Genomic DNA, 273,304 nt, shown 5'->3' on the forward strand with positions numbered 1-273,304 from the left:
TAAATGAGATCAAGAATATCTTTAAAGGAAAGTGACACCAATCTGTTATGGGATTTTGTTGCATTTTGTTTTGTGGCCCTTCTTTTCATGTTAACTAATTCTGAAATTGGGGCAACTAGAAAATAAAGGCTGTGATTTTCACAGAGCTGCATCATTGTTTCAAAAATTGCATTCCTATTCCTTAATATTCACTGATAAACATACACTAATGTACTTTCTTGCTAACACAGAACTGATCAAATGAATTTCTGTTTGAAGAAAAGCATTTGCGCTAGGTAATTATGTGCAAGATAAATTAAAATAGAATCTAGGTATCACATTATAATTACAAGATAATAACATATAAACCATTTAAAGGCAGGGGATAATTCTGTCTCTATTTATTGTCAGCAAAATCAGATAGTAGCATTTGATCTTTGTTTTCTGGCTTAACAGATTTCATTTTTGTCACCAAAGATTCCAATGTTAATATTTGTCCCGAGGATGTACATTATCTAATTTACCCATTGTCCAGTTGCCAACATCAGTGAGAACCATTTATGTATCCAGGCTATGGTGGTATTCACGATTATCTTCTTCCCACTTACAATCCCATATTTGAAGAAGTGAATGGGAGGGAGATTGAAAAAAGTCAAAGGAAAACAGTCATGCAAGTTATGATGTCATCTGATTCATGAATCCATAGAACAGTGTCCACACTGCCGTTTCTTCCATTCCCAGGGGGGGTGCTTTTTTCCTATTCTTTTGTTCAAATCAGCTTTTTTTTTTTTAAGATTTTATTTATTTGTTTAAGAAAGAGTGCACACACACAGCTGGGGGAGGGGCAGAGGAGGAGGAGAGGGACAAGCGGACTCCATGCTGAGCCCTTATGTGGGGCTCCTCAAGGGCTTGATCCTACCATCCTGAGATCATGACCTGAGCCAAAATCAAGAGTCAGAAGCTTAACCTACTGAACCACCCAGGAGCAATTCAAATCAGCTGTTGAAAAGTGACTTACCTTGGGTAGTTGCAGGGAAAGATAGCCTTTTAAATTCTGTTACCACTCAAAGCTACTCTGACTTTCAGAATTGTATCTAGACAATGTCTCTATGCCTCATGAAATGGTTTCTCCTTATATACATTTATTCTTCAATTATTTTCATTAATCATAAAAATTATGAGAGTGTTATTTATTAATCACTGAAAACATGAAATAAACTCAAAAGTTATGTGGTATGATGGTCAATGAGTGCTAAGGAAATAATTTTTTAATTAGTGTATATTTATAAATCATACAAAACCTAAATAGAATTAATGATTGATTAAAAGGAAATATTTTTTTGTTGTTCAAGAAACTAAAGTTTGTATAAAGAAAAACAAACTTTTAGCGTTTTTCTTCTGCTATCAATAGCTTTTATAGAGACTTGTAAAATAAGCATAACTAAAATAGTTATTAGTGTATATTATTTAATGAGATGACTTATGTAAAAACTCAATACATGCAGCCCTTTATTCAATACATGGAACCTCTATTTTCATGGTTGTTCAGATGACAATTCCAACTCCTGGAATAAGAATGGCACATCATGAGAGGAGAAGGGAGTTGAGGGAAATTGGAAGGGGAGGTGAACCATGAGAGACTATGGACTCTGAAAAACGATCTGAGAATTTTGAAGGGGTGGGGGGTGGGAGGTTGGGGGCACCAGGTGGTGGGTATGGTAGAGGGCACGGATTGCATGGAGCACTGGGTGTGGTGCAAAAATAATGAATACTGTTATGCTGAAAAAATTAAAAATTAATTTAAAAAAAATAAAAAAAAATAAAAACAGAAGAGAGAGAGAAAGCAGTCTTCTGCCAAAAAAAAAAAAAAAAAAAAGAATGGCACATCATAACAACTCAAATGGATGCTAATGGGATACAACAGTGAATGCAGTCAACCTGTCCTTTAGAGGATGAAATATCTGAAGTAATACATATACAAATGCAATTAAATTGTTTTGACTTATTTAACATCAAAATATGAAGGCAGAAGCCTCTAATATTCTGAGGATTCCCATATCGCATTAAAGAGTGAAACCACCATGGGCGTACGACTTCTGTAACCCATCCTCTATGGGAAAAGGATTACATCACCACTCAGAAAATTTAAATTTGCAACAAAGGACTGATCTTTCCTCAGTCACATTGCAATACCATCACACGTGGAAGTCTTTCGGTTTCTCAGCCACCCAAACTTGGTTGAACTCCAGTACCATTTCCTCTGACCCATCTTTGATTCTGTGAGGCTGACTTAGACGTCTCCTCCCATTGTCCATTATGCCCTCCTTGAGATACATTTCTTTCTATATGATCAGTGTTTTCATATCTGTCTTCCCCAGGGGATTCTCAGATTCGTAAGGTGAGCAAATGTATTTTTTTTTCATTTACACGTGCCCAGAATTCAGCAGTGTGTGCATCCTATACATTACTCATCACCAGTTGGATGAATGAATAACCAATCTAAAACGGAACAAAGATTTCTTGGCAAAGTTCTTCTCAGTGTCTTCCACAGAGCAGTAATGGTGTTGTTTTGACTCTTCATGCTTCTGCTGGACTAGAGTAAACAAAGATCTTGTTCATTCCAATAAAGTACTTAATTAAGAAGAGTTGTTGAAATGTCAATAAATATTCAAAAGGGAGGCTTTCTGGAGATAATTTGAAATTCAAATAATCTGGCTGTGATAAATGAGAGCTGATGGTAGAGAAATTATTAGTCACCCATCTGAATGTGCTTATTAACCCCATAGCAGTAGTTAGCACCATGTAGAGAAAAGAAAGGCTGGAAAGGCCCTGGAGAGGCTCACCCAACCAACAGGCAGGAGAGGAAGGAAATCTGGCTTCTCTGCTTTTAACCCAGTCTGCTCAGCTCCAAGGGTTCCTGGAGCCCATTAGGGGACCTACACCCAACACTAGAACAAAAAGCTACAAAATACAAATATCCTGGTTTAAGTGGGGCTGATACTTTAGGACCAATGTCAGCTGGCAGCCCTCTTCAATCACCGCACCTCCCATCAACTGTTGTCCTCAACCAAATTATAGACCAAATACCAATTTGGGAACCAATTAAGGGAAAAATAAATGTCTGTGACCTACATGACTGGGCTGATTTTTCCATTGCCTTGTGCCTTATATTCTACTGATGATCCTGATGCATTCCCATTAAAGAGCAAAGAGGGAGACTGGAGTGGGGGGAGGTAGTATCTATTATATTGCAAGTATATCAATGACCTCTCATTACAAGATGGGGATTATTACCATTCTGTACCAGAGATAAATGAAGCTCAGAAGGGCTAATTAACTTCCCCAAGGTAACATAGCCAGGAAATGATTGAGTCCAGGTCTTCAGTGTTCATCAACGATCTGACATAATTCTTGTAACATCTTTCTAGAGCTAAAGAAATGCTAGGGCAATTGGTTCTTTCTTTTAAAATCTGTGCCTTATTTATCTTCTTTCCCCATACATTTACAAGTAGGTTTTATGAAAGAGTTCCTTCTACTTTTGAGACTTTCATTACCAGAAGCCATGATTTACAATGTTTATGATTATTTTCATTATGATAGTTATTTTAAAATATAGGTGTGAAGACACCAATGTATTGTTTTGCTTTGTTTAGTATGCAACTAAAAATGATACTGCACTCAAGTATAAACACCTTTCCTGGATATTAAATTATTCTTCATGGGTTACTTACATTAGATGATAAAGTGATGCCAAAATCAACCCTGAAAAGTGAACTATGAATTCAAACTAAAGTGAACACCTATGACTGCTAAATTTTTCCAACATTGTGACTGTGCTAATATTCAAAATCAGGCAAACATAAGGAGTGTAGATTAAATCTCCTTTCTGACACACCAATACATGCTTTATTTTGTAATAAAATAAAGAAATGTCAATAAATAAAATTTATTTATTGTAATAAAATAAAGAGAATAGGGAAATCTACATATAGAGAAAATTGATTATTTGTTCCTCAGGGGTGGGGCAAGGTGGGGTGGGTGCATAGCAAGGCAATAGCTAAAGTGTATGGGATTTCTTTTTGAGGTAATGAAAATATAAATTTGACTGTGGTGATGGTTGCACATATCTGTGGTATGTGATAAAGAGATTTTATTTCCAAATGTCATCACTTATGAAACACTTTCCTCAGTATTTGTTTCTATTTCATGACAGCAGAGACAGGGTAAAAAAGGAGTAAATGTTTCATCCACTTTTAATTGATCTAAATGAGCCTTACTTTTTTTTCTTTCTTTCTTTTCTTTTTTTTTTTAATTTTGTACTCCAGCACCTTATTTATTAATTTTTTTTTAAGATTTTGTTTATTTATTTGACAGAGAGAGAGATCACAAGCAGGCAGAGAGACAGGCAGGGAGAGAGAAAGGGAAGCAGGCTCCCTGCTGAGCAGAGAGCCTGACAAGCAGGACTCCATCCCAGGGATCACAACTGGAGCAGAAGGCAGAGACTTTAATCCACTGAGCCACCAAGGGTGCCCCCATACTCCAGCACCTTAATCGCTTTGTCTTTGGGGAGAGAACAAACTTCATCTACCTTCCTATTACTTCAGAGCTGCCTTGAAATCAGCTGCTTTTTTAAGTTTATGCTTATTTCTCTGTAGTTTATAAAACCTTAATTTCAACAGTTGATTATAATGAATAATGCCACTCAGAGTTTCTGATATAAAATTTTGCTTTTTTAAAGATTTTATTTATTTATAAGCCCAACATAAGGCTCCATCCCAGAACCCTGGGATCATGACCTGAGTCAAAGGCAGACACTTAACTGACTGAGCCACCCAAGCACCCCAAAATTTCACTACTTCTATATTTTTAATTAAATATTCTCTCTTCATCTCCTTTCCCACCTCACACCTTAGTAAGACAGTAATTTTATATTTTAGTAAGAGTATTACATTTAAAAAAAAAGATTTAATTTATTTTAGAGAGAGAGCATAAGCAAGGGTGTGCATACAGAGGAAGAGGGAAAGAGAGAATCTCAAGAAGACTCCCCACTATGTATGCAGCCTGATGGGGGACTGGATCTGATGACCTTGAGATCATGACTGAGCCGAAATTGACTTGGTCACTCAACTGATTGAGTCATCCAGGTGACCCAATATCATTACGTTTTCATGGCTATCCTGATCAAAGATTTATAGTTAACATGACAAAGATGGCTGATGTTCACTTACAACTGTTGTTCTTCCATTTGATAATAATAGTAGTGTTGGAATAAAAATTACACTGCTTGTTCTCACTTTCATATAGGTACAGACACATAACTAGCTTATGGTCAGCTATGGTATGGTGCAATTGTGAGATGTGTCATTAAAAAAGGAAAGGCTTGAACTTTTGTTTCCCTTTTCTCTTCCTGTTGTCTAAAAGTCAGATGTTATAGCTGCTAGTCCAGCAGTCAGTAGGCCATGAGATAATCTTGGTAACAATAAGACAAAAGGAGCCTGGGTCTCTGAGTATGTACGGGCTGCCGTACATACTCTGGAAGGGCTACTTCCAGATCTTTTGATTGTGATAAAAGTTGAACATATCTTATTTAAATCACTGTTATTTTACTTTAATTTTTTGTCACCAACTAAACTCAATTTTTAGCAGCTTTATTGAGATATAATTATCATATAGTGTAACTCACCCATTTAAAGGGTACAATTCAATGGTTTTGAGTATATTCACAGATATGCGCAATGATCACCACAGTCAAATTTATATTTTCATTACCTCAAAAAGAAATCCCATACACTTTAGCTAATGCCCTGCTAAGCACCCATCCCACCTCACCCCACCCCTGAGGAAAAAATAATCAATTTTCTCTGTATGTAGATTTTCTTATTCTGGACTTTCAAATGAACAGAATCATAGACTATGTGGTCTTTTATGACTGGTTCCTTTGACTTACTATGTTTTCTTTTTCTTTTTCTTCTTCTTTTTTAAAAATTTGACAGAGAGAGCAAGAGGGCACAAGCAGGAGGAGCAGTAGAGAGAGAGGGAGAAACAAGCTCCCCAGCAAGCAGGGAGCCCAATGCTGGGCTCTATCCCTGGGCTCTGGGATCATGACCTGAACCGAAGGCAGACACTTAACCATGTGAGCCATGCACCAGGCGTCGCACCATAATGTTTTCAAGTTTCATCCACATTGTATCATGTTATCAGTCAAATAACATTCCATTGTATGGATAGCCTACATTTTGTTTATCCATTCATCCATTTTTGGAATTTGGGTTATTTCTGTCTTTGGATATTATGTATAATGCCACTATGTATGTAAGTAATGCTACTATAAACATCATGTTTTCATTTCTTTCAAGCATATATCTGGAGTGGAATTGCTGTATCCAACTGTAACTCTGTTTTTTTGTTGTTGTTGTTGTTGGAGGACTCAGACTGTTTTCCAAAACGGATGCACCATTTACATTCTCACCAGTAGTATATGAGACGGTTTCCAAATTCTCCACATTCCCTTTTTTTTTTTTTTTGGATTTTACTCATTTATTTGAGAGAGAGAACACAAGAGCAGAGTAAGGGGCACAGGGAGAGACAGACTCCCTGCTGAGGGGCTCAACCCCAGGACCCTGGGATTATGACCTGAGCTAAAGGCAGATGATTAACTGAGACACCCAGTCATCCCTGCAGTAAATTTTGAAATCAAGAAGGGTGAGTTTCTTCTTTTTCAGGATTATTTGGCCATTCTGGGTCTCTTGCAATCTCGCATGAGTTTTAGAGCCATCTTGCCCATATCTGTAGTCATCTAGGATTCTGAAAGAGATTGTGTTAAAATTGTAGATTAGTTTGAGGAGTGTAGCCATCTTAACAATGTTAAGTCTTTTACTCTATAAATGTGCGATATTTTTCCACTTCTTTAGAACTTCTTTAATTCCCTGCAACAATGTTTTATAGTTTCTGAGTATACTTTTACACTTTTTTGTTAAATTTCTTTTGAACTATTTTATTCTTTATGATGCTCTTGTGAATGGAATTCTTTCAATTTCATTTTTGGATTGTCCATTGCACATATATAACAGTGTAACTGATTTTGTGTTTTGATCTTGTATTCTGCAACTTTGCTAAACTTATTTATTATTTATAACAGGTTTTTAGTAAATTCCTTAAGATTCTCTCTATATATTTGTCATTTACAAATAGAGTTAGTTTTACTTCTTCCTTTTCAACCTGGATGTCTTTTATTTCTTTCTGTTGTCTAATTGACCTGGATAAAATCTTCATTACAATTATGAATAAAAGTGGCAAGAGAAAACATTCTAATTTTGTTCCTGATCTCAGTAAGAAAACATCTGTTCTTTTACCATAATGTTAGCTGTGTATTTTTGTAGATGCCTGTTATCAGGTTGAGTGAGATCCCTTCTGTTTCCAGTTTGTTTGTTTGTTTGTTTGTTTTTGGTCATGAATACGTGTTAGATTTTGTCAAATGCTTTTTCCTGTATGAATTTTTAGTTTTTTATTTTTAGTTTTTAGAATTCAACAATGAAACCATTTGGATTTGGAATTTCCTTTGTAATTTTTAAAATTACTATCAATCACTTCATTTGTTATACATATTTTTTCAGAATGTATATTTCTTCTTGAGTAGACTTGATAGTTTATGTTTTTCTACAAGTGTGTCCATTTTATATGTTATCTAATTTATTGGCATAAGATTATTCAGTTTTCCCTTATAGTCCTTTTAATATCTGTAAGATCAGTAGTAATATCTTCTATTTAACTTCTTATTCTAGTAATTTAATTAGTCTCACTCTCTTTTTCTTGGTAAATTTGCCTAAAATTTTGCCAATTTTTTCAATCTAATCAAAGAACTAGTTTTTTGTTTCATTGATCTTTCTGTATTCAAACTCAGTTCTTACTATTAGAGGTAGTCAGCTTTTTTTTTTTTTTTTAATAATTCCCAGAGCCATACTAAAAGTAAAAGTTGATGTCTTGTGATAAATCTCCACCAATAATCAGTTTTGTTTTTGATGGATGGGGAATGGAGACAGGACAGTCTATCAAAGACTCAAGGTTCTGAAATTTATGTGTTTTCCTTTAACTCAGATTTATTTACCATTTAAAGAAATAATATTATTTTTCTATGAAGATAATGTACATAAAGCTTGTAAATAACCCAATATAGTATATCTTATAGAAATAATTTTCTTCTCTTTCCATTGAGAAGCTTATTCTTTGAGAGTAGGGAATTATCAATGTGTTAAGTTCAGCAACTATTTATTCTCAGGTAGCTCAATAAGATAAATTCTGAAGGACTAAAGCTAAATAATTTTTACTTGGCTTATTCATTCAAAAATATAAAATTTGAATTTTTATTCCAAGTCCTACTGTTAAACTAAAGGACCAAAAAATGAGCTAAGGAGTCATAAGTGAAATAGGTGGCTAAAGCTATGACCAGATACAGGTTTGATGGAAGAAGAAATCCTCTGCTAACTCAATGTAGTATAGTGGAAAGTGTTACTTGTTCAGTCCATAATAGTGAAGATAAGAATAATTGTTTGAGGAAAAAAACCTTTTGGGAACTATTACCAGAATGTGATTTTAAGTAAAAAGCTAGGTTCCAAACCATTTGTTTTTCATTCATCTAAAACATCTAAAGCAAGGGTCTGCAAATCTTTTCTTCTAAAGATCATAAAGTCAATAGATATTACGGGCTATACAATAAGCATAAATAATGTTAGCAGTATGAAAAGAGATGTCCAAAAAGTTGAAGCATTCCTGGAAATCTCCATTTGGGACAACCGGTCCCATTGGATCTCCACCCTCACTGCCTCCTCCCTCCAACTTCATGTACTGTAAATTTTATCACAAATAAATAAATAAATAAATAAATAAGTAAATGAAGGAAACAAATAAACAACAAGAAGAAAATCTTCACAAACATCTTTAATAAAAACATTAAAAAATAATGAAGAACTAGCATCCTGGAGGTGGGAGTGGTAAGTAGCCCAGAAAACAGAAGCCCTTTTTGTTCTGGCACTGGTGGTCCTCAGCATTTAGGTCAGTTAGCTGTCTGTTCACTCACTCTAAAATACAACATTTCTGCTAACATTCCAGAAACATATTCAGACCTCTAATTTAGTCTTTATATTTATAGGAAAAACCTGGTTGTAAAAGAGAACCACAAGAGATCTGTAACACAAAGAAACAGAAAGAGAAAACCTACCTCACAAAATACCTCACAGAAGGCTATCAGTCTTAGAAAGAAATCCACTGCCACGAAAACAAACAAACAAAACAACACTGCAATAAACAAAACCAAAACATTCATGTTAAATAGATACTCTGGGGATCCAAGAAAACCTTTACTATCCTCAGACAGAGTTAAAAAAAGGCAGCTTGAACTAAGACAAAGACCAATATACAAAAGGTGATTGCATTTCCACTTATTAGAAACAAACAATCCTACACTGAAATAAAAAGATACCATCTACAATAACATCCAGAAATATGAAATAGGGATAAACCCAACAAAAGATGTACAAAGTCCCTATATTAAAAAAAAACAAACTATAGCTGAAAGAAATTAAAGAAGAATCAAAGCAGTGATTCTCAACCAATTTTCCACTCCTGGGGGCATTGGGCAATGTCTGGAGACGTTTGGTTGCCAAACTGAGGAAGGAGGTTGTGCTACTGAAGTCTAGTCAGTAAAGGCCAAGGATGCTGCTAAACACCTGATAATGCACAGAACAACTTTGTACAACAAAGAATTATGTGGTCCAAAATGTCAGTGTGCAAGGCAAAGGCACCCACACTATTAGGATGCCAGTTCTCCACACAGCGGTGTATAGAGTCAATGTAGTCTCAATCAAATTCTCAGAATCTGTGTATAATACACATGTGTGCGTGCGCACACACACACACACACACACACACACACACACAAGCTAATTCTAAAATTTATATGGGAAGGTCCTATCATAGCCAAAATGACTGAAAAAGAATTTGGTAAACTGACATTATTTGATTTTGAGACTTATAAAACAACAGTGGCCAAGGTAGTGTGGTATTGACCCTAACATAGCCAAGTAGAGCAATGGACCAGAATGGCTAATCCAGAAACAGAGTGAACACATATGGACAATTGATTTTCAACAAGGATGCAAAGGCGATTCAATGGGGTAAAAGATAGTGTTTTTAACAAATGGTGCTAGAACAATTGGATATATGTGGAAGGAGAAAATGAACTTCCATTTATATTTTACAACATATGCAAGTTAACTCAAAATGTATCATAAGTCTAACTGTAATATAAAACTTCTAGAAGAAAAGATAAAGAAAAAATCATTATGACCTATGATTAGGGAAAGATTTCTTAGAAATAACAAATATATAACCCATAAAAGAAAAAAGATAAATTGGACCTCATCAAAATTTGACACTCAGGCTTTCTGAAAAAAAAAAAACTGCTAAGAGAATGAAAAGGTAAACCATGGACAGGGAGAAAAAAGTTAAAAAGCATATGTTTGATAAAGAATTTGTATCTTAAATGCATAACTATGTAAAGAATTCTGAAAACATAATAAAAAAATAAACCAATTAAAAATGGACAGAAGATTGAAACAGACCTTTCTTAATGAGGAGAAACAGATGGCAACAAAACACACAGAAAGATGCTCAATATCACTAGCCAATAAGGAAATGCAAATTAAAACCAAAAGGAAATACCACCATATAGGTATTAGAATGGCTAAAATTAAAAGGACTGTACCAAATGTTGGAGAATACATGGAGGAATTAGAATTTTCAACTGGCACAATGTACAACTGGTGAAATATGTAAGTGGTAAAACAACTTTGGAAAACAGTTTGGCAGTTTCATTAAAAGTTAAACATATATCACCATCATCCAGCTATTTCATTCTTAGATATTTACCCAGGAAAAATGAAAATGTAATTCTGTGCAAAAATTTACTGGATGTTCATAGCAACTTTATATACAAAAGCCAGAAGGTGGAAACAATCCAATGTCTATCAAGAGGTGAATGGGTAGATTAATTGTGGATATCATAACAATGGAATACAACTGAACAATAAAAAGTGGCAAAGTATTGATACCTGAAACATGAATGAACCTCAAAATAATTATGTTGAGTAAAACAAGTTAGAGGAAAAGGAGTGCATACTACTTCATTTGTATAAAATTTTAGAAAATACAAACTAATCTCTAGTGCATCAGTTGTTGAAAGCTCATTACTTGCTGCTTGAGGCAGGCATAGGTGTCTAGAGTGGGGTGGAGATATTACAAAGTGTCACAAGCAAAATTTTGGTTGCGAGGATGTTGACTGGGATGGCAGTTTCGTATATGTCAAAACTGATCAAGTTACACATTTTAAATATGTGCAGTTTTTATATGTCATTTATACTTCAAAAAAGCTATTTAGAAAATGAAATTGAATTATTAAAGTCAATCTCTTAGAACACAGAGCTAACAGACACAAAACCACAATAGGAAATGTTAAACGTTAAGTATAGTTAAGTGCAAAATCTGACTATTAGGAGCACATGAAAAGAGGCACAGGACATTTTCTTAAAAAGTAATATAAGAAAAGTATTTAGAGGGCGCCTGGGTGGCTCAGTGGGTTGGGGCCTCTGCCTTCGGCTCTGGTCATGGTCCTGGGGTCCTGGGATCAGGCCCCGCATCTAGCTTTCTGCTCAGTGGGGAGCCTGCTTCCCCCTCTCTCTGCCTGCCTCTCTGCCTACTTGTGATCTCTGTCTGTCAAGTAAATAAATAAAAAATCTTAAAAAAAAAAAAGAAAAGTATTTAGAGCTAAGAGATGTAGATCTTTAGATCCAGAGTTTCACTCAGATTCTACAACACAATGAACAAAAAGACTCTCACTAAATAAATCTTTATGAAATGCTAGAAAGATGTCATAAAAGTTTCCTTAATTCTGGGTGGGTTGAGAAGTTAGGGGTGAGTCTCTATATGTAAATAAGAATCAATTGATGTCACATTTTTTATCAATATAACTAGATGATAAAATATAATTATACAATGATTTCAAAGTTCTAGGGAGATTGCTTTGCATCCACGTCACTACCAACCTAACTACCAAGTAAACAAAAAAACAATACAAAACAAAAAACAAACAAAAACAAAGAAAGAACTCAGATATGCAAAGCCTCAGAAACCTTCTGTCCTCTACTCATATTTTTGGACATTGACAGAGGATGAACTTTGGCAAAATGAGGAATAAAAAAAGAGAAGACCTGAGCTGTGAAAAAAATTGGTGGAACTAATCCAGGAGTTCAATGGAAAGAAATCATAGGATGAGAACTTTGAAGCAGGTCCAAAATGCAAGCAGTCCTAATTTGTATGGAAGTCAGTTAATACCAAGAAAAATACTTTCATGAAGGAAGATAGAAAGGACAACAAACAATAAATTTAACAACTAATGTGGTGAATAATGTTAGGTACACAGTCAAGAAAGCATACCATTCCTTCCTTCCTAAGTAAAAATAATACAAATTGGAAACTCCAGAATGGGTGTTTGTGGGTGACTGGGTGGGACTAAACCCAGGAAGGACTCGATGAAACATACCTGTTGAATGATTTGGATCAAATGAAGTATTGTAGGAAAAAGTAGTTCATTATATCTGGACCTTAGGAAGATTCTTCCTCAAACAGCCCGAGGTCAAGATACTGCACAAAGAAGTTGGAACAAACTGCTTAGCTTTGCTTTGAATATTTATAGACTTGATAACATTTTTCATTGTTTTTGAAATTTTAGAACTAATTTAAAGTAAAATCCTGAAGGCTGAAATGTAGCTACCATTCTGAATGGGGCAGTTTTCAATCTCCGTAACTCAGTAACAGCTGCTAGGACACCTCTTTTCTTACACGTCCAGAGTTTCACTCAGGAACCCACTTTGAAGTGAGAAAAACTATTAACTACAGAATTTGTGTTTTTTTTTTTCCTTCTTCTAAGATTTATCTTTATGCCTTCAAATGAAATATTAAACATTGAATATAGCTCAATAACGTAGGTTGTTTCATTAGTTTTTGTTTAGAATTAATCTATAAACACAATATTAAATAGTAAAATATAACTTTATGACTGTAGGTAGAATGCAGATGTGTTGAACCCTGCTAATATAGAACTACAGTTAACACAAGATGAGGGGTGAGGAAAGAATAAGAGAAACTCATGGAAATATAGGGGTGTTGACATATTTATCTAAAAAAAATGGGAGTCAAGAAACAAATGCTTGAAAACCTAGGGATCAGAAATGGAGATTTCAGGGCGCCTGGGTGGCTCAGTGGGTTAAGCCGCTGCCTTCGGCTCAGGTTATGATCTCAGGGTCCTGGGATCGAGGCCCACATTGGGCTCTCTGCTCAGCAGGGAGCCTGCTTCCCTCTCTCTCTCTGCCTGCCTCTCCATCTACTTGTGATCTCTCTCTGTCGAATAAATAAATAAAATCTTTAAAAAAAAAAAGAAATGGAGATTTCAGTTGTAAAGATATTTTTTCTTAGGATCATCTGGCTACCAAGGCCACTAACTTAATTGCTATTTGGTTTTAAGATGCACACACATACACCCATACCCATTCCACACCATTTCCGTGAACTACATTTTGCTCACACGTACCCTCTGCATTGCTTGCCCATGGATTCTAAATGAAACCTAGTTAGGTAAAAAATAAAAGCATAGAGTGTGAGTCACTCTAATGTAAGCAGTGCCTCAATCAATAACCATTGCTGATTTAGTCCTATTGGGGCTCAATGTCCTACCTTCCAAAGAGTCAATCTTTCCTGAAGAATTTTTCCTATTCAAAGGAGAGTTGGCAATCCATACCCTTTAAAGCTGATAAAAAGGAGGTAGGTGAGGGGTGTCTGGGTGGCTCAGTTGGTTGAGTATTGGTTGACTCATGGTTTTGGCTCAGGACTTGATCTCAGGGTCATGAGATTGAGCTTCCTGTCTCAGGTTCCCTGCTCAGCAGGGAGTCTGCCTCCCTCTCCCTCTGCCCCAACCTGTGCTCATGCTCTCTCTCTCTCGAACTTATTTATTCATAAGTAAACCTTTATGAGACTGACATGCTACTTATTGCGCTAACAGGCGCCTTCAAATAAGTAAATAAATCTTAAAACAAAACAAAACAAAACAGATGGGCAAGAATTGTAAAATGGTGCCAAATGTGTACATGGACCCTAGTAGCCCTGGGGACATGGGACTGAAAAGATTCTGGATAAAGGCCCCCAGGGCATAATTGTACTCTGCATTTAGGGAGGCTTTTTTTGGTTAATCAAAAAATCAAAAAATCAAAAAATCTTCTTTGCTTTTGAAAGAAGATTTAAGAAACTCAGTCAAAATTTGAAAACCTTTTTTTTTTTCTCCTGAAGTTATTGGTAATTTAAACTTGTCATCTGAATAAATAGCGTTACAACCTCATGGAGTAGGCGAGAAATGTCCTCATGGTGATGTTCCAGTCTTAGATGAAGCTTTAACGTGAAATATGTCCAAGTCAGGGTCCCAAAGTAGATCAGGGATGTAAAAGCATATGATGAAAAAAAGATTACAGGATCTGTAAAGAATTACTGAAGAATTTGTATTATTTTGCTTAGATAAATTTGAGGATGTACTAACTGCCTGAGGACATTTTATAAGACTAACAACCACAGCGGGGATTTTCCTTTTAACATATCTGCAGGTGAGCCAGCAGCTTTTCTGAGAGCCTACAGATAGATTTCTCAATAAAAGCCCTATCTGGCTTGAGGTGTCTGGGGATCTGAATTCATTCATTCATTCATTCATTCATTCATTCATTCATAGACATTGCTTGTTACTTTCTCACTGGAAAGGAAATAAGGGAAACTGCCTTTAGTACTAAAAAACTAAAAAGTAAGGACCAATACCACTTGTGCCAGAGATTATTGGTAGGTCTTCCCCCTGGTCTTTCATATAAAAATATTTCTCTCCTTAAACACTTATTTGAAGACACAGACAAGCTGGATCTCTGTGGCTCTAGGTGTCTTTTGAAGTTCAGAATAAATCATGATTTTTAAAGAAATGTCATGGTTCAGTTGTCCTCACATGCCGTCAGCTTTGAGCTTATTTCCTTTGACTTTCCAAGTAACCTAAATGGGCATGGGCATCTAAAAATACCTGGAATTAAAATAAGCACACCATTTCACCAAAAGATAGCCAAGGAAGAAAAAAAAAATCAGTCTTCGTATTTAAGTCAGTTAGTTCTTTTTTAATAAATTTGAATTCATTCATCAACAAGTTTCATATTGTATCTATCACTCAATTTTGCTGTTTTTTTTTTTCATGTCAAATAATACCAAAAAATTACATCAATGTGCTTAAGCAAAATTGGGTTTTAATTTATCTTTACAATGAAATGAAATCAACATGGGAATTGGTTATGACAGCAATCGCCTATTCCTACGAGAATAATCCTGTACTTACCTTGAACACATTCACTGACTTGTGAAGTAGAAATATGAGACAAGAATGATAAATGTGTTTATGGAGCTCATCCTAGGGAGAGGCATGTTGTGTGAGCCACTCTCTGGGAGGTCACTATTTACCCAGGTGTTGGGAATTGAGTATTTTGGAAAACATGGCACCTTTCAATGCAGTAGAAGAGGTAATTGATCCAAGGCACACTAGCTAGTGTCCTGGGAAAATTTAATCCACCTGGGCAGCTCTTTGCCCCACGATTCATTGTTACTCTGACCGATGGCTCACATAAGATGAGAGCCAGAGTCAATTCCATGAGTAACAAATAGTTCACCCATTGTTCAGTTTTGCTTACATAAAAATGGCCAGAAATACAGACTTGTTTTCAGGTGGAGCATTAAGTAAGAATTATGAGATGGTTCATAATTTCAAGCCAGGAGATTCAAAGTTAGACATGTTCTCTTTAATCAAACACACCATGTGGGACTAACACTAGTGGGGTTATCTACTAGATGCTGAAAATGAACACCTACAGCTGTGACGTGCCTGTCCCCTTAAAACCAGTCCCAAACGTGTGTGGCATCTTGTCTGAGATAGCTCCTAGGTGAAAATGTTAATTCCAAAGCTGCACAGGGGAAAAGTGCCTTTAATCTGAATGACTGAATATGTCAAAAATTCTGGGTGCTGGCATTAAAAACACATGATACTGCAGACGTACATGTAATCTTCAAACCTAACAGGAATATTATCATGACATACTTTCTACTTCATTTATGATTCAGGGGGGAAATGAACGTCTCATGGTATAGACAGTGAAACCCCTCTACAGTCCTGGGGTCGGTGAACAAGAAGAACACTTGTTTATAAGATTACTCAACTCTTATCAGTCTTTCTCTGTAAGGATTTATGTAGTAGGGCTCTTGAGTTGTCTCAAGTATATCTGAATATGGGTAATAACCAACTGTCAGAGCAAGATTCTTCTGTACATTTGAGCCCCTATGAAGCATTTTGGAAAGACAGGACTACATAGAAAATTAACTTTTTATTATGTTCAGTTGTTGAGAAAGAAATATCATTATATTCCAAATTCAACTTTTCTTCCCTTACTCAAGATGTCTGGACGTGGGTAAAAGCCACCTCACATTAGTGTCAGAGGCCTGGGTTCAGAATTCATCAATACGGCTCGCTCACTGGCTCCAGTAACTACTGTGGAGTAATGAGAGGTCATTATAACAGAACAGAGAACCAAATTCAACTCTCTTCTGTCAGCACAGAGTTCTGCTTCTCAATATTTCTCACAACTTTTAAAAATGGAGAAGCTATAAAATAATTTTATTAGAAGAAGAGTAATTTTCTTCTGAAATGGAGTAAAGCAAACACATACCCAAGAATCTTAAAAAGTTGGTTTTTTTTTACAGAATATACGTATGTATTTGTGTGTGTGTGTGTGTGTGTGTATGTGTATATGTGTGTAGTTACAAACACTATTTATAGTATAGCTATTATGTTAACTTCATCGCAGTGTCTACAAAGTTGTGGATCCCAGTCTTGGTGCCAAATGCATATAAAAAGCTCAAAAGCTATTATGACTATACCATGCAAATTTATATCCAGAAAACCTTGGTAAGCAGACTGCAACTCTTCTGAGCCCCATGGGGTCTCTGCCTTTGATAGTTGGGTACCTCAACTATGCATCAAAAAATGTTTTGAATCATTTTTCTCCCAGAAAGAATTAATGTCACAGTTCTGAAAAGTATAAATTGTACACTTAAATCGGTCACTGACAGTTTTGTCCATGTTCATTTGCATTTTGGGGTCCCTCTTCTGCATGTGGAGCTCACTCCTTGAATCACTGGATACAGAAAAATATATACCTGAAGTATTGAAAGGGATAAGGTCTTCACAAACGCCTTTTTTTTTTCTTTAACATGTTAACAATGATAAGGCCACTTACAAGGTTTTTCCCAATCTCTTTTAACTTTTAGGATCCCTCATTGTTACCCATGGAAAAAATTAAAAAAAAAAAATGTCAGAGGAAAGCCCAAGACCAAGAAATCACTGGCTAATCTCCAGATAAAAAATAAAACCAGAGAGGAGCAGGTGGAAGAAGATGTTGAAGAAAGCTCGGAATGAAGGAGGGGAAAGGGTATAAAACTGGGCATTGCTTTTAGCATGAGATGTTGCGGGTTATATTTTACCGGACATTGGGTCTTGAACTGTGACAGACTCCCACAAATTAAAGGTTGTCATGGCCGCCAAAGAAAAATCAAGTAGTGGTCAGCTTACGGTGATAGCCCACACCGCGTGCATACTCAGGGAAGGTGGTGCCTCTATCTACCCAGAGAAAACTGGTGCCAGCTAATAGAGTACTGGAAGAGATTTTGGTCATTGGTTTAGGACAGAACAAAGAGGGTGAGGCATATGTGGCATGTTGGGATAAAGTATTAATTTAGCAGTTCTTTCCTGAATATTTTGCTTTTTTTTCCCCTCCAAATGCTTAACTTCACTGTGACATCTGTTTGCACAACTGTAGTCATTTCAGTTTATGGAGGCCTGTGATAGAAATATTGTTTACAAAAAATATATCATCTTTTTTTTCTTTAGAAAGATCTCATCTAAATAGTAAGTTAAGGTTACGTCTATGAAACCGGTGCACCTTGTCTTGCTTCTACGAGCTTTAAAAAGTCCAAATACTTGATGAGGCTGTGGATCAGAAGGAACCAAAAGTGACTGTGTTTGTTGTCAGGTTGCTCTCCTTTGCCTCAAGAGAACGGTCATGGGTCACTGGGTGATGTGTGGTGTGTACTGGTCATATTCCTGCAGCATCCTAGCTAGACTAGGAGTAGTTCGATGTGCTTATGAAATATGTCAGATACAGAAATAAAGGTATGAAGATGTTTTGTGGTTTCTGAAATTGAACAGTAGAAGTGTTTTAAGCCTCAATCTTAATTCTAGGTAACAGAAGTAGTTACATTACGTAAAGGAAAATATGACATCGCATGCTGCCATGATAGCAAGCATTAAGAAAGGAAATTTTGGTAAATATACATATATATGCATATTATGCAAATATATTTTCTATCAACATACAATGTTATAAGAGTGATTGATAACGTAAAGACAAGGGGGAAAATCATCCTAGATGGTTTTACCTTAGAGTAACAAATAACCTGAGACGTCTATGCTTTCTGTTAGATATCAGGCCTAGAAATCCATACGAGATGTGGAGCACATTTTCAGTGATTGAAATGTCAACTAAACATTGCCAAAACATGCCACTGTGTTCCTGCATGACAGGTAAGCTGGATCCACTCCAAGTAAACAAAAGAATACACTGTACATCAGAGTACTTACAATAAGATGCCATCCATTTCCGATGGGTTTTCAAAAGATGGGCATTCAGACATCAGCTTGGGATCTGTGTTTAAGACAACAGGTGAGCACACACCCGTGGCTCACTTCATCCATTAAACCAGTACAGAAAAAGTATGCCCGATGAAAATAAACCCCATCACCAAATAAACTGAAAGCCTTCACTTAGTAAACAGAAAGGATATGAAGTGTGTGACTCATTTTAACCTAGCAATATCACTGTATGAGTTTTTGAAGTTTAACTAAGAGTTTCTTTCTGATTTTTAAACTAAAACATCTAACTTATGATAATAAAAGACACATTTTGGGATGATATTGTGTTTCACGCCCTCATTCTCAAGGCATAATATTTAGACGATGCTTGTCCCTTTCAATTAAAAAAGAAAAAACTATGACTTTCTTTAATATGCATCTTGTGTTGAATTGTCCATAGCTGCAAAATGTATATATGTATGTGTATTTGTTCGGCATACACGTGGGTACTCATACCCATGTGTATAAACATAAACACATACATCCTCATATACACGTGTATTTTATATATATGCTGAGAAAGTTCACATATATATACAATTGCGTATGTATATATGTGTGTCTGCATGTGTGTGTCTGTGTGTGTGTACAGGTATAAAAACTTGACAGGCAGAGTAATATTTCACTCAGTGTTAAATGAAGTCTTTGAAAAATCAAGTACAGTCACTCAGTTAACATAGTACAGCCAGTAAACTAAGTTGAAAAGAGAAAAAGTGAATGGAAACACGATCCTGGACCATCTGTCTATGGCATTCACATCGGTTAGATCAGGGATCTTAATTTTGAGCTGTGAAGACCTCCTCCGTAGATGGGTCTTCTTGTGCGGGATGCTTCTGTCCCCCATGTGTCGCCCATGCCCTTCCCTAGGCATGCTCTGTTTCCTGTACTGGATTCCTGAGTTGTCAAAGGGTCTTGCTGAATTCCTGGTATCACCAACACCGCCTGTGACCTCATTCATTTCATTGTGAACCTCCAGCGATGTTAACAGAATACTTCCATGAGCATCCACCTAATTGAAGAAAATACACATCGTTAGACAGCTAGCATGCCAGTAAATCTAATTTTCATATACAAACCCAGCAAGACTTATACCATGCAATCATGTCACATACATTATGAGAAATTGCACATCTGTCAAACCCAGCCCTGTTTTCATGGAAGACGTCATTTTGAAGGCTTAACTACAGTTTAGAGATTTTATTTCCTTGATTTAAAAATTCTCACATAGGAGATTAGATTAAATAAAGGGGGCTTTTCAAATTGAAATTTCCTATTATGGATACAAATTCTTACTAAAGACAAAAAGTACAAATTCTTTTTAAGATGTTAACTTAGGTGTCTTCACCATTTTTCATAACTTGACACTGGATGGAAACTATACTTTCTCAATCTTCTTTAGAAATCAGCTTGTCCCCTTTTCTGACTATACAAAAATACTCACATTACCATAGAGAAACAAGCAAATATTCCTATGATGAATGGACACTCCTGATGACTTTGATGGGGGTAGATACAGACTCCTACCCAAGTATGATCTCCTTACCCAATCCTGGTCCTGGCAGGAGGCCTCTTTTTTAAGAGTTATATTTATGATAGACTAAAGCCCGCCCGCCACCCCCCCCCCCCCCGCTGCTCACATTGGAGCCAAACTTAAACATTTTATTCTGTGGCAAATAAAGCTTCAGACTTTTCATGATGATGTCAATGGTCCATTTGTTTATTTGTTGGTCTGCCCTGAAATTTCCACAGAGCATACCTGAGGCTAGGGGTCCTCAATGGGGTCCTTTCTAAAGGGTCTGTCATCCCCTCTCTGAGCAATGCCAATCCGTCTCAGGGGCACATGGCCCATTCCATAGTCCCCTCGGTCTCACAGCTCTCCAGCATGCTTTATGTTCCCCCAGCTGTCTTCATTCCTTTGCTAGAGGGCCATCTTCCTTATCCTATCTCTGTCTGTGCAAGCCCTACCCTTTCTTCTAGAACTAGATTAAGTGTCTTTGGTTTCTTCCATGGAACTTTCACAAAATTAATTATTGTGTGGAGCAATAATGTATTAGAACATATTAATTTGCACATTCCCATCTTCTGTATACTTTTTAGTTTCATTAAAGGCATTGTGCTAGATATGGAGGAGGTGAGGTATGGAGAGACGATTCCCAACTAAGAAGAGGCAGGTGCCTATGCAGACTTCCAAGCAGTACCAAGACTACAGGTGGGGTGACTTCCAGACACCAAGTAGCCCAGACACAGGAAAGGCTGCAAACCTTTTGGGGGTCACTCAGGCTCAGGCACAAAGGCACCAACACTGACTCTGAGATGTCTAACACATGATTTGGAGTACCATTCAATCATGCTTGGGAAAGGAGAGGTGTGGTCATCAGGATGTCACCCCTTACTCCCCAGACCTGTGAGTATGTTCTTTATAGGCAAAAGGGACATTGTAAACATATTTAACCTTATAAACCTTACAATAGGGAGACTAGCCTGGATTATTCATATGAGCCTAATCTAATCACACGAGCCCTCAAAAGTATAGGGTATTCTCCAGCTGGAAGCATGAGAGAAAGAGAGATGTGGCAGAAGGAGAGAGCAGAGGGATTTGCGGTGAGAAACAATGGATTCTCTATTGATAGAGGGCACTGCAGATAAAGCATAGGAAGAAAGGGGGCAGCCTCCAGGAGCAAAGACTGGCTGGGTGCTTTTTAAAATGGCTACATTTGTGGTAATTTGCTATGATAGCAATCAAAACTACCACAGGAGGAGAGAGGGAAGATTTCAGAGGAGAAATGCATTTGAGTTGGGCCTCAAAGAATGAGTAGACATTTTCCAGCAAAAAGCAGAAAAAAACCATCACAAGCAAAGGCCTGAAAAATGACAGAAGTGTTTTGAGAAAGGCAAACCAGCTGAGTGGGACTTTGCAGAGAATGGGTCCTGGCACATGCTAAGCTCACAGTTGATGGGATGGTAGTCATTCTTATCACTGTCATTACCATCTTCCTAACATTTTATAATAAGAAAATACTCCCCCTGATGAACAGGAATGCACATTAGAGTCAAGCCAGTAGGGGTTTCTGTATATTGCATCAAAGAATTTCAACTTTATGTTCCAGGTAGTAAAAAGCAACAGTGATTTCTAGGTAGAAAAGTGACATTCTTCTGAAGTACAACAGAAACTGCAGAGTAGAGATGCATCTGAGAGGAGGGAGTAAGGAGAGGGACCCCTATTGGAGTGCACTGCACTCCTTCTGTTTCCTTTAGCGCAGTCTAAAGGAGAAATGCAAAGAGGCTGTGAGCAAGGCTCCCCTCCCGTCACTGCAGCAAATCCCAGCACTCCCAGCATGTGCTGTGTCCACACAGCAGTGGTGCTCCACAATCACCACTCTCTTCTGTCTCTTCTCAGTGAAGAGAGGGGTGGAGAGAGAGTTGCCTGCTGTCCTGCTCCCACTTGGCCTTTTGGCCTTTCCTGAGCTCTCTGCAGAAACACTCATACCACCCGGGCAGGGTGCAAGGGGACAGGGTAGCAGCAGCAGGCACACATGAGCCTGGTCTGTACTGAGTTCTCCTCCATGATGCTGCCTCTGAACTGTAGGGCCAGCAGCGCCATAGTGGGGAGGGGTCCTGAAGACCTATGGTCTCCTTAGAATGGAGGACAGCCAGCCTGGGGGTGCTGGGAAATGCAAATGGACCAAGAAAACACCCAGATAATGGGGAGAAGGCCCTTCATGGAGACCCATTCTTGGGGGTAGGGACAGACCATTGACAGTTCTGTCAGAAGCATTAGAGTTCTGCTTTTTGCTTTTTTTTTTTAATCCAGTAGAGGGAAAAATTCGAACGGGGCTTGTATCTAAAAAGTACCAGGAATGTTAGACCTTTGTAAGAATTTGGAATATGTGTTCCATGTCTGTTCTTTTTGTTATCTTGCCCTGAAATGGTTAGCATTAAAACTCTTACCAAAAAAAGAAAAAAAAAAAGTCATTGAAACCTCCAGTGGTTTGGGAGATAGTCCCTCACTGTAAGAAGAGGCTGTGGAAGGAGAAGTCTGAGACACACATTAAGGTGTGGCTGAAAGGGAGGGGCAACAAAGGAAAAGCCAGCAAAGGAGTGGGCACAAGACAAGCATGTCCTCTGTGGAAGTAGTCACTCTCCCTAAGAAAGGGGTGATTTGAACCCACTTTGAAAGCTATGGGTAGCTAGCTGCTAAGACAGCAGAGAGGAGAGCGCCATGGGGTCAGCTGAGCTGGCCTTTATACAAAGGAAAATTAAAACCAGTGTTCTAGAGGAGAGAAGCCTCTTAGTAGTCTCTTCTCTCTCTTTAGTACCTTCCACCATGCTTTATGCCACACAGGAGAGAACAGGATGGTGAATGAGCTGTACAGCTCACTCGGATATCTTTTTCTTGAGAGAGAGTCAATCAGTGTATTTTAGTACTGCAATGAGTAGGTGTGATACCCTACAAAATATGTTTTTGAATTATGACAAGAAATATATTAACTTATCACTTATGGAGATTTTACAAACTGAGATCACTTACCAAATTGGCTCAATTAGACCTTATTTAACTGACCAATAGTTTAAATAGACTTTTTAAAATAGTAAGCTGATATATTTAAAACAAAATTTATCTAAATTTGAGTCAGAAAATAATCAAAGGTGGAAGATGCTTGCTTGTTTTTTTTTGTCTGTGAAATGTATACTTTCCAATAATAATAAATGATTTACTATATATTAATTTGAACCTCAGAGGACTGAAATTATTTTACTAAAGGTAGAAAAAAAAAGAAAACACCAATTAACTCGAAAAAACGTTCTCTCCATTTTATGTAATATTTCAGATACAACAAAACCATGAGACAAAAAGCCTAGTGGTCCACTTAGGAAGGTGGATACCTCATTGGAGACATGCACACAAGAGGTCCAGACTCTTGGGATTTTTCATGTAAAAAACTACTATATATCTTCTTCGTACCATGCCCTGTGTGAGGTGAGAGACCCTACCAGGTGAATAAGAAAAGACCCTTAAGGGGTCTAACAGGTGAGAGTTTCAAGTATTCAACAAGCATATTAAAAAAAAAAAAAAACCGCATAATGAAACTTAAACACATTTTTAAATACAGGCCAGCAATACAATCTCTTTTTTTAGTTATAAACAATGCCATATGAAAAGCTCCCTCTATCAAAATCTAGGAGATTATAATGACTTTGTAGAATGAAATACTAAATGAGGAGAAGTCTCTTTTTAAAGGGAGAGGAATATTTTATGAGAGACTAAGTCTGATCAATGTCAATGGTTCTAATGATTTAGCTTCAACTGGCTTTAAAAAGTTGTGTTTGAGAACTGTCCCTTCTCCTCCCATTAGAAAAGTGAAAAAAACACACCACATCAACAGAACATTGTGTTCTGATGATGAATACCATGGACTCATTCAGCATCATGAGTCCATGATGGCTCATTCATGGACACACATTCCATGACCATTTATCATATCTGAGCCACAGTGTGCATATTCTGGTAGATGCCAAGAATCAAATGCTGTTTAGCAGAGAGAGCATGGTAGCCGTGTGAAATGTAACATGCCATTTCCTAAGTGTGGAGCCTGTGCTGTGGAAGTTAGAAGAACAGAGACAAAACCAACTACTTGAAGAAGGGAGTGACAGAGGCAGAATGGAAAAGTAGTAGAAAAAAAATATCCAGGGCATGTCATGGAGAAGAGCATCTGGCTGAGGTCTTGAAGGAGGCTAAGCTGGGGATGAAGAAGAAAGGGATTCTGGAAAGAGAGAATCCAAGGCAAAGAGATGATAATGTACACAGTGGTTTTGGGAAGCACACAGGAAGAATGGAGAAAACACAAGAAGTAAGGTCAACTGAATGCTGAGTTGGTTTTTCAAGACTTAATGACAAATTTGTTTGAATCGATATCCTGTCTTCTCAAGTCCCTTATGGCCTGTGCTGTGCATTTGGGAAAGGACTTCGTGAGGGCAGAGATCTAAGTGTGTGCCCTTGATTTTAGTGAAGGAAACCTACCTTGAGAGAAGCCAAACCCAATATCATTAATAATTGACAGAAGCGGAGGGCTCTTGGGTGCTTTGGACATTTATGGCTACCTTGCAGCTGTTTCGGGACACAGCTTGTATGAGGTAGGTCTCAAGCACCAACACTATTTTCCACGATTTCTACTTCAGAGTGGGTGAACACTTGTAATGGAAACAAAACAATAATCTTGAAAGGAACTTGAACGTATATTGGATAATAAGAGCTTAGTGTAAATTAGTTTGGATGCTTTTGACTTATAGTTTTTACATTTACATAGTTTTCATTTAAAAGTGAAGCAATGTGTAGAAAATTTCCAAAAACATTATGAGAAGATTTTCTTTTCCCCAAGGGAATTAAAGGCGTTATTAAAATGTGTTAAATCTTAGAAACTAAACATTTTAAACAAATATGTCCCCAAAAGATGCTAATCTTTTTCTATCAGCTAAAATTTAAATCTTAAAACAGATGGAAGTGGTGTTGGTGAAACACAAGACTGGAATGCCCTGTAAAGGATGACAGATGATGACTTGCATCTCTTAAATACTTTAAATATTAAATATGAATACTTCATATTTTGAAGAGTCTGTCTCATATCTACTGTAATTAGAATCAATGAGTTTAATATAGCTTTTCTTCCTGTTCTATAACCTGGGCAGGCACAAATAGAAAACATCTCATGCAGAATATATCACAAAGGGGTTTTCATTTTTTTCTAGAATCTCTCACCAGATTAGCACTTTATTGATATTCATTCTCTAGCTGATCTTATTTTTTAGTAAGAGGAATGATGTCAAGTCTGCAGCTCTGATACGTTGGAAGGAATTATGACTTTCTGACACTTCATGAAGTTCCAATACCAATTGGTCAACTTGAAAAATATCAAAGGCTAGTAACCATAATACATGCAACACAATCAAAGACTAATTCTTGAATATAGAAACAATTCAGGAAAGCAAAGAGGTCATGCACACATAAATTAACGGCATGATTTACATTGTACCACTGGTCTGAGGATAAACTAAGTGAATATGAGAACAGTTTGAGCATTCATGAATCAACCACTAAGTTAAAATTGCGTACAACCACTGAATATAAGGAAAATCTACCTAAGGTTTTATAGGAAGGTCAATAACACCATCATCCCAAAGACAGTCATTGGTGGCACAGATCCCTCTTGGTGACCTGCAGAGCCCCCAAGGGAACCACCCTGACATCCCTTGTGGGACAGAAAATATGACCTCAGAAAGAAAATGGCAGTGCAAATTCCTGTGGTCAGTCTAGTGTCCTCTTTCAGTCCAAGGACAGGTGCAGCCCTCTGAGGGCCAGGGCTCCCATCTATAACACAGATGGACTTCCCTGAGGCTGTTGATGGCCACTCTAACAAACAACCCTGAAAGATATCACTGAAAGTGAATGAATGAATAATTATAATTACAAATTCTTGAAGGTGTTGGCCAGGTGCATAGTGCCATTTATTTTTTGCATGAAGTTTGTGATTCTTTTCTCACTTTCCCTTAACTCATCCACATTACATGATATAAGCTTTTGGGGGGATTCACTTCCATCTGAAAATTATCATTAAAGTCTTAAATGTGGGTCAGCAGTAATTTTTAATCCTTATTTTTAAGAATATCAAATATGAGTTTAAAACTATTATCTGTAAATTTGCATATCAAATTCAGACCTTAGCAGCTGATCTACAGTTAAAGATTTTTCAAATATGAACATATAAAGGCTTTAACAAAGCTGCTGGGAAAACACAGAAACAAATTTTTAGGAAAACAATAAAAATGGCCTTGGGAATAAAATATAATTTTTCTCTGCATCCGATTTACCATACAATATCTGATGTAAAATATTTTTCACATTCTGCTACTTTTCTCTGTGCATGTTAGAGGTGTTTCTGTTTTTGCTTTAAACTTTAAGCTTCACACTCAAGGTACCACAATAATTTGGCTGTCTAAACCATCTCATTTAGAAGAAAGGAAACAAATTTACAATCTGTTTAAATTAGGAGGGAATTTGGAAAAACAGCATTGTATGTGTATGTGTGTCTGTATATCGGTGTGATGGAAACAATAATGATGTGATGAATTCCAGTTTCCTTGGAAACAGCATGACCAAAGCATATTGTGTATTCATAGAGGGATGCAGACTTATTTAGCAACATAACAGTGTGCTACTAAGTATATTTTCCAGTAAGAAATTCAGAATAATTTTGCCTATGGAAGCCTGATTTCTCTCACAGATCCTGGGTTTCTCTGACCAACTCTATTTATGTTTTGCTGAAAGGATGGGAGCCATTTACATTTATTTAACTGCCTGCATTCATTCATGAGTGTTTGTGAACCTATTCTGGGCCACCAGTGGTCTACGGACACAGTGAATGCTCTAAAGGAGCTTCTGCATTCCTCTAAGGAACAGACCCATGACATACACTAAGACACTAAGAGCATGGGAAAAAGCAAGGAAAGACCACAGGCTTGAGAAATGAGTAAGTTTAGCAAGAAGAATTAAGTCATAAAGACATGTAGGAGCAACTGCAGCACGTACACAGGGAGAAATACATTTTTGATAACTTGATGGGGTGCAAGAGGTAAAATGATAAAGAAAAAAAATACACAGAAACTATAACATGCTTTCATTAAAGTACTGTTTATAATTCCAATGACATATTGTTTTTATTTAAAAAATGAATGACATGAAATTGCAAAACTACTTTGTAACCAGAAGGATGTAAGGATGCTAGGCTGGAGGGGGTGAACCCAATTTATGGTCTCTTTTGGAGTGTATAGCCCAAGGGCTTCCTAAAACAATGTACCGTCCTTGGCTACTGTTATCTGTGCCAGGCTCTGACTTTTGTGAACACACCTGCCAAGAGCCCTTGAACAGAGCACTGCTCCTCCCTTGCACTAAGGACCTTGGACTAGGGGACTATTCCAGATAGTGGGTAGATGAGAGAGGGGTCTGCCCTCTCAAAAAGAACAGTGACATGTTGGACAATATCATTTGTAATTTTATCACTAAAAGAATATTGCAACATTTTGGAAACATGCTTTTGCCTGTCAAGTTCAGAACCAACATCCCACATGGTATTCACATGTTCTGTTCTTTTCAGAGGAAACTGGAAGCTTGTGGCTTCTCCAGTTTCTGCACTAATTTTGGTTTTATCTAAAACTTGGTGACTTTCAGGAGGCCACATTGCAGGTTATGACCAAAAGCCCACACAACTCCCACTTAAAGATCAGGTAAGTAACTTCGGTGACTGATGAGTGGTAGGGGGCAGAGTGGGTCTGTGAAAGACATGAAGGTGAGTGGTCAGGCTGGTGGAGGGCCTACCCGGTTGCTTTCACTCTTGGAACGGTCATTCTTTGCCTTGGCTGTCTTTTCTGCAAGCTTCTTCTGCCTTTGTGGGCCTCTTCCAAAGAAAATGTAGTTGACAAAGGCATACTCCAGAAGGGCCAAAAACACAAAGACAAAGCAGCCCATGAGGTACATGTCAATGGCTTTGACGTAGGGGATTTTGGGCAATGTCTCCCGAAGGTGTGTGTTGATGGTTGTCATCGTCAGCACGGTCGTGATCCCTACAAAAGAAACAGAAGGGTGAGAGGCTGCAGCTTTGCAGTTCCATTCCTCACGTTTCACTTTTATATTTTCTCAAACAGCTCTAAATAGTTGGAGATAGTAGACTGAATATTATTAGGTGATCAGAAGGCAACAGAGCCTGAAACATGTATGGGCAGCAGGTAACAGCTCAGGTCAGGAAGCTGACATCTCTGTTCCCTGTGGGGTACCACTCCATGGCACCTGGCTCAGAGAGAAAATGGAGAAAACTGAGGAGAATGTGCTTTTTAAGAAAGTTGGAAGAAATGAAAATGATCCCAGAAATTAATACTAAGCACAGTGTGTCTGGATAAGAAGCTTCCAAGAAGAATGAATCTATGAAGACTCAAAGAAGAGGGTCATCTATGGCCATTAGTGAGGGCTCAGTGAGTCTGCTCATCAGAAGAAAACAATTCTTACCACAGTACTCTATGAAAAAGGGGAATGAGGCAATGATTTTTAAAATTGAGAGCAGACATGATTCAGTCCTGAGCTCAAAAAGAAAGGAGAATTTCAGGGAAGTTACCAAGGACAGATGATCTCACAGAGTCCTTTCCCTCCTCAACTAAGAGTCTATACAAGCTTTTCAGAACATGCATGATGAAGGGCTAACAATTTTATTCAAACTATAGAATCCTGCCATTCTCTGGGGGAATAGACTAGATACCACCCAACTTTTTTTAAAATGTCATAATGTTGAGTTCTCTAGATAGTAGTATATGAATGCTTTCTGTTTCCATAACAGAGCTAAGTCCAGCCTCTAAAAACATGTAAGGACCATATTTTGCAATTATACCATAGCAATGGACTTTTTTTTTTTTTCAATACAAATATCCCATATTGGATAATTTGAAGCCACAGAGAGGAGGGGACATGGCAGTGACATGACTAGAGTTTGATGAACTGAGTGAAGTCACACATGCAGGAAAGATGGATTGCTCACTTCTTGGTGGATAGTAAATATTACAACAGACTTGCTCTCTCTTAAAATATTAAGAAGTTTCAAGGAAGCAAGACCACTCCAAAGGGTCATCTCTTTTCTATCTGTTCAACTGGTGCACTGAATGCAATTATCCCTGTGTCTTCTAGGACCCAGTGGAGAGAAACACTTCCTCCTCATTACTATGTCAGGTCTTCCTTCAAAAAGGAGACTTCTGAAAGTGAAAGCTTTAGCCATGGTCCCTCAGTCACAGCAACCTGAAAAATATGTCACTGAGGCCAGGGGACAGGGCAGGACAGAGAGGTCAGTGTTCCCAAGATATAGGGCAGAGCTCAGACTGCCTCTACATATGATTCCACCAAAGGCACTTCTCTAAGGCCCCAGATCCCACCCAACTCTCCAGTGAGGATTTGTATTTATAAAGCATCTTAGTTTGATGTCCTCCAGATTCCCATCCCATAGTTGGAGGTAAGCATCCTTAGACTGTGTGTCTCACAGAGACAACCTCCAGACCACAGATCTCTACTTGCTCAGACCATCTGGAGGGCAAGGAATAAAGCCCAGTCTTCTGTCACTAGCACATGCTTTCCTTCCACCCACATCTAAACTGCTATGAAAAGTAGAGGAAGGAATTGAGGCACTGAGAAACTATTTTTGTGTGTACTGCAAACCATGAGAGCTTATGGAATATATGGAAATCGAATATGTCAGAATATTTTAAGGTTCCCCTTTAAAGTCACATTCATGTGCACCTGGGGACTTTTAAAATTTGAAAAATGGCAATGGGATGATTACAGTTTACAAATAAATGTGAAACCATGCAAACTGTCCAGAATTAGATGTTTTCACCATTATTCAAAAATTTTGTAATTTTGCTGTCACAACTTTTTCCCCTTCCAAACATATTTGGAAAACATGAATGCTTTGGTTCTCTCCAGTTGGCTCTTGTGGCTTTCTAGTTTACTATTTTGAGTGGACATGCGTGACACAGGCTTCAGTGGATGTCCTAGGAAATGGGCTGAAAGAACACAGGGATAGCAAGAGCCAGCACATGTCACAGGCACTCAGCCTGGGAAAAGCAGCCCTGAGGAAAACAGGACAGCAACCTGGCTCAGGCACCTAAACTCAGGCTCGAGGAGTCTCTTAATAGTATGGTTTTGGGATGAGTGCTCTGTTTGGGCTCATATTAGCTCTTAGTTTAAAAGGCCAGTGAATTTATTAATTCTTTGTATAATTTTGCTTTCTATCTAGATATTGTGGGTGGTGGTAGACAATAATGATTCATAGAGTTGGATGGTCCAGCCACAGGGCCCAGGCCAAAAGCTTAGCTCTATCGCTTCCCAGCAGCATGGCCTGAGACTTGATGGGTCCACACCATTGTCTAGAGCTGTTGTGAAGTTTAAATGTGATGCCTGAAAACCACTGGTGATATGTTAACAAACGGTAACAACAAATAATGGTATTTATTATTATCATTAAAGAAAGAGAAATTATTCAGGAGCTTCTGGTTTTCTGGCAAGAGACCTACAGCCACAACCTTGCTTTGAACTTCTGCTCTCTAAGGGGACCTATCCAACTGCAGTACAGATGACTGAATGGTGCTTTCCATGTTCTTCTACTAATTGTTAGTCTCAAATTATTTCTCATTTAGATTATGCTAATAAAATATTATATTTGGGGGCGCCTGAGTGGCTCAGTGGGTTAAAGCCTCTGCCTTCGGCTCAGGTCATGATCCCAGAGTCCTGGGATGGAGCCCCACATCGCGCTCTCTGCTCAGCGGGGAGCCTGCTTCCTCCTCTCTCTCTGCCTGCCTCTCTGCCTACTTGTGATCTCTGAGTGTCAAATAAATAAATAAAATCTTTAAAAAATATATTATATTTGAAAAACCGCATTTATAAAGCTATGAAATAAAAATATAATTTGCATCATTTAATCAAAAGATATTTTATTTCTCTTCTTTGTGATCAAAATCATGTGGACTGAATTATTTTAGTTTAAATTTTCCCTTTTAAAAGGACCAGTACTATTCACTTCAGGGTTTTGAGGAAGACCATCCAGTTGTTCTTCTTCTTCTTCTTTTTTTTTTTTAGATTTTATTTATTTATTTGACAGAGAGAGACACAGTGAGAGAAGAGAGAGAACACAAGCAGGGGGAGTGGGAAAGGGAGAAGCAGGCTTCCCATGGAGTAGGGGACCTGATTCGGGGCTCAATCCCAGGATTTTGGGATTATGACCTGAGCCAAACGACTGAGTCACCCAGGCGCCTGAAGGAAGCCCATCCAAATACAACTCCCTACTTTGCAGCCTGATGACTTGTAACACTAGCAATTCAACAGATCTGCGAGTCAGCCCCTGATCAGTAGAAGCATAAAACTCTGAGGTGTACAGAACAGCAGTGCAACACAGCTTTGCAAAGGACGAGCATTTCCCTTCTCAATAGAGAGAGAACTCCAGACAACTGCATGTCCAACATAGCCCTGAGCCAGAGAGGGCATTCCGGGGATATCTTTGTTGAACACCCCTCTGCACGGATCTGTAACTCTAAGACTCATTTAGAAATGAGGTACATTCATCATGGTGCAGCCATTCAGGATGCTGGTAACAGCACTCAAAACAATTAAAAGGTGAGGTACAAGACAAGACAGGTGGAATGGAACTGCGGGAGGAGGATTTCTCCAATTAAAGTCCCCCAAACCAGGCGCCTGGGTGGCTCAGTGGGTTAAGCCGCTGCCTTCAGCTCAGGTCATGATCTCAGGGTCCTGGGATCGAGTCTCGCATCGGGCTCTCTGCTTAGCAGGGAGTCTGCTTCCCTCTCTCTCTCTCTCTCTCTGCCTGCCTCTCTGTCTACTTGTGATCTCTCTCTGTCAAATAAATAAATAAAATCTTAAAAAAAAGAAGTTCCCCAAACCATGGCCATATCTTCTTAAAAAGGCACAGAGCACATTAGCATTTTAAAGATTCTGAGGGATCTTGCAATAATAATAATTAATAACAGTTCTTGCTTTGCTTTTTTTTTTCTTTTTAATCATTGTTTTTTACAATGTAATAGACAAGAACACTCTGTGTGTACTGTCTATTAATACCATAGGAATCACCTGTAGTGGTTAGGGAGGAGAACCCTGGAGTCAGACTAACAGGATTAATGTCATATGACTTTGTACCAGTTATGTAGCTTCTCTGTACCTAATTTTCCTGCTCTGTAAAATGGGAACAATAACATTGCTTATTGTGCTATGGATGTTCTGCAGAGCAGATAAGGTAAACCTTATGGCCTTGCAGAGAACCTGGCACCTGAGTATTTGGCAAATTTCAACTTAATGATTATTGTGTTGTTCTTCAGTGTTCATGACTCTATGCTATACTTTCCTTAAATTATTAGAGGTGACCTTGTGGTATGTCCCAATCCCTGCAGACCCAGGCTCAGAAACCCTGTTCTCCATAGGCAGAAGGTGGGACATAGGGAGTGAGCATGCTGGTATCCTACCCTGAGAGCTGGACCTGTTGGACTGTAGTCTGCTCAGACGCTGTGGTCCTAGGGTCACACTTGCCTTCCAGACCCCCAGGCCTCAGGTTCATCCTGACACTGGCAAATGCCCATTCACTTCTGTCTCTGTACTCATATCCGCCTCCCAGACTTGTGACATCAGTCAGAACCTGGCACTCTTCCAGTGGTGAAGCCTTAGCAACTCTGGGCAGACCATTCCTTTGTCCTAGCAAAGCCGTAACAGGATGATTTAGGTTTATAATCATAATGCTGTTCTGTTAGAAAAAGTGGAATCTACTTTCACTTACTGTAATGAGGCTGGGTTGACAACAGCTCACTTCAGATAGATTATTTAATATTGTGGAAGACAGTGTCTTACCATTAAGGAGCTATAGAGCGTGTATATCTAGAAAACTTAGAAATTCACATTTTCAGTACACCTCAGTCCTATTGATGCCAGATAATTAGTTCTCTGGTACTTATATTTCCCTAATTATCTCAATAATGACAAATTCTCCAAGGCCAATTCAATGTGAAACTCAAGAAGCTTTAGCTTTAGGTTTCTACTTGCATTGTCCCCATCCAGGCTTTGGGTGGGATCCTGTAATTTTATGTTTGTCTATTTTATATTCTCTTTCCTAAAGAGAGACTCTGAAATTGTATAAGCTAACAGGTCTACAAAATTTAGATCTGTCCCTCCAAATACATTTTAGGTCTGACTTTTCCGGGGAGAGGAAAAGAAAATAATTTAACAAAGAGTAATCTAGTAGCATTAAAAAAAAAAAAAAAAAAGAGGAGGGGGAACTTACAGAAAGGACTATTGCTACAGGATAAACCTCTGCAGACCATTGAAAAATCCTGGAGATCTTCTGAAGGGATGTTTTTCTTATCATACCCATTAAAAATACATAATAATATAACGCTTTTAGTTTTCTGATAATTTCTTCTTCTCAAACTAGGTTATTATTCACCTAACACTTTTGGGAATAGTTACCTGATTTCCTATGTGCTAATCTAATCTCGACTGTAACTCTGTGAGTCTAAACCAGACATCCACATACATACATGCACACACATTTTCCTAGGGAAAACAGTGTCAATCAATTGGAAGTCCTGGAAAAAGATGAAAGAACAAAAACAAACAACAAACAAACAAACAAAAAAAACAAGGAAGAAAGAGGGATAACTGAAACCCTGAATTCTTATGGTACTCTATAAGCTGATTTACCAGCAAATACATTGATAATTATTTTCTATCAATTTTTAAAAATATTATTTGATAATTTTGCTTTCAGGAATTGAACCCAACCCTCTGAGAGAAAGAATGTAGGGAAAATTGCTCTTCAGCTTTATATTTTCTAAAATGTATTTAAATAATTATTTTGTCCATGCAGCTTCATAATAATTAGCTGAATAGAGAATAATGTTTTTGAAAATATAAGCTTTCCTTTAATACTTTAAAAATCTTAGAAATATTATTGGAACCTATAAAATATGTTGTACATCAGCTAATAATCCAGTTGCCAAATGACCAGTGGCCACTACAGATCACTAGAGCCTTGAGAATCACTCAGAATCTAATCACATATTTAAATGCCCATTAAATTGTGTAATTCCAATTACATGCTATAATATTTGACTATTTTTCTGATTTAAAAAAGATGAATGTCCAATTAATCCAGTCTTCTTTCTGGGCCATAGAACAATTTTGAACAAGAGATGTTAATCCTTGCTTTAAAATTAGTGTCAAAATAGTTTTATTATGCAAATATTCGGCAAGCATATTTTCGCTTTCATGGGCATGAAAATTCACATTGGAGCATTATAATTAAATTAACACATCAAGGGAATCATGCATGAAATTATTGTTTCAAGATAAAAAGTGACTATATGGGCAAGACTGGTGTCATGATGTCAAAAAATTGTAGTTGAACTATAGCCTCTGAATTTCCTTAATACTGTAATGATACAGTTACTTTACATTTTAGATATCATTTAAAAATAGCACATACCAAGGGCAACTCTAGCCGCAGATGCATCATAATTGATCCAGAAGGACACCCATGAAAGAATCGTAATTAGTATAGAGGGCATGTAAGTCTGGAGAATGAAGTATCCAATGTTTCTCTTCAACCGAAAGCTCAGTGAGAGCCGAGGATAGGCACCTATGGTAAACAGACAAAGATTACACTGGAGAAAAGACATGGCAAGCAAAAGAGTTTGCTTTGACCTCCATGATTCAACAACATGCATTTGAAAAGCCCATGAACCATGAGGTGGCCCATGCAATTTGCTTCTATAGAAGAATTGGGAGGGAAGTCTGTTTTAGTCTATAAGAGAATAATGAGGATATTCTTCTAAAGCCAAGCATTCAGCTGAGAACTATCCCTGGGAAAACTTTGGGGAAGTTTTTAGTTTAGAATACAGAATCATGCCATGTATCTTGTTGATTATTTAATTAATGACTATTCTCTTCTCCATTTAAATAGGTGAGATTTGGCTCAAGGTTTTATTGGGAAAAATGGCTTTTACAAGTTGTTCCCTCCATCCACCTAGAGCAACAGCATACACAGATACTTAAATTACTGATCCTCATCTAAAGACAACTCTGGGCTACCCTGAGAGCTGGAGAGTCACAGAAACAGGTCCAGTCTTATAGAAGGTAACAGTGTACACTGAGATGCTCTCCTCTGACCACAGACAAGGCATTAAGGAGGGTCTCTGAGAAGCACCTTGCCCACTTTCTTGAAAGTGAATTCTAGTGCTAATCTGATCTATGTGTCCTACTTAGTACACTTTTGGAACTCCACCATCACAGAGTAAGAAAATTGCCCACTGATTGTACTGCATTTTGTCTTAAATTTGCCTTCTCTGCTTTATTTTGCTTTTCTTAGAACAAAGCAAGGATAGGCTCCATTTCCTCCTGTCCACTTTATCAGAACCAAACCTCCTAGCTCCTGATCTAAATTCTAATGAAGCTGCTGGCAGGTCAACTAGTGAAAACTCAATGACCTTCTCTAATCACCAACTTCCTTGCCTCTTCCCCTCCCATCCTCACTGATGGATGGTCCTCCTTTCCTGAGATTGCTGTACCTTGTTTCTCATGACCTCCTTTTACTCCAAGGCTGACAAGCTCCTATTCTCCTCCTGCACCCAAGTATATGCATCTTCCAGACTTCATTCCATGTCTTCTGTTTTTGTCACCATATTCTTTTCTTTAGATGCCTGATTTACTCATATGACTATTAATTCTATGTCGAAGATGAAGACTTTTATCTCCAGGCTTCTACTTTGGCATCAACTATTTTCAGCCAGAATTATATAAAGGAGAAAAGAAGTCATCTAAGAGACTTAGCACTTAAAGGCTGATGATTTGTAAAGTTTCCTCCAGTCGTTTTTGTGTGCTTGTAGAATTTCTTTTACATAGCTCTCTGATCAAATGCATATTGCATACTGTCATCAGAGCACAAACATTTTCATACTTATTTCAAATTATTTGTAAACACAATTTAAAAATCTTCCAAATTTTGCTTCAAATATATACATATGTACTCTAGTTTATAAATACATTTTCCTGAATGCTACAAATTTAGGTTATTTCCATTTTTACAAAACTATAAATAATATTCTTAAGATTATCCCTGTGTAGAGTCCTTTTTTTGTATTTGGACTTACTTCCTTAGGATGGATATGCCAAAAGAGGAATTGCTGGGCCAATGTTTAGGCTTCTGACACTTACTGCCAAATTACTTTGCCAAAGAATCATATCAGTATACACACCACTATAAGAACTTTATAAAACTGTCTATTTCACCTTGTAAACACTACAATGTTCCATAATATTTCTTAAAAATAACTTTTGCTAATTTCTTTGGGAAAAATTGTCCTTTCCAATCACTTTCTTTAACTGCATACTTCCTAAATGTCTTTCCTCTGCTTTTAAGCTCATAAATAATCTGATTATACTATTTATTCATTTTTCTCATTTTTTTGGTTCCTCTTATTGTTTTCACTTATTCATTTAAGTTCTTTTGATACCAGCCTTTGTGTTTATTGTCTACAAGCATTTTCTCAGTTGTTTGCTTTAAAACTTATAATGGATTTGAGTGGGGGACATATAAATACTTTAATTTTTTGTATATAGAATTTATCCATTCCACTTTTTTCCTTGTTATTTTAAAAACTTGTTGTTAAGGCTTAGGTAAGTTCACAATAGAAGCTTAACCACAAACCTACTTTTAAGGTTGGAATTATTTCAGTGTTCGGTATGAAGTATACATGTACATTGATTTTTATTCCACAAACAGCTTACCAATCCTCCCAATTCCATCAATGGAATAAAGCTTCCATTGACATAGGTTTGACAGATTCTATTACTGTTATAAAACAATGTATATATGGCTCACTGGCATAATGTGCCATTGAGCTGGCTCAGAACCTCATTGTAGGCTTTCCCATCTCCAAATCCTTGGCCCTAAGCTCCATCCACACATTCCTGAAGCACAGCCTGGAACTTGCTGTCAACCCATACTCCAAATCTTCTATAGTTCACTGCTTTCTATGAAGGTCCAAACACGCATGTGGGAATTTTAGTTTCTCCAAAATATTTCCCAGATTAACTTCAGCTTCCACTGTATCTCTTCATTAAGCAGATGATTTTCTAGCCCAAAGAATGTCCTCACTGCCTCAAAATAATTGTCCATATTTCCTGCCCCTTCTGATTCACACACACTTTTCCCTCCTTCTGAAATTCCCTTCCTTCTCCATACTCCAAAGTCTTGGTCAAATGCCGTATCTTCTATGGAGTCCTTTCTTCTTTCCTCTAAATGAAAGTCATTACCTTCCTGAGTCATTTTCTTTTTCATTAAAATTATTACTATTTAGCAAGGTAAGATCTTCCTTAATCAGTTGTACAGTCCCCAAGGCAGAGTTTGTGAATTGATGTATTTTTCATATACTGTGATGCTTATGTAAATTTCTGAACTATCATAGGTTACCAACAAATACATTCGTATGCATGAATATAGAAGCCTTTGGTTTATTTGCATGACTTTCTAGCAAGTGTAATACTCAAAACATTCAATACATTTATTGAATCTTAGTTTGAAATGTCATAGCAACTTCAATATCTTTATTGAAGTAACTTCAGTGTTGGCTCTTAGTTTTCAATTTCATGACAATCTCATGCTTTACTTATCACTTGTCATTTGCTTCTCTTGTTTCAGATATGTCTCACTATAGCCACTATACTTAAACAATAGTTTCCGTATCCATTATGATAGGTTGGCTTATGTTGCAGTAACAAAAGGATCCCCAGATCTCTGTAGCAGACAATAAGGATTTTTTTCTTGTGTTACATATCTGCTTAGTTCTGTATCTGGAGCACTGCTGGATATTGTGAGAGAAGTGCTACACTCAGCAGGCCTCACATTTCCTTGCCTTACAGTAATCTTTATGTCACTGGAGAACAGTTTAGTCCCCTCCCAGGGGAGAGCAGCAAATATTTTTTGAGTAAAAATTTAATCTACCATGTTCCTCAACTTTCCATTTTCAAGTCAACTTTCTTGATATTTCCCAAAGTATACCGTCTTCAGGAAAACCATTCCCATCAGAGGCAATTATCTATACCTAAGTAATGAAGTATGACTGAGGCTGTTGGGAATTCTTGTCCCCTATAACATGGAGGCCAATGACATGAATACATAGTCAAACATTCAGAAGATCTCAAGGAAAGAAATACTAATCTGATTTCCAAAAAACCTGAATCTCTGAAAATTTGCCAAGATATAACACAGAACTTAGAAAAACACAGAATTCATAATACTAAATTAGAAAATTAAGAAACATACCATTTTCTTATGTATTTGTTCAGTAAATATATTCTACTTATTGAAATTGAAGTGTCACTTCAAATCAAAACAACTTTTAGGCATTCACCATATGCCCCATCCATTCTAGTTTCATAATTCTAGACTTGGGAATGGTGAATAGAATAGACAACACAGATGAAAAAGAAGAGTCTACATTCTCAACTAGCTCCAATTAATTCATGTCAGGCCCATACAGACTGACCTTGGTAAAACAGAGGTAGGAACCATGGTGGAGATACAAAAATATTTTAGAGCATGAGATTTGGTCATATAAGAGAGGTTTCATGGCATCTGAAGTGAGACACTATTCCTGGTTGAATAATTTTTTTTTTTTTTTCAAGCAAGGAAGCAGGAAAGCCTTCAAGACTGGGCCAAATGAAGAAAAGCCTTTCAATATGCCATGAGGAAGAGACCTCAGAGTGTTAATAAACACAAGAATTCTCAGAGGTGTTGAGACATGTTCTAGGCCAAGACCTTTGCTATTTGATATGCATCCTAAAGAACACACAGAAGTCTTGTGTAGCTCTATTAGATAAAGTCCTTACACTGCAGGGCAAATGCCATGATGTATGCTGTATCTATGGGAAAATTCCCCACATGATCATAGCTAGTGGTTAATAAAGTTGAGAAGTAGTGAGTCAGCTACATCAAGATATAGCTTTCAAAACAGCAATAGAAGTTTAAAAATTACAACAGAAAGGCACAGAAGCCCTAAAGCCTGTGTGCCAATGCAGATGTGGTCAGGTTCCCAGTAGGTACTGAGCCAACAGACAGAGGAACAGTCCCTGAACACAAGTGCATTGTTCCAATTCCTTGGCAAAATTATCTATTGAAGATGCTGATCTCAACCTTTTCTTCCTAGATGCACCTAAAGTTACGCCAAAAACAAGGCTCTGGATATTTAATCTAGCCTAAATTAATATTGCTCTCTAAAGCATTAATATTGCTGAGGAACTCATAAAAAATGTGGACAGAGTATCGTGTCACCTTTGTGGAGAGAGAGATCCACTCAAATGTGTCCATAAAGTAATAAACTATTTTAGCAACTGCAGCAGAGCTGACCTATACACATGTGCCTCTCCCTCTTTAAGGTGGCCACTGTGAGGGGCTCTCCCTCCATTGACTGAGAAGCTTTGTGAGCTCTCAGTGATGCTTTTGGGTTTTTGTCAGCACAGTTTTTCTCAACATGCTGTCTCATTCATTTATAATCTACTTTTTCATGTTATAATTCAAAATAGAGTTAGTAATTCTCTTGTTCTCATTATGAGTCCCCTTAATTATTTTATGTTCAAAAAAACCCATGAAGGGAAGGATATATATGAAATAGGAAGGAAAGAAAGAAAAAAACAGGACTGGAGCTCAAAAAAATTGTTTTCAGGTTGTTTCAATAGGCAATGATTCTTCTTCTGAGTCTCCACAATAAAACCAGAATGTTGTATCACATGACTATGGAGCAAAGAGTGGGGGTGTCTAAAAGATCTAGTTTCAGCCTCATGGTTTGTTTGGACTATTCCTATTAGAATTGTCCTATTAGACTGTCCTATTAGACCCTTAGTTTTCTTGTACTGAAATAAGGCAAGAATATCACAAGTGAAAAAAAAAAAGATGTTATACTTCATCAGATTTATAGATTATTAATCTGCAAAAGAAACCATCAAGGAAATAAAAAGGTGACACGCAGAATGGAAGAAAATATTTGCAAATCATATATCTGATATGGATCTCGTGTCTAGAATATATAAAGAAGGTTTATAAAAAAAAATACAATCCAACTTAAAAATGGACAAAGGACTTGAATAAACATTTCTCCAAAGAGGAAAGTGTCCAATAAGAATATAAAAACATATTATTACTTATTAGGGGAAAGGCAAATCAAAACCACAATGAGATACCACTTCACACTAGGATGTCTACAATCAAAAAGATAGATATAGAAATACTATACTATTTGGTGATTCCACTACTCAGCATTTACCCAAAGAATACAAAAATATTAATTCAAAAAGATATATGAACCCCTGTGCAACATTATTTACAATGACCAAATTATGAAAGTAACCTAAATGTCCTTTGATAGATGAATGGATAAAGAAGACATGGTTTATACATACACTAGAATATTACCCAGCAATAAAAAATAATAAATCTTGGGGCACCTGAGTGGCTCAGTCGTTAAGCATCTGCCTTCAACAGGTCATGATCCCAGGGTCCTGGGATCGAGCCCCACATCCAGCTCCCTGCTTGGTGGGGGGCCTGCTTCTCCCTCTCCCACTCCCCTTGCTCGTGTTCCCTTTCTTGCTGTCTCTCTCTCTCTGTCAAATAAATAAATAAAATCTTAAAAAAAAAAGATCTTCCCATTTGTGACAACATGGATGGACTTAGATGGTATTATGCCAAGTGAAATAAGTCAGACAAAGAAAGACAAATACTGTATGATTTCACTTAGATGTGGTATTTTGTTGGCTCAGTTGGTTAAGTGTCTGCTTTTGCCTCAGGCTGTGTGTGATATGGACCTGGGATTGAACCTCACATTGGGCTCTTGGATCAGCAGGGAGTGTGCTTCTCCCTCTACCTCTCTCTGTGGCTCATGCTCTCTCTCTCTCAAATGAATAAGTAAAATCTTAAAAAAAATGAATAAACAAATAAACAGTGCAGAAACAGATCCATAAATACAGAAAAAAAGCTGGTGGTTGCCAGAGGGGGAAAATGTGGTGGATGGGCAAAATGGATGAAGGAGAGTGAGAGATACAGGCTCCCAGTTATGGGATGAATAAATAGTGGGGATGAAAGGTTCAGCATAGGAAATATAGTCAATGGTATTGAAACAGTTGTACGGTGACAGATGGTAGCTACACATGTGGTGAGCATAGTATAATGTATTGAGCTGTGGAATCACTATGTTGTGCACCTGAAATTAATGTAACATTGTGTGCCAACTATATTTTAATTTTTTAAAAGACAATAACAAGTGTTGGTGAGGATGTGGAGAAATTAGGATCTTCATGTACTTCTTGTGGGAATATCAAATGGTGACATCACTTTGGAAAAGAGTATGGCAATTCCTTAAAAGAGTTAAACTTAGTTAATTGCCATATGATCCATCAATTCCAATCCTAATGAATTGGCTATGAGAAATGAAAACTTATGTACAGAAAAGCTTGTACATGAATATTCAGAGCAACCTTATTCTTAATACCCCAAAGGTGGAAACAGCTCAGTGTTCATCAACTGATGAAAGATTAAATGAAATATGATATATTCATACAATGGAATGTTATTCAGCAATAAAAAGAAATGAAATGTTGATATATGACACAACATGGATGAACCTTGAAAACATCACGTTAAATGAAAAAAGCCAATCACAAAAGGATCACGTAGTATATGATTCTATTTATATAAAGTACGTAGAATAGGCAAATACACAGAAGCAGAAATTAGATTAGTGATTGCCCAGGTTAGGGGAAGTGGGTTGGGGGAAATGGGGAGTGTCTGCTAGTGGGTACAGGGTTTCTTTTGGGGTTGATAAAAATGTTCTAAAACTGAACAGTCATGATTATACAACTATCTAAGTACACTAAAACTACTGAATTGTATAATTTAAATGGATGAACTGTATGTATCTAAATTGTACTTTGGTAAATCTGTTATAAAGAAAATAGAATACCTACTATGTATATTTTACTGGAAATTAAATGGCTTAATTTATATCAGGTAAAAAACATACCACCTGGCCCAAAATACACATTCAATAAACACATGTTGCTTCTTCGTTTCCTTTTCTTCCTCTACGATGCATTCTGTGTTCAGGATTCTATAATCTAAGAGTTTTTACCATTGAGCATTAAAAAAAAAATTGTACTAGAGGTTTAAATATAATTCCAGAAGATAAAGGTAGTCAAGAATTATTTTTACAAAGGAGATGTGGGGCAATGAATTTCTGAAGAAATCTGGCTTCTGTAGGAGGACATGTTTCATAGGTCAGGAGCCCTTAAAGGAAAATGATTTTGTAACAACAAGATGTGATAGCTAAGCTCTCATTTAGCACTGAGAGTAAGCTTGCTCTGGGCCCACGATTTTGGATGAAGGATTAGCATCTGGTTAGGAAACACAGATGAATTGTCTCTTCTAACAAAATAAATGGGGAAAAAGAATGGAAATTTGTCTGTAGAATTTAAGGTTAAATTATAAATAAGATAAAGGTGATAATTCCTTCTTTTAACATTTCATATAATACTTTCTCTAGACCTATAGTAGATGTTATTTATAGACCCAATGGAAATTACTTGATCACAGGAATTTAGTTTACTAAAGCATGGAGTTCACGAATGGACTTTAGAGAAAATTAAATGAATGTATTAAAGTGTGACATGCAGACTTTAAAAACACTTGTAATTTGTCATAATGATTAATGAAAAGCAAAATAGTATTTTGAAAATTGATTTTTGAAAGATAGAAAATTCACATATCTTAACAGAAATGTTTCATTATCATTCAATTTGGGATCCTTCTCTTTTTCTTTCTTCTAATCTTGGCAGAAATTTTTTTTTAAAGATTTTATTTATTTATTTGACAGAGAGAAATCACAAGTAGGCAGAGAGGCAGGTAGAGAGAGAGGAGGAAGCAGGCTCCCCGCTGAACAGAAAGCCCGATGTGGGGCTCGAACCCAGGACCTGAGATCATGACCTGAGCCGAAGGCAGCGGCTTAACCCACTGAGCCACCCAGGTGCCCCTTGGCAGAAATATTTTAAAATAAAGCCAGAAGATATCAGTCCAAATGTACCCCAGGAAAAAAAGGGAAGAGAAATAAAAACATCAGGTAGTTAAAGCAGCATATTAAATAATGTGTTTTTCATGTATCTAACAAAAGTTTCAGTCTTTTAGCTCATACAAAACAAAAAGTTAGAAGTAAATTTCAGATCTGACAAAAAAAAAAATTCCCAAATTTTGCTTGTCAGCAGAACATACATTCAAGACCAATACAAAAGATGAAGTCTCAAACTGGTGATTCAGTGCCGAGTGATATTTAAGGCACTCTTTGATTATTAGCTGGATATATTTATTGAAATCAATTTAATGCAATGTTTCTTTTAACCTGATTCCCTTACCAACTGCTATTTAAGTGCTTTGCTTATTATTTTTTTTTTTCTCACAGTTTTTTATTGTTACAAACAAGAGCTCAGATCTCCTTTCAGCTTTAAAGGACTTGGGTGAGTGTTTCCTCTATATAATGTTATTGGAAAAATACAGAATTATATTTTCCAAAATGTGACTGCAAAGTGTATCCTAATTTTTTTCTCTTTTACTCTCATGTATTAATAGTCCAAACTAAGTAAGAATTAAATATTGAAACAAGTGTACTTTTTTCCTGAAAAAATAAAGAGGGGTAGGAAAAAAACCAAGCAAACAATGGTATTTAATTACTGTAGAATAGGTAACACTTCCACTGGAAACAACTAGAAGAAAATGGACAAAATTTAAATACATCTCCCTGAAGACACTGAAGAAATAGCAAGCCAGTGAAAATCTTGGCCAAGATCTGGGAGAAAAAAGAAACTGAGAGAGGTGAGCCACATTTCAGGTAGCTGAAACATGTACTTTTAGAAGGGAAAATGAGAAGCTAAGCAGGACATTTGACAGAGTCATGGACTAAAAGAGAGATACTAGGGACAGAGAACATCAAATAGGGATTCCAAAGAGCTCTGTCCAAGAAACAAAGATAAACCAGAAGGATTAACACATACACAAGGACGGGATCTGAACTCAGAATTACCTGTCCTGGATTGTTAATGTCTCTAGCTGCCTGACAGAGGTAAGCATAGATCCTCTCTGAGGAAAGAGGACATCATCATACACTTGGAATTATGTCTACAATTTCCCCATCGATAGTAATAACTGATTAAACATAAACAAAGAGAAAACTGTTGGACTGAAAGATAAGTGAGAAGAAAATTCCAGAGTGAATCATGAAGAGAAAATAAAATGAAAACTTCCAAAAGGGAAAGGGAGATATACAGATGATATGGGGGGAAATCTAATGTTGGAGTTGTAAAATTAGAATTAAAATTGGAATCCTAGAAGAAAAATGGAGGAGAGAATAGGGCAAAGGCAATGGCTGAGGGTGCTCCAGAAGTGTTAGGAGACCTCAAGCCAAAGAATCAGGAAGATCTATAACCTCCAGTTACAGAGAAAACCGTATCTTGGTACATCATAAATACCAATGAAATTTTAAAAAAAAGTGGAAAAAAAACCATAAAAATTTCCTAGAAAGAAAAGAAAAACAGATTAATTTGAAAGCATCAACTAGATCAGTAAGAGTCTTCTCGATAGAAAGAGTGGAAGCCAGACACAATGAAATACTATTTTCAAGCAGAAAAAGAAATGCCAACCTGAATTTCTAGAACCATCATACAAGAATATATGACATAAGGTCATAGACAGTTAAAAAAAAAAAACTAAAAGAAATGTGTGACCAAGAAACTCAGACTAAAGAAAATATTTTTAAATTGTTTTTCAGGAAAAAAAAAAGTTATTTGGGCAGAGTGACTTGGAGATAAAAGAAAGAATGAATAACAAAGAAAAGAGGACATTTATAATTATATCTAAGTGAACATTTAACAACAATAATAGCATTATACAGGGTTGTAAATGTGTATAAAATTATAATATGTAATGATAATAACATATATATGTTAGAATGAGGAAATGGTGAGTTAAGATGCACAAAGGTCTCTGCAGTGTTTGGGAGAGGTAAAAAGACCATTTCACATAAATTATCAGAATTAACAAATATTTTTAGCAAGGTCGTTCAATAAGAAATCATTGTGTTCTTATATATTAGCAACAAACAAGAAATAATGTTAAAAATTTTTATCATCTATAATTACATCAGAAAATATCAAACATCTATCAAAGATGCACTAAACTTCTATTCAGAAAACCCTAAAATGTTATTACTACAAATTAAAGAAGACCTATATAAATGGAGATAAAATATATCGAATTGGAAAAATTACAACAATGTGCCTTTTCACCAAATCAACTAAATCAACTAAAGCATTCTCATAAAAAGCCAAACCATTTTCTAGGTGAAAATTAGTGATCTGTTTATAAAAATTATAAGGAAATATAAAGGGCCCAAAATAATCAAGCCAACAGTAAATAAAGAGTAAACAGGAAAGCTGATAGTGAAGAGTAAATAAAGTACCTGCTCTACTTAAAGCTACACTAGTTAACACTGTGCGATAAGGTGTACAAAGATGGATGAATAAACACACGGTACAGAATATACAGTCCCAAAGCAGATCTATGCACATACAAACAATTTATGACAAATGTGTTGCTGCAAAGCAACGGAGCTATGGAAAATAAAACTGACCCATACTTCATGCCATTCACAAAAGTCAGGTGGACTGTAGGTCTCAATGTAAAAAAGCACATTTTTGTAACATACTGTAATGTATAACAAACTTGCACTTGAAATGTATAAATAATTCAAATAAGTTAATGACAGATAATTAACAAAAGAGACTTGTACAAGTCGTTCACAAAAGAGGATCTCCAAATAACCAATAGGAAAGGTACGCAATCTCACTAGTACTCAGAAAAATGGAAGTTTTATTTATTTTATTTATTTTAAATATTTTATTTATTTATTTGACAGAGAGATAGAAAGTGCATAACCAGGCAGAGTGGCAGGCAGAGAGAGAGGGAGAAGCAGGCTCTCCTCTGAGCAGGGAGCCTGATGTGGGGCTCAATGTGGGTTGGGCTTGATCCCAGGACGTTGGGATCATGACCTGAGCTGAAGGCAGCCGCTTAATTGACTAAGCCACCTAGGTGCCCCAAAATGGAAGTTTTAAAAGCACAAAATATCACCCAACACCCAGCAGCTGACTTCCATGGGAAATGCTAGCAAGGTTGTTGGACTAAAGGAACACTCGTGCCTTACTGGTATGAAAGTGAATTGGAAAAAACACTTTGGAAAAGAGCTTGGCATAATCATTAATGTTCACAATTACACGTCCAGGTATACACTCAACATTTGTGTGTGCATATACTCACACACACACAAAAAAGTACAAGAATGTTCATAGTAGCATTAGTCATAAACCTACATCTGCAGTAGAGTGGATAAACAAAATGTGGTACACTTGCACAGCAGTATAGCAATGAAAACAAATGCACAACAGTGACATGGATGGATTTCATAAACATGTTCAGTTAAAGAAGAGAGTTGCACATGGACGGGACTGGAAGAGATTATGCTGAGTGAAATAAGTCAAGCAGAGAGAGTCAATTATCATATGGTTTCACTTATTTGTGGAGCATAACAAATAGCATGGAGGACAAGGGGAGATGGGAGAGGAGAAGGGAGTTGAGGGAAATTGGAAGGGGAGGTGAACCATGAGAGACTATGGACTCTGAAAAACGATCTGAGAATTTTGAAGAGGTGGGGGGTGGGAGGTTGGGGGCAACCAGGTGGTGGGTATTGTAGAGGGCACGGATTGCATGGAGCACTGGGTGTGGTGCAAAAATAATGAATACTGTTATGCTGAAAAAAAATAAAAAATTAAAAAAAAAAAGAAAGAAGAGAGTTGCAAATTAATTCAAACTGTATTATCCCATTAAATAAGGTCCAAACACACAAAATTAATTATACTGTGACAAGACATTGGTTTCCTTTGAGAAAAGGAGGGAGGTGAGGAAATGAGGAGAAGTCTTAGTGAGAATTTTAGGGTTCTACTTTTTGACCTAATTGCAGTTATAAGATTGTTCACTTTCTTTTTAAAAATAGAGCTACCTAATGACCCAGAAATTGCACTACTGGGTATTTACCCTAAAGATACAAATGTAGTGATCTGAAGGGGCACGTGCACCCAAATATTTATAGCAGCAATGTCCACAATAGTCAAACTATGGAAAAAACCCAGTGCCCATCAACAGATGAACAGATAAAGAAGATGTGGTATATTTATATATACAATGGAATACTACGCAGCCATCATTTCTTTCATTATCATTTCTTTCATCAAAAGAAATGAAATCTTGCCTTTTGCAACGACGTGGATGGAACTAGAGGGTATCATGCTGAGCAAAATAAGTCAATCAGAGAAAGACAATTATCATATGATCCCCCTGATATGAGAAAGTTGAGAGGCAGGGCAGGGAGTTGTGGGGGGTAGGGAAGGAAAAATGAAACAAGATGGGATCGGGAGGGAGAAAAACCATAAGAGACTCTTAATCTCACAAAACAAACTGAGGGTTGTTGGGGGGTGGGGAGATAGGGATAAGGTGGCTGGGTTATGGACATTGGAGAGGGTATGTGCTAAGGTGAGTGCTGTGAAATGTGTAAGCCTGATGATTAACAGACCTGTACCTCTGGGACAAATAATCTATTATATGTTAATAAAAATTAAAAAAATAAATAATTTTATACAAAGAAAAAAAAAGATTGTTCGCTTTCTGATAATTCACTTGGCTCTACATTTATATTTTAAATATTTTTCTATATGTGCTTACACAGAAAAATTATAAAATCTATATTAAAATAGAAAAGAAAAAAAATCTATGTCTTTGTATAAAAAAATAAAGCATGGGAAAAATCTAAACATTCCTAGGAATGTCTTGCTTAATTAAGTCTTTTAGAAATCTTTAAAACTGGAGTTTGACAATTTACTTAAAAGTCTCACATATTTTTAATGAATTGGAATTGGTTTTCCCTAAGGACATTCAGTCAGATATTTTTGGCACATCCCAAATACTTCAGTAGCACATGTATATTTATTATGTTTAAACAGAAATTGGGTAAAAATGAAAATCTTTTATTGAAATTCCTGCTTGAGGGGCACCTGGGTGGCTCAGTGGGTTAAGCCCCTGCCTTTGGCTCAGGTCACAATCTCAGGGCCCTGGGATCTAGCCCCACATCAGGCTCTCTGCTCAGCAGATAATATGATGATATAACATTTGCTTTGTTTAATGTTTTTGAGAAAATTTTTCTAGACCACAACTTCAAAGATTTTATTTATTTATTTATCAGAAAGAGAGAGAGAGAACAAGCAGAGGGAGTGGCAGAAAGAGGGAAAAGCAGGCTCCCAGCTGAGCAAGGAGCCAGATGTGGGACTTGATTCCAGGAACCTGGGATCATGACCTGAGCCAAAGGCAGACACTTAACTGACTGAGCCACCCAGGGGTCCTTAGACCCCAACTTTTAAATGATTAAAGATTACCAACCTAGAGAAGGTTTAAAAGTTAAGGTCAGTAAAAATTTCTTACATTATTCCTAAAGTCTTATATAGAAAGCCAATATCTTTTCAGATTTCAATCAAAAAATTTTCAAAAACTAATATGTGTCTACTTATTTTAAAAATACAACTTCAGTATTTCCTGAAATTCTACCATAGATTCCCTACTGTGTCTTACAGAAGTAGATAGCACATTAATTAGAAATACATTGACTGGGGGAGGAGTCAAGATGGCGGAGAAGTAGCAGGCTGAGACTACTTTGGGTAGCGGGAGATCAGCTAAATAGCTTATCTAAAGATTGCAAACACCTACAAATCCAACGGGAGATTGAAGAGAAGAAGAACAGCAATTCCAGAGGCAGAAAATCAACCACTTTCTGCAAGGTAGGACTGGCGGAGAAGTGAATCCAAAGCGACGGGAAGATAGACCGCGGGGGGAGGGGCCGGCTCCCGGCGAGCGGCGGAGCAACGGAGCAAGATCAGGACTTTTGGGGGTCTGTTCTGCTGAGGGACATCGCTCCAGAGGCTTAGCTGGGGTGAAGCCTAGGCGGGGTAAGCGCGGCCTCAGGTCCCGCAGGGTAGCAGAAGGATCGGGGGTGTCTCAGTGTCGCAGAGCTTACCGGTATTAGAACGGGGAGGCCGGCTACAGAGACAGAGCCAAGGAGTGACTCTCAGATCAGGGTTGCCTTGAACCGGTCGCAGGCTCGGTCAGCTCGGGGCGCGGCCGGAGGCCAGGGTGACGAGAGTCATTTGGCGCTGTTCTCTGGGGGCGCACTGAGGAGTGGAGCCCCGGGCTCTCGGCTCCTCCGGGCCGGAGACCGGGAGGCCGCGATCTTTGTTCCCGCCCTCCGGACTCTACGGAAAGCGCTCAGGGAACAAAAGCTCCCGAAAGCGAACCGGAGCGGATTACTCAGTGCTGCCCCGGGTAAGGGCGGTGCAACTCCGCCTGGGGCAAAGACGCTTGAGAATCACTACAACGGGCCCCTCCCCCAGAAGATCTACGGGAAACCCAGCCAGGACCAAGTTCACCTACCAAGGAGAACGGCGGAATTCCAGAGGAGAAGAAAGCAAAGCACGGAACTCATGGCTTTCTCCCCATGATTTTTTAGCCTTGCAGTTAATTTAATTTTTTTTTCTTTTTCAATTTTTTTTTCTTTTTCTCTTCTTCTGCTAAATTTTTTTTAATTTTTACCATTTTCTTTTTTTTAACGTTTTTTAAATAGTTTATCTAATATATATATTTTTTTTTCTCTTTTTATATTTATTTCTTTATCGGCTTTCTTTTTTTTAATAGTTTTTTTTCTTCTTTTTTCTGAACCCCTTTTTATCCCCTTTCTCCCCCCTCACAATTCGGGATCTCTTCTGATTTGGCTAAAGCATATTTTCCTGGGGTTGTTGCCACCCTTTTAGTATTTTACTTGCTCCTTCATAAACTCTTATCTGGACAAAATGACAAGGCGGAAAAATTCACAACAAAAAAAAGAACAAGAGGCAGTACCAAAGGCTAGGGACCTAATCAATACAGACATTGGTAATATGTCAGATATAGAGTTCAGAATGATGATTCTCAAGGTTCTAGCCGGGCTTGAAAAAGGCATGGAAGATATTAAAGCAACCCTCTCGGGAGATATAAAAGCCCTTTCTGGAGAAATAAAAGAACTAAAATCTAACCAAGTTGAAATCAAAAAAGCTATTAATGAGGTGCAATAAAAAATGGAGGCTCTCACTGCTAGGATAAATGAGGCAGAAGAAAGAATTAGCGATATAGAAGACCAAATGACAGAGAATAAAGAAGCTGAGCAAAAGAGGGACAAACAGCTACTGGACCACGAAGGGAGAATTCGAGAGATAAGTGACACCATAAGACGAAACAACATTAGAATAATTGGGATTCCAGAAGAAGAGGAAACAGAGAGGGGAGCAGAAGGTATATTGGAGAGAATTATTGGAGAGAATTTCCCCAATATGGCAAAGGGAACAAGCATCAAAATCCAGGAGGTTGAGAGAACCCCCCTCAAAATCAATAAGAATAGGTCCACACCCCGTCACCTAATAGTAAAATTGACAAGTCTTAGTGACAAAGAAAAGATCCTGAAAGCAGCCCGGGAAAAGAAGTCTGTAACGTACAATGGTAAAAATATTAGATTGGCAGCAGACTTATCCACAGAGACCTGGCAGGCCAGAAAGAGCTGGCATGATATATTCAGAGTACTAAATGAGAAAAACATGCAGCCAAGAATACTATATCCAGCTAGGCTATCATTGAAAATAGACGGAGAGATTAAAAGCTTCCAGGACAAACAAAAACTGAAAGAATTTGCAAATACCAAACCAGCTCTACAGGAAATATTGAAAGGGGTCCTCTAAGCAAAGAGAGACCCTCAAAGTAGTAGATCAGAAAGAAACAGAGACAATATACAATAACAGTCACCTTACAGGCAATACAATGGCACTAAATTCATATCTCTCAATACTTACCCTGAATGTTAATGGGCTAAATGCCCCAATCAAAAGACACAGGGTATCAGAATGGATTAAAAAAACAAAAACCATCTATATGTTGCCTACAAGAAACTCATCTTACACCCGAAGACACCTCCAGGTTTAAAGTGAGGGGGTGGAAAAGAATTTACCATGCTAATGGACATCAGAAGAAAGCAGGAGTGGCAATCCTTATATCAGATCAATTAGATTTTAAGCCAAAGATTATAATAAGAGATGAGGAAGGACACTATATCATACTCAAAGGAACTGTCCAACAAGAAGATCTAACAATTTTAAATATCTATGCCCCTAACGTGGGAGCAGCCAACTATATAAACCAATTAATAACAAAATCAAAGAAACACATCGACAAGAATACAATAATAGTAGGGGATTTTAACACTCCCCTCACTGAAATGGACAGATCATCCAAGCAAAAGATCAACAAGGAAATCAAGGCCTTAAATGACACACTGGACCAGATGGACATCACAGATATATTCAGAACATTTCATCCCAAAGCAACAGAATACACATTCTTCTCTAGTGCACATGGAACATTCTCCAGAATAGATCACATTCTTGGTCCTAAATCAAGTCTCAACCGGTATCAAAAGATTGGGATCATTCCCTGCATATTTTCAGACCACAATGCTCTAAAGCTAGAACTCAATCACAAGAGGAAATTTGGAAAGAGCCCAAATACATGGAGACTAAACAGCATCCTTCTAAAGAATGAATGGGTCAACCAGGAAATCAAAGAAGAATTGAAAAAAATTATGGAAACAAATGATAATGAAAACACAACAGTTCAGAATCTGTGGGACACAACAAAGGCAGTCCTGAGAGGAAAATATATAGCGGTACAAGCCTTTCTCAAGAAACAAGAAAGGTCTCAGGTACACAACCTAACCCTACACCTAAAGGAGCTGGAGAAAGAACAAGAAAGAAACCCTAAACCCAGCAGGAGAAGAGAAATCATAAAGATCAGAGCAGAAATCAATGAAATAGAAACCAAAAAAACAATAGAACAAATCAACGAAACTAGGAGCTGGTTCTTTGAAAGAATTAATAAGATTGATAAACCCCTGGCCAGACTTATCAAAAAGAAAAGAGAGAGGACCCAAATAAATAAAATCATGAATGAAAGAGGAGAGATCACAACGAACAGCAAAGAAATACAGACAATTATAAGAACATACTATGAGCAACTCTACGCCAACAAATTTGACAATCTGGAAGAAATGGATGCATTCCTAGAGACATATAAACTACCACAACTGAACCAGGAAGAAATAGAAAGCCTGAACAGACCCATAACCAGTAAGGAGATTGAAACAGTCATCAAAAATCTCCAAACAAACAAAAGCCCAGGGCCAGACGGCTTCCCGGGGGAATTCTACCAAACATTTAAAGAAGAACTAATTCCTATTCTCCTGAAACTGTTCCAAAAAATAGCAATAGAAGGAAAACTTCCAAACTCATTTTATGAGGCCAGCATCACCTTGATCCCAAAACCAGACAAGGATCCCAACAAAAAAGAGAACTACAGACCAATATCCTTGATGAACACAGATGCAAAAATTCTCGCCAAAATACTAGCCAATAGGATTCAACAGTACATTAAAAGGATTATTCACCACGACCAAGTGGGATTTATTCCAGGGCTGCAAGGCTGGTTCAACATCCGCAAATCAATCAATGTGATACAACACATTAATAAAAGAAAGAAAAGAACCATATGATACTCTCCATAGATGCTGAAAAAGCATTTGACAAAGTACAGCATCCCTTCCTGATCAAAACTCTTCAAAGTGTAGGGATAGACGGCACATACCTCAATATTATCAAAGCCATCTATGAAAAACCCACCGCAAATATCATTCTCAATGGAGAAAAACTGAAAGCTTTTCCGCTGAGGTCAGGAACACGGCAGGGATGTCCGTTATCACCACTGCTATTCAACATAGTACTAGAAGTCCTAGCCTCAGCAATCAGACAACAAAAGGAAATTAAAGGCATCCAAATCGGCAAAGAAGAAGTCAAACTATCACTCTTCGCAGATGATATGATACTCTATGTGGAAAACCCAAAAAACTCCACTCCAAAACTGCTAGAACTTGTACAGGAATTCAGTAAAGTGTCAGGATATAAAATCAATGCACAGAAATCAGTTGCATTTCTCTACACCAACAACAAGACAGAAGAAAGAGAAATTAAGGAGTCCATCCCATTTACAATTGCACCCAAAACTATAAGATACCTAGGAATAAACCTAACCAAAGAGACTAAGAATCTATACTCAGAAAACTATAAAGTACTCATGAAAGAAATTGAGGAAGACACAAAGAAATGGAAAAATGTTCCATGCTCCTGGATTGGAAGAATAAATATTGTGAAAATGTCTATGCTACCTAAAGCAATCTACACATTTAATGCAATTCCTATCAAAGTACCATCCATTTTTTTCAAAGAAATGGAACAAATAATCCTAAAATTTATATGGAACCAGAAAAGACCTCGAATAGCCAAAGGAATATTGAAAAAGAAAGCCAAAGTTGGTGGCATCACAATTCCGGACTTCAAGCTCTATTACAAAGCTGTCATCATCAAGACAGCATGGTACTGGCACAAAAACAGACACATAGATCAATGGAACAGAATAGAGAGCCCAGAAATGGACCCTCAACTCTATGGTCAACTCATCTTCGACAAAGCAGGAAAGAATGTCCAATGGAACAAAGACAGCCTCTTCAATAAATGGTGTTGGGAAAATTGGACAGCCACATGCAGAAAAATGAAATTGGATCATTTCCTTACACCACACACGAAAATAGACTCAAAATGGATGAAGGATCTCAATGTGAGAAAGGAATCCATCAAAATCCTCGAGGAGAACACAGGCAGCAACCTCTTCGACGTCAGCCGCAGCAACATCTTCCTAGGAACATCACCAAAGGCAAGGGAAGCAAGGGCAAAAATGAACTTTTGGGATTTTATCAAGATCAAAAGCTTTTGCACAGCAAAGGAAACAGTGAACAAAACCAAAAGACAACTGACAGAATGGGAGAAGATATTTGCAAATGACATATCAGATAAAGGGCTAGTGTCCAAAATCTATAAAGAACTTAGCAAACTCAACACCCAAAGAACAAATAATCCAATCAAGAAATGGGCAGAGGACATGAACAGACATTTCTGCAAAGAAGACATCCAGATGGCCAGCAGACACATGAAAAAGTGCTCCATATCACTCAGCATCAGGGAAATACAAATCAAAACCACCATGAGATATCACCTCACACCAGTCAGAATGGCTAAAATGAACAAGTCAGGAAATGACAGATGCTGGCGAGGATGCGGAGAAAGGGGAACCCTCCTACACTGTTGGTGGGAATGCAAGCTGGTGCAACCACTCTGGAAAACAGCATGGAGGTTCCTCAAAATGTTGAAAATAGAACTACCCTATGACCCAGCAATTGCACTGCTGGGTATTTACCCTAAAGATACAAACATAGTGATCCGAAGGGGCACGTGCACCCGAATGTTTATAGCAGCAATGTCTACAATAGCCAAACTATGGAAAGAACCTAGATGTCCATCCACAGACGAATGGATAAAGAAGAAGTGGTATATATACACAATGGAATACTATGCAGCCATCAAAAGAAATGAAATCTTGCCATTTGCGACGACGTGGATGGAACTAGAGGGTATCATGCTTAGCGAAATAAGTCAATTGGAGAAAGACAACTATCATATGATCTCCCTGATATGAGGGAGAGGAGATGCAACATGGGGGCTCGAGGGGGTAGGAGAAGAGTAAATGAAACAAGAGGGGATTGGGAGGGAGACAAACCATAAGTGACTCTTAATCTCACAAAACAAACTGAGGGTTGATGGTGGGAGGGGGTTGGGCGAGGGGGTGGGGTTATGGATATCGGGGAGGGTATGTGCTATGGTGAGTGTTGTGAAGTGTGTAAACCTGGCGATTCGCAGACCTGTACCCCTGGGGATAAAAATATATGTTTATAAAGCTGTAAAAAAAAAAAAAAAAAAAAAGAAAGGATGAATCCCCAAGTTTTGTAGCAACATGGACGGGACTGGAAGAGATTATGCTGAGTGAAATAAGTCAAGCAGAGAGAGTCAATTATCATATGGTTTCACTTATTTGTGGAGCATAACAAATAGCATGGAGGACAAGGGGAGATGGAGAGGAGAAGGGAGTTGAGGGAAATTGGAAGGGGAGGTGAACCATGAGAGACTATGGACTCTGAAAAACGATCTGAGAATTTTGAAGGGGTGGGGGGTGGGAGGTTGGGGGCACCAGGTGGTGGGTATTGTAGAGGGCACGGATTGCATGGAGCACTGGGTGTGGTGCAAAAATAATGAATACTGTTATGCTGAAAAAAATAAAAAAATTAAAAAAAAATAAATAAAAAAAAAAAAAAAGAAAGAAATACATTGACTATGGGGCGCCTGGGTGGCTCAGTGGGTTGAGCCGCTGCCTTTGGCTCAGGTCATGATCCCAGGTCCTGGGTTTGAGCCCCACATCAGGCTTTCTGCTCAGCAGGGAGCCTGCTTCCTCCTCTCTCTCTGCCTGCCTCTCAGCCTACTTGTGATTTCTCTCTGTTAAATAAATAAATAAAATCTTAAAAAAAAAACAACTGAAGTTATATTTAAAAAAAAAAAGAAATACATTGACTATAGTAAATACATGTTTTATTTTAATGGTTAAAGCAGAAAGAAAATGCCATTTGGTCTCATATCTAGGTAACAAGTTGCAGGAGGGAAAGGATCCTCCTTGCATTGTTTCTCTTTGTCTCTCTGTATCCCTTTTAATCAGCCTCCTTTTTCTTAGAAAACCTTACTCATGCATGTTTTCAGGTTTGCCTCCATCCTACAGATTATAGGTGCCGAAGAATAACCTGAGTACTCACTTTATAAACTATTTTGTTAAACAGTATGAGATCCTGACATTTGCGACAACATGGATGGACCTAGAGGACATAATGCTAAGTAAAGTAAGTCAGAGAGAGAAAGACAAATGCCATATAATTCACCTATATGTGGAATCTAAAAATGAAACAACTGAACAACAACAACAACAACAACAACAAAAACAATGAGGAAATAGACACTTTAAGCACAGACAACAAACTAATGGTTGCCAGAGGAGAAGGGGTTAGTGGATGCACAAAATGGCTGAAGGAGAGTGGGAGGTGCACATTTCCAGTTATGGAATGAAAAAGTCAGATGAATGAAAGGTACAGCATAGTGAATATAGTCAACAGTATTATAACAGCATCGTATGGTGACAGATGGCCGCTGCACTTTGTGGTGAGCATAGAATAATGTATAGTGAGTTGTCAAGTCATTATGTTGTACATCTGACATTAACGTGACAATGTGTGTCAACTAGACTTTAATAAAATAATTAAATAAAACTCTGGATCAAGAAGGAATATTTATTACGGTTCCAGGACTTCCCAAGAAATCCAGTAGATTGAAATAATGAATGACATAAGATAAGCCTAATAAGAATAATTTATTTTCAAGGTGAAGGAGCCTGAATCCCATGCTGCAGGCAAGAGTCAGGCATCAAAGAGTTTGGATCTGGGTAATGGCTTCATGCAAACAGTATTGCTCAGCCATGAATCTAGCAGCAAAGTGCCCATGAACAGGAAGGCAGAGGCACGTTTCTTGTCACCAAAGATTTCTGGGTGCTGGACAAAACAATTTTAGGGCCTTGGATTAGGAATTTGGAGGCCTCCAATCCCAACATCAGTTTTTATTTTTTTATTTTCATTTTTAAAAATGATTTTATTTATTTATTTGACAGAGAGAGAGAGGGAGGGAGGGAGACAGTGAGAGAGGAAATACATGCAGAGTGAGTTGGAAAGGGAAAAGCAGGCTTCCCGCTGAGCAGGAAGCCCAACATGGGCCTCTATCCCAGCATTCTAGGGATATGACTTGAGCCAAAGGCAGATGCTTAATGATTGAGCCACCCAGGTGCCCCCCAATATCAGTTTTTAGAGACCTGTATAAAACACTGTTCATCAGGAACACATGGCCCATTAGCATAGGCATGTCAAAGAGAGATGACACAGATTCTAAAGGTGGGCACTGTGGACATTATTTGTCATCCCAACTATGTACTCACTGTTTTGTAACAACACTTATAGTATTAATATGTAAAAGCGTAGAAAATGATCATTTAAAATAAAGCATAAAAAGACTAGCTTTTAAAATCTTCATAAAAAAATGTATTATAGGTTCCATTTCTTGGGAAACTTGGGAATTAATCACTATCCTTTCTAGCTTTACCATGTAAATTTGGTCAAATTATTATTATTATTGAGCTTCTGTTTTCCTAAACTTTAACTTGGGCTAATTTATTTACCCACTACTGGTCTCCAGTGGACATTAGTGAAAAATGTTTAAAACAAGGTACTATAAATTATAATATAGCATGCCGCTGTGGTTAGAAGCTAGAGTAATGCGGTCTTGCTTCATAAAGGGGTTGATTTTCCCAAAAACCATTTGTTGAATCCTGGTAGGAACTGAATAATTACTTGTCAATATGATCTCAGTCATTTCTTTGTTGTCTTTAAAACACACTTATGGAACACAGCTCCCTCTTTCTAGGCAAAGATGTACTCAATTTCCTCCCAGGTACAATTAAAAAAATATATAATTGAATATATAATATCATTAATTTTTTATAATATCTCTTAGAGAAATGACTCTTTTGATTACAATTCAGTACATACTCAGAAATGATGGTCCGATTTTCTCTCCTCAATTCAATAACCATTCAGTTTTCAAACTGCTGACTGGGCTTGGGATGAGGATACAAATATGAATCCAAGACAACACCCACTCTTAAAGCCCTCCAATAAGCCATTAGGAGCCCAATAGTCCAGGAGAACAATGCTATAAATTTTCTAATATACAAAGATTTGGTCAGCTGCTAGAGTGTATATTATCAGACCCCTCAGAATATGCCTCATTCCTGATCCCACATATCTTAGTTAATGAGACCTAATCAGGGCTTAATGTAGATACTATTCTAGGCTTCTTGTTTATACAAGCCATGTAATCCTCTCAAAACCTAACCAAATAGATATTATTATTACTATTATTATTATTAAAGATTTTATTTATTTATTTGAGAGAGAGAGAGAGAAAGCATAAAAAGGGGGAGGGTCAGAGGGAGAAGCAGACTCCCCTCCGAGTAGGGAACCCTACTCAGAACTCGATCCCAAGACTCCAGGATCATGACCTGAGCTGAAGGCAGTCGCTTAACCAACTGAGTCACTTAGGCGCCTCCAAATAGTTATTACTAATATCTCTATTTGCCCTGGGTCACACTGCTTGAAAGTTTCAGTTAGGACTTAGGTTCCAACAGTCTGGCTCCAGTGTCTGTTTCTAAACTCTGTACGTACCATCTCTTGAACATATTTCATTGAGTTCTGTTACTATGGCTCAATTCCCGCTAAAAGCTCCTCTACATAATAGACTATGTGACATCATCAGGGGGAACATCACTGAAACATGGAGGTCCAATGAGAAATCCCAGGGGACCAGACTCTCCTTGTTTCTCTCCTTGATGCTGGACCCAGCCCCACTCCTAGTTCATGCCAATTGCTGAGTGAATATTCATAACTTGGTTTTATGTGTTCTCTTCCCTGTAGCCTGCAACCCCATGTTACTCTGGGGATGGACTAGCAGGAGGCTCTCTAGAAGGTCCCCAAATGGACAGGACAAGGGCAAAGAGGTAAAGCACAAAATTTCACTTCCATGATACTGAGAATGAACATCTCCTGAAATTTTGCACTCCATATGCCTTACTGGGTTCCTGAAACCAGGCTTGCCTCCACACATTGTCCTGCAGACTTGTCTGGCTGCCCTGTGTTTACCAACAGGCTGAAGGACAGGTGGAAACAATCACATTAAATCCTCATCATGGACTCTGCCTGGTCCAAATAAACCTCCAGAGCATTTGTTCCCTTTCTTGAGAATTCTATCAGGGTACAGAATTCTTTAATCCAGTTGACTGATCAAAATCTCATTAATTCAGAACATTTATGGAAAGGGGAAAAAAAAGTTAGTGTAAAATTTAATTTTAAAATAAATTTTAAGCAATGTGGCTTGTGCCAATTTTCATGAACAGGTCAATTAGAATAACTTAAACTGCAACCTTTTTAAATAAAGTTATTATTGAAGTGTAGTTGACACACGATATAAACCTCTTTGAAGGTTAGGAGGTTTGTAGCTGACTGATATGGAACTCTTGGCTTATACCTTGCCAGAACTTGGTAGGTGCTAGGAAGAAGACATTGCACTACATTCTGATGGGCTGATGGCTCTATGCATAGTTTAAATATTATCCCCCACACCTGTAGTATCTATTTTTCCAGATATGTTTGAGATATTTTCTACCATATAAATACTTCAAAGAAGTATTTATGCAGACAAAGACTGCACTTATAAAAGAGTTGCCCCTGAGTGGTTCTGTGGTAGAGGGTTTAGGAAGGCCATTCTAACTGGTTGCAATTTCCTACGGAAAACACTGCGTCCTCCACACACACCTCATCCAGCTTTCTGATGAGGTTGCATGAAAATGCAATTAAGAGATCCTCATGGCTGCATACTAAGGGCCACAACAGCAATTTTCAAGACCAAGGCAGGCACCGGCATTTAATTCCACCAAGAGAAAACTACCCTTGTGTTTGGAGCAGACCTTTTGCTCATATCACTTGGAGCATGGGAGTTTGAATCCTGATGCTAAAAGCAGAAAAATCATTTTATCCAGTTCATCACAGGGTAAGTTTCTTGGTTGTAGAAACCAAGAAATCGTAAGCCCATGTACTTGCTGGATCTTACTTCTCATCAAGTTGAGTGCCTCTAGAGATTTACAGGGATATTTGTAGCACCTCTTGCAACAAAGGATTAAGTGGCATTGCATCAAAATGGACCTGACTGGTGTCTTAAACATTCAGGCTTTTGTCTATACTTGGCATGTCCCAGTGGTTCTTAGAGGCTGGGGTGGAGAGGAGGGAAGTCGACACTTGAATCATCGTTCATTTATGCAGGGACTTTTGCAGCATGCCTAGGATATTGAGGCATTACACAAGGTAGGGAAGGAGTTGGGGGTAAACCATTACCAGGACAGATCCCTCCTAATGGAGACGTACTTTTGAAGAGAGGCACAGCAGAGCTAGAAAAAGGTCAGTGCAGTACATGGGAATGCGGAGTAGCCACTTAACTGAACCTGGGTTAGCAGTGTAGATGTATAGGCCAGGATCAAAAAGCCTTCCCAGAGGAAATGACATCGAGATTAAGCTAAAGAATGAGTTGGAGGTGACCAGGTGAAGGGGAAGCAGGTGACTGTGGGTCACAGGCATTCCAGTCAGAGGCAACAGGTAGAGAGAACAGACCTTCCTCGAGCTTCATGAATGCCCTCACAGGACTAAAGCTAACTGCGACCTACTTGTCATGTTCAACCTATATCAACAGGAAAAAGCCAAGACGGGAGGTTCCAGCTCTGCCTCTATTTAGCATTTTCAACCCAGGGTTTGTGGTCTTTATAATACTTGACAATTTACAAAGCACTTTTATTTATTGTCTCAATCATAGTATATGGCACTCAGCAGGAATGCAAAGATAGCAAGAAAGTACTGCACAAATTAAAATGCAAATAATTGTAATTTAATAAAGCCTCAGAAGGATAGACAGGAGAGCAGAACATACCTTCTCAGTCTTTAGATGGTTGAAATGAAAATGACAATGGAACCAAGGCCAGGGCAGATAGTATTAGGAGAGGATGATCTTGTTTCAATAGGCATCACTAACTGAGGGTGTGGCAACTTCTTGGACCACCAAAGCTGACTGCTACCCCAGAAGTGAGGAGAAAGTCTCTTACTTCTGGGAGGGGAATAGCACCACTTCCTCAGACCTTCCTCCTCCTCCTTCTTCTTCCCTCCCTTCCTCTCTTCCTTTTTTCTTTCCTTTCCTCCTTCCTTCTTGTTTGCCTCCAAGGCCATCAATGGCCTTCTATCTGCCCAGAGATGAGAGTTTCTTATTTTACCAAACATGGGTTGGTTAAATTTACCCTTAGATTTTTAACTTCTCAATAGCCGGCCCTTCAGTGCCTCTTCTTGTCAGGTGATCTTTCCTTTCCATCAAAGCTTATCAATCCCTTTAGATACAGAAAAAAAGGAGTAGCTAAGATGATCAATTATCGATGGCGGTACATCTTTGGGTGACTCAAGGTTGTGATTCAGTTGTACAGTTTCATTAGGAGACCATCACTGCTTAATCAGCCAGAGAGGGGACACAAGACTCACCTGTGGCAAAGACAACATTCCTTGAGACCAGACGATGCTCCACAATAGAGAACTGTGGAAGCTCAATCCTCTCCACTCCAGTGACAGCCTTATCGCCACCACGCCAGTAAAATTCAATGTCATCTGTGGTATAGCCATCTGCCAGGAGAGAAAACAGGGACATGGCAGAAATGAAGAATCATCATTTTGTTTACGTGCAAGGCTAAAGAAACTAACTAATAATGGAAAAACAACTTGCTCATATTTGAAGTAGATTTGTTTCATGTGCTTGTCCATAAGAAAAAGTGTCATCAGAGAACTAACTTTTGAATATTTTTGGTTACTTGTGCTGTCTGATTTGCACCACCCTGGTGCTGAAAAGTAGAGGAACTGGGGAGGGTGAATGCTCTGACCAGAGTTTTGTTTGCAAATCCTAATCACAGAGAACTAGGTGGTTGCACTGAAATGAATTTAAAATATATATTAACACCACTGGAAAAGATGGTTGTAAGAAAAAAAAAAACGAAAAATAAAATATAAAGAATTCTAGAAAGGCAACTCTGAAAAGCTATAGAAAAGTTAAAACACTAAGGGTGGATTTAACCAATCAATGTCTGATAACAAAGTTTCTGATAACATCAGAAACTCTCAGGGCAAAATAGTATTCTCCTCAACATTTTTGGGTGGCTTCATCAGGTGTTCTTGGCTATGAGGTTTGCCATCATTAGAAATGTCTTTTGCTGGGATACTCTTGGCCTTAAAGAGAGGAGTGTTTACTAGCTGGATTATAGCTCCAAGCCCAGCTCTTAGCATGGGCTTGATTACTCACTTGATAATCAATCAATCAATGCTTCTTCAGAATGAGGAAATAGAACAATAAAATCTGGTATTTCTTGTAGCACCTAGAGTCTTCTAAAGGATTAGGTCAACTTTGTCGGTAAGGCTGATTAAAACTTACACCTAGAGAAAAATACCCTATTAGTATAAGGGACTTTTTGGTTATTTGAATGTGTAATACAATGCAAGGCAGACACTCCATATTTGACAAACAGACCAAAGCTCTGGACATGACTGTCTCCCATGGTAAATGTCATCTCCCTTGTCCCATCTGTTATACTCTCTCCCTGGATCATGGTGGTTCCAGCTTCTGTCTCCTCCCTTCCTTCTGACTTTCTTACATTCCATTTTCATCTGGCAGCCATGGCAATTGTTCATAACACACACATTTTATCAAGCCACTCCTCTGCTTAAACTCCTCACGTTTCCCATAAAGTTCAAACTCCTTACAAGGATGCCGAGAATCTGTAGTATTCTCTGTGTATCATGAATACGTCCACTCTCTCTCCTTCACTTACTGAGCCCAGTACCCACTGGTCTTCTGGCTGTGGCTCAAACCAGCATACTGTGCTCAGGGCTTGCCTACCCACCCCCATGGGTAGGGGCTCACACATCCCCATATTTCCATCTTCACTTAAATAAAACCTTTTGCATATGTGTGTACTCAGCTCACCAGAAAATCCCTACTTCCACTCAAAGGCTTTAACTATGGATTCTCTGAAGACAATGGCCCCATACTTTCTGAGGAAATCTCTTTGATACCAGAACTTTCTGCCCATCATCCCCCTCAGTTCAAATGTCACAGTAACAGAATCTGTATTCTCTGAGACTACACACTATGTGTTCATGCATTTGTAGTAGAAGCTGCTTCCTTACTTAGGTCCCAAGTTTGCCTTCCAGAAACTTTCTTCACCTCACTGGGAGTTTTACCTTCTGGCCACACAGAATCCACTTAACTTTCAAGATAGTCCTTCACTATGGGGAAATCATCATCTTTCCCCTGAGCTTTCTGTCCTACATGCTAAATCTCCCCAGATGATTCCACCATGCATCACTTGACATGATTCCATGTCCCTCACTTTTCTGAAAGCACAGTTCTCAGAAAATTTGACAGTGATGTAGTGTGGAAGTGAGGGGCTCTGTGGAGCCAGCTCTATATGGGATGAAAACTGGCTTACACCCACCACAACTTCCCAGTATGTTTACTCACAAAGACACTCACTTCTCACCACAAATGCATTGAATAACATATGCAGTCATTCGCCATCCCCCTTAACGAAATCCATATAAATACAGATAAGACTAAATCCAATTTAGGCCAATTATAAGCCAATCTATGATAGACTAAGGTGAGTGAGTGATGACAAAAACAGTAACATCTGGATACGCCAGGAGATGTAGTTCAGGTAGCTGGCAGGACACTTTTTTGTTAAGTAATAAAGATGCAGCTCTCGTCCCTCACAAAGAAGTACTCAACACTGAATTATCAATAAGCCATCTGAATACTCTTCAAATTGAGAAAATTGCCAAAATGCAGGAATAGTCTGCTTGTGAAGCTGAGTTCCTGATGGGAAATGAGTTTTACTCCAACTGCCCAGGTTCCCAGGAGTACAGGCACTCATGTGTGATGAAGCATATTGTGAGAAAATTGCATCTCAGTGTTTGTTCTCTTCTCACTGAATGGACCAAGATGAGGAGTGTTTGTTTTCTTATATTTCAGCACAGCAAGCATACTCTCTTAATCAGATTAGAATGGGGAACTCTTTTATGCTGGGTTTCTATCTCTGTCTCTCTCTCTCTCATGACAGTGTAATTTGCAGAGTGGAGGATTAAGCCTCCCCTCTTTAAGATGGTTAAAAACTATGTCAAGAAAATGCCATATGCCTTGAAAAAGATGCCAAATAATAGCCAGGCCTGAAAAACAGTGAGTGAAAAAGAAGTACAGATACACACAGCTTTCAATTTCCAGCGTGCAGTTCTGCTCGTCCAAGGGGTATCTTCTCAAGTCCATCATGCATGCTGCAGTTGTGGTGATTCTGAAACACACAGATGAGGGCAGACAGTAAAGATGAGATCAGAAATGTATCAGGAAAACTGCTTCCAGTCAAACAATGAGCAGCCCCCATATAGGACCCCTTTTCCCCAAGATACACCTGATTAACTATATTTCATGTTGTGTACTGAGTAAGTTTTGAGTACCTTATAGTCCAGATTTGTCAAGAAAAGCAACCAAAAACCCTCTAAATCTGATATAATTATTCATGTAGCCTTTTTGACTTTGGTTAAACAAGGGCAGATAAAAGGGTTTCTAAGGAAACTTTTGTCTTCAAGTTTTGTTTTGCCTCCTTGTTCAGTGGTTCTCCAACCTTACAGCACAGAGAAAACTTTTGAGTGGCGACACTACTGATTAAATCAAGACTGAATTCTTTGTTTTTCCACGTGAAGTGTCTAACTAGTTACAGTTGCACAGGCTGCACTTTGGAACTCTCAGCCAAGTTTCTGCTTCATCCTATTTTATCATCATTGTCTGCTGGGCTGCATCCTAAAGCCCCTGAGATTCTCACCATGATATCATCTACCTTTTCAAAGAGAATATTTGGCTTCCAGGTTATTGATTATGAATCAAAATAAAGGGGACTAGCTTCCCTTGGGGTCAGCTGCAGCCATAGAAAGAACTTATATCAGGGCCCAAGGACAGTTAAGCCTCCACCATGCAATGGTTAAATCAACTGTCCATTAAGAAACAACACTTCTAGGAATGTCAAGTTTATTTCCTACTCTGTGTACAGCCTTTTAGGGAAACCAACCTACACATGGCCTCTTTTGAAATGCAATTAAGCCGCTATGTTTTATACTCTTTTTCTCTAGAATGCCTCCCTTTTTCCACCTCAGTTACAGCTGACAGGACTGGGGTGGGGCCCTGATTCAAGGATAGTCAACCATTACTTGATCAAGAATCCATGGTAGAGCCTGACCTAAAAGGCAAAAGGGAGCTAAAGGGATTCTCTTCCAGGGAAGTGAATTAAAGACAGAGCAAGAATGGAGATGGCCTTGCAAGCTCATGAATTAGAGGCTTGAAATGTCATTTTCCAACTGGAAAGTGAGGCGTGAGAAAGCATAAGAGGTAGAGAAAAATGCAAATTGGATGGTTTAAGAGACAGCAGTCACAATGGCTGGGTCACAGAACATGGCCTTGCAGTGTATGTACCACATATCTCAGGGAACAGCATTTTTTTTTTAAGTACATGTGCTGCTGAAGCTAGCACCAGGAAACAGCATTCTCATGGCTTATGTGGAAGAACGTAACTGGCAGCCCTGGCTATACCCATTCAATGTTGGATAAGAATGAAGAAGTAAGAATGTCTCCTCCGAAGATCCCTAGACTTACCTTGAATTCCCAACCACCTTTCATGTTCCACCTTTTTTGAAGGTCAGTATTCAGTTTTCTCTAGATAGCCTTCCATATGAATATTCACCACAGACCTTCTCCTACTTTGGGCAACATGAGCAAGTTCTGTTCCTATCAACAGATCTTAACCAAAACACCAGTAAAACACCAGGCATGTGCCACTTCTGTTGGGCTTGTCTCATTTAACCTAAGTGCAGTAGTAAAGCATGTCCTTCTATTAACATCTGGTTAAGTGGCAGGTTGAGAAAAGGACTACTTTTCATTGGCTAAGAAGAGCAGTAAGGGAAAATGTTAACATATTTGCAATTATGGGTAAATATTAAATTATTCTCTACAAATGGTATGTAAGTGCCATGCAGACATATGTTGTGAGACCCATACCAATGGAGAAAGTGTGCCCTTTCCAAATGTCATAACACTTTAAATTGTCACTCCAAGGAGTGGATTACATTCTATAATCCAAAGTCAACACCTAGCTCTTTGGTGTACTTTTCTAAAACATCTGACTTTCTAGCTAACTGAAGAACCAGCCTCACACTTTAAAATTCTGGCATGTTTTATGGCATATTGACTACCCAACATTCATACAAGATCTCTATAAGGCAAAACTAGAATAAGGTTCTGTTAAAATTATGAATTTTTATGAAGAAAAGAAAAAAAGATCTCTACTAGAAATCTTCAAATTTTAAAAAAGTTCCTATATATTTTGGTACCAATTCACTTGAAATTCAATAAATGAGACTACCATTTTCTGTTTGTTTTTCTTATTCATTCTCAATGCCACCTATAAAATAAATGCACATAAACAAGAACATGAACATATCCAAATTGTTTAGGAATTCACACTGGTTGTGACATTACATAATGTGTTTCATGGGCATTACTGGAAGTGTAACATGATGTTGGAAGAATCTGTAAAAGGGTTCCCAGTATACTTGCTGTCTTGTCTTTTCATTCTGGCATAAGACCGGCTGTAAAAAAGAGTTCTTTTCCAATTTACTTGACAAATACATTAAAAAAAAAAAAAAATATATATATATATATATATATATATACTATTCTTTTTCCTAAGGAAGAAATAACATAGAAAAACACTCTCCTGGTGGAAAGTAGGACACAAGAGCCTACTCATGTTACAAAAGGTAAGTACAGGGATGACACAGTAGAAGGAAAGAGGTCTGTGTGCCACTGGGACAGAAAGGCAAGAAAAAGGAAAGGTGGGGCAGGTGCCGAAAGATCAAGAAGGGTGTGGCAAGCCAGAACAGCTCCCTGAACCATAAAACCTTCTTCCAAGTTGGCTAAACTCATGCCTGGTTTGGGGAGTGAACTTTTTTCATGAATTGACCAAATTTTGAGTCTTGGGGCTTTGCAGAAATTGTAGGAGGGAATTTGAGTCTGTGGGACTGAGAGCTCAAGCCTAGTTAATGGACACGAACCAAGGGCAGGGAAGCCTCCCCAATATCCACACACAACTTTTCATATTTTTCCCAATAAACTTTCTTTGTCCTGAGAGGAGGATTTAACCAATATCAAGCTCACTTCTACAGCCCTCTGTAATCTGAGAATTTTACTATTTCTAAGGATTAGTGACAGGGTCATGAGAAACATGACTGCCTGAAGATTTCTGCAGTATTACTCTTCAGTAGATACTTTTTTTGGGGGGGTGTCATTGTTTCTTTTTTGTTTACTGATTGAGAGAGAGCAGTGTTTAGAGTATCTATAGCTGTAATTTATGCTTATGATAGAAAAGCAGAGAAAGATGGTAGTCAAGAAAAAGTGTCTACCTCTCAGTATGTGCTTTCTTTACAAATAATCACACTTTGAGGGTGCTGAAAGTAGAATGTTTAAAAAAAAAAGATAAGAGAAGTAGAAAAGTGATAGAGGACTGGGGAACACTACAGAAAAGGATGTTGATTTATTACCTTATTGCTCAGTACAGCATGGAATCATATGTGTACTTCATGTAACATTGGTTGAGAGTTTGCTTTGTACCCAGCTCTATGCTCAGCCCTTGAACATTCATGCATTTAATTAATAACCATACTATGGAAGTGTTATTATCATTCCCCTTTGGCAGATAAAAAAAACCAAGTCCCAGAAAGAATAAGTCCGATGGCCACATATACAAGGCTACTAGATGGCAGATGCAACTTTCAGATCCAGCAAACCAGAATCCTACATGCTACTCCCTCTTTGATATCTCTTCTGCCTTAAAGTGTGACATACTGTATATTCAGCTTTTAGAAGCCTACTCAGGGAATGAAGTTCTTGTTGAAGCTCAAAGAAGGTACAGAAATTTGTAATTATGTATACGCACATGCATATGCATATATAATATATATACACATAATGTATACAATGTACACACACAGAGTTCCTACACATACATACAGTATTCTCATTATATATGTGACAATATATAAATATAATATGTAAAAGAAAAAAATAAATATTCTACATGCTATACCTGCAGTAACAGTAGTGATATTTAACTTATTGTGGAATAAGATAGAATGTAGTAGATAGTCTTGCTTTTATAAGTGATATATTCCTAAAGTTATGTTTAACAGTCAGAAGTATAAAAATTCAAGGAATAAACTCAGAGCTTATAAGGGTATCATTATCTCCAGCAAATTTAAAATCCTATGATGTGGTAACAGCCATCTTAGGACATCATCTATAAACACTCCTGTGTGTCCTTTGCCCATACAGTTGAGTGAGGAAGCCCGAGTCAAGGAGACCGTGACTTAACACGTTGAAGGGTTTTCACTTTGTCTCAATTATATTAAGATTATGAGATGTACTTTGGTGTCAGCATTTTTAAATTTCCACCAATTGTAAATAGTAATAAGGGCAGATGCGAACTCCTCATGTCATTGAACAAATGCAGAATTCCCCACAGACCACCTAGAGAGGCTGCTGCAGAAATGTTTCTGTTGACTGCTCAGCACACTTATTACCACAAAACATTTGCCTGAAACGTCCATTTGTTGGCCAAGGTGCAAAGATACCTATTGCCAATGTTGTTGGGAAAGGTGGGCTATGGGCAGGTCTGGGGTCTTTACAGCGAAATCATTAAGCTTTAAGCACAATCTTTTCACCATCTTGTACTAAACTTTTAGATTCATGGTAAATGCCAGGCAGGACAGAAATGAAAATGTCCTTGACTAAGCATTCTCAGAGCCCTTCCAGAACTAAAGTATCTCAGCCTCATCTACCTCTCCTCTCATTGAATGCTCTCATTACACTCAGAACTATCTACAGTTGGAACATCCATCTATTTATTGACTTGTAGGTCCCTTTTATTTCCTCAGATGAGTCTGAGAGCAGGGCTTTGTCTCTTCTATAAACAGTCATTTCTCCAGTGCCTGGAATATCTCCCACAGGCACACACTGGGTGTCCCATGAACAATCACTGAACAAAACAAAGACTTTGAAGATATGGGGGGTCAGGCAAAAGCAGACAGCATGGGACTCAAGAATTAGAAAGGGAAAGAGATAGGTTAGCCCCTCTTGGCTTTAATCCCCAAAATCTCAGTGCAAGAGGTGACAATTGCCCTCTCAAGCATTCTAAGCAGGAGCCCTGGCCCTGTGCAGTTACTGACTCACTGAGAACTCCATGGGCTTACTGGTCAAGATGCTTAGTGACAGACACCCCCTGAATTAGTAGCCAGATAGTCTCTCTGAATCCTTCTGCCACATGATGATTTCTTAGCAGGTCAATGTTTATGCCCATGAGTTTTATGGCTTGGCCTACAAGGAAGATGACAGCAAAATGCAGCCATCAGTAGAGTCCTGGCTCTATGATAATAATCTTGTTAAACTAACAGGGCCCAGAAGCAAGTCAGCAGCACCTCCTGTGTACAGACCTCTGGCTTGCACTTGGGATGGCTGCATGTCTGAGAACTCTGCGCAATGGTTATATCTATGCTCATGGGATAGCAGCACATCTGGACTACTGCTTTATAGGTAATCATTCAGCCCTTTGCAACAGCTCCATGGTAACTCATAGTCCTCTTTTTCCTGGTTCTCCAAATGCCAAGTTCTTCAGGCATTTTTCCAGGAATAGGAACACAGATGCAGGGTTAAGAACCTAAGTCAAATAATTCAAACTAAGTATTATTCTAAAGCAAGTGCTTACTATTCAATGTCGAGAAAACACAAGGCATAAACTAGCATTTAACTTATTCTAATTTTTGTTTTGTTTTACAAAAAAATATAAAAAAGTACATTCACAGGGATGCCTGGGTGGTTCAGTTGGTTAAACCACTGCCTTCAGCTCAGGTCATGATTCCTGGAGTCCTGGAATCAAGTCCCATATTGAGCTTCCCCAGCTTTGTGGGGAGCCTGCTTCTCCCTCTCCCTCTCCCTCTGCCTCTTCCCCTGCTTGTGCTCTCTCTCTCTTTCTCTCTGTCAAATAAATAAATAAAATATTTAAAAAAAAAAGAAATACATTCACAGAACTGTCTGAAAGCCGTTGCTATGTAGATTCTTTGGGCATGTTGCTGGGAAAGTCGTTAGGTTAAGTTGATTTTGTTGGCAGCCCCATTCTTTCCTTGTTTCCCAATATCCACTCTCTTAGCCATGTCATTTGAAATTCTTCTCACTGAAAAGAAGCTATCTACCCACCTCCTGAATAAGGGCCAGTTTTGTGACTTGCTTTGTCTGACGGAATATGTGGAAATGACAATGTGTCAGGCCCAAGCTTAGCTCCCAAGAGGCATTCTGTTTTTGGTCTCCTTTTGTGCTTCTGCCTTTACTGTGAAAAAACCATGCCCAGATGAATCTGCTGGTCCTAGGTGGACAATAGCCATGGGGAGCAGGATGGAGGTGCCTACTCATCCCTTCAGAGACCACCCACCCGAAGGTCTGTGAGTGAGCTATCCAGGACAAGCAGAGATACTCATTAATCACACCGACACACAAGTTATGAGCACTTACTATCATCTAGCATTGAGGCTTTCCAGCTATTTGTTACACAACAACATTGTGGCAATAAATAAGAGATACAACAATCAACACAGGTGACAACATACATAGAAAAGCATACATTCTCTTATTAATAAATGGAAATCACAATCTGATACTTCTCAAGAGTGTCATAAGATAGCAATGCCCTTTGTAGACAGCATTTTTCTAAAACAGGAGCATCTATCTCTCTGTTTCAGGATAAATTCACTATCATTGTAGAAATATCAATGTTGGTGAAATGAGTAGTCACATCAGGCAAATGAGACAGGTTCTGATGCATCTCTTTGTGATTTTCAAACCACATGGTCATAAAGCAACACAAAGGCCAAAACTGCTAGGAGTGCTGAAAACCAAAACCAACAGAAAGGTGTATGCCAGATCCTCAATCATCAGCCAGGAACAGAACTGTTAGAGTGGATGATTGAGGAAGTTCTTAAGGAGAACACTACAGGGTCAACGCTCTGAAAAGGAAGGGAGGAATCAGTTTGAAGGAACTGGGAAAGTACTCCCCACCTATCTGGGTCTGATTATGTCACTCGGCAGAGTTTCACCTCCAGAATGTTGTTCAAATGGGTAGACACTAGCACATGTGACTATTTTACATTACATTTTTAAAGTAATTAAAAATGAAATAAAATTTGAAATTCAGTTCCCCTGATGCACTAGCCACATTTCAAGTGCTCAATGGCCACATATGGCATGGCAACTACCGTATCAGACGGTACAGATTATAGAACATCTTCATCACCATGTGTAAGTTTCCCATGGAAAGGGCTAGAAAACAACACTGAGCCAGACAAGTGACTGGTCTGGCCTTACCTGCTAATCCAAACCCCCAATTCCTCTCTCTCTCTTTCTCTCTGTCTCTCTCCTCCCTTCTATATCTTCAGAGGACACAACTCTGGTTGGAAGTGGTTAGGGAACACAGCTGAATGCATGTAACCCACAGACTCAAAGAAAATCCATTGCTACTAAAGGCAGATATCTATAGGACTTGGAAGCCACGCATACCAGAGTAGAAGGTATCATTCAAGACTACGCAAAGTATCATACATTGCACCTGACTTCAGGGCCTAGTCAGTTAACCAGGCAGTCAGAAGTGAGGGTCCTACTCTGAATGAATGCAACTAGGCATAACAAATGGAGCACATTAACCAAATTTTCAGATTTATACCCTAAGGATTAAGCCTTCCAAGGTGAGAGTGAGGCTGAAGGAGACCGAGTTCACCATATCCATAGTCTCACTAAAAAATCACTTTGTCTCTAGGATATATCCCACCCAAGGATAATCATGAATAAAACCAAGAAGTGTTCTATGAAAAGTATGGAAGTGTGAAAAATGAAAGTTGAAATATTTGGAAGATATATGTCTTGTAGTCAAAAGGCATAAATGCATATGCTCTCTTTAGAACAAGAGCAGAGAGACACAGGGAAAGAACAGCCTGAGAAAAAGGCATAAATAGATGCTATTAAAGCTACGAAAAAGAACACTGGGATTCCCAGCCTTAGATACTGAATTGAAATTTATACTGAAAACAGATAGTAGAATTGACGCAGCTGAAAATAATTTAATAGTGGGGATGTCTTCTTAAAACTTAATGGGCATACAAGTCACTGAAGGATTTTGTTAAAATGCAGATTCTGAGCAGAAGGGCTGGGGTGTGTCTGTAATTCTGAACTTCCCAGATGATGTTGCTATTCCTGCCTGGGGACAGTAGTTTAAAGTGGAAAGGAGAGAGCAAGCAAGGAAGGAATGATTGGAGGAAGGAAGGAAAAAGGAAAGGAAGGGGAAGGGAAGGGAAGGAAAGGAGGAAGGAAGGAAGGAAGGAGAGGAAGGAGGTAGGAAGGAAGGCAGGAAGGAGGGGAGGAAGGAAGGAAGGAAGGAAGGAGGGGAGGCAGGCAGGCAGACTAAATAATATTCCATTGTATGTATATACCACATTTTGTTTATATATGTGTTGATGTACAATTGGTTTGTTTCTAACTTTTGGCTATTATGAATAATGCTGCTGTGAATATTGGTGTAAATCTATCTGAGTCACTGCTTTTGTTTTTTTTTTTTTTTTTATCTATTTGACAGAGAGAGAGAGAGAGATCACAAGTAGGCAGAGAGGCAGGCAGAGAGAGAGAGGGGAGGAAGCAGGCTCCCCGCTGAGCAAAGAGCCCGATGTGGGGCTCGATCCCAGGACCTGGGATCATGACCTGAGCTGAAGGCAGAGGCCTTAACCCACTGAGCCACCCAGGCGCCCCACTGCTTTTGTTTCTTTTGGTATATACTTAGAATTGGAATTGCTGGCCTTTACAATACTTCTATGTTTAAGTTTTTGAGAAATAGTCATACTGCTTTTCCCAGTGGCTGAACTGTTTTATATTCTCATCAGCAATACATAAGGATTCCAGTTACTCTGTAAGTTTGCCAATACTTTTTCTTCTTTTCTTTTCTTTCTTCTTCTTTCCTCCCTCCCTCCCTTCCTTCTTTCCTCCTCTCCTCTCTCCTTTCCCTTCCTTCTATCTTTCCTTTTCTTTCTTTCTCTCTCTCTCTTTTTTTTTTTTTCATAATAGCCATCCCAATGGGTATGAAATGGTATCTCACTGTGGTTTTGACTTTCATTCCCTTAGTGACTAATAACGTTAAGCATCTTTCCACATGCCTATTGGCTATTTGTATATCTTCTATGGAGAAACAGACTATTCAAGTCCTTTATCTGTTTTTAAACTGATTGTTTGTTATTGACTATTAAGAGTTCTCTATATAATCTGAATATTAACTACCTTTATCAGATATATAACTTGCAAATATTTTCTCCCCTTCCACTGTTTGCCTCCTCAGTCTGTTGATTGTGTTCTGTGATTCACATAAGTCTTTAATTTTGCTGTTGTCCAATTTATAGTTTGTTATTGTTCTTGTTGCCTGTGCTTTAATGCCATATCCAAGAAATCATTGCCAAATCCAATGTCATGAGGCTTTCCCCATCTTTTTCTAAGAGTTTTAGAGTTTTAGCACTTACATTTATATCTCTGATCCACTTTTAGTTCATTTTTGTAGATGGTATAGCATAAGTATCCAACTTCATTCTTCTACATGTGGATATTCAGTTTTTCCCAGCACTATTTGTTAAAAAGACGGTCCTTTATTCATTGAAGAGTCTTGCCACTCCTGTCAAAAATCATTTGATCATATATTTTAAGTTTATTTCTGGGTTCTCTATTTTATTTTACTGGTCAGTGTGCCTGTTACTATGCCAGTATCACACTGTTTTGATTACTGTGATTTGCAGTAAGTTTTGAAATCAGGAAATGTGAGATTTCCAAATTTTTCAAGATTATTTTGGGTAGCTGGGGTTCCATCTGATTCTGTATGAGTTTTAGAATGGGGTTTTCCATTATACAAAAAAGGGGGGACACTGAATCTGTAGATCCTTTTGGATGGTATTTTCATCTTAACAATATCAAGTCTTCCAATCAATGAATACAAGAAGTTTTTCCATTTAATTTTGCCATCTTTAAATTCCTTCAGCAATGCTGTAGTGTACAGGTCTTTTGCCTCCATCATTAAATTTATTCCTAAGCATTTCATTTTTTTGTATGCTACTCGAAATGGAATTGTTTTCTTAATGTCCTTTTTTGACTGATCACTGTTAATATATAGAAATGCAACTGATTTTTAGATGATTTTGAAATCTGTAGTTTTGTTGAATTCAATTTTTAGATCTAACAGATTGGGAGGTTGTTGCATGGAATCTTTAGGTTTTCTACATAAAATCTTGTTATCTGCATGCAATTTTGCTCCTTTTCCTATTAAAACAAATATGGCATTAGAAGGCATCCTTGCTACTGATCTTAAGGGAAAAGATTTCAGATTTTCACAAATGAATATGACTTTAATTGGGACAGTTTTTTTTTTCTTAAGATTTATTTATTTTAGAAAGGGAAAGAGAATGTGCATGAGAGAGAGAGAGTGGAGCAAGGGGGAAAGAAAGAGGATCTTCAAGCAGACTCCCCATTGGGCATGAAGTCCAACTTGGGGCTTGATCCTGTAAGCTATGTGATCATGACTTGAGCATATATTATCCAATTTTTTGGTATATAATTTTCCACAGTATTCTCTTGTAAGTCTTTTATTTCTATAAAATTGGTAGTAATGTTCTCCATTTCTGGTTTTTGTTATTTGAGTCTTCTCCATTTTTTCTTAGTTGGTCTAACTAAAGGTTAGTTTACTTAGTTGATCTTTTCAAAGGACCAAATTTTCATTCCATTGATTTTTCTACATAGTGTCAGTACTCTCTATTTTATCTATCTCTACTCTAATCTTTTAGCTCTCTTTAGATTACTATTTTTATGGAATATACATTCTTCTATTCTTTTGCTTTAAATTTATGTATGTCTTTAGATATAAAGTGAGTCTCTCATAAGTAGCATATGGGTAGATTCTGTTTTATTCTGAATCCATTCTTCCAGTCTCTAGCTATTGTGTGAAGAGTTTAATCTTTTTTTTTTTAGATTTATTTATTTATTTGACAGATTGAGATCACAAGGAGGCAGAGAGGCAGGCAGAGAGAGAGGAGGAAGCAGGCTCCCCGCTGAGCAGAGAGCTGGATGTGGGGCTCCATCCCAGGACCCTGGGATCATGACCCGAGCCGAAGGCAGAGGCTTTAACCCACTGAGCCACCCAGGCGCCCCGAGTTTAATCTATTTATATTTAAAGTAATCACTAATAAGGAAAAACTTCTACATTTTTGCTGTTCCCTGTATGTTCAGTAGATTTTTGTTCCTTCATTTCCTCCAACTTTTTCTTTTCTGTTGAGTTGATTTGTGTGTGAGTATGCAAGAGAGAGATGTTTTGATTCTCTTCTTGTTTCCTTGATGCATGTTCTTTTCTTTTTGGTTCACATGGGGGACATCTTAATATTATAATAATCTAATCTGAATTGACATAAACTTTATTTTAACCACATATAAAAACTCTACCCAATTTGTTTTGCACCACCCTGTTATTGATGTTACAAATTGTATCTTTATATGTTGTGTACCTCACAACATAGCTTTGCAATTATTTTTAAGCAGTTGTCTTTTAAATAACAGAAAAAGTGGAGGTATAAAAATAATTAAAGTAATGGGGGGAGGGGGGTTGGGAGGGGGGGTGGTATTATGGACATTGGGGAGGGTATGTGCTATGGTGAGTGCTGTGAAGTGTGTAAACCTGGCAATTCACAGACCTGTACCCCTGGGGATAAAAATATATTATATGTTTATAAAAAATAAAATTAAAATAATAATAATAATTAAAGTAACACTAGTTTCATTTACCTTTACTGGAGATCTTTTAATATTCATATACCTTCAAGTTACTGTCTAGTATCCTTTCATTTCAAACTGAAGACACCCTTTTAGCCTTTCTCGTGGAGCAGGTCTAGTAGTAATGAAGTCCTTCAGTTTTGGTTTATCTGGAAATTTATTAATTTCTCCTCGCTTTTGAAGAGCAATTTTGCAAGTTTATAATTCTCTTTTGACAGGTGTTTATCTTTCAACACTTCGAATATTTAATCATTACACTGCCTTCTGGTCTCCAAGGTTTCTGATTTAAAAAATGGCTGATAATCTTTTTTGAGGCTCCCTTATATAGGAAGAGTTATTTTACTCTTGAAGATTTCCAGATTCTCCCTGTATCTGTTGTTTTTCATAGTTTGATTATATGTGTCTTAGTGGGGGTCTCTTTGGTTTTATCCTACTTGGAGTTCATTGAAGTCCTTGGATTTGTAGATTCATGTGTTTTTTTGTTTGTTTGTTTTTGTTTTTATTTTTTTAATCAACTTCCAGAATTTTTTAGCCAGTATTTCTTAAAATAATCTCCGTGCATCTTTCTCATGTTCATCCCTTGGTGCTCCTTATGGTTTCTTACAAGTCCCTTAGGCTTCATTTGCTTTTCTTCAATCATTTTTCTTTCTGTTCTCAGACTTGATCATTTTAATTGTCCTATCTTCAAATTTGCTGATTTTTTTCTTCTGGCTGCTGAAACCTGGTGGTGAACCCCCTCTAGTGAATTCACTTCAATCACTGTGTTTTTCAGCTTCAGAATTTGTTTGTTCCCTTTTATAATTTCTACCTCTTTATTTTATTTTGTTCACTTTATTCATGTATCATTTTCTCAATTTCCTTCTGTTTCTTTGTCCATGTTTTCCCTTATCTCTTTGAGCATAGTTAAGACAGACGATTTAGTCTTCATCCCGTAAGTCTAGTGTCTGGACATATTCAAGGACAGTTTTGTCTATTTATTTTGTTCCTCTGAATGAATTATGTTTTATTCTTTCTTTGTATGTCTTGTGATATTTTTTCTTAAAAATTGGTCATTTAATAGTCATTTGACTATTAAAATGTTGTAACTCTAAAAATCAGATTTTTTTTTTCCTTCCCATGGGGACTGCTGTCTTATTTGTCATTGTTGTTCTTTTTTAGGTAGGTCGTAACAATTCATTTATTTTGAGGTATTTCTAAACTTTAAAAAAACACTTTACTTATCAGTAAAATCAGCAAAATCTCTGTTCTATTAGTTCATTTTCAGCTAATGTTTTAACAGAAATGTCTTTGAATGACAGGAGCTAAAACAAACAAAAAACCCAAACAAACAATCAATAGAGCAAACAACCACCTCTTCCTGTGTTTGCAGAATGTCTCTGTCCTGGCACATTCTTTCACCACTTGGCTAGAATGGCTCTGTGCCTGGGGATCAGCCAAGGTAAAAACTTTAGGTCTTCTCAGGACTTTTCTAAGAATATGTTTTGCCTGGGCATATGCATAACTTTCTAAATTTTGTATACTTAGCTGCTTTTGAAAAACCTGATTTCTCAGAATCTCACTCCAGTTTCTCCTTTGGGCCTTCCATGGTCTATTTCATATTTCTACCTTGAGTCTCCTGCGCTGGACACCTATGGGTTTGTAGACATGCAGCCTTTATGAGCACAACCTGCTTTTCTTTTCCTGCCCGCTTTCTGAGTTATCTGTATAAACAGAGATGAGCATCATGTTTCAGTCCTTCAGTTATCTTCCAGACACTTTAGAACATATGTACACAACAATTTACAAACAAGGTTTCCTCTGTTCCCTCCAGTGCAAGTAAGAAAACTGGTAACTAGCCTGCCACCTGCCCCTGAACCAAAGTGGGGGTGGGGAAATGGCAGGTAAAAAATGTCACAAAACTTTCCAACTCTTTTGAATATAGCGTTTTGTTTGTTTGTTTGTTTGTTTTTCTTATTTGGCATTTGCTTGGCTGCTCTGGACTCTGGAATATTTTCCAGAGCTCCTATAAAGTTGCTTCAGACAGCTTCTGCTTATTTTTTTGATATTTCTGTACAGAAACAAGAACTTGAAGGTTCTTAGTCTGCCATTTTGCTGATGTCACTCCCCAATAAAGAGACCTTTAAAATCAAGGGGAGGGGGCTATTTATAAAAATAAAGTAGAAATTAAACCAAGAATGAATAAAGAACATGTGGTGTATATACACAAAGGAATATTATTCAGCCATCAGAAAGGATGAATACCCACCATTTGAATTGACATGGATGGAACTGGAGGAGATTATGCGAAGTGAAAAAAGTCAAGCAGAGAAAGACAATTATCATACAGTTTCACCCATATGTGGAACATAAGCAATAGCACGGAGGACTATAGGGGAATGGAGGGGACAAATCAGAGAGGGAGACAAACCATGACGGACTATGGACCTGGGGAAACAAACTGAGGGTTTCAGAGGGAAGAGGGGTGGGGAGCAGGGGGTAACAAGGTAATGGGTATTAAGGAGAGCACATGTTGTGATGTGCACTGGGTGTTATATATAACTAATGAATTAGTGAACACTACATCAAAGACTAATGTTGCATCAAAGACTAATATTGTCCTATACAGTGGCTAACTGAACATAAAAAAAAAAAATAAATAAAACAGTGGTAGAAAGCAAAAAAAAAATTAATTAAAATAAAGAAGAAATTAAGAAACAGAATTATGAAATAAAGAGCTAGCTCCTTAAAATATAAAAAAAATTTCTTTATGCTACTGAACAAAATTAAAAATGAAAAAGGGCATATAACAATATATTCTAGGGGGCAATGCATATGCACATGCTAATTAATTAGAAGAGCCAGATAAAAAAGGACATTTTCCTAAAAAACATAAATCTTCAAGATTGATACAAGAAGAAAACCTAGAGAAAACTATAAGTATAGCAGAAACTGAAACTGTATGCCAGGGTAGAAAATGTCATTCAAGAACCTGGTGGTGGGTATTATGGAGGGCACTTATTGCATGGAGCACTGGGTATGGTGCATAAACAATGAATTCTGGAACACTGAAAAGAAATAAAATAAAATGAAATGAAAAAAATAAATAAAACTTCTAGAGAACTGTGAGATAATAAATTCCTGTTGTTTTAAGCAAAAAAAAAAAAGAAAGAAAGAAAGAAAGAAAAAGAAAAAAAAAGAACCTATTCAAAGTACCATGCTTCTATACAAAACATTTCATATATCATGTATATTTATGAGTAATTTTTTTAAAGTACTTACAGGAATACTAACCCTTAAATATAGATATTTACTATATAATGTAATCTATTACAGAACATACAAAAAGAAATCTTCTTGATTCATATTATGTCAAAACATACCATGAAATATAAAGACAGATATAATCTATTGCTATATTTAACAGAATCTATATGGCATATATCACAAGTGTGTGAGTGTTCCACATTACCACCTCACCAATAAATAATTTACTAGGTAATTTTGGTGAACTGGTCCATGGTTCTTAGAAATTTCAGCCAAGTCATAGATCTTAGTTGGAGTCAGAATAAAGGGAGACAAGGAATTAACCTGGGAATAGATTTCTTGGAACTATCTCCAGCCATCCCTATGGGAGATTAACTCTTCCAGTTGGGATTCCAGGAGGAATGGTGTCTACTTCAGACTTGGGACAATTAGAATGTCTTGAGGTGGTAAGAACAGAGGAGACTGAATAGGAACTGGACTGTCAGAGTAGAATGCAGGCATATTTCCTGTGGCTCACACATGAGCTACATGTAAAAAATGGAAGATCCAAAGTTATGTTGGATCCTCTATAATACGGCTGCCTAGGGGGTAGAGAGATAGAAAATGACCAGGAAAAATGGATTCTTGGAGCTGAGGAAAGTGTTCCAAGGGACTCCATGGAATAGAAACACATTTTACCCTGCTATTCTCCCAACCCCCAATGCTGGTCAAGGGACCAGCTGAAGAAAGGTCCCTCTTGGTAGGAAGCTCTGAGAAGAATCAATTTTCAATATCTTCTAAGTCCAGAGAGTATGAAGCTATGGGAAAAATGATACTAGCTCAAGTAAAACCTTTTTTCCTTATTTTCCCTCCATCCCCTTAATCTCCAAAATGGGAGGAGTCTTACGTAAACTGTCAACCTGGGTTGTGGGGTAGAAGAGGTATAGAGAAAAGTAGAATCAGGGAGGCTGAGAAATCAACTATCCCCCCTTTGCCATTACAACCTTCTAGCCTAAAATAGGGCAGGGCTATGGAAGGAGAAAATATAAATGCTAAATCTAATTTAGTATTAAACATTGACCTGATAATTCCTGAGGCAAACTATGAGAGACTGTGGACTCTGAGAAACAAACTGAGAATTTTGGAGGGAGGGAGAGGGTGGGATGAGCCTGGTGGTGGGTATTATGGAGGGCACATATTGCATGGAGCACTGGGTGTGGTGCATAAACAATGGATTTTGGAACCCTGAAAAAAATAAAATTAAATTAAATTTAAAAAAAAAGAACTATTACTAAAATATTGGCAGAAAAACATGAGATCTGCCCAAATTTTTATAAGGTTAAGTAATACTTCGCTGAACAGTGTATAAGGTGATCATGGGGGACAAACAAAACTGCACTATGACTAGGTCACAAGGTATGTTTACCACCAATAAACTTGTTGTCTAAAGATTTTTAAAGGAATAATTTATAGCAACATATTTATGGATATGTCTTCTCAGGTAGAGAAAACAAAAGCAAAAGTAAACTATTGGGACTACACCAAAATAAAAAGCTTTTGCATAGCAAAGGAAACCATCAACAAAGCAAAAAGTCAACTTATTAAATTGGAGAGGATATCTGCAAATGATATATTTGATAAAGGATTAATATCTAAAATATATGAAGAACACATCTCAACATCAAAAAAATAGTCTGATTAAAAAATGGGCAAAGAACTTAAATAGACATTTCTCCAAAGACATACAGATAGCCAACCAACATATAAAAAGATGTTTAACATCACTAATCATCAGGAAAATCATCAATCCATCATCCATCAATCATCAAAACCACAATGAGATATCACTTCACACCAGTCAATGGCAAATATCAAAAAAGATAAGAAATAATGAGTGTTTGCAGTGATGTGGAAAAAAGGAACCCGCATGCTGGTGGGAATGTAAACTGGTGCAACCACTATGGAAAACACTATGAAAATTCCTCAAAAAATTAAAAATAGAAATCCCATAGGATGCAATAATTCCACTATGGGCACTTACCCCCATCCATGAAAGTTCTAATTTGGAAAGCTATATGCACCCCTATGTTTATTACAGCATTATTTACAACACCCAAGATTATGGAAGCAACCTCCATTGGTAGATGAATGGAAAAAGAAGATGTGATACACACACACACACACACGCACACTATGATATTATTCAGCCATAAAAAGAAATGAAATCTTGTTATTTGCAACAGCATGATGAAATTACAGGGCATTATGCTAAGTAAAATAAGTCAGGCAGAAAAAGAAAAATACCATAAGCTTTCACTTATTTGTAGAATCCAAACAAAGCAAACCAGGAAACAAACAAAAAACAGACTCTTAAACACAGGAAACAAACTGGTGGCTACCAGAAGGGAGGAGAGTGGAGGGTTGGTAGAATAGATAAAGGGAATCAGAGGTACAGACTTCCATTTCTAAAATAAATAAGTCACAGAGATGAAAAATACAGCATAGGGAGTATAGTCAATAATATTATCACATTGCATCACGACAGATGGTGACTATACTTATCATGGTATGCTTGAATAATATATACAATTGTTGAATCAATATGTTGTACACCTGAAACTAACAGAATATTTTGTGTCAATCATGTTTCAGTGAAAATAAAAACAATTATAAGTTTGCCATGGACAGAACAAATGTAATAGTTTTTACAGAGTATTGCCCACCATGATAAAATAGGATTTATCTCAGGAAGTTAAGGATGAATCAAGGTAGGGAATTAATACATTTCAGTTACAGGTTAAATTAGGAAAATGAGCAGATGGGGTGAATTAATAAAAATCTATTTTTATTTTTGATATGTAAAGAAAAAATAATCTGGGGTCAGTTATCTGATTTATAATTAGTTCTTGAATATAAATTTCATAAATTGGTGATATCTGTGTTATTCACCTCATGTCACAGTTCCCAGAACATTTTTTAATAAAAGTAAAAGAATGATTCGTAACTACCTTAAACTGAAATGCAAATCATTTTTTCATAGTGGGATACAAGAAGCACTCTTATTATAACAAAGAACTAGGAAATAATGTACACTGTTACCCCTATTGTGTTGTATTTTCTGGAAGTTGAAATCAGTGCAATAATCAGGAAATAGAAATAAGAATAAAACTAAAGAAAATAAACATAAAAATCATTATAAAAATATGACTATTAGACCAAAATCCTCAAGATTATTAACTAAACTGTTAGCCTAAATGGATATGATATTGGATAAATGCCCAAACAAAGATACTTAAAGCAAATAGACTATAGCTTTCCCACATATCAGTAAAAGTCAGTTGGAAAAAGAAGACAAAAATGATCCCATTCCTAAAAGCATCGCACATAATGAATAGGAATAACCTTATCAAGATATGAGAGGGCTGTCTGAAGAAAATGACAAAATTCTGCTATAAGCCAGGAAATGAAGACATGAATGAATTCAGAAATGTCACATGTTATGTAGGAAAGATTGGATATATTATAGCACTTGTTCAAAGTAATACTTAATGAACATAATTCTAACCAAGATAAATTCTGATGGATTAAGAATCTAAATAGAAAATATAAAAATAGAAATACTACAGAAAGAATTAGAATTTAAATTTAATCCTCATAGAATATCTTTTCCACCCAGCACTGCATTAGGTTTTGGGGATGGAACAATAAATAAGACAGAAACAGTTCTTTTCTCAGAGAATTTATATTCTCATGGTGGCTTCCCCACCATTATTGATAAATAAAAAGTCAATACATAAGAGATGCAATAAAATGGCAAAATAAAGTTACATCTAAATAAGTGCTCTAATGCAAATAAAAGCAGTATGTTGTAATAGAAAGGGAATAGACAATCAAAGCAGAATTCTCCTTGTGGAGGTGACCGTTGAACTGTCCTCAATTACATAACTACTCCATGAGACTAAAAACACAAATATCTAGAAGTGTTGTATTACATCCAGCAAAGAGCATGTGCAAAGGCCTTAAGACAGGGACATCCTAATGCTTGATACTTCTGAAGAGTGGAAGGAAGGTCTGCAGACTGGAAGCAAGATAAAGAGTGAGTGGAAGAGTCAGAGTGTGAGTAACAAGCATGTTAGATGGGAAATGGGAAGATGAAGAGGCTTCTGTGTTTTTAATGAAAGTATGAGGCAATGTCAAATGAGCGTGGCGGGAGGTGACTGAAGTGAAGGTGTGAAAGAGTCCTTAAAAGCAGGGGAAGAACGGATGAGCATAGGAAGGATATAGAATTTTATGAGTATGAACTTAAAATGAAATGAGAGATTTTTCTCCAGCCCTGAGGGATGAAGTAAATAGATAGGTTATTTGCAGTAACCAAAATAAGGATAAAGTCCAAAGCAGAGTCCAACACTAAATATGTAACTGATTGCTGACAGGAGTAAATACTGGCATAATCCTTTTCTTAAAAAAAAAAATTATTTATTTATTTATTTTTTGGGACAAACACAGAGAGAGAGAGGGAGAGAGAGCCCACAAGCAGAGGGGAGGGAGAGAGACAAGCAGACTCTGTGCTAAGCACAGAGCCCAATGTAAGGATCCCACGACCCTGAAATCATGACCTGAGCCAAAATCAAGGGTCTGATGCTTAACTGACTGAGAAACCCAGGGGTCCCAGCATGATCCTTTTTAGAAAGCAATTCACCAATATGTTATTTACTTACATAGAAGTAACTGAGAAACAGTGGCAAAATAGGAGTTTGGAAAGTAAGCACGCCTGTGCTCAAATCACATGGGCCTTATTAATTCTGTTAGTTTACATATTTTCTGGGGGAAAGAGATGTCTGGTCAGAACCACTGTATAAAAAGAATAAGATGACAGCCAAACCAATTAGATGACTTAATTTGAATTTTGTGAAATACGTTGTAACTTCATCTTAATATATTGCATTCAACTTCTTCATTATCGGAATGTCAACTTTAACAATTTTGAGTATTTTTAACAGCAAGTGGAAATGTTGCAGTTTATCTTCCAACAAATTTTGCAATAAGTTTCTCAGGAAGAACATGGCTACACTGTTTTGATGAAGATGACTCAACCTTAGATTCTCAGGTGCTTTTTGAAGCAAATCAAATACTGTTTTGTGAACCCATTTCCAATTCCTAGCAACAGGAAAAAAAAAACAAAAACAAAAACAAAGATGAAGTATGTGGCCTGAAGAAAAGGTCATGCTACAAAATGGTGCTAGGTAAGATATTCAGTGACATCAGGTGATCAGCTGACTGAAAAAGAAACACGGGAAGACAGGAGAGGGATGACTCTACCTTCTCACAGGCAGCAAAAAAACTCGAGCCCAGAACCAAAGAAAACAGAAAAACTGTGACAGGAACAGCCCCAAGATCCATAAGCATCTTAGCCAAGATTTTCCTAGTTCCTAAAAAGGTCTGGCTGCCCAAAGGAAATTCAAAGAGCCCCAGTTTTATTTTAGGATGGTATGTATGCCCTATCTAGAGCATTCTCTCACATCACATGGTGACGTAAAGTGTGTAAAAGGCTCATCACTGATTTAGCTGAGCTCAATCCAATGAGCTCATGGTAGCATTAGCCCAAGTTTCAAACTCAAGAGGCTTTAAGAGTCATTGAAAAAACAGTTTCTGATTTATAATGACTTTTTATCACTACAAGAACATGATCACTCTCAACTATCTGTGTGAGCAGTCATCGACCACTTTTGCAGAGTCATCAGAGTAACGGATTAATGATTTCCCAGAATAAGACTGAGATGACGTACAAACATACATCATGGACAGCTCATCCACAGCCAGAGATCTTCATCTACGCTTGATAAAGAAAAATCCCTCATTGATCCCATACTGCAATGGCTGGACATGAACAGGAAAAGAAGCCTAGAGGAGCTTAACGGTGACTGACCTACCAGTATAGGCAACTGTGTATAGCTGGGTGAAGGAAATTCCAGTCTCAAATGGGGAGAAAATAATCAACACTGATGTCTCAGGGATACATCCAGGATAACCAGTATCTCAGAGATACAGGCAGTAAGAAAGCAATCCCTGTTGGGCTGGAATTTCATCAGCAGCACTGTAAAAGCAGGAGATAAACAATGATCCCAGTGCTCCATCAAGCTCCATGGGAGTTTAACTCACTAAAGACCTCAGCTGTATCAGACCTCCTTCAGGTTCATGCATGGTACCTAGATACCAAAAGGATATACTGTATCACTAGGGTTTCATACACTGACCCATCCTTGGTTTGCCATGTCACTAATATGATCCAGTGAACACAACAGGAGAAAGAGAACAAATGGACGACAGGGTTTGGGGCCAAGAGGATGACAGAGGGTGCCTTACCAATGTGAACACTCACACTGTTTTTTTTTTAAACCAAAAACACAATACCTATACTGAGAGTGTGTATGTGTGTGTGTGTGTGTGTGTGTGTGTGTATAAAATAGAATAAATATAAATGGTACTTCAGTTCACATAGAGTAAGTCAGAATATGTATATACATGAATTTAATTACATTATCAGTATTTTGAAATACTAAAGTGTTTCTTGTCCAAAAATTTGAATTACTTCAAATTCAAATTCAAATTGACTTCTATAGCTATGTGTGATTTTTAAATCTAAAGGCAGAAATTTCTAGATCAGCCAATTTCAAAAGGAATCAGATGGCACAGGGTAGCTGTTAAGCATGTGCAGAATGTGGCGGTCTGTTGTTTAGAGATTTTTCTTTCTGACAGCTTGTCCAGGTCCACAGAGATCTGAAGAATTGTTTCAAAAATATAAGGTTCTAAATAAAGATCTAAGGAGTATATTAAGACTACATTTGAATAAATACAGCTATTTATTTAGAAATCCATTTACTGACTTAAAAGGCTGTTTGAGATGTATAATGCATATAAATTTGACTAGAGAGTTCTTGAAGTTATTGTACCAAGCTTATTATTGAAAACTTCCCAAAGCTTATTATATGATTATTAACTCTTATATATAAATTTATAGGCAGAGTATTAGCTAAGGATGCAGTTTTATTCTCTTGGTTTCCTTATTCTTGCATGTTTTATGTTGTTAAATCCAACACTTCCAAACACAGCTTGGAAATTTATTACAGTCCCTTCATTCATATCATATCATTCTGACTACTATGGTTTAAATGTTTAAGTCCCCATTCCCTAAACTCATATGTTGAAATCTTAACCCCTAAAGGTGGTGGTATTAGGTTATGAGGGTGGATCTTTCATGAATGGGATTAGTGTTCTTATAAAAGAAATCCCACAGAACTCCCTTGCCGGGTTCACCAGCTGAGCACACAGCAAGAAGGCACCTACTGTGAATGAGGAAGCTGGCCGCCCCTTGACACTGGCACCTTGATTTTGTATTACAGGCTCCAGAAATGTGAGAAATAAATGTCTGTTGTTTGTAAGCCACCCAGATTATGGTATTTTGTTATAACAGTGTGAATAGACTAAGGCACTATCCTAAAAGTTAAAGTTTCAACAGAGGCATACTAACATATTCTACCTCTGGTAAGAAAATAAAGAATGCAAAAATAAAAATGGAGAGGACCCAAATACCAAGTTTTGTTTAGAAAGCCAGGAAGCCTAGGTGGCTGGCTCAGATGTTTAAGCATTTGACTTGATTTTGTTTCAGGTTATGATATCAGGGTCCTGAATTGATCCCTGCCTCAGGCTCCCTACTCAGCAGAGTCTGCTTCTCTCCTACTTCCTCTCCCTCTGCCCCTCCCAACCCTCCTCATCTTCTCTCTCTCCTCTCTCTCTGTCTCTAAAATAAATAAATAATTCTTTTTTAAAAAGCCAAGAAGTCTAGGCTTCATTTTTTATTGAGATTTGTTTCTTTTTGCTCTACACACACACACACACACACACACACACACACACACACTTTTTCTATTCATATTTTGGGGGGCAGATAAAGGAGGGACATGACTCCTCATTTCATGCTCACATGGTTTCTGGGTAATCTTTTGTACAACTGATGTACTTGTCAGAACTTCCAGAATTTTACATCCATGTTTTTTATTTCCAGGCAAAAATACAAAATGCCTGGAATGTCCAGAAAAACATCAATCTGAACTTTTTTCCTACAGTAATACCATGGCTTGCTTGACATGCACCACTTTTCCTCCATTACAAAGTCTGATTTTTTGCTAAAATTCTGTCTCTTATTCTGTATATTGCTGTTTTGAGAAAGTCACTCAATATTTTCTACTGAAGGCAATGTTAAATATTCCCCTTTCCTCATCTGAAGCAGTAAAAGTCACAGTGATATGGATTTAAATATATGTTTTTATGATTTCCTTTAGATGTGCTGGAGTCTTCGTTAAAGGCTTATGGACTCACAAAATTTTATGACAAATATCTTCTCCAAGATATCCACCTGTGTCCTACTCAAAACTGTGGTCATTCCTACAAGATCTCAAAGGGACTTTTAGGCCAGGATATAAGAAAGACACACATGTATGCATGTATGCACTCACACCCATACCTACCTACCCACCCACAGACACAGACACAGACAGACACACAAATCACTTCAAAACAAAACAAAACAAAACAAAACAAAAATCACTGCAAAATCAACACAAGGATGAAAGATTTTTAAGATCACCATTTAGCAAGGGTGATGATATTCAAATAATTAGCCACCAGCAGTGGTGGAGCATCATGGGAAGGTCTGGTGGTTTCCAGGGTAACCAGGGAAGCCCAGAGCCTCCTCAGGGTTCCAGGCAGCAGTCTGGTTTACTGAGTCAAGTGATTTCCTTATGAGACCTGGTGAGAGATGATTCTCATCAGGAAGCCTCTCATTTAGTCATTCCCATAAATATTGGTGACACTACCTCATGAAGCTCTGAGGAGATTATACCGTGTAACAGCAAAACTAGACATTTTTTTTTTTTTCACCTGGGCAAACAGCTTTGGGAAAACTTTACTGAAAAGCTCTGCAATGTCACAGCAATATTAATTACAGGACTCTGTGGTTATAATATGGGAAATCCATCCTCAGGGAATCTGTGTTCTTAGAGAGGGCAAACCAATTATTTAAAATCAATCCAAGGAGGAAGTTTTTCCCTTGCGTGGTGACTATTTATGGTAACAATAATGCCCCAAATCTTGTATTTCTAAGATCTGTATGTGTGTGTGTGTGTGTGTGTGTGTGTGTGTGTGTGTTGCAAAGCTCAGTGTTTTGCGGTTGTCTCCTAATAATCTGAAGACGTGGTCTCACTCCCTATAATCACCTCAAGTGAGAAATTCAACGCCAATGCACCATGCAACTGCAAAATTGGCCCTGAAAAGGCAGACAGACCTGAGCCCGTACAGCACCGTCCCATCAGGGTGAAGGCGGATCATGCGGTTTTTCACTGTCACTCCATGCACAAATGACTTTTTGTCGTTTAAGAAATATGTGTCAGGCACCCATAGCTGGTCAGCCACTCGATTGTCAAGCGTGAGGTTGAGAGGGATCCCAGAATAGGCAAGCCTTTTATCTCTCCAATATTGTTGAAAATACATGGTTAAGGTGTAATCCTGGGGGAAAAAAAAGAAAAGAAAATAATTAGTTTGTGCACAGCCACAGGCATATTTCCTTCATGACCGGTCAAATTCAGGTTGGAACCCAGGAGAAATGGACATTATTTTCAGGCAAGGTAGGAAACAGTGGTTGCTTTCTTGTAAATGCAAATATGAGGCTTAATAGGTGTAAATCATGTCTATAAATGCCCTGTTGTTGTTGTTGTTTTAATAAAAAAATTTTTTTTTAAATCCTCTGTTTTATTTAGGTAAGAACCAGATGAGACGTATTGGCATTTAAGCAATAGCCACACCAATATAAAGGTCAAAAAAAATTTTTTTAAAGTCATCATAAAATCAGGTTGCTGGCAGGACCCTGAAAACTCCCCTAGGTCCTCCATCTCCCACCAGGCAGTCGTGCATCTTTACCATCCACAGCGGAGGAGCTCTATCTACAGATTTTCTCTATAAGGTAAGCCACTTCCCTCTCCTACCCTCCATGAGGGCTGGAAATAAAAACCCTCTGCACCCTGGAGACATAATACCTGTGGGAGGTCTCTAGGTCATTACATTTTCTTTCTCTTCGAGAATGCCATGGCCATTCCCACACTAACTAGGCCGTATCATCACCTTGAGATGATGATGATGCATTTGTCTGGGGAAAATGGGAGCCTATAGCTAAAGCCAGGTGTAGGAGAGGGGGGAAATGGGCCATGGGGCAACCCCCACAGGCTTGCCAGCAAAACAAGCAAGTATTTAGACAGATGATCCTACATTTTGTTTGTTCATTTGTTTTGTTTTGTTTTGTTTGTTTGTTTGCAAAGTATGCAGTAAGAAAGTAGAAAAAAGAAATCAGGCTAAACATGAAAATTCTATTTGTAAATTTTTATTCTTTTGGCAATCACTATTCCAATCTATGACAATCAAGTCTGAAAATTTGGTAATATTCATGGGACATCCTGAACCCACTACAGAAGGATCCAAGCTGAAAATCCAAAGGGAAGAGGGTAAACTCTCACCAGGGAAGGAGAAATCACTGTTTCTTAGAGAAGCGACTGAAATCACACACCCGGATGTCTGCAAACAGCCTGGCTTTGTGGGCAATGAGAGGTGGCATTGCAAATCAATTCAAGAACCCATCCTAGACACATGTCTTATGACATCCCATCCAATACTCATTTTGCTGATTCACAGGGCAGTTTTCAGTGCTTATTAATCCAATAATGTCTACTTATTACTGATCTCATGAGTATTAGAGCACAGAAGTCTTGGAAATGACAAAGAACACACCTGGAAGTTCTTCTCCAGGTGCTCACAGGCAAGGTGACAAAACCAATACATGCTAAACAACTATCAGCAAAATAAATTTTAAGCCATAAGGGCCATTAAAAAAAAAAATCAGATGGGGGGGAAGCAAGAAAATTCAAATGGGCTGGGGAGTCTTTATAGAGGTTTTATCTGCAACTGGAAGGAGAGATAGTATTTGAGTGGGTGAGAAGAAACATAGAAGAATTTTTTCCTAAGCACTTACATGGACAGAGCTCTGTGCCTGGCATTACCTGTGTGACCTGGGCCACACACCATCACCAGCTCTCATAGAGCAGGTGACATTAAAGATAGGCCTTGGTTAGCCAGATATTAGAGAGGGGGCATGAAAAAGAATCATACAAGTATGTTGTTTTGGTTTTTTTTTTTTTGAAGATTTTATTTATTTGTCAGAGAGAAAGAGAGAGCACAAGCAGGCAGAGTGGCATGCAGAGACAGAGAGAGAAGCAGGCTCCCCACTCAGCAAGGAGCCCGGTGCAGAACCCGATCCCAGGACCCTGGGATCGTGACTTGAGCCAAAGGCAGCAGCTTAACCAACTGAGCCACCCAGGCACACCAAAAAGTATGTTGCTTTTGTTTCATTGATTTTACTGAACTGATAAGAGACAATGAGGAGTTCAGTTTACGTGCAACTTAGGGTTCAAAAGGAGAAAAGGACAGCATGGTGGGCAAGGCTGGACTCTATAGCAGGGACCAGAATGTAAAAAAAAAAAAAAAAAATCTCGAATGCCAGCTCCTCAGCCAATGAAAGCCATTGACAGTCCAGTAGGAAGTGACCTAACCAAGCGTATTAATAGTCTTTTATTTTCTGTTTCCTTAAATAAGTGCTTTAAATAAGCACTTATAGACCCTGGCTGACCCTGGAAGGACTTTCCTCCTTTCCCTCAGGTCTAGCCAATTCCTAGAGATAGCAACCGATTCTGTTAAGGTCTAGATTGTGCTTTCCAGATGCAAATCAACCAATCCAGAGCTCATACCCCCAAGTGCCTTCTCTATTGGGCTTTCACACTCCAGGCCAATATTTCAACTATGTTCAAGTACCAGGAAAATAGGGACAGTCTAGACCCCAGGGCCCACTTAAATTATTCAAACTAGCCCATCCTAAGACTGCTTATCCAGCCTCCCATATGCCCATTCATTCTCATGGAAACTACAATAAAGCTCTTTGCCCACAGTTTCCCTTCTTTCCTGTGACCGACCCTAGTGCTTCCCTGTGTGTGCACCCACCCTCTTCCCTGCGATGGATGGTGTACCCCCTTCCTTTGAGGTCTGTGGTTTGCAAACTATCTTTCCAATGGCAGCTGTCTTCTGATCTGTTGCCCTTGCCATACCCAAATAATAATAAAACCTATTTTAAACACAAAATCACTGATCGGGAAGATCGGTTGTGCGGTGGTGAGAGAGCTGATGAGCAAAGACCAAAATGAGTAGAGAGTGCTTGCTGGTGGTTGATAAGGGAGAACAAGTGAAAGGGGGATGCAGGTTAAGGAAATCCTAAAAGTTTGCAGATATTGGGTTTGATGTACAACCTCAGGCTGCAAATGGACCCCCAAAGAGTGCCATCGCATTCCCTGCGTTACCATGCATGATGGCTAATGTAGGTGATGCATTTTAACTGAAACATTCAAAGTTCTAGTGGCACAACAAGGTGGAAATAAATCAGCAGTAGCAGCTAAAGGATTTTCTATTTGAATATAATGCTCCAAATTACATTCTTATTGAAATAGAAGCATTTCACTTGCTTCTCTCTTTGGTTTCTAAGCCCACATCCTACGCCTGAGTCATGAAGTCTAGCACATCTCTTAGTTCCCTTCCAACTGGCATTCACATGGGTTGCCATGAGGATGGAGGGAATGTGTCAGTTTATCCTGGGAACCCAGTTGTCATCCAGAGTCTGCAAGCTCGGGCTCTGGGTCTTATTTTGACCTGTGCTTTCTCCACACCATTAACAACACTTCTCAGTTTTGGTCTTGGGTGTTTGCTGAGGTGACTTGAGTGGATTAGGGTTGCTGAGAGCTTAGGTAACAGACAGGGAAAAATAGCTATTTAAATCCAACTTCTGCCTTCTGAAGCAATGGCTTCACTACATCAGTGGGGACACTACTCAGTATCCCACTTCCTTCTGTACAGATTGGCAGACAAATGACAGTAACAGTGAACACGCTCTGATCCCTTGGCATATGCCAGTCATTTCTAATGTCATTTCACTTAAACATAATGCAGGGATTATTAGTATTCTCATTATCATCCCCAATTGATGAAGGAAAAAAAAATGGAAGAGATGAAATAATTTGCCTCCTCCCTCCCCTGCATGCCCCATTAAACAAGAGTAACTAGAGGACCTGGGATTTGAAGCTGGGGCTACCTCCCTACAGGGTGCAACTCTCAACCCCGAAACCGAAGCTCTAAGGGACAGGAGTTAAATTGTTCTGTGTAATATACTGAAATGAGCTTGTTGGGAGGATGGTTTGCAAAGATTTCTCAAAGGGTAGAGAAGCAAGTCACATAAGTCAATGCTGTTTTTGAGGGGAATAAACACTATGGAACCACTAAAGCCCCCCATCCTCATAAACATTTAGCACAGCTACTATGTATACAGATGCCTTGTGAAAGTTTCTTTCCTTCAGGGGATCCCAGAAAAGTTGGTGCTTCCCACATTTGGAGCTCCCCAGAGCCTTTGTGAGCCTTCCTTGCCTTTTTTTTTTTTTTTTTTTGGATTGGTCACCCCCAAATGTGGTACAGCTGAGTGGAGTTTTGGAGGGGGATGGAAGGAGACAGGGGAAAGGCCCTGAAATGGCATTTCTCAAATGCAGGGCTTTTGGGGGCTTATGCCTTGATAGGGATTAGAACCAGGCAATACAGGTGAATCTGATCCTGGTGGTGAATGCCAGCCTCTCCATTCTTTGGGGCTCTGGAGAGCTCCTGGTGTCCCTGCTTTCATCTTTCTGGTTCTGGTGATGTGATCCACCTGAGCACAGGGAAGGGTGTGCAGTCACACTGATGCAGAACTCTCAGACACCAATAGCCCTTGCCAGGGCGAGAGGAAGCTGTGATTGTTTCTTCCTTTCCCACCTGTGCCCTTTGCAGGGGAAACTAACTCTCCTGGACAGAGACAGTAGGGAGGAGTGGGTGTGGGGAGAGGTGGGGATGAGGAAAGAATAGAGTATAGGGAAAAGCTGGCATTAGGAGCTTTGGGGATCAAAGGGGGTCAGAGTGAGAGGAGGGTCTGGTGTGGGGAAAAGCAAAGGTCTAGAGGAAAAGGGCTGGAGGGAGGAGTGGGGCAGCATCGAGGATCTAGGCTCTGTGAGGAATACAGAGGAATGAAGTACAGGAAGGGTTGGGGCATGGGGAGAAGCAGGAGTCTGGGAGAAGTAGGCTCATGAGAGTAGTGGATGTCCAGGAGGGGTGGAGCCTGGGGGACCGCGAAGCCCCTTCACTGTGCCGTGTGATGGACACAAGCTCCAGAAACCTCACCCTGGGAGGGTAGGCTTAATTAGATTTGTACACAATCTACTTGTGGTAGGAAGAGGCAGTCTGCTTCCTGGCACTGACCCTTGGCTGTGGCACAACCAGCCATGTCAGCACATCTAGACAGAACATGTTGACAGATGCAGGAGGGAAGCAATGGTCTAGAGATCAGGAGTGACGGAAATAGCTGCTAATTGAGGCACAATGGCGGGGCCCTGTGTCCAGGAGACACAGAACCCCCTCTGCTGTGGGGCCTTCATGGATTGAAAGGGAAAACCTTCACTCCTAGCCCTGTCTCAGATTCTCCAGACCTGGCTGGGAATATAGGCTCACAGAGTTCCTTCTGAGTATAATTTGGAATCACTTGATTTCCGAACACTGTGCTTTGGATGGTAGTTGAAATTTGCAGTACTTTGAGCATTTATAAAATATCCCTCCTATACATTAATTAATTGACACACTGAATGTGTGTACATAGATAATGATTCTCATCCACTGTGTTCGCAGCCGCTTCAACAGCCCGGGGGGCCCTGAGAACACTGGGTTTCTGGTTTAGGTGCAGATCCAACCTGGGAATGGGGCTGGCACCAGATAGTTGGGGGGCCCTAAGTAAACATATTAATTTCCTGGCCCTCAGCCCCCTCAGCTTCCAGCACCTCCTACTGCCTCTGCTTCTCTGTTCACTCAGTTGTCCACCCCTAAATCCTTGCCAGGGAAGGCAACTGGAAGCCCATGTAGAGGAACCATCCTTGGCCTCCTAGGTTAGCTCAGCCATGTCTCCAGGGGAGCAGGATCTGAGCTGTTCCATGTCTAGTCACAGACTGCCTGAGTGTATGTATGTGTGTCTGTGTGGACCTGGACCCAGGACACCAGTTGAGACCACCTGGGCTTCTGCCTTACCAGGTTCATCTGTATCTGAAATGGTTATCCATATAAGGAAGCCTCCCCTCTCTGGTTTATACTGTGACAGATTCCAGTGGACACTATAGCCCTGGGATATGAGATTCAGTGGAGAAAGTTTAGGTAGTGAGGAGGAAAACCCAAGTGTTTCCTCATCCAGAATTCTCTAGTCCACTAGGACCTATATATAATGTATAAATGTGGATTAATTAATTATAGTTGGTTTCAACTATGGTAACTGAACAAAATCCCTAGGTAAGTTTGAATGCCTTGAATTCCTCTCTCCCCATTTTATAAAAGGCATATGACAAACTTAGGATCAGCATGAAGAAATACTGAAGTAAGAACTATATCAGAACAGTCTTTCTTTAAAAGAATCTTACAGCAAAATCATTCAATGAGAAGGCCATTATTCCTTAGGGCTTTTTTGGGGGAGATCATCATGACCTCTGATAAGCTACTGAAGTCATGGACTTTTTCCCCTCTCTAACTCTGTGCATGTCTGTGTGTGCAGATGTTTGTGTATCAAATCAATCAGCATACTAATAAGTCCATGGAGGTGCATTCCTACCTGCTTCATATTGCTTTTACAAGGTGAGAACAAATACTAGTGATGGAAGTTCTTCAAGTTTTTAGTAATTTCTTTAGAATTTGAATAATTTTTGTCATTGAAAAAATGTGACATAGTTGTCAGGTTTTATCCCAGCTTACAAAAATCCATTTCATGCAAAGGTCAGAAGCCAGAGTTCCTGGGTAAGACACCAGCCCAGCCAGGGTCCCAGGGTTTGGAGCCAGTGGGCTGAAATACAGTGGGTGGGACAGAAGGAGTAGACAGTCTGGGACTGCTAGGAAAGGATTGTTGGCAGTCTTAGCCCCAGTAGCTGGGGGCAGGGAACAGGCATTCTTGAATATGAGCCATTCATCTCCCAAGCATTTATACATAGGTGGCAGTCCTTTCAAAATCTCCTAAGAATGTAGAAACAGAGGCAGTAACAACAAAAATAACAAAATAAAACCTCAGCCTATCTTTTGGGCATTCAAGCAGCTCACATAAATTGCAATAAGAGATAAACAACAAAGTTTCTTTCTGCTGGTGTAACTCTCTCCACATTTATCACATTAAAATAACAAGAATACATATTTGAAAGTGGAGATACTGCTCATTATTCTGCAATTAAGAAATTGAAGAGATTTCCTCAGCGCAGGAAATGAAGACAAAATTTACTAACCCTGAGAAAGAAATGCAATCTCTAAACCACATTTAAATATCTAGCTGCAGCTGTGAAAGCCACGGGACACCTGCATTTGCATCTGCTTCAGCAAGTTTGTGATACAAAACCTCACAGGTAAGTTGTTCTCAGGTTAATGAAAATTGTTCTGAAAAGTATACATAAGACCTAGGTCCTAGAGACTCCCTTTGCAGGCATTTCTGCAACTACAATTAAGCTGGGGGAATCTTGACACTTCTCTTAACAAAATGTATTTAGAAATTTCGAATCCATTCTTTTTAACCATCTAAAAAGGAGTATCCAACGTGACATCCACCTCTTCTCCCACAACATACTTCATTGGTGCTTAGGTTTCCATTCATTGAATCCATATGGTGATTTTTTTCTAAGAAAGCGTGACATACCTCTTTCTGCTACCCTCTCTTCCTGCCCCATCCCCTTTCAAGCACTCCCTGAGTATCTCCATAGATGAGGGACTATGCAGAGTGCTAGGGACCCAGAGATAAGGAAGACATAATTTGTAACTTTAAGTAGTTCACTATCTAGGAGGTAAACATAAGACTGAACCAAAGAAAAAAAAAATGAAAGTGATTAAGAGAAGGAGCTTTAGTATCAAATATGCCCAAGTTTCGAGTTAGCTTCCTTCCTGTTGACTGGGCAAATGTAGGTGAACCATTTCACTGTTCTAAGCCCACTTACCCTATCTGGGAAGATAGCCTGCCACACTTTTAAGGGCTTAGCATGGTGGAGGCACCCATTAGGAATCAAGGAACACACAATAATGCAAAAGAAGTGTATATTTAAGGGATATCTACTAAGTCTGGGCTGGGAAGAAAGGAGGCTGGTGTGCAAATGAGCAGGTAGGTCGCAGAGATGTTCTGGTCTTCTTATAATTGTTATACCTGCCCAAAGTTTCATGATTTGTATTTTTTATTCATTCACCTAAATTTTATTTTATTTATTTTTTTAAAAAAGATTTTATTTATTTATTTGACAGACAGAGATCACAAGTAGGCAGAGAGGCAGGCAGAGAGAGAGGAAGGGAAGCAGGCTCCCTGCTGAGCAGAGAGCCCGATGCAGGACTTGATCCCAGGACCCTGAGATCATGACCTGAGCCGAAGGCAGCGGCTTAACCCACTGAGCCACCCAGGCGCCCCATCATTCACCTAAATTTTAAATGTATTCAAAGGATGAACAAGTCACCTCTGTATGAAGTGTAAAAGGCCTGGTGAAAATAATTACAAGTTCCCCAGTTCTCCAAAGCCACCTGAAAAACTGGCATAGGATATAAATTACTTTGAATATATGTTTTTCTTTTCACATATAAATAGATATCATAGATATTTTTCTGGAGTCCATTAAGTTTGAAAAGCAAAATGATTATACCGATCTACATTCAAAGGACCAAAAAAAAAAAAAAAGTAGTATCAGAAAAAATTGAGAATTCAACATAAGCCAATGAGAACGAGGGAAATGTAAGACAGATGCCCACAGCTAAATAAGTCTCTGGCAGGGGCTGATGTACAGGGAGTAGTAGGGCACGATGCTTCTGACACACTGAATAGGCTTCCTTGCTCTGGACCTTACCTGGGAAAGTCACCTAATCACTCTGAGTCTCAGAAATCTTTTGAGGAAAAAAGAAATTAAAAATGGTCATTTAAAAAATGCTCTAGCAATTAATTGAGCTAACAATGCTTAACACAGTGCTTGACTCATACTAGGCATTTGGAAAATTCTGCATTGTCTTCCCTCAACCTAAAGCAGAGCCAGGCAGCCCTAAAAGAAGCCTCCCAGCACTGGATAAAAAATGCTCCTCTTTCACAGTTGGACCCCCAGTGCATTGTTCTATACCAAGAACATACCAAACAGCAAAGCAAAATGGGCTTTATTATTTACATATTATTGGATATTGGATATTATTAGATATTATTGGCTATTGGATATTATTGGATATTATTATTTGGATATTATTTGGAGGTTCAGCTGAAAAAGTCTCAGCCTGATACTTTACTGTAGAATTTTCAACACCACTGAAGTAGGCTTCACACTTTGCATTTAAAATCCTAAATGCGGGGGCGCCTGGGTGGCTCAGTGGGTTAAGCCGCTGCCTTCGGCTCAGGTCATGACCCCAGGTCCTGGGTTCGAGCCCCACATCGGGCTTTCTGCTCAGCAGGGAGCCTGCTTCCTCCTCTCTATCTGCCTGCCTCTCTGCCTACTTGTGATTTCTCTCTGTCAAATAAATAAATAAAATCTTTAAAAAAATAAAAAATAAAATCCTAAATGCATCTTTTACTTAATATCCAAATGTAACAGATACAAGCTTGTTCCTTGAAATGTATCAGGTCACTAGATTTTTATCAACCATTTTTATTCTGCTGTAAAATGTTTTGAAGTTACAGATTAATATTAAACACAGATTTGTAAAAATAACTATAGCACTAATAACAAAAAACTAAAACCAGCCATCCTGCCAGCCTGACCTGCTATGAATGACTGGACCTTCAAATGCTCCTGGACTCACTTCCTACCCAGTCCTTCCCATTTTCAATGGGGAAAAACCCCACTTTATGGTCAATTGACCCCTCTATATAAAGAACATTTTTATTAAGTGTCTCGTTCATGGCCCCCTTTAATTGTAAACTGGTGGCCTTGTATAGCCTCTTTTTTTTTTTTTTTTTTTTAAAGGGGAAGATACTCTCCCAAATTGGGCACCAGGAAGCCAGGAGAGAGAAGTATCCCTGCTTTTCTTTCCTATTCCCAGATTCTTCCATCAGTATCTGTGACATTGTACTTCTCTAAGATTTGCATGGGTAAATCCAGCTGCCTTCTGAGCCTTTCCATCAGGATGCCCTACAGGCCACCCAAGCTCAATATGTCCAAAATTAACTCATTATCTTTCTGTGCCAAATCTGTTCTCCATTCTGTACCACCATTTTGTACCCACTCACTCATTTTCAACCAAACCAAAACCAGAGGCTGTACACCAACTTCTTTCTTTCTTAACTTACATTCAACATGTGTTCAGTCACTGGGCTCTGTTGATCCTATTGTCTAAATGCCTTCCGTATCTTGAACTGGCCCGTGAGTCAGCAACAGTACAGAGTATTGGGAGTGTTTCACTGACAGCTCCATGAATACAGATAAGCTTCTGGACTCTCAAATTGCATCCTAGAACACTTACCCACGTCTAGAGCAGGCAGAGTCCAACACCAGACCTCAGGTATATAATGGGTTAAATACAAGAATATACAAGATGATCAGATGTCTCATACTCTGTATAAGAACAGATGTTTCAACTCAGCACAAACACCATATGAATGAAATTTTGGAATGTGCTTGTAAACTGGAGAGTCATTGCATATTCTCCTTTATTCTAAAAAAGTATTTATCTGAATAATACTCGCTAAAGACACCAGACTGTTCAGTAACTTATGTATATATTAATATATATGATATATATATATATATATATATATATATATATATATACGATATGGATCTTCATTTTCTAGCAGCTATCTTTAATTAATAGGCTTCTAAAAGGGGATGGGATATCTCTTAAATATGTCATTCATCCAAAGATGCTCCAAGAACTGGCTGTGAGAAACAGCCATATTGCTTGTGCAAGGAACCCTCAACACCTCTATATTTGAGGGATATTCGAACAACTGGTCGAATGTCACACTTGGAGACTTGTGAGTGACTTGCCTACATTCTGACTGTGTGGCATTTAACAAGCCTCCGTGCTTTTCCCTTGCTCAGGCATGGTTCCTGCAGATGGCCATGAAGTTGAAGATTTTACCTCTTTAAATAGTGACATCTTTTGGGTTACATGGCTTCTAGAGTTCAAACCATTAGATTTGTTGAACTGAATATCACTTAAAAATCATTTCTCTTTGAATCCCTTCAAGAGAGCAAACAAGGAAAAAATATGCTTCAACAGAAAGAAAGATATTTATTATAATATAAAGGATGAATATTCCCATTTTATTTATTTTATTTTTTTAAAACTTTTTTTTTTAAAGATTTTATTTATTTATTTGAAAGAGAGACAGTGAGAGCGAGCATGAGAGGTGAGAAGGTCAGAGGGAGAAGCAGACTCCCCATGGAGCTGGGAGCCCGATGCAGGACTTGATCCTGTGACTCCGGAATCGTGACCCAAGCCGAAGACAGTTGCTTAACCAACTGAGCCACCCAGGTGCCCTGAATATTCCCATTTTAAATGAAGAACCCCATCATGTACTTAAACTGTGAGAAATCAATGCCCTTTGCTTTTATATATGTTCCTCTATGGCAGGATTTAACAATGGATTTCTTCTCCTCAGAGACAAATCATGTGGATTAGTGATGCCACACATTTTAAAGTACTTTCAGTTTCTAAGAAGATGTGCTATTTTTAGACAGCAAGCTCATTCATTTCTGAGATCATGTCTATTTCTGGATTTTACCCAAAACCGGTTAGGCTACTGTTATTAGATAAATCACAATATTAACAATATTATACTTTATATAACTGAGAAAATATTGGCTTGATCATCATTATTTTTCTGAATTTCAGCAGAAAAATTTGGGTGGGCATCGCTACGTGGAATTACATAAAACAGTTCTATCCTCTGGGACACTGTAATCAAACCTTAGGTAGCCAGAAAGAAACTGCAATGCCAATTTTCACACACTCAGTCAAGCACAAGTTTCTGAGGAAGAAGAAACACAAATGCTAACTTTTAGATAGGAGAGGAATGATTATTTACTTCTGCTTTTTATTTTTTTAAAGATTTTATTTATTTATTTGGCAGACAGAGATCACAAGTAGGCAGAGAAGCAGGCAGAGAGAGAGGGGGAAGCAGGCTCCCTGCTGAGCAGAGAGCCTGGATTCGGGGCTCGATCCCAGGATGCCTGGATCATGACCTGAGCGGAAGGCAGAGGCTTTAACCCACTGAGCCACCCAGGGGCCCCAATTTACTCCCTCTTTTTAAACAAAGGACTGGTACTCTCATTTTGTGCTGGACCCCACAATTATATTGCTGCCCCTAGATGAGAGTAGTCAACTGTCCTTTGTCTCACCCACAAGATTGATGCATTTTTTCAGCATCCATGAAACTGTTGGTGAAATCCCAGACCAATCTTTGGCCCCAACACAAAAAGACCCTCTTTGTTGTTCCTCAAACAATCCAGACATTCTCCTACCTGAGGCCCTTTGTATTCTGTAACTCTCTTTCCCCAAATAACCTTCCTCCCCTTAGTCTGACTTCCTCACCTACGTCTTTACTCAGATTCACCTTTTGAACAAGTTCCTGACAATGGAAAGTTCCTGTTCCTGACAATGGCGACCTTCCTCCCCTATCCTCTTCTATCCTATTAACCCTGTTCATATTCTATATATGTATGGTATATGTATTTTATGTTTTTAAATTATGTTTATGTCCTTTCTCCCATGCTAGAATGTAAGCTGCATGAGTTCAGGAAGTTTGTTTTGCTGACTGATAGATTCTGAGCACAGTGCTGAGACAGTGCCTTGCACATGATAGAGGTTTCATAAACATTTGCTGAACAAGTGAGCAGAACTTCTACGGGGTTTTTGTTGCCAGCGTGTCCCTTCATAAAAGTTTTGCATGTGCTTTCACCTGTTGTTCTACATTGGTTGATAACCTCGGATCACTTCCAGTGAAAATTTCTCTGCAGTTTGAATTCAATCCCCAAATCCAGATCAATATGGGCATGTGATACAAATTCTCAGGGAAGATGTCTTTCATGCCACCGAAAGCCCAGGTGAAACAGACGCACTTTTTTATCATCTTCCTATGATGGAATTCCCTTTGGGGAATGTCTTTCTACAATACCCTTCTAATGAACGTGCGGCCCTTGGGTGTGCCAGCTCTATGAAGACTCAATTTTAACCCTCTGCTTTATAGAGTTCCTTTCTTTAGTCTCCTATTTCTATCTCATCATTAACAGCAAGCCAACGGGTCACATGGGGCAAATGACCCCAGGCCTTCCAGTCTTCAAGTACAGCTTAAAACACTTTGATCCTCAGTTTTCTCTCAAAATCTGTCCTTTTTTGTGGATCCTGGAACTTTCTCTTATTTTCCTGTAAATTAGGTGATACATGTCAGCCATGTTTATTATGATTTGTTCACCATTTCTAATGATTTTATACTGAAAGTTCTTTAGAATTTCTAATCAACCAAATTGCTGAACACAGAGTTTTCATCCCCTCATCAATTCACCTGAGATTTGCTTCCAATCTCCAGCCTGTTCACAGCAAGGTTACCCAATGACCTCCATAGGGCACTTTTTGTCCTCATTTGACTCAATATATATATGGAACTTGAACATGGCTGAAAGCTCACTTTCCTGGAGACACTCCCTCTTCTGGCCTTTCTACTCCATAAGTGGTTCATCTCAGGGCTCCTGTGCTTCCACCTCCCATCTCTCTCTCTCTCTCTCTTTTCATTATTATGATCAATTAGCCAGCATAGAGTACATCGTTAGTTTCTGATGTAGTGTTCAATGATTCATTAGTGGCGTATAACTCTCAGTGCTTACCACACATGTTCCCTCCTTAATATCCATCACCTGGTTACCCCATCCCCCAACCCCCTCCCTTCTGTAACCTTCAGTTTGGTTCCCAGAATCCAGAGTCTCTCATGGTTTGTCTCCCGCTCTGATTTATTCCCATTCAGTTTTCCCTCCATTCCCCTGTAGTCCTCTGCACTATTCCTTATGTTCTACACATGAGTAAAACCATATGATCATTGTGTTTCTCTGCTTGACTTATTTCACTTAGCATAATTTTCTATATTCCATCCATGTCAATGCAAATGGTGGGTGTATCCATCCTTTCTGATGGCTGAGTAATATTCCATTGTATAGGGAAACAAAAGCAAAAATTAACTTTGGGGCTTCATCAAGATAAAAAGCTTTTGCACAGCAAAGGGAACAGTGAACAAAACTAAGAGGTAATCCACAGAATAGAAGATTTTTGCAAATGGCATTACAGATAAAGGGCTGTTATCCGGGATCTGTAAAGAACTTCTCAAACTCACATCCAAAAAAACCAAATAATCCAGTCCAAAAAAGGGCAGAAGAAATGAATAGATACTTCCCAATAGAAGACATACAAATGGCTATCAGGCACATAAAAAAAAAAAAAAAAAAGAAAAAAAGAAATTGTTCAACATCACTAGCATCAGGGAGATTCAAATCAAAACTACAATAAGATACCATCTTACACCAGTTAGAATGGCCAAAATTAACAAGACAGTAAACAACAAATGTTGGCGAGGATGTGGAGAAAGGGGAACCCTCTTACACTGTTGGTGGGAATGTAAGCTGGTAAACAGTACAGAGGTTCCCAACTGTATCTCAATGTTTGACTGCCTCAGGCTTGACCCTGCTCCTTTCCCCCTTTCTTCCCCTCTTCCATGGTGATCATCCATCCCTAAGATGTTAACAAAATGTTTAGCTAATGACATCCTGTTTTTATCTGCAAGCCAGGTATTACTTTGAGCACTGATTCCTTGTCCAATTGCTCTTTGACAGCTCTATTTGGTAGCATCTTTAATCATCTTTTCCTTTTCTCTTTCCTTATTCCTGGTCCAATTCCAGGGCCCAACCTAACTGACTTGGGTCAGAATTGTACGAGGTTAAGAACCAGCACTGGTATTTTTTAAAAGTTCTATTTGTGATTCTTATTTTTGCATGTAATTAGACTTTATCCCATGAATTCACATTCGGATCACTATTTTGACTTAAAGTTAGACAGAATCCTTTCACTTCATTAAAATTAGTAAACTCAACTTCCTAACATCAACAGTCTATATTTAGAAATCATGCACGTGTGTACTGAAACGCAGGCATATGGAGGCTCCCGCCATGCGCTGCCATGGAGAGGAGTCCGTGCTGTGTGCATTGCAAGAACACAATCTTCCCACTTGCTTCTGAGATTCTAGTGGTTGCCAATGTGTCCTGCTGGAAACCGCTTCGAGCGGTCTCAACAAAAACCATCAACTCTGTCAAGCAGCTAGCATGACAACATGAAGGCATGGTTTAGGGCTCTAGGATTACAGGTTTCTGACTGTGCTTTAGCACAGGTATCCGAGGACTGCCTCAGAGCATGGATGTCCTGCCTCGTTCCAGGTCCTGATGCTATAAATAACTACGGCCATCAACCCAACTTGCACTGCTATCGTCAAATGTCACACCGACGAGCTGTTTGGTAAAGGAAGAAGAGAAATGAATATTTCAGAATATTTATTCAGTGCATGTTAACTTTGCTTGCTGTTTATATCATTTCATAAAGGATCTTTTTATATCATACAGTGTATTAATATAGCGTGTTTACACAGAAATCTGGCATTCTCATGATACTCAGACATTCCTGCATATTCAATTTCTTTAAGCTATTGCGTGCTGATGGTGCTTATTTTAATTCTTCTAATATCTGCTTCTGGTAAATGTAAACAGATGTTTCTAATTATTCCCTTTCAATACTTATGCCTTCACATCATGCATGCACAGGGAAGATTTAGGATTCATGAAGAGAAGGTGAAATGTTGGTGGTGCCAACAGGAGTCATGAAGGGCTGATTCTGATGTTAAAATGTCCATGTTTTGCTTAGAAATTGGTAAATAAACAAGAACTGTTTAATTATTCAAAAGGAAGAGGACTGTTTCAAGAAACCAAGTGTACTCCCTCAGCTGGCAATTGTGGTCCTAGTAAACTTCAACGTAATATCCGACACTATTCCTATGCATATGAGTTCACAGGAATCATCAGGCAGAGCTGTGGACCAGCCAAGAGGGTTCGAGCCACTGACAACAAACTTTCACATAGCATCCAGATGGGGATTTAAAGTAGCAAAAGGTCTGCATGCACCAGGGTGTTGGTTAGAACATCAACTATCAAGTTAATTGTACATTTTCTTGATTTTGTGAGTAATGTTGGATATTAAAATACACGTTTTCCATATGTGACTTACCTCATGTTGGATAACAGCTAGACTATTTTTAGTATGAGAACAATAATTCTGAGTGTCCTTTATATTTCTCGTTCCCTTGCAGACTGTCTCAGGATTCACAAAGCTAGGATTTAGTCACTGTGCCACTGATTATACAGCTTGTAGACACATTTTTTCCCCTTCCCATGAGTTTGGAATTGTGCATGCCAGACTCAGTTGTAACACAACCAAAGTTGTCAATTAATTAACTGCTGTGTTAATTAGAATTAGAGTTTATAATTTATAACCAGCAATATAATTAACAGCTGGTAATTTAATCAGTCATGATTCACTTGCTTTATATTCACCTTTAAAACCGTGAAACTGTGGGCACTTAAAATGTATAGGGTGCGATGTCAAAAATGCTACAATCCTTTTTATTGTCTCCTGCTATGCTCTGACTGAAAATGTAACCCCATATCCTAAAAAAACCATTTGTGCAAGGTTAAATGAAACAGTACTATGAGTGATAGACATCTGTAAAAGACCTTAGACTTCCTTCCAGCATTTATGGCTATTAGCAAATTTACTTTTACCAATGACAACCTGCGATGATCTGATTGCCTTCCAGTGTAGGACATGAGCCAGAGAAATAATGTCTGAACCTGGTCACTGTATCAGATTATTTCCCAGAGCTGAAGCAAATGTTGGAGGTTCTGTAGAGCAGGCTTGACAGAGTTGCTCCAACAACCTTAGTTCTCATGGATGCCTCCCTCTGGGACAGGCCAGATGACAGTGAGAGAGTAAAGAAGGTGGATAGGGGATTGACCGACATAGCTGAGGTTCCAAGATTAGCTAAGGGACAGGACACCAGAACACAGGGTCAGCTGTCCTGTGGAATACAAACTCATGGGCAGAATTAAGGTTCTCAGAATTATACTTTGCCCCTCAACTGTCCATGACTAAACCCCTGGACCTGAGAAGGAGATCACATCTGCTCTGGTCAGTTTCATTAGCACATGTGAGTCACACTGGATAGGTCAAGGGGTGGATGGAGATTTCCCAGTCACACCAGTCTACCAGTTCATGGCTGGGCCAGTGACAGGTGCAACTGAGTTTCCCTGACTGACAGAGGAGAGCTGACAGCAAGATGCATACGCAGCTGCTGAGTGCCCAGCCATAATGAAGTAACGTTAAGAATAAAGAACAGGAAAAAAAAAAAAAGAATAAAGAACAGGGCTGGGGCGCCTGGGTGGCTCAGTCAGTAAAGCATCCACCTTCAGCTCAGGTCATGATCCCAGGGTCCTGGGATAGAGCCCTGTGTCAGGCTCTCTGCTCAGTGGGGAGCCTGCTTCTTCTTCCTCTGGGCTTCTCCTGCATGTGCTCCCAGTCTTGCTCTCTCTCTCTAATAAATAAATAAAAGCTTAAAAAAAAGAATAAAGAACAAGGAATACACACACATGCATGCACCCACAAACACACACAGGTAATATGTATGTGTATAAATGTAAATATAAATACACAAATATACATTCCAAACTCATGGGAAGGAAAATGTATCTCTAAGCTGTGATTACTAGCTAAACAAAACAATGTATCAGCAGCACAGTGGCTGGATCCTAGCTGTGCAGTTGAGAAAGCAGAGAAAGCTTGCAAAGCCACGAGAAACAGAAAGAACACTGTGAATTACTGTTCTCACTCTAAAAATAGTTCAGCTATCTACCTATCTGCATACACATATCTGCATGCATATGTACACACACATGCACACACACACCAAAGCAGTACTGGATAGCTGCACAAGGATGTAATTGTTAAACACTGTGGGGTTATTGTGAAAAAGATTTTCAGTTAGTTAATGGCCAGGCACTTATTAAATCAATTCATTTATTCACGAATGTAGTCATTCAGTCTTGTAATCATTCATTCGTTCATTCATTCATCACTTTTTATTCATTTATTTACTACATTTGCCTAACCAAGCTTATAAGAGGAATACTTGTTAAGAATTCAGTCCACAAGACATGTGACACTCTTATTTAGATCTGCTGTCCAAGCCCAATCTTTTCTCATATCCAAAACATTTAAAGGCCCATCTTTTCCTTACTTCCTTACCCCCACCTCCCACTCCCCAGCCTGGCCAGTGCCTTCATCATCATCCCTAGGCAGTACAGTGTCTCACTAGCCTCTGCCTAGCTTCTCTTGGCCACTCGTTGAAAGGGTCTCCCCTCCTTGTCAGTCAGCCCCACCTCACTCTGTTTGCATCTGAGGCAGCACAGAGGAACATGCCCTCTCCTGTGTGCTCTGGTCCTGGCCAGGCCTTGCAGCTCTGGGCGTTCATGCCCTACCTTCCCTCAGTCTGTGTTTCCAGGACTCCGACAGGTGGATCCTGCCAGGGGGACCTGCTCTGCACTTGTAAATAAACCTGATACTGGGCTCATCATTGCTTGAGCCAAAAACCTGGTCTTCTTAAGCAACGAAGTGTTCTCCCTGTTCAGCATATGAACTATAAACTCTGGCTGGTCCACACGAGCTTTGTGGTTGATTTCCCAAATGCTCTGGTCTAGCCTCTGTATCACTCTGCTCCTCGCCACGGCTAGCTCTCTTTATATTTTCACCATATTACAAGCTTTCCTACCCCATCCCATCTTTCTGCAAGGAACACTCAAGTGATACGTCTACTATGGAGACTTCTTGGACTCTCCTCCACTGTGGACTCAGTTCCTCACCTAAAATAAGGAGGCTGTCCCTGATGACTACCAAGATTACTAAAATTTCATAATTCTTTAAAACATCACAGGACATATATAAGAATTTACCAAGTAATTTCTATCTACTTGTTTCACAAACACCCCCATTCACCCATTTTGGGTTATAGGAGATAGTCAATAGGTAATTGCTAAAATAAGGTCACAGAGTTGTGGGTGCTGGAAAACAGAAAAGCAAACAATGCAAAGGGACAAGGAGCAATCAGAGATGGACGACCCATTTTGAGCACATCCACTAAGTAACTTCAAATCCTCAAGGACAGAGTCACTTATTAGAGCAAACTGAAAATAGCAGCTGTGGTGGGCATCTCCCAAAATGCAGTCTTCAGCTGTGGGGAGGAAAAATTTTCCTCCTGTGGTGTCTTCAGACTCCCTCATAGTACACTGAGGTCAATGCCATTAAAATCTGCATTCCCTCTGAGCATGGGGACATGACAGAACCAATATGCAATCAAAACACATTCTCTGGGTTTAAGGATGGCCCTGTGTGTGTGTGTGTGTGTGTGTGTGTGTGTGTGTGTGTGTGTGTAGAGATTCGCTCCACAGGTTTTTATTGGGATTAGCCTTATGGGGGACCTCAATCTAAACTCCAAGGTACAAATCTTTCACTCTGTTGTTACATTTTCATGTATTTATCCAATAAACATTATTGATGACCAAATGTATGTCATTTTTTTTCAAAGATTTTATTTATGTATTTGACAGACAGAGATCACAAGTAGGCAGAGAGGCAGGCAGAGAGAGGAAGGGAAGCAGGCTCCCTGCTGGGCAGAGGGCCCGATGCAGTGTTCAATCCCAGGACCCTGGGATCATGACCTGACCTAAAGGCAGAGGCTTTAACCCACTGAGCCACCCAGGTGCCCCCCATATGTATGTCATTACTGAAATACAAGAGAGGAAATTCAAAGGCAAATAAGACATTAGCAGTGTTCAATATGAGTAGTATCCTTATAATAAGGGGAAATTTGGGCACAGACACCACACAAGAACAGCTGTGAACATGAAGGCAGAAATTGGGGTGATGCCTGTATATAGCCCAGGGAACCCAGAGATGGACATTAAAATACCACAAGCTAGAAGAAGGGTCTAGAACAGATTCTCCCTCACAACCCTCAGAAGGAACCAACCCTGATGACACCTTAATCTTGAACTTCTAGACTCCAGAACTATGAGAAAATAAATTTTTGTTGTTTAATCCACCTGTTCTGTGGTACTTTGTAATGGCAGCCCTAGCAACTAACATACTACCACAGTCCATGAAGAGTGTAGTGATGGCAATAGAAGGTCATGAGTGCTGTGAGAATGGTTATTATAAATAATAATAATAATAATAATAATAATAATAGCTAAGGAATGCTGCAGAGGATGTGGAGAAAAGGGAACCTTGGTGGCTTTGTTACTGGGAATGTAAATTGGTGCAACCATTATTGAAAATGAAAGGAAGTTCCTCAAAAAATTTAAAAAAATGGGTGCCTGGGTGGCTTAGTCACTGAGGGTCTGCCTTTGGCTCAAGTCATTATCCCAGGGTCCTAGGATGGAGCCTCACGTCAGGTTCTTGGCTCAGCAGGAAGCCTGCTTCTCCCTCTCTCACTCCCCCTGCTTGTGTTCTCTCTCTCTGTGTCAGATAAATAAATAAACTCTTTAAAAAATTAAAAAATAGAACCATATGACCCAGCAATCCTACTTCTGAAAATATATCCAAAAAAGATGACATCACTATCTCAAAGAGATATGTGCACCTTTATGTTCATTGTAGCATTATTTACAATAGCCAAGACATGGTAACAACTTAAGTGTCCATCAGATCAATGGATAAAGAAAATGTCACACACACACACACACACACACAGGAATACTATAATACAGTGGAATATATGGAGAGATATCTCTATGTATTCAATGCAACATTACTCAGCCATAAAAAAGAAAGAAATTTTGCATTTGGGGCAACATGGATGGACTTTGAGAGGATTGTGCCAAGTGAAGTAAGTCAAGACAGAAAGACAACCACTGTATGATCCACTTATGTATGGAATCTAGAAAAGCTGAGTTCACAGAGAGTAGGTTGTTGGTGGGATTGGTGGGTACAGGAAAATGGGGAGATGTTGGACAAAGGATACAAATTTCCAGTTATAAGATAGATAAGTTCAGGAGATCTAAAGTATAGCATGGTGTTTATAATTAATAGTTGATAATACTGTATTATATACTTGAAAGTTACTGTGAGAGCAGAGCTTTAATGTTCTCATTATAACAACAATAACAACAAAATGGTAATGATTTGAGGTGAAGGATGTGTGGTAAACATTTTCCAATATACACATTTATCAAGTCATCACATTATTCAACTTAAACTTATACAACATTGTATTGGGAAAAAAGGAAAAAATTCCCTGTATTGAAAAAGGAAAAAATTCCCTGTATTAAAAAATAAATAATAAGATGTCTGCTCCCCTGAAAAAGAAAGGCGTGAACATGTTTGGAAGAAATTTTGGCAACGAGATGCCAGTGTCCTCATGATAGTGTGTACGTGGTGAGGAAAGGAAGCACTAGGTGGGAGGAAGGCCAAAAATGAGAGTAATTCTATCTCACCTGCATGTGATGGAGTCTCAGCAAAAATTCTCATCTATAGATTTGTGGTAAAATTAGAAAATGGAAAAGAGAAAATTAAAAACACCTCTAATATCTCCAATCAAAAGTCACCTTTCTTTCTGTTCTGATGCACACACTTTCAGTTCTTCTGGTCTGGTATTTGTGTGTGTGTGTGTGTGTGTGTGTGTGTGTGTATACAGAAATTAGGCCATCTTTATTATGCCTGCTATTATATATTTATATTATATATTATTTTATAATATGTTATAGATATTATTTATAATATATAATGATATATAAATAATACATATATTTATATATAATAAAATATATAAAATATATTTTATTGAAGTATACTTGGAAACAATGTCACATTAGTTTCAAGTGTGCATGAAATGTGTCTGATTTATTCTGCCTGATATTTTCATTAAGAATACATTTAAATTTGGGCACGTGGGTGGCTCAGTGGGTTAAAGCCTCTGCTTTCGGTTCAGGTCATGATCCCAGGGTCCTGGGATCAGGGCCACGCATTGGGCTCTCTGCTCAGCAGGGAGCCTGCTTCCCCGTCTCTCTCTGCCTGCCTCTCTGCCTACTTGTGATCTCTGTCTGTCAAATAAATAAAATCTTAAAAAAAAAGAAAAGAATACACTTAAATTTTATTTCCACATCCAAGTAATGAGATCTATTTTAATAGTGAGATATACTTTATATATCAAAAAATTCACCTGTATTTTAAGGGTATAATTAAATATTTTTTGTAAATTTGCAAAATTCACATTTTAACTAAGTAATTAATTTTAAATATTTTATTTATTTATTTGACAGAAAGGGCACAAGCAAAGGGAGAATCTGGTAGAGGGAGAAGCAGCCTCCCCATGGGGCTCAATCCCAGGACCCTGGGTCCATGACCTGAGAAGAAGGCAGATGCTTAACCAAATGGGCCACCCAGGCAGCCCCACCATGCATAATTTTAGAACATATAAATATAAGCCATGTGTCCATTTGTAGTGACTTTCCATTACATTGTTATCACCCTAAGCAATCACTAATCTGCTTTCTGTGTCTGTGGATTTTCCTTTTTAGATATTTCATATAAATGGACCCATACGGCATGTATTATTTTGTGTCTGGCTTCTTTCACTTAGCATGATATTTTTGATGCACGTTTATTTGGAGCATATGTCAGTGCTTCATTTCTTTTTAGGGCCAAATATTTATCGCTTAGTATGAATCTAAACCAGTTTTTTCATACATTTATCAATTGATGAACATTTGGGTATTTGAATACTCATGTTTTTGGGTATTATGAATAATGCTGCTATGAACATTTGTGTATAAGTCCTTTGTGGGCAAATGTTTTCAATTCTTGGGCACACACCTAGGACTGGAACTGCAGGGTCATATGGTAACTACCCTAAGAAAATGCCCAACTGTTTTCCCAAAGTAATCACATCAGTTTACAGTCACCCCAGCAATATGAAGTTTCCAATTTCTCCACATTCTTGCAAACCCTTGGTATTTTCTTTTTTATTATTATTACTATGGTCAACCTACAAGGTATGATATGGGTATCTCATTTTACTTCTAATTTGCATTTCCCATTTCCTTGGCTTATTGGCTGTTCATTTAATGTTCAGAATCTTTGTCAATCTGTGTTTTTATTATGTTGTAAGAGTTCTTTCTGTGTCAGTTGTATGCTTTCCAAGTATTTTCTCCATGGCTGTGGATTGTTTTCCATTCTCTTAGCAATATTTTGAAGAGCTAAAATTTTAAATTTTGACCAAGTCCAAATTATCAAGGTCTTTCATCTTTTTTAATTGTTTGGACTTTTGATGTCACATCTAAGAAATTTTTACTGAAACTAAGATCAGGAAGGCTTAGTCTTAACTTTTTTATTCTTTAAATGTTTTGTCATTTTACATCTTACATTTAGCTCTAGGATCTACTTTGAATCTGTTTTTCTGTATGCAGATCATGTGTGCATACCTTTGCTTGTCAAAGAAAGGAAAAAGGATACTCACTTCTGGTAGAGAGAAGTGCACATACAAAAGCTGGGCATTCCACAGAAGTTGTATAGTTTGAATTCAGGAATGCAATCTATAGGATAAACTAGCCATTCTCAAGAGAAGAAACCCAGAGAAGACATGAAATGGGGCTTAAGTAAACAGAGGATCCCAGAGCCATTCTTATCAGGTCAGCAATGGGGGCTGTGCAAAGGAACACATGGGGACACTGAGCAACTGCTTATCCAAAATGGAGACTAAGGGAGGCTACTCCGGTCCGGAAGTAGATAAATCAGAAAAGGAGGAAAAGATATTCTGGGTTCTGTTTTGATTGTGGTAAAAGACACATAACATAAAATTTACTAGCTTAATTTCACAGTATATATGTGTATCAAATCTTCAAATTATACATATTAAATGTACCTAATGCTGTCTATAAATTATATCTCAATAAAGTTGGAAAAAAATTTTTATCAGCTGAACTATTTTTAAGTGTATGGTTCAGTGGTATTAAGTATGGCCACACTGCTGTGCAACCATCACCACCTTCCATCTCCAGAACTCCTTTCATCTTGCAAAACTGAAACTTTGTACCCATTAAACACTAACTCATTATTTCCTCCTTCTAAACCCTGGTAACCACCATTCTACTTTCTGTTTCTATGAACTTGACTACTCTAGGTATCTCATATAAGTGTAATCATACATTATTTGTCCTTTTGTGACTGGCTTATTTTACTTAGCATGATGTCCTCAAGGTTCATCCATGTTGTAGCATGTATCAGGGTCCCCCTCCCTTTTAAGGCTGAATAATAGTCCATTGTAAAGATGTTCTGTTTTGTTCACAGAAACTTGGAAGTGCAGTGGGGCAGGGTAGTGAGAAGCAGTAAGTGTGATGTGGAAGTAAGAGTCTAAAGATTAAAGATTAAAAGAGGTGAAGATTTTGAAGTGGATGAAATAACCGCAGAGTGAGTGTGGGGTAAGAACCTATGATCCCTAAGAAGAGGGCAGAAGATGATCAATCAATAAAAAATACTGCGGAGAAGGAGTGAGCAAGTACCAGTAAAACCAAGAATTGGAACTCAAGAGTTTAATGTAGCAGCTGAGAACTGGAGGAAAGGCAGCCTAGAAAGAGGCCACGGCGTGTGGGGGTGGAGGGTGTTCAGAGGACGTGGTAACTTACATGCAAATGATTTCTGCATTAGGCAGAAACCCAAAGGCACATGTGTAGGTTGAGGAGGGAGAGAGACCACAGGTCCCATGTGATGGGGAAGGGAACAGTGGCTGGCAGGTTGGAGACGAAGGGGGAGGCTTCAGCATGGAGCTGATTGATGGGGGTACCTGAGAGGGTGGCAACAGGAGCTGAATCTTGGAGAAAGTAAGCAGAGAACAGCCATGGAAACAGAGCAGAGTGGAAGAGCTAAATGGCAGGAGGCCACATAGGAGTCTGGGGAACAAGGAGGTAGCAGAGCTGTTGGCTTCTCTCTCTGTCTTCTCTGTGGCCATTTGGTGAGATAAATAACATGAACTGAGGTAGTTTAAAGAGACAAGCCAGGTTCTCCAACAGCTGCTATAAAGAAAAGAGAGCTTATGAAGAGAAATGAAAATATGCTGAGTCCATAGGAGAAAGTAAGATGGATACAAGGTTAAATAGATGATTATAGTATGTCAACTAGTCAGCGAGATAGACACATCTAATACACTAAAAATACCCTATCCTGTGGAAATAGCGAAGTAAAGCTCTCTTTAGGGGGTGGGATCATGAGTTCTTCACAATGTTTTCTAATTTCCAAATTTTCTACAAGAGGGATATTTTATTAGCCAGATGAAACAGTCCAATTCTGTGTTTAGAGATTATTGGGCACAATACCAAAACAAAATGCTGAGCCATTTGGAGGATCCAACAGAGACTGAAACTGTACATTTATAGAAGAACCTATAACCACAGTCAGCCGGTTTCTGTGGTTCTTTTTAATTACCTTCTGCAGCCCAACAATGAGGAACTTAGAATAATAATACTACCAAGACCACATATTTCTGAGACACTCATCATCTTAGCCACTTCCTAAAGTGCACATTGTTGTCATGTCAACTCTCAGGCAAGAAAACTGAGTCCTAGGTTAATGAATTTACTTAATCCTAAGCAATTAAATGGTGGGGCCGAGTAGGTCCAATCCCAACCTCATGACCTGAAGCCCTATTAGACAGATGCGGGAGAAGGCGACTCTGAGACCTGTGCAATGGGATGGAGGGAATGTTGTTGAGGGAGGACTGAACGTGGGAGGATGGAGAGGTCAGACCTGAAGACATAGTGGGGATTCAAGGAGATAGAAAGGTGTTAGAGAATGGAGAACACAGTCAGAGATGCTGGAATCCCCCAACTCAAGACTTCAGAGCAGGATGATGAATTATCAGCATATTTGATTGCTGCTATGGTTCAAAATAAGTAGATAAAGCCATTACCTACATTTCAAGCCTAAGTAATATATTTATGTTATATTCATGTTTAGTTTTCTTAAAATACTACCATTATCACAAGACTTCCTAAAATCACTCCTACTGTTTATCTAGCTCAAATTGCTTCTTGTTTCTTTTATGACACATCCAGGTTTAGGTTTAAGTTAAGGCTTTAGTCCTTTTTTTTTTTAATCTTTTTTCTTAAAGTTTTTATTTAAATTCTACTTAGTTAACATGCTGTGCAATATTAGTTTTAAAAGTACAATTTAGTGGGACGCCTGGGTGGCTCAGTTGGTTAAGCAGCTGCCTTCGGCTCAGGTCATGATCCCAGAGTCCTGGGATCGAGTACCGCATCGGGCTCCTTGCTCGTCGGGGAGCCTGCTTCTCCCTCTGCCTCTGCCTGCCATTCTGTCTGCCTGTGCTCGCTCTCTCTCCCTCGCTCTCTCTGACAAATAAATAAATAAAATCTTTAAAAAAAAAAAGTACAATTTAGTGATTCAGTACTTCCATACAACACCCAGTGCTCATCACAACAAGTGCCCTCCTTAATACCCATCCCCTGTTTCACCCATTCCCCCACCCCCCTCCCCTCTGGTGACTGTCAGTTTGTTCTCCATAGTTAAGAATCTGTTTCTTGGTTTGCTTCTGTTTTTTTTTTTTTTTTCTCCTATGCTCATTTATTTTGTTTCTGAAATTCCATATGTGAGTGAAATCACACAGTATTTGTCTTTCTCTGATTGACTTAGTTCTTCATTTATTTCTATCTGAGAATTTCCTCCCTTGGGACTGATGTTGGACAGAACTTTGCCAATGTGGGGAGAGACTGATGCTAGGCTATCATTCCTCTCATGGGAACGGGGTAACTCATCTATCAATCAGAGCAAAATAAATGCTGGCACTCTGAACAGCCCCCTTGCCCTCTCTCCTTTGCAGCTAGCTTCTGAATCCTGCAGTTTCCTAGTGTAGCTGTGGCTGGAAGTAGTGTGTGTGCCTGCCTATCAAAGACATATTCTTCACTCCAGATCTCACCAAAAATAAACCTGATATTTTGATTTCTGCTCAGTTGACTTTATCTCTTTCTCAACTGGTTCTGAGAGGAAAAAAGAAGAGAGATGTTTTATTGACCTCTTAATCCCACAGTAATACCTGAACCATCAATTTCACAAGGTTCATACACTGTCTTACATCATTACCCAGTGTGTCTCTGTGTGTGTTTCTTTTATTCTCACTGCTACCTTCTCTTCTCCATTTCCTCTCTTCCTTAAATTATGTCTTTTCCTTTATTGCCCAAAGTGATACTTAAGAAGTCAATTTGGAGAGGAAATCTATGCAAATGAAAATGCACTTAATACATAATCCTAAAGAACTCTTGGCAACTGTCCTAGAAATGATAATCTTGTATTTACTCAACATAGCTCAAAGAGCAGAGGCTCTGGGGTTAGAGTACATGTTGTGTTTCCTCACCTATAAGTTAGGAAACTTGAAACACCTACCTCTCTTTGGATGTCTTCAGCTGTAAGCCACATGAGAGCCTGCCTCCACTCACTTAAATGATAAGGAAAATTATATCCTTTGGTAGACTGTGTTGTTGTTGCCAATTTTTCACTCTTTCTTGCACCCATATCCTTTGTCACATCACGCTGCAGAGACTTTCACCACGGATGCTTACCTTCCAACTGATGGTAGACGCGGCCATGGCTTGCTTTGGCCATAGTGACATTAGAGGATGTGTCTTAAGCAAAAACTTAAAATGTGCTTGCATGCTTCAGCTTGCTTCCTTGCAAGTGTAGGTTTGCCCAGAGGATGAAAAACACATGGTACAAATCTGAATGCAATTTGCAGCTTGGAACCAAGCCTGCATGAGTGCAGTCTAGATTACTCCATCCTCAGCCAACCTACAGACATGTGAAGTTGAAAAAATAATTGTGGTTTTGAGCCACTGCATTCTAGGCAGGTTTTTATGCAGCATAATTATGCCAATAGCTACCTAATACATCTCCCTGTGGAGCCTTGAAGTAGGACTGCTTAGCATTCCTTTGTTGTAGTATGACCATGGAGAGCAAACTATCATAACACATATGGCATACCACAGGTTCTGTGTAGGACCATGTCTTCCTCATGACTCTTGTTAAAAAGACAAAGGCTTATCAGACTGCTCTCATTTTTAGCCCAAACTGGATTGTGTGATCACCACCTAATCAAGTCACCAGCAAGGGGAAGGGGATAGTATGACTTCAGACTTTCTATCTGAGGTGTCTTTGAGGGGACTGAATGAATGAAACTGGGATTCTATGAGCAAATTGAAAGGAGAGAGATGCTGTTAGGCGCCAACACTGACATCTTCGTATGGATATCATGAGAATATATGCAAGTACTAAGAAAGGTGCTAAGAAAAGTGGCTTGTACAAAGTAAGCTTATGCTACAAGCCATTTTTAGTTCACTTGTTAATTTTAATAATGAGATAGGAAGGGCAAGTAAAGACGAGACAAATAATAAAGGGAGCTAAAACGAACAAGAAGGCTTGCGTAATCCATGAGTCACACTGACTGCCTCGGCAACCAGCTGCCCAACAGTCCAAAACTATTCGTTTTCCAATTTGATGCACAGCCACAAGGTCCTGGGTAATATACACATCAAAAGCAGGTTACTTTTGTCACATATATCTTTGTGTTTGTGTGTATACAGTAATACCTAATATATACTTATATATAGAATAAATATGTTTATATTTATATTATATATAATAAAATAGAGGCTTGTTTTTATGCACAGTTGACCCCGGAACAACACAGAGGCTGGCGCTGACCCCCAATACTATCAAAAATCTGTGTATGACTTTTGACTCCCTCAAAACTTAACTAATAATAGCCTACTGACTAGAAGCCTTACTAATAACCTGAAGAGTTGATTAACACATATTTTTTATGTTATATGTATTATATACTGTATTCTTGCAATAAAGTAAGTAGAGAAAATAAAATATTAAGAAAAGCATAAGGGTGAAGAAATACATTTACAGTCCCAAACTTAATGAAAAAAAATCCATGTATAAATGGACTTATACAGGTTTTTTTTTTTAAGATTTTATTTATTTATTTAAGAAAGAGAGAGAGAGTGGGAGAAAGAGAGAGGCAGAGGGAGAAGCAGGCTCCCTACTGAGCAGGGAACCCCACGTGGGACTCGCTGCCAGGACCCTAGGATCATGACCCGAGCCGAAGGCAGACGCTTAACCATCTGAGTCACCCAGGTGCCCCTGACTTACAGAGTTTCAAACCTGTGTTGTTCAAGTTCAATACTGTAATTATATGTAATTATAATTACATATTTATTACATATTTACTACAATACATATAAATATATTACATATATAATTATTATATGTAAATATTATGTAATTATAATGTAATTCAATACTGTAATTATAAATATTAAGAACCTTCCAAAGCAACCTCTTAGATGCTTTTAAAAAACTCAGTGTAGGGGCTCCTGGGTGGCTCAGTGGGCTCAGTAGGCTCTCCTCTCTCTCTGCCTGCCTCTCTGCCTACTTGTGATCTCTGTCAAATAAATAAATAAAATCTTAAAAAAAACCTCAATGTATACATAAATATATATGTATATATAAATACATATAATTAAATAAATAAAGAGTCTGGTCGGCTCAGTCAGTTGACCATTTGACTCATTGCTTCTGTTCAGGTCATGATCTCAGGGTCCTGGGACTGAGCCCCATGTCAGGCTCTGTGCTCAGCAGGGAGTCTGGTTGAGGATTCTCTCTCTCTCTCTCTCTTTCTCTCCCCCCGCCTCTCCCTCTGCCCCTCCCTTCCCTCTTTAAAATAAAAATAAATCTTTTTTTTTTTTTTAAAAGGGCAAGATCTTTGTTTTAAAAAAGTAATTATATAAATACATATATAAGTGTATGTTTATATATAAATGTTTTAATGTCCATTATTTTTATATATAACACACTTATATATGGTATAGGTTTATGTTAAAATGATATATTATAATGATATACATATAATAAATATATATTTATGCACATATTGAGTTTTTTAAAAAGTATCTTGGAGATTGCTTTGGAAGGTTTTCTTAATTCACAGCTGATATTAAAGAGGTGAACTGATGTTTAGTTTTGCTATTTATTGATGGTTCAAAAAGATCAAATATGAAGTTACTATCATCAGCTGCTAGTTTAGTTGTTATATCAGTGAAGAAGTAAGATCTTGAGGTGAAAGCACTATTCTCTGAGCAGCTGTCCTCACAACAATAGTAACTCAACAACTGCGTAGGGATCTTCTTCTTCTTCTTTTTTTTTTTATTTATTTGACAGACAGAGATCACAAGTAGGCAGAAAGGCAGGCAGAGAAAGAGAGGGAAGCAGGTTATCTGCCAAGCAGAGAGCCCGATGTGGGGCTCGATCCCAGGACCCTGGGATCATGACCTGAGCTGAAGGCAGAGGCTTTAACCCACTGAGCCACCCAGGCGCCCCAGGTATCTTCTTCTTGCTGGCCATGTTCGCCCTCTGCAGTGAAGACAAACCTCCGCCTGAACAAGCTGGTGGAGAAAACTGCAGGGCGCAGAGCACATTCACAGGAAAGATGTCAAGGGGCCAAATTAGTCTGATGCAGCTCTTCAATCAAAGCATGCCTGGCTTCTTCAGATCAGGACGTCTGCTGGCTAATTCTGAGGTCCAGGTCTCCCACCCCATACAGCAAACTCGGCACCTGGAGAAAGCCCCCAGGCACCAGAAGCACTCAGGGAAGGGGGGGCAGGTCTGGTAAGGCGAGTGCACAGATGGTAGGGAAAGAAGCCCAGAGCACAGCCAAGAGGGAAGATAGCCGCTCTGGGTGAAGACAACCACAAAGGCATCAGGGAGAATGCTGGGGTTGGGAACAGGTTTGAGAGCAAGGCCACCACCGGCCCCTTCTTCCCAGCAAGTTCCTGATGGAAGAAATCAACCAAAGTGCCTGAGAACCTGCAGCATCAGTAGGCCCCATTCTTCCCTGGCCCGAGGAGAATGGAAAGCAGGTGTAAATAGGCAGTGGCCCTAGGGGAGACTAAGAACACTCTGGGGTTAAGAGTGCATCTGTATGGTTTGGCCACTCAGTTGATACCCTGTTTACTAAGGCAGGAGGGAGAGGGGGGTGTTTCGCAGTTAATGACGGTAGCAAGGGCTTGTGATCCTTCCTCTGGTGTGCTGGCCACGTGGCCTTACTTAGTGCCTTCCTCACCTCAGTTCTCACACCCACACCATTGACCCTGGCCTCCTCCATTCATTTTACCTTGTACTAACACAACAAGCTCACACTGACCTCTTCCCAGAGCTGGGCCTCCTATTCCTGATAGGCTTTAGAAGGCACGTATTTGGATGCCCTAGAAACAGATAAAACACAACATAACCGGGACGCCTGGGTGGCTCAGTTGGTTAAGCAACTGCCTTCGGCTCAGGTCATGGTCCCAGAGTCCAGGGATCAAGTCCCACATTGGGGGTCCCGGCTCCATGGGGAGTCTGCTTCTCCCTCTGACCTCCCCTCTCATGTTCTCTCTCACTCTCTCTCTCTCTCTCAAAATAAATAAAGATCTTTAAAAAAAAAAAACCCACAACATAACAAAAAATGAAATCGTTGTCCTTCCAAAGGTTGCTCTTTCTGAGTTAACTTTTAAAATGAGTGACATTTACTTATTCATATAAGCTGAAAACTTGGCAAGGATCACTGATTCCCACCCCCCCCGCCGTGTTTAAACCAGAGTTTCAAACAACAGATTCCCATGAGTTTTTCCTTCCTTTATTTAATCCAATGGGTTAAGTGCATATTTTAATAAACTTCAATATTCAGTTATCTGATTAAAATTATTTAAATAATAAAAAATTATCTTACATATTTACCCATGTAGTTATAATTTCTGTTGTTTTCCATTCCTTTTATAGACCCATCTTTCCATCTGTGGTAGTTTTTCTTCTGCCTGAGAACTACATTTAACATTTCTTATATTGCAGTTCTGCTGTCAATGCATTCTTTCAAATCTTGGATGTCTAAAAAATTATTTATTTTGCCTTTGATTGTGAAAGATATCTTCAGAGGATACAAATCCTAGATTGATAGTTGTTTTTTTTTTCTTTCAGTAGCTTTAATAATGTTGATCCACTGTATTCTCACTTGCATTATTTCTAACAAAAAAATCTACTGACCTCATTATGCTGTATTTCTGTACATAACGTTTTCATCCTCTGACTTCTTTTAATATTTTTTTCTTTATTACTGATCTTGATCAATTTGATTATGGCGTGGTTGTCTCCATGCTTCATGCATGGAGACAAATAAAAGTTGAGGTTTGTTGATATTCGTGAATATTTAGGATTATAGTTTTCCACAAATTTGGAAAATGTGGGGTCACTATATGTTTATTTTTTTTTGCCATCTCCCTCCTTTTTGCACTATGTAATACTCTTTATAACACTTCTCACCTTTTTTCTTTTCAGTATTTGACTTTAGATAGATTCTATTACAGTGGCTTCAAGTGTGCGAACCTTTTCTTCAGCACTTCCAAATTGTCATTCATCCCATGCATTCATCTCAGACACTGGGTTGTTTTTTATATCTTTCATGTCCCTTCTAAACTTTTGAACACACAGGACACAACTGTAATCACTACTTTTTAATTAAATTTTTTATTTTGATATTTTTCTAAATTCATATGTTAATATAAAAAATAATATGGAAACTACCCTGCACTCTATATCCAATCTCCTATCAAGGTTACATTTGGCAAGACTGTATAATACAATTTCACACCAACCTATTGATATTTCTACAGTCAAGATACTTTATTTCGGTATCTTTATTCCTAGAATACATCCAATATACTTCACATATGTCACACAAGTTTGTCTCATATCAAGGCCTTTGATAGCTTTCCCTTCTTCAATTCCTCCACCCCCATCTGTGACCCCCGGCAATCATTCATCTGTTCTCCAGATCTAGAGTTGTGTCATCTGTAGAATGTTTCATAAACATAAATATGTAGTATGCAATCTTTTGAGACACTTTTTTTCACTCAGAATAATTCCCATGACATCCATCCAAGTAGTACACATATCAGTTGCCTCCTCCTTCTTCTTGCTAAGTAGCATTCCAACGTATGGATAAGGCAGTTTATTTAACCATACACTCTGAAATACATTTAGGTTGTTTACTTTTTTTTTAAAGCTATTATGAGTAAAGCTACTATGAACAGTTTTCATTCTTCTGGGATAAACACCAAAAAATGCAACTGCTGGGTCATATGGTAAGCACATATTTGGTTTTTATTAAAAGAAACTTCAAAATTATGTTACAGAGTGGGTATATCATATTATATTCCTACCAAAAATGCATGAGTGATCCAGTTTCTCTGGGTCCCCACTAGCATTTGGTGTTATTACTACTTTTCATTTTAGTCATTCTGATAAGTATTGTAGCGATATTTTGGTTTTAATTTGCCTTTCCCTACTGACTGACAATATTGAACATCTTCACAACTTATATACACTCTTCAGTAAAATGCCTGTTCATGTCTTTTGCCTGTTTTCTAATGGTTTTATCATCATCATTATTATTATTATATACACACATACAGACCCTTTGTTATGTATTTGGATTGCAAATATTTTTCTCTAGATCTGTAATTCGTAATTTCATCCTCTTCACAGCATCTTTCACAGAGCAAACATTCTGAATTTTGATGAGGTCCAATTTATCTTTTTTGTTTTCCCTTGTATGGATTGTGCTTTGGTTTCAAGTATAGGAACTTTTTGTCTAGCCCTGAATCTGATGATTTTTCCCTTATGCTTTTTTCTAAAAGTTTCATATTTAAGTCTGTGAAGGTGAAATGTGAGATAACATTTGTACAAGATGCAACATTTAAATAGAAGTTTTTTGTTTGTTCTTAGCTTATGGATGTTCAATTGCCCTAGCACCTCTGAATTCTTTTATACCTTTGTGAAGAAAGTTTGGCACATTTTTGTGGGTTTATTACTGGATTCTCTACTCTGTTCCATTGAACTATGTGTCAATTCCTCTGCCAATACCACACGTTCATGATTACTGTGGCTGTATGGTAGGCCTTAATATTGTGGAAAGTAATTCTACCACATTATTTTCTTTTTAAAAATTGTCTTAACCTATTCCCGCCCTGTGCCCTTCCATACACATTTTTTTAAAGATTTTATTTATTTATTTCACAGAGAGAGACACAGCCAGAGAGGGAGCAAAAGCAGGGGAAGTAGGAGAGGAAGAAGCAGGCTTCCTACCAATCAGGGAGCCCGACGTGGGGCTTGATCCCAGGACTCTGGGATCAGGGCCTGAGCCGAAGGCAGATGCTTAATGACTGAGCCACCCAGGGGTACCCCCTTCCATACACATTTTAGAATAAATTTATCTGTGTCCGTAAAATACCTTGCTGTGACTTTGATAGAAATTGCATTAAAACTATAAAATAGTTTGAAAGGCATTTTCATCCTCACTACACTATTATCCAATTCACAAAGACAGTACGTCTCTCCATTCATCTGAGTCTTTGATCTCTTTCATCAGCCATTTTGAAATTTTTAGAATACAGATCCTGCACGTGTATTGTTAAGTGATACATAAGTGTTCCACTTTCTTGGAATGATAAAATCCAAATGGCATTCTGATTTGATTTTTGGTTTTCGTATCTTTGTTGATATATGGAAATGAGATTGATTCTAGAAGTTGTAGCCTGTGACTTGTCAATCTCACATTAGTTTTAGAAGGATTTTCATATAGATTCCTTGGGATTTGCTATGTGAACAATCATGTCATTTTCGAGTAGGGACAGTTTTATTTTTTCCTTTCCAGCCTATATGACTTTGCTTTCATTTTGTTGTCATTGCAGTGGTTAGAACTTTCAGTAGTATGTTGTTCAGAGTTGTGGGACTAGATATTGTTGACTTGTTCCAATCTTAACAGAAAAGTATTCAGTCTTTTACCATAAACATTAAATTATGATTGTAACAACACATTAAATATGATGTTAACTGTGGATACTTTAAAGTTGCTCTTTGTCAACTTAAAAAAGTTCCCCTCATTTCCTGGTTTGCTGAGAGATTCTATCATGAATAAGTGGTGGATTTTCTCAAATTTTTTTTTTTTACTCAAATAATATGAGTTAGGATTTTTTCCTCTATAACCCATTGTTATGGAAGATTACGTTGATTTATTTTTAAATGTTGAGCCCAACCTCAAATAGCAGTAATAAACCCCACTTTATTATGGTGTGTGATCCATCTTATATTTTGCTGGATTCTGTTGGCTAATATTTTCTTGAGATTTTACATGTAAGTTTGTTAGAGATAACTGATAATTGTCTTTAAATCATTTCTCCTCCTCCTCCCCACCTCCTCCTCCTTCTTCTTCTCCCCACTCCTCCTTTCCTCTCTCTCTTTCTTACTGTCTTCTTTGGGTTTTGATATCAAGGCAATACTAAATACTAAATCATAAAATGAGATGGGACTGTGTTAAATATGTTCCCTCCTATTTTAAAAGACCGTGTAGAACTGGTGTTATTTTTCTTTAAAGTTTGGTAGACTCCTCCAATGAAAATATCTAGACCTAACAATTTTGGTAGGGGTGGGAGTGCTTTTTATTGCATATTTAATTTCATTAGTAGTTATAGGATTATCAGGTTATATGTTTCACTTCAGCTGAGTTTTAGGAGTTTCTGGTTTTCAAGGAATATAGAGTTGCTTTATTAATTTCTTATCATGCTTTTAATGGGAGCAGGATCTATAGTGATCTATCCTGTTTTATTTATGATATTGATAGTATATGCTTTTTCTCCTTCTATCTTGGTTAGTCTTGCTATGTGTTTATCAACTTAATTAATTTAAAAAAAACAGGTTTCAATTTCATTGATTTTTTCCCTATTTATTTCTTGTTCTCTATTTCATTGATTATTGTTCTTACCTTAATTAGTCCCTTCCTTCTGCTTTTTTGGGCTTTATTTTACTCTTCTGTTGTTGTTGTTTAGTTTTCTGAAGTAGGAACTTAAATTATTGGTTTGAGACCCTTCCTCTTCTGTGATATAAGCATTTACTGTTGTAAATTTCATTTTTTGGCACTACTTTTGCTGCATCCCACAAATACTGATGTGTTGTACTTTCATTTTTATTCAGTTCCATGCATTTTAAAAATATATATATTTATTTATTTGAGAGAGAGAGAAAGAAAGAGAGACAGAGAAAGTACAAGCAAGGGGAGAGTCTGAGGGAGAGGAAGAAGCAGACTCCCTGCTGAACTGGGAGCCCAACAGGGAGCTTGATCCCAGGACCTGGAGATGGAGACCTGAGCTGAAGGCAGATGTTTAAACAACTGAGCCACCCAGATGCCCTTGGTTCCATGCATTTTTAATTTCCTTTGAGATTTCCTTTTTTTTTTTTTTTAATCAATGGAGTATTTAGAAGTATGTTGATAAACTTCTGTTTTTAATGGTTCCTAGTTTGATTCCCTTATGGTCAGAGAACATATTCTATATGATTTCAATTCCTTTGACTTTGTTGAGGTTTGTTTTATGGCCTGAAATATGATGTATCTTGCTGAATGTTCTATGGACACTTGCAGAAGTATGTAGTTTACTTCATTGGGTAGAATGTTGTGCATATGTCAATAACCATGACTATGCTGCTCAGTTCTATTTCCTTGACAGTTTTCTGCCTAGTAGTTCTACCAAGTGGAGTGCTAAAGTCCTCAACTACAATTGTAGATCTGCCTATTTCTCCTTTGGGCTCTATAAATTTTTTGCTTCATATATTTTGAGGCACACACATTTAGGAGTGTTACATCTTCCTGGCAGATCGATTACATAATAGTCTGTGAAAGAGAGTTTTCTTTGCTTTAGAGTATATTTTATATGATATTAGCATGGTCAAACCTGCTTTCTTCCTTTATTGATATGTGCATGATATATATTTTTCCATCCTTTTACTTTCAACCTATCTATGTAACTGTATTTGAAGTGAATTACTTCTACAGAGCATATTATCAAATCATGTATTTTTAGAATCCATTCAACTAATTCCTATCTTTTAAAGTAAGTATTTACATTTAAAGTAAGTATTGATATGTTAGAATATAAGCCTGCTATTTTATTATCTGTCCTCTCTTTGTTTCCTCTGGTTCTCTCTCTTTGTAAATTTTCCTGAGTTGAAATTTTTAGGATTCCATATTGATTCATTTATAATATTTTTGAGAATATCATTTTGCATTGTTTTGTTAGTAGTTCTAGATATTATAATATACAATGCTAATTATCACAGTCCACTGGTATCAACATTTTACCACCTCAGATGGGGTATAGAAAACTTGTTTTCACTTAAGTGCCTTTGTTGTCCTCTTTGTAAAACATACTTGTCCTAAGTATTTCCCCTAAATACACTGAGTACCATATCAAATGATATTACAGTTTTGTTTGTTTTTTTTTGTTGTTTCAGCCATCTAATTATGATTTATCTAATTATGATTAAAGATAGGAATGTCAAGTGGGATCATTCTTTTCCTTCTGAATTTCCAAGACTTCTGTTATCATTTTCTTTTTATTTAGAAAAATTTCCTTTAATCATTCTCAAAGGCTAGATTTCCTACCAACAAATTCTTAGTTATCTATGTCTGAGAATGCATTTATTTCCCCTTGATTGTTAAGGGTTATTTTCACTGGGTATAAAATTCGTAGGTGATAATTCTTTCTTTTCAGTATCTCGCAAAACTATTGTACCACTTCCTACTACATGCCTACAACATGGTTTCATTTGAGAAATTTGCTGTCATTTAAACTGGTGTTCCCATATAATTTCTCACTGTCTACTTCGAAACTGACTTTTATCTCTAATTTTCAGAAGCTTAATTATGATGGATCTTGGCATGGATTTCTTTGGGATTATTCTTTTTGGGGTAGCTTAGTTTCTTAAATACATTTATCACTTTTGCCAAATTTGGGGATTTTTAGCTATATGTCTTCAAATACATTTCAGCTCCACTTACTTTCTCTTCTCTTTTGGGAATCTAATGATATAAATGTTAGTTTCTTTGTAATGGTTCCACAAGTCCCTGAGATGCTAGATGCTATTCATTTCTTTCTTTCTTTCTTTCTTTCTTTTTTTTTTTTTTTTCTTCAGTATAGTTTCTCTTTCTCATTGTTGCTCAAGCTGGGTAAATTCTGTTAATTATCTTAAGTTCAATAATTTTATCTATTTAATTCCCACTCTACTATTAAGCCCATCCAGCAGGTGTTAAACTTCCAGTTATTGTACTTTCAGTTCTATAATTTCTGTATTTTAATAATATCTGTTTCTTTGGTTAGATTTTCTATTTCCTCATTTATTTTAAGAGTGTCACTGATCACTGAAGCACTTTTATTGTAGTTGCTTTAAAATCCTTATCAGACAATTGCGCCATTCAGTTCGTCTCAGCATTGGCTTTTCTCTTTCATGTTGTGATTGTTCTGGTTTTTGGAACGATGAGTGATTTTTCTATTATGTCCTGGATATTTGGGGCATGATGTTGGGAGACTTCCATTTAATCTTCTGTTTTTAGTAAGCAGTTCCCATCTTCAGGTATAGCTTAAGGGCCAGGTGAGTGTGAATGTTCAGGTTCCCACTAGTCCCCACCTACAGCATCCCCCCAAAAGTGGGTACTGCTTCATTGGGGTGCATTAAGATAGGAGGTCATCCCCTCCTTGCTCCCACTAAAACCTACCTTGGGACAAGGGTAGCATAGTCTCATATCACCTTAACACCTCTGTGGTGGGATATACAATCAGAGTCCTTCTAAGACCCAATGACACAAAGTAGGGAGGAAACAGAAAGCTAAACACTTAGCTTTATTGTTACAGGGTGGGAATGAAAGCTCAGCTCAAGGAGCCCAACTGACAAAGTAGGGGGAAGGAAGAAAAGCAGAGTGGCCAATAGCCTTTGCTCCTGCTATCTTATGTCTCATTGATGTCCTCTAGGCAGCCCAGCTTTCTTTGTGTGTGTCTGTTGTATTACAACCAGGGATTTTCATTTGTGAGGGGGAGAATCAAAGAACAAGGCTGTTTCATCTTAGTCAGAACTAGAAGTCCAATAATAACTGTTTTAATGCACTTGTTTGCTAATTCTAACATCTGTGTCAATCCTGGGTCAATTTTGATGGATCTGTTTCTCTCATTATGGTTCCTGTTTTTGTAAATTGTCTGGTAAATTTTGAATGGCTTCCAGACATTACAAATTTCACCTTGTTGAGAGCTAGGTATTTGTGCTTTCTTGTAAATTTGCTTCATTTTGGGGTGATGTTGTTTAGTTATTTGGAACGCATTTGATCCTTTTGGATCTTACTTTTAAAAGATTTATTAAGTGGAACCAGAGTTGGGCTCAGTCTGTGGCTAATTGTTCTCTATTGTCGAAGTAAAACCCCTACCTACACAATGGTACTATACCAATGCCTCATAAATTATGAGGTTTCAGATCTAATGAGTGAGAACAGGAAATTCCCAGCCCTGGGTAAGCTAGGGGGATCCTTTTGGGTTGTTCTTCCCCCAGCCTCAGGCATTTTCCTCGTATGCATGCACTGATCTCAATACTCTGTTGAATGTTTGAGGGGGACTCTGCAGTCCTCTAGGGGTTTCTCTGTGTACTATCTTCCTCTCTGGTAATATATCTTGTGAACTCTAACCATTTTTGTCTCCCCAGACTCTCTGCTCTGCCTCATCCACTCAGGGTCACCATCAGGTTCTGCCTCGGTTCCCTTCCTATATCGTGTCCTTGGAACTTTCTCGACGCAGTGAGCCGGGTCAATCATAGGGCTTACCTATTTGTTTCCCACCCCTTTGGGACCACAGTCACTAACTGCCTTGAAAACAATCATGTCATATATCATACTATATTAGATTAGATTAGATTAATTTATTTGTTGTTTGTAGAAACACCAAAAAAAATAATAATAATAATTGGTTGTTCTAGTTGGAACAGCAAATCCTATCCTTGTTACTCCATCTTGTCTATAACCAAAATTATTATCATTTAATTATGCTTTTCCTATTTTTAGCAGATTGTGTTTTTTCCTAACACTTTCATATTTTGCATCTGATCTAATTCTCATTATCAGCCTATGAGGTTGATTATGTGAGGATTTTACAAACAAACCTTGCACACAGAATAAGTGTTTTGCCTGTTTTACAGTGCTAAGGGGATAGCCTTCACATTCCTGCCCAGCCCACAGTCATCATCAATACTGTCTCTGTACTATTTGATCACTCTATAAAAAAATATAAGTAACTGGGGGTATAGTTTACACTTTTCCTTTATCCTCTGACTGGCTCTTAATATTTCTAAGCTCCCCAGGAGAAGGGAGTTGAGGGAAATTGGAAGGGGAGGTGAACCATGAGAGACTATGGACTCTGAAAAACGATCTGAGAATTTTGAAGGGGTGGGGGGGTGGGAGGTTGGGGGCACCAGGTGGTGGGTATTGTAGAGGGCACGGATTGCATGGAGCACTGGGTGTGGTGCAAAAATAATGAATACTGTTATGCTGAAAAAAATAAAAAAATTAAAAAAAAAATAAAAAAAATATTTCTAAGCTCCCCATTGAATTACTCACTCATTAATTTATCCTACTTGGACATGTGGCTACTCATTGAATTAATTTTATCTTTCAAGTACATACTATAGATGAACAACAAAAAGGTACTTTATACTGTAAGGTCATATATTTCTAGGTATGAAAATTATCATGTAGAGCAAGCCAGAGAAGTAAGTATCACTATGAGAGAGAAGTACCCCATTCCTACACACACTGCACATAAACAGAAAATTTGATAATTACATTTCCATAATTATCTATTTTACTTGAGTCAAACTTGGTGTTTAATGTTCTTCTCAGTATCAGTGATCTGAAATCACCTGGCCCACTTATTCAAGACATTTATTACTTGGTAATTTATAGTAGGCCTGATATGTACAATATCCCCTAAATTTTGAGTTCTATTATATTTATTTCAGGCCATCAATCTTTGAAAATCACTATTCAGTTTATTTGGATGTTGAGTAAACATGAACATTCTCAGCTTTCTTTTTTTAATTTTTGAAGTAGTTTTTTTTCAATTATCAAACATTCTGATGTAAAAAAAAAGTAAAAATACATTACAATTCTCTTTCTTATGTAATCTTTCTAAAGAAGTGGATAAAAACAAACCCATATAACTATATATCTGGATATATTTGCAATCACTCTCAACACATAGGAACTAAGAAATAACTTTTTAGTTCTTTAACTTTCCCATACAAACTTATGGGGGGATTCTTGATTAGAGAGCCCAAGGAAGATTTGAAGCTGATCTGCTTCTAGTCTTCCCAATTTGGAATTGCCAACATACAACTGGGTGATTTTTTTTTTTTTTCTCTTGTCACATTGAACAGAGTAGGAATCAGAGATCTTAGTGCTTTCAGTATCTTGATGGGACTACATCAGTAGAAATGTATCCCTCATGATATCATTTTGTGTAGCTCAAGCATCAGTCTTTCTACAAATGTCACAATGAACAACTAGATAGCAAGTGATCAAACATGGAGATGGCCAATCACAAGTGTTCTGAGGACCAGAGAAATGTGTGAGCCTGAGGTGGTCATGGGGGGACTGATGGAAATATGCTCAACCACTTAACTAGACCCTGCTTGAAATTTGACTGGCAAAGTGCATGTACTGGTATTTGTTTTCTTTGTGAACATACAGAAGCATGCATCTGGAGTTGGTGAGGCAGGAACCTGGAAAGCTGCAACTCCTACTTGGCTTCACTCACCTGGGTCTCAGTGGCTGAGGCTCCTTGGAGGTACCTCAAAAGACTCATTAGCACAGGGCTGTTGCTTGCTGAGCCTGACCTTCTCCTGAAGCTGGTTTGAGACCCTGCACGTCAGCTGATGTCATTTGGGAGCTGAGAGGCCCTGTCTCAGAGGCCATTCTTTCCCTCCTTCAGTTCACTACCTCCCATGTGCTGCAGGCCTACCTCCATCACCTCATTCCCCTAGAACACCTTGGTCCTGCTCTGTGTCCCACAGTCACCATCATAGGTTGGGACATCCCAGAGGTGCTAACCTTTGGGTTGAACCTGGGGCTACCAACCACAGCCTGCTCTCAGTCCTCCTATCATGAATATACACACAACGGTACATATCTTCCTCTAGTTTTGGTGTAGAACACCACTTAACTATTGTGAAAGGAAAATTAAGAGTTAGACATCCTTCATGAGGACAGAAAAGCCCATCCAAAAATTGGGCAGTAAAAGAACACCACTGTAAAACATGGAGCAGATGCCATGATGTGGGTGCCCAGAGCCTGGGTAGGCAGGACTCCCAGGATCAGAAGTGTGATGGGCAACCAGCTTCCTTTCTTTGCCTCTCCATCTTCTCAGAAGAATGGGGAAAGCATTCCACCAAGTGAGTGATTCCTAGGGGGCACACATCTGTTTCTCCAGTTTTTTTAAATTTTATTTTCACTTTCTTTCTTTCTTTCTTTCTTTCTTTCTTTCTTTCTTTCTTTCTTTAGAGAGCATGAGCAGGGAGAGAGGCAGAGGAGAGAGAGAAAGAGAGAGAATCTCAGACTCCATGCTGAGCAGACAGCCCAACGTGCGGCTTGATCTCACCACCCTGAGATTGTGACCTGAGCTGAAACCAAGAATTGGATGCCTAACTGACTGAGCTCCCCAGGCACCCCTCTGTTTCTCCAGTTTTTATCAAGAAGGCACCAAGGCTTTTTGTCTGATTCCATTACATGCCTTTTGCCAAGTGTAAAGCTATACACTTGTGTAATTCTAGTATTGTCTTTCTACGAGAAAATGTACCATTCAGCTTGTAGCTCTGTCAGCATTTTATGCCAAAATTTCTGGGGCACAATCAACCATAAAACCAAATTAGTCAGGACCCCAAATATCTTATCTACCACACAAAGACCCGGAGGTGAAACATTAATGAGGGAAGAAGAGAATTTGAAACACAATGCATTTTTCTGATTCTACACAAATGAAAGGACATCGTTTCATGTGTTGTTGTACTAAGGAATAGGTTCTCCTTCTGCATCCAAAAAATAAGGTAACTGAGTCACAATGTAATAATATATTAAGAGACTTTCATATAATTTTTTAATCAACTCATTATAAACATTAATTTTTGTGGATATTTAAAAATCTTCGGGGCACCTGGGTGGCTCAGTGGGTTAAAGCCTCTGCCTTCAGCTCGGGTCATGATCCCGGGGTCCTGGGATCGAGCCCCACGTCGGGCTCTCTGCTCCATGGGGAGCCTGCTTCCTCCTCTCTCTCTGCCTGCCTCTCTGCCTACTTGTGATCTCTGTCTGTCAAATAAATAAATAAAATCTTTTAAAAAAATCTTCAACTAGGCAGTATCTAAGGCAGTATTATAGTATTTTATAAGACTCAACATCAATGCTTGCCAGTCTGAAACAGATATTAGGATGTTACTACAAGGAAGCTAAGAGGAGATTAAAGGGTCTACTGATGTATAAAAATCTTTAATTTGAAGTCAAGTGTCCTGCTATAGGGCTGAATGAACAAAGCAAACATCTATAATAGAGACTCAATCTAAACTCTTCAAAACGGAATCAGGAAAGAAGGTCACATCTGTTTCACCATGCAATGGTTGTTCCAAAGCATATTCTCTTTATAAAACAGTTCCAAATAGAATCCTTATTGTTCTGTTTAGCAGTGGCACAATACTCAGGAGCTCTATGGAATCTGTTAGGCTGTGTAAATTGCAGAGGACAGCTCTGTTTGTTTTCTGAGCTTCTTTATGACATCTAATAGCTACTTACTTGGGCAGAAACATATAGACATTTACCTCTTCAACTGTGTATCCCTGCAACTATTACACACAAAGGCAATGTTTCATTTAAAATCAGTTTGCATACTATTTCCGTTTTCATCATAAATATCACTAGTAATACATATATGTACAGACTCTAACATTTCCTAGGTTTCTACCATCGTCAATTAGTTTTTAACCATCTAATCTGGAATTATTGTAGATTCTTTCTTTTTTTATTTAAGCATAGTTTATAGTGGATTTTTGAAAGGATATATAAGAAATGAAATATCTTGTTCTAGAAATAGCTTACTATCTTTTCTGGAACAATAGACATACATCTATGAATAAAAGGATCCTCGAAGACATTCTTTGAATGAGCATATATTGAGAGCTACCATTAACTGATGACCCATCCGTGAGCTCACAAATTTGTGGGGTGGCAGTCTTAAATATCTGAAATATTTAAGGTAGACTAGGATCAGTGCTTGAGGAAGGAGATCAATTCATTATTTTTTTGACTGAATTTTGAAAGAACAGGAAAAGAAAATGTGGGCATGGTTAGTTCAGAATGCTCCAGAGAGGAGAAAGAAATCAAGCTCAGCTTAAGGGTATTTACCCAAGGAAAAGGAAAACACTAAACCCAAAAGATGCATGCCACCCCCATGTACACTACAGCATTATCACAACGGTCAAGACATGTGAACAACCTAAGCTTCCGTCAACGGATGAATAGACAAAGACGTGAGATATATATAAATATTTTTTAGCCATAGAAAAGAATGAAATGTTGCCATTTGCAACACCATGGATGGGTTTTGAAGGCATTGTGTTAAGTGAAAAAAGTCAGACACAGAAAGACAAATCCTGTATGATATCACTTACATCTAGAATCTAAAATAAAACAAATCAAGTTCATAGATACAAAGGACAGATTGATGATTGCTAGAGCTGTGGGGGGATGTTGGAGCGTGGGCAAAATGGGTAAAGGGGGGCCAAGAGGTACAAACTTCCAGTTATAAAATAAATAAGAGGGGCACCTGGGTGGCTCAGTGGGTGAAAGCCTCTTCCTTCACCTCAGGTCATGATCCCAGGGTCCTGGGATCCAGCTCCGAATCAGGCTCTCTGCTCAATGGGGAGCCTGCTTCCTCCTCTCTCTCTGCCTGCCCTTCTGCCTACTTGTGATCTCCGTCTGTCAAATAAATAAATAAAAATCTTAAAATAAAATAAATAAGTCATGAAAATGAAAACAAATTTTTAATGAGCTTTGAAAGGTCAGGAAAAGATAAAAACAATGTGGGCATGGGTAGTTCAGAATGCTCCAGAGAGGAGGCAGAAATCAAGCTGGATTTTGAAGTAAACACCAATTTAGTGGCTCCATTATCAAGTCGCCCTTGTGTGGAGGGCACACATAATTACACAACAAGGCAGGAAGGGAAAAGTGCTCTAAAAGAGAGGAACATGGGCTAAAGGATGATGGGAGCTGAGAAGAGGATGCATCTGAGGAGAGGCATCAGGGAGCCTTCTGAAGGTGGGGTTCAGGCTGAACCATGACGGACCGTGAGCATTTTGAGAGACAATAAAATGAAGACTGAAGGAGAAGAGTAAGCAGAAACATAAGGTCTGAAAATACAATAAATATCAGGTAGTCCCCAAGCTATCTATTCTCACTTTTAGTATAAAAGTGAAGTGCAAGCGAGAAGTAGAAATCTACTGAAAGAAAAAGTAGAGACAGGAAAACCATTCCCGTCTGTTCTTAACTCTTTTCATCCATGCCTGCCTTCCCGTTTTCATGTCTTCCTTCTGCTGGCTCCTTTCCCTCAGCTTATAAATATACTAATCCTTCCACCCATAAATAAAGTTCAACATTCTGTCCTCATCAGGCATCATTTGCGCAGCCACCAAATCTCTTGGCTCCCCTCCTTCCCATCATGAGATGGTGTGGCAGATGTGGGACAGCCGTGATTTTCTGTGACCAGTGAACTGGGAAGGGAAGTCATGCATGTCTTGCCACATTCCCATGATGATCCAACATCACTTGGTGATGTACATGCAGAAGACTGTAACTCAAATTTGGGGAGATAATGTCCCCTTCGTGAATTTTATATTTTACATTGTACATGGAGAAGAAACACGTATTTGTGTTTGGATCAGAACTGCCAGAGATAACTTGAACATGAGCAGCTGGGGAAGATGAACGGCTTTTTCCCATCAGATTTATCAGGGTGTGCGTGAGATAGTGTGCATATATACATGAGATACAAGATATAATGTTTGTAAAATACATATACAACAAAGGAATGATGGAAAGGAAGGAAAAATTTAATACTTTCACTAATTCTTCCATTTAAAACCTTAGTGACTAATATAAGTCCTATTTTATAAAGATGTTTTTTCCAGAACTTCACATTTGATGACTTCATGCGATTTTCTAAAAAAATGTTTTATAACCACTTAAATGTTAACACAAGACTTGGGGTAAGGAACTGCATTTAAAAATGACAGAAACTCTGCAGTTAAACACCACAGTGTCCCAAAGCGACCCAATTCCCCAACCATGACATCCAGAAGCACAGATGCCGAGCTCACAATGAGTGACCAGACAGAACAGCATCAGACCCAAAGCCCTGAGGACTTCACCCTCGCACAAGAGGTTACTTGGTGCTTACTGTAAACATTTTGTAGCCTCCTCCATACTGGGTATTTAATGTCTATGAGAGTACTGCCACTTTTTGGAAAATGACTAGCCCACACTAAATTATGGCCTATAACTTCTTTTTCATCAAGGTTAGATAAATAAGAAGCTATTTCTGTATCTGGATATTGAAAGCGTATATTACATATATAATTTCCTACTTCTAACCTCAAAAATAGAATGTACTCTCTAGCTCTGCATTATAAAATTATCTTTGCTTTTAGCAAAATCTGATGAATCTAGTTCAATAGTTTGCAAGTTAGTAGGCTATTCAATGGGACGCCTGAAATTATTTAGGATATTTTTCTGTGAATAAAGTTGACATAGTGTCTGGGGCCAGGCACTACCACTGGTGGATTGCATGTCTATGTAGTACCCAGGGTGTCCTTTTTCCACAATAAAAATGCAATGCTTCTGCCTTGACCTAAACCCACCAAATCAGGACCTATGGAGTGGAATCTCTAAGCCATATTTTAACAGAATCCATGGAGGTCCCTAAGCATACTCCCTTAGGACTATGGTGAGCTCCTCAACTCTCCTCAAACCCAAGAGGCATCCAGAGTTGCTCTGTTACTTTTCATAGCATACTCCACAAGGCTCGATCTCAAATGATCCCTTTGTCTATGTGCTCCTCAGTTGGATAAAAGCTCCTCGAGGACAATGACTGTCCATCAAAAGCCCCTCTGATTCCCAGCTGCTAGCCCAGGATTCACCTCTGTTTCCTGATGAATAAATATATGAACAAGTACTGCCAAGGGGTTAACATGGAGACACATCTGCACAATTTTGCAGTGGAATGGGACTCCTAATGAAGTGGCATTTGCAGGCACACTTAGAAGCTCCAGAGGAGAACTACTAACAAGAATGAATCAGAAGGAAATGGACAACTAGGAATAGGCCCTGCATCAGTGGAGAAAGCACAGAAATGTGCTCTGGAGCTTGGGAGCAACAGAAGCAAGGATGGGGAGATGGTCCAGCTGCACAGGGTAAACTTTAAAGCAATAGAGAACACTGAACCAAATGCAAGTCTGCAAGCCACTTGGCCTAACCTGTTGGGGAGCCTGTCCACAAGGCTTTGTCAGGGAAAAGACAAAGAAATGGCATAAATAATAAAATAAAATAAATAAAATGGAAAGTATTACATGCAGGAGAGCTAGACAAAAATGAGTTAAGAAGAAGGTGCAAATGCAATTTTTAAAGAAAAGTGATGAGACATGATGCAGAGGAGACTCATCATAGTTCATTTAACATTTCATTTAGCTTACTGACATGTCCTATTGACCAGGCACTGCTGCAGGAGTTGCACAGATAGAGCTCTTCTGGGGCATACCAACAATTAAAAACAAACAATTACAAGATATGCCAGATACTTTGAAGAAAAATAAAAGTACATTGGAAGAATGGAGAAGTAATGGTGCAGAAGAATGTTATTTTTGATGAAGCAGATAGAAAAAGTCTGAAAAGGAAATGGTTGAGCACAGAATAGAGTGGTACGCTGATGTGTCCTCAGGCTGGTGCTAGAGGGAAATGTTCCAGAGAGGGAGAAGAGAACAGGGAAAGGTGCTGGGGTGGGAGCATACTTTGGTGCATTAGATAAATAAAGAAGATAAGAGTCAACGGGCTGGGGAGAGAGCACGCGAGTGGTAGACACAATTGGTCAGGGCTAGTCACGTAGGCTTGGAAACTGGGACTTTGAGTGAGATGGGAATCTCAAAGGAGCAGAGTGAAGGGCTAGCATGGGGCTGGGGAATAGTGGGCACTGAGAGAAGCAGCTCATGGATCTAGATTTGAGAACTTAAGTATTTCTACACAAAGAAGGTAAGGAGCTATGGGGAAAAGATGGGGGGAGAGAAAAGGGGGGAAAAATGAAGAAAAAGCAGAAGCAAGGGAAATCCAGACACATCCATCGATAGCTGTCCCTTGGGGCTGCCGAGATCTGTCAACGTCTTTGAGGTTTGCATATTTTGACCATGGATTTTTCTCCCATATCTCTGGACATGCAGAAGGCAGACTCACCACAGACCATCCATGGAGTACCCTCGGTATCCATGAGCAGTTTACTTCCTGAAGGACACCAAGGCCCAGTAAGGAGAAAAATGGCTAAAGTAAAAACCCCGATCTCCTTCTGGAGGCTGTCTGCCTGAGCATGTGTGGGTTGGTCTGCTTTTGCAACCCTTGCTGGATCTGTGGTAGTCCAGCCCTTATATGGACCTACCCTCGGCTGATGAAGAGGTTCAAAATATACCATCCCAAAACGTGCCACTCAGGCCTAAGAATTATTTGGCATTGAAGGCAACTCAGAAAAAGCAGACACAAGAAGAACTCTTCCCCTATTTACTTGAGAACAGAACAGAGTCCTCTTATGAAGATGCTCCTTCCTTCCCCAATGTCCATACCAGGAAGAAAGTAACAGCCTTATTAAAGGAGATGAGATGACACTGAGAGTCTACACAAGCTTTGTTAACTAGTTCCTATCTACCCTTAGTTTCCTCATATATTTGCCAGCCCTAAAAGCCTTTTCCTTATCGTGTCACTTATGTACAAATTTACTGTTCTTTTGTTAAGATGCCATGTAAGCACAAGTTCCAACCACCTCTTTTTTTTTTTTAATTTATTTATTTGAGAGAGGGAGTGCAAGCAGGGGGCAAGGGAGCAGGGGGAGAAGGAGAGAGAGTCTCAAGCAGACTGTGCACAGAGCCAGACTCAGGGCTTGATCTTACAACCCTGAGATCGTAATCTGGGCCGGATTCAAGAGTCAGATGCTCAACCGACTGAGCCACCCAGGTGCTCCCCAACCACGTCTTTTGAGTTAAGCCATCCCTGAGTACTCCTGTGGGTACGCTCAACTAATGCATTCATACACTTTTGTTTGTTTTACTCTTACTAATCTGTCTTCTGCCCATCTAATTTGCAGAGCCCTAACCCGAAGGTATGATTCTAAGGTGCTTACAGAAAAAGAATTTCTTTCTTCCCCTACACTGGATACTGCAATCTCATTGTAGCAGCCCCCAACTTTCAAACATATGAGATTCTTGCTCAGGCATTATTTGGTCATACCGTCCGTGTTCCTTACCAGAACCTGGAATATTGTGAATAAGTCCAGGGGAAGGGGACCAAATACTTCTGAAAGTTATCTATCAAGAAAGCCTGGAGGTGATACCATAAGAACAATATTTTATCATGTAATTGCATAACAAAAAATACCAAATAGAGCAAGGAATAATTTTTATCACTTCCTTTACTATCCACAAGGGACAATAATTTGATTAACTTCAACAATAGGAGGCAATACTGTAACTTCTCAAAGTTTTGTTCAACAGAGCAACTGTTTAATAGTTGAGCATTTTATATTTATCAAAGATAAATAAAGAATAAAATGATAGTTTGTGTTGGCAATTTATAGGAAAATTACTGAGTCATTCAAAGTCCTTTGAGAATCAGAATTTGCAAGGAGGAATCATATTCAGTATGTCCAATTAGAACACACAGGTAAAAAGCAAATAACAATTACTCTGCTTAAAAACTAACACTTAAGTATAACTTAGCAAAATTGTACCAAAACATGCTGACTGATCTTTCCCCAATACTGACTTCTACAGCCTCAAAATCCTAAAAAGGACTTTAAAGGTGATAAGAAACAAACAAACAAAAACAGAGCTTGAGAATCATTTCCTTTGTTCTTTGCAGTGAACACTGGTATTTTCCAAACTCTTCATGCAACAAAAATCAGAATATTTGACATGAGTATTATTTCTCAGGAACAGCACCCACAGCTTTAGAACTATAATCTATTCTTACTATCTTGCTCAGTGCTCTCATTTCACAGATTGGGGAAACTGAGGTCCAGGCAACACCTGTGTAGATACCAGTTCTGGCTCCATTCCTGGGTCCTTCCATAAAGCCTTGCAGCCCTGCAGAGGAAGCCTTTCTTAGGCGATCATAATGAGCATTCAGGAATCTGCCTGCAAAGCTTGGCAAATCTGCTTACAACTTGATACCCAGCAAAGGAGCTTCACAATCCCAGTGGAGAGCCGGAGGGCTTGAGACAAGCCAAATATATATCTGAGAAATCAGATCCAAGTGTGAAAACCGTCACTTGTTCCTTATATGTACTTTCCTCTAGAGCCATTTTTATTTTCTTTTTCATTGCCTCACCATTTCATCCTAGAGGCATCTGTTAACCTGCATAATTCAGTCAAGTGCTCTCTGGATGCCCTCCCCAGAAAGCTGCAGATTCAGGTTTGGCCTTATGCAAGCCCTTTTTTAGGGAAAGAGAATGATGAGACTGTCCTCCACTTCCACACCCTACCACAATAGTTGCCTGAGGGACAGGCCATCGCACTGATCCGGCACACAGAATTCACAGGTCAAGGACCCAGACCCACCCACGCAAGGCTCCCAGGCACCAGCTATTCCTTTTCTTCTTAGTAGTGGTTTTCCGCTCCCAATTCCCCACCCTAGAGAATCTTCTCACATCCAGCCCAGACACTGTGTGAGGCATTACCTTGTAAGTACAGTTTTCTGTTACCCTGCTATGATAATTTGCATTTTAAATGACTGCAGTAGGGCCGATCTTATCACAAAACAGTGAATTTCAAAGGAGTGCAAAGTCATGCAATTAACCTGCATAGGGAAAGGATCAAGTAAATTTTTCAGCACTGCAGCCATCAACTAGACACAGAAGAAGTCAGTTCTATGAAGAAGTGGGTGTCAATTTTTAGGACATTTAATGAGGAAGCTGTAGCCACAAAAGAAAAAAATAAATAAATAAAGATATGAATTCTGCACTTGGAAACCAGAAGCTGCTTTATGGGTAACTGCTCCTCCACCACCCCCTTACCCAGGAGAGTTATGTGAACATATTTTTCTATAATCAGTGTGTTTAATTAAAAACATACACAGCAAATAAGACTTTGCACCTCATCTAATTTTACTAGCATTTGTATAATGCTATTGCATGATGTTAGCAAATGGTCAGAAGATCCCTCTGTCTTCAGAAGCAAATGGAAATACGTAGTTCCTTTAATATCAGCATTAGTATCATCCCTCTGCATTCAGCTACTTGTTGATAGAAGTCAGAAGGTGTACTGAGTCGTGAAAACATGCAAATATATTCAGAACTATATAAATCTTGTTTTTAAAGCCTCCTTACTGGTGGTTTCCGACTGAATAAACGTCAGAGCTTAGAGTCCATTTTTATATGCTGAGGGAGATAAAGGCAAGTAGATTTTAAGTGGATATAATTCTTAGAGATTAGATTATTGTTTTTAAGGCTAGCATCTTCCCAGAGACAAAGAAAATGACACACATAACAAAAGACAATCACCACAATTTTAACTGTATGATATGTAGAGATTGTCCCCATAATCCCATGAAAATATAAATTTATATTTAATAAAACATAAATGCATCTATGAAAATAAAAATATATGCTGTTACTGAAATGAACTAACAAAAAAACCCACAGGATCAAAATGGTGTCACTTAGGATTCCCAAACCAGTGCCCAATACATAACCTAACTGCTGTTTCAACTTCCTCCAGAAATGTAGTCTTGACTGGTCAGCCAAGAATTTTTCATTCCAAACTGGATCTCTCACCAGGGAACTCTTCACCCCTCAAAGATAATAATGTAATATGTATAATGAGACACCTTGCTTTCCCTCTAGAAACTGAGCTCCCCTGGAACAATCTTTTTCTTTTGTTAATACCTTTCTTGTCCCCACCCTCTTTCTATAAAAACTTTCCATTTTGTACAACTCTTTGGAGCCCCCTCTACTTGCTAGGTGACGTACTGGAGGTACTGCCCAATTCATAAATGGTTTAATAAAGTCAATTAGATCTTCAAATTTACTTGGTTGATTTTTTTTTAATTTAACAAAGCCAAAACGTTTTTTGTTTGTTTGTCTGTTTTTGTTTTTGAAATAGTCGACAGATAGGTGAACATTAGCCTGGATTAAAACTCTTAATCATCTCCAATGGTTGGGCTGAAAAACCAAGACATGGAGCTTTACAATTTCTTTAACTATCAAATTGGTGGGTAAATCTAATCTTTGTACAATGACAATTAAAATATTTATTTATGCCTATTTATTCTGGGTCCAGGATACAGAGATGTGGAAATGCATGGCATGGGGCATGACAGGGAGGACAAGACAGCCTGAAGAGCAAGCCTCCCATGCCTTCCTTTATGCATTTTTTAAAAGATTTTATTTATTTACTTGACAGAGAGAGACAAAGTCAGAGAGGGAACACTAGCAGGGGGAGTAGGAGAAGGAGAAGCAGGTTCCCCACTGAGCAGGGAGCCCAATGCAAGGGCTCCATCCCAGGACCCTGGGATCATGACCTGAGCCAAAGGGAGATGCTTAACTATCTGAGCCATCCAGGCTCCCCTCCTTTATGCGTTTTTAAAATAGGAACACAAGAGGACTAAATGAAACTGCACACCTAGGGCTCTTGGCACACTGAATAAATATTATCATTATTATTGTTCTTTTCTCCCCAACAGGAAGTATGTAGAAGCTGAAAAAAATAAATTGCTGTATCTGAATATTGAAGTAAGTTCCTTTTTTCAAGGCATATGGAAAACTTGGGAAGCAACTTGGAAAACTACTCAATCAGTTCATGACTATAATGTTTATTAGAACTAATAAGCTGCTAGAATGTTAAAATATTAAGTCCTGAGTCCAGAGAACACTGGGTAATAATACCATTATGAGGTGTGCAACATCCATTTCATGTGATCTGTGGAGAATGCACTGTGTACATATGGGGTTTGATGACTCCAGAAATTTTAAATTCATGGCAAATTGAGGTACAGCAAAAAATGGGTTTGATTCTAATTTAACTTTGTAAATTATTTAAAAATAAGCGTGTTCCTTTTTCTATCTATAAAAATATTTCCCCTTTATTATAAGATGTTTGAAAAAATAAAGAAAACAAAACCCATATTACCTTGTGATAACTACTATTACTATGTGGGTGAACTGCTTTACATTTTAATGTAGTACACATGAATTAATATAGCTGGGATCATGCTTATAATTGAATTTTGTGCTGTGTGTGCCTCATTTCATGTAAAGTTGCATTTTGAACATCTTTCCCCATTCAAAATTCTTTGAAGATCCCTTTTTTACATGCACAATCTATTAGATGGATGTATCATAATTTATTTTAAACTACCCCCTTTTTTAAGAGCTACAAATAATAGAGTGATGAAAAATTTCATAGACACATAGATTTCCAGGCTACTGACTATTTTGTGGGGTGCATGATAGAAGTGAATGTAAATTTTCCAGCTACGTTCTCAGGGAGAACTTTTCAAAGTGTGGATACGCATGTACCTGTCAGGATCCTGCTTCAAAGCCTGGCCTCACCACCCAAGCACCTGCAGTTCTAGTTGGTTTATTAGACCAGAAAGAAAGCTCACTGTTGTTTTCATTTGCATTTTTTGAATTATCAGGTACATATAATTTCATCACTTGTATTTCCTTTTCTGTGAGTAGATGAAATGAGGCCTTTGCCCAGATTTCTCCGCAGATTTCAGATTGTTCTTGTCCTGGCACTTTTTGTCTATTATAGCTACTAACCTCTGATTAATGTATTTTGGCAAGTCAGTTTTCCATTTGTAGTATCTTCTTCTTATCTCTTTGTGATTTTTTTGTCATGCATGTTTTAATAGTCATCAGATGCAGCAGTCCTTGCAGCTTTCCTCTTTTGTGAGGAAGAGGGGACAGCCCTGAGCTAAGCTTCTCCTCTGCCACCAGTAAGTGACTCACCTGCCACAGCTTCTGATCTGTAAAACAAATGATCTAGCCTGTCCATCTCTCATCACTTTGACCTCCTAAAGTATAAATTGTGTTGAAACTTTATTGTAACAAGCAGAACTCAGTTGATCCTTCCTAAACTTGAATAATAAATGCTGTCAAGAAGAATTAAATGACTCTTATAAAATCAAGTCCCTCCAGAAAACCTCAGAGACATGATTTATGTTTACTGCAAATTTAAGATTTTTCTTTAAGTACCTTAAGCATGGTTAGCCTTTGTTAACTTTACTCTGAATATCCTTTAGCACAGAATTTCTAAAAAAGAATTCTTGTCTGGGTTTTGAGATCCTTGTGATCTGGGTCCCAAAGTATAATGGGTTATTACAAACACTGATAATGAGCTCTCATATAGAGCTCTGGTCTCAGAGTAGAAAGCAACACCTTCCCTTTTGTATTGAGGTGGAAAGAAAGTACAGTTCAATATGTGGAGGATTTATAGTCATCAGTATAGTCTTCAGCTTTTTGACAATGGTCTTTGGGAAGCAATTACTTCCTCTCCCTTCATCTTAACTCACACCGGAAGTGTTCATGTTGCTGTGGGCACAAGGTGGGCTTGAGACAAACAGCTTGGACTTAATTTGCCGTTGACTTTTTCTTTCCTGTGGAGACGCATATCTTACTTATTGCCTTATTTAACCAAACATTCCTTCCCCTGGAGCTGTTAGTAACTAAGGGTGAGTGGTTTCTTTCTTCACTAATTTTCAGATTTTGGAGAAAACTGGTAATCAATGATTCATAATTCTTTGAGTTGAATCCCAATTGTCAAATGCAATCCAAAGTGACTTTCACAATGAAATGTTAACCTTTTCATTACTTTCCCTAACTTAGTAATGGAGACATTTATGGGAGAAACTGGTGAAGGATGTGAGGTAACAAGCTAGCCATCCATGTATCCAAATGTGAGTGAAATCCCTGAAAATGAAGAGAGTGAGCTAATGACCAGAAAAGGGAGTATTAATGGGACCATAATATATCCCAGACACTCTTAGTTACTTTATATGGGTGATTTCATTAAATTTCATAGCAAACATATGAGGAATAGGGGTATTCCTTCTAGGTCACAGGTATCTGAGTTTCAAAGAGTTTTATTAACTTACATTATGCACTAATTGGTGCTCAAAATAGTGTGTCTCCATCTGATTCCAAGGCCCATATTCTTTGCATTGCATGATGCTACCTGTGTAGCTAATGCTAAGACCTCTATATTTATTGGCATTTGAAGGGAAATTGGCTGTTTTGATCTCAGACATTCCCAGGACTGTTGCGCACTGAAATCAAACACTCAAAACTAGAATTCAGCCACAGAAGAAGTCATAGCATACTCATTTGGACAATAAATCATAGGTGAACATAACAATGCTAAAATAAATTGATCACATTGCTCCTACAAGCAATCCATCTCTGCCCCCAGAATATATTTTCTCTTTCACATTTAGCCACATGAATACAAAACCCATGTCCACTGTATTTTGCTCTTAAGACCTGGGGATAAAGTGAGATTATCATGCTTTCAAAGACTGACATTATTTGGGAGGGGGATCTGAGATAAACACTGCTAGATGAAGTAGTGGGTCCACCGTTCCATGTTTCAACTCACACATTATCTTTTACTCTGTAAGCTTCATTTGTTGTTTGAATAATGAAGCCAACAACTTATTAAACGTAATTTAAGTAGCATGATGACGGCAAAACAAAAAAAGGTGACCATCTATAAACTTGATTTTTTAACAAACCTTACTCAAGTGTTACATCCTCCACACATATTCACCTGGTAGTTTAAAATCTGAGAGAATGAAAGAGGAAGACAGAAATGAGAAAGGAATAAACCTTCTTTGTCAAGAAAAGGGTCCATTAGCAAAGAAATAACCATGAGCTTCTAAAGACAGCCCAGTCACTTTCTGAAGGAAAACACCATATCTGTGGACATTTGCCTGCATTTGGGAAATCCACAAGTAAAACAGCACATAGAAAGTCACAGGAAGCATGTTGTAAAGCTATTTTGCCAGCACTGTTAGGGAAGATGAAGGAATCCCTTTAATGTACACTTCAGGGAATAGCAATTTGGCAGATTTAAGCCTCATCAGGGAAAATGAACATGTGAATAAGTGATTGGAGCTAGGACACTCCCAACATCTAGTTGATCACAAAACACGTGGTTATGTCCAGAGCAACTGAATATGTGTAATAAACAGTTTAGTTATATTGTAGTGAAAACCACCTGATCTCAGATGGTGAGGGAGTTCTTAAATCCCAAGTCAATTTCCTTGTCTCTCTCCTCTGAACTTCAATACAGAGAATAAATATATCAGAGTTAATAGAGGCCTTATTTAGAATGAAAATCAACTGGCAACTCTCCAAAATGCTTTGATAGTAAAAGACTATTCCCCTAATCTGGCAGAATTCCAGGCAGCACTCCAGTTCTGTGGGATATTTTAGGGAAAGCACCCAGGACTAAGACCACTTTGAGCTCTGGATCTGGAATTGCCTTTTCTAGCCCTGAAAGTTAACATGCTTGGGATCCTCATTTCATAACTTGCAAAGTGAGATAAAACTAGGTAGGCCTATCACACACATCTGTCATGATGAAAAAATGAAATAGTGGCATGACCACACTTTGTAAATGACAAGGAATTTTTAAAAATATTTAGAGTAATTCACCAAGATGGTGACATAGTGTTTCTGACTTCACTCCCAATCACAAGTAGAGCAATTAACATCTATTCAAGAACACCCCTAAGGGAATCCTAGAATAAAGAGGTAAATGAATAATCCCTTGCACCTCAGAGACGAAGACAGGCTGCATTCAGTAAGAGAAGTACGTTCACATTGACCACAGAGTCTCTTCCACAGGTGAGTGTATATTACTATGTATAGAGGTTTCCCCAAGCCTCAATTTCTTCCAGCTGGAAAAGAGAACCCAGGGGGGACAACCAGTCTCCCCTAGCATATGGGTAGCTTTATAGCAGCCCATACTGTTTATGTTTTTTCTCACATCAGAGGATTGCAGGGACCCTGCAGGGACCCTACAGGGCCCAGCCACTGGGAATCTGACTGTGACAAAGAAGAGGGGAGAGGCTTGCAAGAACAGCACATAATCTTGGCGGACTTAGTTCATACCTGCAGTGCCCAAGTAGAATCCCAACCAGTGGCTTTGCTTAACTGCAGAACCAAGCCAGGGGCACAGTGACCAGGGAAGTAAGCAGGTTGTAGAATCTGATTTGGATCCTCAAAATGGAAGTTTTGCTAGCCATGGAGCCTGGTTTGCCCAGTCCCGTGCAAGTACCTGAATCACAGCCCTACCTGCTATGGAGAGTGTTTTCCAGCCTCATTTGACCAGAAAGGCTGGTAATAATTCCTAAAAGGTGTGTGGTCCAGTGACACTTGAGCCACGCAGCCATAGCTGACTGGCCCAGAACAAAGACATTATCAGCAAACATACCCAGAAATCCAAGCTGAGCTGAGTGATGAAGAACCAACTCTGTAGAAGCAAACCTGCAAAGTCTAGAAAAAGAGTTCCATTACTCAAATGTACATATATCATTGTAAGAAATCAAGGATCACAAAATCAGGTAAATTAGGTAAGTACCACCAAGGAAACTAACAAAGCTCCAATAACTGACCCTAAAGAAATGGAAATCTATGAACTGTCAGACCAAAAGTTCAGAATAATTCTTTTTAAGGAAGTTTAGTGAGCTATGAGAAAATACTGACAGACAACTAAAGAAAATTATGAAAATCATCCATGAATAAAATGTGAAGTTCACCAAGGAAATAACTATCAACAAACAGAAATCCTAGAGCAGAAAAATAAAATAACTGAAATAAAGAGCTGAATACAGAGTTTTAAAAGTTGATTCAACCAAACAAAAGAAAGAATCAGTAACTTGGATGATAAGACACTGGAAATTACCAAATCACAGAAGCAAAAAGAAAAAAAAAAAGAATGAAGAAAGTCTATGAAATCATGGGACACATGAAAAGAAATAATATTCACATTATTGGAATTCCAGAAGGAGAAGAGAAAGAGAAAGGGACAAAAAGTATATTTAAAACCATAATGGCCCAAAACTTTCTGAACGTGGGGAAAGAAATGGAAATCCAGATCCTTTGAGATCCAAAGGATCCCAAATAGTTTGAACCCAAACAGGGCTACACCAAGACAGATTAGAACTAAATTGTCAAAAGAACAAAGACAGAGAATTTTAAGGGCAGCAAGAAAAAAGAGAAGGTATGTACAAATGAGTCCCTATAACACTATTATCAGTATATTACTCAACACAAACTTTTCAGGCCTGGAGAGAATGGGATAACATATTCAAAATACTGAAAGAAAATAACGGTCAACCAAGAATTCTATACCTGGTGAAGCTGTCCTTTAGAAACAAAAGAGGGATAAAGACTTTCCTGAACAAACAAAAGTTGAGGGATTTCATTACCACCCGACCTGCTTTAGAAGAAATGCTGAAGAGAGTTCTTCGAGTGGAAGGAAGAGAACACAATTAACATCATAAGAACAAAAAGTGGGAGTACAAATATCACTGATAATGGTAAATACATAGTTGTACATAGATTCTGCAATATAGTGGTGCATAACTCATAACTCTAGTTTAAAAAAAATAAAAGAACATGAACACAATAATCTGTTACTGCACAATATAAAAAGATGTAAATTCTAACAGTAAGAGCCTAAAATGTGAGGGGGGGGGGAGAAAAGTAAAACTATAAAGTATAGGAATTCTTTTGAGGCTAACCTGTTACTAGTTTTACACAGGCTGTTATAAGTTAAAGATATTTTGTGTAAGCCTTTCAGTAACCACAAGGAAAAATCTTCCAGTAATTACACAAAACAACATGATAAAGAAGTCAAAGTGTAACTGATACCAAGACACTATAGCATACAACAGAGATAGCATAAACATAAACAAAGAAGAATGGATCTACAAAACAACCAGAAAACAATTAACAAAGAGGCAATAATGAGTACTTATCTATCAATAATTGCTTTAAACATAAACAGAATAAATTCTCCAGTAAAGAGATATAAAAATAAGTTCCAAAAATAATATCTAAGATCCAGGATACAGAGGCTCACTTTAGTCTTAAGGACAATTACACACTACACTGAGAATGAAGAGATGGAAAAAGACATCTTAAGCAAATGGTAACATCCCCCCCACCAAAAAAAAAAAAGCAAGGGCAGAGATAAGTAGATCAGAAAAAAAAGATTTTTATACTAACATGGTAAAAAGAAACAAAGAAGGTCATTATATAATGAGACAAGGACCAATACCCCAAGAATATATAACATTGTTATATTTATGCACCCAACATCATTACACCTAAATATATATTTTAAAAAAAAAAGAAGAAGAACAGAACTAAAAGGAGAAATAAACAGTAATATAACACTAATTGGGAAATTTAATAACCAACCTCTCAAAAATGGATAGGTCATCCAGACACAGAATCAATAAGGAAAGAGCAGATTTGAACAATGTTATTGACCAAATGGACTTAGATATATACAGAGCATCCTATCCAACAACAGCACAATGCACATTCTTCTCATGCATGCATGCATGCAATATTTTCAAGGACAGACCACAAAACAAATCTTAGCAAATTTGAAAAGCTTGAAATCATACCAAGTATCTTCTCTGACCATAATGGCATGAAACTGGAAATCAACAATAGGAAAACTAGAAAATTCATGAACACATGGAAACTAAATGACACTCTCCTAAACAACCAATGAATCAAAGAAACAAAAAAAGGGAAATTAAAAAGCTGAGATAAATGAAATGGAAACACAACACACCAGGATTCTAGGATACAGCAAAAAACCAAACCAAACCAAAACAAAACAAAAGACAACCCACAAAAATGAACAAAAAAATAAAACATGACTCGGGGTGCCTGGGTGGCTCAGTCAGTTAAGTGGCTGCCTTTGGCTCAGGTCATGATCCCAGGGTTCTGGGATGGAGCCTGCATCGGGCTCCCTGCTCAGCAGAGAGCCTGTTTCTCCCTCTCCCTCTGCCTGCTGCTCTACCTACTTGTGCTCTCTTTCTATCTCTGTCAAATAAATAAATGAAATCTTAAAAATAAAGTAAAATAAAATAAAACATGACTCTAATAGAGAAGTTTATAGCAATAAACATCTATATTAACAAGAAAGAGCCCAAATAAACAGCTTTACTCCTTAAGAAACTAGAAAAAGAAAAAACTGAGCCCATAATTAGCAAATGAAAAAAAAAAAAGATTAGAACAGAAATAAATGAAATAGAGAGCAGAAAACAATAGAAAAGATTATCCAAACTAAAGGTTGGTTTTTTGAAAAGATAAATAAATTTGATAAACACTTCAATAGAGTAACCAAGGTAAAAGAGGAAAAGCTGAAATTATCTATCTATCTATATATATATATATATATATAGAGAGAGAGAGAGAGAGAGAGAGAGAGATCTATATATAAAATATATATAATATATAAATATATAAAAGATATATATATAGTGGAGACATTACAACTATCACCACAAAAACTCAAAAGGTCATAACAAATTATTATGAGGAACTATATACCAACAAATTGGAAAACCTAGAAGAAATGGAAAAATTCTTAGAAACTTTAATAAAAGTTACTTATAAGACTGAATCAGGAAGACACTGACAACTTGAATAGGTCAATTACTAGTCAGGATATTGAATTAGTAATAAAAAATCTCCCAAGAAACAAAAGCCAAGAACCAGATGGCTTCACTGGTGAATTTTGCCAAACATTTAAAGAAGAATCAACACTATTAATTTTCAAACTCTTCCAAAAAATCAAAAAGGAGTGGACACTCCCAAACTCATTTTACAAGATCAGCATTATTTTGATACCATTAACTTGATATCTTGATACAAAACCAGAAAAAGACTCTAGTAGGAAAAACAAGCAAACAAAAAAACTACAGGCCAATATCCCTGATGACTATAGATGCAAAAATTCTCAATAAAATACCAGCAAACAAACTCAGCAGAGCATTAAAAAGATCATTCACAGTGATCAAGTGGGATTTATCCCGGGGATGCAAAGATCATTTCACATATGTAAATCAAGAATGAACGGAAAAAAAATCACATGATCATCTCAATAGACATATCAAAAAACATTCAGCAAAATTCAACATCTATTTATGATAAAAACTCTTAACAAACTAGGCACAGAAAGAACATATCTCAACATAATAAAGACCATAGATAACAAGCCCAGAGCTTACACCATACTCAGGGGTAAAAGGTTGAAAGCTTTCTCTGTAAGATCAGTAATAAGACTAGAGTGTCCACTCTTAAACAACGTAGTGCCAGAAGTCTTAGCTAGAGAAATCAAGCAAGAGAAAGAAATAAAAGGTATCAGGATTTGAAAAAATTAAATTTTCTCTATTTTCGGGAAACATGATTTTGTACACAGAAAATTTTAAAGACTCAACCAAAAAACTGTTAGATCTGATTAATTAATCCAGTAAAGCTCCAGGTTACAAAGTTAACATATAAAAGTCAGTAACATTTTTATACACTAACAGGGAAATTTCTGAAAAAGAAAAAAAAATCCATCCCCTTTACAATAGCATCAAAAACAATAAAATACTTAAGAATAAATTTAAGGACATGAAAAATCTCTGTGCTAAAAACTAAAAAACACTGAGAAAAAAAAATAAAAGAAAACACAAATAAATGAAAAAGTATCCCGTATTTATGGATTGGAAGAATTAATATTGTTAAAATTGTTAAAAGCTATCTATAGATTGAATGCAATTCCTATAAAGATTCCAATGGTATTCTTTACAAAAGTAGAAAAAAAATTCCTAAGATGTATATAGAACCACAAAAGACCCTTAAGAGCTAAGGAAATCCTCAGAAAAACAAAGCAGGAGGTATCACACTTCCTGATTTCAAGCTACACTATTAAGCTATAGTAATCAAAACAGTATGGCACCAGTATAAAAAACAGACAGATAAGTTCAATAGAACAGCATCAGGAACCCAGTTATAAACTTACATATACAGTTAATTAACATTTGACAAAGGAGCAAAGAATACTCAATGGAGAAAATATAGTCTTTTCCATAAATGGGGCTGGGATAACTGGATATTCATACATAAAGAAATTTAACTGGATCCTATCTTACACCACTCACAAAAATAAACTTGAAATGTGTTAAAAGTTTAAGACTTGAAACCATAAAACTCCAAGAAGAAAACATAAGAACAAAGCTCCTTGACATGGGTCTTCATAATGATTTTTTGAATATGCCACCTAGAGATCAAGCAATAAAATAAAAAATAAACAAGTGGCTCTACTCCAAATTAAAAAAGCTTCTTCACAGCAAAAGAAACATCAACAAAGTAAAAGAAAACCCATGAAATAGGAGATATTTGAAAATCATATACCTAATGAGAGGTTAACATCCAAAACATATAAAAAGTCATACAACTTAATAGCCAGAAATGAAACAACCCAATTAAAAAAAATGGGCAAAAGATCTGAACAGATATCTCTCCAAAGAAGATATAAGAAAGACCAACAGGTACTTGAAAAAATGCTTAATATCACTAGTCATCAGGGGAATCCAAATTAAACCCACAATAAGATATCACACAATGTTGGTTAGAATGACCATTATCAAATGAACAAGGGATAACAAATGCTGATGTGGGCATGGGAAAAAGGAAACCATTGCGCACTCTCAGTGGGACTGTAAATCAGTAGAGCCAATAGGGGAAACAGCATGGAGGGTCCTCAAATAATTAAAAATAGAACAACCATATGATCCAGCAATTCCACCTCGAGGAATATATCTAAAGTTAAGAAAATACTGTCTCAGAAGGAGATCTGTCTCCTTATGCTCAGAGCAGTATTACTTACAATAGCAGTAAGGTGTGGTGAGGGAAATGCCTACAGGGTACAGAGAAGAGAGTGGGACAAACACCAAAGGAAAAGGTCCCCTAGTCAGGTGGGATGGACAGGGAGCTGAGATGTGAACCTGGACCTTCAGGAGCAGCCTAAAATGAGTCCCCCAGGTTCTCTGGCTGGCACAGTATTTGGCTATTTTAGTGTTAAGCTATTAATGTAGTACACTTAAGGTGTAGCACTGACTGCCACAAAAAACATGAAAAACATTTTATTATATAATAAATATTGAGTATACAAGGAAATTCAGCCAAGATAGCTGAAGTGACTAATATATACCCCCAAATCATTTATTTTATACAAGATTGATATTTAAAACCAATAAGCTATGTGGTCATCTCCACTCTGTCTTTAATCACATACCATCTTTCATAATTATCAAAACATAATCCATTTAAATGAGTGGAGGCTTTAAACTTGTGCAGTACATAAAAAGGATGTGTATTTGCCAGAAATACATCTTCCCAGGTGATTTGCTTGGGCCCCTTGGTCTTCATTCACATTTCACAACAAAGAAAAGAGACACTTCTATTACCAGAGAAAAGCATTCATTCTACAGTTTTCAAGGATTCTCTGCTTTCAAAGAGGGCTCTAGAAGAGAGCTAATCAGATATAAATGGTTAATTTCCTATTTGATTATACACATAATTTTTATTTGCCTCAGTCATTTCCATCAATAGCTGTGTCCGATCACATGTTCTTTGTCACTGAGTTATGCTGCCCCTTTCACAGCCAGGAGCATTTCCACAGATGGTACACCTGCATCAAGAAATAAATGGCCCTATTTTTAGCTTCTGATGCTTTGAGTGAAACCTCACAACAATTAGGCATAATTACTATGCACAGTGGCATTGCCATGGTTTTTGTCTGCAGATGAACGGGGAGACCCTGGGCCTCAGATCCCAGGGGACTTGAGATGCTGGCCCCGACACATGTGGCTTCACCTTGGTGATCCCTGGAAAGGGGCCTTCATTTTCAGTCCACAGCACAGATAAATACATTTCAGAGTCATTACAACTCCAGTTCAAATCAGGTGAAGAAAGAGGAATAAATTTCTGTACTGACTCTAAAAGCATGATGACATGTCCAGATGCAACTCCAACAAACACCCAGTGGCATACTGTGTGTTAGCATTCTTCCTTTGTTAGTTTGTTTTAAAGTTATTTTGAAATAGAGTTACGTAAGAAGTTGGGGGGGGGGAAAGGTATAGGGAGGTTCCACATCCCCTACACCAATCTCCCCCGCCACCCCCCACCCCCAGTCCTACCATAGGACTCTTGCATAATTCAAGCACAAAATCAAAACCAGAAAATTGGCCTTGGTAAAATCCAGACCTAATTCAGATCTCACTGGGTTTACATGCAATCATTTGTGTGTGCGTGTGTGTGCGTGCGTGTGGGTAGATCCGTGTAACCACCACCACAATTCAAATACAGAACTCCCTCATGAGCCCTTTGTAACTACACCCACATCCCCTCCCCATTCCTAACCCCTGACAATGGCTCATGTGTTCTCCATTTTTTGGATTCTCTTATTTTTAGGAATCCTATAGGATTTTTTAAAATTTATTTATTTATTTATTTATTTATTTATTTATTTATTTATTTATTTATTTGTCTAGGGGCTCTACAGACTTCTGGGAGTAGGGTATGGAAGCTCCCAGCTACCACTGTGGGCTTGGCTATTTTTCCCCTTCTGCTTTATTAGTCTGGCTTTGGGCATTTCATGCTTTTTGTTGCATGAACATTTGGTATGGCTGTATCATCCCGGTGGACTGATCTTTTAATTGTTATGTAATGGTCCTCTTTTCCTTATTCTTACCTCCAATTTATCTTACATAAATGTAGTCAAACCTGCTTTTTTAAAAAACTAATGCTTGCATGATATGTTCTCTTTTCCATCAGTTTACTTTCAACCTCTCTATACCACTATGTTTGAAGTGAACTTCTTATAGAAAGCATATACCACCTTTGGGTTACATTTTTCATCTACTCTGACAAGTCTTATCTTTTAATTGGTATGTTTTAGACCTTTCATATTTCAAGTGTTGATAGATTAGAGCTAAAGTCTGCCAATTTATTTCTTGTTTTCTATTTGTTCTGTTTTTTTATTCCTGTCTCCCCCACTTTTTTTTTTTTTTGCCATCTTATGGCTTATTGGAATATCTTTTAGAAATCTACTTTGATTTATCTGTCATGTTTTGATTATCTCAATATAGTAATTCAGTGTTTGCTTAGTGTTTTATATACTTATTTATGTATATTTATTTATAAATATTTATATGTATAATATATTTATATACATAAAACATACCAGAATCCACTGGCATCAGTATTTTACCACTTTGAGCAAAGTGGCAACACCTTGTATCTATTCTGGTCCTTGTACTCATCTACCTTTTTAAATAGAAGTAGCTTAAAAATTTCCTCTACATTCATTGAGTGCCACATCGAAAGATGCTATAATTTTTGCTTCAAGTGGTTTTTTTTAAAATCTCATTATATTTACCACTAAGTTACTCATTCTACAGTTCTATCTCCTTTCATGATGCAACAGTTTTTCCCAGTTTTCATTTCCTTTTTGTTTAGAGAACTCTTTTTAGGTATTGTGTACGGGTGGGTCTCTTAGGACAAATTCTCTCTTTTTTTTAATCTTAAGAATACCTTTATTTCCTCTTCATCCCTGAAGGATATTTTTACTCAATGTAGAATTCAAAGGTGACATTTCTTTTCTTTCAGCATTTGAAAAATGTGCCACCTTCCTTATGTTTTCTGTGGTTTCAAATGGGAATATCGTTGTCATTCAGACTGTTGTGTTCCTCTAGGTAGTTGTGTTTATCTCTGGCTGATTCTAAGAACTGTTTTTCTCTTTTTAAAAGCTTGATCACATTGTTTTTGGTATGGATTTTTCAGGTTCAACCTATTCATGATTCACTAAGCCTCATGAGTCTGTAGATTTATGACTTTTGCAAACTTGGGAAAATTTCCAATATGATATTTTTGAATTTTTTTTCAGCCCCATATTTTCTCATTTCCTCTAGGACTCTGGAGATGCAAATGTTAGCTCTCTTGTGATTACCCTACATGGTTCTGTTCCTTTCCCCCCCAGTCTATCTTTTTGTCTGTTATCAGATTGGGTAATATCTATTGATCTGTCTAGAATTCACCCATTCCTTTCTCTGCCATCTCTAATCTCCCATCTAGTGAGGGTTTTGTTTTGTTCTTTTAAATTTTACTTATTGTATTTTTCAGTTATATAATTTTCCTTTTATTATTTTTATGTTTTCTATTCCATTGCTGAGATTTTCTTTTTTCATTTATTTCAAGTCTAATTGTAATTACTCATTTTAAGACTGGTTAAATTAACTTAAAATTACATTTTAAGGTTGAAGCTTTAAAATCACTGTCAGATAATTCCAATATCTGATTCCTGAATTGGCATCTGTTGCCTTTTTTTTTTTTTAATTCAAGCTGTGATTTTCCCGGTTTCTGATATGACAAATGATTTCAATTGTATATAGGCCATTTGGATATTATGTTGTGAAACTCTGGATACCATCATTTCTTCATTTTAGCAGGTAGTCACCCTGTTTAAGTTTAACATGCATATCTGGATGGAGCGGATTTTCTTTAGGTCCCCAGTGAGCTCTACTGACTCTTCCCTGCACAAGTTTCCAGTTGGCCTCACTCTCTGACTCATGACACCTAACTGCACGTGTGTGGGGTATACTGGGATATGAATTCAACTTCTCCCTAGACCCTGTCAACAAATTTCCAGGAAATGCAGTGTATCCACTCCTTACTGAGCACGCTGACTCCAGAGTGGGGGCCAGGGGGTGGGAAACAGATGGTTGACTTGAGTCACTTATTGCTAGGAGGAGGTATAAATACCCACAACACAACCCACCCCTATCTCACCCTCTCATCAAACCCCATTGACCTAAGGGGTGGAGGACAAAAAGGCTAGCCTTGCCTTGTACCACCATGTTCTACCTTGCTGGTACAGGGAGGGTTGAAGGCTTTGCTCCCTGCAGGGTCCCACAGAAATCGGGGAGGGTTGGAGTAAGTGAAATCCTGATAGTCCTGCTTACAACCTCACTCATTCTCATTGTTATCACCCCACTAGTATCTGAAGGTGAAAGAGCAAAATGACAGTTCCATTTTACACCAGCTCTTTCAGTCACATTGCTAATATGTGGGGATGGGTTCTCAGCTCTACACTGATATCTTGGAGGGGGAGAAGCAAGGGGCTAACTAACCTCCCTCACACTGCCTCCCTTAAATCCACTGCTGCTGATTGAGGATACAGGTTTAGTTCCCTGTTAGACATTACTTACACTACCACACTGGGGTAAGCTGAGGGAAGATCAAATCTTTGCTGACCCCATCAACCACCATCCAAGCGGAAAACTAGGAGCGCTAGTTTGCAAGAGATGGTAGGTCTGTCCAGTGATCAGCCCATTGACACCACCTGGTGGAAAATCTGAGTAACGCTACCTACTTCTGCTGTGTTGGGGGCAGGTGGACATTCTTCTCCCAATTCATCCCCGGTTTAACCATGAGGGTGATAGGAAAAGGCACTTATTCTGTTGGTGTTTGACTGGATGAGGACAACCATTGCTAAAAAACAAAACAAAACAAAACAAAAAAAAAACCTCTCCATTTTGTTAGGTCACCCTTTTCCTGGTCTTCTGCTGGGGTAGAGGCTTTGGTTGGAGTTCTTTGACTGTTGGTGCCTCCACGTTGCTCCCTTTACCAGCACTGGGTCTGGTACAGGAAAGAGATAATAAAGAAGGACAGAAAATCACATGTTCTTCCTCAGTCCTGAGGACCAAGACAGTCTGCCTTGCTTCTCCAGTTTCAAAATCTTCTCCTGATCTGTTTTGCCACATCCATCCAGTATGCTTTTGCTGTAAGAGCTAGAAGCTAGGAGGAAAGGGGCTGCTCCATCTTGGCTAGAATTGGAAACCTTGTCCTTATTTGTAAATTCATTCAGTCTGGGTAGTGTACCTCTCAGTGTGGGAAGGAATGTTAAAGACTATAGGGTTAAGTCCTCTCATTACATAAATACAAACTGGAAACTTAATGCAAAATTATAAAGGTGGTATAGGTCAGTGAAAGTGCTATTGCAAAGCTGGATAAACGTACAGAATTAAAGAACTAAGGTTAGAGGACTGAGAGTATCTTTTAAGGAGGAGGAGGAGGAGGAAGAAGAGGGAAAAAATGAATGTTTTCTTTTTGATATTTATCTTATGTTCCATCTAAAGGAACCTTCATTTCTCACACATGACAAGAGAAAGAGTAGGAAATAAGGTGCTGGAAGAGGATGGTGTCAGATCAAAGAGGATCCTTTAATTTCCATGCTACACCCATGCTAGATGGGTTAGGGACTTCTAACTATTCCTTAGCCTTTCTGGGCGACAGCTTCCTAATATTCAGAATAAATCCTCATCTGATAGACATATAGGTTTCTGTTTTTGTTTTTGTTTGTTTGTTTTTTGTTTGCTAGTTTTTGTTTGTTCATTTTAAAAGTGCCAATGTATGGATAGCATTAGGATAAACTACAAAGTTGTATGCAGTAAAAACCATAAACCTGGCTATTTTCTTTCGGTGAAGGATAACAAATGATATATATGTTAAAATGGCATAGCATCATGTATGGTAACAATGAGACAAGCAGACTTTCTCTATTTCTTTCTTTCTCTATTTCAGGTCATTCAAAGTTGAAACTCTTTGACCCTAGATCATTATTTCATCAAACACACACAAACATGTATACACACATGCACACACACCCACATTGTGCTGCTTTCCAGCCTGAAGCCAATACATAATAGAAAGCATGCTTACGTAAGGACAAGAGCGCTGAAAAATGGCCTCTGTAAAACTCCTCAATAATCTATCCAAGTGTGATTCTATTTTTAGGTTTCAGGGGAAAATGAATTGTTCAGATGAAAGGATGACTCTTCCACTCTACCCAAGTACCATATTACTTATGGTCAAATAATTTTTAAGGCGCCAACTGAGTAGTTTATTTCTATTACTTGGCAGATGGGAAGTGAGAACTGAATATTTTTATGGCAACTCTTTCTGAAGAATAATTTGCTAGAGATAATGTATTTTCCACTCACCAGCAGCATACTGGGCTTCCTGTCTGTGCAGGGCTGAAGTCACTCAGGCTTGTAAAGTAGGGGAGGCTGAGGGATGCAGTAACCCTTCCAGGCTTTTCATGGGTCATTTGTTGTTCTATATGAGTCAGTTCAGAAGCAAGAGGTAAATGTGGAGGGATGTGAAGTGATCTGCAAGCACAGAGAACCTGACAGATGCTATTTATACCATTAATCATTATTACATGTCAAAGGAAGTCCCAGGAAGCTGTAAACAAGGAATGCAACCCAGTGTCTCCTCAGGGATCCCTAAAACCACCTACAAGACTTGAAACTTCTGTGGAATTAGAGCCACGGATCCAGCTGAGGCATATATAGTATTCCAGGCAAGGGTGCCCCCTCCCCAAAGGATAAAATGTTTGTGTGGAGGAAGCATTCCCTGGTCCTAGAAAATATTTAAACAGCCAAGGCTGCCCTAAGAGGGAGGATATGTCAGGAAGAAGAAACACAAGGCCAATCACATTAGACCCAGAGGTCTAACACATTCTAGGTTGGAAAGTTCATCTCTGTCCTTTCCCAGGGGGACCAAGGGATAATCCATTTCCTTTGAAAAAGGCCATAGCAGGATAAAAATGCATACTTTTTTCTCATTTCCCAATGGACACCATTTGTGGATTTTAGATACTTTCGGTGTGTAACTAATGGGACAAATATTTACTGAAGGCACATCACTCTATGGCTTCACACTAGGTCAGAGCAGAGGCAGGGTTTTGCCAAAGTCTTAGAAACTAGAGCCAAAAGAGTGAACCACTAAGCAGGACAGTTTCCTAAGATTTCTGGAGATTGTGGGTGCTTGCATCAGGGTTCTTCTGTCTCTAGGAGGATCTGTGGCATGACACACTCCAGGACACTTCACCTGCTTCCTTTCATTGTAACTGCTCTCAGGTAGTGGCCACATAGAGGGCAGAGTCCTCCAAGGGGACCTGCTCAGGTTGGTAAATTCTGGAAGCATGACACAGCTACATCTGGAATGTGTAGACTTCTGACAGGCCTTAGTAAATTTCCTCATTCCTCTACAAAGGCATGACTTCCTCACATTTCTTTTTTTAAAGATTTTTTTAATTTATTTGACAGACAGAGATCCCAAGAAGGCAGAGAGGCAGGCAGAGAGAGAGGGGGAAGCAGGCTACCCTCCAAGCAGGGAGCCCGATGCGGGCTTGATCCTGGGACCCTAGTATCATGACCTGAGACGAAGGCACAGGCTTTAACGCACTGAGCCACCCAGGCACCCCGACTTCTTCACATTTATTTTAAATTCTTAAATTCACAGTATATTATCTTTGGTATTAAAAATATGACCTCCATTAACTGTTCAACTGAAACAGTCTTATCTTAATTCTTTGTGGTGTAAGACAGTGACTCTCAACATGGGTTCAAATCCTGGCTGTGCATTTGTTAGATGGGTAGCATCCCCAAACTTCAATTTCCTCATTTGTTTTTTTGGGATCATAACTGTATCTCACTTGTTGATTTACTATGAGCATTAGATCACATAACCTATCCAAAGCACATAGTGCAATGTCCATCATAGAGCAAGTGTTCAAGAAATGTTGACTATTATCACTCACTTCTTTAATTATTGATAGTCAACACCACAACTGGTTCTCCCCAGAGAAGGTGGTGGTCCCTAATGTTCTTATGACCCTATAGTGTCTTTCCCAGACTCTTTCAAAAGAGTGCTCTTTCTCTCTCTCTTTCTTATTTGTATTCACTCAGTATTCCTATTCTGATATGAAAATTTCTCTTTGACATTTTCTCTTGTCTTCTTAAACCTTGGTCCAAGAATCCCTTTCTGTTTTTAACACTGTTTTTATTGTCTTTCCTACAACTACCTATCTCTGGGTCCATAAAAAAGTTCTGCCCTGGTCCAAGATTTCCCATCCTTCACCCTGATCATCTCTCCTTTGGGCCAAGTACCTTTCCTGTGACTCCACCTCGGATCCAGATGCCATTCTCCTTAGAGTGTCTTGGAGCTAGCAATGTCCCGTACGTGTGCTGTCCCAATGCAAAGTGGTGCTTCCCAAGAGGCCTCATCCAGTTTCTGCTTCATTTCTTCATTCCGTGCTTCAGGAATCAAGGCACAGAGCAAAGGGCAGACCTGCCCGTGGTCATACAACTAATAACTGGTGAGAGGCTAATTGGGCAATACAGAGAGCACTTCCTTTTATTCAAAGGACTATACAAGGGACTGAAACAAGTTTACCTTTAGTATCAAATCAATATGTTATTAGAGCTTTTTTTTAAATTAATTTTATTTTTTATAAACATATAATATATTTTTATCCCCAGGGGTACAGGTCTGTGAATCACCAGGTTTACACACTTCACAGCACTCACCATAGCACACACCCTCCCCAGTGTTCATAATCCCACCCCCCTCCCAACCCCCCTCCCCCCATCAACCCTCAGTTTGTTTTGTGAGATTAAGAGTCACTTATGGGGGGTTAAGGGGGTAGGAGAAGAGTAAATGAAACAAGATGGAATTGGGAGGGAGACAAACCATAAGTTATTAGAGCTTTTATGTTACATTTGGAAACAAGGTGAAGTTTAGACTCTTCTAAGCCATATACTATAACCCAACACTCTCTTCATCAGAGTTCTAAGATGAGAAGGGCATTAGTTTGAAGTACTTCAAAAATTGGGGCACAGGGTGGCTCAGTGGGTTACAGCCTCTGCCTTCAGCTCAGGTCATGATCCCAGGGTCCTGGGACTGAGCCCCACTTGGGGCTCTCTGCTCAGCAGGGAGCTTGCTTCCCCCACCCTCTGCCTGCCTCTCTGCCTACTTGTGATCTCTGTCAATAAATAAATAAAATCTTAAAAAAAAAGAAGTACTTCAAAAATCTAAATGGAGTCTATTTAAGTAGACTTCTGTAAGCTTATCATAAAACCCATTTTAAAAACTTCCAACCTAATACAACCTCATTCTTAAAATGCCTAGTCTTTCTGCAAAGATTTTATTTGGGGCAGAAAGATTAAATTTGTGTTGATTTTCCACACACATATTTGTGATAACCTACATAAACTTCTAAGCTGACTGGACCAACTTATTACAAAATGCAGAAAGACCAAAGTAAGTTAATGATACAAAAAAAACCCATGATACCCCAACAATTGTCACTAGCCAACACAACCCTTGAACAGAGATGGGTTGGAGTCTTTACTGATGATAAGGATGAGGATGATTTGAGCTGATTCCAAGCACCCTGAGGAGAGAATTTATCTATCTCTTCAGCCTCATTAGATAATAGTTAGCACATGCTTCACACATAGCCGGTGCTTAGTAAATATGGGCAACACTTGCATGAAGAAATATTCAGAAAGTCTCAGGCCACTCAAAAGATTAGATTTTCTCTAATTTAAAAAAAATAATAATTAAGATACCAATTTCAGCCATTAGTCCAGCATGTCTGGCCACAGGGCAGGAGCCCAGGTGCTCTTGGTCTGTGGTGTACAGGCTCCCCACAGAGGAACACACCTAGAAAACCGCATAGGAAGTACTCAGGTGGAATGGTCTGGCTAAGAGAGGAGTCTGGGCTGAGATAGGAAGCAGAGTGGAAAGGGTATAGTAAGAAGAAGATAGAGAGAACAGCATCTCTGGTTGGAGGTGGGGCAAGGAAGAGGGGAGGGAGGCCTTGAGACAGACCCTCAGCAGAAGGGGCAGGTCAGGGTAAGAAGGGTAGACTTGGTTTGGAGCATCCTGCCCCATACTGTGAATTGCATCCAAGGGGCTCAGGCAGAGCAAGTTCAGAGGATATTACCAAAAGACAGTAAGAAGAAGAGTAGAGGGCAGAGGGCTCAAGACAAGCCCACAGGGCTCCACTCAATATACTAGTTCCGTATGTACTCAGGGGCTGTTTACCACATCCCAGCTCCAGCATTTCCAATAAATATTGACATAAGAAAAGTGAAATTCTGGGATTTAAAAGAATGATAATATTGGCACTGAGAAAATTATGAGGAGTAACTATTTTGAGAAATATGATGAAATCAATATATGTATACTAAGACACAGCATAACTTTAAAAAACTGTATTCTCCTTGCTTTTTCTATGTGTTCTTCCTTTCTCACCTTTAGGCTCTCATTTTTTCCTGCAAAGACCATTAATTACTAAGATCCCTTATCAGGAAGCTATTCTTATTCTATTGCTAAGTGATGAGGCCAAGTTCACATAATGAAGGAAGAAACGGCATGATATATGGAGAAAAGATGAAAGAAATTTCCCCAACATCATTTTCATCAAGAAAAATTTAGGATTTAAATTTCCAAAAATGTCCCCATAACTAAATGCAAATAACCAATCATTTTCCTTTTAGGTCCTTGGTATCTCTTAAAAATTTTCCATGATACAATAAATTAGAAAAAAAGAATCTGTTACTAGGTGGTTTGAAATAAACAGAATTTGTTATGCTATACAAATAACTCATAAATTCATAGTGAAATCTAAAATTATCTCTCACATATATCTGAGCAAAAGTGCCATATCCAGAGGCTTTAGAAGCAATCTATGTGTTGTGGGAAGGCCGGAAAACTTTAGATTAAGGTTGAATCAGGGACACATTTCCTCCTAGTTCAGAGAATGATCTGATACTGCTGAAAAAGAATCTCTCCGTGATGACTGCACCTTTTCTTCGCTGTTATGAGTGTCTTAAGCATTCAACAAGAGACCAGAAGAATTTGTAATAGAGCCCTGTGCTTTATAATGCTGGGGTGCTTTATGGATAAGTCATATTAAAGAACTGTAAAGTACTTATTTGATTAATTTGGGTTGGGTTTTCTGCTTGAATCTCAGAATGGCTTTATTGTGTTTCATCCATTTTATGGTTGACATGTTTTCAATTTACTTTTTACTATTAGAAAATTGAAATGAGGTTTTGGAAGGAAATGCTCAGTTCTTTCTTCCCTCTCCCTAATGCCACAGGGACAGGTGGTAAGATTCTGAAATTGTACACCAGAAACTCTGTTTTCTTTCAGTCATTTTCTAGAAGACTTTGATCTCATCTTGTCTAAGGCAAAATGCTATTTTTCATCTTCACAAATATAAATTTGTTAATTCACTTGGTACATATGAACAAATGGTTTCGCTGTGGGAAGGAGATAATACCAAGAAAAAAAAATTGGAAAAATTACCCTACATCCTGCTCACAACCAATGTTTTTGTTTGTTTGTTTGTTTCCTTTTCTGTAGTTCTAGTTTCCCTCCCTCCTTTTCCGTGGATGCTTAGGACTTTATAGGCTGTCTAATATCATTCAGTTTTTTCTTGGCACAACTCACCATTTTATACACATGAGGTTTTCATGATGGGAAAAATCCTGGGCCTCTACAAGCATGATCAGAATGGAGAAGTGATATTTATGAAGAGAGAAGAAAACTACATGGAGGAAGAGGAGGAATGATAGAATGAGGTTAAAGAAGAGAAAAAAAAAAAGCACTCAAAACAGAGGGAGAAAGAAAAAGTATATCCTCTTAGAATAAAATAAGAAATTATTTTATGCTATCTTAAACTCTATTGCACAAAAAAAATGGGGACTTGTCATATTTACATGCCTAAAAATACACAAAGAGTAGAATCTGAATTTTAAGCAGGAATCAGAGTTTGTCATAATTGAGTGGCCAACCGACCTCGTATGGTGTTTTCCTGACTCAGCTCTCCCCAAGACTAATTCCAACTCATTTTAAAAAAACACGAGCTGGGGGCACCTGGGTGGCTCAGTGGGTTAAAGCCTCTGCCTTCGGCTCAGGTCATGGTCCCAGTGTCCTGGGATCGAGCCCCACATCAGGCTCTGTGCTCTGCAGAGAGCCTGCTTCCCCCTCTCTCTCTATCTGTCTGCCTTTTCTGCCTACTTGTGATCTGTGTCTGTCAAATAAATTTAAAAAAAAAAGAAAGGCTTTAAAAAAAAAAAAAAAAACACGAGCTGGGCACAGAATTAAGGCATTTATATTCAAGGAACTTCTAAAACACAACATCCATAATATTGCCAGAAAAAATTCAAATTGTGACTGTTTTTCATTTATTTGTTTTGTTTTTCATAGGGTGGATACAGGCAAATTGGTGACAAGGTTCTTTCAAACCATTAGAAGAGTCAGATTCAGGCTTCAGTCTATTCTCTTCCCAGTCTCTCTTAGAGAAGTGAATTTTTGTAACTACCTTATCTCTATTTCTTACAATTTTATCTCTTCACCTAAAATTCCGTTTTGTCCTCTAAGGCACTTGCAGTGGTAATATTTAACAGTGCTCTCAAATGCTGATCTGAGCTGAAGGGTGCCCAGGGCCACTCACCAGTCCTGTACCCTATTGGGAGAGGGAATTATCCTTCCATTCTTAGGAAAAGCAGTGTCTGACTTAGTTTACCCAAAGAAAGCAATGCCAACCCATATCACAGGAAGCATTCTCATTGTGAGCAAATCAGGCAGCTTTGTGCATCACACCAAGACTCTGGGTCAGCCTCACACAGTTACTGTATTCTTAGAGGATGCCCTGCACATAGGAATACATCTAGAAATGCACCATCGTGTTAAAAACTCTCCCCAAAGCTTGCTTCTTGGGATAGAAGATAGAATATGACAAGTTAATTAATGACCCATTACAGGGAAAATGCCACATTAACGCAGATTTCTTTTTCTATTTTTATCTGACACCTCAGAGTAGTTTTATGTAAGTCCTCTCTCAAAGACACATATACATAATCTATAAAATATGTTATCTGGCAGTAAAAGCCTAAGCAAGTTCCAGGACTGCATGCATTAAGATATTAATTCATTCATTCATTAATGAATTCATTCATTCATTAATTTATTCATTCATTCATTCATTAATGAATTCATTCATTCATTAATTTATTCATTCATTCATTCATTTAGTTTTTATCTGTTAGTATTTCCTGAGAGACTGTTTTAGAGCCTGTGGGCATAGCAGAGAGAAATATAATAAGATTCTGCCCTTCTGGCACTGAAATTCTGAACTAATGAACTAACAAAGACTTACACATATAGTGCAGTGATGGAGACTGGTTATGTGTCATGAAGAAAATCAGAGCCTTGGGAAGGGACGGAGAGTGATGCATGGTAAGCAAGGCTAACTGGGGAGATGACTGTGAGCAGAGATCTGATGAAATGTGCTCACAGGAGGACCTAAAAAAGGGAAACGTGAACCAGGCCATAACTACAAAGTCATGGGTATTAAGGATGTCACCAGAAGATCACCAGCTTTGAGAAGTGCAAGTACAGGGCCAACACTTCATTTCTGCGCAGAAGAAAAAGGTGGCTCACTCTTAGACCACACACTGTTTTCTCCTTGAGTCAAGAGTATGATATATTAAATGGAACCAACCTACCATGGAGAGTTGTGCAATCCAAGCCTTTGCCTTCCTTGTCACTGGGATAGGCAGGCTCAAACTTACCAAGCCAGTAAGACTCCGTGTGAAATATTTACTTGCGGTTTCAGAAATCTCAGGAGTTCCTGGATCTCTTAATGAGGCACTGAATATTAAATTACACTCGAGAGCCCTGGGTCCAATTGAGATTATGAAATTAGATTTCTCACGGCACCGTGACTTTTCCCCAATTTTCTGAACAGCACAGCAAGGTTTAAGATTCTTTGCAGCTTATAAAACCAAAGCTTTGGTTTTGATTCAGTTGTTCTGCCCTACTCAAGAGTGGAACATCGGTTCAAAAGAAGAAGCTGTACCACAGTCTCTCCATTTTCCCTCCATCCTTGGAGCCCTTCCAAGATGATGTAACTCAATCATAAAGAAGCTGAAAAATCAGAGGACTCTGAATGCTCCTCCACCTTGTGCCTGTGTGTGTGTGTGTGTGTGTGTGTGTATGTTTTAAGAGGGGTCAGTGTAAGTAGAAATAGTATGGAAAGCATCTTGAAGAAAAGAACTTGGACAATTAATTACATGACTCGCAGAGTCACTGTCAGACCCTACAGCTCTTCTTACATCAACATAGAGCTCATCTTTCAAAGCATCTGAGTTGGTAAACAAATTCCTTAGCACCTGCTCCCAACTGTTCTGTTTAGAGAGACCTTCAGTTCTCTTTGAATTTGATTCAGCTGTAGCATTTGATTGAGTTATACAGAATCCAATACCTAAGGATACCGTTAGGTTTTATTCTCCTTTCATTTCTGACTCTGGTCCTAGCAAACCCGTGGTGGTAGGAGGTTGACTTATAGCCACTGACTGTCTATCTGATGAGATCCAAGTGAACAGGCTTGAAGAGGCCCACCTGCCTAAAACTGGCAGAGGCAACCATGCAACCAAGCAGAAGCTGGTATAACTAAAACTACCATTTGGACAGACGAAAGAGACTCCAACACTGTGTTTGTGTGTGCTAATTAATTCTCACACATGCACACACACACACAGACACACACACCTGTCATTCTTTTAGAAGTATGTTACATCCATTACCACAAATGATTCTTAAGCTCAATCTCTTAAAATAAAAATAAAAGAACTTATTCTTAATATCTTAGTTTTTATTTAATGTTTTAGGCATACTCTTCCAAATCCTTCATGGTTAAACATCTCCAGTAAATTTAAGGTAAATAAAATACTGTCATTTGCATTTCATGTCCTACTAATAGATATAGGCATGACTGGTATTAATCAATAACAATAAATTCAAGATTAAATAAATGATTAAGATTTCCCCATTATACCAAATATCATATTTAAGTACTTTCCTTCTAAGTCTTTTTTTTTTTTTAATTCTTTCTCTTTTAGAAGCATTTTTAAATTTAGCTAGTGGTTTTGGTTAATGTTATTTTCCAAAATGTATCTTTAACTAAAGAAGTGGCTCATAACCATGAATTTTAGGCCTGTCTCTCAGGCACAGTGGGTATTACATGTCCAGGCCCTGTGATAAGAAGGACTCTTCCCTGACTGGATCAGCTATGCACAGAATTATATTCATTTAGTTTTATCCCACTTGCCTCTTTGACCTCTGCATTAGTTTTCCTTCAGCCTCGCCTAAAATAATCTAAAAGTTAAATCCTTTCCTTCAAAGGGCTAGGTAGGAAACAGATCTGATTTCAGGAACAGAAAGTCCATTCCACCACAAATACTCCTTCCACCGAGCTGGAAGATGCCCCAATTCCCCAGGTAGAATTCCATCTTTTAGCTTATTTCCAACATGGACCACAAATATCCATAGAGGAGATAATACAAATATTGCTTAGTTATTTATAACTGAAAAGTTTTTAAGTCTTCTTATTCACTGACATGTTAGAGATAGTGAGTTTATCAGAGCCTTTATTTTTAAAAATTTTTTAAATTTATCTTGTTCAGTTAGCCACTCTACAGCACATCATTAGTTTTCAATGTAGTGTTCAATGATTCATTAGTTGTTTATAACACCCAATGTATCAGAGCCTTTCTTAATGTTGCTTTTTTTGGGACAGAGAAAATACCCCAAAACATGAAGCCAAGTTCTCTGGCCTCCTATTGACAATCCTTCAGCTTAGAGAAAGAGGATTTCTCCCCAAAACTTTAGAGATGCCATTCATGCACTTAACTGAATTCTAAGGCCCAAACTGGAAGTCAAAACACCAACCCAATTGTGTGGAACCCAGAAGAAGGAGAGGAAAGATAAAACAGTATTCTTTCTTCCAAAAAAAAAAAAAAAAAAAAAAGGAAGGGGGGGCAATTTACAGTAAAGTGAATCAAAATGGCAGCAGCCCATTAATATGGAGTATCGCATTTTTCTGAGCTATTTCTTTACTCTGATTTTTTCCTTTTACCTTTGAAGTTGACTCATGAAACTACTTTAATAATTAATTATTTGTGTTCCTTTTTTGTCAGTAGTTGAGGGCTATAATGAGGTTCTCAGAAGAACTTATAAATTAGGGGGGAAAAAGACTCCAAATTTCATTCGGATATCAGCACATAGAAGGATGATGAGGACATCAAAAAAAGTTTCTATCAGCCTAAACTACCATCACTACATAAATAGATCAATAATTTGTTTTCCAATTAAGCTCTAGAAAGTAACTCTATGCAAAAGCAGGCTCACACAAAAGTATGAACATCCTAGGAATCCCATTAGCCACTGCTATTAACATATGTCAAGAAAAAACAAAAAAACAAAATCAAAGAGGTGTGGCACCAAGGAGGAGATTCCCCCCAAAAAAGTGAAAGCAGAGTTATGCGTGGGTGGCAAAGCTACTTCTAGAATGTGACTGTCCCTCGAATTCTCTTAAGACATTTTCATAAGAGCCACTCAATGCCTTTGGGTTTTTAATCTTCACCCACCAAAGCAATGCTCTCATTATGATCTGCCTTCTCAGGGGACTATCAGGAGAGGATGAGCTGGCTATGAGGACTTCTGTGCTTAGTCTGCTCACGATTTCTTATTTTAAATTAATTGGTTCACAATCTGGTATGGCTTTCAGACTCCTGGGATTTTTTTTTAATCTATTATTAAGCTCTCAGGGTGTTGGTAATGAACAGGACTGCTAAGTGGAAAGGTCTTGGCGGCATCCTGTCCAGACCCAGTGCCCTTCCCTGCTTCTCCAGAACCTTATTCGATTTGAGAAGGACAGAAAGACAGAAAGACACAGAGACAGAGATGGAGGGAGAGAGAACACGAATGCATCAAAGGAAAATATGGATGAACCATATGTGCTCTGAGCTCACGGTGACCCTCAAACCACCCAGTCAGGTGGATCCTGAGGGAGCACCAGGGTTTAAGCTCTGGGGAAGTTGCTTTTCCAGAGCCTTGGTTCCTGAACTCATGAACTCTAAGGCAGGTGGGCAGCATTAGTGTTGCTCTCTGTCCCAGGTGGACATGTGCCTCACTGAGGCCAGGTTCTGATCAAGAACCAGAAGTGCCAGCATATGTAAAATTTCCTCAAGCAGCATGACATAGCTCCAACACAACCCTATCCAGAGGACAGGTTCTCCCTGAGAGACTGGAGGTCTATAGGTACCTGCATGGAAATCTACAGCATCAATCCCCGCAAGGCCAGCCCCTTTGAATCCTTGGCAATGAAACCAACACCCTGATCTAACCTTACAGGATGTGGGGTGTAGATGACTGGTCTTATGATATGTTTCAAATAACGAAAATAAAAACATAAAATATTTTAAATGGGAAAGTTCTTCTGTCTTCTGGCAATTGCTTCTAAGCCCCTCATTCATTGATCGGTGGCTACATTGTCCACTGAAATCTTGCTTTCTGACCTCATTAGGATAAGTGCTGTCTGGTGTCACATTTCTAAAATACCCTTTCTGAATTTGCAGAATAAGACAGTGAGAATCACACTCACCTGCTCTTGAGAATTCACACATACATATTAGAATTTCACTCTGATCTGGTTAAGCACATTGTCATATGATATAGTGTCTACTGTATACTCATCCTCTTTGTCCCCGTATCACTCCTTTTCAAATTCAGTTTCCAGCTGTTTATGTCATTTGCATTTTTGGTGTACTTATTCAAGTTTGTTTTGGAAAGACATAATTGAGCTTTTGATGATCACAAAATCTTAAACTAAATCTTCTCAAACAGTAGAAGGAAATCTAGGACCACCCAGAGCAATAAACAGGTCCCGTCACAAAAGTTGAGAGCCAATTTCACTGCTTCCTGAATATGTCCGAAGATTAGGGAAGCAGCCCATCCTGGTACCCTGTGTGGGGAGCACTTCCCTATCTCAGACTAACATTTGCTCCTGTAACTGGCACCCACTGGGCCTGCTTCCTTTTCTTTTATTTTAAAGATTTTATTTATTTGTCAGAGAGAGCAAGAGAGAGAGAGAGAAAGAGAGTGCATAAGCAGGGGGAGTGGCAGGCAGAGGGGAAGCAGGCTCCCCACTGAGCAAGGAGCCTAAAGTAGAACCCATCTCAAGATCCTGGGATCTGGACCTGAGCCAAAGACAGATGCTTAACCAACTGAGCGAGGCAGGCATCCCTAACTGGGCCTGGTTCTTCACTCCAGCACCCCAAAGCACAAATCATATTTCTCATTCCCTAATATGCCCTATAAGCACATATGGAGAAATCTAGCCCCGACCCAATTAGCCATTTTTTATTATTCTTTTCCCTCCATTCCATTTTTAACATGATATGATGGTCAATTTTGTGTCAGTCTGTCTAGTCTGTGATACCCAGATACTTGGTCAAACTCCTGTCTATATGTAGCCAAGAAAGTACTTTTTTTGATGTGATTAATAGTTAAATCAGTAGACTTTGAGTAAGGCAGATTATCCTCCATAATATGGTGGGCTTCATCTGACAGTTAAAGGCCTTATGAGCAAAGACCGATGTCCTTCAAAGAGGCAGGAATTCTGCATCTAGACTGCCTTGGGACTCAAACTGCATCTCTAGCCTGCTGGCCCAGTCTTCAGGTTTCAGATCTGCCAGCCTCCAAAATCACATGAGCTGATTGTTTAAATCTCCGTCTATGTATACAACCTATTGGTTCTATCTCTCTGGAAAATACCCCAAGACATGATCTACAGGTATTTTAACATTCCTGATACTTTATTAACACCTCAGTGGAACTGAATCCCACCCTGGGAAGAACTTGTAAGCCTAGGGCCACCCCTCTGCAAACCCTAGAGCCTATGCTATGATTACCTAACAGCATTATAGCAAACTTGTCATGCGATTGACCCTGCTTGATGTCATGATCCAAATCTATTTTATTTTATTTTTATTTTTAAAAAATATTTAATTAATTTATTTGACAGAAAGAGAGAGAGTGAGAGAGGGAACACGAGCAGGGGGCGTGGGAGAGGAAGAAGCAGGCTTCCCGCTGAGCAGGGAGCCCAATGGGGGGTTCAATCCCAGATCCCAGTACCCTGGGATCATGACCTGAGCTGAAGGCAGGCACTTACCAACTGAGCCACCCAGGCACGTGGATCCAAATCTATTTCAGACAAAAAGTCACACATAGGTCAATTTAATCTCACTGTTCAACATGTCTTCTGGCACAGAGGATGCTTTCTTTTCAGACTGAAGTGTCCTGAATTTGTTCTTTCCCTAATTTACAGGGTGGTGGTTAAAAGCAAAACCCTGGTGATCAGATTGAGTGGAGAACAAACCATTTATTAGCCAGCTGAACTTTAGAGCTGCTAACTCACATTTTCTCTATAGTTGGACATGGTATATATTCAAGAAGTGGTCATGACTGTTGTTATTGTCAGCACTGTCATGGCAGGAATCCCTGCTTTAGAGCCTGGCGGTGAAGGGCCAAGAGTGCTGAACTCTTCATGGAGCTCCATGGAGGAGTCTTCCTCAGACCAAGCCCAGGAGCATCACACTTTATGTGAACAACTGTCCTGCTTTCTTTGTGCTGCTTGCTGGAAATCGAGCCAAATGTGTGCTCTTTATCTTCCAACTGTAGCAGCCATGAATGTATGCATTTTAAAAAATTGACCTTCCCCTTCACAATTCTCAGATCGTTTTTCAGAGTCCATAGTCTCTCATGGTTCACCTCCCCTTCCAATTTCCCTCAACTCCCTTCTCCTCTCCATCTCCCCTTGTCCTCCATGTCAAAGCTCTTACTTTTAAGAAGCTTACTGCTCAGGGGTGCCTGGGTGGCTCAGTGGGTTAAAGCCTCTGCCTTCGGCTCAGGTCATGATCTCAGGGTCCTAGGATTGAGCCCCGCATTGGGCTCTCTGCTCTGTGGGGAGCCTGCTTCCTCCTCTCTCTCTGCCTGCCTGACTACTTGTGATCTCTGTCTGTCAAATAAATAAATAAAATCTTTTTAAAAAAAGGAAGCTTACTGCTCATTATGTATTTCTGTCAATCTTTTGGAGGTGACTGAAATTAACCAACCAGCCAATGATCAACATTTCTAATATGATCCTTCCTTGATCTAATCATCCTGGATTTATTCCTCACTTGGTCCAAAACTTAAACTTTTAAGATTCATGCACCCAGTATGAATTAAGATGAAAGGCTGATATATTTGCTTTCCATTTCCTTCCTTAGGGAGCAAATCAGTATAAGTTTCTAAATGCTTATTTCCCTTCAAAATCAGATTACTAAAAACATAAACTATGTCTCAAGTGATATCTGACTCCACACATAGGAAAATGTGAGCATATTATCAGATCCAAGTTGCTACACTTGATCAGTAATTTGATTCCTATTTATTTTGTGTCCATGCTAAGCATATGGGAAGTCAGAACATAAGAAAAACTTAGAAAGTCTTTTTTTCTCGGTTCTCCCAGAGAATGCATTTTTATCCACATTTAGGTTTTTAAGTGTCAAGGTATAGGTAATGGTCCGAATTACAAACCAGAAACCATAAGTTTATGTTGGCTCTAGTTAGTATCAGAAATTCCCAGGCCTTGCAGCTTAAGAAACACATTTCTAGTGAAGTAGAAGAATGTTTATTATTAAATGTAATTATTATTAAATTACTTGCTATCTTGCCTCTGTTTTTCCCTGAACACTTTCTGATTCCTTACTTTTCTAGAGGAGTCTTATTAAATCATTGACTCCAATATTTACACTTAAGTTTGTCCTTATAGCATATGATGCTCATATCTAATGTTTGGTTTCTTGTATTTCTCTTATGTTGCTCAGGTAGTATTGATTCAATTTAGTATATAAAACTTGCTTTCACCTTCATATTTGCAATGTTCTAGATAAAGCCCTGGGAAATCCTAGAATGACTGTCCCCATACTTTTCTCCTTACTCACTCCCAAGGCAATTGACCCCCCCTTTTTTTTGCTATTTTTTAAAAGATTTTTCATTTATTTATTTGACAGTGAGAGAGATCACAAGTAGGCAGAGAGTCAGGCAGAGAGAGGGGGAGAGCAGGCTCTCTGCTGAGCAGAGAGCCCTATGCGGGGTTCCATCCCAGGACCCTGAGATCATGACCTGAGCCGAAGGCAGAGGCTTAACCCACTGAGCCACCCAGGCACCCTTTTTTCCTGCTATTTTGAAGAAAAGCACCCAAGCAGATTTCTATAAGCTTCCTCGTTTTTTGCTGGCAGAATGCAGATAAAGTCTTACAATGAAGCAAGAGGAAACATGAATGTATCTATGAAGAGTTTAAGACTGACCTAACTGAATGAATGGCCAATTGGTGTTGAGTGCCTTACTAGGTGGCTCCTAACTCCCAGCTAAATGGAGGAGAATAAACTCTATGTTCTAGAGAATTTGCTCTTCTGCCCATAGGAGCCTGAAGCTACAAGGGGGTTGTGAAGTCTGGGTCTTGGCTTTGCCCCTAACTAGCAGGATAAGTTGGGGCAGGTCACAGCCCTGTACCTTAGGGTGGGTAACATAATGACAGATTGTTAGATCATGAAATAGGGGGATAAAGCACTGGCAGATTCCCCTGGATTGGGTACCAGTTCAGGCCTGTCGCTGCCCTCTGGATGTACCCATCAGCTTCCTACAGGACTGTGAGAGAGCTGGGACATGGCAGGTCAACCCCAGCCCTGGTAAGGAACTCATCTCACAGTGCCAGCAATGTGTGTTGCTGAGACATGAATAGATTGCATGGTCACCAACAGCACTGTCCTATCTCCCCCACACAAACTGCAGGTTCCCTCAGTTCTAGGGATAATTCAGGAAAAGTTCAGGGATCAGGAGTCCAGACTTTGGCTTCCACTTTAAAATATGCTACCCAAGCCAGTGTGCTGACAGCTGCTCATAAAAACACCGTTGGGGCAGTGTGGCTCCTGGGCACCAACACTGGATGTTTCCAGCACATGGCTTCTAGAGATTCTTCCGTGGAGATGCACTCTATTATGAAATAATACAAATATGAACACCATATGTGAGGTACAACTTCCTCCAGATCGATGAGGGTCAATTTCAATTCAATTAAGTTCCCACCTGGAGCTTCAGGGCCCCCATGTCTTGGGGTTTCCTGGCTGGAAATGGCCTGTTGCTGGGTAGTATGGAGAGTAAGAGTGGCCACATCAAGTCTGCCCTTGCTCTACTGCTAGCCCATAACCCAGTTCCTAACCTATGGTAAGTGCTTTAGAGTGTTTGCAGGATGAATAAAGGAATGAGATGGACAATTTTACACTGACCTCTAGAAGGACATGGATTGTCATAGGAGAAATGACCTAAGTGAACCCAATCTATGTGAGAAGACATTGTGTCACCCTTGTCTCCTAGAGTCTGAAGACAGAAGGAAATCCAAACATATAATATATTTAGACTTAAAATAAAACCCTCTATAGCTTTCTCTACCAGGTGCTCCTGACTAAAACAAGTGTAAGGCACTATAAAACTATATAAAATGATAAAACCATAAGTAGTAAATTGGCTGATGGAAAAAGATGAGTAGAAATAATGCTGTATATCTCTGAATAAAGACACACAAAGAGGAAGAGCTCTCTAGAGAGGCATGAAGATTGTAGCTGACATTTTCATAACTGACCTAGAAGGAGGAGAGCACAAATCCATCTCTAAGTTTTTAGATACTATGGAGTTATTGCGGGGAGTAAAGTGTCCAATTAGTGGCACTAACCACAGCAGAACTTTTGAGAGTGAGATTTAGAAAAAAGATGCTGTGACACTTCAGTATATGCATGTTTGACTTAATGTCGTTATTTGCCAAATGAATGGCTCCAAGCTCTCATTTCCAACCCAGGAAAGAGAGCTAGAAATAACTTCAGGATGCCTTCTGAAGACCTTAATGTTTTCTGCAGTCAGAAACAGACATACAAAACTCAGTCCATCCATCAGCATGGACAATAGGAACAACTAGAGAATAGGCATACCCCCACATTGTCACCCATATCTGGACACTGGGTGTTAGTCTGGTGGCCACATGGTAGCAAGAGGGAAATGCTGCTGGAAGCAGTGCAAGTGAGGAGGGAAAAAATGACAAGTTACCAAGGAAATTTTCAAGTGAGGGAAGACAATAGCATGAGAACTCTGGTCTCCCAAATTTTCTTTGTGAGGTTGTCTTTCATTCATCTCTTTCGTAGACCCAATTTCCTTAAGTTTGCACACCAAATGGTTTATAAACTGCTTTCCTTCACCACCACTTTGCTTAAATGCTGGCCTTCATTATCTCTCTGCTGGACTAGCCTCTTCCTGATTTAACTCATCTTTTCTGTGCTTTGGATTTTTTCCTAGGGCACAGGCAACTTTCCTGTATGCACAAACTTAAATGGTCCCACATTTCTTATAGGAAACTATGAAAGCCTTTGCAGGCATATTAGTGGGGGTTCCCCCAGAGAAACAACAGGAGATTATCTATCCAGAAATCATCTAACTAAATCTATGTATCTGTATCTATCTGTGAATATATTATAAAGAATTAGCTCATATGATCATGGAGTTGGCAACCAAGAGGAGTTGATGGTGTAGTTCTAGTTGAAAGGGCAGCATGATTCAGGAAAAAAAAAAAAGAGCCAGTGGTTCAGTTAAAGTCCAAAATCAAGCAGTCAGGCAGGAGGAATTCCCTCTTACTCACAAGAAGGTCAGGTTATTTATTTTATTCAGGACTTCAACTGATTGGATGAGGCCCACCCACACTGAGGAGGGTAATCTACTTTACTCAGTCTACTGATTCAAATGTTAACCTCATCCAAAAACACCTCCTTACAAATACATCCAGAATAACATTTGACCGAATATCTGGGACCCCATGGCCCAGTCAAGTCGATACACAAAATTAACCATCATAGAAAGGTTAATAAGACCCTTTATAATTGGTCCCAAACTTAATGCTCTTATGCAGAATAGCTACATAGCTCATGGGGCCTAGTGAAAATGCAAAATCCCTTTTTCAAAAATTATGAAAAATGTCAAGATGATGAGAGTACAACATTAAGCCAAGTGTGGAGCCCTTCCAAGCACAGGGTCCTGGGTGACTGCACAAATCACAAGCCCTTAACGCTGGTCCTGTTCTTTGGTCTTCCAAATTCCCTGTTCTATGACAAAAATCTACTGAGATTTTAATCCAGCGTCTTCCCCATACTTCCATATTTGTTCTGTAGTCTTCATGGTCCCATACGCCTTTCCTCAGCCTGGCCAGGCTCCACAGTCAGCCTTCTTTAGGGAACCTTAAACATCCCTCTTCTGTAGCTCAGATCTAAATGAAGCCCCCTTTCCTCTCTCAACAGAATGTTGCCCTCCCTTCCTGTCTGTGTCCTGGCACTAACCACACTGATTTCTTCACAGGCTTGTCTACCAACTAACTTGTAAGCTTAGTGAGACCATGTGTTATCCACTGGGGTTACCCTAGGATCTGATGGACTGTGAACCTATAGTTGGCACTTAGTAAATATGTCCTGCTCTTAAAAATAGCTATCATATAATTTCATAGTGAAGAATCATAATAGCTAGCAGATACTAGGTACTTTACCATGTGCAAGATTCTCTTTATTCAAAGTATTTCCCACATAATGATGCATTTATTCCTCACACCAACTCTACTGGAGCCAACTGTCAGTACCTCACCCATGTATTGGGTATCTCCCATTTTCTTGGGTGAGGTAATGCCAATGGGTGTGTTTTACACATTTGCCTACTGTTTCCCATGGAATTAAGCTAAAGTCACTCTCAGTGGTAAGTGGATTAAAAATGAGGCTTTCTTTGGCTGGCTTCCCTCCCCTGTATCACTGTCCTATTTCTCTGCCAGCATTCAAGGCCCTTCCTAAGTAAAACCGCTAAAATTTGGATCCTAATATCATGGTCTGTTTCCAGGGAAGTAAAAAAACAAAAACAAAAACAAAACAACAACAGCAACAACAAAAAAACACCCAGCCAATATTATGGCAACTTGAGATGCAGGGCACTTAACTAATCCTCCTATGAGATAACATTAATGATGAAGGAATACACGCATGAATGATTATTGAATAGAATGGTGGAAGATGAAAGTTTTGATCCAAGTCCATAAAAGCACAATTGGTAAGAGAAAAGTGAATTTGGGTTTGTTTTCTACATTTCTAAAAATGCTTAACTATGTGCTAACCTATATGAGTTTAAAATACACAATTTTTTAAAGATTTTATTTATTTATTTGACAGACAGAGATCACAAGTAGGCAGAGAGGCAGGCAGAGAGAGAGGGGGAAGCAGGCTCCCTGCTGAGCAGAGAGCCCGATGCGGGGCTCGATCCCAGGACCCTGGGATCATGACCTGAGCCGAAGGCAGAGGCTTAACCCACTGAGCCACCCAGGTGCCCCAAAAATACACAATTTTTTAAACAATAGACAGTGTTAGGTAATAAACAAGTGAAATTATCTCAAGAAATAACGCAGAATTAAAATATAATTATGTTCAAGAATAGCTACAGTAAGTTTATGAAATAACTTATTCATAATAATAATAATAGTTATTATTATTATTATTTTGATTGTCAGGTCTTTTTTTATTAATCACCATGTCCTTGACATTTTTTAATTTAAATTCAATTAGGCCAACAAATAGTACATCATTAATTCCAGATATAATGTTCACCAATTCATTAGTTGCATATAACACCCAGTGCTCATCATATCATGTCCCCTCCTGAATGCCCATCATCCAATTGTCCCATCTCAACACCCATCTCCCCTCTAGCAACCCTAAGATTGTTTCCTATAGTTAAGAGTCTCTCATGGTTTGTCTCCCTTTCTGCTTTCTTCTCATTCAGTTTTTTCTCCCTTTCCCTACGGTCCTCCACACTATTTCTTATATTCTACATATGAATGAAACCATATGGTAATTGTCTTTCTCCCAAAATCAATCAATCAATTAATTAATTAATTAAAGAAAGAGAGCAAGAAAGGGGCAGAGGGAGAGAGACAGAATCTCAAGCTGACTCCCTGCTGAGCTCAGAGCCCAACTAGGGCTTGACCCCCCCATCCTGAGATCAGCACCTGAGCTAAAATTAAGAGTTGGATGCTTAACCCACTGAGCCATGCAGGAGTCCCCAAAATAAATTATTAAAGGAAGGTAAAGACAGCAGGAATAGATTTCGAACTTGTCAAGGTCGTTGATAAGAAAGGCTCACAAATGTATGACTGTTGGCTAGGATATTGGACTGGATCCACCATTTCTCAGTAAATATGGTGGTCCTGATCTTCCCAAAATATGAATGACTGCCATAAAAAAGAAAATCATCAGCTATTTTGAAAAAAGGCACAATGTAAAAATAGAAGGAGATCTTCAACAATAAGCAAGGATGGTATGTCACTGCGGTTTTCAGGGCACTGTGATCTTTATATTGTTGTTGAGAATATTCCAGTACTTTCAGCAAAAGCATTTATATTGATAAATAACAAAGTATAAAGTCCATTACAGTATCTAAAGCTCTAAATAATCTATGGCTTCTGTTAGAATGTATGAATAGTTGTTGACGGCTTCAAAATATTTGGATGGTAAAACTCTAGTTTTAACAATTAATTTTATAGTAGCTGAATGGCTCATGAAAATATACCCCACATCAAAGGATGTTCATAAAGTTAAGATAATATGTCAGCAATGTTGCTTTATATCACACTGGCAATGCCCCAGGGAAAAGTGCTGAAACCGCATGAGCTCCAGCATCATTAGCGTGATAACACATTTATGCTCTTGGACTGCAGGATGGTTGTGCCTGGGACACCACTGAGGAGTTGCTGTGAATCACGAACTTGCACAAAGTCTACTTTGCAAAGAATATGTTTAATAAAGGCTCTGCCTAGAGTGTTATACTTCTCTACTAAGTGGAAATTCTTTTATCAATAGTAGATGCATCTGGGAAAGTGCTGAGGTGGAACCGACTACCTCAGCAAAAGAGGCATAAACTTGATGACCAGGCAGCTCTCTGCAGTTCTCAGACACCACACAGCTTAATCCTGGAGAGAAGAAGCCTTGTGGACATTCCCCCACCCCCCGACCCTGAGCAAGCTGAGTGCAGGGAGATTATACCTCTCTGGGTGAATGTGGTGGGGTGGTGGTCTTGCCTGAGCCATGTCACTCCCCTTCTCCTTCACCTCAGTGTTGGTTGGCTGACTCTCTACTGTTCTCACACAGTTCTGGATAATACCTATTTAGCTTTACTTTTCAGATTAACTTCCATCACTTATTTTGAAGATATTTCAAAAGAAACTTATCAGTGTCACCTTTTGAAAGAATGAGGTTATAGATATGTATTTAAGATTCAGAATTCAGTGAAGATTTGAAAATTATAAATGAGTTTTAAATTGAAATGAGTTTATTCATACAAGTAACTAAATTCATATAAGTAACTAAATTTTATAGAAGCAACCTCCTATTAAAAAAAAAAAAAATGTTAACAGGAAAGGTTTAAGCGCCATGTTCCAAAAGGGAGTGCTCTGACACAACTTGGCATCATTTTGACGTTTATCTTTTTGTTGTTTCTCCTTCCATCCTCCCTGCTTGCTTCCTTTCTTTTCTCTTCTCTCTTTCCTCCCTTTCTCCTTCTCCCCTCCTTCCTCCCTCCCATTCTTCCTTCTCAATTGTCTCTCGGACTGATGGAAAGTTATATAACATAAAATATTTACAACCATGACATCCTAATTTTTGTTGTTATTTTTCACTTCATTGATAAAAGTCTGGCAGAAAAGTGCAAAATGGGACAGGTCTTGCATTTTTCATACAGATTTGCTTCTGCTGCCCTGTAGGATGTCTGGCCCTGTTTAATTACACCTGCTGACTGAGAATTTTAATAAGTATTTCCATGATGAATGCTCTTTCCCATCATTAGAAAATGTATATTTAAAAAGGAGTCCTGCTTCAAACCAAATAATTACCTAAAATGGACATATTATTTTAATTTTTAGTAGGTTACAAGTTACTGAATCTTAATAATCCTTTTATGTTTACAGAACATCCTTTTTTTGCATCCAGTGGAGAATCTACTACTAAGGAAGACACACTGACTTTATGACATATCATTGTTAGTCAGAAAATGAAAAACAAAACAGAAACTAAAGTTGGAAATGAAATTTTCTCTATTACATAATGACCACAAGACTGATAATTTGAGTAAAAAGCTCGAAGTCAGTAATTAGTTATCATAAATTAAACAGACACATGGCATAGTTTAAAGGCAAAGGTAAATGAGTGTATCTAATACGTATTTTCCCCTGAAAATCTTGGTTGTTAGGTTCAGGTGTGGGCACAGGGCAAACATTAGCCACACAGTTAACCAGGCAGGTAGAATGAATGCCAACCACATGGACTACAGTTGCCAGAAATGCATTCCACAGCTGCCCCACCATTACTCACTAGCTCGTTCTGGAAACTCACGCCAGCCATTCCCTCTCCAAACCTCAGTAGGTGTGTTTGTCTAAGGTACTAAAGGAGCACTGCACAGATATCCTTTTGTGAACTAAGCTTCTACAACTCCATGCTAATGATGGTTTTGTAGTGACGGCTCTCAGCTTGTGTTTTCTTGGGGGAGGGGCATGAGGCATTTAGAGAGGTGGAAAACTCTTCTAAAGGAATCACTCGATTATCTGTGCCATACTGTATTTCATATATGTCAGTGCTATCATTTATGGAGTTTTTGTGATAGACCTTCCAAGTTATTGTTTATTTCAGTCCAAATTTTGGCCATATAGATTAAAATCTATAGTGAGCTATGTTCATTTTATTTGTTCAGTGGGTGGGGAATTAGCCCAGTCACTTTCAAGTAGCTGGAAAAATCTGAAAACATGTAAACCAGACACTGATAATTGGTTACTGATGCTGAACATTTTAATACTCCAAGAACTCTAAAAAGGTATACTTGGATAATTTAAACTGTCTAGATATCATGATGAAATTCTTATTACCTAGGAATCTAGCTAAGTTGTAAATAAGCACAAATCTATAATAAAACTTCAGCTTCTTCTTTATTTTCAGGGTTATTTAAGCCTTGTTTTCTTATGCAAGTTCTAAAGCAGGAATCACACTTCTAGAATCCTCTTTCTTTATAAAAGTTCACAGAGATTTCAACTCATATTTGTTCTCACAACATTCCCATGGAAAATGAGAAAGTCAAATCAAATTCTTGTCCAAAAGTAGTTACAAAGACTTGGGGAATTAGAAGAAAAACTGTTTTCATTCTAGACAAATAAGAAAGAGATGGTTTCTTTCTTTCTTCTTTTTTTTTTTAGGATTTTATTTACTTATTTATCAAAAAGAGAGCACAATCAGGGGGAGTGGTAGGCAGAGGGAGAGCAGGCTTCCTGCTGGGCAAGGAGCCCAATACAGGACTCCAGCCCAGGACCCAAGAATCATGACCTGAATCAGAGGCAAATGCTTAACTGGCCAAGCCACCCAGGGACCCCAAGAAACTGTTTCTTGAGGAGCAATAAGATTATGTCTTGAGCCAAGTACAAATCATCCTTCAGCCCTGGCATTGGCCTGCTGGTGTTAGTACAAACAGTGAGAAACACTGTTGACCAGGTAGCAAACTTTCACAGGAGGAAAGCAAAGGGAATGGATGAGGGGGATGAGCATTTTGATTTCTAGTGTGAGGAATTACACAAAACCTCTCATTATTGTGCAGATGATCACGTAAGTAGTAACACAAAAGTTCCAGCCAATTGTGTTTGTCCTAAAGATTCTCCTGAACTCCATCTTTCAGGCTCCTTCTCCCCATCTTCTCATCTTTTCTTCTTCCTTTTCTCTGGGCATTTTTACTTCCTCCTTCCACTGTTTATACTTCCTTCCTCCCTCCCTTCTTTCTTCAGGTTTTATTTACTTATTTATTTTTAAAGCACTGATTAGATAACAATCACCTCTCAGCAGATAATGAAACTCTAAGACTGTGGCCTTACACTTCCTGCTTTGTCCCTCTTTCTCATTTTCTTATGTATCCTTTGTATTTCTCTCTTATTCTTTTGTTTATCTCTATTTTCTCCTTTGTCTTAAATATGAATTTTACATCAACATGGGGACTAAGGATGATACAGTCATATGCTCTTCATAGGGAAGGAAAGAACAGGAGAAGGCAAAGGGGAGAAGAAGGAAGAAGTCAGAGCAATTAAAATTAAAGGAATTATGTGAATTCATAGAGCTGAATCCCAAAAAAAGCAGCCTCAGGGACGTGTGGCCCCATCAGGTGTCACTTCCATTCAATATCTCTGCCTTTACACAGCTGTCTCAGTTGGGCTGGGCTGGGAGCCTCACAGAATGGAGAGGATAGAACTAAAGCAAATGACCCATAGTACTTCAGGGAGAAGGTTAAAGAAAGAGGAATCTAATCACAGATTGTTTCATGACCTAATCTTTACAAAAAAGGAATTATAAGGAATAAGGTTACTTATCTGCCCAAGTGGCTACAATTAGAAGGTACTGATTCTTCCTACTAGTTCACTGCAAATCAGTCCATAGCAAACTGGATTAAACAGAATATAATTGTAAAAAACTGGAGTTGGAACTGGCCCAGGAGAACATTCTGTTCCATCCTCCAACCTCTACTTAGATATCTCCCATACTGGCCAATTCAATATTGATTGGCATCCAGTCCCAAGTATCTCATTTGCCATCCTATCAAGAATTAATCTCCTAGAGATGATCCTTCTCCTCTCAGAAACAATCCCCTTTCTGGTTTACTGTAGTCCATGTGAGAAAGTATCCAACTGAACTACATTTTAACATTAAAGAAAAATGAGAAGCCAAGGAATGGAATGCAGGAGGAAGATTATAATGGGCAAGTAAATACATTTTCTTGGTGGTTAGAGTTACCACTAATTTCTATTCTCAGAGGCTATGAAGCTCTAAGAATTCTCTTCCTATTACAAGTTTACCATGAGAAAAAGTAACTTAAGCATATTAACTAGTGTATGAGCATGCATTTTTTTCATGAAAAATGAATAAACATGTCAGAAAATGAAGCATATTTTATTAAGTATATATAAAGTATATGCCACCTGATTTATTTCCATATTTTAATTCCACTTTTAATTTTTGACAAAAGACTGCAATTTGGTCAATGGGGGTGTGATGAAAGGATAATGAATAGAGTCCCTTACCATCCCTCACTGCACACACAGGCCCTTTGTTGGGACTTTGTGCATCACAGAAATTCATGACTCATTTGAAAGAGCCAGCAACTGTGCCTGTTGCACTCATCAAGGCAATGGACTAGAACAAAGGGTCAAATGATGATGAGATCAGCAAAAATCTTTTCAGATATAATAGTTTCCATGCTTGAGTATCACAAAGCTCTCCTATATATTTCTGTGGAATCTTTAGGTAAAAGTATTAAGTGGAATATTTTCTTGTAATTCAAAAATTGCTTTTTAGCCCGTTAAGATTGTAATCAACTTGGAAATGCAAGTGTTTGACTCTAGAGTCCAGTCTAGGATCTAGTCTAGGATGATATTAAATTATGATTATTAAGTCTCTATCTTTAGTGTCTGAAGCAGTTGAAGACTTATGGCCTGTACCAGGTGTGGCTGACAGTTATCTGGGGGTAGTTCATATGGATATCTTCGTATCTACCTTAGTCACATGTAATAACAGCAATACCTTTTCCAATGAAGGAGAGAAAGAAACATTAAGATCTTTTCTATATTATTTACACTGCTTTGATAATAGAAAAGTGTAAATCAGTCTAAACTAAGGTGCTTTGCGAATCACTACTTTGCATGATCAAAGTAAGAAATCTCATTTTACTTAACCGATTTCTAACATTTACAATTTTGAGTAAAGTTCATTTCTTTTTTATGGGTTAAAATGTTCTTCATGTAGCACAAGATTCAGATCTTAACTTTAAGAACAATTAGGTCTCAAGAAATTGGGAGAGATTATATAAGACTAAAAAGACTAAGGTTGCACAAGAAGGTCTTGCTTGCCCCCAAGCTCACATGCATTTCAAATGTTGAGGAACTAATGCCATGATAGTTCCAGCTGGGGGAAAAAAATAGCACGGAGAAATCCAGGTCCCAAGAGTCATTTTCTTTTATTTTTAATTTTAATTTTTATTATTATTATTTTTAGTTTCAGGGGTAGAATTCAATGATTCATCAGTTGCATATAACACCCATCAAGTGCCCTCCTATTATAATGCCCATCACCCAGTTACCCCATCCCCCAATTATCTTCCCTCCAGCAACCCTCAGTTTGTTTCCTATAGTTAAGAGTCTCTTATGGTTTGCCTCCCTCTCTGTTTTTACCTTATTTTATTTTTTCTTCCCTTCCCTTATATTCATCTGTTTTGTTTCTTAAATTCTACATATGAGTGAAATCATATGGTATTTATCCTTCTCTGACTGACTTATTTTGCTTAGCATAATACCTTCTACTCCCACAAGATTTCTCATTTGAAAATGCATCAGTACATTGCCTTATTTGACCTTCATAACAATCAGAAGAAGGGCACAAGTATCAGTAACTGTTCTCACAGGTGAGGAAACCGAAGGCACAAACTGATTACTGAGTTGCTCCAATTCACTCAGCTGATGAGTGGCAGAAGCAAGCCTAATATTGCAAGCTTCCCTAGCATTTCCAGCACTATTTTCAATGTGCTCCAGAAGACTGAAATAGTCACAGGAAACACACAAAAAGAAATGGAAGTGAATGTCTCCTATTTGCATCATGCTAAATACAAAGGCAGTTGTGGTAACCTTGTTGGGTTAGAAAGAAAAAGTCCACTGGAGCTGTATTCCTACAACAAAAGGTAACACTTTATGTCTCTGGAGAGAGAGAGACTCAAACCTGGAAGGAACTTCTGATTTCCACTTTGACATTTAAAGAGCTTGGAAATCATTGCTCCCGTTTTCACAAGAAAAAAGCTGAAAACACTAAAAATCAACAACTCTTCTTAGATCCATCCAAGAATTGAGGCCACAGTGTAAACTACTGTCTCAAAAACGATACAGACCAATGGATAGATCTGGAGAATCACAGATCTCTGAGAGCAGAAGCTGCTGCTGTAGCTAGCAACTATTTGCTAGAGATTGAGCATAGGCTATCTTGAAAATTAAAAACTCCTGTGGGTATAGTCTTAGGAGGGCTCCCACACTTTTGTAAGTTTTTACCACCAGGAGCCCCAGCAGGTTATTAAGGTGAAGACTGCAGAAAAAACCTCTTGTGTTTCCAACAGGGGAAAGGGAAAAGAAGACACTTAGAAATACACTCAAAGTGTCTTCTTTCCCTTAACAAGACCTTCCTCAAGGAAAACTATTTTATCAAAGCCTAAACAATATGAAGGAAGGGGAATATACAACTCCAGCTCTTTCTAGTCTTTCTGCTCATTTAGGAGGAGGAAAAAACAAGAAATACTTATTGAAAGCCACAGCTACAGCAAACAGTAAACACAGACTAACTCTTACCCAGATAAACATAAAACTTCACATTACAGGACAATTTACCTTAGTTCTCTTGAACCAGTACATTATGTTTAGCTTTCAAAAAATATTTTTAAAAAATTACAAGACATGCTAAAAGATTTTTTTAAAAAAGTACAGGCTGAAGAGACAAAGTAAGTATCAAAACTAGACTTGGATATAGCAGGAATTTTGTAATTATCAGAAAAGGAATTTAAAAACAACTATGATTAATAAGAGCTCTAATGGACAACATATAAGAAGAGATGGGTAATATAAGCAGAGAGATGGACACTCCATGTAAGAATCAAAAGGTAATAGCAGTAACCAAAAGCACTGTTAACAGAAATGATGAATGCCTTTGACGGTTCATCAGTAAACCAGACATCGCTGAGGAAAGAATGTGTGAACTTCAAGAAATGTCAATAAAGATGTGCTAAGCTGGAAAGCCAAGAGAAATAAAATAATGAAAGAAACAGGACAGAATATCGAAGGACTGTGAGAAAATTACGGATGGTATAACATATGTGTAGCGGAAATATCAGGAGAAGAAAGAAAGAGACAAATATTTAAGGTAATAATGATAGAGAATTTCCAAAAATTGATAACAGACAACAAACACATATACAGGAAGCTCAGAGACAGCAAGCAGAATAAACAGGAAAAGAATACACTTAGGGTGATCATATTCAAGCTGCAAAACAAAACAAAATAAAAAACAAAGACGAGAAGATTGTGATAAAAAGCCAGAAAAAATAACTTAAGGAGGAATAAAGATAAGAATTACATCAAACTTCTCTTCAGGAACCATAAAAACGAGAATAGAATGGAATGAAATACTATTGAAAGATATAAATCACTAACTTAGAATTCTCTATCCAGTGAAAGTATCTTTCAAAAGTAAAAGAAACGTGGACTTTCTTAGGCAAACATAAGTGGCTAGAATTTGTTGTCAGTAGAGATGTTTTACAAGGACTTTTGGAAGTTCTTCAGAAAGAAGAAAATTGAAATAGGTAAGAAATGTGTATCTACACAAAGACTAAATGACGGTAAGATAAAAACTTAAATTTTCTTATTCTTAACTGATCTAACAGATAACTGTTCAAAATAATCATGGCAGCAATAGAATTGGGGAAGACAGCTTATCAATAAATGAAAACAAAAAAACAAAAAACAAAAAAAACCTCTTGGGTGTTCTTCCTGAATCCTGGAAATCTAATGTAGTGAAGAGCTTGACATGGAGACAGCAAATCCAAGGAAACCATCTTCAGTCACTGAAAGGCAATTTGTCTTTTCATGGTGTTTATGTAAACTCTCAATAGCTTTTGCTTTCCTGGTAGGTTTAAGCAAGAAAGTAAGGAGTAAATTCTACAGGGGTAACCACAAAACAGAACAAAAAAAAAAAAAAAACAAATCAAAATGCAGTAGTGTTTGGGTTTATGTTATTTCTCCTCAAAGTGAAAATTTTATACTATTTGAGGTCCCTCCCACATGAAACTTTTAGGTATCTAAATTATTGACATCCCTCAATCCTTAAACTCCTTTCCAAATACCCATGCATGTGGATAGAATAAATGGTACATTCTTCAGCACTCTGCTATGGGCTCATTCATGTCTATCATGCCTAGTATGACCTCATCTACTGAATCAGAATGGACTTTCAAAGTAACACATGTGTACATGTTCTCACCTTGGCCCTGGATCAACAACTATCTGACTCTACACAGGGCAAGGCTCTAGACCATTTGAGTCTCATCTCTCCAGGGGCCAGGAGACCAATGTTACTCTGATGATTCAGCTCATTCACCACACTGGGCATGAACCTTATACCAGGTACTGTTGAGTTCAGAGTATAATCAAGAGGACCTGAATACCATTGACAGTGGGAGACAAAGACATCAAAATGTTCTCAAAAAAAGCATATACATGGAATATCTGTGTTCCCTTGGATCAGACCTGACAATATGATGTTGCACTCCAGAAACTGGCCATCATATAATGAATTTGAGAGAATGTTGACATAAGTGATAAAATCAAATTTGGGGGATTAAAAAAAGAGATGACACAAGAAAACATGTGCTTAAAACACATTTATATCCAAACCCACACACATTTTAAAGAATGCTTGTAATATATAAGGCTTTTCTGGAAGTAGGTGGCCTTGCAGTTTTCAGATCCCCATAGATTCTTTAAAGTGCTAACAGCAAGGGAAGTATAATTCTAAAGATTCAATTATTTTTAAACACCAGGTTGGAGAAAATGTTTTTTTTTTTTTAAGATTTTATTTAGTTATTTGACAGACAGACATCACAAGTAGGCAGAGAGGCAGGCAGAGAGAGAGAGGAAGGGAAGCAGGCTCCCTGCTGATCAGAGAGCCCAATGCAGGGCTCGATCCCAGGACCCTGAGACCATGACCTGAGCTGAAGGCAGAGGCTTAACCCACTGAGCCACCCAGGCGCCCTAGGAGAAAATGTTTTTAAAGAAATGTATTATCCTACTTAAATAGGATAAATAATGGTTTATTTTAAAAATTGCATTTATTATTTAAATAATGTGCTATTCCTCTGAATTCCTTGGAAATAAACACTATTTGGATATGCTTAAAAATCAACTGCTGAACTTCTGTTTGAGAATTAAGAGTTCTGTAAAGAAGCGAAGTCTATACAACATGATCTCAGTGACTATCTTCTCAACCCCTGAGCATGGGGTAGGTCTCCCCTCCTTGCTGAGAATGACCTGTCTCCTGCATTTTCACTTGGATCTAGCTATCTGGTGCACATGCACGCACACACTCCCTCTCTCCCTTCCCCACCTCCCGGCACTTCTCAAATCCTACAAAGAAGTAAGATATAAGATAAAATGGGAAACACCACATGTATGTCAGCCTATACCCACTTCAATACTGGGATGCCCCACCATCCCCCGACCCCTTGCCACCCAATCTCCTTTCTGCCCAGAGTTTCAAGAGTATGCAGAAAGTCTGGTCTGTTCCCTTGGGCCACAAAAGAAGACTGAAATATCTCTCTCAACAAACCCGTGCAAACATTTTACAAGTCACTGACCTGGTAAATTATAACAACGCTAGCTAAATAAAATTGGTCTTACATGCAAGAAACTTGAGGATCAAGCAACAATGTTCCTCTCGCATTTTTTTCTCCACACCCACTGTCTCTCTCAGGTTCAGTGACCTGATCAAGGTAGGAGCCATCAAGATCTTTGATTTTTCTATTGAATCTCAGGTCTAGGAAAGGACTTAGAAATCATCTTACGTTTCAGTTCACCCCCCCACCCCATCACTTCAGTGCTCATTAGCTAAGCCAGCCTCTATGAATCACACGCAGCAGAGGGGATGGGGATGAAACAGCCCCCGTGCAATCTGCAGAAAAGACAGATGCAAAGCAGGCTGCCAGGTTAGCCTCTCTGCTGCCAAAGAAATGTCAACTGATTACACCCCAGAAGGAAACGGGGACAGATGGATTGACGTGACTAATGTCATTAGCCTATTTGCCTCTGGGAATTAGAAACAGGGAGAAAACACAAGAGTATTTACCCATATGCTTCATGAAGGTAAGGGCTGGGAATATTTTGGCTGTTTCTTGGTATAAGAAGTATTCAGTCTCTATTACATATTCTTCCATTTCTTTTGTAACACGGCTGTGAATGCCAGAGTGAAATCTATTAGAATTCAATTGATTGCTGTGCGGTCACACCCAGGGAGTCACAATTATAATACATTTATAGGGGACTGTTTTCTGAACATAAAAACATAGTGACAAGGGACCCACAACAAGAAAAAGAAGAGAGTATTGTTCTAAATGATGAAAATTAAATAGGGAAAAATAAAATAGGGGGAAATGAAAAATATGTCCAAAGAGGAAGTGAAATAGAAGGAGAATAAAAAGAGAGGGTAGGAGAAAGTTGAGGAGAGGGCCTAATGAGAGATAAGAGATATTTATGGGGCTAATCCTCCCTTTTTTAACCTCATTATTGCCTTTCTCCTATATCCCCCCAAAGGTTTCCGCTTAGCTTGTGTTCAGCAGATGCATGTTTATTCTCCCTACGCTCAGCTGTCAGAAACTTCATCTGTTAAAATGTTAGTTATGAGGACTGTGAAAAAGAAAGCTGATATAGTAAATTTGATTCAACAACTACCACCACAACAACAATAAAACATTTATTTTTGTGTGTGCTGTATTGAACCTCCATAAGAGTAACATAATTGCTAAATTTAGATTAAATAACCAAATTTTAATAAAGCTAAGAAAAAAGTATCATTCTTTAGACAGTGTGATAAGTTTTGAGTTTACACTAAGCTAATATATCAAAACAGTAGGAAAAGGAAAAACAAACCCAAAAGCCAATTGAGAGGCAGGAATATAAATATTCAGGGGAACATCTGTCAGGGTTTAAAAATAAACTTCTGGGATGCCTGGATGGCTCAGTCAGTTAAGTGGCTGACTCTCGACTTCAGCTCAAGTCACCGTCCCGGTCCTGGGATTGAGCCCCGTGTCAGGCTCCGTGCTCAACAGGGGGTCTGCCTGAGATTCTTTCTCTCCTGCTCCTCCACTACTTGCATGTGCTCTCTCTCTTAAACAAATAAATAAATCTTAAAACAAAAAAAACAAAAAAAACACCTCCAGAGCTAGGAATAAATAGTGCCTACCGCAACAAAACAAGACTCATAGAACATGAGGTGAAGTACTCATAAGGTTTTGCCTTGATAATGGGGAATAATTAAACCCAGACTGAGCAATGCTCCAGTCCTGCCTAATCAATATTAAAAGCAACACTCAAAAGGATAAAATTACTTCCAAGGAACTTTATTGTGTCCCAGGGCAAAGCATAAGAATATTTATAGGAAGACAAAAATATTGAACACTCAGGAAGTTAAAATTCACAATGCCTGAAATCCAAACAGTGATTACTAGGCATCCAAAGAAGCATAAAAATGCAACCCATATAGACATATACCAATGAATCCAAATGGAACAGACCCAGAAAGTTAAAAAAAAAAAAGAAAAGAAAAGAAAATTAGGATTAGAAAATTAGGATTAACATTTAAAAATTGTTATAAGTCTATTCTATATATTAAAAAAAGTTAACTAGAAGCATGAAGGATGTAAGAAAGATTGAACTTCTACAAATGAAAACTATAACATCTGAGATGAAAAACATATGAATGGGAATAAGCACAGACTAGATCTTGCTAAAAAAATGTTAGTGAAATTGAGGACACAGCAGTAGACACTACACAAAATGGAAGACAGAGAGAAAAGAAGAGAAAAAATGAAGAAAGTATAACATATCTCTGAACTGAATGAAAATGAAAATATAAAATAGCAAAATTATAGGGGCCACTAATGAAGTACTTGAGAAAATTTATAACACTGGATGTCTACTTTTAGAAAAGAAGCTTTCAAATCACTTATCTTAGCTTCCACTCTACAAAACTAAAAAAAAGATCAAATTAGACCCAAATTAAGCAAAAAAAATTAAAATAAAATAAAGGTCAGATTAGAAGTCAGTGAAACAAGAAACAAAAACAATACAGAAAAATTAAAGAAACAGAGTTGATTTCCTTATGAAGATGGATAAACCTTTAACAGATGAATAAGGAAAAAAAAATTAAAAACAGAGAAAACAAAGATAATCAATTTCAGGAATGAGAGAGGTAATGTCACCTGAGGGTCTATATATGTTGAAAAAGAAAATAAAGGACTGTGATGAACAACTTTATATCAATACATTGTACAACTCAGACAAAAATGGGCAAATTCTTCAAAGACACAAACTACCAAAGCTTACCTAAGAAACAACAGGTAACATGAATAACCCTGTATCTATTAAGGAAATTAAAATTGTATTTTTACAAACTTTGCCACAAAGATCTGTCAATGGTGAGCTCTACCAAACTTATAAGGAAGGATTAATATTGATTCTATGCAAACTCTTCCAGAAAACTGACATGTAGGGAATACCCCCAGCTTATTCTGTGAGGTTAAAATTACCCTAATACCCATATCTGACAGAGAAATCACAAGGAAAAAAAAACTAGGTATCAGTATCTGCTTGAACATTCATGTAAAAAAACTTAAAAATTTAGCAAATCACATCAAACTGTATATAAAAATAATAATAATATATCTTGACCAAGTTGAGTGCATACCAGCATTCAAAGTAAGTTTAACTTAAAAAAATTAATCAATGCATTATCAGTATTTTCATAGAAACTGACAAATGTATATAAAATTCACTTGGAAATGCAAAGAATCTATTATAGCCAAAAAGCTTTTAAAAGAGGACATACTCTTAAAACTAATACTACCTTATTTCAAGAACTATTATACGCTGAAGTAATTGTCATGGCATGGAATGGCATGAAGATAAACAGATCGATGAAACAAAACAGTGTCCAGAAATAGACCCAAACATTTATGAACTAATTTCAACAAAGCCTCAAGATAATTCAGTGGAGAAGGAACTTTTTAATAAATGATGTTAGAACAATTCTATATACAAATATGTGTGTGTGTATGTGTGTGTATATATATATACATATATATATATGTATATATATATATATATGTAATATATCTCCATAGACAAAAGGAAAAGTCCATGTGCAGAAAAAGAACTTCAACCTATACCTGGTACTATATACAAAAACCAAGTGAAAATGGGTCATAGACTTCAACGTAAATCTAAAACTATAGACTTCCAGAAGCAAACATATGAAGAAACCTCTGTGACCCTAGGTTAGACAAAGATTTCTTAGACTCAAAAGCATAATCCATGTAAGAAAAAAAATAAGAAATAGCATTTCACCAAAGTGAAAAACTTTTGCTTTTTTGAAAGATACTGTTGTACTATTAAGAGGGTGAAAAGAATAGTAGAAAAGCTACAGATTTGGAGAAAATACTTGCAAAGCATATATCTGAAAAAGAACTTATATCAAGGTATATAAGGGACTCTCAAAACTCAACAATAAGAAAAAAAGGATAAGAGAATGGGCAAAAGATTTGAACAGATGCTTCACCAAAGAAGAAGATATGTGGCTTTCCCGTGCTATATAAAATTAGAGGATTCCTAAGGAAGCTTTTCTAAGTCCAAATGCCCTAAAGCAAGGAAGAAGTTAGCATTAATTTATATGAAAAATTTTTGAGCATTCTCAGACTAAAAAAATAACCTGTCTTGGGTTTTTCTGATACCTTTGGACACATCTTACTAATATTTGCTCAAAATAAATCAAGATAAATCAGAGATGCTCACTGACACAGTTCAAACCTCTGGTGTCTTGATGCTGAGTAAAACAAACAAACAAACAAACAAACACAAAGATTCTTTAAGCCAGTATTTACTAAATCTATGTCTACAGGTCTCTGCATGAAAATAATAAGGACTCCCAGTCTCCCACCCAACCTCCCACCACTCTCATCAATGAGTCTTCAGAGAAGGGAGGTGGAGTGAAAGTTCCAAAGGGAATGAGGATTGGTATTTGAGAAGCAGTGTTTAGGCTTCAACTTTGTGTGGACAATGTGCTACATGTCGGAAATGCCAAGGAAGATGGGAATGTGGTTTCCCTCCTAGAATCACTCATAAAATCAAGGAGAAAGAAGCACAAAAATGCATGATTGTGCATGTATGACAAATGTTTTAACAGTAATTTACCAGATGCTATGGGATCGTTGGAGAAAGCATCTGTGGAAGACAAAGAGGATTCCTGGAAGAGGAGATATTTGCGATGAAAATTGTGAATGACAGGTGTGCTTCTAGCAAACATTTTGTAAAAAACAAACAAAAAAAATATGAGATAGGATTTGTATTGGAAGAATCTGATAATTCCAGCATAGAAGATGGATGGTAAGTCAGAAACAGGGAAACCACTTGGGAAAAGACCTCAAAAATCCAGAGATACTGAACTTGAGGAGATACTGAACTTAAACAGTAGCATTTAGGATGGAAAATAAGATAAAGACTTAATCATCTGGGATACTGAGTCTTCCAGAGTAACTGTGTAATCACAAGTACAGGCTGAGGAACAGGATGGGGTCAAGAAAGAACTTGAGTTTCTGTGTTAGATGATGGAAAGTGTCATTCATGACTTCATTCATTTCAGAGTATGTATTCATTATTTGAAATGGTGAATTTGAGATGTTTTAGACAGTCACATGGAGCAAGATATATTTCTCTGCTGCAGGTGTGATGAGAATCCACAGACATGGACCAAGGTGTTAAATGTCAGTCTGATACAGCGTGAATACCACCCCTTAGATCTGGCGGCTTCAGGTAGTGTTAACACAAAGAGTTTAGACAAAAGGGGGTTTTATGAAATTTTAGCATGAGGGGTTTCAGCATGTTGATGGGGACAGAAGTTACACTGAAACCAGGGAGGATCGCAGAGGAAGAGAGGGAAAAAAAAAAATCCCTGTAAAATGATACAGTATACGACCAGATTAGAACTCCCGCCCCCCAAATTCTTAAAATAAATTAATTTTCCTAGAGATGTTCCATGAAAAAAATGTTCACGTTCTTCTTCTAGAGTTTTAATCTAACAAAGAGTAAAAAGTTGACTGTTGTATATGACAATCATCCCCAATAAGCATGTGCCAAGCTTTAGTTTGCTCCCTAAGAAATGACAATTTAAAAGCTGAATGTAGCCACACATGGCATTTACCAACTACCAGTCAGCTCACCTGTCTACTCCCCCCACAGCAATAGGGGGACAGTGCCAGGAAAAGGGCATCCACCAGGTGTCAGGCACAGTGCTAATCAGCAGGGCACAGTGAGCAATATGATTTGCACTGTGTGGGGGATGATTCCAGCCACAGCTACTGTCCAGAAAGAACTTCCTTTTCTCATGAGCACAGTGAATAACATAAAAGTACCCACCCTAGTGAATCCTATATTCTAAGGGAGAGAGAATAGGAAGAAATACACAAATGGTGAGATAGTGCAATCTTTACACTGTGGATTTGAGAAGTAAGGGGAGAGAGTGACTAAGACAGAGAGGCGAAGTTGTATTAAATGCATGAACCCTCTCTGATGAGGATGAACTTGAATACAGATTTGAATATTAAGGAGTTTGCCCAGAAAAGACAGAGGAATGGGGAGCAAGAAGCATAAATGCAAAGGCCCTGAGGTAGACACAAACTTAACAAAACCAAGATTGCCAGTACAAGGCCTGAGGAGGGGAAAGGCAGAGAAGGGGCACAGAGGGCAGGGCAGAGAGGACATAAAGGATCATAAAGTGGATTTTATGTTTCATCATAAATATATTTCATCATAAAGTGGATTTTACATATGAAATATAATGCACGATTTTCAGTAGTCACTCTGGCAACAATAGCAAAAGGAAGGGCAACAAGAGAAGAGCAAGGAGGTCAGTTAAAGGGGTCCAGATGGAGACGATGAAGTTGTGGGTAAGGGCAGGATTGGTGGGAACAGTGACAAGAGGAGTGATCTACAGGTGTGGCAGGGGGCACTCTGCAAGATTCTCTGATGAGTGAGAAATAGAGAGTATAGGGAAACCAGGAGCCAATGATTGAAAAACTCTGTTTTGGACCTTTTATATTTGCAATGCTCAAACTTCCAAGCAGTTGTTTAGGATGCAAATGTGGTCCTTGGAAGAAGGAAAGGCTTGTGTTACTCATTAGTGGGGTTATCAGAGGGCAAATGACATTGGAAGGAGAGGAGGGCAGATAGAGGTTGGGGTACTGACCCTGGGTCTAGGAGGAGGCTCTGCACACAGAGACCCACACAAGAGCACCCCAGCCTGGAGCAAACACTCAGGCTAAAACAAAGAGGAGGAGGGCAGGAGGGTACTGGGAGTTAAGGGTTCACAGGAAGCTACTGGCCCTGCAGGCTGTACTCCAGGTGCTGGTGGGAAACAAAGGAAGTTGCACCATTGAGGTCGTCTCCAATGACAGATGCAAGAGAAGACCAACACAGAAGTTCCAGTGAGCCACTGGGTGGGGTATGGTTGAGAAAAGGACAGCTTTGTAAGGCTCTGCTGGTCAAACTGAACAGGCCATGAGGGCAAGAGCAGCAAAGAAAGAGACCAGAGGACTCTGGTTTGGGCGATGGGGTGGCACTCAGTGTCCAAGAGTAGCCAAGAGAGATGCAGCGGTGAGAGAAGTGTTGGGGTGAAGACGGGTCCGTAGATGAAGGGGCAGCAGTCCTGTGAGGACAGCCAAAGGGACTTCCTTTTGAAAACCTTTTCATTGTCTTTTCAGGCTGTGGGACACAGGCCAGCTGCTAAGAAGGTGTGGGATGAGGAAAACGGTGAAGTTCTGAGTAGCAGAGTTGAGGGGTGGAAGAGTGAGTAAGTGCACATGGATCACCGTGGGGACTACTCATCAGTAATGTTGGCAGTCACATCACTGCAGAAAACCATTCATCTCCGATGGCACTGAAATGCAGGGCTGAGGTTCATGAGTGTGGAGGAAGGCAGTGGCCATGGGCTTGATCTAGCCTGGGGATCTGTAGGGTGGAGGGTTCAGAAGGCAGGATGAAAAGTTCTCCAAGCCAGTCAGTCACTCAGAGGATGGCTGTGCACTGTCAACCACGTGAGGGAAGAACTAGCACTGAGGACATGGGCGCTGACACAGGACAGAGCTAGGGCTCCAGCAGAGGGTGGTGCCGTCTATGATGCATCAGATGTGCTGGGTGGAGAGCAAGTGCTCCCTGTCCTGATCTGGGCACTGGAGGCAACTTGTGCAAGAGTGTGCATTTACCAGGCTGCCCACCTCATGGGTCCACTTTCCTCTCTGTATGTGATACTTCAAAACAACACCAAACCTCAGGTGAGGTAGCCAGGAAAGGGAGACAACCACAGCATATATGTCCAAGCATGTGTCATCCCGAGGTTGGGTGCTGAGGTGAAAATGCTGACAGGAACCCTGGACCCAGAAGAAAACTAACACATGCCAGCAGCGTGAATGGTAACAGTAGAGAATGAACTTGTTGCTCCATTCAAATCCCCGGGATCTCAGTCCTGGAAGATGTGAAAGCATCTTGGTGCATGATTTGGGGGCAACTTACATAACCTATTCAAGCTTCAGTTTCTTCACTTGTAAAACAGCCTTCAGAACAGACCCTGCCTATCATTGTCATGCCTCTCACTGGGAGGAATAAATGAGATGATAGATGCGAACTGTGTCTGAAATATAACCCCCTTGTAGCTATCATCATTATCACTGTGGTTGGTAAGGATGACATGTGTGTTTGAAATCATCTGGCACTGTCCCTGGTTCCCAAGAGAAATTCCATAAACTCTTGTCAAACACAGATCTGAGCCCCATGTAGAATATGACATATTTAGGGGACACAGAAAGAACAGAGAAAGGAAACATCACCTGCATCATGGGGAGAGAAAACACATCCCAAAAAAGCAACATGGGAAAAATTATAAAGCCACATAGCAGTTAGGTAAAACAAAACAAAACAAAACAAACAAACAAACAAAACAGAATGCTGGTTAAATTTAGATGAGCTAAGAGTGCACAGATGAGGGGCAAGAAGAGTGGGTAGAGGACAAATGGGGAGGTTTAAGGAAGACCAGGTGTGAGCAAGAAAGACTACAGGCTGAGGCAGATGTGGCCTGGAGAGTCACTCTCCAGAACCAGCAAGCCTTGATACTCATGCCACCGAAGGAGAGAGGCAGCACCGAATATGGGAGATGTGGGCTGGTACATAAAGGACAGAAAGGTTTGAGGAAAGGAAGGAAAAACAATTGTTGGAAGCCACTACCTCTGGGCCGCAAAGTCCACTCTGAATGTGGAAGGATCTCAGAACCTCTCCCAAATGGAGCAGGGAACAGGGCAACAGATATGACGGCTACAAAGACTCTTCCCTGCAGCTGTGAGTGGGATGTGCTGCATCCCTGAAGACAGGGGCAAGAAAACCCACACGGCGGAGTAAGACTCTCACAAAGATGCCACAGTATGACAATAAGTGCTTACGTGCCAAGGCAGGAACTGGGAGGATATGACTTAGCATTGGTAATTACGTGGAACAAATTGTGAAACCATTTATAAACTTAATTCTCTTGCTGGTTCTGAGCATATAGAATATGTTCTTGAAATAAAAATTAAAGAGAGATGGGATTGGGAGGGAGACAAACCATAAGTGACTCTTAATCTCACAAAACAAACTGAGGGTTGATGGGGGGAGGGGGGTTGGGAGTGGGAGGGTGGGGTTATGGATATTGGGGAGGGTATGTGCTATGGTGAGTGCTGTGAAGTGTGTAAACCTGGCAATTCGCAGACCTGTACCCCTGGGGATAAAAATATATGTTTATAAAAAATAAAAATATTAAAAAAAATTAAAGAGAGTGAGATGCTAGAAAGTGTTAATATGCATAGGGCCGGTGCATTATTCCTCTGATAATGTGTAGGGTACCAACAGGGAGTAGACGCTCTGAAGTCTTCACTGCCTGAATCTCATCTGTCATCTCTTGCGCAAAAGGGGTTCCTTTGTGAGTAAGTTATTAAAAGTGTACATGACTTGTATATAGGCATGCTTTACTGTAAATCATTTATAATCTACAGAATGTGACCATGTTCATTACAAAGATTTCCCTAAAATGTCTGGACTTGTGACATCTCCCAGACTACAAAAAGCAAAAAGCAAAAAACAACCCATGGTAAGAATGCAAACTTCCCAGGAAAACAGAGGCTGGTTTTCAATGAGAATGGGAAACCAAGCCTTGAAGGAACTCCCCACTTCTCCTAAAGCAAATCTACCCAACTCAGACATCGGAGTCGATCAATATCCCAATTTGGAAAAAGGAAACAGAAAACCTTGTTTTCAAAATGTAAGATAGTGATCAATTTTTTTTGTGTGTGTCCTAAGGGCCCAGAGGACATACAGTGCAAAAGAGCTTTTGGTGAGGGAATGGCACAAACTGAACATCTTCTGCTGACTGTGGTGGGGTGTGAGGGAGCACGTGCTAGGAGTGGAGCTGGAAAACACCCTGAGAAATAAAAAGGAACCACATCCAACAAAGCAGGTGAGATGATGATCGTAATGCAGTTAGTGATGGTGTGTTCCTACGTATAGATAAAGCCATAGGCTTCTAGAATCCCCAACTCAGCCCACTCCAACACCACAGGGCATCCGGGCCCCTCCTTCCATCCTGCATGAACCTACCTCCTGGGTGGGGCAGTTAGACCTCGCCTGGTGTTCCCTGCATATACCACACCTGTGCTGGGTGACACACACATCCATGTGGGTTGTAGTTATTCCTGCTGCCTCCACAAGAGTTCCATGAACTTTGTTCTGCATACACGGCACGCAGCATAGAGCTGGGCACATGGCAGACCGCAGGGCATGTTTACTTCCCAGGGGATCCTGTTTAGTGTGGGCTATTCCAAGAAGGCCACATCTACACAGACATGTATGTCGACATTCCCAGGAACTCAGGTTGGCACAGACCACAAACTAAACGTCCCTGGTTTCAATTTCACACTTCTAATCAGGCATGAAATCATTCTGTGAAAATCTGTGGCATAGTGATTCCAGCAACTGTCGATAATTATTAAAACTGTTAATATTCGAATTTCATCCATACGTTTGTGTGCTCCATTTTGCAACACTGGTGTGTAAAAGCGAAGTTTTAAAATATTCTGCCTTGAATGACTGACAACATTAGATAACGAGTATTTGCTATCGTTCAGACGCAGTGTTTTAAATTGCCTCAAGGAGTGAAGACACCGATTCCTATACCGTGTCTTACTATCCCATACAGGCAGTTGTTGTTTCTGTCACAAAATATGCCAGCATATCAGTCTGGACACAGCTCTTCTCAGGAAGGTTAGCCCTGATTACTAATGTTACCAACCACTTCAAGAAACCAGGACACTTGGATGAGAAGAGAAAAAGTAAAAAGCAAAAACTGATCCAACAGTTGATTCCATTACCAAAATTGGTGACACCCAAACCTGACTGATCATCAGAATCGTCCTATCGGTCACCACTGTGAGTTGCCATCAGCCATCACTTACCTCCTGACTGTCAGACTATCACTTCCTTCCTACAGCTCAGTATAATTTGGGCTCTGAAATAAGTGTGATGGAGACAAAAGGCACTGTGACTTAGGACACCAGATCACCATAACAAGCGGGCATTCATTTCAGAGCACCGAGAGACCCAGAGAGAAATACTTTTAAAAACTGGCAAGAGTGCAGTCTCCTGCCCCCTCCATCCTCAAAAGGCATCTGGTTTTACCTATTTTACCAATACCCCCCATCTTAGGAATATTGAGAGTTCTCTGATTCATGAATTTTTACATTATTTCTTTTTAAACTTTCTTTACACACACACTGACAGCTAAGTACACAGGCCCAGAGAATTTTCCAGTTACTTCAAAAGGAAGCTCCCTCAAACTGAAACTTGAAGTAGAGGTTGGAGGAAAAGCTAAGGAAGAAAGATAAAGCCTAAGGACCACAACGTGGGAACTATAAACTCAGTGAACCGAGTTATGTTGATATTCCAAAGACTTGCTTTCATTTATCAAAAAGTGCTCAAAGAATTTCAGTCTTATCACTGAATCAAATAAAGTACTCAAAAGGGGGATTCAAACCAGATCCCATCAGGAAGAAAAAAAAAAATGCCAACATTTCAAATGTGAGTAAACATTTTATTTTGCAAGGTTTCCATTCTCCTTTCATCTACCAAGAGGTCTCCTCAGCTCTTCTCGGGCTTTTTGAAAATGGGAGGACTTCAGCCAGAATTCAGTAGGTCAGGCCACAGCAGCTCACCCTCCTAAAATGGGTGCAAGAGCCCATCCCCCAAATGTCCACAGCACTCCCTCCCAGGGGTGTCAGCACTCTGATTACTCAAGACTCTGGTGAGTCAGCTGAGACCAAAAAGAGCCAGAATGGGTAGATTTCAGCTGCTCCCTCTGTTCTCCTGGAATATTTTGTAGAAATATCTAAGAATGCTGCAGGGAGATCTGTGCCCATAGCAGTGGCTCAATTAGTGCTTGCTAACATAATCACAGTTATTTTCCAACTATAGTTCCACCCCAAGCTCAGTGCTCCATCTGCACAGTATTACTAGCAAGAGTTTTGCATTCTTTAAACGGGAATGCAATCTTTTTTTTTTTTTTTTTAAATGAACCCCTAGTGTGTCCATAAATCTTCCACAGCCTACATCATCTAATTTCACTTTCCCATTCCGTAGTGTGCACCATATAGGAAAGGAACCCTCAACAGGAGTGGGTCATTAGAATAACCCAGAAGATTTTTAACCCGGCTGAAGTTCTAGCCCAGAGATTCGACTCGGTTGGGTTGGGTGATGTTGGGGCTATTGGTATCAGCTCTAAGCCAGTTTGGGGAAATACAGAACCAGCCAACAAAATGAAGATGTAAAGAGCTACTTCATTGTACCCCTGGGGCTAATAATACATTATATTTTAATAAAAAAATAAAAAATTAAAAACAAAAGAGCTATTTCATTGAAATCTCCGGGTTGCCTTTGGATTACTTGCTTATTTATGAGACAGAATCTGAAAACACTGGACCCTGAGACCTTCCGGTTTGTTATCCTTCTGGGCCGCTTAGAGTCGTAGTGAAACTAGCACTCCAGGAGAAAATAAGCCACATGGTGAGCTGTGCAAATTAAAACTAGCCTCTCACCCTTGCTTCTTTTATGTGATTTGGGTTGAGGCGGAAAATTCTAAGGCAATGTATTCACTGAACTTTACATCAACATTCACCCCCTCATACCTGACAGAATTTCAAGGTTGGCAGCGTCTTTTTCTTTTTTTTAAGATTTTATTTATTATTTGCCAGACAGAGATCAGAAGTAGGCAGAGAGGCAGGTGTGGAGGCGGGGGGAAGCAGGCTTCCCACTGGCAGAAAGCCCAATGTGGGGCTCGATCCCAGAACCTTGGGACCATGACCTGAGCCAAAGGCAGAGGCTTTAACCCACTGAGCCACCCAGGCGCCCCTGGCAGCGTCTTTATACGTTACCTCAGTAGCTCTTTAAATTTTATAGATGGAGAAACTGGGACCCCAGGCAAAGGTATCCCATTCAGGACACAATGGCTACCTAGGAAAAAAGTCACAAGACTCAGAGTTTCTGACTCTTTCTATTCATTCAAATGTGATTTCCCAGTTCTATAGGCTTTGCCTTTGATCCTCTGCCTCTAAGTATCAAAATTAGCCTTGTTTACCCGTTGGGCTTCTCTGCCCAGCTTGTACTTGTTACTGCCTTCCTGTGCCCACTGCTTTGCCTCAAGGACCTATCAGCTTCACACTATTTTAGATTTTATCATACATTTCCCAGGAGAGTAAATTCATGTTAATAACAATACAAAGGCTGTCAACCTTAAGACTTTCAGAGTAGCTTCCAAAATGTCACTCAAAAAGATCTTTGTACTTCCACTGAGAACATTTCAAGTTCTCTGCCCATGATAAGCACATTAATAAGGGCAGGAGTGGGTCCTGAAGTTCCACATATCAAAGAAAACACAAGAAAATTCTGCTCAATTTCTGGAGAAATTTGTTGAAGTAATATGATCTTTAGTGTCATTACAAGGTCACTATATAAAATGTATGTGAGCTTTGAAACAGGTTTATACACATCATTTACATTTTCCTATGATAAAATAGCTTGAATGTTGTATTCTCCTTTGCTCTTGACATTCGTTCTAATTCTACATCTTCATAAGTATGGACTATCTCAGAATATAACCCCCACCTAGAGTAGCTGTTCTCACACTAAGAAATCCCACATTGTGGCATTCATCAGCTATAATTCTGCAAAGAATGAGCTACTCCAGCTTAATTTAAGTAAACAATTATCTTTGCATATATGAAGATAGAATGTGCCTGTCCATACAGACAAAAAACTGAACACACAGCAGTGGGAGCTGAAGGTAGGCAAATGTGTACACACACATGGCCTCCAGCCACTGTCACTGTTCTCACAGATTCTGGGCAGATTCTGCCTACTATATCTTTCTCTGCCTACCCGTTACCCACAATTCCTAAAACTCCACTGATTATTTGGAAAAAAAAAAAAAAGAGATCAATCAAAAGGCTGGTATCAAATAATTGTATGGGTGTTTCCTAAATTGCTTTTCAATAAGGAAGAATGTCAGAAACAACCTTGTTAGCCAGAGACATAAGTAAATTCCTTACCAGGGCACCTTGCAATCTGGAAACACCCCCCTTTTTTCACATTTCATCTATAGCCAAATATTCATCACTCTGCTCTTCTGGTAGTCTCCAACAAACCAAACTTTTTGTATTTGTGGTTTTTGGGTTGTTTGTTTGTTCGTTTTTGTTTTTTTAAATGCAGAACTCTAATGACGGCATGTGTTGTGATGAGACTGGGTGTTATATGCAACTAAGGAGTCATTGAACACTACATCAAAAACTAATGATGTACTACTATACAATGGCTATCTGAACATTAAAAAAACAAAACAAAACTCTAGTGAGAACACCCTTCTCCCAGGGAACATCCTGCCCATCTTCTTGAAATGTCACTTGTTCTGCAACACTTTTATCTTCTCCTCCATGCAAAATACACCTACAAGTATTAACAGCTCCTCCCTACCAGGGCTATCCCAGCATAGGGAGCACACAACACATTGTACTGAAGTTGGCCATGACCTGCCAAATGCAAGTGGTAGAGTGTATCCTCCTTGAGGACAGGTGTAATTTCTTATTCATGTCTGTCTACCAAAGTGCTTCACACTGTGCCTGGTAGAAATATCCAACAGACATTTGTAGAATGAATTGGTTAATAGGAAGAAACGCCTTATTTCCTGAAGAACACACAAACCAGTCTGGATTCTTACAGGCTTGTGAAGGGTTTCAGCTGATCTTATCTGTTCCTGGGAAAGTTATAGATGGCTGTGACAGAAGCCATCTTTCCAGGCACCATGCAAGATGTTCAGATAAGTTCGTGCTTCCAGAAGGAAAATGAGCTACTTCATATGCAAGCAACTGGTAATGCTATTATGATAATGCATAATAACATATGAATAATTTCTCATTTATTTATTTGATTCTCCATCTTGAAATAATTTTAGATTTATAAAATAATTGTAAAAATTCCCGATATACTACTTGCCAAGCTTCCTTACTATTAACATCACACAAAACTGCAGCAAATTGATGAAAATCAGGAAGCCAATAATGGTATCATGTTATTAACTCATTTACAGACTTTGTTCAAATTTCATCTACAGTTTCACTAACATCTCTTTCTGGACCAGGATCCAAATCAGGATCAGACACTGCATGTAGGTGTCACAGCCCCTTAGTCTTCTTGAACCTTGAACCCTTCCTCAATCTGGCAAGGTATCTTGTAGAATGTCTGCGATTTGGGTTTGTCTGGTTTTTTTCCTCATGATTCAGTTCAGGTTCTGTGTTTTAGGGAATAATATCACTGAAGAACTGCTCTACCCTTCTCAGTGCGTCACATCAGGAAGGGTAGGATGTCTCTTTGTGCCACTGTTGGCAAGATTTCGTCATCAGCAACTTTCATTACTTAGTTGAACTGGAGTTTGCCTAGTTTCTGCGCTTAGTTCACTATTGTTTCCTTTTGTAATTAATAAGTATCTTGTGGAGAGAGACTGTGCGACTATGCAAATGTTTTGTTTCTCTTCAAAATTTCACTCACTAATTTTAGCACACTAGTCATTCTTGCCTGAACCAACTATTGCTATGATGCCTGCCTAATGGTGGTTTTCTTAGTCTACCATTCCCCCACTTTTTAAAAAAGATTTTATTTATTTATTTGACAGAGAGAGAGAGATCGCAAGTAGGCAGAGCAGCAGGCAGAGATAGAGGGGCAAGCAGGCTCCCCGTTGAGCAGAGAGCCTGATGTGGGACTCGATCCCAGGACCCTGAGATCATGACCTAAGCCAAAGGCAGAGGCTTAACTCACTGAGCCATCCAGGTGCCCGGTCAACCATCCCTTATAGTAAGGAAGGGCTCCCTTGTTTGATCACTTAATTATATATTTATTTACTAAATTGTTTATTTATACTAGTATGAACTCGTGGATTATTCGATGGGTTATTTTTTTTAATTTTATTGAGTCCAATTTAATTAACATACAGTGTAATATTAGTTTCATGTATACAATTTAGTAATTCAATACTTCCATACAACACCTGGTGCTTGTCACAACAACTGCACTCATTAATCCTCAATGGGTTACTTTTATTCTATAGGTTATAGTCCATTACTTTCATTTTTGTTGCTTGAATTGTTCCAGATTTGGCTAACACCTTCAGCTTGGTTCCCATGTTTTTTCCAATGGGTTCCCATCATTTTTAAGCACCTTCTTACTCTTTGGTATGAAAAGATACTCTAGGATCATCTTGTACTTTCCCTGCCCCAGCCCTGAAATCAGCTATTCCTCCAAGAAGGTTCATTTTATTGGAAAATATTTGGAAACCAAGATCTGGAAGCTAGGTATGTTCCTTGCTACCAGTGTATCACTGCTTCTCAGCTCTCTCCGTGGAAAAAGATGGGACATTCATTTCTTACACACACACAACCACATTCCGTACATTTATTTCCATTTTTGTGTCTCTCTCTCCATATGTACATCAAAAATCTGTGGGCTCATAAATTGCATAGGTCATTCTACCATTGCCCCTGTCTTTGTCACTCCTTTCTCTGACAATGAGAAACCTAGCTTTCATTACTCATAATATACTTGCTTATATGCTCAAAATTATATATAGTTTCACAAATTCTAACCCATGCATCAGTGAGAAATTAGAGTACAATATTTGAGTAGAATTATTGCCTAAGAGTCAATGGTCAAAATATTATTTTCTAAGTTACCTGGACTAATTCTTACTCCCCTCAAGCTTGGATATAAATAAACACTTAAATAGGAAGGAGAGACATTCTTATGGGGAAAACTGAGGGACGCTCTGTCAAATAGCTTATCATATACCGTGTATATTGGGTCAGGCTAACTAATTAGGTTAGCTGTATCAATGAGACCAAAACCTAAACACCATCAAAGTTTAAGTCTTCCAGTCACAGCACTGGGCAGGGGAAACAGACAGGCAAGTGGTCAAGACTCCACTCACTTGGGTTCCCAGACAGACTCTGTCATCTTCAACACATGCCTTCCAAAGTAATTCTGGGGATGGTCTCCACCCAGGCATGCATACAGGTCTTTGGGGGCCATAACAAGAAGAGGACCCATCATTTCCATGGGACTCAAGCATAAGGCCACACTTACCGTAAGAGAGACTGGAAAATGTGGTCTATTGCAGGTCTGAAGGAGAAGAGAGTGGATTTTTGTGAGCAGGTAATCACTGCGGCCACATTGCATGTACTGACAAAGCTAAATATTCATGAGGGAGGGATAAGTTTATATTATCAAAATTCTTCAAAAAAGCTCTGATGGTACTATTCCATAAAAGTTGCCATTAATTTACTTCAAATCTCATCCCATATTCGCTTTAGGATTGTTGTCAAACTTTCAAATACAAAGGATTCTCGTGTTTCCATTTGTATATCATTTCCCAAAATATCCCTTATCCTTTCTAGATATATCACCCCATACACCACAGCTGACTTTTATTTAGCCCTTTATATAGGCCAGGTTTTGTGCTAAGCAATTTAAATGCATCTAGTTGTATAAATTTGCATGACAGCACTAAAATGTACAATGAAAATATAGCTCCCTATGCGATTCTCCTCAAGAAGGCTCACTTTTTGGGTATCCCAAAAACACTCCTACTTACCCTGAGTATATATGATTAAAATAAGTCTGATTCAATAATTTATCTGTAAGATATATACTTAGATTCTTTTTTAAACCAATCTATTCTTTCAGCTCTTAACTTTGCCAGTACTCCTCAGGATGGTTACTGTTGCCCCGCAGTGGGAGGGAGGCAATGTTGGGACAGCATGGGGTCTCTACATTCTCTGTGGTGTCAGTTGCAGAGAATGTTCAGACTACTCTTGAGACCACTAAGCACAGCTACCTCCAGCCTCCAATTAGTCTTCAAGAGCGACGTGCAGTCAACAAAACCTGGAGCCCTCAATCGTATAGTCCTTTCCACCACCCCTGACCAGAGGCCCCCTTCTCTGTAGTCCTCACATGAGGCACAGAGACCCAAGGAGGCCAGGGAGCACTGTGGCATGCTCAGTGACCCACCCACTACCGACTGCCCACTCTACCTCATTCCTTGTTGGACAAAGTCAGCAAGCTAATGGCTGGGGTCCTTGCAGGCCTACAGAAGTAGCCATCATGCTAACTGGGGTAATTCTAGAGCCACCACTGTGCGTGAGTGTGGTATTCTTTATTTTCTCACAACCTCACTTCTCCCCACAACTTGCTGGGACTAAAATGGATCTGTTTTAGCTGTCCTTCTCATGGCAAAAATTTTACACTTTCTGTCCTGTGCCCTAAACATCATTGTTCCAGATATCTTCATGACTTGCTTTCTCACTTCTTCCAGGTACACACTCAGATTTCACCCAAGCCTGGGGCCTCCCCTCATTCCTATCTGCCCGACTTCACAATGCTCCCCAGGAGGCTTTCCTATTTGACCGGTAGGTCTTTTGCATGTTTGTTGGTTTGTTATCTCTTCCCATACACTGTTAGCTCCAACACGGCAGGGACTTGACTTTTTCCCCTGAGATAACCCTGGATGTACCCCTGGCACAGGGCCTGGCAAGTCAAGCTCCTCACTAACTGCTGTGAATGGATACTGAAAACAGGAATGACCTGGCTGGATGAAGCAAAAGGAGTGTCCCCTTTATTGCTATGGAAGGAACACTAAGACACACAAAAGGATTTAGAAAATGGGGGGGCTTTCAAATCTACTAAATTCCTGAGAAGTCCATCAAATACCTGCTGTGACAGTCCACACTGAGAAAATACACTGTTCTTCTGTGGGTTATTATATGTCATTTCCTGAAACTCTGACACTAGTGATGAGAACATCTAGAACAGAGAGATTTACAGGATGAAAACTACAGTTTCCTAGTACACACATGTGTTCTCTGCCAAGACCCCGTGGGTAAACACAGCCGCATCCCACTGCAGACAGAAGAAAACTGAGCAGAGAAGACAGAGCACCTGGCCTGAGGCCACGGGGGCACAGAGGACAGGAGAGGGGCTGAGCCCACTTTCATCTCATTCAGAGTCTAAACAGGACGCTCAAGGCCATTGCTCTTCCTTTACATTTTAAGACCTTTTCTTTTGTGGGGGGCATTTTTTTCTGGGTTTTGTGCATCTACTTATGAATGAATTAATGAGAAGTACGATATAGAAGGTAAGAACAAAAATTCGGAACCAGATGTCTGAGCTTAAGTCCTCCGTCTACTCTTCTCTGGCTATGTGATATGGCACAAATTACCCCAATTGGGCCTCACCTTCCTCATTGATTAAGAAAAGGGTTAATAATACAACACTTTCCTCACAGGACCACTGTAAGTGAAAAGTGAATTTGCACACACACAGCACTTACAAAGGAAGCACACAAATAACTCCTATCAAGCAATCATGAATAAAATCCGGGTTCAACATTTAGTCGTATTAGTGTGATCCTTGTAGCTGTTACTGCAAAGTTTCTTTTATGTTCAGCAACACTAATATGAAATATATCATCTCTCTTTTTAAATCTTTTCAACAAATCAATGATGCTATTTTCATCTGAAAGTTATGTTTGTAATTGACACTGATTTCACAGTTCTACTTGTTTAAATGGGAAAGTACTAGTAGGACATATTGTGACCTATTTAATAAAATAGTGAAAGAAATCACCAAACAACAACAAAACAAAAATAAACAGCAAGAAGAAAACAAACCACTAGACATACAAAAAAGGACTGCTTACTACAGCAAGCGTTTCATTTCCAGGTTTCAAAAGACTTCTTTTCGCCACTGAGAGAATGATTTTTCATCGTACACAGATCTTACCAGAATAATATCCCTGTTGAATTCTCAAGTTGAATAAAAACCTTTTGAGCTCTGCTGGCTCCCCGGGCTTCACGTTGGAGTTTACACAGGGGATTTCAACCTCATTAGTTCTTTCTGAGGACACACATGGGAAGCAGGATAGATAGAAACCCACACTTGTATGCAAAGGGCGTGCAGGCCAACGCAGACGCTATTTTTGTACCCTCTTATGAAACTCAACTCAAACAGAAGAACTGAGCTCATAGCATAATGTCCTTTTTCTTCCCTTATTTGTATTCCTGACACTCTGCATTTCTATTTCTGCATGGACGATTACACACAATAATGCCAGTTGCAAAGGGTTTATGTCAAAATTCGGTAAACAAACAAACAGAGGGAGACAAGTGGGAGAGCTGTCAACAAGAAAAGAGGAGACCTTGCATAGTACTTAGTGCTGTTCTGAAAAACATTACAATAGCCTCTGTCCCCTGCATAGAGACCATGTGGCTGAATTGGGTAATGAATGATATTTGTGTATCGATTATGTTTATTTCCTAGAGAACAAGGTCTACATGGAATTTAGCTGGTTACAAGGAAAGATCAACTTCCGATAGGTCAATCCTCCATCCTAAAGATCTAAAGACCCTAAAAAAAGAGAAGCTACTTACATAAGCCAGTATCTAGTGGGATCACATACTTATAGTATCATTAGGATAAAGCAGAAGAAAAATATGCTATTCAGTAACATGATAAAATTACAAGGCATAACCTATGCTTCACTTTAAGCTGAAGTGTAAAGAATTTTCTTTAGCAACAGTTTATAGGGATGGAAATAATAAATCATGACAGAAACTGCTGTCTTGAAAACGACTGCTTCTGAAATTGTTAGCTAAATGTTCCCATCAGGGATCTTCCATCCACAGTCTGATGAAAACACGTTGCCAACATCTGTACGGGGAAACCCCAGACATCAGGGAAGAAGTCCCATGCCCCATGGGAAGGGCAACATTTGGGCTTTCATGGGGAGTTGGGACACTCCAGGGCTGTGGATCAGGAGCACAGGGCAGCTTTGTGGAGTAAAGCAAGGTAATTAACTAGTTAGTCCATGTTTCTATTTCAATATCACACAATGGGAGCTCTTGTAAGGATAATCAGGTCCCCAGTTACACTGACTGAAGTAATGGATAAATAATGGCAATGGGCCCTGACCCAGAGAAGAGAATAGCCCGAGGACATGGCATGTGTGGAAATGCCCTAAAATACACAGACAGATCACCAGCATTTCCAAGCTTAGGTCTGGAGAGAGTTCATTTTCCAATAAGGAGGACAGCTGGCAAAGTGCCACTTTTTCCCTCTGGGCTTGACCTTCTTGATTTTCCCACTTAGCCTCTTACGTCACTGCCAGGTCTCCAGGGGCCACCAATGCCATCTAACGTGCTGTTTCACTGCCAGACAAGGAAAGACACCCTCTACACTCATGCCCACTGACACAGCTGAGGCCACCAGTACTTGCTTCCTTCTTGATTTGTTTGTGGAGCATTTGACTATAAAAGTACCATGTATCTGTGTGATTTCTGCCGGATGTTTCAAAAGCCTGAGACCTCGGATGCAGTGACAACTTGATAGCCCAGGGGAAAAAGAACTCACTATGCAAAATAGGACTGGATACAGAAAATAGGAGAATAGCAAAATCAATCATTTCCATGTTCTGAAATAAAGATAAATTTTATTTCTTTGGCAAGGTAAAATGTAAATTTTTTATCAAGATAGAAACTGAAAACAAAGATGAATTTTGCAGGCCAATGGGAAGAGATTCTTCAAATCAGTTTTCATGCACCTGTTAGTGCCAATATCTTGATTTACTCAAAGGTTTTATGTAGTTTATTGCATAAAACTTAACATTATATGAACATTCTCCTAGCAGGAAATCGCTTTAAAAACACTAATTTTTATTGCCATGTAATATTGTACCTTTTCAATCTGCACCATCATTTATTTACACACTACTCGTTGGACGTTTATTTTGTGCTTTTTCGCTATTAAAACTAGAATGTGGCATTAAGTCTCTGTCTAAGTTTATCAATGTTCCTTTGTGAGAGAAGGCTGGAAGAGAAATATCAACTTTTTTAGAATCCTATACTTATTGGCAATTTGTATGGATTTGTCATTGTATCATTTGTGACTGAGAGAGTCTGTCTCTGCTGCTTTATCTTCAGTGAGAATTATAATTCCTTTTTAGGCTGGAAAAGTTTAAAAGAATCTCAATAAACAATACAAGTTATTGGTAGGGAAAGAGCATCCCACCTACAGTGACCACTCCTGTCCACTCAGCTTACAGAGAGTTCTGATTCTCTAACAGGGACCGTTGTTATTAGCACCCCTCTCATGGTCTTCACTCCATGATGCCTTCCACTCTCTGCTCCTATCCCTACCTTGGAATTCCTTCCCGGATAACATGTAACTGCACGGATGCAAACGAGAGGCTGAGTTTCACTCTCTGGGAAGCCAAGTGTTCCACTGAACTCTCTCCTCACTTCCTGACTGCCTGAGCTATCACATCCTGAATGATGGATGGGCTTATCTATGAGAGAGCATCCATATATCTTAATAAGTTACAAAGGATGAAATGCTAGAGTAAGAGAGGGTGAGTTTTCATGTTTGACAGTGGCAGAGAGAAGAACAAAGGGATAAAGACCTAGGATGTACTGAACATATGCAGTAGTCACTTTTAATGATACATCTTACTTAACTTAGTTATAGCAACAAACACACAAGGTCATTATCAAAGACAAGAAATCAAATTTGGGCTTAGTGAAGTGACGAAGTGAACCCAAGTGGCCTAGCTCCTCAGTGCCTATGCTGGTTGCTTTGTCCATCTTCATGCAGCCGATACTGGGAGGTGCAGCATCTCCACCCAGCCTGCCCCACCCTTGCCCACTGAGGCCCATCCAAGTGAGCCATCTTCTTGCTCTATGTGACAGAATAAGACTGATGTCTATCTATCAATTAGAACATGTCTAAAAGGACACCAAGGTGGCTCAGTCAGTTAAGTATCTGCCTTCAGACCAGGTCATGAACCCAGGGTCCTGAGATCAAGTTCCACATCAGGCTCCCTGCTCAGCGGGCAGTCTGTTTCTTCTTCTACCCCTCCCCCCGGCTTATGATCCCTGTCTCTCTCAAATAAATAAATAAAATCTCAAAAAAAAAAAAAAAAAAAGAACATGTCTACAATAAGAACAACTTCTACAGAACACATGCAGGCCTGTTACCAAATTATAAGGGCCTTTGATCAGACAAATACCACTTTGTGCATGATATTCTATCCTGTGTGTTTGTGTCAGACATGTAAGGAGAAGGAAGTGTTAACTTAAAAGAAAATCAAGACAGCTTTATCCTTATTGACAAGAACTACTTGTTTACCATATTTGGTGGATCCAATATTGTTGATGGGAAGTCAGAAGTCTATTATGGTGTTAGTAGGTATTCAATAAATAGTTGTTGAGCGAATTAATGCACTAATTCATTCACCTTTCTATGCCAACTAGACAGTCAGGATGCAATGAGAGGCTGATGCAGTAGGAGGGACAGAGTGTGTCTTTTCTTACTGACTAGACATTTCTTATTAATAAATGGTTGTTTGTCTAGACAATTAATTTGGAAAACTAGAATATGGGAATGTTTTGGAAAAGATCAAGAGGAATATATCAAGTAGAAGTGAGGAAAATGGAGTTAAAATTATTTATCTCCAGAAAATAAAAGGGGATGCATGCAAAAGCTGACCTCCAGTTCTTGTATCCACCTTGCTGCGTCCTGCTTTGACACATGCACAAGCTGCTCACCTGTCTCCATCTCCAGGATGTCCCTGCTTTTAACCACCTTGCCAAAAAAGTAGTCTTCCTACAAATCAGCTTTGATGTCTGCACTCCTTCATTCAAACAACAGTCAGGAGCTTCTCAGGACTGGTCAAGACTCATGTCCCACCACATTCACCATCTTTAAGGGTGCCAGGCTCCAAGCCCAGGCTGGCAGGCCAGGAAGGTTAGGCTGAGTAACATGAGTCCAGCAGAGGATGAGTTCCAGTGAGCTGATATGAACCAGGAAAATGAAGCTGCAGTGTAAGCAGGGCTCAGAGGCATAGCAAGGATAGAAGCCTTCACTTCACCCTGGCCTAGTCAGGGAGGGAGCTGCCACGAATGGAGAAAGCACGCTAGTTCGTAAGGAACAAAACCATCTCCAAGCAGATAACCGGGGCAGTGCAGTGGGGCCTGAGGACTGGGCTATAATTCCCGGCAGGAGAAACGCCTGGTGTAACGCTGAAGGAGCCCCCTGCACTGGACATCCCCTCACTAGGTCTGTTTCTCCTCTGCAGCACTTGAGTTAGCCCTCCAGTTCTGTGTACTCAGCTTGGACAACCTTGCTGCTGCCAGTGGCACCCTACAAAGGCATTCCCTTTCCCATGACAGGGCTCTGCACTCCTTCTGAACTCTTAGATATTTCCTAATCTGTGCCATGAAACACTTTTGCTCTATATTAGACAATATGAGATGCACCTGATTTGATGGCAGTTGTAGGTGGTCCCACTTTTTCCCAGGCACCCTTGCTTACCGCTGCTTGTCCCAGAATGGTTACTAGTAATGCTTTTTCACACTCAAAGTCTCCCTGTGGACAGATAAGCTGTATAGAATCTTCCCAGGTTCCCCAACACATACATGTGCATTCTTGGAGGTGCTTGGAGGATAGAGACAGTAGGAGAGGCTAACATTCAAGACCAAGAGCACAGATGCTGAGACGGACTCTCGGATACCTGGAGGAACAGAACACTTACGAAATGCTCTGTTTCTTTCCCTGGAAAATGGCATGATGACAAAGATACCTACCCCATAGAGCTAAGGAAGGGGTGTGTGTAAGGGTGCCCCGATACTTTATATAAACCCCTGGCACAAAGCAAGCCATTCAAAGTCTTCATCTCTTGCTATTTCTTTTATTTATCTTTTTTCTTTGTAGCACCAAGCTTAGGGTCAGAATAGAAAATGTTTAAGTCTTGTGTGAATTGGAATGAATTCCCTGTGACATAATGAGTAGTTGCTTTTGGTGATTCCCATGAATCCTTAACAGAGAAGGAAAGAGAATTAATATTGCAGCCATTCCACTGGGCATGAGTGCTAATGCCAAATATTGAGACATGAGACCCACGAAAGTCAGCTGTCCAATACCTCTAATCTCCATTTGGGGGGAAAAATAATTCCTCTTAGCTGTGAAACTAAAAAAAAACGAAAAGAATTTGTAAAATGAAAGTACCTTGTAATCCCATCTCCCTGATACCCTCCAAAAGAGTTAAATAAAACACATGGTATAACTGGAGAATATTCTTTCTGCCCATGTCTAATGTATATACATTTTTCCCAAATTTATGTTTATACCACATATGCTGTTTTACAAATATTTATGGACATCATGGGGCTATATATACACTTAATTTTTTGAAGGGTTTCAGTGTATGCTGCTGTTTGAAAGTATCCACCCTTATTTAATGAGCCTCCCTTATTATAGGCATTTACTGTAGTTACTTATCATTTTCTCACTGTCCTAAACAATGATGTAATTCTCTTTATAACAATTTTGCAAGTGTTTCCAAAGGAAAATTCTCATGCTGCACCATCTCAGTCAAAAACAGGAAGTTTTTAAAATGCACTATATGGTGTCAAGTGACCCTTCTCTATGGTATCCTAATGCATTCTTACGATCCATATTTCAGAAGCATACTTGTTTGCAGCCTTATTAATGCTGGATAAGTAATGATTTGTCTGTATTGCTTTACTTGTGCTTCTCTAAGCATCTTTACCCCTATTGGCATCCTCTTCATTATCACTATTGACATCCATGTTTCTTCCATGGCTTATCCGTTGGGCCCCTTATAGGTCTCTTACAAGACCAGCTTTTTTATATCTTTAGGTCTAAGAGTATTTTCCCACAGTAGATAGTTACTATTTGCCATGGTACAGTCCATACTGTACAATTCACCCAATTATTAATTTAACTCTGTTTTCTTTATAGTGTCTGGTCTTGGTGTGTAGCTTTAAAAGAAAGAAAAATGAAAGGAAGGAAGGGAAGGGAAGAAAAGGGAAGGGAAGGGACATAACTTTTTCTATCTTGGAATCATAACTAACATCCAAGATGTAGTCCAAATATTCTCCCATATTTTCTCCTGAGTTGTTTGTTTTTGTTTTGTTTTGTTTTTCAATGTGCAAGCCTTGGCTTCATCGGGAAGATATTTACACACAGCAAAAGGTAGAAAACCAAGTAGGTAATATTTTTGTCCAAATTTTAGATTATTCTTTTGTCCCTGGTTTGAAACAACATTTTTGTTAACTGACTAAATTCTCATATATGAATGTATCTGTTGCCGGACTTTCTCTTCTCTTCCTCTGATTCACTATATCATCCTTGCTGCAACTTAATCAGCTCTCATTTTATACTGCTTTTTAAATATCTGATGAGGAAAGTTCCCATAATTAATCTTCTTCTCCCAGACTGTTATTATCTACCCATTTATTCTCCCATATGAACTTTATCAATTTATCAAGTTCTTGACAGAAATTTAGATTGTAACTGGGATTCTAATTACATACTAATTTGGGAATGATTAGCATCTATATAATATTAAGTCTTTTCATCCTATTATTACATTGTCACTAGACTTTATTTTCCTCATGAAAATGGTACACATATAATGGATGACATCCTTTTCCTCGGCCTCCTCCTTCCACCATCCCTAACCGAAGCCTTCATACCCCAAAAGGCATTCACTTCTATAGTAGAAAGATTTCAGGTTGGGGTTGAATCCTGGCTTTAAGCAACCTATGTGGCTTGTAGAAATTGAACTCCTTCAGTTTCTGCCTAAAGCAGAGAGCTATTAATGCTTATCTGTGGGTGCTCAATTTGTATTGCTTGATTATTAGGATGTATCATTATAAACACTTTCTGATTCAGAATGATGCCCACATATAACTATGTGTTCCCATAATATTTCATTAGATCAACCAACATTCCATGCCAGAGCAAAGAAAATCCAAAATTGAGGGAAAAGTGCACATCATCTTAGTTTCTCTGTCTGTTTTGTTACTGAGCCAAATGTAACATGACAGTCTTAATAGGAAGACTTAATAGGAAGACTCCTCCTTGTGAACGTTTACCTTGTACCATTTTCATTTCTACCATCTTAACAAAAAACTGATTCAAAGCAGTGATTGGATGGATCACCAGAGATGAATGAACATGCAGACAAGAATCAGCAACAATTTGTATGCATTGAGCATTCATCTCTAAGAAGTACATTTCAGGTTTCTTTTAAAAAAAAAATTCTATTTCCTATCTCACTAAGGAGGAAGAAAATTGTACAGATTAGGAAGCTGGGGAAAAAGACTGCTGCCAGTCACCAAAAATAAAGTCCTATGTACGTAATTTCCCTTCCAGTGTTCTTGAGACTGTGCCTCCCACCAAAATAACTAGCAGAGCTCAACACAACTTGCAGTGAAGAATTCTATGTAGGGTGAGGCTTTCTGAATGAGGCATATAAAAACGGCACAATCTACGTGCTCTTTCTACATGCCGTTTCGTATAGATCAGGGCTAACTGCTCAGTAATTGCATTTGATACTAGGATCCAGCATGAAAATTCTCAGATAGTTCCCTTAGAAAGTCAGATAGGCTATTTGGACAGTTAACTGCTTTTGTAATGCCCACTTCTTTCTATTTTATAATTTTTTAAACACTTAAACCGTGCTTCCTTTGTGAGATAAATATAGTTACCAGCTATGATGGAAATTATTTTCAATGTAACTCAATAGGAACAGAAACTTCCCTTAAAATTTGAAAAACAGTAGTAAACTAATTTCGTTGAAACTCATATTTTCAATTCTGAATGTGTATTCTCAAGAAAAATTTCCTCTATCTTGTATTACATATTATTATAGGTAGATTTATATATGTACTTATGTATACCTATGCAGAAGTTCAGTATTTTTAACTTCGAATTTTAATTTTAATTTTTAACTTTTAACTTTTGAATTTAATTTTTTTTAAAGATTTTATTTATTTATTTGTCAGAGAGAGAGAGGGAGAGAGAGCGAGCACAGGCAGACAGAATGGCAGGCAGAGGCAGAGGGAGAAGCAGGCTCCCTGATGAGCAAGGAGCCCGATGTGGGACTCGATCCCAGAACGCTGGGATCATGACCTGAGCCGAAGGCAGCTGCTTAACCAACTGAGCCACCCAGGCGTCCCTTGAATTTTAATTTTTAACTTTCTAATTTTTACTTTTAATTTTTTAACCTCTAATTTTAAACTTTTAATTTAATTTTAACTTTTAATTTAATTTTTAACTTTTAATTTAGATATACAGAGAACTGTTTAAAAAAATGTACAAGGAGGGGCGCCTGCGTAGCTCAGTCGTTAAGTGTCTGCCTTCAGCTCAGGTCATGATCCCAGAGTCTGGGGATCAAACCCCATGTCAGGCTCCCTGCTCAGCCAGAAGCCTGCTTCTCCCTCTCCGGCTCCCCTATGCTTGTGTTCCTTCTCTCACTATCTCTCTCTGTCATAAATACATAGAATCCTTAAAAAAAAAAAAATGTACGAGGAGATTCCAGTACACTTCACCGAGTTACCCCAATGGTAACATCTGGCATCAATATAAACCAATACCAAAATCAAAAAAATGATATCCATACAATTCACAGATGTCATTCTGATTTTGCCAGGTTCATATGCAATCGTGTGTGTGGTGTGTGTGTGTGTGTGTGTGTGTCTGTATTAGATGAGTGGGTGGGGGCATGGTGGTTATAGTTCTATGCAATTTTATCACATATGAGACTCAGATAACCACAATCAAGATACAGATGTGTTCTTGCATCACAAACCTCCCTCTACTCCTTGTTTATAACTACCCTTACCACCATCCTTTCCTCTTCCCTCTCTAACTACTGGCAACCACACATCTGTCCTTTCTCTATAATGTTGCTTCAAACTTGTTATGTAAATGGAACCATACAGTGTGTAACCTTTTGAGATTTTTTTTTTCAAAAGCACGACTTTATAAGATCCATTCAAATGTTGAATTGTCAGTAGATCATTCCCTTTTGTTGTTGTGTAGTATTCCATGATATGGGTGTATCACAGTTCCTTTAACCATTCACCCATTGCAGTACATTTGGTTTCCAGTTTTTAGTGATTGAAAGTAAAGCTACTATGAATTTTCATTTACAAGTTTTTGTGTGACTGTGCATTTTCATTTCTCTGAGACCAACAGCAAAGAGTACAATTGCTGGGTTGTAGAGTAACTGCACATTTAATTCTATAAAGAACTGTGAACTTGTTTTCCGGAGTGGCTGTACCATTTTATAGTCCACCAGCAGTGTATCCGTGATTTAGTTTCTCCACATATCTTAGCTAGTATTGGATGTTGTCACTGTTTTTTTAAAAATTATAGCCATCTTGATAGGTGTTTAGATATTGAACATCTTTTCATGTGCTTATTTGCCAACTATATATAATCTTTGCTGAAATGTCTATCCATATATTTTGCTCATTTTCTAATTAGATTATTCATTTTGTTACTCTTAAATTTGGGAAATTCTTTATATATGCTAAATCCAAGTCCTTTATCAAATATATGATTTGCACATATTTTCCTTGACTATATAACTTGTCTTTTCATGTTTTTCACAGGGTCTTTGCAGAGCAAATATTTTAATATTGGTGAGATCTAATTTGTTAACTTCTTTCTTTTATGAACCAAGCTTTCGTTGTAGTTGAAGAACTCTTCCCCTAATGCCAGGCCTGAGGGATATTCCCCATATATTTGCTTCTTAAGTTTTACATTTTATGTGAAAGCCCATTTTCTGTGAATTTTTGTATAAATCTGAAATTTAGGTCAAAATTCATTTGTTCCATTAACATTGTTGAAAAGGCTGTCTTCCCTCCACTGAACTGTTTTGAACCTTTGTTTAAAATCAGTTGGGCATATTTGTGTGGGTCATTTCTGGATTCTATTCCATTGATCTATATGTCTGTCCCTCTGCCAATACCCCACTGACTTGATTACTGCCGTTACACAGAAAAAAATAAACATTGTAGAGAGTGTTCTCTCCCACTGTTTTCTTCCTTCCTTCCTTCCTTCCTTCCTTCCTTCCTTCCTTCCTTCCTTCCTTCCTGAATTTTATTTTAGCATTCCTTGCACATTGCCTTTCCATTTATGGTTTAGAGTCAGTCTGTCTTTGTAAAAAAATCTTGCTGGGACGCCTGGGCGGCTCAGTGGGTTAAAGCCTCTGCCTTCGGCTCTGGTCATGATCCCAGGGTCCTGGGATGGAGCCCAGCATTGGGGTTTCTGCTCAGCAGGGAGCCTGTTTCCTCCTCTGTCTCTCTGCCTGCCTCTCTGACTACTTGTGATCTCTGTCAAATAAATAAAAATCTTAAAAAAAAAACTTGCTGAGATTTTGATAGAAATTGCATAAAGACTACATATCAATTTGAATCAATGTCTTGCTATGGTGAGTCTTCCAGCTCAGAAAACAGTAGCTCTATTTATTAAGGCTTTTTAAAATTTTCTTTCATTAACATTTTGTAATTTTTTTAGCATTTTTCAATTTTTGGTGTACAGGTTTTTTATCTGTTTTATTAAGTTTATATCTAAGTACTTCATTTTCTTTTTTTTTTTTTAAGATTTTATTCATCTATTTGACAGAGAGAGATCACAAGCAGGCAGAGAGGCAGGCAGAGAGAGAGGAGGAAGCAGGCTCCCCGCCGAGCAAAGAGCCCGATGCGGGGCTCGATCCCAGGACCCTGAGATCATGACCCGAGCCGAAGGCAGCGGCTTAACCCACTGAGCCACCCAGGCGCCCCAAAGTACTTCATTTTCTTAAAGTGATTGTGAATGTTATTATCTTTAATTTTAATCTTAGTTTTCACATTCTCATTAGTATATAGACATGTGGTTGGTTTTCCTATTGATCTCATATCCTACATCCTTATTGAATTTAATTTTAGGACTTTTTGTTCAGATTCCTTGGAATTTTCTACATAGATGATGGTGTCATCTGGTAAGAGAGACATTTTTATTTCTTCCTTTCCAAACTGTATGTATTTTCTTTATCAGTCATTTGCCATCCATGTCAGTCATTTACCATTAAGCACGATGACAACTATAGGGTTTTTGCAGATTTTCTTTATTGAATAGGCAAGTTCTTTCTTCTTTGATGAGAATTTTCATTATGACTGGGTGACTGTATTTTTCAAATGTATTTTATGTATCTATTGATATATACCATATGATTTTTCTTCTTTATCCTTTGATACTGTAAACACAGATTGATTTTTGATTTAAAAAAGAACAGCCTTGCACACCTAGAATAAATGACACTTGGTCATGGCATAGAATTACTTTTACAAATTGCTGAATTTGATTTGCAAGTATTTTGTTCAGGATTTTTGTGCCAATGTTCTTGAGAGATTTCCTCTTATGTGCTGTCTGTCTTTCTCTGGTTTGGTATCAGAGCAATACTGACGTTCTAAAATAAGTTAGGACCTGCTCCTTCCTCTTCTTCTTTCCAGAGGAAATTGTGTACTTCTGGTGTTAGTTCTTTTTTAAATGTACTATAGAATTTCCCAGGGAAATTATCTGGGACCAAAGATTACTTGTTTGGAAACTTATATTTACAAATTCAATTTCACTAGTCATTACTGGAATATTCAGATTACTTAAGATTACTTAATTTATCTTGAATGTGTTTTAGTAATTTGTGATTTTTAAGGAACTGGTATTTTTTTCCTGAGTTGTTGTATTTATCTGCAACTTGTTCATACTATTTTCTTACTTTTCTTTAAATGAGTGCAGGATGTGTAATGATAGTTCCTATTTCATTTAGGATGTTGGTGATTTGTGTCTTCTTTTTATGTATGTTTAAGGTTTATCAATTTAATTGACTTTTTCAAAAGATACAATTTTTTATTTGATTGATTTTCTCTAAAATTCTTGTTTCCAATTTCATTTATTTCTGTCCTTATCGTTATAATGTCCTTACATCTCTTTAATTTGGGTTTATTTTAATGTTTTCTTGTTTTCAAGATACTTAGATTTGAGAGACCACCTTTCTTTTTTTTTTTTTTTAAAGATTTTATTTATTTATTTGACAGAGAGAAATCACAAGTAAGCAGAGAGGCAGGCAGAGAGAGAGGAGGAAGCAGGCTCCCTGCTGAGCAGAAAGCCCGATGCGGGGCTCGAACCCAGGACCTGGGATCATGACCTGAGCCGAAGGCAGCGGCTTAACCCACTGAGCCACCCAGGCGCCCCAAGAGACCACCTTTCTTTGAATGTAAGCATTTGGCACTATAACTTACACTCTCAGCACTTCTCTCAATGTATCCCACAAATTTTGATACACTACATTTTCATTTTCACTCAGCATTCATTCATTCATTTCATTTCCCTTGAGTTATCCACTTTGCTTATGGATTACTTACAAGTTTTTTTTTTTTTTCAATTTCCAATTATTTGGAGATCTTCCCATTTTCTTTCTGCATTGATTTCTAGTTGAGTTCATTGTAATTATAAAACATAAACAAACTGTATGATGTGAATTCTTTTATATTTCTTGGTTTTGTGATATGAATTCTCTGAAATATGTTGAATTTTGTCTTATGGGAAATTATCTGTGGACACTTGTTTTCTGCTGGTTTTGGGTGAGGTATTCCTTTTTTTAAACTTTTTTTAAAGATTTTATTTATTTGACAGAGATCACAAGTAGGCAGAGAAACATGCAGAGAAAGAGGGGGAGGCAGGCTCCCTGCTGAGCAGAGAGGCTGATTCGGGGCTCGATACCAGGACTCTGGGATCATGACCTGAGCCAAAGGCAGAGGCTTTAACCTCTGAGCCACCCAGGCACCCCTGGGTGAAGTATTCCTTAAATGACAATCAGATCTTGTTGACTGAGGTGTTATTCAGTTCTTCTATACTCTGGGAGCATGTACACCTGTTTCCACTGGGCAGTGGGTGGAAGATTAGCTTCCTATTTGGCCTGGATGAAACCATGATGGGAGGAGGATATATAGGGTTGGGGCTTCTATTTTGTTTTGTTTTTTGTTGGTGTTTGGCTGAACTAAGGTAGGCATTATCAAAAAGTTTCTGTTCTGTTAGGTCATTCTTTTCCTGATCCTTTGGCTAGGAGGGGGCTTTTTCGGAGTTTACTTTCTTTGTCTCTATTTATTGACAGTTCTATCTAGGCTGTAGGCTTCCCAGTATGCTATCTGGGACATCTGAAAGGCAGAAGGAAATCCTAGGGAATTCAGTACCAAGCCATTCCTCACGTCCTGAGATCTTCAGGTAATCCCTTCTTCTTTCAACCTTTAGAATCTTGTTTAGTAGCTGTGTTATGTCCCGGGCTTTTAGTTGTAAGAGGGAAGACAAGGAAAAATGAGGCTACTCCATGTTGGCCGGAATTAGGAATCTGTTTAGAGGTTTTTAAAAAACAGTTTCATTGAATTCTTCCCTTATGTGTCATGCCTTTTGATTGCATTCTTGCTTATTAGCACCTCCATCAGAAAGAAGGCAGGGAAATAAAAGGAGCTCAAATTCGAAATCAGTCCATTTTGCTACTCATTAGTAACTCTGGAAGAGGTTCAGTGAAGGAAGAAGTTAAAACTACTTACTAAAATGAGGTTTTCAATAATCTGTGGGTGTTAATTATCCATTCAACGCAAGCCCTCAATTAGAAGTAGTGGAACACTAAGGCTTAGACCCCATTCACTGCCTAGATATTGTCCTTCAAATGCTTTCTAGATGGAACTGCTCAGAGCATGATAAGGTACTTCCAACCCAGGCTAGAAAACTAGATAACAAAGTAGGAATGTCAACTTTTTGTTATTAAAAATAAAAATTATGCTTTTAAAAATAGTTTTGTTTTGTACCAAGCAAAGTGACCAGCTGGCATGGTACCCATCTCTAAAGCATGCTCAATTAAATAAGAAGAGACAGGCTGACTACATGAAGACAAGTGAATTAAGATTAATGAAAATATGGGATTTACATTGGTTTTAAATAAGCTACTGTTGATTATGAAAAGTTAACACAAGGATCTATTTTATTATAAATAGCTCTATTAAGTTAAAGAAATAGAATTTCATGAAATGTTTAACTCATGAATGGTAGAAAATTGACAGAAATAGGACAATCTCTGAAAGCTTGTGAAGTAGCTGGGAAGGTAAAGAGGTCAAGAGTAATACTATTTAGACTGGGGGAATAAGAAAAGTTTTGCTAATAAATTATTGCAACACAGAAATATCATGAATCATAAAAGTTTTCCAAAGCTAATTTATTTTCGCATTTCATTATGACAGAATCATTTTCTCCCTTAAGTTCCCCACATAACAGTGCAACATTTGGCTCTTTTCCTCCTGCAAAATGTGTTATAAAATGCAATTAGCATCTAGGAATAGTGGAATCTCTAGATTTTCATAATCTTTCTAAATTACAGAAGATTCATGAACTGACAATGTTAATATTTACATAATGCACTTTTGTAAGATTTCTCCAAAATTTAAGTGTTTATATTTTTTATTTTAGCTAACTTGAAAAAAAAATTGTTTTGATGTTACAGCTATCTAGAATTCACGGGATTCTTTCCTCTCTTTCTTTAACAAAGCATATTTTACAATTTGTGTTAATCAAATATTTAAAATATAATAATAACCTTTTAAATATCAACTGGCAACAAATTCATTGTGGAAATTCAAACCAGAAATGCACCAGAACAACTGCAGATGGAAAGCTACATTGTTCCATAGTGTATGGTTTCCAGCTCCTGGAACAAGGCCCAACGGTAATAACAGAGCAGTGATCAGATTTCCTTCAGTTTAAAAAGAGCTCTCTAGACACAGAAGGTCATGAGATAAAGGATCTTAAACTAACCACCTCTCACCTCTTCCTTCTGATTTGGAATTTAATGCATGGCTTTTCACATTCATTGTATTCCAATATCCTCAAAGCATTTAGAAGGAAAAAAAATAGTATCTTGAACTCATCAACACCTTTCTCAGGTGACTTGTGTTATTGGTTCAGCATCTCAGCAGATGAAATTTAGCCAGAGCACAAATCTTGCTACCACTTCTCCAGCTTTCATATTTGTCAAGTCTGTTCTTTTTCTAATTCCAGGTTTTTATTATTTTAGGAATAAAAGCAATGCTTCTGTGCCACAATCAGTAAACTTTATATCCATCCTTAATTTTCTGATATAATATATAACCTTACTTCTAATGGGTACTTGGCAAGGAAGGAGGGTACATATTAAATATAGGTATTTAGCCGAGACAGCATACCTGCCCCTCCCAAAAAATGTATTTTCCTATCCAAAAAAAAAAACACATTCTTTCAAATATGTTCTAAAATTTGACATCATGGGGCGCCTGGGTGGCTCAGTGGGTTAAGCCACTGCCTTCGGCTCAGGTCATGATCTCAGAGTCCTGGGATCGAGCCCCGCATCGGGCTCTCTGCTCAGCAGGGAGCCTGCTTCCTCCTCTCTCTCTGCCTGCCTCTCTGCCTGCTTGTGATCTATCTGTCAAATAAAAAAAAAAATCTTTAAAATTTGACATCATAGTGTTACTTAAGTGGCAGACCAAGACCCTTTCTCATACCCACTCCTTTATGTCTTTTCTTTCTGATTCTCCCTTTTAACTGTGCAGTTATCCAAGATTAAGGTGATGGTCTAGTGGAGAGGAGTCCATAGCACACACCCTTCCAACTCTCACAATTTCACAATTACTTCCTCAACATTCATTATTTGCTCTCTTTCATGAATACTTTTAATGGTTCTGTCTGTCTCATTGCACTGTATATCAGGGTGATGGTTTCCTTTTCTGCTTCTGGCCATCTTGACATTCCAAATGTATTCACTATCAATACTCATTTTTAAGGCATCTAATTATGGCTGATAGTTGGAATATATGGAAGTAAAGTGATACCTAATATGGTAAATGGAAGAAATGTACAAGGGAAGCAACTGAAGGCTAATAGAAAAGTCATGGAAAAATAAATACATTAATGGTTGTAGTGCAGATTAGAATAAAGCAAAATTGGGTAATCATAGGGCAAGTTGACCATATCAAGGTAAAAACTGCACTATTAACCCAGCTCTTAGATTCTGAGTGCTCTCAAAACCCAATGTGTATACTCAACACTCTCATACACGCCATTTCTTTCATTTTTGCATTTTTCAGGAAGAACCCAAAATCTTGCCCCTTGTACAAACCAAATGGGGAAGGCTCTAATATCAGCTTAGAACCTGAAAATTTCCAGCTCCACTCTCTTCCCTTATGGTTAACCTGATGTGCACAGACATAGCCCACAGGCACTTTGCTCCAAGTCCTGAAGCTGGTTCTTAACTCTAACATCCCTGTCACTGTAGGCATTAGTGCCAATCACCCATTTTATGACATATCCAGCAGGTACTCTAGAGCCAATTAGGGTCTCCTATCCCAGAAACAGCAGGAAGAGTAGAGCAACAATTTCTTACAAGTGGAACCTGAATATGGGAGAATCACAGATTTCAGACAGATCATGATCACTGTATTTGAGGGATCCAAAGCGGGGTCATGGGGGAAAAAAAGGAGTGAGTCTTCAATATATTACCAAAATTATCGGGGCAAGACATGGTGAACAACTGGATACTAGAGGGGGAAAAAAAAAAGGAAAGGCAAAAAGTATCTTTAGGATTGGGTGATAAGGTGGAGGAGTATAATTCAGGAACTTTAACCAGCATTAACATGCAGAAGAACAAGCCTGATCGCAACACTTGTACATGGATACACACTCCCCAGCAACCTTTTCAGTGAGGGTATGGGCAAGGACTACAGGTTGTCACTGGTCCTAGAAATAGTGTCCAGAAATATGTGGTCAAGGAGGGCAGTGCAGTCCAGGGAAGAGCCTGGTTTATCTCTCTTATATACAGATATGTTCCTTTTCCCATATGAAGACGAAATGAAAGAAGCTAATGACGAGGAAGATATGTTGAAAAGATGTAGTGAATGTGGGCCACAAGAAAAAAAACACACACAGAGCACACAAAGCATGATGGATTTCAGACAGAAGGGAAAACATCTTTCTCTGAGAAAGACATCAGAAACAGGAGTCCCTACATTCTGCTGATACAGGGCAAAGGAGCCTATGCTCTTAATCTTCTGAGAGAAACAAAACTTGTGGTCAACACTACCAGGAAAGATGTGAGGTTAGAATGGAGACGTTAAGGAGAGAGAATATTCCATGTGGTGAAAACAATGAAGATTAAATAATAAAAAATTATATACTGGAGACTTTTTGTAGTCAGAAACTATTTCCTCTTGGTGGGTATGCTTGCTTGTGGCACTTGGACAAATATCTTTTTGAAGGCCGGGCAAAAGCTAACTACATTCATGAGGAATACAGAAACCTGAAAGAGATTTCCTTAGTGTCTGGTATGAGAGGCAGAGCAAGGTGTTTAAGGTGTCAAATTAAAGTTTCTAACAGGGAGGAAGTTAGGGAGAAAGAGACAAGAGGACCAGCAAAAAGGGTCTTCTCAAAAGCAGGATGGCACCTTTAGTCACATGTGTGACTTTTATGTGAAAAAGATAAGAACAGAGGTCAGGGGTAATCAGGAAATTATGGTTGTTTTGGAATGGCTTTTACTGCCATTCCTGGGCATGATAGAATCAGGGTGGCGAGAAAGAATAATTACCCAGTCATCTCATAATCAACGTGGAAAAATCCAAATTCTCTTTTCAGTTAAATGGTAATGTCCACTTACTTCCCCCTCCCGCCTTTGCATCAGTAGACCAAACTTCAGATCACATTAAATGATGTCTGTTTTTTTTTTCTCATTAAGTCTATGGAAAATAATCTCTGAAATTGTTACTCCTGTAGGCAAAGTTAACTAATGCTTCATTAAACAGTACCTCAGGATGGACATTGGGGAGGGTATGTGCTATGGTGAATGCTCTGAATTGTGTAAGACTGATGAATCACCAGACCTGTACCCCTGAAACAAATAATACATTATATGTTAATTAAAAAATAATAGACCCACTACCCTCAGGTTAATCGGGAGCTCCGGTCAAATCAGTCTCACTGTCCTCCTGATAAAGATCAAGGCAGTGATACACAAGAGGACCCTTCCCTCCAGAGGTACATTTAGTGATGACAGGCTCCTCCCAGCTCTAGGCCTTTCTCCTCAGAGTTTCCCCATGTCTGTACAAGGATAGTGATAAAAAACACAATTTTCTTGCAACCAGAGCAAGTAACCTAAATATCTAACAAAAGGAAAATATTAAGTAAGTTACATTATTCAGCCATGCAAGGGAATAACATACAGCTCTTAAAATAACCATAAAATATATTCAATAGCATGGAAGTGTATATTATACAAATCACATTGAAAAGCATGATAATAACTTGTGCATACTATGTGTAAAAAATAGTGCATACATGGTACATATGTATAAAAAACTTAAAAATACATCCAAGGATATTTTTCTAAATATTCTAAATTTTCTAGTGGGAAAATATACATGTGTGTGTGTGTATATGTATATATACATACATATATAAATTTTGGAAAATAATAGATGCTCTCTTGTGAAAGCAGTAAAGGTATAATGAGTACCAAAGTTCCCAATAGATGGTCATCAGCCATCGTGCCTGCTCCAGCCAAGAAGGCCTTCTTTTCACTATGAATGTACAGAGCATTCATCTGTCACAAGGAAAAATCTCCTGCCTGACACAACTGTATATATAATAGTTCATTAATGTGCTGATTATTTAGAGAGTTCATAGCCGGATAAGAGAGAAGAATCCTGTCTTACTTTTCACTTAACTATTCTCCTTCCCACTTTGCTCCTCCTATCATACCTGAAAGGAACATCTATCAAGCAACTGGCAAGTTTTGCAGCTCTGAAATAAAAAAATCCTGGGGCACCTGAGTGGCTCAGTGGGTTAAGCCTCTGCCTTCGGCTCAGGTCATGATCTTAGGGTCCTGGGATCGAGCCCCGCATCAGCTCTCTGTTCAGCAGGGAGCCTACTTCCCCCTCTCTCTGCCTGCCTCTCTGCCTACTTGTGATCTCTCTCTCTGTCAAATAAATAAATAAAATCTTAAAAAAAAGAATTAAAAAATCCTGTTTCTTATAACAATTTTGCTCATTTTTGCTATTTTTATTCCTCCCATAGGTCTCTGAAAGTCTTTTCCTTGCCTTCTAGTTCTAGCCATATGTCCCCAAAATTGCTTTTCAGAATACCAACAGTAATGTTTGATTGTATATCTCTCAGTTTCACAGGCCCAACTGTCTGTCAGTCCTTTCTTCATTCCTACCATTGCTGCAAGCATGGAGTTTAAAATTATTTATACTTCACACATTTACTGTCCAACTCACTCATTAGCTCACTCACTCCTGGCTCTAGTCAAGCAACCTCCTCGTGAGTTTCTTTAATAACTTTACATGGGCCTGAGGTCTTGCCAGTTTCAAGTCTGAAGTAAAGCAGGCAAAATTTGAACAGGTGTGCTAAACTGAAGAAATAGGGAAAATCCCAAACTATCAGCATGTGGAATTCTGATGGTGGGCATTCTATTTTTTTTTTTAAGATTTTTAATTTTTTAAATAATCTCTATACCCAACATGGGGCTTAAACTCATGACCCTAAGATCAAGAGTCACATGCTCTCCTGACCGAGCCAGCCAGGTGCCCTGGGCATTCTGTTTATTATGAAGGCAGTTACATACTAGTTAGGTCACTGCTTAAATCTAAAAACATTTGGAATGAAACAGACAGCACAACAGTATTAGTCAACAAAGCGGTTGAACTAAAAAGTCCAACCATGAAAGACAATACAAGAAGTAATTATTACGTGATATTAGTTATTTTAAGAATTTTAAAAAAGGGGGGCGCCTGGGTGGCTCAGTGGGTTAAGCCGCTACCTTCGGCTCAGGTCACGATCTCAGGGTCCTGGGATCGAGTCCCGCATAGGGCTCTCTGCTCAGCAGGGAGCCTGCTTCTCTCTCTCTCTCTCTGCCTGCCTCTCTGTCTACTTGTGATCTCTCTCTGTCAAATAAATAAAATCTTTAAAAAAAAAAAAAAAGAATTTTAAAAAAGGGAGGGGCGCCTGGATGGCTCAGTGGATTAAGAATTTTTAAAAAGGGAAAGTTTGTTGCCTTGCTTCTTTCCACCAAGTTCTAGTGCTGACCTATAAATGCAAGGTGTTTTGATAAGCTTGAGATTTAAAAAATCTATATGCATAGTCTATTTTTAGAAGAGCTGTTAGGATAAGTGTAAATTAGGTGTAGGACTTCATGCTGAAGCATCACAAATAGTGCTTGCCATACATATTCACAAAACAAGCCCCACACCCCTCTTCTCTACCATCCCATCAGGCTCTACTATCAGTATAATGGAATTCCACTATGCTTTCTTTTACATTTTAGGGTTTTGTGTGTGTGTGTGTGTGTGTGTGTGTGTGTGTGTGTGATTATTGTTGTTTTCACAATTGCCATTCTAGTGTGGACAGTCCCACAAAACTCTCCACAGAAGAGTGATCTAGAAACACTCATATTATCTGGTAATAGAGAAAATGGTTCAGTAATGTATGAGACTGATTTGTGAGACTTGCCCTTGGTTAACTGACAGTTTCTATTAGTATTGTAGCAAGAGCAGGTTCTGATTTTTCTGTTTGCACATTATTGCATAACCAAGTACAGTCTTGGGCAAAGGCTGGCATATCGGGAAACTGGATATCAATTAATAGACACTTGCTTTCCTGTCAACATTTGTTTAACAAATTTCATTGTGTTTTCCTCTGAAAAATGTTGAAGAAAAGAGGATTTTCCTTCATTGTTTCAGAAACTGAGAGATATGATAAAAGGAGAAACATTACTAAGCCAAACGGGCTCTTGAGGTATCCAAATTTTGAATTCAAAATCCCAAAAAGATAAATGGTGAGAGAAACTGGCAGGTAAAACCCTTACATCTTATCTGGTAAGGGGAGATAAATGTCATTCAGGAACATTTATCCCTCTTTTGGCTTTTTCTCCTTAATCTCAGTAAACCAGCCACTGCTCATGATCCGCAGAGTTGGCTCTACTCTCCGAGTGCTAATTTGGTTACGTTTAGAACAAAGTGTCTTCCCCTTTTAATATCTGAATTTTGCCAGAACCTTCATACCTCTCTTGTCTGTGGGGACAGGGAGAGGGAAAAGGAAGGAGAGAAGGACTGCTGAGAAAAAACCTTTGAGGAATATACACATGTGGGGCCATCGCTGTAGACAAATTAAAATTTCAAAGTGTAAATCAGGAAATCATTTTAGACTGCGCTACAATTCCCCTTAACCAGATACTACAAATTAGCAGGATTTCACCTACAGTGGAAAAATATGAGCTGAGCACTCTGAAAATTATTGTTTTTTTTTTGGCATTTTGGTTTGTTTGTTTGTTTACTTGTTTTTGGTTACTGATTGGTTAGATCTAAGTTTGGGTCACACTACGCATTTTAATCTATATCATCCTAAATAGGTAGTTTCTTAATAATGTAACAATTGGTACACCCACATTTTTACTTTTATGGAATAAAATTAGACAATTTTACATATTTTATTTTGCAATCCATAGTAGAGGTAAGCAAAATTTTCATCCCTATATCTGCATAGGTTCACTTGCTTGGGCGTTATATATAAGAAATTCAATTTTAAATAAGACTAGGAATCAAGAAAAAGGCAGAAAATGGTAAAACTTTCTTTTTTTGTAGAGCCAAAATAGGGAAATTCTACCTTTGAGGTCTAAGTTTAAAATTTTCTCCACTGAATGCTGCCTTAGCAACCCAAACTGGTGGAATGAAGCAGTCCTGATGACACTGACCAGGTCTGTGCCCTCTTCCTTTGGACTGGATTATGAATTCAAACAATATTAAAATTATGTTATGTTAATAAAAGGCCATAGAAGATTAAAAAATTATGCATGAATTAAATTTATGTAGAGTTTTTTAAAAAACCTGAATATAGACAATTTGGAATCCAATAGCAACTAAGACATTCCTATACTGTTCTTCCTAGGTAGTAATGTAAAGATTATACTTTGAATGTTAAAAAAAAAAGTCATTTTAACAGATCACTACAGTTTTTACTCATAAATTATAATTCTACATTCAAACTGAAAAAGCAAATACCACTGTTTGAGACCTGAAAATTGATGAGCATGGATGCAGAGTTTAAAATCCCAGCTCTTCATGTGCAAAATGTCTGAATTTCATAGCACATGAAATAAGTAGATCCCCCCCACACCAAAAGAAAAAAAAAAAAAAAAACATTCTGGGTTTCATACTTGCCATGCTTAGAATACAAGGTTGCAAACTGCCAGATGACAACCTCTCAGATAACCAATTAAACCACATGCAGTATCAAATGAACAAGTAGTGGTTTGTGTAAGGCAAATAGAAGGTCCCCTAATGGTTCTAACTGTTCACAGACTCTAAGACACACAGAAACCAGAACTGGAAGGCAATTTAGAGAATCTTATTAACACACTCTTTAAAAAGATCAAATTGAGGACCATTGCATCTGAATGACTTGCCAAAGTTCCAACAAACCCTTCCATGGGATCGAAGTGTTCTGACAAGCAACTCTTTTCACTGCAGAGGGCAACCTTGCAAGTTAGATCCCCCATGGTCTCTAAAGGCAAAACACCCCGGAGTATTAAAGAAATCACCTAGGTAACTAAAATTCCAAACGATTTACAATAATAAAGTAAAATCTCAAGTTTTGAGAGTAGCTTTTCAATCATAAACTAAAGATAAAATTTAGATGTAATACAGTGTAATACTAAATAAGGCATAGCATGGGAGAAAAGAAATATGTATATTTCTTTTACATTTATATCTCATATTTATATTTTATATTTATAAATGTTTTTATAAATATATAAATATAAAATTTCTAATAAATATATAAATATATAAAATATATGTTGTTATATATTTTACATACATATATATGTAGAGAGAAATACTATATTTTTTAAATTTTTTTAAAATTTTTTTATTTTAAAGATTTTATTTATTTGACAGACAGAGATCACAAGTAGGCAGAGAGGCAGGCAGAGAAGGGGGTGGGGGAGCAGGCTCCCTGCTGAGCAGAGAGCTGGATCCCAGGACCATGACCTGAGCCAAAGGCAGAGGCTTTAACCCACTGAGCCACCCAGATGCCCCATTTTTTTTTTTTAACCAGCTTTTTGTGCTTCCAAATGCTTACAACAAATAAGCAAACAAACAAAACCCCATTTACTATTATAATCAAATAGCATTCTGAATCTCTTACTTTTTGGATCTACTTTGGCTTATTTGCTCATTACCACCAGTCTTTTTTTATTTTTATTTTTATTTTTTTAGATTTTATTTATTTATTTGATGGAGGGAAAAAATAGGAAGAGCAGCAGGCAGAGGGAGAGGGAGAAACAGGTTCTCTGCTGAGCAGGGTGCCCTATGCTGGGTGATCCCAGGACTCTGGGATCATGACCTGAGCTGAGAGAAGACACTTAGCCAACTGAACCACCAAGGTGCCCCTTACCACCAGTCTTTTATAATCCCTGAACCCACCACAGATCCCCAGCAGGGCCTCCACAGTGGTAGAGACAATATTGAGCAATATGTCCTCTTATGACATCACTGTGGTTTATAGAAAAATCCAGAAAACACATCTGCCTTATAGACTATTGTCACTGACTATTTATAAACATATATAATCTCTCCCATCGAACTATAGAAAATTAGTCATAAGGGAAATTTTAGAAATAGCTTACTCTAAGGGATGCTAAATATGTTTATCACAAGAACTTTTCATCCAAACAGAATGTTATATTACATATAAATATGAATAACATATAGACCACCATCTAAAAACCACTGGCCAAGCCTAACAGCCTCAGGGAGCCATATTCTGCTTTCAATATTAGTCTGCTGCTTTTGGCCCAAGAGCTTTTAGCATCTCCTCTTCTTTAACACATACATCTCTGCCTCTGTATCATGTACTTGTACTCTTATAATAAAAGAAAACAAGGAAGCTTAAAACACACAGATTTCCCTCAATATGGCAGTCTATAATTATAGAACAAAATCTTTGTGCTTTTTATCAATCAGTTATAACAGATGCCTAATCTTTTCTTCTAGAAAAATAACCCATCCCCATATGTACTGGTAGATTTTTGATCAAAATTATACCTTCCATGCTGTGGACATCTTCACCAAAAGAGGTTTTATTTTATTTTTTTAAACTATTCTCTTTTTTAAGATTTCATTTACTTATTTGACAGAGAGACAGTGAGAGAGGGATCACAAGGGGAAGTGGGAGGGAGAGAAGCAGGCTTCCCTCTGAGTGGGGAGAATGAGAGGGGCTTGATCCAAGGACCCTGGCCCAAGACTTGAGCCAAAGGCAGATGCTTAACAATTGAGCTACATACAGGTGCCCCCAAAAGAGGTTTTATTAATGTAGCAATCTTCTCAGTTATCATTCACAAGAGATGGCTGTTATGATTCAATGAATTAGCCCCATATTTTCTAAACAATGTTCTACAAAAAACTTCATGAAGAAGTGTTAATTGGGCCCCTCACCCACAAAGAAAAAGTGCCCAGGGAAACATAATTTTTAAAATATTGAATTCTTCACCCCTCCCAAGAAGATTTACAAAATCATTAGCATATTATGGGTCTGAAATTCCTGCAGCGAAGAAACCTATTTTACATCTTTAACATAATTTCCAATATGATTTGAGCAGAAATATTTTTATTATGGGGCCCACATTTGCATTCCATAGAACAGTGTTTTCTTAAGAAATCATTATTTTAGCCCATACCACATGAAATGACATTCTCACAGCAAATTTTAGTGCCCAGGGCCAAAACAAAGATTCAGAAATATGAACTCATTCAACAGCACAATTAAATATGCCCTCATTCCAATGAATTATCTGTAGAATGTATAACAACATAAAAAAGGAATATAGCACAGTCAATCCTGGTCCTCATATACTCAAACAGTTATTCCCAATTTTTTTTCTAGTATGTGTACTGTTCTGGAAAGGCAAAGCACAGAATTCACCAATGATGAGAAATCATACTTGGAGAACACTTAGCTATGTCCATCCCTACAATAACTCTAATACTACACAAATATTCTTAGTCTATCTATAAGTTTTGGAGTCACTGGTCTAGATGATATGAATGGCACTGTTTTCCATAATTTTGTGTGTGTGTGTGTGTGACAAGTTCACAGGAATCCTTGCATATAAAGCTATTGTTCATTTTATGTGCAAAACAAACACCCAAAAAGGGGAATTTCTATAATAAAATTTATCAAAGGTACAGTTTTACTACAAGGGTCATTCGCTACACAAATTCATTTAACAAATATTTACTAAGCATATTCTACAGGACAGACCCTATACTCTGTAACCATTCTAGTCTACTTCCCACCTGATATTTGAACTTATCTCTTGGATGGATATTTAGCCTTAGCAGGACTAGAAAAATCAGTAATATTACAACAAATTACCCAAATTGTTGTTTCTTTTAAAACAAATTTTGGTTTGCATAGATGCACACACGCACACATAAACAGAGCACGTAGCAATGGGTGACCCAGAAAACTTGTTTCTTCTACTTATTAGTGTTATCAATTGGTAAGTCTTATTCAAAAAGCTCAGTTTAAAAAGAACAATGCTGTGATGCTGATCTAAGTAACATGTTTTATACATATGTATCAAACACAATCAGTAGTATACAGCTTTAAATCAGTAGTTTCTGTTGTCCTTTAAAGTCAATTCAAAATAAAACAAATGGGGCGCCTGGGTGGCTCAGTGGGCTAAAGCCTCTGCCTTCGGCTCGGGTCATGGTCCCAGGGTCCTGGGATCGAGCCCCACGTCGGGCTCTCTGCTCAGCAGGGAGCCTGCTTCCTCCTCTCTCTCTCTGCCTGCCTCTCTGCCTACTTGTGATCTCTGTCTGTAAAATGAATAAATAAAATCTTCAAAATAAAACAAATGTATTTCATGTCCTGAATCATAGCATGTGGATTTAGCAAATATTTAACATAAAAGGAATTATTGCATTATAGAACTGGGATAAAATACAATGATGCTGTAATCAGTAGAATCTATATCCTCTTTCAGATTGATTGACTGGAGAAGCACAAATTAGGGCATTTAAAGAGCTGTGACATTCTCACATCTTAATTTTATTCCCATTCATTTGAAATGTCAGTTCCATGCATGTTAAAGTTTTTTGTTCACTGTATTAATGCCTCTGTGTGATGCTTAAGTGTGATGGAAAATGAAAAGAGGGACACATGAGTTAATGCTTACAAATGACTTCTATTACTTGATGTGGTCTCCTGATAAGAAGGAATAAAGGAATTCTACATCCCCAGCCAGAGAGATCAGAGGCTTGACTCTCTGTTGAACTGGTGGTCCTGAGCAGATTGCCAAGAGATGAGACCTATCTTAGTCTCAGTGTTCCAAATTTTGCAGCTAAAGAATCTTTGTAATGCCTGGCATAAACGGTCCAGAAGTAAACTGTGCAGGAAAGCAAGCAAACACATGAAATCCACCACAGTCTCACTATACTACTGAGTGGCCACTGGGAAGGGAAGGCAAAGCCTGATGAATGATGAATCTGTATACAATAATCAAAACTCGTATCATATAGGAAAACTCAACCCATATGTACTCGACAAGTAGACACAAAACTGAGTGTAAGAAGGCAGGCAATGATTGGTGTTAGAATATCCGCACCAAACCTTACACAGACATTGCTACAATACTCTCCATTCTGCTTTGAAATCGGCATAAAAGCTCTCCAGTGAAAGGGCTAGCAGCTACAAAGTATCAGCTGAAGGTATTATATTGTGTACAATCATACAAAATCTGGCTGAATTAAGTCCCCTATGGTAAAATCTCAGTACATCACATTGAGCCAGTAAAAGCTTCTTCTTGGTCATGAGCCCAAATTCTGGGTTATAAAAATATTTCATTGGAAAGCTACATAATCTATTTATTTAGGCACTTATGTATTCATTCATTCATTCATTCTTCATTCATACACTTTCTTTCAACAACTTGTCTAATAGGTGCCTATCGAGTGCAAGGACTGTCAATAGACACCGTTCTGTCTCATGGAGCTTATAATCTAATGGGAAAAGGAACGGAGGAGAAAGATTTTTAAGTAAATAAATACACCCTAATCATATGTAACAGTGCAATAAGTGTTATAAGCAAAGAATAAACTTTCATGGAAAAGTAGAATGGGAGAATCTAATTTAGACAACAGTGAAGGTCGCAGAAGAAGATAAAATCCTGTGTGCTCCTAACAGAGCACTTTTTGTTGCCCTATAGTCTGAGTGAGAAACACCAAAGGAGCAGGGCCAAATTAGTGCTATTCCCAAGTCCTACAGCTATTTTCTCTTCTGAAAAATGGAGATGAGATTAACACCTGTGTTGCCAACAGGTTAGAAGACCAAATGACAAAATACTTGAAGTAGTTCATAAATTGCAAAACGCCATAAAACTGTAAGTTATCATTCCCCTAAGTTGCACCTCAACATGTAATACAAAATAATTTAAAGGATTCTGAATGATTGGTAAGCTTCTTATGCAATGACAGTATACATGATACAATACAGAACCCATATGAGAAAGATCCTGTACCAACAGAAGAATCACAACAGCAGTTTCAAAGGTTGAATCCATATTGCTTTACTTGCAAAAACTGGAAATTCTTTTATATGTAAATAAGTATATTTGCACCATCATTTCAAACCAAGTATTTCTATGTGCAACACACCGGACAATCCTAAGCCAGGCACAAGCAAGAGGTGGTTCACAAGAGGACAATGTGTGTAAGATCCATCTTTTAAGAAATGTAGCAACATAAGCTTTACAACCTCCCTGAGGGAAAAGTCAGAAAGTATTCTCTTTGCACACTCTATACCATTCCTTCCAATATTTAACACAAACTCCCCTTCGTAAAAAGCATATTATATAAGGTATTATTTTCATCCATCTCTGAAGTTCATTATATGCTTTCTTATCAGTGCCTCAGCATTGATGTATGATCATCACTTATGCATGAAACATACTGCCAGTGAAAAGTAATGTCCTCAATAAACCGCCTTACCTCCAAAATGCAGCAACCTGGAACCAAATGCCAACACACTCTGTGGACCTTACCCCTGGAATGCCTTCCATGTAAGCAGTTTTCCAACCCCAACTGGGTCAGAGAAACACTTTTTTTTTCTTTCTGCTGAATCATCCCCCAGCTTACTTTATAATAAGAGCATTAAGCACATTTTCAACCTTAAAAATGCTAGTAACAATTAATATGCAAACTCTAAATATGGCCCAAGCCTCTAGAAAAAAAATCAGTAAAGGATCGCTGTCTACCAAGTGTCTGTGTAGTTGTGATTGTCTACCACGATTTTCTCTGTAGAAGAAGTGTGATATCACTTTGGAATCCATTCTGTAGGCATGCTATGGGCATCTGGAAAGCCTGTAACTGATTTACTGAATGTTAAGTGATTTGCCTAAGGCTAGATGTTCCCATTGACTTGGAAATAGAACGGAAAACTCCAACCCCATTAGGCTCTTTTCAGCACATTACCTGGACTCCTGGGATTTAGCTCTTATTCCACCTGAGGTTCTAGCATGTGCTGGACACTGTACTCTGGTTCAGCATTTTCTATTGACAAAGAAACCTCTAGACTCTGAAAGGTGGGGAGGGAGGATTGATTAACATAAATTTGGTCAAAAATGCCAGAAAGCCGAATTCTCCAGACCACAGATCCCAGCTCACTCTAACCAAGATGACCTCCTTTTTCCTACTCTTCCTGAAGAGAGGAAAGACAAAGTGATAGTGCAAAAGTCTGTGTGTGTGTGTGTGTGTGTGTGTGTGTGTGCCTGGTTTTGTACATGAGTGAGACTGTATCCATTTTACAGTGATGCAGCTCCGAAGCTGCTTCTTGGGATGTGCAAAACTGTGTTACGTAAAATAGTTATTTTACATCCAGCTTTTTTTAAAAAAGATTTTATTTATTTATTTATTTGACAGAGAGAGGCACAGAGAGAGAGGGAACACAAGCAGAGGGAGGGAGAGAGGAAGAAGCAGGCTTCCCTCCCAGTAGGGAGCCCATGCGGGGCTGGATCTCAGGACCCTGGGATCATGACCTGAGCCCAAGGCAGACAATTGATGACTGAACCATCCGGGTACCCCACATCTAGACATTTTTAAAAAGTGGATTTTATAATAAGAAAATGCAACAGATGAGAAAGGAATACAATAAAACTACAAAAATGGATGAAAATGTATCTCATAACAACTAAGGATACACATTATATATTACCTAAAAGGAACTCAGGAACAAAAAAAAAAGACAATTTATGATTTACATGGATGATATCAGAAAAAAAAATCCTGTAGTTCCATTTATGTTAGGAATAATTTTGATGGACTAATTAAGTAAAAAATAATAACAAAGTACAAGATAAATCATAGAAATTACTATTAAGACTACTAGAGTTTGAACCTAGTTTTCTATCCTCGATACTTTAAAGTTAATTAAGTAAAAATTAAGTATGTATAGTTTCTTCTCTGAATTAATAAATCAAGCAATGGCTTATTCTAGTCAAATTTAGAAAAAAACCCAAGAGTACTTTAAAATATTGCTTTCATTTTTAAATTTATTTTTAAGAGTTATAGAACTACTTCATTCTCAGAGTAAAAATAGTTTTGAAAATAAAATTTTCTAATTGTTTTATATCTTTAATATTTCTTTGTTTCCTACACTTTCAATAATTTCCCCCCATTTATTCATCTCCCCATCTAAATATGCAACATATGCTTTTATACACTAGGACCAATACTTAAGCATCAGAATTATAGAAAGTGTATATAAAAATTTTCAGTCAACAGTGTTCTCTCACACATACAATGTCACTTAAAGAAATATGTAAACTAAATCTAAATTATCTTAAAAATTATACGAAATTTTAAAACAAAAGCTAAGAGAAACAATGGAAGTTATGTAAGACAAATTGGTTTTCCTTTGACTCTGTCAAGTCAGCTAATTTTTAAAAAGGTGCATGAAAAGAAGAATTGGGAGATTAAGAAAAATGGAGGGGCACCTGGGTGGCTCAGTGGGTTAAGCCTCTGCCTTTGGCTTTCAGATCATGATCTCAGGGTCCTGGGATTGAGCCTTGCATTGGTCTCTCTGCACAGTGGGGAGCCTGCTTCCCCCTGCCTGCCTCTCTGCCTACTAGTGATCTCTCTGTCAACTAACTAAATAAATAAATCTTAAAAAAAAAAAAGAAGAATGGAAATGTAGACTATCTCTACTTTCCATGACACAAGTTATAGTTAAATACTGAAATACTCAAATTCATTCTTAGACTGTCTCTACAAAATAGCAAAAAGCATGATGATGTACACATGTATATATACAAATTTATTTATTTACTTGAGGACAGAGGTATTATTTGGAAGTACCATCTGTAGGTACTATCAATAGACAAAGATTGTGCTTTACGACTGTAAAGAGAAAAGTACCAATATTACTATTATGCAGTGTATGTTATTCTTTACAAACACCCCCAAAAGTTCATGAACATGCACATATCTGTTCCACCTTGAGGTACACATGCTTTACATATTCTTTTTTTTTTTTAAGATTTTACTTATTTGACAGAGAGAGATACAGTGAGAGAGGGAACACAAGCAGGGGGAGTGGGAGAGGGAGAAGCAGGCTTCCCATCAAGCAGAGAGCCTGATTCGGGGCTCGATCCCAGGACCCTGGGATCATTACCTAAGCTGAGGGCAGATGCTTAACGAATGAGTCACCCAGGTGCCCCTGCTTTACATATTCTTATTTGAAACTCTGGTAAGTTTTTATTTTACTAAATAAATGTTTTCAAAAATATATCTATATATCTAATAAAATATATATTTATATAATAATTTACTTAATAGTTATATAATAAAATACATATTATATAATAATTATATAATTTATATATATGTGTGTATATACCCTTAATTTTCTCATAAATTTTGCTTCTACTGTAACATCCTCATGCTTCTATCTAAATTTATATTTTAGCTAAAAGGTTCATCTGAAACCGCATCTCAAATCATGTCAATCACATGCTTAAAACATTTACAGGGCTCTTTATTTCTCCACAGTTAGCATCTGGAATTGGCATGGCAGAGAAGAACCTAAGTGAACAGGGGTTTGTACTTTTCCAATTTCACCTTTTTGACTCTCCCCTTCATAACCTCCTATCCTGCTTATCTATTCATCCAAACTTTTGCCAATTTCTTCCCTAATCCACAACACTCTCCTCCATCTAAGCCACTTACCCATGAAACCTTCCATGTCAGAAAATCTTTCTCCCTCCTCCCCAATCTTACCCCCACTTTCCACTCTCTGTTCTGTGTGCTCCTTTCTTCTGTTCCTCTAATGGGACTGACTACATCATACTTTTTGTTAAAACCATTTGTTACAACCTTTAACAGCTATAATATTCTTAAAGCAAGACCATTATTTATCCAGCTTCATTACTTCACACATATTAGTTTTGTGTGACCAGTAAAGTGATTAAAGAAATTCATAAATGGAACTTGTTATTTCTAAACAACATGATTGAAGGATGGTTCTAATCTTATGCTTGTACTTCTGTTCTTTCCTTATGAAATATGACCTCCAAAATGATGCTTAACCACTGCTATTCAAAGTTTCTTTAATAATAGGTCAAGGGGCGCCTGGGTAGTGTAGTCGGTTAGGCATGACCCTCTTGGTTTCAGCTCAGCTTGTGATCTCAGGGTCCTGATCTAACACCACACTGGCTCAGTGCTCAGCAGCAGTCTTCTTGGGATTCTCTCTCCCCTCTCTACCCCTCTCCCCGTGTGTGTGCAAGTGCATGTTCACTCTCTCAAATAAATAAATAAATTTTTAAAAATAATAGGTCAAATATCATAACTATAATTGTGAGCAAATACGTGAAGAGAAATCATATTTTTCTAACATAAGTTTTTACTCAGTCCACTTGTTGAAGATATTTCAAACATGAAATATGTCTAATTCTAATCAAGTCTCCATTCTTATCAATTCTCAGTTTTTGTTTCCAATGAATATATGTTTAGAGAACTACAAAGATTAGCATTATGAGCATGCAAAAAAATGCATACAAGTATACTATGCCTAAGTTATGCATAATTATTGGCTTTGGGATATAAACTAAACTAAAGATTATTTAGTATAATGGCTTGCATCTTAAATTTGCCTTTCTATTATTGGGTCCAAAGAAAATTGGGACACTTCAATTCATGGTGCATGAATTAGGCAACTATTGATGTAGTTTTCAAAGGTACCAAGTATCAGTATGAGGACAACTGGATAACTAAACTTAAAAATTAACTCAAAGAGAGGCAACTGGGTGGCTCAAGAGGTAAGCGTCTTCCTTTGGCTCAGGTCATGATCCCCGGGTCCTGGGATCCAGCCCCACATCACACTCCCTGCTCAGCGGGAAGCCTGCTTCTCCCTCTCCCAATCCCTGTGCTTGTGTTCCCTCTCTCACTATGTATCCCTCTGTCAAATAAATAAATAAAAATCTTAAAAAAAAGTTAACTCAAAGAAAATGTGCAATAGTGTACAAGAACGCATTCTCCTTATTCATCTGGTTGTTTTAGTATTGTATAAAGTTCTTAAAGAGCCACATCAACATATCTTCTCTTTCATTTGACATCCAATATACAGATTTTTGATATAATAATCCACTAAATAGCCAATTATCTTCCATAAAGATTCTCTCTAGAGAATGTGAAATTCTTAACTGAGAAAATCACAGATTATGTCAACTTAGTTCACTTAAGATCAAAAAGCATACCTTTTGGGAAGGATCATTTTTACAAGATTATAAAAACATATGTAAGGTTAATTTTGAATGTTATATTAAGTGCTAGTCCTTCTGTGTTTCTTACTAACACTTATGGTTATAATGCCTTGTACAAAAATGTCCTAAGTGATATACATTGAAAGAAAAGTGCATGATTTTAAAACACATATAATTTTAAAACTTTAGATTAAGAGTGAAAATTTGATGAAATTAATTTTATGTGGTCAGAGATTTCTTCCTACAAAATCCACAGTAGTATGTATTTTAAATATATCTTGCTAAACAGTCTATTCAAAACAACAGTTTTAATTTTTATAAATGTCCACATTTCTGTTTATGATGATGCATCTCAAAATGCTGTCCATAAAATCCTTACTTCAAAAAAGTGTGAAGCACTAGTTTTAAATGCAGAGATCCCAAGATTCCTCTTCACGATTGGATCAGAATCTCTTGCGAGGAACCTGGGAGTATGCATTTAAAACAAGTTTGCTCAGGTGACTCTGACATATACCAGACTTGAGAAACCTACTGGGTCTATCTGAAACCATGCCTCATTATATCCTCAATGTTATGTTGGAAAGAAAAGTCACCGATGGTTTCTCCCAAAAAATACTGTTTCCAAATGTTCATTCGTACAATTTCTAAAGTGCCACTCAACAGAAAATTAAGTCTGTTTCCAAATCCCAGGATATTTCAGCTCAATTAACAAATGAAAGGGGTCATCCCCGCCCTTATTCCCTGATGTCCTAAAGTGCCCTGAGCAACAAACAAACAAACAAACAAAACATACACACACACACACACACACACACACACATGGTACCCACTTCGCACCTCGGGACACGGACCTCTCTGCTTTCCACAAGTTACGATATTGAACCCTGACAGCATGAACATATCTAAGTGATACTGGGCTCACTAGCCTTCAACTCTCCTGGCAGAGCTGCCCGCTAGCTGCCCAGGCCCCCCAGTTCTCAAGAGCCGCCCAGTCTCCGTCAGCACCTCCGACAGCGACTTGGCGGAGCGGGGTTCCGGGATTCACAGCCAAAGAGCTTGCCCTTAGAAAAGCCAGAGACCAAGGAAACTGACCTGAGACACCCTAGAATACACAGACCACTGTCCCTGGTTCTCTCCAGCTGCCAACATCTCTTTCTAAAATACAACAAAGGAAACCGTAAGTACCTCTTACCTAGAATATGAGCCACCCCCACAACTCGCCTCTCTTCCCCAGCTCCCCAGCGCCTGTTGCTAAGGAGGCGAGACTGCACTTGGGAAGCCTCAGGACCAGGTGACAGACCCCTGGAGGAGCTGGGAGCACGAGGGCTGCGGTGAAAGCCCAGCGCTAGGCCAGCCCAGGACCCCTTCCTTCCGCAGGAAGGGTGCGCCCTCCTCATGGCACCAACGCCAACGACGCCCCCCGCGCACACCGTGCGGATGGAGGAAGCCGCACGAGCTGGGGGCTGGCTCCCGGAGAGCCGCTCCCTCTGCGGGCGGCCCCGTCAAAGAAGGCCTCTGGCCCAGTACTGTGGGCCCAGATAGTGGGGCAGGGGCTCAGGGACAGCCCTGGGGAGGGAGGGCACTCACCATGTTGACTTCGGAAACCATGTCTATGCTGGCGATGTCGATGTTCATCCCCACGCAAACCGGGGGACCTGCAGAAAGAGCACGACACACTGATCAGCCAAGCTCGGGCACGGGGTGAGGGTGGCTCTGAGGATGGGGGTACCTACCCGAGGAGTGGGAGCAAGCGAAATGCCCTCCACCCCCTCAACTTCGCCGCAGCTCGGCTTAAGCGCCCTCCGCCTCCCTCCTCCACCCAGGCCGCCAGCGCTGTGGGTCGCGCGGTTCCCGCAGCGGCCGCGCACACCCCACTTACCCCCGAAGTCGGGTCTTAGGCGAATGTCGTAGCCTTTCAACAGCTTGTCCACCGTCTCCTTCACAAAGGACATGTTCCCGGGATCGTTCACGCTGGGGGGGGAGGCAAGGGGCACAGATAGCAGGGTCAGGCGGCGGCTCACCCGCCAGCTCCCGGCGCGCACACCCGCGCACCCTGCTCGCCGCCCGGCCCGCTTCCCGTCAACCCACCCGCGACCCTACCTCTGGGCGCAGCACACCACCGCCACCAGCACTGGGGCCGAGAAAATGCCGAAAAGCCTTCCTCCCGCAAAGCCCCACATCCCTCCGCCGCGCCCCGGCACGGGGGAGGGGGCGCCCCGCCGCCGTCGCGACCCGCAGCCGGGGCTGCTTCTGCTGCTGCCGCCGCCGCCGCCGCGCTGGCCCGGAGCGGAGGAAGGCGGAGGGGGAGGGGGAGGAGAGGAGGGGGAGGAGCGGGCCTGGGGAGAGGAGGAGCGCGGACTGGGGAGCGGAGGGAGGGGGGAGGAAGCAAGGAAGCCGGAGGCGGAGCAGGCTGAGCCTCTCGCCCTGGCCTCCCCCGCACTCTCCGTGGCCAGTGGCCCCGGCCCTTGGCGCTCCCTCCCGACACCGCGGCAGCGGAGCGGGACTTGGAGCCGCGCGGGGGACAGCAAGCTGGAGCCGCGGCTGCGCGGCGCGGAGCAGGGCCGGGGTCGGCGGTGAAACCAGCTCCGCCGCGGTCCCAGCTCCTGCGACCGGGAGAGGAGGGAACCTACGGCGACACAGGCAGAGGCGGTGAGGGAAACGCTCTCCGCTTTCCCCCGCCCCTTTCCTGGGTCCGACCCTCTCTACGACCCCCGCCCACCTGCGACAGGGGCCGAAAGCCAGTGGGTGAAGTACAGCCTGTGCCCACCGGACTGAGCGCTACAGCGTCTAGAAAGAGGCTGCGGGTCGGGGGGAAAACCCCACCTCACCTGCGGGGCTCAGAGCCTCGAGTCCCCAGGGTCCAGGAGAGCCAGATGGGCAGCAGGAGAGCTGGGAGCCTGGAGCACATGGCGTTGCTCCTCCGACCTAATCTGGGTGGGATCCGCTCTCCCCCACAGCCACTGAGCATTCAAACAGCGACTCGGGGATCCCCGCCCCTGCCCCCACCCACGGGCTTTCCCGCCTGACCCATCATCCAGCCCCTCCCATGGCGGCTCTATTAGTTATTTATGCACTGTAAGACTATTTTCAAAAAATCGGTTCATTAAAGTATTCCTCTCACTCTCACCCTCGAACATTTCATATGAGCGCTGGGCCCTCCCTCCTCACATGAATACATTTATAATGAATGGTAAAGAGAGGCCTGATTATGCACCTATTATCAGTAAGCTGGAGTCTAAATCAGAGGAGGAGACCCTGGCTGTCATTCCAGGTTTGGGAAAGTAACTTGCTTTTTTTGGTGCAGCGTGGAGCTGTCCGTGGTTCTTAATACAAAGCAAGGAAACTTGTTTTCTCTATGACAAGCTTCCATCCTTTGGTTCTCATTAGAAGATCCGTGGTACTTTGACTAAGAAACAGACCAATGTTCACCACAAGCCACCCTGCCCTGTGTGTCACCAGTATACCTAAGGGGTGTCTGTTCACCCATGCCTACATGCCTTTTTTTTTTTTTTTTTTTTAGTGAATAATCTTCAATAAAGTTTCTCTGTTCCTCAGGTTTCTAATATTGAGGAACATGGTTACACAATCCTACTTGTGGTCCACCAGCAAAACCTACAAATCAAGTTCACTTTTGTGCTTGATAGATTTTCTTGGGCCATTCTAGGACTTAATTAATAGGTAACTGCCTTTCTGTATTTACTTATCTTTTTCTATAAAGATTAAGGTTTTTGGGGTGCCTGGGTGGCTCAGTTGGTTAAGCATCCATTGAACCCCACATGGGGCTACCCGCTGAGTGCAGGGTCTGCTTGTCCTCATCATTCTACTCCTCCCACTGCTCTCACTCTCTCAAAAATAAATAAAATCTATTAAAAAAAAAGGTTAAGGTCTTCTTTTCTACTGTTGAGACTTTGTGTAGGTAAATGTCTAAATCTAGACTTATATTCTAAAAGCTGGCATGTTTCTGTGCATTAATTTTAAATATCATTTTCTTTCAAAAATCAGCTATTTTATTTTTGGGACAGAAAATGTGACCACAGAACCTGAAAGGTTAATATTAAGATAGGTTAAGAGATAAATATAGCTCCCTAATTGTTTTCTGGAAAAGTCTGTTCACAACTACTTTATATTCTGTGTTCTATTAATGTTCAATGGAATTATAAGGAAAATGAGTTCTGTGTTATTATGCCGTTCCCTCCACATTCATGTTTCAGTCTATTTCTCCTATTTGCATATATGTCTTTTAGAGAAATGCCCTGCTGGGGATCACAGCTATAGAAAGTAAACAATGAGAATAAGGTGTTTGAGTAAAGCTGATAACATACTAAGTATTATTCCTCTTTCTACTAGTTTATATGTTCTAAAACTTGCAAAACCACATGACAAATGTAATTATTATCCAACTGTGTACCGCTTCAGATCTTAGCTTCAGCCAGTGCCTGAGATTCTCGGCCTTATTTTTCATACCAGTTGCTACTTTAGCATGCAGTTCCGCAAGAACTATGATCAGCTTTACATGTGAACAAACTCACATCCCTCACTTCATGTCTACATTTATTATCTCTCACCTCCCACTTTCAAGTTTCTCAGTTGACAATGAGATCCAAGAAGTTACCTGCTCAGTAATTACATATATGCAATCCGAAGTTGCTGGACAGCTAACGGTTCATGGGGTGGAACTTTGGTGAATGAGAGGTGGAAGCCAGGTAAATAAATAATTTTCCCTTTATTGCTCCCTAAGAGATGCCCTGAGATGCAGCAGTAGCTCCGATGTGTTCTCTCTTCTTCCATGCCTCAGATCTTGTACTGAGTACTTGTACTTCATTCTCATTTTCATTAGTATTGAACACTCTAGTAGAACTGCAGCATTTAAATTTTGCCTCAGGATATATTTTCTGGGGAATCCAGACCAAGTCATCAACCAATTGGCAAATTATTAAAGTATCATCTAAAAGGCACTGTTTTATAATATGAAGGCAAAATCAAGGGAAAACATTGTCGTGAGTATATACAGGTATAATTAATGTACATGAGTTATAAGACTCATCGTGGCTGTTGCCCAGCTTGCACTTATATGAGCAACAAAGGCTAAGCATGCAGCCCCTGGACCCACCCTTCTGCATCAGATTCCTCTCACATAGCCATTTTGGAGGGTTGGATGATCACTGAACTCCAGGCATCTCCAACCTTTAACTCTTCTTGACAGGATTCCTGAAACCAAGAATAGTTCTTTACTAAATGGTGCTAATATACTAGCCAAAGCAGCAGGAAATTATGGATTAACTTTTCACTTTAACTTCTTTTCTGCTGAAGGAGAAAAATTATATGGGGTCCCACAAGGGGTAAATTTTCATGTCAAAATAAAGGGAACAGAGGAACCCTCTTACATTGCTGGTGGACATGCAAGTTGGTGCAGCCACTTTGTAAACAGTACGGAGATTCCTCAAAAAATTAAAAATAGAGCTACCTTATGGCCCAGCAATCGCACTGCCGGGTATTTACCCCAAAGATACAGATGTAGTGAAAAGAAGGGCCATATGTACCCCAATGTTTATAGCAGCAATGTCCACAATAGCCAATCTGTGGAAAGGCCTAAGATGCCCTTCAACAGACAAATGGATAAAGAAGATGTGGTCCATATATACAATGGAATATTACTCAGACATCAGAAGGAATGAATACCCAACTTTTGCATCAACATGGATGGGACTGGAGGAAATTATGCTGAGTGAAATAAGTCAAACAGAGAAAGTCAATTATCATATGGTTTCACTTACTTGTGGACCAGAAGAAATAACACGGAGGACATTAAGAGAAGGAAGGGAAAAGTGAAGGAGGAGAATTGGAGGGGGACATGAAGCATGAGAGACCATGGACTCTGAGAAACAAACTGAGGATTTTAGAGGAGAGGGGGTGGGAGGATGGGTGAGCCTGGTGGTGGATATTAAGGAGGGCACGTATTGCATGGAGCACTGGGTGTTATATGTAAACAATGAATCTTAGAACACTACATCAAAAACTAATGCTGTAAAAAACAAATAAAAAAAAAAAAACAAAAAACTAATGCTGTATTGTATGGTGACAAACATGACACTATAAAAATTTTTCAAAAAGGAAGAAAGAGAACAGGAATGCCATTTTTTCATAGGGAAGTGGTTTAAACAGGCTGGAATACTATTTTGGAGTCCTTGAGGTAGGAAGAAAGAAAGGAAGATAAATGAAGATTGTCACATGATCACTTTACCTGGCTGACCCTTATGCCTGTCACCAAAAGGTCTCTTGGTCAATCACAGTTGCCTCTTATTTATGGAGAATCAACCGGTTTTTTAAAACAGCATTGAAGCTTCTGACAATATATTTTAAAACTCTTTAAAAATAATGCAATCAATTGGAGGCATAGCATATGTAGTTGGACGAATCTTGACAAATGTATAAACCACTATACATTCTCATCATCCCCAAATTCCCTCTCAATCCTTAAACCTACATGTCCTTCGCAGGGATTCTAGACAAGCACTGATGTAAGTTCTATCATTACAGATTTTTTTTTCCCTAACATTTCACATAAGTGGAGTTATGCAGTATATGTTATTTTATGCCTGGATTCTTTCTTTTACTACCCAGTTTCTAATATCTATAAATTGCAGATCCCAGTCTGTTTCTCTTAACTCCTGAGTGTTGTTCCATTGTATGGCTCTTTCACAACTTATTTATCCATTAATCTGTTTTTGAACTGTCCTTGTTTGGGCAATGATAAATTAAAAAGTCATATATAGGTCTTTTATGGATATATGGTTTAATTTATCTTGGGTAAATGCCTAGGAGTATAATGGCTGAATTGTACATAATCTAATCTAAGGAACTACAAAAATATTTTCCACAGTAGCTAAGGGTTTTACATTTCAACATCAATGTATGAGAATTGAAGCTGTTCCGTATCCTCTCCATCCATTCTAGTGAGGGTAGAGTAGCATGTCATTGTGATTTTAATTTGCATTTTCCTAGTAACATGTAAGTATATAAACAAGTATAGTTTATTTCATAGTGACCACTCATATCTTCTTTTTTTTTCTTCTTTTTGAATATATAAGATTTCCCCATTTTTAAATTGTATTCCTAGTTTTCTTTTTTATTAAGATGTAACAATTCTTTATATATTCTGAGTATAAGTCCTTTGTCAGATATTTGTAATGTGAATACTTTCTCCCAGTCTGTGGCCTTGCTGTTACACTTCTTTGATAGTACTTTCCAAAGAAAAGAAGAAATCAATTTAGATGAATTTCAGTTAATAACCTTTCTCCTTTAGAGTTCATGCTTTTGGTATTCTACCTAAGAAATCTTTGCCCTAATCAAAAGTTATGATTTTCTCTATGCTTTCTTTAAGAAGTTAAATGTATTATTTAACTTATATTTATATTATGGATGATATGAGTAATAATCAAAGTTCTTGTTTGTTTGTTTGTTTGTTCCATATGGATATCTAGTTGTTACAGCATAATTTGTTAAAAATCTTATTCCTTCCCCCTTTGAGTTCCCCTTATATATATGTTGAAAATCAATTGCTCTTATGTTGATCTTTTATTTAGCTGTTTCATTGACCTATATATGTATTCTTTCACCAATTTCATACCGCTTTGATTAATGTAGTTGTAAAGTAAATACTGAAATCAGGTATCATAATTCATACAACTTTGCTTTTCTTCCCCCAAAATTTTTTTTTAAAGATTTTATTTATTTATTTGACAGAGAGAGATCACAAGTAGACGGAGAGGCAGGCAGGCAGAGAGAGAGAGGGAAGCAGGCTCCCTGCTGAGCAGAGAGCCCGATGCGGGACTCGATCCCAGGACCCTGAGATCATGACCTGAGCCGAAGGAAGCGGCTTAACCCACTGAGCCACCCAGGCGCCCCCCCAAAATTGTTTTTGACTTGTCAAGGTCTTTGTGTTTTTATAGACTAAGAATGATTTTATTAATTTCAATAGAGAAGCCTCATGGAATTTTAATTTATGTTACATGAAATCTATAGATGAATTTAGGGAAAACTGACAGCTTGACAATACTGAATCTTCCAATCTAGGAAAATTCTGTATATCTCCGCTTATTTAGGCACTCTTTAATTTTTCACAAAAATATTTTATAATTTTACATGCAAAGGTCTTCATTTGATTCACTAAATTTATCCCTAAGTATTTCATATTTATATTATTATAAATAAATTATAAATATTATAAATTATAAATGTTATATTATTATAAATATATTATTATAAATTTATATTATTATAAATATTTATAAATATTATAAATATAAAATATATAAATATATTATTATAAATATTATATATTTATAAATGTTATTATAAATTATAAAATTATAATATATATAAATAAATATAAGTATTTAGATTATAAATTATACTATAAATTATTATAAATTATATTATTATAAATAAAAATTGTTTTCATAATATATAGAAATATAATTTTTATATATTTACATTGCAGCCTAAAACCTTGCTCAATGTATTTATTATCTTAATAGAATTTATTTTTTGTAGTTTCCTTAGGTTTATGTAAAAAAATTATGTCATCTGTGATTATAGACAGATTTACTTCTTCTTCTCCTATCTGGATGCTTCTTATTTCTTTTTCTTGCCTTACAGCACAGCAGAGACCTCTGGTACAATGCAAAGTGGTGAGAGAGGACAACCTCGTTTTATTCCAGTATTATGGGAAAATGTTCAGGGTTTGTTGTTGTTGTTTTGTTTGTTTGTTTTCACCATTAAGTATGACATTAGCATCTTCTTACTTTTCATCTTCTCTCTCTACATTTTCTCCTCTTTTTCCTCCTTCTTTTTATTTCTCCTCCTCCTCTCCCTCCTCCTCATCCTCTTTCTCTTCCTCATCTTCGTCTTCCTCCTCCTCCCCTTCCTCTCCTCCTCTACTTCTCCTCTTCCTTCTCCTCCTCCTTCTCTTCCCCCTCCTTCTTTCCCTTCTCTTCTTTTTCTTCTCCTCCTCCCACTCCTTCTTCTTCTACTGTACCTTTCTGAAAAGTTCAGTATTAAGAGTACAGCAGTACAAAGTACACATCTGGCATAGAGTACAGTGCTTTTAGGCTCTGACCTAAGGTGTCAGGGCCCAGACAATGTGAGGAGGGCATGAGGTTTCATAGCAGGAATGGGCAGGAAAGGAGTATTTTTTGGTTAAGTGTTAGTTTGGAAGTCACAGCCAAAGCAAAGTAAGGAGGGTGTCACTGGAGTGGGACAGCCTACCATGGGTGTCAGGATCCATAGGAGATGAGGAAGGCAATGATGTAGGGAAATGTTTGAAATCAGAGCCAAAATAAGGTAAAGCCACATCTCGATGAAGGTTAAGCTAATGAGTCGGTACCTCAGAGGGTGAGGAGAGTGTCAAGGCATGGGGTCTGCCCTATTGAGGCTCTAAGCCCAAGCTGAATAAGCAGTGCACCCATGAAAGGTGGGTTAACCTGGAATAAGGAGTTGGAACCCAAGCTGTGTTAGGAAGGCATTCCCAAGATAAGCATGAGTGAGTTGAGAAAATGATGTGGGCATCCATGTGCTGGGGTGTTCTGTCATGGAAACTCAGAGCTCAGAAAAAGTGAGGAGGGCATCCATGCACTGGGATGGTCCAAATGGGGATTCAGAACCTGAACAGGGAAAGGAGAATGTATACAGGGAATGGGGATAGGGACAGCAGTAGGAGATCAGTTACATAGTGGGGGCATTGATCAAATGAGTAACGGTAGCTAGGCTTCTCTTTGTTAGAGATGGGACTTACAAATACCAAAAAGGGAGAAACAGTCCCTATAATGTGAGACTGCAACCAAACATTAGCGTGAACTAACAATTTCAAAATATATAAATACAAATATATACACACATATATATGTATGTGTATGTACATATATTTTATTTATATACACATACGTATATATACATATATTTAGTTCTATCCACCAAGAAAGTCTGGGAACAATGACATTCCAAAAGCATTCAGCATCCCCTGCACCCAGGTATTGGCATCTACATATAATTTTATACTGGGGGAAAAAAATCTTGGTTCTTTGAGAAAATGGGTGATTCTTGAGTTGGAGAGGGAAAGTATAAGAGGATACTAGAATATCTTGTGACAGTAAGGAAGTGATCAGGGAATAGGGAAGATGTATCAGAGACACAGAATTCAACATGAATGTGTTTATGTTGTCCAGCTGTGGAAAAATTTGAGCATAAAAATAAATGAAGGCAATAATGAACTACAACCTACAGAAGAAAATAGGAAAATTTGAGTTTAAGTGCATTAATTAATTTTTTTTTATCACAAATGGTATATTTACATAGCTTTTAAGTATGTCCCCCAAAATACTAATTATAAAGATGAAACTTAATAGTATAGCTTGCAGAAAGAACCTTAATCAAGTGATCAATATAAATAAATTAAAGAATGAAATAAATCAAAATAATGTGACCCATGATACAATACATAAGAATACTGTATCAGGGGTGCTTGAGTGACTCAGTCAGTTGAACATTTGCTTTCAGCTTAGGTCATGATTCGAGGGTTCTGGGATCAGCCTGCATTCGGCTCCCTGCTCAGTGGAAAGCCTGCTTCTCCCTCTCCCTCTGCCTGTGGCTCCTGCTGCTGGTTCTCTCTCTCTATCTCTCTCTCTGTCAAATAAATAAAGTCTTAAAAAAATGCTGTATTAGTTCTGCAACATTAATCAATTCCAGGGACAGAGTCATTTTAGAAATTTTACTTAGTTTTAAGAATTCCACTTTGTTCAAAAAAAAAAAAGAATTCCACTTTGTTCTGTGTTTATATATCCCATTATTGTCATTACTGTGTTTACTTCTCCTTTAAATTCTTGAGCTAATTAAGAGTAAACTCTTAAAAATTTTGGACTCTGAAAAACAATCTGAAGGGTTTGAGTGGGGGTGGGGGGTGGGGGAACCAGGTGGTGGGTATTAGAGAGGGCACGGATTGCATGGAGCACTGGGTGTGGTACAAAAATGTTATGCTGAAAATAAATTTAAAAATGATTAAAAAAAGAATTTTGTATCTGCTTATTAGTCATTTCTCATGTTTGAGATCATTTTTTTTAAAGATTTTATTTATTTATTTGACAGACAGAGGTCACAAGTACGCAGAGAAGCAGGCAGAGAGAGAGGAGGAAGCAGGCTCCCCACTGAGCAGAGAGCCTGATGCGGCGCTTGATCCCAGGACCCTGGGATCATGACCTGAGCTGAAGACAGAGGCTTTAACCCACTGAGCCACCCAGGTGCCCCAAGATTATTTTTAATAAATTGCTTTTTTCCTAGTTATATGTCACATTTCTCTGATTATTAGTATGCTATTAATTCTTTTTTGGATTACACATTTTGAATTTTATGTTGTTCTGTGCTAGATTTTGTTATCTTCTTCTAAAGAGTGTTGGAATCTGTTCTTGCAGTTCAGTTACTTGATGATCAGTGTGATCTTTTCAAGGGTAGTTTAAAACTTTTGCTTAGAGCAGGTCTAAGGTAACATTTAATCTGAGGTTAGTTTGGACACACTACTAAAGTATTATCTTTATGAAATACCTATTGAATATCCCAGGCATTTAATAACAACTTTCCACTCTGGCTGGTCAGAACTTGAATATTTCCCATCCTGTGTAACATCTGAAAATCATACAGCTTGTAGGTCCTTGCTTCTTTTCTGCTTAGCATTGTGGATACTTACGGTATGATTGCACAGCTTAGTATTCATCAACATATGCAAGAGGACACATGTTTGGAACTCTCTCTTTGTACAGCATCCTTCTTTCCTATTCTATATTTTGCAGATATAAGTTGCTATGATCTTTCAGAATTCTGCTCTCTGTCTTCTCAACCCAATGAATACACTGTTTGAGTTTTCTCTCATTACATTGTGTTCCATAAAATCTCAAGGCAAAAAGTTAGTTCAATCATAGGGCCCCTCTTTTCCTTTTCTAAGGGGTCAAAGTACTGCACTGCCTGTTGTTCAGTGTGTAAATAAAGCTGTTTCATATATTTTATTCAGCTTTCCTAGTTGTTTATGATGGTAGCCCACTTACATTTACATCATTACTGCCAGAAGAATTCTTGAGCTGATTTTGATTTTAGGAAAATCACAATTGAAAATTAAATTGTTATTACTTTCCAGCCAGATCTGGTAATCTAAAACAGCAAATGATCTTTTCAATGATAAGAACATTTATCCACATAATACTCACTATGTATTCAGTCAATTAAAGACATTATTAATTTACTAGCAAAATAGGTTTATATATTCTAAGTACATTTACATCTATGGTAAAATCCCTATCAGAAATTTTATTTAAAATTTTTTTTTTACTAGAATAGTAGTTCCTTGAACAGTAATGGGAAGAGGGGAAAAATGTGACAATGAGCACAAAGGTAACCTGCTGCCATTTTTAATTAACTGAGGAAATAGAAGACAAGATACCCTGAAAAAAAAAAATCATCAGTGGTAACACAAAATATTTGTTAGTTAATAAATAATACAGCTTATTGTTGTTCTTATGACCATGAAACCTTTTACCAGAGGTATTGTACTTTTGCCAAAAATGCCAACTAGAAAGATCTTAAACTAGATTTATCCGATGGATCATTTAAGTAGAACTCAAGATCTCTTATACCTGTTACTAAAGACAGTCACTTATATGCCAGGAAAAGTCATTAGGCAGTGAGGGAGGAAAGAGATATAAACTATTCAGCTAGGTCAGCTGAATTTAACCAGCAAAGTATCAGGATAACACACATAACAGCCATCCCACACTTCATTTGTGTTCCTACCAGTTGAAAGAGTTCATAGAATCCCAAAAAATACCCTTGTTAAATTAAACCTCAGTATATCAGCAGAATATTTAAGGACAATATGCTAGTTAGATGATTATTAACATCGAAGAAAGCAAGATAAGTAAAAGAGAGAAAATATATTATCCTTATACAAAAGACTTCTATACTTGACATAGTAATGTGCACAGGGATCAGTCCTAGAGAACTAAATTGTTTCTAAGCCTCATATTCTATGTAACTTGCTTTTAGCTCTTATGATTATGATTTTTTAGATTCATCACTACTAATAAATGTGACTTCGGTGCATTTATATAAGTACACACATATAGTGTGTCATATCCAAAGATATATGCATCTTCACATTAACTAAATATTGACAGATTATTTTCCAGGTTGACTTTATCAACTTATAATCACAACAGCAGGAACTAAAGGTTCTCTTTGATCTATATACTCAGCAATTCTCTGCAATACAAAACTTACATATTTGCCATTGTTACAAAATGAAATATCAGTGTGGTAAAAATGTACAATTTCTTATTTACTTATAAAATAAAGCATTTTTTCATATTTGCTGGTCATTTATATCTTCTTGTACCCTCAAACAAGGACAAACATTTTCTTTTTCTTTTACATTGTAAATGATTATGGATTGTCCTGTGTTAATTTTTTTTTTGTAAAAATGCTTTATATTCTAAAAATGTCTACCTCCTGTTTTTTTCTATATTAGTCTTTCGGCTCTTATGCTAGTATTAATTTTGCTTTCAAAGGGCTTTGCAACCAACACCACAATCTTTTTTTAGAACATTTTCATCCATCTGTAGAAAACCTTGTACCCATTAGCAGTCAATCCAAACCCATCATCCATTGACTCCACACATCCCTTCCCAGTTCTAAGCTTACCCAATGTATTTTTTAAATGAAAATATTGGAAGCCTACAGGAAAATTGTTGACTATATGCTAATTTTGAAACCCAGACCTTAACCTAATTCTTTTCTTTTAGTTCTAAATATTAAACATTTTTCTTTCTAACATTTTAGATGAATATACCATCTGAAATAAAATAACTGTGTATTCATTTTCAATTGTTATATGTCATATTCATTTAACTCTTCTTGTTGAATTGGCTCAAATTTTCAGAACAATGTTAAACATGAGTGATAATTATTGACACTTTTCCCACTTATCTTCAATTGTTACATGATAATTTATTTATAATCAAATATAACAAAGAAAATATGTAATTCCTCATATTAAGATCTGATTTATAAAATACATATATGAATTGGTATTATTTAATATGTTAAGGAATTATCATTCAATTCAAACTTCATTATGGATTTTCTTGTTTTTAATCTGTGATGAATCTTGATTTTTTATTTTGGGGGTATATAAAGATTATATGATTACCTTTTTTTAAAGATTTTATTTATTTACTTGAGAGAGATAGAGATAGAGAGATAGAGCAAGTGAGAGCACGAGCAAGGGAGAGGGGCAGATAGAGAGGGAGAAGCAAACTTCCAGCTGAGCAGGGAGCCCAATGTGGGACTTGATCCTGGGACTCCAGGACTATGACCTGAGTCTAAGGCAGTTGCTTAACTGACTGAACTACCCAAGCATCCCTATAAAGATTATATGAATACCTTTACTGCCTTACAAATTTACAGATTTTCATATATTGAACAGAAAAATAGCAGTGTTTCTATATGCAATTTCATGTATCTGTGTCTTTTCTTTTTAAAAGATAAATTATAGTTTTTATTTCTTAATTTTTTTTTCTAAAAAGCTACTGGATTTAATGTCATTTCTATTTTTCTTTAGCTTTCCAAACATTTTATAATTTAATTTTATTAATTTATTTCTATTTGTGTGTATTTGTCATTACCTTTCCTTTCATTTCCTGATTTGAATGTTAAAATTATTAAATTTTCTATTTCTTGTTTTTCATTAGTCGATAACTTTCCTTCTGAATCAGCTTTGACTATATTAGTGGTTTTTGGTATGCAAAGGTACTCTACATTTCCAATTTTATTTTATCTTTGGCCAAAAAAATTTTTTAAATTTCTTTTTTTTTTTTAAAGATTTTATTTATTTTTTTTTATTTGATAGAGAGATCACAAGTAGAAAGACAGGCAGAGAGAGAGGGGAAAGCGGGCTCCCTGCTGAGCAGAGAGCCTGATGCGGGGCTCGATCCCAGGACCCTGAGACCATGACCTGAGCTGAAGGCAGAGGCTTAACCCACTGAGCCACCCAGGCGCCCCAAAAATTTTTAAATTTCTGAATGATAGAGATTTTACTTTGCTTTTTGTTGGGATTTTTTTATTGCAATGCTATAATTATACTCCAAATATTCTTCAGTGCAATCAGAAAATATCTTAAGTATTTTTCTATGTTCAATTTGTTGGTATGTTGCAATATAGCAACAGTTTCAAGTGCCTCATAAGAGTTGAGAAGATTTTTTAAATATTTTTAGATATCAAAGTTGGTAAATTCAGGAAAGACTTACTAATTATATGATTCAAATATTTATTTTAAATGTGTATTTTTGTCTGCATTTTTTGCAGATGCCTGAGAAACATTTCTTAAACTTTCTTGGTGCCGTAATGTTATCATCCATTTTTTTCCCTTTCATCCTGATGATTTTTAACATTGTGTCTTTCTGTTTTAAGTATATGTCACCTAATAAATCTACAATGACCTTCCATTGCTTATTGCCATCCTTTATCAACAAAAATGAGTTGCTCAATTTATTGCTATTTGCAATATTTTTTGATACTGTAATGAAATTCTCTATTTACCTCTTTGTTCATTGTTTTCCACTCTAATCTTGCATAGTTGTTGCTATTAGATATTTCTTATGGATAGTATAATTATATCAGTTTTCTGTCTTTAATGATAATTTTTGTTTACTTCATAGAATTCAATTAATTTATATTTTATGAATTAAATTTGCTGGTCTTTATTTTTGTATACTCTTGGGCATCATTGATTTCATGAGTTTTTTTCTTGTATGACTTTATGAATTATTTTCCTTTCATTCTCAAAAAATGTTTGAATATGCACAAAATGCACAACATCCATACAGAATTATATTTATTTGCTTATATGTGACATGAAAAAACTGTGATATTTTCACTTTCCTTTTCCCATATTTGCATCCTTTTCTATTATTATAATTACAGTAATTTATAGCCTTTTAAAAGACATTCACATAGATTTTATTCTTATATTGAAGTAATTTCAATGATTATCTCTGTTACTTATTTTTTTTTAGAACCTCATCAGTGCAGAAAGAGATTTTAGCATTTGGGGTTTTTAAAATTCCTGTATAGTTAACCTAAAGTGTTATGTTAGTTTCAAGTGTACAACATAGTGATTGAACAATTCCATACATTATCTAGTGCTCATCTTGACAAGTGCACTCCTTGATCCCTATCACATATTTCACCCATCACCCCCCACCCACCTCCCCTCTTGTAACCACCAGTTTGTTCTCTACAAGTAAGAGTCTGTTTCTTGGTTTATCTTTCTTTTTCTTTCTCCCTTTGCTCTTTTGTTTTGTTTCTACAATTCCACACATGAGTGAAATCATATGGTGTTTGTCTTTCTCTGACCGACTTATTTCACTTAGCATTAATTCTCTAGCTCCATCTACTTCATTGAAAATGGCAAAATTTCATTCTTTTTTATAGATGAATAATATTGCATATTATATATACATATTATATATATTATATATATACACATATATGAAATTTCTTCTTTATCCATTCATCTATTGATGGACACTTAGAATGAATTCATAATTTGGATATTGTAAACAATGTTGCAATAAACATAGGGATGCATGTGTATCCCTTTGAATTAAGATTTTTGTATTTTGGGGGTAAATACTCAGAGACAGAGAGAGATAGCGAGAGAGAGCACAAGTAGGGAGGAGAGGGGTGCCTGAGTGGCTCAGTGGGTTAAACCTCTGCCTACAGCTCAGGTCATGATCTCCGGGTCTTGGGATCGAGCTCTGTGTCTGTCTCTCTGCTCAGTGAGGAGCCTGCTTTCCCTTCTCTCTCTGCCTGCTGCTCTGCCTGCTTGTGATCTCTCTCTTTCTGTCAAATAAATAAATAAATAACCTCAAAAAGAAAGAAAGAAAGAGAGAAAGAAAGAAAGAAAGAAAGAAAGAAAGAGAAAGAAGAAAGAAAGAAAGAAAGAAAGAAAGAAAGAAAGAAAGAAAGAAAGAAAGAAAGAAAGAAAGAAAGAAAGAAAAATGGGGAGGAGTGGGTGAAGCAGTCTCCCTGCTGAGCAAGGAGTCTGATGCAGGGCTTGATAACAGGACCCCAGGATAGTGACCTGGGCCAAAGACTTAACTGACTGAACCACCCTGAGAAAAGCATTTTTAAAGATACAAGCATACTGAAGATTCTAGCTCCAGACTAAAACCCATGTGTGATTTTTTTCAGGCCCAACGACAGGCAATTACAAAGTTCTACCTGGCAGGTCCACACCAGGGTTGGTGGCAATCAGAGTGTGGCAGCTTCTTAGGGGAGTTGAGTCAAGGGTGTAGCCCACCACCACCCTGCTCTTATGAACATCTGTATTCCTCTACCAGGCACCTCCATTTGCAGACCTCTTTGCTGGGTCTCTCAGCTAAAACCTTCACTAGTGCCTTTTTTTTAATAGGGAGAAGATCACCTTGAGGACACTTTTCTCCAGTTTGACCTAGGGCTCAGTACTTTCTACTCCTAACCCTTCCTCTGTTCTTCCTCTTGGTCTCTGGGTACAGAAAATGTGAGGGGCCTTTCATTTGGGACTCCTTAGACAAAAAGGTGACTCCTTTTTGAGTCACATCCACTGGGAGCTCATCCACTGGGCCTTGCTGGCACTGCTACAGGGAAAATGAAACATGGGGGAGCTGGCACTTTCTACTGTTTAACCTCTTGTTTCTGGGAACATTGAAGTTTGTGGTTCAAGGCCTAACAATTATTTCGCTTTGGCTTGATCTAATCAACCACTCCCAAAACTAGCAACGTAGCTCTCTCCAGCTCTGCTTGGCCCTTGACATATGTCCTATAAAGATAAGATATTAAAAACCAAGTGGTCTTCTACTAAGAACAGTAGGCTGTTGAGACATTTTGCAAGGCATGTCATATTTAATATTCAATATTTTAAGTTAAGTCTCATTTCTGACATCTTGGGACGAAACCTTTGTTTCTATTTTGACACTTTCCTTCTGAAACACTTCAAAGAATGAAATTACTTAATCAAATGGTATGGGCATTCATAAAACAAAACAAAACAAAAACAAACAAACAAAAAAAACCACTTCTATAATTATTGCCAATTTTTCCCAAAGTTTATAAGTTTCTTTCACATGAGCAGAGTGACCAATTCAGATAACCCACACAAATGTTCATTTATTTTTCTCATCTGTGATCATTTGATGCATGAAAAATGATAATTCAGGTTTTTGTTTTAATATAACATTTTTACCAAGGTAAAATGTTTTACAAGTGTCATATGATATCTCTAATTTATCTTATTTAGTTTTGTTCTTCCCCTAGGGGATTCATGCACGCACACACACACACACACAATATTTATTTTAAAACAGTTTTAGATTTCCAGAAAAATTATGTAAAATGTACAGAAAGTTCCCATATAAACTATACCCAGTTTTCCCTATTAACATCTTGTATCGTAGGTATATCTGTCACAATTGACCAATATTAATACCATATATAAATAAAACCCATCCTTTACTCAGATTGTCTAAGTTTCTTTAATGTTCTTTTCCTATTCCAGGATCCCATTCAGAATACCGCATTATACTCCTTGCCTTTTCTCTGTAGACCAGTCTTGGCTCTAATGGTGGGGATTGTTGTGTTGGAAAATTGACCCTGTTATCATCATGTAATACCTCATTTCATCCTCGATAATTTTCCTTCTTCTGAAGTCTACTTTGTCTGAAATTACTCTAACCACTCAAGCTTATTCTGATGATTGTTAGCACATGTAGTCTTTTTTTTTTTAAAGATTTTATTTATTCATTTGACAGAGGGAGAGAGACAGCGAGAGAGGGAACACAAGCAGGGGAGTGGGAGAGGGAGAAGAAGGCTTCCTGCCAAGCAGGGAGCCTGATGTCGGGCTCAATTCCAGGACCCTGGGATCATGACCTGAGCAGAAGGCAGACATTTAACTGACTGAGCCACCTAGGCATCCTGATATATATTCGTCCAGTATAAATTTTAACTAAGTTAAATCTATCTTCAAAGACAGTATGTTACTTCACATACAATACAGTTATCTTACAACTGATTATTTCCAATTTCTATTCTGACCTGTCATTAATTTCAATTATTCATCTGATATAATCACTTAATACACTGCCACTATTACCACTTTAAAGAAATAGGTATCTTTTAAATCAATTAAGGAGAAGAAAAATAAAATATTTTATCTTAATTTATAACTTCACTGATATACTTCTTTTCTTCTTGTCATTCCAAACTTCTGACCTGTATAATCTTCCTTCTTCCTAGTGAATTTCTTTTAATATTTCTTGTATGGCAGGTCTCTTGATGATATATTCTTTCAGTTTTTATTCACCTCAAAAGTATTTATTTCTCCTTCACATTTGAAGGATAATTTTACTGGATATGGAAATCTAGTGTTTTTTTTTTTTTTTTTCTTTCAGCACATTTAACATTTCATTCCACTCTTTTCTTGGTTGCATGATTTCTGACTAAAAGTTCACTGTATCCTTGTTTTATTTTGGGTATTTTTTTTTCTTCCTCTGGCTATCATTTTTTTTTTCCCCCAGAAAGAGAGAGAGAAGCCCATGCATGGGTGGGGGGCAGGGCAGGGCAGAGGCAGAGGGAAAGAGAATCAGAAAAAACCCCATGGCCAATGCAGAACCCAATGCAGGGTTGGATCTCATTACCCTGAGATCATGACCTGAGCCTGAATCGAAAGCCAAATGATTAGCACACTGAGCAACCCAGATGCCCCATCCTTCCACCTGCTTTCAAGATTTTCTTTTTGTTTTTGGTTTCCTGCAGTTTGTGATATATCTATGTACGGTTTGTCTTTCATGTGTTTTAGGTTTTTATGTTTGCTTGTTTGTTTGCTGTTTTTGTATTTATCCTTGGAATTATATGAACTTCTAGAATCTGTTCTTTGGTGTGTTTGTCATTAATTTTGCACTTCAGATATTCTCACTTCAAATGTTTCTTATATTCTATGTTCTCTTTCCTGTTCTCATAGTCCAATAATATGCACGTGACACCTTTTAAAGTGGCCCCACTGTTTATTTCCATTGTCTTTGCATTTCAGTTTGATCATTTTATCTTGTTCTCCCTGAGATCATTCATCCTTTCCTTGGACATACATGCCCAGGGTACTAATAAACCCATGAAAAACATTTTTAAATTTTGTTCTTATTTTTAGATTTCTAGCATTTCCTTTTGATTCTTTCTTGGAACATCCACCTTCTTGCTTGTATTATCCATCTGCTCTTGCATATTTTTACTTTTTCCATTAGAGCCCTAAACATATTAATCATAGCTATTTAAATGCCCTCTCGCGTAATTCCAACATCTGTGTCATATCTGAGCCTGGGTCCGTTGCTTGCTTACCATCATCAGATTATGCTTTTACTTTTACCTTTTGGCATTCCTTGTGCTTTTTGTCAAAAGCTGGACCTGTGTCAGGTAAAGAAAGCTGAAGTAATGAGGCCTTGAGTATGAGAATATATGATAATCTCGATAGAATTTGACCTGGGGAACCAGGGGTTTCAAATTCCTCTAGTATCCTTGTTTTTGTCTCCCCCTTCAATGTGGGCTTCCTATTCACTCTTCCTTAGAGACTGTCTCTTTCAGATTTGTGTAATTCATTGTGATTCTGCTGAAGCCCTGCTGGTGTGGTGGTCAGGTATGGAGGAAAAGAAGCATTTCATAGTATTGTGATCAAATCTCAGGGTGATAAAGGTGGTATGAGGCTCAGATAAAATTTTCCTTGGAAACTAGGCTTTCCTTTCTTAGAGAGAAGGCTCTGGGAGTAATTCAACATAGTTAAGTTTCCCTTCCTCATGGCAGAACCGCTAGGGAATATTCCTCAGATCTTCACTATGAGAACCAGGTGGCATTTTGGAGGTAAAATCCACAAAAGTGTAGTCACCCCCAAACTGTGACTCAGACCCTCAGTAGGCCTTCAGTCTTACTCTATTCCACAGTCTCTAACAATTGATTCAACTTTCCCTTTGAGAGTTCCAGCCTGATTATGATGTCAATGGCTTCTGCTCCAAGATGCATGTCCCAGCTGTTTCTTTTCATAGACTCCTATACCCTGTATCTCCAGATTTCAGGGTAGTGACTTAATCTGGGACCTCAGTTCTCTGATGCTTCTAAAAGATACTGTGAATTTACACATTGTTCAGATTTTTCTTGTTTGGAGAATGGCAGTGATTACTTCCAACCTCCTTTACATGACAGGGCTGAAATCAGAAGTCATATTTTTCTATTAAAAGCAATCTGTAAATTTGCTTATACTGTCTAAAGATGTCCTCATATTTTTATATTTTAGTTATAATTCCAAGTGAGATCTATAATTGTATTTTTAATATAAGGTATTGATCTGCCAACATTGATTGGTATATTTTGAGGAACGGTTATCAAAAATGAGCTATCAGGGCACCTGGGTGGCTCAGTCAGTTAAGTGTCTGCCTTCCACTCAGGTCGTGATCTTGGGGTCCTGGGATTGGGCCCAGGGCTCCCTACTTAGCAGGGAGTCTGCTTCCTTCTCTGCTCTTGTCCCTCCCTTCCCCCTCATGCTCTCTCTCTCTCTCTCAAATAAATAAAAAATCTTTAAAAAAATAATTACCTATAGGGACGCCTAGGTGGCTCAGTTGGTTAAGCAGCTGCCTTCGGCTCAGGTCATGATCCCAGCGTCCTGGGATCGAGTCCCGCATCGGGCTCCTTGCTCAGCGGGGAGCCTGCTTCTCCCTCTGCCTCTGCCTGCCATTCTGTCTGCCTGCACTCGCTCTCTCCCTCTCTCTCTGACAAATAAATAAAAAATCTTTAAAAAAAAAATTACCTATAAAAATACTTGACAACAATATGATTATTTGTTGCCACTGTAGTAATCATCATGCATTTTATGACAGTGACCTAGGTATCACCAGACTTTAAAACATGTATCATTTAGTTGATAATTGGAAGATAAGAAATAAATGCAAATGTCATATATCAATACCAGTAACTAACAATGTATATTGACCCTTATCTTTTAATATATTTATCTTTATTTCATCTCGTAAAAATAATGCAAATGATAAATATCACTGTAGGAAAATAAGAATATAAGATTGATTTAAACCCAACAAAAAATAATACTGTTATCATTTTAGTGTATATCCTTGATTTTTTCAAAGGTCACTATGTATATGTATATACATATACAAATTACTCTGGGAGAATGGGATTTTGTAATTGGCTTCATAACAAACTAAATGATAGAGGAGAAGTGAAATGGGGGAAATCAGAGAGGCAGACAAACCATGAGAGACTGTGGACTCAGAAACAACCTGAAGGTTTTGGAGGGGAGGGGAGTAGGGGGTTGGGTGAGCCTGGTGGTGGGTATTAAGGAGGGCACGTATTGCATGGAGCACTGGGTGTGGTGCATAAACAATGAATTTTGGAACGCTAAAAAATAAAAAAAAATATATTTAAAAAATTGTAAAAAACCCTAAATGGTATATTATTAACATATTTCCAAAAATTAATAAACTTCAAAATCATTATTGGTGCCTAAATAGTAATTCTTATACAGTAATCTATTTAACTTATTCCCTGCAATTAGTTACACAATAATTTCCAGTTTTCACTTATAACAAAACTATGATGTAAGAACTTCTAAAACATCACTTTCATCTTGTCTACTTGTTTCCTTTAGATGAAGTTTTAACAGTGGAACTGTCAGTTCAAATGGCAAGCCTCTTGCTGAGATTCCCAGAAAGTATTGACTCTGTGCCCCAGAAAGCAGCTGACAGCTCTCTCCCTCAAGCATTAAGTGAGTGTATCTTTTGTTCATATTTGAACCAAAGAGATTCCATTTTTTGGCAGCGTATATTCTATATATTGTTATATGCAATATATGGGTTTTAATTGTAGTTTTAACTTGATTTTTTTGTTATTACATTTATTACTTATTTAACTTACTGATTATTATTACATTTGTTACATACATATTTATCCATACACTTATACTCTTATTTATTCTCCTTTTGTGAATTTTTATTCATTTGCTCGTTTTTCTATTGATATTTTTGTATTTTTCTTTTTTTTTTTTTAAAGATTTTATTTATTTATTTGACAGAGAGAAATCACAAGTAGGCAGAGAGGCAGGCAGAGAGAGAGGAGGAAGCAGGCTCCCTGCTGAGCAGAAAGCCCAATGCGGGGCTCGAACCCAGGACCTGGGATCATGACCTGAGCCGAAGGCAGCGGCTTAACCCACTGAGCCACCCAGGTGCCCCAATATTTTTGTATTTTTCTTACTGATTTTTATTATGTTCTGTTAGTCACCATATCATTGGTTTGTGATGTAGTGTTTTATGATTCATTGTTTGCATATAACACCCAGTGCTCCATTCAATAAGTGCCCTCCTTAATACCCCCCACCAGGCTCACCCAAGCCCCCACCCCCCTCTCTTCTAAAACCCTCAGTTTGTTTCTCAGAGTCCAGAGTCTTTCATGGTTCATCTCCTCTCCGATTTCACCCCCATCATTTTTTCCTTCCTTCTCCTAATGTCCTCCATGCTATTCCTTATGTTCCACAAATAAGTGAAACCAAATGATAATTGATTTTTAAGAAACTTTTAAGACAAATCTTTGCCAAAAAGATTGTGGGATTGATAATTAATACTTATTAAGTGCTTCTTGTATGCCCAGCATTGAGATAATTGTTCTTTATATAGTGTCTCACCTCACATAAACCCTCGAATGATGTGTAAGAGTGGGTGCATTTCTTTTTTTCTTTTTTTTTAAAGATTTTATTTATTTATTTATTTATTTATTTATTTATTTTTTAAATTTATTTTCAGCTTAACAGTATTCATTGTTTTTGCACCACACCCAGTGCTCAATGCAATCCGTGCCCTCTCCAATACCCACCACCTGGTTCCCCCAACCTCCCACCCCCCTGCCCCTTCAAAACCCTCAGATTGTTTTTCAGAGTCCATAGTCTCTCATGGTTCACCTCCCCTTCCAATTTCCCTCAACTCCCTTCTCCTCTCTAACTCCCCTTGTCCTCCATGCTATTTGTTATGCTCCACAAATCAGTGAAACCATATGAAAATTGACTCTCTCTGCTTGACTTATTTCACTCAGCATAATCTCTTCCAGTCCCGTCCATGTTGCTACAAAAGTTGGGTATTCATCCTTTCTGATGGGTGCATTTCTAACATCCATGGTATGTGTGAAGAGGTGAATGCTGCTGGAGCAACTACTGAGTACCCAAATATGTCTCTCTAGTTATCGAATTACATCTTTGTAGCTGACTCTCAGTATCTTACCTACTTATCTATGCTATTGTCATGCTATTTGTCTGGAGAAAGGTAAATTTTAAATGTTGATGAAAGATAAAAATACACCATGAGTTTTTGTATATATGGTGTATTTTTTTTATATATGGTTATATATATATTTCTTGTATGGTTATATACGCATTTTTTCACTAATGAGTGGTCACAACTAATGGGAAAATATGTTATATATATATGTTTATATAAATTTTCACTAATATATGGTTATATATTTTGTTCACTAGTAATAATATACATATAACACATATATTACATATATTTTACTTATTAGTTGTGACCATTCTGCTTTTTAATCTATCACTTTTATTATTTTTTAATTTGGATAACTGTATGCCTTATTTCTAAGATCACTAACTCTCTGAAAAATAAGCAATAAATAGGTAAATTGGAAATGGGTTATCTGCAACATATTCTTGTAAAATAGGTTTTATTTCTTCATTTACTTCTCTAATGGTGTTAATATTGTGTATACATGAAGTAAATAATAAAGATCAATAATAATAATAAGGATCAATAACAAAGATCTCTCAAAATAAATATGATAGGAGATTAGACGACAAATTTAAGTATCTTGGTGAAAATACAATATAGTACAAGCATATATGGATATATAGCCAACATAATCTTTGCAAACACACACAGACCACTCAAAGAATTGGCTGTGTATTATGCATAAGGAAATTGTCCAGAAAGTTTTAAAAGTAGAAATCATTATGTAGCAGGCAATGTAATAAAATTCCAAGTTAGTAACTAAAGGATAACCAAAATATCTCTTTGCCTAAATATTAAATCACTTAGAAAAATTATGGCTAAAAGAATCACATATTTAGAAATAAGAGAATATCATAAAGTTATCCCCCCAAAACTCCCTTTTATATAAAACTGCTACCTTAAATCCTTTATTTTATTAGAAAATAAAAAAGATTAAAATTTGGAAGCTAAATATTCAAGTTAATAAATTTTTAAAGAGAACAACAAAATTAAACTAAATGACGTAGAAGGAAGGAGAAAAGGAAAGAATGAAGGAAAAAGGAAGGAAAGTAGTCACATTAAAAAGTCAACATGAGGGGCGCCTGGGTGGCTCAGTGGTTAAGCCGCTGCCTTCGGCTCAGGTCATGATCTCAGGGTCCTGGGATCGAGCCCCGAGTCGGGCTCTCTGCTCTGCGGGGAGCCTGCTTCCTCCCCTCTCTCTGCCTGCCTCTCCGCCTGCTTGTGATCTCTCTCTCTCTGTCAAATAAATAAATAAAATCTTAAAAAAAAAAGTCAACATGAAAAGATATTTCTTGGGGTGCCAGGGTGGCTCAGTGGGTTAAAGCCTCTGCCTTCAGCTCAGGTCATGATCCCTGGGTCCTGGGATCAAGCCCCGCATCGGGCTCTCTGCTCAGCAGAGAGCCTGCTTCCTCCTCTCTCTCTCCCTGCCTCTCTGCCTACTTGTGATCTCTCTCTGTCAAATAAATAAATAAAATCTTTAAAAAAAAAAAGAAAAGATATTTCTTAACATTAAAAAATGTAATAAAAAGCAATGTCACTAACATGACTGTGAAAACTATAAAATCCTTGGGCTAAGACTAACCACAATGTTTAAACTTACATAAGGGGGAAAATAAAGGAAGGGAAATAAAATGATATATAATATTCCTGCCTACGAAAATTTAATATTACAGAGATATTAATTTTCCCCATAATTTATTTATTCATTTCCTTATGGAAGAAAGCTTAGTTTTAGAAAAATTCCCTAATATGTACTGATGAAATAAATGTCCTATTGCATAAATCAAAGAGGATGAAATTTTCTCTAGAAATAAAATCACTGATACATATACCTCCAAATACTCATATTGATAAATTGATTTTCAAAGTGGTTGTATCTAGTTATAGTCTCATTAGCTCTATTTAAAGTTTCTTATTTCCCTACATCATTAACAATATAGGCATACAAGTGTTATTAACTTGTACAAATATAATGTGTATGAATTTGCAATACATTACCACTCGACTTATACTTTAGTATTAGTGAAATTTAATAATTCTTATATGTTATTAGCTACTAGGATGTTTTTAAAAATTTGTGATCTCATCATTCATATACATTGTTCATTATGACAGAATAGATTTTTTAAGAAAATATTTTGTTTATTTATTTGTCAGAGATAGAGAGAGAGAGAGACAACAAGCAGGGGGAGCAGCAGGCTGAGGGAGAAGCAGGCTCCACTGAGCAAGGAGCCTGAAGTGGGCCTTGATCCCTGGACTCTGGGATCATGACCTGAGCTGAAGGCAAATGCTGAACTGACTGAGCCACCCAGGTGTCCCAACAATAGATTTTAAAAAATATATTCCGGGGGCGCCTGGGTGACTCAGTGGATTAAGCCTCTGCCTTCGGCTCAGGTCATGATCTCGGGGTCCTGGGATCGAGCCCAGCATCGGGCTCTCTGCTTGGCAGAGAGCCTGCTTCCTCCTCTCTCTCTCTGCCTGCCTCTCTGCCTACTTGTGATTTCTATCTGTCAAATAAATAAATAAAATCTTTAAAAAATATATATTCTGGATACTATTTTTTATGTCTTACTAAAGCTGCACATAACTTCTTCCAATTTGGAGTTTTTCTTTTCACATTTTTTTATAATGTTTTCAAGTATGTGTTAATTTTTGCTATTCAATTTAAATTATTAATTAAATTAAGCTAACTAAATATTCAAATTTATCCATCTTCTCTCTTATGACTTGTGCTTTTTGTGTTTTAAGAAACTCGTACCTTCCACCACTATCATCAAGATATTCTTCTTCAACTTATTTTTTCCTGTTCTGTTTAAGACTTAAGTACTATTCCCCTCATTTTTATGTCTTGGGTCCATCTGGTACTAATTATGAGCAAGGTGTATGATAAAGACATGGTTTATTGTTCTCCACATGCAAAGCCAGTTGTCCCAGCATCATGTGTTAATGAGTGCAGACTTTCCTCTATGATTTATGATACCACCTCTCTCACAGTCCATATTCATGTTCTTGTTGCTCTCGTTGCTCTATTTAAACAAAAATTTAAAACCCACCACAGAATCAGATATGAGAATCCAGATGTATTTTATTTTTATTAATTTTATTTTTATTTTACCTTTAATAAACATATAATATATTTTTATCCCCAGGGGTACAGGTCTGTGAATCGCCAGGTTTACACACTTCACAGCACTCACCATAGCACATACCCTCCCCAATGTCCATTAGCCCACCCCCGCTTCTCCCAACCCCCCACCCCCCATCAACCCTCAGTTTGTTTTGTGAGATTAAGAGTCACTTATGGCTTGTCTCCCTCCCAATCCCATCTTGTTTCATTTACTCTACTCAGATCCCCTTAAACCCTCATGTTGCATCTCCTCTCCCTCATATCAGGGAGATCATATGATAGTTGTCTTTATCCGATTGACTTATTTCGCTAAGCATGATACCCTCTAGTTCCATCCACGTCGTCGCAAATGGCAAGATTTCATTTATTTGATGGCTGCATAGTATTCCATTGTGTATATATACCACATCTTCTTTATCCATACATCTGTTGATGGACATCTAGGTTCTTTCCATAGTTTGGCTATTGTAGACATTGCTGCTATAAACATTCGGGTGCACGTGCCCCTTTGGATCACTACGTTTGTATCTTTAGGGTAAATACCCAGCAGTGCAATTGCTGGGTCATAGGGTAGTTCTATTTTCAACATTTTGAGGAACCTCCATGCTGTTTTCCAGAGTGGTAGCACCAGCTTGCATTCCCACCAACAGTGTAGGAGGGTTCCCCTTTCTCTGCATCCTCGCCAGCATCTGTCATTTCCTGACTTGTTAATTTTAGCCATTCTGACTGGTGTGAGGTGATATCTCATTGTGATTTTGATTTGTATTTCCCTGATGCTGAGTGATATGGAGCACTTTTTCATGTGTCTGTTGGCCATCTGGATGTCTTCTTTGCAGAAATGTCTGTTCATGTCCTCTGCCCATTTCTTGATTGGATTATTTGTCCTTTGGCTGTTGAGTTTCCTAAGTTCTTTGTAGATTTTGGACACTAGCCCTTTATCTGATATGTCATTTGCAAATATCTTCTCCCATTCTGTCAGTTGTCTTTTGGTTTTGTTAACTGTTTCCTTTGCTGTGCAAAAGCTTTTGATCTTGATGAAATCCCAATAGTTCATTTTTGCCCTTGCTTCCCTTGCCTTTGACGATGTTCCTAGGAAGATGTTGCTGCGGCTGAGGTCGAAGAGGTTGAGGTGTTCTCCTCAAGGATTTTGAGGATTCCTTTCTCACATTGAGGTCCTCAATCCATTTTGAGTCTATTTTCGTGTGTGGTGTAAGGAGATGATCCAATTTCATTTTTCTGCATGTGGCTTTCTAATTTTCCCAACACCATTTATTGAAGAGGCTGTCTTTTTTCCATTGGACATTCTTTCCTGCTTTGTCAAAGATGAGTTGACCATAGAGTTGAGGGTCTATTTCTGGGCTCTCTATTCTGTTCCATTGATCTATGTGCCTGTATTTGTGCCAGTACCATGCTGTCTTGATGATGACAGCTTTGTAATAGAGCTTGAAGTCCGGAATTGTGATGCCACCAACTTTGGCTTTCTTTTTCAATATTCCTTTGGCTATTCGAGGTCTATTTCGGTTCCATATAAATTTTAGGATTATTTGTTCCATTTCTTTGAAAAAAATGGATGGTACTTTGATAGGAATTGCATTGAATGTGTAGATTGCTTTAGGTAGCATAGACATTTTCACAATATTTATTCTTCCAATCCAGGAGCATGGAACATTTTTCCATTTCTTTGTGTCTTCCTCAATTTCTTTCATGAGTACTTTATAGTTTTCTGAGTATAGATTCTTAGTCTCTTTGGTTAGGTTTATTCCTAGGTATCTTATAGTTTTGGGTGCAATTGTAAATGGGATGGACTCCTTAATTTCTCTTTCTTCTGTCTTGTTGTTGGTGTAGAGAAATGCAACTGATTTCTGTGCATTGATTTTATATCCTGACACTTTACTGAATTCCTGCACAAGTTCTAGCCCTTTTGGAGTGGAGTCTTTTGGGTTTTCCACATATAGTATCATATCATCTGCAAAGAGTGATAGTTTGACTTCGTCTTTGCCAATTTGGATGCCTTTAATTTCCTTTTGTTGTCTGATTGCTGAGGCTAGGACTTCTAGTACTATGTTGAATAGCAGTGGTGATAACGGACATCCCTGCCGTGTTCCTGACCTTAGCAGAAAAGCTTTCAGTTTTTCTCCATTGAGAATGATATTTGCAGTGGGTTTTTCATAGATGGCTTTGATAATATTGAGGTATGTGCCCTCTATCCCTACACTTTGAAGAGTTTTGATCAGGAAGGGATGCTGTGCTTTGTCAAATCCTTTTTCAGCATCTATGGAGAGTATCATATGGTTCTTGTTCTTTCTTTTATTAATGTGTTGTATCACATTGATTGATTTGTGGATGTTGAACCAACCTTGCAGCCCTGGAATAAATCCCACTTGGTCGTGGTGAATAATCCTTTTAATGTACTGTTGAATCCTATTGGCTAGTATTTTGGCGAGAATTTTTGCATCTGTGTTCATCAAGGATATTGGTCTGTAGTTCTCTTTTTTGTTGGGATCCTTGTCTGGTTTTGGGATCAAGGTGATGCTGGCCTCATAAAATGAGTTTGGAAGTTTTCCTTCTATTTCTATTTTTGGAACAGTTTCAGGAGAATAGTAATTAGTTCTTCTTTAAATGTTTGGTAGAATTCCCCCGGGAAGCCGTCTGGCCCTGGGCTTTTGTTTGTTTGGAGATTTTTGATGACTGTTTCAATCTCCTTACTGGTTATGGGTCTGTTGAGGCTTTCTATTTCTTCCTGGTTCAGTTGTGGTAGTTTATATGTCTCTAGGAATGCATCCATTTCTTCCAGATTGTCAAATCTGTTGGCATAGAGTTGCTCATAGTATGTTCTTATAATTGTCTGTATTTCTTTGGTGTTCGTTGTGATCTCTCCTCTTTCATTCATGATTTTATTGATTTGGGTCCTTTCTCTTTTCTTTTTGATAAGTCTGGCCAGGGGTTTATCAATCTTATTAATTCTTTCAAAGAACCAGCTCCTAGTTTCATTGATTTGTTCTATTATTTTTTTGGTTTCTATTTCATTGATTTCTGCTCTGATCTTTATGATTTCTCTTCTCCTGCTGGGTTTAGGGTTTCTTTCTTGTTCTTTCTCCAGCTCCTTTAGGTGTAGGGTTCGGTTGTGTACCTGAGACCTTTCTCGTTTCTTGAGAAAGGCTTGTACCGCTATATATTTTCCTCTCAGGACTGCCTTTGTTGTGTCCCACAGATTCTGAACCATTGTGTTTTCATTATCATTTGTTTCCATAAATTTTTTTCAATTCTTCTTTAATTTCCTGGTTGACCCATTCATTCTTTAGAAGGATGCTGTTTAGTCTCCATGTATTTGGGTTCTTTCCAAATTTCCTCTTGTGATTGAGTTCTAGCTTCAGAGCATTGTGGTCTGAAAATATGCAGGGAATGATCCCAATCTTTTGATACCGGTTGAGACTTGATTTAGGACCAAGAATGTGATCTATTCTGGAGAATGTTCCATGTGCACTAGAGAAGAATGTGTATTCTGTTGCTTTGGGATGAAATGTTCTGAATATATCTGTGATGTCCTTCTGGTCCAGTGTGTCATTTAAGGCCTTGATTTCCTTGTTGATCTTTTGCTTGGATGATCTGTCCATTTCAGTGAGAGGAGTATTAAAATCCCCTACTATTATTGTATTCTTGTCGATGTGTTTCTTTGATTTTGTTATTAATTGGTTTATATAGTTGGCTGCTCCCACGTTAGGGGCATAGATATTTAAAATTGTTAGATCTTCTTGTTGGACAGTTCCTTTGAGTATTATATAGTGTCCTTCCAGAAATCTGAGGTAGTTTTTATAAGTACCACCCATACCTTTATTGGCTCCTGAGGTAGGATTGATTGCAAAATTCAATATCAGAGTTTGACTCATCCTATCTAAACAATATAATCTAAAGTCATATTACGCTTCATTTCTGCTCTAAGTAAAATTAGACTGAATGGCATCACAATAGAGAGGAAATTCACCTTTACGTTTTTTGGTGTTGTACAGCAGATATAAATGCAACTGCAAAGCCAATGACATACTGCACTGCACGTGAGGTTTTGACAGCAAAGAAACTATCTCAATATAAGCTCAAGATATACTTTTGTTTGCTCCTGGGAAACCACACTAATTCTCTAAATGTTCCACTTTGGTTTGAAGCTGCTCATTAACCATTCTGCTTACAGGGTTTAGTTAAGCTCCTCTGAAATTCGATATTGTCCTGTGGGGGAGGGGGCTGCAAATTCAGTAATCACGCCCAATGGAATTTGACATGCACTGGTTTCTCTGCCTGTTGTCACTTTCATTTTAAGGACTGAGCTTGGGCTAATCTTGCAATGACACTCTTGTAGTTGCAGTGCCTTTGGATTTCCTGATATCCCACTTTCTTCTTGCCTATATTAACAGTGTCCACAGGAAGTCAGCAAGATGCTCCTCTGCAGGGAGGAGGATTAGAGGAC

At 38.3% G+C, this 273,304-nt stretch overlaps 1 protein-coding gene across 1 annotated transcript; it reads right to left on the reverse strand.

Annotated features, from left to right (window-relative positions):
• Positions 1-18,183: 18,183 nt before the first annotated feature.
• On the reverse strand, positions 18,184-243,563 carry GABRB3 (gamma-aminobutyric acid type A receptor subunit beta3). Its single transcript, XM_047739117.1, has 9 exons — positions 243,403-243,563; positions 243,182-243,273; positions 242,890-242,957; positions 88,894-89,114; positions 64,610-64,692; positions 61,841-61,978; positions 34,906-35,058; positions 28,206-28,450; positions 18,184-19,847 (listed from the first exon to the last, which is right to left on the reverse strand). Exons 1-9 carry the CDS (start codon positions 243,480-243,482, stop codon positions 19,506-19,508), a joined length of 1,422 nt encoding a protein of 473 aa, XP_047595073.1. The 5' UTR covers positions 243,483-243,563; the 3' UTR covers positions 18,184-19,505.
• Between the last annotated feature and the right edge of the window lie 29,741 nt (positions 243,564-273,304).

This window comes from Lutra lutra, chromosome 7, assembly GCF_902655055.1.
Source record: "Lutra lutra chromosome 7, mLutLut1.2, whole genome shotgun sequence".
In the NCBI taxonomy this organism is placed as follows: Eukaryota; Metazoa; Chordata; class Mammalia; order Carnivora; family Mustelidae; genus Lutra; species Lutra lutra.

Excerpts from the sequence above, each read along its gene's own strand:
- GABRB3 (XM_047739117.1), bottom strand. The coding sequence starts at position 243,482 with ATGTGGGGCTTTGCGGGAGGAAGGCTTTTCGGCATTTTCTCGGCCCCA. Across the intron at positions 64,693-88,893 it reads ACGGTGCTGTACGGGCTCAG|AATCACCACAACTGCAGCAT; the intron begins GTCTGTCTGCCT and ends TGTGTGTTTCAG. Across the intron at positions 19,848-28,205 it reads CCAAGAGTGAAAGCAACCGG|GTGGATGCTCATGGAAGTAT; the intron begins GTAGGCCCTCCA and ends TTCTTCAATTAG.